The 256,545-nt window shown below is 46.0% G+C and overlaps 25 protein-coding genes and 5 long non-coding RNA genes across 61 annotated transcripts in view; 18 read left to right on the forward strand and 12 right to left on the reverse strand.

Annotated features, from left to right (window-relative positions):
* The window catches only part of LOC102234049 (arf-GAP with GTPase, ANK repeat and PH domain-containing protein 1-like), a 59,962-nt gene extending 56,753 nt beyond the window's left edge, over positions 1-3,209 (forward strand). For all 6 annotated transcript variants that reach the window (XM_023329444.1, XM_023329445.1, XM_023329441.1 and 3 more), the window contains 2 exons: positions 1,362-1,611; positions 1,691-3,209. In XM_023329444.1, the coding sequence (XP_023185212.1) occupies positions 1,362-1,611; positions 1,691-1,900 (460 nt within the window). In that variant the 3' untranslated portion in view covers positions 1,901-3,209. The remainder of the gene's footprint in view (positions 1-1,361; positions 1,612-1,690) is intronic.
* A 2,779-nt stretch (positions 3,210-5,988) lies between these two features.
* LOC111607654 lies at positions 5,989-20,446 on the forward strand. The gene is made up of 6 exons (XR_002752402.1): positions 5,989-6,074; positions 9,462-9,529; positions 11,040-11,152; positions 13,389-14,157; positions 16,061-18,901; positions 20,266-20,446. It is a non-coding gene; the product is annotated as an uncharacterized LOC111607654 (long non-coding RNA).
* gbx2 (gastrulation brain homeobox 2) lies at positions 6,417-9,110 on the reverse strand. The gene is made up of 2 exons (XM_023329799.1): positions 8,154-9,110; positions 6,417-7,277 (listed from the first exon to the last, which is right to left on the reverse strand). Exons 1-2 carry the CDS (start codon positions 8,659-8,661, stop codon positions 6,733-6,735), a joined length of 1,053 nt encoding a protein of 350 aa, XP_023185567.1. The 5' UTR covers positions 8,662-9,110; the 3' UTR covers positions 6,417-6,732.
* Positions 20,447-23,650: 3,204 nt separating the features above from the next.
* LOC102233792 (pro-opiomelanocortin-like) lies at positions 23,651-26,329 on the forward strand. Its single transcript, XM_005811527.2, has 4 exons — positions 23,651-23,703; positions 24,462-24,638; positions 24,888-25,008; positions 25,772-26,329. Exons 1-4 carry the CDS (start codon positions 23,666-23,668, stop codon positions 26,207-26,209), a joined length of 774 nt encoding a protein of 257 aa, XP_005811584.2. The 5' UTR covers positions 23,651-23,665; the 3' UTR covers positions 26,210-26,329.
* Positions 26,330-28,109: 1,780 nt separating this feature from the next.
* On the reverse strand, positions 28,110-29,886 carry LOC102233536 (DPH3 homolog). Its single transcript, XM_005811526.3, has 3 exons — positions 29,485-29,886; positions 28,994-29,068; positions 28,110-28,768 (listed from the first exon to the last, which is right to left on the reverse strand). Exons 1-3 carry the CDS (start codon positions 29,590-29,592, stop codon positions 28,700-28,702), a joined length of 252 nt encoding a protein of 83 aa, XP_005811583.1. The 5' UTR covers positions 29,593-29,886; the 3' UTR covers positions 28,110-28,699.
* A 2,390-nt stretch (positions 29,887-32,276) lies between these two features.
* On the forward strand, positions 32,277-33,515 carry LOC111607653. The gene is made up of 2 exons (XR_002752401.1): positions 32,277-32,780; positions 33,205-33,515. It is a non-coding gene; the product is annotated as an uncharacterized LOC111607653 (long non-coding RNA).
* Positions 33,516-49,893: 16,378 nt separating this feature from the next.
* Positions 49,894-58,615, forward strand: LOC102225514 (sterol 26-hydroxylase, mitochondrial-like). Of its 3 annotated transcripts, none has more exons than XM_023329183.1 (9): positions 49,894-50,206; positions 52,544-52,734; positions 52,962-53,161; positions 53,250-53,447; positions 53,511-53,686; positions 55,028-55,194; positions 56,406-56,487; positions 56,612-56,848; positions 57,751-58,615. In XM_023329183.1, the coding sequence occupies exons 1-9, from the start codon at positions 49,949-49,951 to the stop codon at positions 57,865-57,867; spliced, it is 1,626 nt and encodes a 541-aa protein (XP_023184951.1). In that variant the 5' UTR covers positions 49,894-49,948; the 3' UTR covers positions 57,868-58,615. The 3 variants fall into 3 exon arrangements, with proteins under 3 accessions (XP_023184951.1, XP_023184952.1, XP_023184953.1); XM_023329184.1 differs by having other exon boundaries at positions 53,526-53,686; positions 57,751-58,614; XM_023329185.1 differs by having other exon boundaries at positions 56,612-56,870; positions 57,751-57,868.
* A 1,013-nt stretch (positions 58,616-59,628) lies between these two features.
* On the forward strand, positions 59,629-70,878 carry LOC102218670 (transmembrane protein 198-B-like). Its single transcript, XM_023329419.1, has 5 exons — positions 59,629-59,923; positions 67,657-67,857; positions 67,986-68,567; positions 68,647-68,843; positions 68,921-70,878. The coding sequence occupies exons 2-5, from the start codon at positions 67,713-67,715 to the stop codon at positions 69,071-69,073; spliced, it is 1,077 nt and encodes a 358-aa protein (XP_023185187.1). The 5' UTR covers positions 59,629-59,923; positions 67,657-67,712; the 3' UTR covers positions 69,074-70,878.
* Positions 70,879-70,970: 92 nt separating this feature from the next.
* Positions 70,971-77,581, reverse strand: LOC102218935 (desmin-like). The gene is made up of 9 exons (XM_023329418.1): positions 76,436-77,581; positions 75,686-75,746; positions 75,169-75,264; positions 74,931-75,092; positions 74,700-74,825; positions 72,879-73,099; positions 72,760-72,803; positions 72,591-72,679; positions 70,971-72,065 (listed from the first exon to the last, which is right to left on the reverse strand). Exons 1-9 carry the CDS (start codon positions 76,999-77,001, stop codon positions 72,024-72,026), a joined length of 1,407 nt encoding a protein of 468 aa, XP_023185186.1. The 5' UTR covers positions 77,002-77,581; the 3' UTR covers positions 70,971-72,023.
* Positions 77,582-79,332: 1,751 nt separating this feature from the next.
* dnpep (aspartyl aminopeptidase) lies at positions 79,333-86,593 on the forward strand. 2 transcript variants are annotated; one of them, XM_023329416.1, is made up of 15 exons: positions 79,333-79,439; positions 79,831-79,915; positions 81,206-81,294; positions 81,357-81,470; positions 81,536-81,661; positions 83,465-83,589; positions 83,672-83,756; positions 83,824-83,931; positions 84,476-84,553; positions 84,624-84,704; positions 84,774-84,934; positions 85,129-85,168; positions 85,243-85,344; positions 85,772-85,939; positions 86,434-86,593. In XM_023329416.1, the coding sequence occupies exons 1-15, from the start codon at positions 79,434-79,436 to the stop codon at positions 86,482-86,484; spliced, it is 1,419 nt and encodes a 472-aa protein (XP_023185184.1). In that variant the 5' UTR covers positions 79,333-79,433; the 3' UTR covers positions 86,485-86,593. The 2 variants fall into 2 exon arrangements, with proteins under 2 accessions (XP_023185184.1, XP_023185185.1); XM_023329417.1 differs by lacking the exon at positions 79,333-79,439 and adding an exon at positions 79,468-79,716.
* Positions 86,594-87,448: 855 nt separating this feature from the next.
* On the forward strand, positions 87,449-97,043 carry LOC102224458 (receptor-type tyrosine-protein phosphatase-like N). 3 transcript variants are annotated; one of them, XM_023329488.1, is made up of 22 exons: positions 87,449-87,622; positions 89,475-89,525; positions 91,786-91,896; positions 91,979-92,087; positions 92,160-92,292; positions 92,359-92,632; positions 92,745-92,846; positions 92,920-92,957; positions 93,085-93,224; positions 93,414-93,484; positions 93,587-93,651; positions 93,721-93,933; positions 94,211-94,495; positions 94,882-95,029; positions 95,097-95,170; positions 95,257-95,334; positions 95,421-95,540; positions 95,616-95,782; positions 95,906-95,959; positions 96,031-96,095; positions 96,167-96,240; positions 96,658-97,043. In XM_023329488.1, the coding sequence occupies exons 1-22, from the start codon at positions 87,544-87,546 to the stop codon at positions 96,727-96,729; spliced, it is 2,523 nt and encodes an 840-aa protein (XP_023185256.1). In that variant the 5' UTR covers positions 87,449-87,543; the 3' UTR covers positions 96,730-97,043. The 3 variants fall into 3 exon arrangements, with proteins under 3 accessions (XP_023185256.1, XP_023185257.1, XP_023185258.1); XM_023329489.1 differs by having other exon boundaries at positions 92,923-92,957; XM_023329490.1 differs by having other exon boundaries at positions 87,450-87,622; positions 92,178-92,292.
* A 37-nt stretch (positions 97,044-97,080) lies between these two features.
* Positions 97,081-99,728, reverse strand: tuba4a (tubulin alpha 4a). The gene is made up of 4 exons (XM_014474535.2): positions 99,649-99,728; positions 98,530-98,752; positions 98,295-98,443; positions 97,081-98,118 (listed from the first exon to the last, which is right to left on the reverse strand). Exons 1-4 carry the CDS (start codon positions 99,649-99,651, stop codon positions 97,144-97,146), a joined length of 1,350 nt encoding a protein of 449 aa, XP_014330021.2. The 5' UTR covers positions 99,652-99,728; the 3' UTR covers positions 97,081-97,143.
* Positions 99,729-103,194: 3,466 nt separating this feature from the next.
* LOC111607675 lies at positions 103,195-116,628 on the forward strand. Of its 2 annotated transcripts, XR_002752414.1 has the most exons (4): positions 103,195-103,316; positions 113,573-113,624; positions 113,904-114,070; positions 116,545-116,628. It is a non-coding gene; the product is annotated as an uncharacterized LOC111607675 (long non-coding RNA). The 2 variants fall into 2 exon arrangements; XR_002752413.1 differs by having other exon boundaries at positions 113,904-116,611.
* LOC102223167 (myc box-dependent-interacting protein 1) lies at positions 104,043-117,038 on the reverse strand. Of its 5 annotated transcripts, XM_023329892.1 has the most exons (16): positions 116,618-116,858; positions 112,774-112,854; positions 112,634-112,688; positions 112,457-112,551; positions 112,277-112,312; positions 111,920-112,015; positions 111,181-111,288; positions 110,143-110,228; positions 109,998-110,073; positions 109,869-109,924; positions 109,758-109,799; positions 108,002-108,044; positions 107,719-107,856; positions 105,243-105,296; positions 105,071-105,172; positions 104,043-104,353 (listed from the first exon to the last, which is right to left on the reverse strand). In XM_023329892.1, exons 1-16 carry the CDS (start codon positions 116,696-116,698, stop codon positions 104,252-104,254), a joined length of 1,251 nt encoding a protein of 416 aa, XP_023185660.1. In that variant the 5' UTR covers positions 116,699-116,858; the 3' UTR covers positions 104,043-104,251. The 5 variants fall into 5 exon arrangements, 3 of the variants coding, with proteins under 3 accessions (XP_023185660.1, XP_023185661.1, XP_023185659.1); XM_023329893.1 differs by lacking the exon at positions 107,719-107,856 and having other exon boundaries at positions 116,618-116,840; XR_002752411.1 differs by lacking the exons at positions 104,043-104,353; positions 105,071-105,172 and adding an exon at positions 105,382-105,710 and having other exon boundaries at positions 105,268-105,296; positions 116,618-117,038.
* Positions 117,039-118,557: 1,519 nt separating this feature from the next.
* On the reverse strand, positions 118,558-123,684 carry LOC102224207 (indian hedgehog B protein). The gene is made up of 3 exons (XM_023329977.1): positions 123,358-123,684; positions 121,820-122,081; positions 118,558-119,506 (listed from the first exon to the last, which is right to left on the reverse strand). The coding sequence occupies exons 1-3, from the start codon at positions 123,664-123,666 to the stop codon at positions 118,839-118,841; spliced, it is 1,239 nt and encodes a 412-aa protein (XP_023185745.1). The 5' UTR covers positions 123,667-123,684; the 3' UTR covers positions 118,558-118,838.
* Positions 123,685-124,256: 572 nt separating this feature from the next.
* Positions 124,257-135,215, reverse strand: nhej1 (non-homologous end joining factor 1). The gene is made up of 8 exons (XM_023329978.1): positions 135,032-135,215; positions 133,164-133,360; positions 132,590-132,799; positions 132,382-132,520; positions 132,104-132,162; positions 125,107-125,272; positions 124,849-124,922; positions 124,257-124,652 (listed from the first exon to the last, which is right to left on the reverse strand). Exons 2-8 carry the CDS (start codon positions 133,350-133,352, stop codon positions 124,572-124,574), a joined length of 918 nt encoding a protein of 305 aa, XP_023185746.1. The 5' UTR covers positions 133,353-133,360; positions 135,032-135,215; the 3' UTR covers positions 124,257-124,571.
* LOC111607685 lies at positions 125,268-132,419 on the forward strand. Of its 2 annotated transcripts, XR_002752422.1 has the most exons (5): positions 125,268-125,591; positions 126,675-126,789; positions 127,753-127,845; positions 127,957-128,092; positions 132,342-132,419. It is a non-coding gene; the product is annotated as an uncharacterized LOC111607685 (long non-coding RNA). The 2 variants fall into 2 exon arrangements; XR_002752421.1 differs by lacking the exon at positions 125,268-125,591 and having other exon boundaries at positions 125,772-126,789.
* A 328-nt stretch (positions 135,216-135,543) lies between the features above and the next one.
* Positions 135,544-143,503, forward strand: LOC102222917 (tyrosyl-DNA phosphodiesterase 2-like). 3 transcript variants are annotated; one of them, XM_023329551.1, is made up of 9 exons: positions 135,545-135,812; positions 135,890-135,936; positions 136,370-136,465; positions 136,535-136,629; positions 136,708-136,826; positions 136,901-137,071; positions 137,689-138,545; positions 142,515-142,768; positions 143,193-143,503. In XM_023329551.1, exons 4-7 carry the CDS (start codon positions 136,566-136,568, stop codon positions 137,974-137,976), a joined length of 642 nt encoding a protein of 213 aa, XP_023185319.1. In that variant the 5' UTR covers positions 135,545-135,812; positions 135,890-135,936; positions 136,370-136,465; positions 136,535-136,565; the 3' UTR covers positions 137,977-138,545; positions 142,515-142,768; positions 143,193-143,503. The 3 variants fall into 3 exon arrangements, with proteins under 3 accessions (XP_023185318.1, XP_023185319.1, XP_023185317.1); XM_023329550.1 differs by lacking the exon at positions 135,890-135,936 and having other exon boundaries at positions 135,544-135,812; positions 136,708-136,778; XM_023329549.1 differs by lacking the exon at positions 135,890-135,936.
* Positions 143,504-144,718: 1,215 nt separating this feature from the next.
* Positions 144,719-147,405, forward strand: LOC102233096 (dynein light chain Tctex-type 1-like). Its single transcript, XM_005811524.2, has 5 exons — positions 144,719-145,323; positions 145,517-145,558; positions 146,431-146,554; positions 146,914-146,991; positions 147,067-147,405. Exons 1-5 carry the CDS (start codon positions 145,297-145,299, stop codon positions 147,138-147,140), a joined length of 345 nt encoding a protein of 114 aa, XP_005811581.1. The 5' UTR covers positions 144,719-145,296; the 3' UTR covers positions 147,141-147,405.
* Positions 147,406-147,882: 477 nt separating this feature from the next.
* Positions 147,883-154,297, reverse strand: LOC102232835 (cytochrome b-245 heavy chain). Of its 2 annotated transcripts, none has more exons than XM_005811523.2 (13): positions 154,189-154,297; positions 153,911-154,003; positions 153,427-153,537; positions 153,273-153,357; positions 152,830-152,978; positions 151,289-151,470; positions 150,680-150,812; positions 150,482-150,574; positions 150,153-150,406; positions 149,395-149,557; positions 148,988-149,134; positions 148,771-148,895; positions 147,883-148,696 (listed from the first exon to the last, which is right to left on the reverse strand). In XM_005811523.2, exons 1-13 carry the CDS (start codon positions 154,231-154,233, stop codon positions 148,579-148,581), a joined length of 1,698 nt encoding a protein of 565 aa, XP_005811580.1. In that variant the 5' UTR covers positions 154,234-154,297; the 3' UTR covers positions 147,883-148,578. The 2 variants fall into 2 exon arrangements, with proteins under 2 accessions (XP_005811580.1, XP_023185312.1); XM_023329544.1 differs by having other exon boundaries at positions 148,988-149,149.
* On the forward strand, positions 151,399-179,178 carry LOC102235854 (growth hormone receptor-like). 5 transcript variants are annotated; one of them, XM_023329546.1, is made up of 9 exons: positions 151,399-151,485; positions 166,491-166,619; positions 170,884-171,022; positions 172,229-172,398; positions 176,017-176,195; positions 176,440-176,593; positions 176,679-176,766; positions 176,864-176,933; positions 177,025-179,178. In XM_023329546.1, exons 2-9 carry the CDS (start codon positions 166,535-166,537, stop codon positions 177,664-177,666), a joined length of 1,527 nt encoding a protein of 508 aa, XP_023185314.1. In that variant the 5' UTR covers positions 151,399-151,485; positions 166,491-166,534; the 3' UTR covers positions 177,667-179,178. The 5 variants fall into 5 exon arrangements, with proteins under 5 accessions (XP_023185314.1, XP_023185313.1, XP_005811592.1 ...); XM_023329545.1 differs by lacking the exon at positions 151,399-151,485 and adding an exon at positions 156,779-157,154; XM_005811535.2 differs by lacking the exon at positions 151,399-151,485 and adding an exon at positions 156,780-157,154 and having other exon boundaries at positions 170,887-171,022.
* On the reverse strand, positions 175,477-176,010 carry LOC111607612 (N66 matrix protein-like). Its single transcript, XM_023329552.1, has one exon. It carries the CDS (start codon positions 175,866-175,868, stop codon positions 175,494-175,496), a length of 375 nt encoding a protein of 124 aa, XP_023185320.1. The 5' UTR covers positions 175,869-176,010; the 3' UTR covers positions 175,477-175,493.
* Positions 179,179-182,345: 3,167 nt separating the features above from the next.
* On the forward strand, positions 182,346-189,423 carry dusp27 (dual specificity phosphatase 27, atypical). Of its 2 annotated transcripts, none has more exons than XM_023329608.1 (6): positions 182,346-182,480; positions 183,196-183,334; positions 183,495-183,601; positions 185,100-185,331; positions 185,400-185,617; positions 186,363-189,423. In XM_023329608.1, exons 2-6 carry the CDS (start codon positions 183,222-183,224, stop codon positions 189,035-189,037), a joined length of 3,345 nt encoding a protein of 1,114 aa, XP_023185376.1. In that variant the 5' UTR covers positions 182,346-182,480; positions 183,196-183,221; the 3' UTR covers positions 189,038-189,423. The 2 variants fall into 2 exon arrangements, with proteins under 2 accessions (XP_023185376.1, XP_023185377.1); XM_023329609.1 differs by lacking the exon at positions 182,346-182,480 and adding an exon at positions 182,580-182,840.
* A 4,200-nt stretch (positions 189,424-193,623) lies between these two features.
* LOC106700029 (zinc finger protein 513-like) lies at positions 193,624-202,489 on the forward strand. 6 transcript variants are annotated; one of them, XR_002752367.1, is made up of 8 exons: positions 193,624-193,862; positions 194,114-194,350; positions 194,836-195,015; positions 195,375-195,761; positions 196,930-197,069; positions 200,135-200,616; positions 201,540-202,320; positions 202,397-202,489. XR_002752367.1 is itself a non-coding variant. In XM_023329426.1 (8 exons), the coding sequence occupies exons 2-7, from the start codon at positions 194,311-194,313 to the stop codon at positions 201,835-201,837; spliced, it is 1,527 nt and encodes a 508-aa protein (XP_023185194.1). In that variant the 5' UTR covers positions 193,624-193,862; positions 194,114-194,310; the 3' UTR covers positions 201,838-201,861; positions 201,940-202,461. The 6 variants fall into 6 exon arrangements, 5 of the variants coding, with proteins under 5 accessions (XP_023185194.1, XP_023185193.1, XP_023185196.1 ...); XM_023329426.1 differs by having other exon boundaries at positions 201,540-201,861; positions 201,940-202,461; XM_023329429.1 differs by having other exon boundaries at positions 193,625-193,862; positions 200,135-200,537; positions 200,574-200,616; positions 201,540-202,461.
* Positions 202,490-202,599: 110 nt separating this feature from the next.
* Positions 202,600-204,362, forward strand: LOC102235351 (phospholipid-metabolizing enzyme A-C1-like). The gene is made up of 5 exons (XM_005811533.3): positions 202,600-202,745; positions 202,853-202,982; positions 203,338-203,426; positions 203,496-203,660; positions 203,739-204,362. The coding sequence occupies exons 1-5, from the start codon at positions 202,737-202,739 to the stop codon at positions 203,802-203,804; spliced, it is 459 nt and encodes a 152-aa protein (XP_005811590.1). The 5' UTR covers positions 202,600-202,736; the 3' UTR covers positions 203,805-204,362.
* A 45-nt stretch (positions 204,363-204,407) lies between these two features.
* Positions 204,408-210,790, reverse strand: ephx2 (epoxide hydrolase 2). Its single transcript, XM_005811532.3, has 18 exons — positions 210,595-210,790; positions 209,779-209,857; positions 209,550-209,712; positions 209,279-209,469; positions 209,082-209,204; positions 207,548-207,619; positions 207,383-207,478; positions 207,231-207,309; positions 207,123-207,157; positions 207,025-207,051; positions 206,874-206,959; positions 206,692-206,803; positions 205,937-206,011; positions 205,823-205,865; positions 205,629-205,731; positions 205,476-205,545; positions 204,721-204,801; positions 204,408-204,646 (listed from the first exon to the last, which is right to left on the reverse strand). Exons 1-18 carry the CDS (start codon positions 210,696-210,698, stop codon positions 204,515-204,517), a joined length of 1,671 nt encoding a protein of 556 aa, XP_005811589.1. The 5' UTR covers positions 210,699-210,790; the 3' UTR covers positions 204,408-204,514.
* A 547-nt stretch (positions 210,791-211,337) lies between these two features.
* On the forward strand, positions 211,338-224,351 carry LOC111607620. The gene is made up of 4 exons (XR_002752377.1): positions 211,338-211,469; positions 212,462-212,578; positions 213,878-214,015; positions 223,780-224,351. It is a non-coding gene; the product is annotated as an uncharacterized LOC111607620 (long non-coding RNA).
* Positions 216,221-223,819, reverse strand: map3k2 (mitogen-activated protein kinase kinase kinase 2). 2 transcript variants are annotated; one of them, XM_023329615.1, is made up of 16 exons: positions 223,739-223,819; positions 221,981-222,050; positions 221,782-221,900; positions 221,671-221,711; positions 221,504-221,603; positions 221,330-221,431; positions 220,988-221,054; positions 220,783-220,913; positions 220,484-220,563; positions 220,339-220,403; positions 219,150-219,242; positions 218,773-219,015; positions 218,420-218,700; positions 218,216-218,345; positions 217,963-218,140; positions 216,221-217,867 (listed from the first exon to the last, which is right to left on the reverse strand). In XM_023329615.1, the coding sequence occupies exons 2-16, from the start codon at positions 222,030-222,032 to the stop codon at positions 217,648-217,650; spliced, it is 1,902 nt and encodes a 633-aa protein (XP_023185383.1). In that variant the 5' UTR covers positions 222,033-222,050; positions 223,739-223,819; the 3' UTR covers positions 216,221-217,647. The 2 variants fall into 2 exon arrangements, with proteins under 2 accessions (XP_023185383.1, XP_023185384.1); XM_023329616.1 differs by lacking the exon at positions 223,739-223,819 and having other exon boundaries at positions 221,981-222,085.
* A 1,324-nt stretch (positions 224,352-225,675) lies between the features above and the next one.
* On the forward strand, positions 225,676-227,829 carry sumo1 (small ubiquitin-like modifier 1). Its single transcript, XM_005811521.3, has 5 exons — positions 225,676-225,795; positions 226,099-226,173; positions 227,305-227,382; positions 227,454-227,525; positions 227,673-227,829. The coding sequence occupies exons 1-5, from the start codon at positions 225,784-225,786 to the stop codon at positions 227,739-227,741; spliced, it is 306 nt and encodes a 101-aa protein (XP_005811578.1). The 5' UTR covers positions 225,676-225,783; the 3' UTR covers positions 227,742-227,829.
* Positions 227,830-229,245: 1,416 nt separating this feature from the next.
* On the reverse strand, positions 229,246-243,579 carry LOC102234820 (protein Shroom2-like). Of its 2 annotated transcripts, none has more exons than XM_023329996.1 (10): positions 243,421-243,579; positions 237,860-237,877; positions 237,485-237,732; positions 235,279-237,403; positions 235,010-235,065; positions 233,843-234,169; positions 232,880-233,308; positions 232,161-232,329; positions 231,810-232,082; positions 229,246-229,580 (listed from the first exon to the last, which is right to left on the reverse strand). In XM_023329996.1, exons 4-10 carry the CDS (start codon positions 237,337-237,339, stop codon positions 229,302-229,304), a joined length of 3,594 nt encoding a protein of 1,197 aa, XP_023185764.1. In that variant the 5' UTR covers positions 237,340-237,403; positions 237,485-237,732; positions 237,860-237,877; positions 243,421-243,579; the 3' UTR covers positions 229,246-229,301. The 2 variants fall into 2 exon arrangements, with proteins under 2 accessions (XP_023185764.1, XP_023185763.1); XM_023329995.1 differs by lacking the exon at positions 243,421-243,579 and adding an exon at positions 238,212-239,102 and having other exon boundaries at positions 237,485-237,607.
* Between the last annotated feature and the right edge of the window lie 12,966 nt (positions 243,580-256,545).

Raw genomic sequence — 256,545 nt, forward strand, 5'->3', positions numbered from 1 at the left:
GTAACGGTTGTAAACACATCAGAACAAGACGAGGTTCAACTTCAAAATGGCTGAAAACCCATCATGATATTAACCGATCAGATCATCAATATCGATGATTATTAGTTAGATTTAGTGTTAAACATCTGAACCGCCGTCAGTCTGCTGATGTTTCCTGTTTTATCTTGTTTCTCTATTTTTAAAGTTTCCAAACCTGAAACTGCTGCTGCGCAACTGACCCAGAAGGCTGTTGCTAGGCAACCACAGAGCGAGTGAGTTAGTTGATCCACAGCTAGCTCTGTTAGCCCTGAGCTGTTGAGCGGCTGCAGTCTCTCCTCTGACTACATCCCCCAGAATGCCGTGCGGTCCTGGATCTCTCAGTGTAATTATTGAACGTCGACTCAGACGGGTCGCCTATTGATCACGTTTCCATGGCGACCTGTAGGGTTATTGGTGTCCGGTGTTTCTGGACGCCTGCCGGCTCTTAGCAACTCCAGAGGAGGAAGGCATGCGTCTCCTGGTCCCACGGCTCACACTTCCTCCCAGAGTCCCGCTGGGCGCTCACACACACACACACACACACACACATATATAACACACACAGTTACTGACTCTCTCTCTCCGGGACTCCTCCTCCAGGCTTTGTCCGCGGGCTTTGGGCCGTGGTCGGAGCCGGCCTCTCTGGTCTCTGGGTCGGGGCAGGAAGGAGGAACCTGGGGACATTCCGCCATGCTAGGCGCCTCCTTGCCCCCCCACATGCCCCTACTGCCCCTGTGTTGCCCCCCAGCAGGCGCTGGTATCCAGGAAGAGAGCTAATGAGATCCAGAGCCGTTCCCACACCGATCCATCGGGTCTCAGGAACGGTTCAGAGAGAAACCGGTTCAGGATGAGAAATTTGGTACCAAACGTTCCCATCCTTCAGTCTGCAGCAGGAAACGGCTCAGAACCGGACCGATCCGCCGGGCCGTCCAGACTGATCCCTGCTGGCTGAGTGAGAATCTGTTCACAGGAGGGATTAGAGGTCAGATTAGAGGTCAGATTAGAGCCACTGCTGTGGATTAGACAGATGATGATCCTGGATCGGTCATCGATTCTTCCTCCTGCCTCTCAGATTGAGAAACGTTTCCTCACCGCCGTCTGTAACTGGACCTGTCGACCCGATACAGATTACAGAGGGGATGACCTTTGACCTGAACCTCAACATAGAGATGGCAGCATTCAGCTTCTATGCTCCACAGATCTGGAACAAACTTCCATAAAACTGTGAAAGCCTGACTTCCTGTTTGATGTTTTTATGAACACTTTGATCTGTTTCTGTTTTATTTCTCTCTCTGATGTCTGGTAGCGTTCTGATGACCTGTGATGTCATGTCCTGTCTCCAGGGAGGAGCGTGAGCGTTGGATCCGGGCCAAGTATGAGCAGCGTCTGTTTGTGGCGGCGCTGCCCGGCGCCGACCCGCCTCTGGGCCAGCAGCTGCTCCGCGCGGCGGCCGAGGAGGACCTGCGCGGCGTGGTGCTGCTGCTGGCCCACGCCTCCCGCCAGCAGGTCAACGACACGTTCGGCGACGGCTGCTCGCCGCTGCACCTGGCCGCGCACAAGGGCAACGTGGTTCTGCTGCAGCTGCTGGTCTGGGTGAGCCTCCTCCGGGTCAGACGGGGCGGGCCGGGGCTCCGGCCGGACCCAGTCTGACCCGGTTCCGCTGTCTCCGCAGTACGGCGCAGACCTGACGGCGAGGGACGCCCACGGGAACAACGCCATGGCGTACGCGCGGCAGTCCGGCAGCCAGGAGTGCGTGGAGGTTCTGGCCCAGTACGGCGGCGCCGACGAGCGCTACGCCCTGATGACCACGCCCAACCTGCCGCGCCGCAACGCCAACCGCAACAACAGCTGCAGCAGCCTGGGCAGCGCCGCGCTCATCTGACCGCCACCATGATGGGAAACGGGTCTCTTACCTCATCGGCCAATCAGAATCCAGGAACACATCCCACAACACCCATCTCCATGGCGACGAGAGGAGAACCGACCAGGTCCAGGCCTGGTGGGACGGGAGCTTAGACTCTGTTTTATTTAAGGAGTTTCCCCTGCTGGGAGTGTGAGAGTGTGTGTGTGTGTGTCTGTGTGTGTGTGTGTCAGAGTGTGTGTGTCAGAGTGTGTGTTGCTGGACCAATGGGAGAGCGTTCCTGGGCGTTCCTGGGAGCCTCCAGGCTCAGGACCGTCAATGTTTCTGATTGGTTCATTTTGTCCAAACGGACCAAGGGAACGTCGTCTGACGAAGGGCTGTTTCTTCTTCTTCTGTAAATACTGCGCCTCTGTCCTCAGTTCCTGTCACGGTCGCCGTGACAACGAGCACAAACAGGAAGTAGTTGAGTCTGTCGGTGTGGTTTGGTTTGGGACTCAAGCAGGACGTTCTGGACGATCTGATTGGCCAAGTCAGCAAGAGGTCAAAGTGCAGCAGCATATTGGAGCCATTAGAGATAAAGACATACGGAGTACATCTCTGCCAACAAACTGATTTAAAAATGAGTCTTCTCAGCTCCAAAAGTCAAAAATGTGCAGGAATAAAAATCAGAAATGCTTCATTTTTTTTCAAGATTAATTTCAAACTTTGAGAGATTTTTGGCAGAAATGTACTCCGTATGAGAGCCCAGTGGTTGATCCAAACCGGAGTTGATCCGGACGGTTCTGGATCCTGAAGCTCATCTGAACACGGATTCGGAACGCCGTTAGCTTCCTCTGCTGACGTTTATTTAGCTAGCAGAAGTTTAACTTCAAACATTTTTAAACCTGTTTGGTTCGTCAGCCATTTTGCTGGTATCCATGGTAACCTGAAGAGGCTGGCGTTTCTCCTATTAGCCTCAGGCCTAGTCAAATCACTCCTGGTGTTTGTAGAAAGTGTCGACTGAAAGCCAAGGGAGCCTCAGGAAGAACGCTCTGTCTAGAAATCCTAACCTAGATGTTGCTGCAGCAGGTGAGTCGTTCTCAGCTGGATTCTCTGATTTCACGGCTCTAAAATCAAACTTTCTCCTCTTGCCTTTTTTTTATGATCCCAGAATCACACAAACTGCTTCTCCATGCATTCTGTGTGAACAATGTCTATGTTTTGACTTTCAGTCCAACCAGAACCAGAACTACAACAAAGTATTTGGGCCATTATAGATAAAAACAAAAAAAAGATATTGAGAGAAAAAACTTGTCAGATTAATATCAGAAATTTTCTGGAAGTCTAAATATTTTTGAGGAAAAATTCAGAAGTTTTGAGATAAATTTCACATATTTTTTTTTTTAGAAAAAAGAAATATGTTCTGAGCTTGTAAAGGTGAACATTTTCCATTTGAGTTAAGATCAATCTCAAAGTTTTTTTCTCACTAATGTGACTTGAGCTCAGAAAATATTATTTTCTTCTAGAAATGTTCTAATCTCAAAATGTCTGAGTTTTTGGTGTAAATTGTGATGTTAGGATTAGGGTTCCCTGATCAGGAAGAGTTTAACTGAATTTATGTTTATTGAAACTCACAGCTTATATCCATCATCACAGCACAGCTTGGTTTAAAGGGAAATTTCCAATAGCTTTATGAGTAAAAGTTGTTTATATTTTGACTTCATAAGTAATAAAGCAACTTATAGGAGAAAATATCATTCAGTAAAAATGTGTCCAGGAAGTTGGATATCATTATTTAGTTTACGTAATATAAGATACATTTTGTGATTCAGCTTCAAAAATTGTGACAGTTGTGAAATACAATAATAAGAATTATTTTAGCAGAAAAAAGTTTACAGGCCAAGAAAGATGGCTAACATCAGTTTTACTGCGTTAAAAAGGGAAGCTAATGCTAACTGAGCTCTGAGTTACCTGGACAATAAACAGAAAAGCTGCTGAGTTATTATCCCTGTTAATAAGATTTATATTTTATTGTTTACACTCTGAATACAAAATGTTGTAAATTGGAGAATGAAGCACCGTGTGATGATGTAGCTACTGATTAGCCTGTTAGCTTAACATCGCTAACTGATCAAAGCTGCTGGCTAGCTTACTGTTTCGACATTAAATTAATTCCGTTGATCTCTAATTCATCTTTACATATTTTTGTACATTTAAAGCCATATTGAACATTTGGCTAAATTTATAGAATAAATCATAAACATCTGAATTTAGTTATTACTGTCAAAACAGCAGAGCCACCTGGCGGCCACTGCTTAGCTAGCAGTAAAATGAAATTAGCAATGAAAGGAGCAGCAAGCAGTGGCTGAGTGAGACGAAGCTAACAGGAAAGAGCTGCGTTTGTAAAAACCACGTCGTCATTCTGGTGACTTTCTGTTTACAACATTATCAGGTCAGTTTGTTCACATTTAATAAGCCAAAAATCAGGTCGGCTCATTTTCATTGTTAGCGTCAAAACTGCCGAGTCATTTCCCAGCTAGCTTCATTAGCAGACTAGACTTCCCCATCAGTTTTTATTCCACTAGAGTTTTTTCCTTAATGCTAAATATAAAAAGTTTTAACAGTTTGGGACTAAATGCCAGCATAAAGCAACAGCCAGTAATTTATTAGTATAATTATGCATGTTTGTTAGCAAATGCTGCTAACAGGCGCCGTCGGTAAAAGTGATTTCTTTTGGTTTCTGGGTCATACACTTTAAACAAAGCAAAATAATAAATGAGTTTTTATTTTAATTTATCGTATTGGAGCCTCTTTCAGTTTCAGACGGTTCTGTTATAAAACCTGTAAAATGATTGTTTTGCTTCTGGAAAGCAGCGGCGGCGGTGTAGATAATAAAACCTGTTAAATGATGTAGAAATGTTTCTGTGCTAGACTTTAATTATGACTTTAATAACTTCCCTCCAACCTCCATCTTATTTAAACTCCCACAGAAAAACCTTTTTGTACATTTCCTCCTGAGGTCCATCCGCTTTTTATCCTGTTTTAAAATCCAGACCGTTCTTGTTCTTGTTGTCACTGTTATTCTAATTATTATTGTTATTATTATTATTAAATTTTGTTGTACAGTACCAATGTTGAAAAGTTCTACCTAATGCAGAATCTTCTACTGTAATTTGTCTCTTTTCAATAAAGACAGGAAAATGCTTCTTATAAACTGAATATGTGAGACTTTATTAATTAACTCGGGAATATTTCCTGTTTTTAGAAACATGAATATTAGACATAAATGTTTGCTGTGAGGTTAAAATCATCCTGACATTCTTACAAACTTCACAGCATTTCTTAAATGTACATTTTGATTTTTTTTAAAAATCATTAAATTGTGCAGATTTGCCAGTGAAATAAAATTTGACAGTAAGTGAGTTTTATTTCCTTTAACTCTGCGGAGTTTAAAATGTTTCAACTGAAAAGCGAAGATTTAATTAATTTCATTTAGATTTTTAAAACCAAGTTTTATTTTCCTGCTCCTCTGTTCAGAGATATGAGTTTTATATTTATTGTAGGGCATAAACACTTTAAAATTGTATGTTGGTGAATTATCAATAGAAATTAAAATGAACTAAAAACCATATTTAGTTCTATTATTAAATATTTATCTAGAGTTAATGTTGAGACAGGAAATAATGTTTTGATTTTCCAGCTGCGGTTCATCAGCAGATGGTTGATGAAGATGATGAAGATGACGAAGGTCTCATTTATCGGCCTCCCGGGGCCGCCATGTTGGATTCCGCAGGCCGTGGTTCGGATCCAGGAGGCCGAACCTCGACCGGATCTTTGCTTCCATAAATACACAAAATTAAACTAATTTAGTCCAAAAATAAACAATAAATAGTTTAAATTTAGTGTCAATAAATCGTTTTCTTAATTTTTTAAAATGTTTAACTTTATTTAAAACGTTTGGGGCTTAATTATTAAATTTATTTAGAAATTTTATTTTCTTTTCATAAACTGTAGAATAATTAAAAATGAATATAAACTGAAGGATGTTAGTAAGTTTACATTTTTATAGATGAAGTTAATCGGGGGATTCTTTTGCACATGGCAACCCGCCTCATTACGCACAGGTGCGTCAGTCGTTCACCTGGAGCCGCCGCGCGGTTCACAGGAATGATTCCCATTTTATTGATGAACGGCAGGATGTTCCCTGTGCAGGAAGGTAAATTATTCTAAATTATTAGAAATCATTGTTTTTGGGTTAATTAGTTTCAGTTCGACTCGCCGCCATGTCGCTTCCGCGGTTCTTCATCTGGATCTTCAGTTTATTTCGATTCTTTTTCACTTTTTAAACCGAATTTTGTTTCATTTTTACGAAGTTTTTCTTCTTCGTTAAAGACTGGAGGCCTTAAAAATGAAACTAAACGTAAATAATCAGTGAAAGTTTGGATTTTAATAATCCAGATGGAGGTGTGTGTGTGTGGGTGTGTGTGTGTGTGTGTGGGTGTGTGTGTGTGTGTGAAGGAGTCAGACTGAACGCATCGGCTCACTTTGCGTCCTTTAATCGCAGGTTTTCACATCAGTGTATAAATAAGTTAGCAGCTTCATTCAGTCCTGCGCGCGCAGCTTCCGGTCTGTATTTACATCATCAGCTGCTCCACGCGCACTTTGCGGTGAAAAACTGCGGCTCTTTCAGCAGGTTGAACGTTCTCGGGCTCAGACGTTAAAAAGAACCGAACAGAACCGCGGACGGTTCAGTGAGATCCGTCTCAGCAGAGTCACGGAGTGAAGAGGAAACATTTTAATTTAACGAGTCAAAAACAAATGATGTCACAGGAGTCTGGTTGTTCCGGTTCGGCTCAGAACCCGTCCGAACCGTCCTAGGGCCGGGCCTGCTCCATCTGCTGGTGCTGACTCCTGATGGCGAAGCGGCTGACGTGCACCGGGATCGGAACCACGATCTTGGGGTTCCGGCTCGGCTCCCCGGACTTGTTGTTGACGTTTCCGGCCTTGACCCGTTTCCACTTGGCGCGCCGGTTCTGGAACCAGATCTTCACCTGCACCTCGCTCAGCTTGAGCGCATGCGCGATCTGGGAGCGCTCGGTGAGCGACAGGTACTTCTTGCAGTGGAACTCCTTCTCCAGCTCCAGCAGCTGCTCGCTGGTGAACGCGGTGCGCCGCCGCCGGTTCTTGCCGCTGCCGCCGCCCGCCGCGCCGCCGCCCGCCGCGCAGCCGCCGCCGCCGCCCGCCGCGCCGTGCAGGTGCGGCGCGTCGTCCAGGCCGCCGCCGCCGTCCGCGTCCTCTTTGTGGCAGAGGGACGTGAGGTTGTCGTCGGAGCTGTAGTCCAGGTCGCTGTCCATGGAGAAGCTCTCGTCCTTCCGGCCGCCGTCCTCATCCTTGGACTCGTCCTTGGACAGAACTCTGGCTGCGGGATTAACAATAATCTGATTATCGGGAAATTACAGCTACGTATCAATCACAAGAGGAAAAAACTTTCATCTTTAATGAATTTTATTTGGTTCATGTTCCACATAAAAAGATGAAAAACATTTCATCCCCATTTTAAACATAAACTGCTGTTGGGTGAGGAAGAGGAGGAGGAGATGAAGGTGTCGGTATCCATCATGGGCCGGATCGGAATCAGGACGCGCTGCGGGACGTTCCGCTTTCACGCGTAATTACGCACCGATGTCTCCACGCGGCCTTCTCTGTGTGTGTGTGTGTGTGTGTGTGTGTGTGTGTGTGTGTGTGTGTGTGTGTGTGTGATGACAAATAAAAAACAAATCTGTCACGAGCCAGTAAACCTGAAGCTCGCGCAACTTTCAGGTTTTCAGCAGCGAAATTCCGGATTTTTTATTATTTATATTATTATTATTATTATTATTAAAAACTAAATAATAGATTCAACAGATAAATTAATATTGGATAAATGAGATAAATGTTTAAATTTGACACATTTGGGCCAATTTGACTTTAATGAGATTTTTCAGTTGATCGTTTGAACAGCGGAATAATTAATGACTCGTTACAAATATAATAATTATTATTATAATAATAAAACCTGCAGGATTTAATATAAACACCTTATTTATTTACCTTCATTAATAAAGTAGATTCAAGTGTTTTAGTCAGAATTTAGTTCATTTTTAGTTTTTAAATATTTTTTTAAATTAAAGTGAAACAAAATGATGTAATTAAATTAAACTAATATTATTAGAAACCAGATGAAACTAATCAAAATGTTTTAGATGATTTGATCTCCCTCAACTTGAGCTCCGGTTTGACCCACGCGTGGACCAACCTGTGGAAGTCTGCAGCGGCGCGTCCGCGTCGTGGAAGGCCGGCAGCGCGGACTCCTTCCCGGGCAGGAAGCTCTTCCCGTCCTCCGCCTCCAGCCGCAGCGCCTGCGAGCCGAACTTCCTGGCGGCCTCCTGGTGCTGCTGGGTCGGGGAGAAGCCGCCGGGCAGCGAGGCCATGAGGGTGGAGGTGAGCGCCATGCCCTGCGTCAAACCCTGCGTCAAACCCTGCGTCAAACCCTGCGCCAGGCTGGAGCAGAAGCCGCTCTGCAGCCCGGGGATCTGCGGGTGGTGTCCGCCGGGCAGCGCCTGCTGCAGCGCCGGCGGCGGCGGCGGCGGCGGCGGCTGCAGCACCACGGAGCGGTAGGGCATGAACATCGGGTACCCGGTGTAGACGAAGTGTCCCGGGCTGGGCTGCGGGGGCCCGCCGATCAGGGAGTCGATGCTGAAGGCGGTGGTGCTTCCGAGTGGCCGCTGCATCACCATGAAGGACGGACCGAACGCCGCGCTCATAAGACCGGCCGCTGGAGCCGAGAGAGGCCGGGGGAGAGCCGCTGCGGGCGGCCGCGGAGGGCGCGGAGCCCCGCCGGGAGTCACCGGGAGCTGAGGACGGCGGCGATCCGCTCACAGATCAGCATTCCTCCCTCAAGTCCGCAGGAGATGCGCCGCTTCCAGGAAAAAAAGCGCAAACTGGGAGGACGCGGCTCCGCTCCGAGATGACCCGGACCTGAGGTTCCGGACCCGAGGTTCCGGACTGCGCTCCTCTCTGACCCGCTACGGCAGCCGGAGTGTGTCGGTGTGTGTTTCCTGCCGCTGCGCGCCTCCGCAACTGTTTTGGATTTGAATTGCGCTCCCCTCTGGTTAATTGCGCTGCCTTTAGCGCCAGGACGCCGCCTCCCTCGGCCTCTGATTGGCGGATGTCAGGTGACGAGCCGAAGCTCGTGAACGATCCGGATCCACTCAGCGTGGGGCCAACCGGAGTGAAAGTGAAACACTCCGAGTTTCATCCTGGGTTCCTGAACTTCTGGTTCCGATGGACGGAAACTGCAGTACGGAGGAAGATTAGGGCCAAAACTAAAATAATTCAGGCTTTTTTCTCAGAACTTTATCGTGTTCATTTTTTTCTGTGACTTAATAAACATTAAAGTAAAAACGACAAAACTCTGTTTGTATCAGAATCTTTGAAACTGAGAAAACTTTATTTTCTCTGATCGTCATGCTGTTAATCTGATCAATCACAAATCAAATGAAAGTTTTACAGTACAGTTTCACATCTGCAGTGTTTCACTGATAAATACTTTCTGTGTTTTCAGCAGAAACACAAAGAAAACATTTGGACCCATTTAGAAGATCATCGGCGTAAAGACGAATCGGTTCTGAGGTACCGGCTCACTTTTAATGAGTTTGTTCTGATTTTAAAAATTAAAACCGTTAAAAAACATAATTAATATTTTATTCCATAACCTCCAAAATAAAATCAGTTTTAGATCCAAACTTCAGCTGTTGGTTTTCACAGCAGATAAATTACAACTGAAATCTTTTTGCAGTGTTTTTAGTTTGATGATTTTTAATTGATTGAATGAAATTTTGGGATCCATATTTCATAATCTTCTCATGAAAAACCAGGTAAGAAGTTTGGTAGCCTGGGCAGGTTTTCTAGGAGTTTGATTTTAAAAGCTGTAGAAACAGAAATGTTTAATTTTTATTTTTATTTTGGACCCATAAACATGATGAATGTTCTTAAAGGGCCGGTTGTCCCAGAATCCATGAACAAACTGTGGAAATATTAATAAATATCTGAACATTTTGATGAGTTTGTCCAGGATTTCATGATTTTTGGTAATAAAATCACTGATTTTGTAGAAATAATTTAGAAACATTTGCAGTGAATTTTGCAATATTTGTGCTCATGTGACAGTAAATGTAACTTTTTAATCATGAACTATAATTTGTGAAACTGAGGCAGCTGAAGAGACACTGCCCCCTGGAGGTGGGAGGCAGCATCACTTAAACTGGAAAACATCTTTGATTTGATGAAATAATATTTAAAATAAAACAGTTATTTATCTCTCCGGAGATGTGAAGATTGATTCTGAAATATTAATTCTTCTAATACCTGATCAATATAATCAGTTCTCTGATCAAATATTGATACTTCAGTTATTTAGATCATTTCCAGCAGAAACAGAAAGAAACTGCCCCGCTGTGCCTCCAGGTTCTGCTCCCTGCTGGGTTTGTGTTTGCAGATGGACTCGGATCGGACCGCTGATGGACTCGGATCATCTTGCGATCCGTCTCCCGTTGCCGTGGCGCCGTACAGCCCAATGTTTGCTCGCCTCAGACTGCGTGCTGATGGACGGAGGAACGACCTCCTCATCAATTCAGCAGCAGCTCATCAATGCCAGCGGCGTCGAAACGCATCAGAGGGGACACGTGTGACCTCTGACCCCGAGCAGCCCCCCCTCTGAGTCAAGGACACGCACGAGCGGCCCGCCCCCCCGGGGTCACCGGGACGCCGTGTCATTACGGAGCCTGATCAGTGCAGACATTAAATAGCAGTATTTTTCAATTAGCGCCGACAAATTCAATCAAAATTCCATAGATTAGGATGAAACGAGGCGCGGGTCATTTACAAGGCCTTTAATTGCACCGCCATTAGACAAATAGTGCCGCGCTCTCCGGCTCGTTATCAATCACGCCGAGGCATCAATAGTAAAAGGTTGGAGGCAGCGGCTGTGTGCGTGGGGCCGCCGTGCACGAGGCGCGCGCACGGCGCCGCGCTGCCACCAGCAGCTAATAAATACCCTCTTTTGTACTTATAAATTATCCAGTTTAATTAACAACATGGATTATGATTGGACTGTGATTTAATTAAACCTTTCCTCATGCAGGGCGAGCGGCGCTGCCATCCATTATGGTGATGAAGGCGATGGTGAGGATGAAGGCTCCGACAGGAGCTGCTTACCTGGGAGAGCAGCAGGCGGCCATGTTGGGGAAGATTCAGGTTAATCTGCTGAGGAAATCCAGGTTTTAATCTGGATTTTAATTTTATCCTTTTCATGTTTTTGAGTTTAGATCAAAATAAAGCAGCAGATTTAAAATGTAACAAGTTAATTTTGATTAACTGATTTAATTTGAACATAATCAGTTTTCAGGGTGGAACCTTTGTGTTCACATGTTTCTGGTAGGACCATAAATCTGATGCACAGCTACATGTGCTAGCAGCAGCGAAGAAGCGGCTTCGCTTCGTTCATTTCTGCTTCTTAAAACGATCAAGTTGAGCTAAAAGCAGTTAGCATATCAGAGAAGCTATGCTAAGCTAAAATAGGATCTAAATGCTAATATGTAGCAGCTAACGCTAACGTTACGCAGCATTCGCTCCAGTCCGACGTCTTTAATAACAGATTAAAAACTGTAAATAATTTTCTGTTAGAAATTGGGCAGAAAAAAACTTTTTTTTTTTTTTTTTTTTACCCCTCCAGGGGTATTTTGTGGCTCTAGTGCCCCTTATATGACAGCAGGCTGACAGGAAACAGGGAAGGAGAGGGGGGAAGACATGCGGCAAATGTCGCCGGGTCCGGGAGTCGAACCAGCGACGGCCGTGTCGAGGACTCCAGGCCTCCAAATACGGGTCGCGCTAACCGCTACGCCACCGCGGCACGCCCTGAAAAAACCTTTTTGAACTGAAACTGTTTCAGTTTTTGTTTATTTTTATGGTTTTTAATTCTAATTTTTTACAGCAATTAACTTCATTAAATTTGAATTCAATCCAACATTTCAGCCCAAAGCTTCTCAGAACCAGAACCGGGCCGATCGGGTCGGCATGGAGCTAACCAAGCTAACTAGCGCTTCGTCTGTTAGCTTAACTAAAACCACTAAAAACATTAAATCCTACCGAGTTTTTCTGTTTTACAGTGTAAACATGTCGATTCACCTGAAGTAAAATAAAACTAAAATTTCATCAAAATATAGAAAAATACAGAATCTTGTTTAAATCAATCTGATGATGGAGTTCTGAGGTTTTTATCAATATTGATGAATTATTGGTTATTAGCTGATATTGATCTATAGGATGGTTTTGATTAATTTCAGGTGTATCAATATATTTCCCCTCCAAACTAAACAAACTGATTTGTTAGATTTGGTGTTTTGCAGTGACCTGAGTTATGGTCAGTGATCTGAACCAGAGAGAATAATCCAGATTATCTGAACCACTGGGTGGATTTGGGATCTTCTGATCAACCAGCAGTTTATTTTGACAGAAACGGGACCAGCAGGTTATCATCTGCAAACAACTTCATCCAGAACTGGAAGTGAAACGGTTCATTCCTGAACTGTTCAGGTTCAAACTGCAGTTCCCCCGTTCGGCCTGTAGGGGGCAGCACGGAGGCGGTTTCAGCCAAAATCAAACAAATTTGATATGAAAATGTCTCGATTTTCATAAAGAGACATAAAGACATAAAGACAGACTTTTAGGGACCAGTTCAGTCAGATTATCTAGTAAAACGTTGATTTGGGATTAGTGACACTAAAACAGGAAGAATCACTGTAAAAACAGTAAATAAATTAAAGACACATTTTGTATAATTTGTTCTTGAGTTTCCTGAGAAAAGTCAGAATAATTTTTTCCAGTGCCTCTGGTCTGTGAGCGTCAGGCTGATGTTAAACCTGAGACGTGTGTGAATAACAGCCAGAGGTTTGTGACTTTGTGAGGACGCGGCTTTACAGGCCCAGATCAACTTTTAATCTGAGCCCTTCAGAATAAAAGCTGGTAATGAGCGGCTGGACTTACAGCCTCGTTAAAGTCATCAGGACGGGAGCAGATCCCGTCATAAACCGCAGCAGCACTAACTCACGCTGCCGCAGCAGGACGTCATGCTGCTGCAGCGCCCCTGCAGGCCGCGGCGCGAACTGCAGCTTTAAACCAAACTGACAACATTTAGTTTACGTGTTCAAAGAAATAAATGAAAGTTTAAACTTATTAATATTCCTTACATATACAAACTCAGGCTGTGTTTAGTAGTTAGCTCTTCAATATAGCATTTATATTTAATTATCTTGGTGATAAATAATCTTTATTTCCTTCAATTTTACAAAAACAAAAGCAGCATCAACATAAAAACCAACAATAATTCAGTAATAAAATTATACATTAGATCCATCAATAATCAGATGTTTACATGATCATGTGAATTATTTTAATGTAATATTTAATAGGACTTCCTGTTTGGCCCCAGCAGCAGCTCAACGCCTCGTTTCCACTCGTCAGCAGAACCGACATGGAGGAGAGAAGGAGTCCTGAGGGAACCGGAGCAGGAATCGGGTCAGAGTTCATTTGTGAGAAAAACCTGCCATGGTCAGAGGAGACAGCGAGGAGGCGTTCCCACGGCGACGCAGGAAAACGTTTCCACCCAAACCTCTGAAATGTTGTGATTAGTGTCAGACATTTCTGAGCTACAGACGAGGGAAACGTCCAGAGAGACAAACTCAGGTGTTTTCAGGTTTCCTGTTCTTCGGGACCAATCGTCTCCTCAAAGAACTGGATCTGCTGTGAATCAGGTGGCTCTACCCCGTGACCTCTGACCTCTGCCTGCAGTAGCAGTGAGAACGGACGGTTTCTGCTGCGTTCACAGATGAGGAAGATGAGGAAGATGAGGCGCTAATTAGATCAGGCCGTTTTTACCTCAAAGCCTCCAGAATGCAGTGATTGAATTATTGCAGCTTCAGTCTGGACGAGACGAGAAGGCGGCTAAATTTGGTTTCCTCTGATTGGACTGAGTGGCCTCCTATTACAGGACGAGGCCCGTCTGACCCCGACGTGTTTCCATCCGACACCAGCAGCATGAATGACGGCCTTGTCTGCTCGACGCGTTCTCACAGGAAACGCTGCGCCGCCGTAACCTCGTTAGCACCTGGTGCTTCCTGTCCGCCGCCAGACCAGGCTGATGGGGCTTCGCCGACCTTCGCTAACCTTCACTGGTGATTCCAGGAGATTCCAGGTGATTCCAGGTGATTCTCCTGACTCTTGGCAGCCAGAGCTGCTCTGATTGGAGCCGTTTGGAAAAGATTTGGGTTTTTAGCCTGGAAAACATGGGATCAGTTTTATCATGTTAGTCATTTATAAAAGTCACAATATTCTAAAATAAACATTTAACTCCAACTTAAATATGTAGCTAGATAGCTAGCTAGCTAGCATGCTAAGCATTTAATTTCAAGCTAAAACTTTAGCTAGCAAGCTAATAATTTATCTCCAAACCAAATATTTACCTCTGAATTAAATAAAAACTGGATTTACAAATGAAATGTTTAGCTAATTAAATGTAATAAGAGGAAGTGGACTATCAAAATAAAAGCTGGGTTCAGACTGACTCCTAAGTCTGAATTATTAGGGTAATATTTATATTGCCTAAATATCTAGTTTCAAACTAAATATTAAGTTTGTAAACTAGATAAGCCATGCGTAATATTTTTAGTAAATATTTAGTTTGTTAAATAGTTTGAAGTGTGGCATTAATAAATGACTAACATGAAGAGAATATGACTGGAAACTGAGCCTCCATTTTGTCTCTGTCAGTCTAAACAGATTAAAGAGATGAATTAGTTTATTTAGTTGTTTAAATGGTGACAGTATTTAGTAGATATCCGTGTTTGGAGCAGCGCTCGGGTTTCTGCTCTGAGCCGATGAAAGAGCTGTGACAGATCGCTGGCTGAGCATCAGCGGCGGTTAGTTCTGCTTCAGAGGCCTAATGAGAGCTGAGAGACGGACAGGAACTGAAGAGACTCACTTCCTGTCCAGCCGCAGATTAAAGGGACAATCTGTCATTTTACTCAAATGTTTTGGTCATAGCTGCCAGGTTGAGCAGAGGAAGACAAACGAGGCTCCGGCTCCCTAACAACCTGAAACATTTGCTCCATGAAGAGTTAAACTTTAAAATGAATCTCCGCTTGTTTTAAATCTATGAAGTTAAGCTACATAAACGTGAACAGCTGCTGGAAAAGGAGGAAAACTCTGGACTAAATTCAGCTGGTTTAAAATCATTGAGATGTTTCCTTTGGGAAAGAGGAGACAGAAACGGATCAGCTGAAGGCCTTACCAGAGGCACCACAGCTAAACATGCTAGTTAGCAACCGCTACTTCCTGTTGAAGGATCCCTGACAGAACCGACTCCTCTTCCTGCTGTCCAACGATAAAATCATATTTTTACAAACATTACAAATAAGACATAATAAAATACTTTAAAACAGGCAAACAAAATCACAACATTTCAGCAGTTTAAAAGATTAAAATAAACAATAAAAATCTTCACTTTCAGTCTAAATTCACCAATATTATTTTATCTATAATTAAAGCCAGGCATGACCTCATCATCTGACACTAAACTGTTAAGAGCTGAAAAACCTGTTCCCCTCCTGGCCTGTGGGGGCGCTGCACCACCAACCACTGTAGGAAACGACACAAAAACCTCTGAAGACACTGAGAGCAACTTCCTTCTTCACCAGATGGAAACAAGATGGAGGCGTCAGATTTTAGTGGTTATTTTTCTTTGGCTAAAGAAAACTAACCATTTCTCCTGCTAGCGCTAGGCTAGCACACTAGCGTTAGTTGTATTTACCCAGAATGCTCTGTGCTGTAGCCACTTCCTGCTTTTGGAGCGGGCATTATGGGAAAATGGAGTTGGATTAAATTTTTTCTCATAATATAATGTTTTTATTTCTGTATTTTTCAGCTTTTATTTCTTCTTAGCATAACAATAAGATAATAACTAATCAATTACATCATTCTCAGATTTATTCATTTAAAATTTATTCATTTAAATGTTTCGTTTCTCTGTCAGTTAATTGAATGTAAAACATGTTGAGTCAAACAGTTGCATGTTTACTGAGTGAACTCATTACACTGGTTCTGATCCAGACTCCTACGGGCTTCCGTAGTCTGCAGCGGCGGGCTGAGTGATGTCTCCCCGGCTGGTAATGAGTCTGCGGCGGGTTGGGCTCCGGAGTCAACAGCCGCGTTAACCCGCCGATGAAACGCCGCGGATCCGGAGAGAGACGCTCTGCTGCGGCCGTAACGAGCCGCGGCCTCCATCGCTCACTCCTTAATTAGCAGCGGGATCCTCTACCCGCTAATGGAGCCAACATGGCGGAACATCACGGCCCAGTTGGAGCGCTGCCGGGACGGAGCAGCTTCATCAGCTGACGAGCGCAGCGGCAGGGGTCAAAGGTCAGCGTTATGGCGTCTGAAGGCTCGGGGTGCCGTGACGGGGCGTGGCCAGGTGTCATCTGGGTTTGATGTGTGACGTGAGGCCGCACACTACAAGGTCAGAGGTCAAGGTGGATGAAGAGGCAGAATCATCCTCATCAGGTCAGGAGTGTGTGTGTGTGTGTGTGTGTGTGTGTGTGTGTGTGTGTTAGAGCTGGAGGAAAACTGGTGGTTGAGTGATGATCTGAAATAAACAGTAATACATTAGATTATTCTATTTATTATATTTATCTGTACCATTTTTATCATCTACAGTGTAAATAAGGATTTCTGTATTTATTTCTCAGTTATGAACCATAAAAACTCACTAAATGACAGCATTCATTTTAGTTTCTGTTTATACGGAAGAGGATTAGTGCCAAAATGAGAATTTAGATTTTTAATGTCAGACTTTTTTCCTAATCTTCTTCCATGTTTCATATAATCTTAATGTTATTAGTTGTGTTTACTGTTTTTATTTAGAAAGTTTAGGACAAACAGTTGGTAACGTCTAGTTTGAACAGACGACGTCATGACTCTGCCACCACCGTGCTTCACGGCCGTTAGCTCCGTTAGCTCCGTTAGCTCAGTTAGCAGAGTGGTGCTGGTCCGTGTTGTGATCCCAGGTCTGGAGTCAGAATCTCTCCCAGCATCCAGCCTGATGCTCAGTGATTTCCCGGCTGAAAGCAGCCGAGCGTGTTTTCACCACAACGAGCCTTCAGGCGGCGGCACAGACGCCGTCAGAGTCTGAACCAATTACAGGACAATTAGCCAGCTGGCTGTTATGAAACACAGCAATTAATGTTTCCTTAATAAGTCAGATTCACAGCGATTCCACATCATCGGCTAATCACCGGGTAATTACCGCCGCGGCGTCTCAGCGCCGGTTTGATCCGACAAATCTGGGTCTCAACAAACTCCTGGGCATCAACATCTGGAGCTGACGGCGCCACCATCAGGCCGGCTGACTTAACGCTGCTGTCGGCAGCAGTTACTGTAAAACTGAAAAAGTTTTCCTCTCAGCATTGAAATTCAGATGAATTAATCCTCCTGCAGGGAAATTAATCTGATTTAAACAGATTATGATGCAGAAACCAACAAACTGCTGCTGGGCTTGAATAAAATATACAGAAAATTAAATATTAAACCTAGACTAACGGAGGAAGTGAATATTTCAAAAGAAAATCTAAAATGGTTGTTTTTTTCTCAATGAAATGTTATAAAATGTAACACCTAATGCAACATAAAATAATAAATACTCCATAAGAAAAATCAACATATTTATAACATTTCTGTGGAAATTTTCTCAATAAATCCTTCACAGCAGAAAATATAAAAATGCAGATGAGCAGCCAGAAGATGAATGTGGAAAAGTACGGTGGCCTGGAGGCACAAGCATGTAGGAGAGACAGAAAAGATCCAGATATAAAGAAACACAAGAAAACAAAGTGCAGAAAATGGAAGTTAAAAGTTAATCCTCTTCTGTCCTCCAGGCCACCAGGGGGAGCCGAGCAACGACTCAAACCTCACAGGAGACGGGATTTAATAGGAAGTTCTGTTTCAAACCCGAATCTCTAACAATGTCACAGAGCAGCAGCGTGAAAACGTAGATACTTCCTGCTCCAGACTCCCCCTGGTGGCCTGGAGGACTTCTGCTTTAGTGCAGATTCTCTGCAGCGTTTAAAAACAATCTGACGTCCGTGTCAAACTCGAGGTCTGGGGGCCAAATCTGGCCCACCCCAAGTCTTTCTGTGGCCGTCTGGACCAAATTAATAAAACCTTTATCATAACAGTTATCAAATTAATACAGTTTTTATTTTATATAAAAATATTTGTTATAGTATTTAATTTAAATAAATTTTCACTGGATGCAAAGGAAGGTATTTATTCATTTTTTATTAATTGTTAGTTTTATCAAAACGTTCTGGAACAGAGAAACCTGTTGCTGCTTTCTGGTTGGCTGTACAGGAGGCTCCACTTCTGCTTTTCAAAGGTGTTTGGCCTGTGCTTCTGTTTGCAGCCATTTTGTGTAAATGTAGCATTTAAAGTGACAGAGCTCCTAAAACGGGTCAGAACTGAAATCTGATCGCCTCAGGATGGTTTAGTGATGAAATGTGATCAAGGTTTTGTTTAGGCCACAGTCCGGTCCTGTCCGGTCCAGTTTAAGGAAGCAGAACGGGTCGGCGGCGTTACAGGAAGTAGACGTTTCCATGCGGCTGCCGCAGCGTTCAGTGAGGTCAGCAGCAGCAGCGTCTCGGCTCAGTTTGAGCAGAAACAGGAATTATCCACAGAACCGAACAGAACCTGGGTCATCATCTGGAGCCGCCGGGCCGTCGGCCCCACTGGGACCACGACTGGAGCCAACGCAGCGTGGCGCCGTCTTGATGCTGGCGGCCATCTTTGCTCGTCTCAGGAAGCGGCGTTCACACTGTGGATAATCGGATTAAGGTGGCGCCGTTTGTTCCGCTCCGTGAGCCCAGCTGGACCGAGACGCCGAGAGACAGAACATCAGAGGTAATGGGTGTACTGGTTCTGATGGGTGTACTGGTTCTGATGGGTGTACTGGTTCTGATGGGTGTACTGGTTCTACTGGTTCTGATGGTTCTATTTGTTCTAATGGGTGTACAGGTTTTAATGGTTCTAATGGTTCTACTGGTTCTGATGGTTCTACTCGTTCTACTGGTTCTAATGGTTCTACTGGTTCTAATGGTTCTACTGGTTCTAATGGTTCTACTGGTTCTATCAATCAATCAATCAAATGTTATTTGTATAGCACATTTCAGCAGCAAAGCATTTCAAAGCTTTACATCATTACAAACACAGAAACACAATGAAACATAGAATCAATAATCAAAACACGACATTAATTCAGGTTCCATCAATAAATTTATAATTGATCACGTTTCAAATAAACAGGTGGGTTTTTAGTGGAGTTTCATCCATAAAGGTTTACCTGTTACACTCCTACTGTGTTATATGGAACAACATACCTGCTGCTATTTTTATTCCCACTCATAATCACACAGTTTAAAACCATGTAAACAGAATTTTAATGGCTTCTGGTACCAGGTTCTGTTCACCTCTTACACTGAGCTGGGCCGCCGCCGGCCCTCACAGAGTTTTGTGCAATTCTATGGTTCCTGTTAGTGTCTAGAATGTACAGGGTTTGTGTTACGTGCAATGACCCTCGGTCACTTCACCGTTCAAACTGGTTCTACTGGTTTCAATGGTTCTACTGGTTTCAATGGTTCTACTGGTTTCAATGGTTCTACTGGTTCAAGTTGAAACTATTCCGGCGTCTCCAGTATTTTTCTTTTTCATTAAAGTTACAGAATCTATTTATTTCTTCATTTATCTATCAATAAACTAAACAAATTAAACTTTAGCTTCATTTGATTAAGTTGATTAAAATTTGTTTTGTTTTTTATTACTAATAAATTACATTAAATTTTAACTTTCTTTTGCATCTTACTTGTAAGATTTTGTTTCCTGAAGAAACTTAAAGTTTCGGTTAATTTTGAATTGTGACTGAGGGCCACAAACGGCCCCTGAACCACACTTTGAACCCCGTTACCTAAACTCATTAAATGTTCTCTGGTCTGAAAGCTGCAGATCATTAATGAAACTTTTTGTTCAGCATTAAAAGTGAAATAATATTAAAAATGTTCAGTTGATTTAATATGAATTTATTTCAACAATAAATTCAACTTAAATTAAAAATATTTTATTAATTCCTAAAGAAAATGAAATAAATTATGTTTCTGGTTCAGCACATTTAATAAAAAACATTTTCTGCTGTTTGCAAACTGATTAGACAAACAATAATAATAATAATAATAATAATAATAATGAAACCTGATTCTAATTTAATTCCACAGATCGTCACATCTGGTCTAATCAAAGTCCTGATCCGGGTCATGTGACCTCCTGAGGCTCCGCCCACTGACAGGCAGATCCTCAGGGACTTCAGTCAGGAAATGGGTCAACGGCTCAGTGAGGTGGAAACACACACACACACACACACGCACACACACACCCACACACACACACACACACACCCACACACACACACACACACACACACCTTGGCTTTCATTTCTTTTCCTTCTTGATTCCTTGAATATAAATAAATGACTATAAGTTCTGCTGTTACAGGCCTGGGATGTAATAATAATAATAATATTAATAATAATAATAATAATAATAATAATATTAATAATTATTACTCCGCCCGGGGTATGAATAATTATGGTCTGGGATCAATCTGGAGCAGAAACTGCAGGAAATTGTCATATTAATTATTATTATTTATTTCCTCATTTTAGCTGAGTTGGAATTTTTTAAATTTTTTTTCTATATTAATTTTATTTGTGTAAAATGATTTAATAATATTTATTATCCAGCTGATAAAATAATATTTTAGTAAAAGTTTTGGTCCTCTCAACATTACATCATTAATTAATAATTCATATCTACATGTGAAGTTTCTCTGAAAAACTTTATTTACTTCAAAAACATGAAATGTTTGAAATAATTAATTTCATTTTATTCCGTTTGTTCATGTCTGTGGTCAGAGCGCCCTCTGGCGGCCACACGGGGGATTACATCATTTGTTTCTGTTTAAACCCTAAATATGGAAATCTGAATTAAAATGTTTATTCTGCAGCACAGTGACGTCATCCACAACATGAAGGTTTTATTGATCCGCTTCCTGCCGGGAAACGACGCCACCTGCTGGTGACGGTGAGGAACTGCAGGTATGTAATTGATCAGAAAGGGTTTTTCTAATGTTTGGAGTTTCTTTGGTTTCCTGAAACTTGACAGGAAGCTGAGCGCTCGGTGCGCTGCTGCCACCTTCTGGAGTCCTGCGGTACTGCACCGTCAATCCTTTATTTTATTTTATTAAAACATAAAAATATGAGAAACTTCACGGCAGCATTTAGAGTTTATGACCTGAACTCTGTTGGTTTGAAGCATTTGAAGATTAATTATATCTAATATTTATTTCTATTGTTGGAAATAAAATCAGAAAATGTTTTTAAATTCTCAGAAAACCCAAAAATCTAACAGCTGTTGATGTTCAGCGATTACTGAAGATCTGGAAACAATTTCTATAAAATATGATTTAAACAAAAATAATAACTGCTTCAGCCTCACATCCAAATCTAATAACTGATGTTTTTCAGATGTTTTAGTTCAATCATCAACATTAATGACATAATTAATTTAAAATCCTTTAAAATGAAAAGTAAAGTGAAAAATGAGTTAAAGTTGAATTTTACCTTCAACACTTAATAAAACTCAGAGTTTTCCTCAGAATCAGGAAATGGAAAATATTTCATATTTGAATAAAAAGGTAAAAAAAAATAAAGTTAAAAACAGAAAAAGTTTTTCTGCTCTGACTTCATCGCTTCCTGTTTTGTTTTTTTCTTTCCAGGACATCAGAGTGTGTGTGTGTGTGTGTGTGTGTGTGTGTGTGTGTGTGTGTGTGTGTGTGTGTCTCTAATGGACTGAATGTTCAAGGCTGAGGGCCTAATGGGTTCTGCGTCCAGTCAGTCCATTAAGAAGAAAATGATTCTCTGTCTGAACGACTTTAAGTAGCCAAACTTCAAACGTTCAGAAAATCAAAAACTGAATTTCTGCTTCATAAAAACAAATAAAGATCAGAGATCTGCGTCAGGAAAACGTTTCTGCAGCTGGAGGAAATTCAGATCTGATAATAAATAAATCAGATTAACTCCAGATGTTTTGTCTGAACTGGGATTTTAATGGGAAATTCTGAATATTTGAGATTTTTGCTCTGAAATCTGATTTTAACGCTTCAGACTCCAAAAATCTCCTGAGGTCTGTTAACGAGAGCAGCTAACGCTAATGCTAACTAGTTCTGTTTAAACAAATATTTTAGTAATCGAGTAATCTATCAATTATTCTTACAATTAATCCAGTAATCGGATAACAAAACTATAAAATAAAAAATGGATAAATCTGGTATAACAGCAGTGTTACTATCAGATATCAATATCAGTCCAGTTTTTCATATTTGAGCTTCTCTGACAATAACTTTTCTGTAGTTTATAAAACTAACCTGTAACAATAACAGCTCACTTTCTAAATTAACCTGAAGAAAAGTTAAACAAAGATCTGAAATTATATTCAATTTAATAATAAAGAGTCTCACAGATACGCTCATAAAAATGTCTATGATTCATCTTTATGTTTATGTTTAATAGATGAACTCTGACCTTGCCCCATACCTGTTGAGCTTTGGGTTTGAGAAAACGGGAGACAGGAGTTTGGGGCGGTGGGGGTCAGGCGAACGAACGAAGTAAGACAGGAGGAAATGGACCAGGTTCCAGACGAACTAAAGTCGGGGAACCGGTAGACCAGGGGACGAACGTAAGAACCGGGGGAGAAATACAGGATTTTTACCCCACCTTCGTTCGTCACACTCAGAAACTCGTCTACAGCCATGAACAGCCACGACGCTCCGCCAGCCGTTTGTTCAGACCGGGATGATGTGAGATTTATTGTGCGGTTCGTCCGTAAAGCTACACTTACACTGTAACCATCAGCTACTCAGCCGCCCGCCGTGTTCATCAGCTCACCTGTATTAATACCTGCAGCTCTTCCTGCTGTTCGCTCTGAACCAGCAGCTCCTGGAGGAGAAAGGCTGCCGTACTGCAGGCATGGCGCCAGTCATTTTAAAGATGCTTATTGGTCCCCAAAAACCATGAAAACCCGGGCGTTATTATGGATCAATAAAATCCCCAGGGGCCGAACTTGGAAACTGGACGTTATGCCGCTAACACTTAGCTTTGGTCAGCAACTCAGAGGAGGAAGTCAGAGCTCTGCGCAACGTAAATAATGTCCCGGCTGAAACACGGTGCGCTAAATAATAAAACATAAATTAACGAAGCTTCAAGGCAGATACATTTTCCTGGAGAAATTTTAATAATCGAGGTCCTGGAACCATTGGAGGAATCGTTTCAGCCTTAATGCTAACGCTAACGCTAACGGCCTTCCTCATGTTCCCTGTTTGGGGATCAGCCAATCAGCAGCAAGGTATTGGCTGCTAACGCCTAGCCGCTAGCGGGTCAAGCTTTCAGCTTCTGAATATTTATTTTACATCCACAGAAAAGTGCTGACTGGATTTAAATGATTCTGTAAATAGATTTAAAATATTATTTAGATTCAAACTGGAGGAAAATAAATAAATGAAGTGAGAAGTTCTTTAAAATGTTTCCTTCATCTTGTAGAGAAACTTCTTCTTCTCTCCTCATGATGGCGCCGTTCAGCTGTTTCAGCTCCTGTTTAAGGTGAGTTATTCCCTCCCACTGTTGCCACATGCTAACTTTGATGCTAATTCAGTGCAGCCAACTGGTTAGCCAGTAGCAGTAAAATATCAGCTAAATGTTGGGTTTAAGGCATTAAAGGTGAAAGTTCAGATCAGATTTCTGAGTCTGTAGAGTCCAGGTAACGATTGATGGATTACTAAATTAGTTGACGATTATTTTAGTAACTGATCAATCTGATTAGTTGTTGAATCTTAACTGTTGATAAGCAAACCAGCCAAGTAATTACAGGAAGCTAAAAGTTGCTGCAGTGCTAAGCTAACAGTTAGCGGATTAGCCGAGCGTTTCCTCGGCCGATGAACATGAGACTCCTGGTGTTTTTACTAAAGTCTGTGATGGAAAACCTGCTGAGTAAAGAGCAGCTGAACTTCCTGGAAAATAAGCTAATCGGTGATTAGCGCCGCTGAGGCTGAACAAAAGCAGCAGCTGCAGGTTTGAATCCCAGCCTGCCGCGGTTACCGCATCACACCTGGGCGCTAATCCAACAAAGCGGCCTCTGACCTTTCACTCAGGACACACATGACACGCTTAGATTATTATTATTAAGCCCTGAAAATGGAGAAAACATCATAAAATATACAAGAATAAAGAAATAAAAACTGGGAGGAAAAAATGTTTCTGTGACGGGAGGAAGAGGAGGGAGGAAGATGCTCCATTGATTGGTAGTGTGTGTGTTTGACCAACATGAATGACGCTACGCTCCGTGTGTGTGTGTGTGTCAGTGTGTGTGTGTATGTATGTGTGTGTGTCCTTGACAGGCAGGATATAAACGAGCCGCTCCAAGCTTCAGAGGACAGGAGCGACCAAGAAGTAGAAGAAGAAGAAGAAGAAGAAGTCTTCACCTCCCAGAATCCACCAGCAATAATAATAATAAGAAGAAGAAGAAACATCAAACTGTGGTGAGTTTTAATTTTTCACTCTGTTCATCAGAAATTAAAATGTTTTGATTCAAGTTAGTTTTTAGTTAAAACCTTAAAATAAACTGTAATGTTTTGGAATCTCACCTTAAATGTTTTATTTTACTCATGATGGCAGTTTGATTATTTATTACAGTCATAAAAATGTTCAGTATTTAATATTCATCTCGTTTTGTAACAAAAGGTGGATAATAATGAGATAAAATGTTCTGGTTTCTGATTGGTGGACAGGATCATGTGTCCTGCGTGGCTATTGGTGGCCGTGGTGGTTGTGGGCGGAGCCAGAGGAGCGGCCAGCCAATGCTGGGAGAGTCTGAGCTGCCAGGAGTTGAACAGCGAGAGCAGCATGATGGTAAAAATGATCCGTAAATATTAAACCATGCAGGAACATATTTACTACCTTATTTCATCTAAACTCACAGCACAATCTGTTAAATATGAATAAATATCTGTTTCCAATAAGGTCCTGTTAAAATTAAATAATCTGATCCGTTTCACCAGGAGTTTTATTTAGATCAAAATTACATTTTCTGGAGATAAATTAGAAATATTTGCAGTGAATTTTGTGATATTTCTTAGTTATGATGGTAATTGAGGCAGCAGAGGAGAAAAATAAATACTGCCACCTGCTGGTGGGAGGTAGCATCACCATGACCTGATCAACAATGAACTCAAAATGTGTGAAAAAATGGGGCTTATTTTTGCTTTTATGTGATTTTGTTCAGAAAAAAACAGAACAAAAAAAACATTTTTATTGTAAAATGACTTTTATTGATAATTAATCTAGATTGTTGAGAGCAATGTAGTTCCATAAAGTTTAACTGAAAAGCATCGTTCTTTATAAAATCCCAGTGAAGTTTGATTTCATTTTTCTAAATCTGTTCTGTAGATTATTTGGTTAAAAACTTTTTAAATGAACATTTCCTCTGCCTACATCCCCCAGAATGCTGTGCGGTAGCCGTATTATTGGTTGCTATTGACAACAGTCAATATTTCAGATGTGGTCCAGTTAAATGTTTCTTCTTCTTATTAAAAGTTTCATATTATCATAGTTTCTGTAATATAACTTTAAACAATATGAAGGTTCAGTTGGATCTGATCCTCTGGGTCGGTAGGACTGTATCCACGCCTGTCGCTCCGACCTGACGGCCGAGACGCCCCTGGTCCCAGGCGACGCCCACCTGTCGCCGCCCCCCGACCCCGCCGCCCCGCAGGCCAAGCGCTCCTACTCCATGGAGCATTTCCGTTGGGGGAAGCCGGTCGGCCGCAAACGCCGCCCCGTCAAGGTCTACACGTCCAACGGCGTGCAGGAGGAGTCGGCCGAGGCGTTCCCCGCCGAGATGAGGAGGCGCAGCGATGAAGAGGAGGAGGAGGAGGAAGAGCAGCTGCTGCAGGAGAAGAAGGACGGATCCTACAAGATGAAGCACTTCCGCTGGAGCGGGCCGCCGGCGGGGAAACGCTACGGAGGATTCATGAAGAGCTGGGAGGAAGGGCGGCAGAAACCGCTGGTCACGCTGCTGAAGAACATCATCAACAAGGAGGAGCAGATGTAGCCAATGAGACGCTCCGACACGCCGGGGGTTAGCCAATGAGACGCTCCGAGGGATTTCATATCCATGGCTCCATGTAAATAACTGTATTTATTATATGAGTTATTTGCAAGCAAAAGGAAAGACGTGTTTGTCTTTTGTTCTGTTTCTTTAAAAGCAGGTCAGTGGCCTATTCAAAGTACGGTCATTAAATTCAACTTTAAAACTAAATAATCTGATCTGGGAACGAACACAAACATTTACTGGTTTTAACTCCATTTGAACCAGAAATGAACCAAATGAACTGTTCAGTTGTGAACTGTTCAGTTGTGAACTCGTTTCACGTTTCCACCTGCAGACGAGACGAAAGCTGTCAGGATGTTTGAACGTTTGAAGGTTCTAATCATCCTGACAGAACGATTTTTGAATCTCCGTCACTTTAAACTATAATATTAATTCTGATTTTTACCAAAAATTCATTTGGTTCAAAGCTAGAAGAAATGTAAAGGTTCTGCAGAGGAACCAGAACTTTAAAACTAGGCCTGTCACGATAGCAAATTTTGCTGAGCGATTAATTGTCTCAAAAATTATTGCGATAAACGATAATATTGTTTGAAGACCTTTTTACTCTGATTTAATGGAAATGACGTAATAATGCAGGCGATTTCCTGCCAAAGATAGATACACTTTATTTTCAAAAGAATATTTAACACTGGAGCTGATAAACAAAATAAACAAAACAACCAAAAACAAAAATAAAATGGTCTCCATTAACAAAAAACGCACTTGAAAAAAAACAACTAAACAACATAAAGTAAAAGTGGAAATAAATACTGCATTCAACCAAAAGAGTGCAGATTATGAAGTCTGTATATTATGTTGCCCTTCAGTAATAATTAGATTTAAATAGAGAAGATGGGCACATCGACTACCTGATGCAATAGTTCACACTACATGATTTTTTGCTCCTATTTTTCCCCTTAAAACAATCTTAAAACGTTGGTCTTTCTAAGATTGTGTGGTGTGTTACTCAGATCTAAATCAGGGGTTTTTCCCCGACTGGGCGCTTTAACGCAGCCTGTTGACTGTGACAGGTAGCCAATCAGAAAGCGCGGATTCTCCTCTGCACTTTCTGAGGGGAAATTACGGAGGGGAATCCCAAACAGCTGACAAGGCGCAACCCGAAGTCCAGCGGACATTGGAGATGATATGTGGAAACAACATTAATGTTTATTCAACATGCAAAGAATATAGAAATGACAAGGGGAGGAGTTGGAGCGAAATTGCTACCGCAGTTGATAAACCCGGTAACTTTTCAGCTGTTCTTCGTTAACGTGACGTAAATAGGTTCTAATGATTTTCATTCAGTCAGGACTTTACGCTGACACTAGCCACATGCATTGCAGGTAGATTGTAGTAAAGCATTGATTAATACCTGGTTTTAAAATTAGTTCACTGGACTTGTAGCCATTATTTTGTGCCCATTGTTGGACACCACACAGCAGGAACGAACCCGATGGAACCGTTATACCTAGGATTTCTGTCGGCTAATGTGGGTCTGTCAGGTTTTGAAAATGGGCCGACAATCGGCTGGCAGCTCTAAGATCGTGTTGTGTGAGCTGGGCTTTACACTAAGGAAATGAGGTCAGAGGTCAGTGGAGAGCACCGGAGTTGAGCCTTTTTTTCATTCAGTGTCATTAACAGAAAGAGAAAAAGGCCTGAAGAGACGATAATGCCGATAATTAAAATGACGTCGATAGTTTTAATTTATCGTACGATTAATCGATTTATCGTTTATCGCGACAGGCCTATTTAAAACTAAACAAAGATCTGATTATTAAGAACAGAAACCAGATAAATGACTTTTATTCCTTAAATATTTATCTCCATAAATTCAGTTCAGCAGCAAATTAAAGCTACTTAGTCATTAAAAATGAATGTTTATTATAATTTAGTCTCACTTCCTCCTTTGATATATTTTGATGCTAAAGTTGTTGCAGGAAAGTTGCTTTCCTCTGATAAATTCATGTTACCAAGAGGGAGACATCCTGCAAGCTGACGGGTCGGTTCTGGTCCACATGAAGCTTTTTTACTCTGATTTTTATCTTGATTTTGTTTCCAGTTTTTTTCTCATTTCATTTTCAAACTGGGACAGATCAATCTTCATTTCTGTAAGTGATCCTGTTGCTGTAAATTCGACACGATTCGCTTTTAAATGTGAGGAAATTTTATCTAGAAAGTGGAAGAAATTCTGAATTGAAGCTGAAAAACTGCCAACAAGTTTAGAAATATTGACCCAGTGGATCAGAACCACATGAATCAGATTGATTTAAAACAGTTTTATATCTGGCTGGTGTCAACATGACACAGTTCTGCTCTGAACAAACGGGTTCAGGGAATCCTGGAGAAGTCTGGCGTTTCCCAGTGGAACATGAACGCACCACCAGCAGACATGCAGGGTGAGGTTTCCACTTGGAGCGCGTCGGCTGCTTCGAGTCGAGTCCAGGTTCTGGTTCAGGTCTGAACTTGCTGCAGTTTAGGTTCTGATGGAGCTTCTACAGTTTCTCCAGACATGAAAAGTTCCTGAAGAACAAAAAAACATTTCAGAACAGAAACCAGGTTCAACAAACTCCGAGTTTCTTCAGGAAGTCTGGGTTCAGTTATCTGCTCCAGATTTCACCGCTGACCTCAGCTCAGAGTATCTGAGCCCAGAGTTAAGGTCAGCGTATGAAACTCTGGGTCAACATACTCAGTTGTCATAACCTGCCCCTGGAAAGGTCAAAGGTCGAGTTTGTTCCAGTCAACTACCTTATCATAGATGACTTTAACGATGAGCGAGCAGCTGGGACATGTGGCCGCCTCCTCCCCGTTCTCCAGGTCCTCCTTTAAAAACACCAACAGGGACTCAACATCAACCAGCAGGTCAAAGGTCAACGTACTACAATAAATGCCACAAGATAGATATATCCAGCATGATTTATAGAGGAGGATTTGAGTTTAGTGGGATGTAAAGAACAGAAATACTTAATGTGCAAAATGAAGTGAAATAAGAGCATTCATTTAAAATTCGGCTAAAAAGGTTTAACAGAAAAATAACTTACAAAGCAAAAATAACATAACTTCCAAATAAGTTGAGAAATGTCTCAGTAGTTGAAGCCGAATCAAGCCGAACACTTTACTTAACAATAATATGATATTTCTGTGAGCAGGTCAGTGTGACTGTGTCCTACAGGTGAGTTAATGTTAAAATCAACAGATTTTCTATGGACTTTGGCGAGGGGCGCTGAGGCTCCGCTCACCTTGGTTATACAGAAGCGGTCTCCACAGGGACAAGGGAAGTAGTAGGCCTCCGTCTCCTCGTCAAACTCAAAGTCCTCAATCTCCACCTCATCATGAAACACCGACATATTTCACCGGAAACACCATCAGCCGTTTATTTACGGCGACACGCTGATTCCAGCCGGGCTGCGGCGCAGAGTGATGACGTTTCTGTCTCACGCCGTGACGAAGGCGGTGGTGACTTAAGAATGACGCTGCGAATCATATTTGATTTGTTTAGATCAGTGGTGCCCAAAGTCGCACCTGAACCTCGAGAACAGGTGTGTGGTACCGTAGGAAAATCTGACGGGCAGCATTGATTGTCAGAACACCGAGAATCAGCAGCGCTGCTAGCAGCTGTTTCTCTGAAGATCCGACAGAAATAAAGACAAAAGCTAGCTAAGCTAAGCTAAGCTAAGCTAAGCTAAGCTAAGCTGCTGTTCTGCCCCGGCAGCATAAAACACCACAACTACATAATATTAGCTTGGTGTGATGTGAATTTTATCTTTCGTTTGTATTAAAAAAAGTTAATTATCTGAGTCTTTATGTTATATTTAGGCCAGGAAAATTTTATATGAGACAAAAAGAAAAAAGGTTCATTTAGTCCATCAGAACCGGAACCTCGAGGTTCTCTGTTGCTGAGTGTCGCTGCAAATCAGCGGAGAAATGACCGCAGCTGCTGCGCTCCAGACTGTAATACAGAGAATCTCCCCACTGGACCAGAACCGAACCGAATCACACATTAACCTGTTATAGAGAGCAAGTTGCCACTGGAAAGAGTCTGCCCTTTCGGAGCTCGGTGACTGTTGTGCTGTTTGTGGCTTTACTTTAATAATCAGACCAGGTTTAATTAGTGGCAGCAACAGGTGAGTCTGGAACGGCTCCTAAAACAAAAGCGGTGGTTTTCATCGCCCACCGACAGATAAGGAAACAAAAAGAATTCGGCTAAAAATGGTAAACTTGAACAGAGAACCCAAAATGCTTTATGTGATCATTTCAATCTGTGGACAGAAAACCAAGGGAAGAAAACCCGCATCTGCATCCGAAGCAACCGAGTCAGTGAAGGAGCTAACTATGCTAGTGGCTAACTATGCTAGTGCAGGTAGCTTTAAATACTTAGGAAATGTTATAACCAAAAACCAAGAATCAACCTTAACTATTGAAAACAAGATCAAAGAATGTAAATCCAAACTTAACTCATGGCTCCAAAGAGACCTCTCTATTTTAGGACGCATTTATTTAACTAAAATGGAAAGTTTATCAAAATTAATTTACTCAACTTGTAGCACTGCTATCCCAAATAGTTTAACTAAAACTATTAACCAAATGAACATGAACTTTATTTGGAGGAACAGGCCACACTACCTACGGAAAAGTCATATGGTGAAACAAATCAAAGATGGCGGTCTGAAAGTAATTGACTTTGAATGTCTTAACGGAACCCTTAAGATTAATTGGTTGAAATCCTGGGTTAAAAATTCTCAGTTATTTTGGTATTGTGTCCCTAATTATGTATTTAACAAAATAGGTGGTTTAAAACTTGATTTCAATATAAATAAATTACCCATTAAACTATCAGAGTTCCATAAACAAGTATTACTATACTGGAAAATGCTCTATGTACATAACTACTCGCCTCACTCCTCTATCATATGGAATAACAGATTCATATTACATCGCAATAAATCCTTATTTTACAAAGATTGGATGGAGAAGAATATTTGGTCTATTATACACTTAATGGATGCTAATGGTTGCCTGTTAAACTACGAACAATTATGTGCACAATATCAATTCTTTCCCCCAAGAGCTGAATTTACCAAATTATTTAATGCCTTTCCGAAACAATTTATTAATCAGGTAAAAAACTTGATAACAAATAATCCGATGACCCCACAATTACCAAATTTATTAATTAATGGAATTTCATTGACTGACCAAAAATTCAATAACCACACAATTAGAAACTGTCTTAACGAAACTCTGTTCCCTGGGAAAATTAATAGAAATAACATTCTTTCCAAGTTTGATAATAAATCAATTGAAACTTTAAGAACTCTTTATTTTAAACTCCCCATACAACCAAAAGCTAAAGAAACACACTTTAAAATTTTAAATTTACCCTGCAAAAGAACTATTAAGAAATGGCTTTAATATCGATGACAATAAGAGCTCATTTTGTGAACGTGATATTGAAACGATAGACCATATCTTCTATGAATGCAACCAAACCAAAACATTCTGGAATTGCTTAGAAAGGTGGATCAGTTTAAAAATCACACTTCCTGAATCTATTTCTAGAGATATGGTAACTTTTGGAGTGTTATTAATAAACAAAACTACAGAACTCTGTTGTAACTTAATATTTTGTTTGGCAAAATTCTTTATTCATAAACAAAGAGTGCTGAGATCATCCCCAGTTTTTAACATCTTCTTATCTGAATTCCAGTTATATTTGAAATCCTTGAAATGTATTGAATCGTATGAATCCCTGGCTGAAATATTAATGGAATTGCCCACTGATGTATATTAATCCTAATACATGAATCCCCCTTTGCCTTTTTAGTTATTGTTTCACTATTACTTATTGTAATACTAATTTTCTATTATCAATATTACTCTGTATTCCATTTTAAATATGCCTCTTCTATATGTGCCTTATACAGAATGCCACTACTGTAATTGCCTCATTTGTTTCTGATTAATTTGTTTAAAAAAAAAAAAAAAAAATGTGTTCATGTAACGTCATGGTGATGTACCGTATGTGCAGTGTTGGGTAGTAACGGATTACATGTAACGACGTTACGTAATTTAATTACAAAAAAAGACTAACTGTAATTCGTTACAGTTACAATGAGAAAATATGTAATTCAGTTACAGTTACTTCCGAAAATATTAAGAATTACAAATTTAGTTACATTTAAAAAAAAATATGAACAAAAACCTTTGCGAAATATGTAATGATATTTTTATTTATATCGCCGTTTCCCGCTACGGCTCCTTGTCTCTATCATATCTGCCAGCCGCAATGCCACTGATGGTCCACCCTGTGCTGGCGGAGCCTCCTGGAGGAACAGCAAGCAGCGGACGGTTCCATTTCAGCTCAAGCAGCGCATCAAAAATGACAGCCTTCCAGCTCTTCAAATATAAGGAGCATTTCATTTACATATGTGAAAACGGCTCAAATTTAACCGTGCAGTGCAAGAAGAGTTTGCCGGCTATCAAGAACTTGTCCACGTCGAAGCAATCTATGTCAAACCTGAGGAAACATTTAGAGGTAAGTGCAACTCACTGATAGACGAAGCGTATTGTTTTACGAATATTTGACTGTTTGGTGTTGATGCATGACAAACGTTGGAATCTATTCTTTCCCATGAGACATTGTATGCAATGTGCCAGTGTTATGGTTTTCATGATGAACATAAAGTCAACTAGAAAATTCCTGAAGAAATGTAACTGGGCCCTGCCAAAGTGTGCCCGTCGGTTTGGACCCAGCGTTCTGATGCTAAAAATTAGCATCAATGCTAAGCTTAGCTAAATAGTAGTCATTAGCTTGTGGAATTTTATAACTTGCTTCGCAAGTCAGTCACTACTCTCCTTATGCATTGCTATGGGCAGGCCCCAATTAATGCTACTTTGAACATATAATTATTAATTATAGTATATTTTTCTTCTATCTTTTTTTCTCTCTCTCTCTTCAGAGGAAGCATCCAGGCGTTCTTCTGAAAGGCACGTTTAGTCCATCTGATACTCGGGAAGTGTCCACAGTGTCCACAGTTGTTTTGCTTGTGTGATTTTGGAAAACTATTGTTTTTCCCGTTTTGATTTTGAATGATATGTTGCAAACACTTCTATTTTTGTCAACATTCCATTGACTGTTAAATGTTCAATGACTAACTTGACTACCCTTCGTCCATCTTAATTCTTGATGCACTGTATTGTGCCGTGTTTAATTTTACAAGCAAGGGTGTGCAAAGAAAAAATCAAGAAAAATAAAATGTGATGTAAAAGTCTTACTTTGCTTATTTATTACTAAACTAGAGCACTTCATTGTCATTGCACATGTATGAAGTAATGAAATGCAGTTTGGCATCTAATCAAGTGCAACGTGTGCAGATTGTACAGCTGCAGTATTTAGAGATAAAATGCAGTTATTCACAGCTAGGGTAAGGAAAGATGGTTGATGGATATGTGCAGCAGAATAAATAAATTACCCCTAGGGAAATGCATGTATGTGCAGAGTGTCAAGAAAATCCGAGCTCATCCCACTTCCCCATGCTGGAGATTTTAGTTTAACAGTAATAATAAATAAAGTTATCTTTAAAATGAATCACTCAAGTGACATCAAGGCCCAACAGTAGACTTAAGTGTCAATAAAATAAATCTGGTTGTGTGTGTTGTTTTTGTGTCCAGCAAACTTTGCTTTAATTCTACTTTTTTCTATCTAATCATAAGAAATCATAGTCAGACAGAGAGAGTCATTAAACAGGAAAAGCAGGTTTCCTGGAAAAAGAGGAAGTTTCCAGCCTGCAGATTTATAAATATAGCTGAGACTATTCATTAATTTAAAGCATGAAAGTTAAAGAAGAAAATCTAAACATTTTGAGTAATTTGATAAGATTCAAAGTAAAATATTTATATTAATATTGGTTTACTTGTAATAATATTTACACGAACATTTGTGGGAACACTTATAAGAAAAACAAGTAACTGTAACTTTAGTATCAAATAATTAGAATCATGGATTATTCTTGGTTTCTTTTCAGAAAAACATCTGTAATAACTCACATTAGGATTATAATAAGTATAATTAATAAGTTATGGTTATAAAATCATAAATGAATGATAGATCAGAGAAACTGAAGAAAATAAATGTGATATAAGTTATGGTTATAAAATTATAAATGAATGATAAATCAGAGAAGCTAAAGAAAATAAATGTGATATAAATGTGATTTTGACATTGAACTTGAAATGGTGTAAAAAGGTGTAACTGCAATTAAACATCACTGATATGTTGGAGGTAGATGGTAGGTGAAAGGTGAAAGGCAAGGAACTAACAGGAGAGCAGAGATGATCAACGCCTTATTTAGGTAAAAGGTTGTGCAGGCAATGGACAGGAGGTTGAGCAACTCTGAGACATTAGCACAGACATCAGGACATAATGTCTGAAGGACAGTGATGGATGTGAGGTCATCTGTCTAAGCAGACAGCCAATGAAAACGCACCAAAAGGTGGATAAACCCTATATAAGGTGGGTGCAAAAGAGGAACCTTTTGTTGGATCCTCCGGGCAGCTTCGAGCCAAGATCGAGATGGACAAAGAACTCTGCAGCTGAAGAAGAGCCGGGGCCACAGAGCCGAAGACTGTCCTGCTCATGGAGACCAACCCATCAGGCCCACAACCTGTGGCTTCACATCGCACTTCTCTCATCAGCTGGGTTCAGACCCCAAAGACAAAGATGAAGATAAAGACAAAGGCAAAGACAAAGAAGAAGAGCTGGTGCCTTTTTTCCTGCCAGCACCAAGTCCTGTGTGACCTCACCATCCATGCGGAGAAGAAGCTCATCAGACCTACAGAGATTCCTGCCTTCATCGATCAACTTCCTCCTCCTGCTGCAGCACCTTCTTCATCATCAGACCTACAGAGATCCCTGCCTTCGCCGATCAACATCTTCCTCCTGCTGCAGCACCTTCATCATCATCAAGCCCCAGGTCTGGGGTTCGAAACGTCAAACTCCGTCCGTCTCTCTCAAAGGTTCCCTTTTTCAGTTTTCAGTATCAGCAGTAGGGAAAGATAGACTAGATGATTGATTTTACTTATTTGATTATTTCTGCTACTGAATTAAGCTGTACTGACCCTTGCAAAAATGCCTTACTAATAAAATATTTAGCATAAAGAAAATCTAAAAGATGTTGTGGACATTCAGTTAATGAGTCACCTTAAAGTTCTTTGATGGTTGTAAAATAGCTGTGATGTTTGATTCTGGAGAGGAAAAAGTGGAAAATGTTTTTAGGTTGCTGGTAGCCCAAATTTAAAACGTCATCCTTGGGACTCGCCCGAGTCACTAAAACCTACCTGGTTCAATAACAAATGCAAGTTGTAAAATAGAGAACGAGCGACCGTTAACAGGTGTGCTCTGTGAAACTAGTTGGCTGTAGGCTGCTCAGTCTGGCTAATTCACAGGGGGAAGAAGGGTGGGACACCTGGATGTAGGCCGTCAGAAATCAGGCGAATCGTTTCTCGAAACCAGCTTAAACAGAGTTTACTTCAGTTCTGGACAGGGTAAATCCCGGCAGATTTAGGAAACTCAAATAACCCGTTAGAAGGAGAGCTGGTAGCACATCTCCCCTCTCAGAAGAGGAAGCAGAGAGTACGAGAGGCAGAGAGTGAGACAGTAGAGACAGAAAGGAGGGGGGGGGTGTTGCGCAACAACAAGAGCCACTGTAGATAGGGCTATACAGGTGTGAATTGAAGAGGAACACTGTACAAATGTTGGGATGGTACAGTAAGGTATGGATAGAGGGGAAGGAAAGACTGGTCTTTGGGAAGAGTTCAATAAGGTGACCGCTGTAGGAAAGAAGTGGTTTCTGAACCTGCTTGTGTTAGTCTGCAACCTGCGTAAATGGTAGAGCCTGGGGGAGGAGCAGGAAAGAGTATGGCCCGATGAGAGGAGTCTGAGAAAATCTTACATGCCTGGTGCTGGCATCTCTTCTTGTGGACCTCCTGTGATTGCCTGTCAGCAATTCCCTCTCAGCTTAGTGCTCTTTTAAGGTTCCCACTCAGTTCTCAAAAATTAAATGTTGAACATGGGTCAATACTCATTAAAACCTCAAAGTAATCAAAAGTAATTAGTTACATTACTTTTTAAAAGTAATCGAAAAAGTTACACTACAATTACATTTTAAACAAGGTAACTTGTAACTGTAACGGATTACATTTTGAAAGTAACTTACCCAACACTGCGTATGTGTCGGTGACACCTGGCAGACATTTCTGTGTTTGTACTGTTATGTATTTTGTATCTCAATAAAGATCCATTAAAAAAAAATAATAAATTGTGCTGGTAGCTAACTATGCTAGTTCGGGTAGCTAACTATGCTAGTAGCTAACTATGCTAGTTCGGTTATTTGCGGCCATGTCTTCAAGTCGCCATTAGCTGTAGGTAGCGGTAAAACAATATTACCATTATATTATATTATATTATATTATATTATATTATATTATATTATATTATATTATATTATATTATATTACTGCGTACATTGACATTTTCCTTTAAGAAAGAAAAGAATAACTTCAGGAGTTTTTGTTATCCAACCTTCTTACTATTAGCAAAATTGTGGAAAGAAAAAAAACTTGTGTTAAAACATCTTGTACTAGCAGGTCTGTGGGGTCAAAGGGCACGTTACGTTTATTTGTCGGCTTGGCTCTTTTTCTGTAAGCTAGGAATGATGAGGCGTTTGATCCTCGTCCACTAGTAGTTCTAACAGCCCGTTTGGATCCTGGCTGAGTTTTCTGCGGGTCACCAGAGCGTCTCAGACTGATCTAGTTAAATGTTCCCCAGAAGAGTAGAAATGAAGCGAACATTGTTGCTTCACCTTCTCCTCTGGAAATCTGACCCCACCTGAACCTGGGAACCAACATCCTCCTCTGTCTGTGGATCTCTCAGGTTTATAGGTTTCACTTCATGACTTTATTATTTAGCATCGTTAGTAAAACTATGGATTTTCTGCTGCTTTGTGGTTTAGGGTTGTGGTTTTTGTGCTCTTGCAGGTCAGGTGCAGTGATAGTTTTGAGCAACTCTCCGATCTGTCTGACTTTTTTTTCCAGCATCTGCTGGTGTCAGCCAACAGGTGACCCGTCAGCCGGTCAGTTCACGAAACCACAAAAAGGCCAATAAACCGGCGACCCGCCAGAACCGCTCAGGCGGGACCTTAGAACTACGGGAGGAGCTCATTCAGCTTTAGCTCACAGAACAAGCCACCAAATTAACAAAAGTAAACTGATTAATAAGATTTAGCCTTTTGCCCTTTGACCCCCACAGACTCACACTGATGTGTGCTACGTACAAGATGTGTTGACACAAAACAACTTCTTTTCAGTCACTTGGGGGAAACTTAGAATCACAGAAAATCTCCAAACGGGAATCAAACTAAAAACTCTGTGAACTGAGAACTTATGATAGCAATGAATCACATCTGCATGGTGAATCATTACTGATAACTATAGTCACTAATATGATCAGGCTGCATGTAATCATATGTATATATATTATTGTTATAAAGGCTGAACCATGAAAATGTATGTCTGTATCAAACAAGTAGCCCTTCGTGTTGCTCTGGACCCGTGACCCCAGTCTCCCAGTCTCTAAAAGGTGACCCCTTGGTGACCCCTGATGTAAACAAATGGCAGTTCCGGTTAGCAGCGGAAGTCCCGCCCATAAATCACTCAAAGCCTCATGGAGCTTGGAATAAGCTGGATAGATTATATAAAATAGATTTATTGACCCTAAACTACATCTTTAACATTTAACAGTTTTGTTTGATTAGGAGCGCTCACTGCCCTCTGGTGGTGAACTGTCGGAACTGCAGATGTTCTGATCGCTGCTGATGTTGGACTTTCTCATCCTGGAAGAAACTTCTTGTAAAAGGTCCATCAGAACCAGTTGATATTGTTGGCCCACAGTTTAATTTGGAAACCATGGTAACGGAGACGCGTGGCGTTAAAGATTAGATTTGATCAAAGTTATTTTTATGGATGTAATATTTTCTGATAAGTGACTTTAAAAAAAGCTTAAAATTTGCTTGGAAAGACGCGATGGAACTACAAAGACCAGAATCCAACGCGGCAAACTTGTGACCGGAAGCGGAGAATGATCGAGTGAGTCAGAAAGAGGCGGGAAATGTCAACTATAAGATAGGAATAGTTTCCAGCAGTAGTAATAATAATAATAATAATAATAATAATAATAATAATAATAATAATAATACTACATAGTAGATGAATTACTGAACTTTGTTTCTCTCTGCAGTAAAAACTAAAAGGTGTTTTGTGGCATTAAAAGATGTCTGAACCAGCGAGAGACCGCTGTAAGTTTTGATCAACTGCTCTTTATTCATCTACTTTAAAATCAGTTTAGACTCCGGTTTCATAATTTAATGTCGGTGTTTATGGATTAACATTATAGTATCTGCTGTAAGAACAGAACCTTACTGGACGGAACCGAACACAATGTAGAACAATATCAACACGAAGCTTTAAAACAGGCAGATTTGATGTTTGTTCTGTTTCCCTCAGTGAACTACAAACTTTGTGGCTGCCGGCTAAACTTGCCCCGCCCCAGCTAGGCCACGCTAGCTGCCCCAGCTAATCGACGCTAGCTGGGGCAGCTAGCGTCGGTAGCTGGGGCTACCGACGCCCCAGCTACCGAATCAGCTAATCAGCTAGCATCGATTAGCCCCAGCTAATCGATGCTAGCTACCCCAGCTGGGGCAGCTAGCATCGCCTAGCTAGTATGTTTCTTTTAACATTTGTTTCGTATGTATTTTTTCGTCTCGCCTCCCTCTATCAAACCTGCTAACGATCCTCTTTTCTATTTTTGTGTGTAGCCTATAAAAATGGAATATTTCAGTCTCAGTGTTTAACGATGATATCGGATATTGGAGCAAAAACTGTCTAGAAAACAACATGAACCGTTTGTAGCATTGTAATTCAGGGCTTTGGCCAGCAGGGGGCGCACCGGGTCATTCTGGTTACAAACTAAGCAGTTTGGATGGAACGGTGAATGAAGGCGTGTTGTGGCTCCATAGATCGCCGTCTGACTGGTCAGGAGATGGACGTCCAGCGGCTCCAGAACGTGGCCTACCTCTACCTGTGCAGGCTGGAGGAGGCTAAGAGGTCAGTGAGCAGAACCAGAACTGGACCTGGTGCTGCCATGTGGATGTGTTAACCTGGTGCATTCTGGGAGTTGAGACGGATCAGATGGTAAACCCGGATTAAATCCGGCTCTGTTGGCTTTTCTGATTGGTGGTTTCCTGCTCAGGTGGATGGAGGCGGTTCTGGGGGCGGAGCTTCCTGGCCCGGTGGAGCTGGAGAGGACTCTGAGGAACGGAGTCACTCTGGCCAAGCTGAGCCACCACTTCGATCCCGCCCACGTCCCGCTGGAGCGGATCTACGACCCGGACCAGCACCGGTACCAGGTCGGGTTCTGACCCCGGCTGTCTGCAGCCACATGTTTCTACCAACATCTGGTTCCAGGAATATCTGATCATTTCATTCAGATTCTTTAATCAATCACTGATCAATAACATTCATCTGTTCAGGATGTTGGTCTGCAGTACAGACACACAGAGAACATCAACCTGTGGAGGAGCGCCATGATGTCAGCGGGCCTGCCGTCGGTCAGTGAACTCTCACCTGATTGGTCACTGATTGGTCACTGATTGGTCACTGATCATCTTCTGTACTAACTGATTGGTTGTTTCTAGGTGTTTTATCCTGAGACCATCGATGTCTACAACGGGAAGAACATTCCCAAACTTATTCACTGCATCCACGCTCTCAGGTACGCCGTCCATCTGTCCCTCCGTCCGTCCCCCTGTCCGTCCCTCTGTCCCTCCGTCCGTCCCCCTGTCCGTCCCTCTGTCCCTCCGTCCGTCCCCCTGTCCCTCCATCCGTCCCCCTGTCCGTCCCTCTGTCCCTCCGTCCGTCCCCCTGTCCGTCCCTCTGTCCCTCCGTCCGTCACCCTGTCCGTCCCTCTGTCCCTCCGTCCGTCCCTCTGTCCCTCCATCCGTCCCCCTGTCCCTCCATCCGTCCCCCTGTCCGTCCCTCTGTCCCTCCGTCCGTCCCTCTGTCCCTCCATCCGTCCCCCTGTCCCTCCATCCGTCCCCCTGTCCGTCCCTCTGTCCGTCCGTCCGTCCCCCTGTCCGTCCCTCCGTCCGTCCCCCTGTCCCTCCCTCTGTCCCTCCGTCCGTCCCCCTGTCCGTCCCTCTGTCCCTCTGTCCCTCCGTCCGTCCCCCTGTCCGTCCCTCTGTCCCTCCGTCCGTCCCCCTGTCCGTCCCTCTGTCCCTCCGTCCGTCACCCTGTCCGTCCCTCTGTCCCTCCGTCCGTCCCTCTGTCCCTCCATCCGTCCCCCTGTCCCTCCATCCGTCCCCCTGTCCGTCCCTCTGTCCCTCCGTCCGTCCCCCTGTCCGTCCCTCCGTCCGTCCCCCTGTCCCTCCCTCTGTCCCTCCGTCCGTCCCCCTGTCCGTCCCTCTGTCCCTCTGTCCCTCCGTCCGTCACCCTGTCCGTCCCTCTGTCCCTCCGTCCGTCCCTCTGTCCGTCTCTGGCCTCTGCCATCTCATGTGTCTCTGCAGCCACTTCCTGTCCCAACAAGGCTTGGCTCCACCCATTCTTGGTCTAAAAGGGAAAGTGAGCTTCACTGGTAAGTGCTGACCCAGGTGTGTTCCCAGGTGGATGTAGTGGTCTTTGAACCAATCAGAGAGCAGTGTTGGTGACATGTGACTCTGTCCCAGACGAGGAGATCAACCACATGGAGCTGGAGCTGAGCCAGCACCACGACCCCATGGAGTCCTTTGAGGACATCGGGGACATCCTGACTGAGGAGCTGTCTGTGGACGCAGCTGCAGGTAGGAGCGCTCTGATTGGCTGGGAGCTCCCAGGTGGACCCCTGGAGCTGACCGTGGTCGTCTTCCAGTCCAGACGGCCGTGGATGCGGTGAACGCGGCGGTGGCCCGGGGCCAGCTGGGGGCCACGGCCCAGGCCCTCAGGAACCCTGCAGCTCTCCTCACCGGCCTGCAGGAGGCGCACATGAGCAGCTACCAGGAGGCGCTGGAGCAGGCCCGGATGAGGAAGGCGGAGCTTGCAGCAGACCAGGTTAGATCTGATTGGTCAGAGAAAGAACCCTTTCATCCAATCAGCTGTTGATTCCTGCGTGTGTGTGTGTGTGTGTGGGTGTGTGTGTGGGTGGGTGTGTGTGTGTGTGTGTGGGTGTGTGTCAGGCTGGTTCCTCCAGGGACTCAGGACTCGTCCAGGGGAATCTGAGCCAAAACGAGATCCAGAAACTTGTCCGGACCGTCAACGGTGAGAACAGGGGTGAAGTGTGAGGACTGGACTGATGATCCATTTGGGCTCAGAGTTCTGCATCGGTCCTGACTAACGCTGTGAATCCAGCTGCCGGGTTGGGAGAAATCCTGGTCGGGAAGCGGACCAGGAGGCCAGTCGACCGGTTCACCATCGAGGCTCCGAGGTCGAGGGCGGAGGTCAACGTGGCAGACGGTAAAACCTGAAGAAGCTTGGTTCTGCAGCCTGGTTCTGATCCAGGACTGAAGCCTGACTGTTGGTTCTGATACTTCCAGGCGGTGGAGAGAGGCTGGCTGAGATTCCCTGGACCAGGTACCAGCTCTGCAGGAGGAACCCGGCGGAGCTGAGGCCCCTCCACTACGTCCTCTTCAACCTGCCTGGGAAGGTACACGACCTCTGGACCCGGTAGAACCTCTGCAGTCCACTGGAACGACCCAGTTCCTGATGGTTCCATGTTCTCACATCTGATGGGAAGCATAAAAATCCAGGAGTCTGGAAACCTCAGACCTGCTGGTTCTGATCCGAGCCGCTTCCCGTTTCCCTCCACAAACCGTCAGAAGGCGCCGACGCTTTCCGGTCCAATCAGAACCAGAGCAGAGTAGAAATAAACGGGCAGGTTCTGGAGCGGCTTGTAATGTGCTGACTCCCTGCCAGCGGGGGGCGTTGTGGGACTCCTCCCTGCCAGCGGGGGGCGTTGTGGGACTCCTCCCTGCCAGTGGGAGGCGTTGTGGGACTCCTCCCTGCCAGCGGGGGGCGTTGTGGGACTCCTCCCTGCCAGCGGGGGGCGTTGTGGGACTCCTCCCTGCCAGTGGGAGGCGCTGTGGGACTCCTCCCTGCCAGCGGGGGGCGTTGTGGGACTCCTCCCTGCCAGCGGGAGGCGCTGTGGGACTCCTCCCTGCCAGCGGGGGGCGTTGTGGGACTCCTCCCTGCCAGCGGGAGGCGCTGTGGGACTCCGTGCCAGCGGGGGGCGTTGTGGGACTCCTCCCTGCCAGCGGGGGGCGCTGTGGGACTCCTCCCTGCCAGCAGGGGGCATTGTGGGACTCCCTGCCAGCAGGGGGCATTGTGGGACTCCCTGCCAGCAGGGGGCATTGTGGGACTCCCTGCCAGCGGGGGGCGCTGTGGGACTCTGTCCTCTAAAACCTGACTCATGAAAACACAGACAGCTTTAAAAAAGCAATAAAGAGTAAAAGCTGATGAAGGGACAGGAAGAGAAACAGTTTGAAGGTCAGAGTTCAGGAGACGCGGCGCTCTGGGAGTAACGGGTCTTTAATCTGAGTGGCTCCATCGGGACTCAGAACCCGCTCAGTTACAGTTCTGTGTTTTCCCTCAGGCGAGATCCATCAAGCAGAACCTCCGGCGGTTCAACGGCTTCCTGTTCGCCGCCGACAGTCAGGAGTTCATCCTGAAACGGGCCAAGCTGCTCAGGTAGGTTCCCTTCAGGTGCCTCTGGTTTTCTGAGCGTTTCCTGTTCTGATGGAGATCAGAGAAGAAGAAACCTGTTTCCTCCTCAGATCTGGTCATGTCTCCCTCCAGGAGCTCTGTCCTCCCCAGCGCCACCCTGAGGGACATCTGCTCCATCCTGGCGCTGAGGAGAGGAGGAACCAAGGAGCAGCTTGTCCAGCGGATCCTCCGCTTCCTGACTGAGCCCAGAGACAGCGGGAAGGTGATCCGTCTCTTCTGAAGACGTCCGTCTCCTCCAGGAGAAGGTTGTGTTCCTTCACTAACGCTTCTGCGTGTTCGTTCCTTCACAGCGCCCTCCAGTGGCCAATAGGAGGCGGTAGCCTACAGCAGGTGGAGGAGTTTAAGGTAAAATCAGTCAGGAGGATCCAAAATGTTCTGCTCAGGACGGTTTCAACCCAAACTAGTGTTCATGACATGAAGTCATTAAGTGGGAAAACATGGACATGGAGCAGCATAAAATCCTAATAGATCAACAACAATTCAACCCTACAGAGGTGGGAAATAATGGAGATACTAATGGACACAGAATAAACATCTAGAATGAAAAATCTGGTAAGATTTTGATCAGAAATCCTCCTGCATGCTGGAGAAAATGTACAAACCATTATCCTGTCGTCTGGGACTGACCAGTTATGAAAGATTAGTGGAAAGAGATAAATAATGTCTTACAGGATATTTTCAAGCTGAATGTTCCTTTGGAGATCAAGATGATGGTTTTTTTTCATAATTCCTCAAGAAGCTTCAAAAAGAAACAAATATTTAATGACTATTTTATTAACAGCAAGTAAGAAAAACATTACAAGACAATAGTTATTACAAGATTTTAGACGACTGGGTCAACAAAACATTTAACATTTGTAAAATGGGAACAATAACAGCCTCTAATCACAAGGCAGATTATGGTAGATTATGTAAAACATTTCATTTTTAGAGACCAAACTTGATTAAACTCCTATGACAGCCAGACTTCATCATTATTTTATACTATGTTTTTGTTGGTGTATTTTATTTTTTGGTGGTTTGCTTTTTACATTTCTAAATAAATGTTTTCTTTTCTTTGGTTTCTTCTTTCACTCTCTTTACTCCTTACTTTCTAATCTTTTTCAGGGAAGTGAAGCTACATCTTTGTTCTGACCGTTATAATGAAGAAGAAGAAGAATGACTTTATTCATCCCAGCAGGGAAATTATTTTGCAGTTACAGCAACAATTTTTTATACACAGATTAACAGCTGAGCCGGCACCATTTTTTGAAGGAGGACATGCGGTAAAGGTCGTCGGGACCGGGAGTCGAACCCGCAACGTCCGCGGGTCTAAGGCCTCCAAATGTGGGGCGTGCTAACCCCCTGCGCCACCACAGCACGCCCCTTAATGTAATGCTCTACTTGTCCACCTTATTTCAAATGGTGAGGCCAAAGGTCATGGAAATGATACTTTCTTGAGAATCAATAAAGATAAAATAATAAGAAAGAAAGAAAATGGGAGCAGCACAGGAAGTGGATAGATTGAAACTTGGTTTCCATGGTGAGGATTTGATAGAGTACCGCCATCCGCAGGCCCAGCAACCGGTGGTCGGGTTGGGACCAAACAGGAGAAGAACTGGTCCATCTCTCTCTGAGCCTCCCTCCCTAGAAAACTCTCCCAGTCCTCGTCTGTCCTCTCTGGACTTCAGGAGTCCAGCAGCAGCTGGTGACCTTCAGACTTGCTCCGTTTGACCTGAACATGCTGCTGCTTTGTGGTTTAGCAGCTCTGGCCTCATTGGTTGTTCTGCTAGCAGCAGCTGCACAGCCGGCACCGTTATGCTAGGTTAGAGGTGGAGGATGTTAGATGTTCTCTGAGTTTTACTCTCAGCTAGCATCATAGATAAATGTCTACATTTCTCAACAGAACCGTTTGAACCGTTCTGATTCCTCTTCTGCCACAGGTGGATCCGCCCAGCTCCACCTCAGAGATCAGCCCTTCTGGATGATGGTGGCAGGAGTTCATCCGGTAATCTGGGAGTTGCCGGTTTGAGTCCTCGCTCCGTCCGTCTCCATCTTCACCCACCTTGGCTGCCCGGTGGTCCTGTCAGACGCCCAGGGCAGCTATGGCTACTGTCCAGTAGCTTTCCTCCACCTCTGCAGGTTGAAGGTTCCCTATGACCCAGTTCTGTGAACGGATTTATGTCTTCAGACCATCTGCATTTTGCCATGTGGACAGGGTAGACGTAGCGACGGACTGCTCCGGAAAAATCCAGCCTTTTACCTAAATTCACCCACAGAAAGCTAATTCTACGCCACCCATCAATACAGAAACATCTTGGCTGGTGTTTTAGATTATTTACTCAGTAGTGATGGCCTGTAAGAAGGAGGACGCTAGCTTAACACTAGAGGCTATCACGGTGAGCATCTGAAATCTGAGTCCAGATCTTCTGCCAACAAGCTGAGCTCCAAGCTGGACCAGGTGCAGCAAACCCTGGAGGAACAGGCAGAGCCAGTCTCCTCCTTAGAGGATCTGGGCCAGCGAGCGGCTGGCCTCGAAGACTCCTGTGCGGCTCTCCGTGAAGACAACGCCAAGCTAAAAGATAAAGTGCCCTGGAGAGCCACAGCGGACGGCAGAACATCCTCATCCTCGGTCTGCCCGAAGACTCTGAAAGTGGGCGCCATACTCACTTTTTCTCCAACCTTCTCTGCGAGTTATTTGGGAAAGAGGAGCTCCGTCTCCACCAGAGCTCGATAGAGCGCACCGCTCTCTGGTAGCTAAACGGCCCGCAGGACCCGGTGATCCTTCATCGATACCTGACCAAAGACCTCATCGCTCCGGAAGCCAGGAGGAGAGGGAAGCTCGACTACGGAGGTGCGTCTGTTCGTATTGTGGAGGACTACGGCCCAGACGTCCTGGCCCAACGTGCAGACAATAAGGACATCATGGCGGAGCTCTACAAGCGGGGCCTGAGGCCGCCTCTTCTCTTCCCAGCACGTCTTCGCATTACGCAATCCAGCGGTGCCAAAAACTTCTCGGTTCGGTGAAGGAGGCTCAACAGTTCATTCCAGAACCACAGGAATAAAGGAGCAACGTTCTACCGAGGGCTGACTCCAGAAACTCAGGCGGCTGCTTTTCCTCAGGGCGCAGCAGGTACTGTAAGTATAGCCTGCTATGCAGATGACCTTTTACCTTTTATTTCCAAACCATCAACCTCACTGCCTCTTGCTCTCGATATATTTAGCCAGTTGGGTCAGATCTCTGGGTATAAGCTGAGCTTTACCAACAGTGAGCTTTTCCCCACACTAATAAAGCTAATATGTCAGATTGAGCTAATCTGCCGTTCAGGTTGAGAGACAGAAATTCACAGACTTTGGTATCACAGGGTAGAAAACAAGAAAACAGGAAACCTGTTCAAATTTGATTCAGCTGTTGAACCAAGTGAAGGACCCCTGACCGACTGGACGCCCTTTTCCATGTGAGACGCATCAACTCCACTGACATGATGATTCTACCCACATTTCTATACCTTTCAGGCATTACCTATTTTATTCCTACTATTTTTAATGAGCTGGACTCGAGTCTTTGGTCTTTCATTTGGCCCAAGGTTTCATAAACTACAACTCCAGACCCTAAACAGCAGGGGGTCTTTGCCTCCCCCAGTTTCTGGTTTTATTTTTGGGCCTCCAACCTTAGCTGCTCAGTGTTTGTTTTAATTTTTCCTAAAACCTGGGTGTCTATGGAGCTACATAGTGGTAACAATCTACCCATCCAGCTGTGCTCTGTTCCCCTCTCTCTCCATCTAACCCTGTTTTAAAGCCGCCAGTGAAACTGGCTGAGAATATGAGGCCAGTTTATTAAATACTTTAAATCATTTTTATCCATGTTTTACACCATCTGTTCAGGATGGGATGTTCCTGGAGACGCACCGGAGGGTCCTGCTCGTTTTAAGGACCTTTTCATAGAGAACAATTTGGGATCTTTCCATTGACTTAGCAATAAATATGTCTTACCTAAATCCCTTATTTTTTTTTTTTAGATATTTGCAAACCAGAAACTTTCTTCAGTCTCAGTTTTCAGTCTCAGTTTCTCTGCCAGAGTTTACACTGTTGGAGTCGTCGTGTCGTTGAACCGACCGGTGAAGGCCTGTCGCTTTCATGGCTTCATGATAAAATGTTGAATATGAAAGAGAACCTGAACTGAACCCTTCATGGGAAGAAGACAGGATGAGACCTGGACTCTATACTGAAACTGGTGGACACAACATGTCTGTGTGAGGAGGAGAGCCAATCAGAGCAGCCGATATTAACTCAGTGTCAATATTAATAACGATTCTAATAAATAGATGAATAATGAACGTCTCCTCCTGAATGTTGGTTATTTCACTTGTCTAATTATTTACAAATCTTTATTGACGTTTCCATTTAGTCACAACACCACAGCCCTCGTTGTAGAGGAGACGAGGTGAGGCGCACACTGCGGCCGTCAACCCAAGGAAGGCTGCTGGACCTGATGGCGTCCCTGGACGTGTCCTGAAAGACTGCGCCGATCAGCTGGCTGGAGTCTTCACTAGGATCTTCAACCAGTCCCTAGCCCTGTCTACAGTCCCATCCTGCCTGAAATCTTCCACCATAGTCCCCATACCCAAGAAACCTCACAACTCCTGCCTCAACGACTACCGGCCAGTGGCACTAACCCCTGTGGTGACGAAGTGTTTTGAAAAACTGGTCCGGGGTCACATCACAGCACTTCTCCCTCCTGGCTTTGACCACCACCAGTTCACCTACAGAGCCAACAGATCCACAGAGGACGCTGTGATCATGGCCCTCCATGCTGCTCTGTCACATCTGGAGCAGCAGGGGAGCTATGTGCGGATGCTCTTTGTAGACTACAGCTCTGCTTTTAATACCATCCTCCCTCACAGACTGGTGGACAAACTGGGGGACCTGGGTCTCCCTCACTCCACCTGCATGTGGATTCTGAGCTTCCTGACCAACCGACAGCAGAGAGTTAGGGTGGGAAAACATACATCCACTGCCCTCAGCCTTAGTACTGGCTCTCCACAGGGCTGTGTGCTGAGCCCCCTGCTCTATTGTCTGTACACATACGACTGCACCTCTGCCCACCACAGCAACACCATCATCAAGTTTGCTGATGACACCACAGTGGTGGGGCTCATCTCAGGAGGCGACGAGTCCGCCTACAGGGGTGAGGTGGAGGGTTGTTGCAGTGGTGCAGGGAGAACAATCTGCTCCTCAACAACTCAAAGACAAAAGAACTCATAATAGATTACAGGAGGAATAAAACGGACATTACACCACTAACCATTGGGGGAAAATGTGTGGAGAGGGTAGCTGATTTCCGTTTCCTGGGGGTCCACATTGAGCAGGGCCTCACATGGAACATGAACACCTTGGAGCTGATAAAAAAGGCCCAGTAAAGACTGAACTTCCTGAGGGTTCTCAGGAGGAACAGCATCAAGGAGAAGCTGCTGGTGTCCTTCTACAAGTGCTCCATAGAGAGCATACTGACCTACTGTATCTGCGTCTGGTATAACAGCAGCACTACGGCTCAAAGGAAAGCTCTCCAAAGGGTTGTGAATACAGCCCAAAAAATCATTGGCTGCCCTCTCCCCTCACTGGAGGACCTGCACAGCGACCGCTGTCTAAGAAAAGCACAACACATCACAAAGGACACTTCTCACCCCGGACCTTCTCTGTTCACACTGCTGCCTTCAGGCAGAAGATACAGAGCAACCAGAACCAGAACCAACGTCTCAGAGACAGTTTCTACCCGACAGCAATAACAAAACTAAATGCAATCAAAAACAACCATTAATCATCATGAATGATGTATGTGAGAATGTGGCTGATCTTATTTATTAGTTTGTTTTTGTTTGTTTGTTTGTTTGTGTGTTGTTGTTTTTTTTTTACCAGTTATTTAATTCTTACATTGTGTGTAAATTGTGAGACAGTTATTTTTTGTTTTTAAGCATATGCACTGACTGATGGCACTTTTTAAATTTCGTTGTTCTTGTGACAATGACAATAAAGATTTATCTATCTATCTATCTATCTATCTATCTATCTATCTATCTATCTATCTATCTATCTATCTATCTATCTATCTATCTATCTATCTATCTATCTATCTATCTATCTATCTATCTATCTATCTATCTATCTATCTATCTATCTATCTATCTATCTATCTATCTATCTATCTATCTATCTATCTATCTATCTATCTATCTATCTATCTATCTATCTAGTCCATCAGTTTGCTCATAATAAGTTTTATTGTTAATCTAATTCATCATTAAACTTTAAGTAAACATTTTGACCACAGGATCAGTGGAGAGAAATGATAAAAAATCATCAAATCATTTTGTAATCTTGTCTAATTTTTCTAAAGATTTTGTTTTTTATTTGATTAATTATTCTTATTTATGTGGTTTATGTGCTGATTTTAGCTGGTTAAAGTTTCTCACTGATAAATATGTTTATTTTAATATTTATATTTTTTATGGTTTTCAATGATGAAGTTTTAATGTTGGCAAATAAAAATCACTGCAGGATTTTATTCAGTCTGAACAGAAGATAGTTTCTTTCGTTCACTTTAATCCTGTTCTCTGATGACATAGATAGATAGATAGATAGATATATAGATAGATAGATAGATAGATAGATATTAACTTATGGTTAGCTGAGCAGATATAGAATATTAGAACAAAGTTTGTGATAAGTCAGTATTTATTTATTGATGGTGAATAAATCTTTGGTTCTCTTTAATGTTAGTTGATTATTGATCCAGTTTCAACAGCGCGACCTACAGAAGCCTCACTGTTTGTTATTCCGGTGTCCGCCTGCAGGGGGCGCCACACAAAGCTCCGTGTATTAAAGCGGAGCATCAGCCGATGCATCGGGCTAACAGGCAGCACCATGGACGGCTGCCGGGCGGCTGCAGCCGGGGCTCTCCGCCTCGCAGCGCTCTCCACCCGGACCCAGAGACCGCTGCGGCTCGGAGCCGGAACCAGAACCGGAACCTCGGTCTGGGCTCAGAGGAGCCTGAGCGAACCGGCGGCCGCAGAGCCGCGGAGGAGGCTGAAGAGCGCCGCGGAGCTTCCGGGACCCAGTTGGTTCACCACCTTGTACTGGCTGTTCATCAGGGGCTATGGAGCTAGAGGACACCTGCTGCAGGTAACACACACACACACTAACACACACACTGCTGCAGGTAACACACACACTGCTGCAGGTAACACACACACTGCTGCAGGTAACACACACACACACACTGCTGCAGGTAACACACACACTGCTGCAGGTAACACACACACACACTAACACACACACTGCTGCAGGTAACACACACACTGCTGCAGGTAACACACACACACACACACTGCTGCAGGTAACACACACACACACACTGCTGCAGGTAACACACACACACACACTAACACACACACTGCTGCAGGTAACACACACACACTAACACACACACTGCTGTAGGTAACACACACTAACACACACACTGCTGCAGGTAACACACACACTAACACACACACTGCTGCAGGTAACACACACACTGCTGCAGGTAACACACACACTAACACACACACTGCTGCAGGTAACACACACACTAACACACACACTGCTGCAGGTAACACACACACACACCAACACACACACTGCTGCAGGTAACACACACTAACACACACACTGCTGCAGGTAACACACACACACACACAGTTGCAGGTAACACACACTAACACACACACTGCTGCAGGTAACACACACACACACACACAGTTGCAGGTAACACACACACTGTTGCAGCTCTCTCTCTCTCTCTCTGAGTCTCTTCACCTTTCAGGTTTATTTCCTTTTATTTAGTTTCTGTTCTGAAATATTCTAAATCTTTTCTTTCTGTCTGCGTCCTTCAGCCAAATATAGATCTATAGATATAGATGTGATTATTCTCCTGCATTAATGCCAATAATATCTAAATAATATCTAAATGTTTGAAAGGAATTAGAAAATGTCTGACTAAAGAGATTTTCTTCATTTTACTTGTAAATTTCAATGTTTTGCTTTTTTAACTAAAATGTTCATTTTGTGCTTCAGCTAAGATGAAACATTCTTGACTGAAACTTTAAATATAAAATGATTTTATTTAGCTGCTGAAGCTGAAATATTTCTGCGATGATCCGTTTAACAGTCTGAGCTTTCAGAACCGCCGGGTCCATTTGGTCCATTTGGATCCGAAGTTTTAATTTATTCAAATATTCATTTAGATTCAACATAAATCATCAGATCATTGCTGCTGCTGGGTTTGTGGATCAACTGCAGGTCCAAATGTTCAGCATGTTGAGTGAAAACTGAGTTAATGTTAAACCCAACAGAACCAGCAGAACCGACACCAGAACCATGAGATGATGCTAACATCTCTGTTAGCTTTTCCTTTTCTCTCCATCGTTTCTTGTGTGTGAAATGGATGTAAATGATTAATTCTGTGGTTAAATGAACCAACCGCAGTTATTTCATATTTCTGGTTCCTGTTATTCTACCGTCGGTCCGGTTCGTTTGTTCAGCATCAGAACTTTTACTTTTATTGGCGATAAAAGTGAAAATGGCGGCATAATTAGCAACAAACGAGCCAAATTTCCAGCTGCCTGAAACTCAGAGTGCAGCTGAAACCGGCAGTTCGGTTCTGGTTCTGGTTCTGAGCCCAGAACTTTCTGAACTCGCCTACAAATTTCCTGTGTTGGTATGAAATCTGCTCATGACGTCACACCGAGTGTAAAATGTTTTAGAAATGTCTCTACGGTTTTCTGTCATGATGCTAGTGTTAGCATTTAGGCTAACATTAGCATCTCGGCTAATTGTAGCTTAATGTCCGAATCCTGAATGGATTCAGTTCATGTTGTCAACAAAATATTGATTCTCCACCTGCTATTGACGACACTGTAGCTTACTTTAGCTGTGATGCTAACCTTTAGCATCAGAACCGGCTGCCACACTTTCTTCAGAAATGTTCTATTTAATAATTAATGTTAATGTTCTGCTGGTTGAAACACAGGAAGTTCTGGCTGCAGCTTCTCTGCTGAGCAACCAGATGCTGGGCTACAGTGTGTGTGTTACTGTGTGTGTGTGTGTTTTGGTGTGTGTGTGTGTTACTGTGTGTGTGTGTTACAGTGTGTGTGTGTTACAGTGTGTGTTACAGTGTGTGTGTGTTACAGTGTGTGTGTTACAGTGTGTGTGTGTGTGTGTGTGTGTGTTACAGTGTGTGTGTTATTCTGTGTGTGTGATGGCATGTGTGTTGGTGTGTGTGTTACAGTGTGTGTGTGTGTTACAGTGTGTGTGTGTGTTATAGTGTGTGTGTTACAGTGTGTGTGTGTGTTATAGTGTGTGTGTGTTACAGTGTGTGTGTGTGTTATAGTGTGTGTGTGTTACAGTGTGTGTGTGTGTTATAGTGTGTGTGTGTTACAGTGTGTGTGTGTTCCACCATCCTGACTCCTCTGTTTCCCCCAGTGCCTCCAGAAGCGGCGGTACGGCCCCATATGGCGGTCCCGGTTCGGTCCGTTCCAGCTGGTGAACGTGGCGAGTCCGCGGCTCATCGCCCAGGTGATCCAGCAGGAGGGCCGGTACCCGGTCCGGGTCGAGCTGCCGCACTGGAAGGAGTACCGGGACCTGAGGGGGCAGGCGTACGGCCTGCATGTGGAGTGAGTCCAGAGTCCGTCTGCTGCAGGGGAATTCAGAACCGGATCAGAACCTGGTCCAGGCCCCTAAAAAAATAAGTCTGGTTATAATCTCTGAATTGTGACTTTAATCAGTTGTCATGACAACGTGCCCCTAAATAGAAATGTCTGGTTTCTCATGAAGCGTCTTCAGGCTCCTGATAAAATGTTTCAAGTCTGACCGGTGATCGGGTCTCCCTGTGGTTCTGCAGCTCTGGGCCGGAGTGGCACCGGATCCGCAGCGTCCTGAACCCCAAGATGCTGCGACCCAGAGAGGTGTCGGCCTTCGCCCCCGTGGTCCAGACCGTGGTGGACGACCTGCTGGCCCGGCTGGAGCTGCTGCGCCGCCGCAGCCCCGACGGCGCCACCGTGCCCGACCTGGCTGCCGAGCTCTACAAGTTTGGCTTTGAAGGTGGGCGGGGCTTCAGACTGGGGGCGGGGCTTCGTGTTGGCGGTTTGGCTGTGCTCTCTCCAGCAGCTGACGTTCTGCCGCCCTGCAGGTATTTCTGCCGTCCTGTTCGAGACGCGCCTCGGCTGCCTGCAGGAGGAAATCCCTGCCGACACGCTGCGCTTCATCGCCGCCGTCAACGACATGCTGACGCTGTCCGACCAGGTGGTGCTGCTGCCGCGCTGGAGCCGCGGGCTCCTCCCCTTCTGGGGACGCTTCGTCCAGGCCTGGGACGACCTCTACGGCGTAGGTAGGTCACCTGCTGGACTTCCTGAAACACTGAACTGGTCCCAGTAAACGGATCCAGTATCAGGTCTGTGCTCTGCAGCTCAGAAGCTGGTGGACAGGCGGATGGCGGAGCTGGCGGCGCAGCCTGGCGGCGGCGGCGGCGAGGGGATGTTCCTGACGTACCTGCTGTCGTCTGATAGGCTGAGCAGAGGCGAGGTTTACATCAGCGTGACGGAGCTGATGCTGGGCGGCGTGGACACGGTGAGCAGCGCCGCTCGCCGCCGTGAGGCCTGGTCCGCTGTCAGGGTGTGACGCCATGGCAACGACGGAAACACTGAACTCAGATTAGACCAGATTAAGCTCCAGATTTTAGTTTGTTTTGTGGTGAAAATGTTTTTTCTACGTCCTTCAGATAAAAATAGTGATGAATTATTTTAGCTAACTGTTAGCAAACATTCCTTTAGTTTTTGTTAGGAAAGTTTTACATCAACATTTAAATAATTTCACATTTAATGAATTTATTGACTCTTTGAACAAACAGAGGAGAAAAAACTAATTATGTTTTTTATTCAACATCTTTAGTCGACATTTATTGAGAGCAAACCAAACTAACTGATAACTGACCTGCTACATGCTAACGCTACACAAAGGTCAAAGGTCAAAGCTCTGCCTGTCGTTCAGGAAAATGTTTTCTTGTTTCTTCAAACTGTTTCTGTTTCCTCTGCTGCCGACAGGAAGTTCATAAAAGCTGATGTTAATGTCATAATGACCACTTCCTGTTTCTCCCCTGAAGCTGAAGATGTTTTAAAGTTAGTCGTCGTTTTTCGTCGTTTTCCTGAAGTTGGTTCTCAGATGAACCGGATCGATAACAGAGACCTGCCCCGACTCGCTCTCAACGATCCGCCTCGCCGTGTTGCTGCTCGGTTCTGGATTGGCTCTGGGTCGGGTCGGGTCGGGTCGGGCCGGTGGATGAGTCACAGCTGAAGCATTCAGATGGTAACTGAACAGGTTCAGACCTGAACAGAATCAGTTCCTCTGAGGCAGAGATGGAAGATCAGAATCACTTCAATATTTCCTGTTTGACCTTTGAACCTTCGTTGGTTCAGCTGCAGCTTTAGGAAACTTTTTGCTGCGTCGACGTTTTTCTGCTCTGAGGATCTGAGGAACCAGAACTGCTGCTGATTATGAATTATTATTATTAATAACTTTTTGTTTTTGTTCCTGCAGATCAACAGAACAAACTGAACCTGATCTGATTCTGTCACAATATTTATATTATGTATCAAATCTAAATCCAAATGATTCATTTATAAAACTCAGATCAATCGCTCCTGATTTAATCTTAATCTCTATAATCTCATAACTACAGAGGATCTAAATGAACCAAAATGTTTCCAAATATAAACACTAATTAAATACAGATGAGATATTTTCTGGATAAGAATAAAAATGTTTAGAACAAATGAAATATAAAAAAATGACAGTATTCCTGTGGATTTTTAATAATCAGCTAATCTGGGATTATCCTCCTAATCTGGGTTCTGAAGTGACCGGTTCTGATCAAATATTGAATCTCTGAACTCTGAACATTTCCTCCTCCAGACGTCCAACACTCTGTCCTGGGCTCTGTACCACCTGGCCCGGGACCGACCCGCCCAGAACCGGCTGCAGGCCGAGGTCGACGCCGTCTGCCCCGACCGCCAGCCGCCCGGCGCGCCGCACCTGGCCAGGATGCCCTACCTGAGGGCCGTCGTCAAGGAGACGCTGCGGTGAGACGCCCCGCCCACAACACCGCAGGAAGCAGGAAGTGGTGAAAATATCGTCAGAATATTCCAGAATATTCCAGAATATCATCAGAATATTCCAGAATATCATTAGAATATTCCAGAATATCATCAGAATATTCCAGAATATTCCAGAATATCATCAGAATATTCCAGAATATTCCAGAATATCGTCTCAAATCAAAGTTTTTTTCAAACTGTCATAAATCAGCTGAAATCGGAGACTAAATGTTTTTAAGACAAAAACCTCCTCAGACTTTTAGGTTTTTCCTTTTTGGACCCGTTTAGTTTCACAGAACCTCATCAGACCCAACTGGTCAAAACAGAACTGGTTCTGATCAGAAGGGCCTAGTCAAAGCCCACTGTAAATCCTCCATGTTCTGACTGTCAGGTTCCTGCGAGTTGAAATAAAAACAAAGAAACAGAAAAAGTCCAGATGGAGATGAACTTAAATTAAAGTCGGGATTAAAGATGAACCAGAATTTAAATCATTTTAAACTGATTAAAATAATTGAAATCATTTTAAACTGATTAAAATAATTTAAATCATTTTAAATTGATTAAAATAATTTAAATCATTTTAAACTGATTAAAATAATTTAAATCATTTTAAATTGATTAAAATAATTGAAATCATTTTAAACTGATTAAAATAATTGAAATCATTTTAAATTGATTAAAATAATTTAAATCATTTTAAACTGATTAAAATAATTTAAATCATTTTAAATTGATTAAAATAATTTAAATCATTTTAAACTGATTAAAATAATTGAAATCATTTTAAATTGATTAAAATAATTGAAATCATTTCTCTGACTTTATTCTAACCAGCCTGCAGGTTACAGTCACTGAAATAAAGTTTTAAACAGTTTTTCTCTCAAACATTCCTGCTGGGCGTGTCGTGGTGGCGACGCGGCCGTCGAGGGTTCGATTCCCGGACCCGGCGACATTTACCACATGTCTTCCTCCTTCCTGTCAGCCCACTTCCATATAAGGGACACTGGAGCCACAAAGGTTCATGGTGCGACAGCCATGATGCTGCCACCACCGTGTTCATCATGTTTCAGTCTGAGCTTCATGCAGCGTTTTACAACACGCAGAGAGACAGGAAGGTCCTGATCTGTGTGTGTGTGTGTGTGTGTGTGTGTGTGTGTGTGTGTGTGTGTGTGTGTGTGTGTGTGTGTGTGTTGCAGCCTGTATCCGGTGGTGCATGGAAATGGACGGCTGGTGTCAGAGAACGAGGTGGTGGTGGACGGGTTCTGGTTCCCTAAGAAGGTAGGAGGAGGAAGAGCTGCAGCAGCCGCCTGTCTGTCCCTCTGTCTGTCCTCACTGCCTGTCTGTCCCTCTGTCTGTCCCTCTGTCTGTCCTCACCGCCTGTCTGTCCCTCTGTCCCCTGCAGACTCAGTTCCATCTGTGTCACTACGCTGCGTCCCACGATGAGGTGGAGTTCACGGCGCCGGAGGAGTTCCTGCCGCAGCGCTGGCTGCAGCAGGAATCTCCCAGCAGCCACAGCGGCAGAGCCACGCCCGGTTTCTACCACCACCATCCTTACAGCTTCATCCCGTTTGGCGTCGGCGTGAGAGGCTGTGTGGGCAAGAGGCTGGCAGAGATGGAGATGCACCTGGCTCTGTCCAGGGTGAGGAGAGAGAGAGAGACCAGTGTGTTTGATCTATTTAATCAATCAATCAATCAATCAATCAAATTTTATTTGTATAGCACATTTCAGCAGCAGGCATTTCAAAGTGCTTTACATCATTACAAACACAGAAACACAAAGCAACATAGAATCAATAATCAAAACACGACATTCAGTCAAGTTCCATCAATAAATTTGTAATTGATTACATTTCAAATACAATCCTAACCAGGTGGGTTTTTAGTCTAGATTTAAAGGAAGTCAGTGTTTCAGCTGTTTTACAGTTTTCTGGAAGTTTGTTCCAGATTTGTGGTGCATAGATGCTGAAAGCTGCTTCTCCTCGTTTGGTTCTGGTTCTGGGGATGCAGAGCAGAACCAGAACCAGAACCTGAGAGGTCTGGAAGGTTGATACAACAACAGCAGATCTTTAATGTATTGTGGTGCTAAGCCGTTCAGTGATTTATAAACTAACAACAGGATTTTAAAGTCTATTCTTTGAGCTACAGGGAGCCAGTGGAGGGACTTTAAAACTGCTGTTATGTGCTCTATCTTCCTGGTTTTAGTCAGAACGCCATGTGTCGGGTTTCCTGTGTGTGTTTCCTGACTCTGTGTGTTTCCTGTGTGTGTGTGTTTCCTGACTCTGTGTTTCCTGTGTGTGTGTGTTTTCTGTGTGTGTGTGTTTCCTGACTCTGTGTGTTTCCTGTGTGTGTGTGTTTCCTGACTCTGTGTTTCCTGTGTGTGTGTGTTTTCTGTGTGTGTGTGTTTCCTGTGTGTGTGTGTTTCCTGTGTGTGTGTGTTTTCTGTGTGTGTGTGTTTCCTGTGTGTGTGTGTTTCCTGTGTGTGTGTGTTTTCTGTGTGTGTGTGTTTCCTGTGTGTGTGTGTTTCCTGTGTGTGTCCTCCAGGTGATGCAGCACTACGACGTTCATCCTGAAGTGGACTCTCCTCTCGTTGAGCCTAAAACCAGAACTCTCCTGATCCCATCCAGACCCATCAACCTGCGCTTCCTCCCCCGAGCCTGAAGGTGGCAGCACTCGCTCTCCTGCTTTCTGAAACCGTTTACAGCTTCTTCATGTTCTGCAGTCAGTCTCATCAGGAAGTAGAAAATCACTCCACAGATTCATCATGTTGATGTTCAGGAAGATAAAAACATAAAATTAGTTTTTGGATCAGTTTATAATATTTTAGCAGGGCCTGTTAGTTGTTATAGCGCCCCCTGAAGGCCAAATATCACCACGTTCACCTGCTGGAGATAATTACAGCACACATTTAATAATAAAGTAACAGATTTTAAATGAAATTATACAAACTAATAAATGACAGGAATGCAAAGATTTATGACTCAGCAGCATTTCTCATCAGTTTGTTTTTTTCTGCTAATATTGTTTTTATTTAGTTTTTATTAATGTTGGTTTAGTTTTTATTTAGTTTTTATTGTTGGTTTAGTTTTTTAGTCTAAAGAGACTAAAATCAGAGGCGATCAGAGCTAAATGCTAACATCTGGTTAGCATGTAGCTAGGTGCTAACATCTGGTTAGCATGTAGCTTGCTAAGGCCTGACTGTGTTCTCCCTGTGCCTTCATGGATTATTTTATTAATTATTATAACAGCATGAAGAGGATTTTATTCTACAATCTGAGAATTTTGTATTTGTGATTTATTACTTAGAAAAAAACCTATTTTGAAATGAACAGAAACATTTTATAAATCATTTAAATTCTGCATGTTGATCCTGTTTGATACTTTTATTCATGTTTCTCTTTCTGATCTATAAAGTTGAATAAACTATTTAATGAAATGTTTTGTTTTGTTGTGTGAAAGTTTAAAGCTGCAGCCAAACACTCAGACTGGAACCAGTACAAACATCCAGGACATCCACTGGTCACACAGCAAGTCTGGTGTTTGATTCGTCTCATCAGCTTTTCCAAACCAGTTCTGGACCAGTTTGGACCTGTAGTCCAGCTTTAACCAGCCTTAAACCACTTTAAAACAGTTTTCCAGTCCTAATGGGACAGTAAACCAGTGACAGCTGCTCTATAAACCAGTCACCACCTGCTGGTCCAGTTGCAGCTCCCTGTCTGCACTGGGAGACGTCCAGCAGCGATCATCATCTTGACTTTGTGTTTTATTTTTAGTTTGATGCAGATAATTCAAAATTATGCAGAAACGTTTCTGTTCCAGACTGACTGACGCTCCGCATCATGATGCTGCCACCACCGTGTTTCCCTGTGATTTTCTTTAGTTTTTTTCCAGGGCTGATAATCTGGTTTCCTGTTTGGATTATTAAAGATGTGATGTTGCAGAAGAGCCGGAGTTTCCCCAGAACTGAGGAAACCTTGTCAGATCCTGTGATCCTGACGGGAGAAACGTCCAGATTTCTGGCTGCATTTTAGAGATTTAGTTCATTTCTACAAATTTATTTACAGCTTTTATTTAACGGGTTTCTATGATGGACTATTAGAGTCATTGCAGATAGAAGAAAAGAATCCATTTCTGCTGAAAAACTCATGTTCAGATTCAGATTAATCTTTTACATTTTCGAGAAAATACAAGGAAATTTCGGAGTTTCAAAAGTCGAAATAAATAAATCATAAAATTTGTAAAATAATCTCAGAAATGGCCATTTTTTGGAGAATTATTTAGCTCTAAATTGTCAGGTTCAGTGTAAAACTGCCTCCTTCATCGTGTCTCTCCAGTGGTTCCGGTGTTTCTGCTGGTTTCATTAGACCAGTTAGCATCAAGCTAGCGGTGCTGCTACAGCTGCATTTATTAGCTCCGCCAGCAGGGGTCGCCTCACAGGCCTGCTGCCTCCTCCTCTTCCTCCTGACGCACCGCCTTCATCATCCGGACCGGACCGCAGCCTGGATGCTCCAGCAGTCCGTGTAGCTGAGAACCGGGTCTCCGTCCTCCCAGCCCGGTCCCGGTCCCGGTTCTGATGGATGGTTAGCCCACCGCCCTGCCTGCTGCTGCGGACCCGGGGAGCCATGGAGTCGGTCGGTGCGGGGGGCTCCGCGGGGCTCCGCGGGGCCCCGGGGCCGCAGTGAAGGCGGAGGAACCGCGACCCGCCGCGGGGAACATGGTGAGTGCTTCCACGGTCCGGTTCTGACCCGGTTCTGACTCGGTAAAACAAGCGGATTAATGCATGTTGTGTTTATGGGTGTAAGCGGTCCCACGGTCCGTGAAGGGGTCGTGAAAAAATCGGACAGAAATGCCACACTTCCGGTTCTAATTCACTAAAACCCGATCATTTGTGTGACGTCACGTTGACATGTTTCCAGAAAGTCAACAGACAGAAGCGCTGATGCATTTTCCTGCCTTTGGACCGGAACGTGAACGCATCACGTGATTCCTCATCTTAAAGCATTGGGTCAAAACGTTAGGCTACAGCAGGGGTCAAAGGTCACAGCAGGTTGTTACAGCAATCAGAGTAAATGAATAAATCTCTGAAACTTTACAGTTGGAGAAATCATGAATGAATAATGGAGCGCTGCGGTTCTGGTTCTGGTTCTGATTGGATCACCCTGCGGTTCTGGTTCACTTCATCCAACTGGATCAGTTTGATCCTCAGCAGCTGATTGGTCGCATCAGACAGGAAGTGACATCACTCACCAGCTCCTCTGCCTCTTTATGTAACCTGCTGAGGAGGCGTGAGAACGCCTCGCCGAGTCACGGCGGCGGTGGGCGATCAGCGTGACTCACCTGCCTCCACACCAGGTCAAAGGTCATCTGCCTCTGACAGAGCTGGACTGTTTCAGGTCTGTGGAGCTCCAGGTGTTCAGGGGATGGTTCTGATCTTTTATTTTGAAAATATACCGGTGACCTCACTGACGCCATGTTGGTGTTTCTGCTGCCTGGTGATGCCAAGGTCATCAAGGTCACATGAAGGTCACATGAAGGTCGTGTCTCTTCACCCTGAGCTCCCAGTGGACAGTCTGTCTCAGTCTGTCTCTGTGGTGGGACGTCTGCTGCCGGCGGCGTCTCTGTCACGTTTTCCCATCAGCCCCGGCGGCTCATATTGATGATCCAGCCGGCCCGGCTGCTGACCCGACCCGCGGCGCCGTTCAGGAAATAAAAATAAAAATAATTTATTTGCATCTTTTAATGTAATCTAACATACTAATATAAAAAGACTTTAATAAAATATCTGCAGACTGATGACCAATCAATAAATCACTGATCAATCGATCAGTAAACAGGCAGTAATCTACAGTAATAATTGGTATAGTTCAGATAATCCTAATCTGAGTTTGTAATCCTGAACTTGTTTCTAATTTATCTTCAGATTAAATCAGGATTAGACAACATGAACGCTCTTAAAGGGCCGGCAGCACCAGAATCAATAAAACCTGTTAATAAAATATTAAAATCATCCTGTCTGCATTAAAATGAAATAATATTGAACATCTGATAATCATATTTTCCAGAAGTTTCTTTGTTTGTTTGTTTTGGTGACTTTTTTCTTTTTCCAGTTAAAATCTCTGATTTTTCGGAGCTAATTCTGAAATATTTGTAATATTTGTTATTATTTCTGGCAGTAAATGTGACTTTTTGTTCCTCGTCGTATCAATCACAAAGAATAACTGATAATAACTGATAATAATGGATATTAGCTGATGGTAATGGGCTCGTTGCTCCTCAGCTTCCGCGTTCGGGGAAAAGCGGCTCAATCGTTTCCGATCTATTGAAAAAGGCTCTTCACCCTGGGCGTCTGCAGGGCTTGTCCAAGGTAACAATTCATGATGAACATCGATCTGAAGCCCCGACAATAAGCTGGAGAAAGGTTTTAAGATGTTCGCCTCGTTATTCACAGATATGAAGGTGAGTTTTACTTTCTTTAAACTTTGTGGCTAACATTAGCTTTAGCTTATGCTAGACATTTGTCTTGTAAAAATGTTCTATTCAAGTATCTAAACATTTTTCATCATTCATTAACGGACAATGTTTTTACCTTGTGTTCAAGTATATTACGTGGTTTATTGTCGTTAGTGTCAGAGACCAAGTAACGGGGATTTTACGGTTCAGGCTTTTTGCTTCTGCAGCCTGAGGAACAACAAGCCCATAGCTTAACAGTAGAGCAGCTCTGGTGTCGGAGTTCTAGTTCAGCTGACTGTTCAGGTTCAGAGTTGGTGCTTTTAGAAAAATATGTCCGTGTTCCTTAAGGTCTCCGTGTTACTTCGCTTTATTAGTTTTGCATGTTCTTGTGAAGCAGGACGGTGTTTCCAGCGGTTTGTACAGGTGGATCAGTAGCTCGGCTGTCTGGCTCTGGTCTGCTCTCTGGTTCCCATAAACTCTTTCAGGCTGAATACAGAAGTGAGTCCATGGAAATAACACAGGAGGCTCCTTTACCTTCTGCTTTAGGCTGAACAAGTTGATCCAGAGTGAAGTGAAGGCTGTAAACTTTGCTGTGCTGCGTTAGCTTTAACTGGTAGCGACAATATTTACAAGCCACCGTCTTCTTAATTCAGGACCGCTTGGAAATCCATGAAAACTTAAAAGCCCATTATATTAGGAAGACAGCAATGTTCATAGTATTGTTTTATTTGCGTCTGAAATAAGACTTTGTCTTTTCTATCTGTCATGGTAACTCAAAGCGGAAAAAAGAGAGTCGCATTTGCGCATGCGGTTGTGACGTCAGCGCGGCAGGTGCAAAGAGCCCATTGGACATCAGGTCAGGCTGAGGCAGCAGAGGAATAAGACATAAATAAAACACACTGCCACCTGCTGGTGGGAGTTGGCATCACTTTCAGCGTTTTTCCCCATTTTTCAGGAAATATTTTCATAAATCTCCTAGCTTTTACAGCACTGAGGCTTTTACAGTTACTTTGTAATAATAAATGACAAATGTATTATTCTTAAATAAATGTCATAAATTGATGCATCAGCCTTAAAGACACGGCGCCATTTTGATTTAACTTGAGTTTCCATGAACACAAAATCACAACAAACCGTAGGAACCGACTCGTGTAATTCGGGCCACTTGAAGAGCTACGGCGGGCCGGACCTGGTCCCGGATCTGGTCCTGGACCTGGTCCCGGATCTGGTCCCGGACCTGGTCCCGGACCTGGTCCCGGATCTGGTTTAGTTTTACTTTTGTTTCATTAAATGATTCACAAACCGACTTTCTGTAAAGTTTGTCTTTCTGCTCAGCTGAGGATCAGGATGATGTCAGAGGGCAGCAGGTCTGTGGACGCTACGCAGTCAGCGCTCACACACACACACACACACACACACACAGGAACACCCACACACACACAGGAACACTGATACACACACACACACACACACACAGGAACACCCACACACACACACTCACTCACACAGGAACACCGACTCACACACACACACACTGACTCACACACACACACACACAGGAACACCGACTCACACACACACACACTGACTCACACACACACACACACAGGAACACTGACTCACTCACACACACACACACACACACACACTGCGTTCAGGCTGTCGGTGAAATCTGCTCTCTGATGCATCAAGAGTTGCTGCTCAGCTTGAAGCGTTTCATGTTGCTGGAAGCAGCAACCAGGACTTGCTGGTTGCTGGTTGCCATTGCTGGTTGCCGTTGCTCTGATCTCCTGCTTCGTTTCTAAATCTGTCTCTAACTTTTCCTTCCAGAAGGTTTTAGATGTTTTGTCTCATTCTGCTGCTGGTTCAGTCCAATCATTTTCTCCATCCTGACGGAGAATCAGCTGAGTGTTGGTGAAGCTTGTCTTACTGGTTTGTTCTTACTGGGATCACTGGTGTGGAGTCACAGAGTCACAGAGTCCTGCTGACCAGAACCGGCTCTGTTTCTGTTCTGATCAGTTGATCAGTCATTAATGTGAGATGAATTATTCTGGATTATATCTGAGGCCTGGAGTCCTGTCAGAGGTCAAAGGTCAACCTGGGGCAGCCGTTTCCTGGCTGCTTTCCGCTCCGGTTTTATTTCTGAATCTGATTTTTATTCTGTAACTCAAATTATATAAAGATTAAATTATTTTACATTATTTCTGTAAAAGCAGGAATAAAGTTTATGTTAAATATATTTGATTTTTATTATTTCTACAGCTGTAAAATAAATCAGATCAATAAACAGATGAACATAGCAGCATGTGCAGATTATAATCTGAATTATTAGTCCAGCTGTTAGCAGGATTACACATCCTGATCAAAATGACATTTTAACCCAGATATTATATTAGAGACAGAAGCAGATTATAAATCTTTCCTTGTTTCTGAAAACCTGGAAAAATGTTCAATAATTTATGAACATGGAGATTAGAAATGATCTTTCCAATAAATTCAGCCTCATAAATGTTTCAAAATCTTAAAACTTGAATAAATTATTTGGTTGATTATTTTCTTCAGTCTGGTTCATCTTTCCGATCAGACGTTTCCTTGGTTACGACCAGAACGGATCCAGAGGTCAGAGTTCAGATCAGCTGGATGGAAACGACTTCCTGTTTGCTGCTGATGGGAGCAGGAAGTTGATTTAGTTTCAGTACCAGATTAATGAAGCGTTTCCTCTGCAGACAGTGAATACATGAACCAGCTGCTGATCCAGAACCAGAACCAGAACCAGAACCAGAACCAGTCAGATTCAGCTAGACACCCAGGATCCTCTGGGATCCTCTGGGATCCATCCAGGAAGCTGTTCATCAAATTCTGCTTCGTTTCTATCAGAAGCTGAAATATTAACTCTGCTGGTTTTTAAACTGTTAGCATTTATGATGCTAACAGTTTAAATGCTAAGTAGCCAGACTAGCTAGCAGCTAATCTTTGAGTGTAAGCATTGAACATCAGATGAACATCAGATGAACATGTTGTGACTGATTTTGATGGATTTTATTCCAACAGCTTCACATGGGTTCTATGCGGCGGCCATCTTGGATTTCAGGGTTTTGTTGCTAAAACTTTTCATGTCAAAAGATTCCAGTTGATTTATTTGAACTTGGAAAAAGATATTTATAACTGAACACAAACAGAACATTGTCGTCATGATCCTGATGAACGTTGCCATGGTTACTGACACGCTGCTCCTGATTGGCTGGGATTCAGGCGACCAGAATAAACATCAGCTAAATATGAATCACACTAACAGAAAGTAGAGAATCTGTCAATAAGAAATTATCCATATGATTGAAAAAGTACAAATATTAGTGAATTTTAGTTTTATTTCTGTTTTTTGTGGATATTTTTCTATTTTTCTCTTTTTAAAATGTAAACAAACATATTTACATTAGAAAAAAGAAAATAAAAAATGTTTTATATAGAAGTAAAAACTAATCAATAATTACATCTAAAGTCCTAATTTCAATAAATATTGATAATAATTTGAGAACTATAAATAATTTTGTGGCGTCCTCACAGCCAGCAGGAGCCACACAAACACTCGCCCTGATTGGCTCACGCTGTTGCTATGGGAGCAGCAGCCGCGCCTCCGATTGGTCCGGCTGCAGACTCAGGTCGGTCATCAGTCAGCATCTCTGTGTTGTCATGACAACAGACAGGAAGCAGGAGGCGGGGCCTGGTGGTGTTATTGTTGCAGCAGCAGAAGAAAAAAAACTCCTGTTTTTACAATCTGTCTGCCAACACACAGCCAGCACACACACACACACACACACCCACACACACACACACCCACGCACACACACACACACACACACACAGTGGGTCAGTCGGCTGCGACCTGCTAATCTCTGATGGCAGGATGATTATTAAAATGACGTTTGAATAGAATAAAAGGCTCTGAGCATTTAGCTGGCGCTCTGGAGCGGTGTGTGTGTGTGTGTGTGTGTGGGTGTGTGTGTGTGTGTGTGTGTGTGTGTGTGTGTGTGTGTGTGTGTGTGTGTGTGACTGCAGTTATTTCACTGCTGCTTGTGTCTGTTTTCATGGATTCAGATTGAGCCTCTGCAGGTTTTCCAGCAGAAAGTGAAACAGAGGAATTTCTCTGATTGGTTGCCATGTTGGTGTTGGGTTGATTGGTTGCCATGTTGGTGTTGGGTTGATTGGTTGCCATGTTGGTGTTGAGTTGATTGGTTGCCATGTTGGTGTTGGGTTGATTGGTTGCCATGTTGGTGTTGAGTTGATTGGTTGCCATGTTGGTGTTGAGTTGATTGGTTGCCATGTTGGTGTTGAGTTGATTGGTTGCCATGTTGGTGATGAGTTGATTGGTTGCCATGTTGGTGTTGAGTTCATTGGTTGCCATGTTGGTGATGAGTTGATTGGTTGCCATGTTGGTGTTGAGTTCATTGGTTGCCATGTTGGTGATGAGTTGATTGGTTGCCATGTTGGTGATGAGTTGATTGGTTGCCATGTTGGTGTTGAGTTGATTGGTTGCCATGTTGGTGTTGGGTTGATTGGTTGCCATGTTGGTGTTGGGTTGATTGGTGTGTTGAGTTGATTGGTTGCCATGTTGGTGTTGGGTTGATTGGTTGCCATGTTGGTGTTGGGTTGATTGGTTGCCATGTTGGTGTTGAGTTGATTGGTTGCCATGTTGGTGTTGGGTTGATTGGTTGCCATGTTGGTGTTGGGTTGATTGGTTGCCATGTTGGTGTTGAGTCGATTGGTTGCCATGTTGGTGTTGAGTCGATTGGTTGCCATGTTGGTGTTGAGTCGATTGGTTGCCATGTTGGTGATGAGTTCATTGGTTGCCATGTTGGTGATGAGTTGATTGGTTGCCATGTTGGTGTTGGGTTGATTGGTTGCCATGTTGGTGTTGAGTTGATTGGTTGCCATGTTGGTGTTGAGTTGATTGGTTGCCATGTTGGTGTTGGGTTGATTGGTTGCCATGTTGGTGTTGAGTTGATTGGTTGCCATGTTGGTGTTGAGTTGATTGGTTGCCATGTTAGTGTTGGGTTGATTGGTTGCCATGTTGGTGTTGAGTTGATTGGTTGCCATGTTGGTGTTGGGTTGATTGGTTGCCATGTTGGTGTTGAGTTGATTGGTTGCCATGTTGGTGTTGGGTTGATTGGTTGCCATGTTGGTGTTGGGTTGATTGGTTGCCATGTTGGTGTTGAGTCGATTGGTTGCCATGTTGGTGTTGGGTTGATTGGTTGCCATGTTGGTGTTGGGTTGATTGGTTGCCATGTTGGTGTTGGGTTGATTGGTTGCCATGTTGGTGTTGGGTTGTTGGTGCCCAGTAAACATGCAGGTCAGTTGGGATCCACTCTGTTATTATGGGATGTAATCTGTTATGTTTTGGACCAATTAAAGGTCCAAAAGTTTCCTTTAATTAAACCAAAGTAAACAATATTTCTGATCATTATCTCCATAATTCATTCAAATATTTAAGTAGAACAATAAACAATGACATAGATACATGGACTGCCTGAACTGTGACTGGTTACCATGGTGACGCTTTAAAGGGATACAGCAGCTGGAATTGGATCAAATGTTGCAGTTTTGGTTCCTGTAGAACCGGGTCAACCGGACTGAAGGAGGAATCAGCTTTAGAACTGAATGATGATCTGACAGAGATTTTCATCTGTCACTTCCTGAGGTGGGCCGGGATCTCTCTGGATCCCTCTAGATCTCTCTGGATCTCTCTAGTTTTCTCTGGATCTCTCTAGTTTTCTCTGGATCTCTCTAGTTTTCTCTAGATCTCTCTGGATCTCTCTAGTTTTCTCTAGATCTCTCTGGATCTCTCTAGTTTTCTCTGGATCTCTCTGGATCTCTCTGGATCTCTCTAGTTTTCTCTGGATCTCTCTAGATCTCTCTGGATCTTCCCAGACGGTGTCTTCTGAGTTTGGTTTCTGGTTAGTGGTTTAATGTGACTCCTTTGATTTCCCTCGTCTGTCTCTGCAGGTGAAACCGTTCACCTGAGCGCCGCACTCTCGCCTCCTGACCTCCTCCTCATTGCCATGGCGACCACGCTGGAGACGCCGCCGCTGGAGCCGCGCCCCGGCCGGCCGGACGCCTGCCTGGACCCCGGGGGCCGCTACTCGGCGGTCCCCTCGGTGGTCTGCTCCATGTGCTGCCTCTTTGGCATCATCTACTGCTTCTTCGGTGAGTTCTGATGGATCCGACCGGATCCTGATGGAACCCTAACCCGACTGGTTCCTGCCGGTTGGTTAGGGTTCCTGAGGTCCGACCTCCATCGTGGTTCTGACCCCGCCCCTGCTGCGCTCCTCCAGGCTACCGCTGCTTCAAGGCGGTGATGTTCCTGACGGGCCTGATGTTCGGCTCCGTGGTCATCTTCCTGCTGTGCTACAAGGAGCGCGTCCTGGACACCCAGCTGAGCGTGGAGGCCTCGGTGGGCATCGGGCTGGGCATCGGCACGCTGTGCGGCCTGGTCACCATGCTGGTGCGCAGCGTGGGGCTGTTCATGGTGGGGCTGCTGCTGGGGCTGCTGGTGGGCGTGGCCACCCTGGTGGGCATGGCGGAGCTGTCCCAGGCCCCGTCGCGCTCCGTCTGGGTGCCGCTGGGCGTCCTGCTGGGCCTGGGCATGCTGTTCGCCGTGCTGACGCTGCAGTGGCAGCGCCTCTTCACCACGCTGTCCACCGCCGTGTTCGGCGCCGCCGTCATCACCGTGGCCCTGGACTACTTCCTGGAGCTGTTTGCGCTGCTGGTGTACGTCTACGAGCGGATCAAGGTGGAGCCGGGGAAGCCGGTGTGTTGGATGACCTGGCTGGTGCTGGGGGTGTGGCCGTCCCTCACCCTGCTGGGGGTCATAGTTCAGTGGAAGGTGACCGCCGAGGGATACTCTCACACTAAAGGTGAGGAACCGATCTCCCAACCTGAGCCAGGCTGCAGGTCGTCACCCTGATGTTGGTAAACTTCCTGTCTGTTCCTCAGTGATCATCAGCCGCCAGCAGCGAAGGATGCAGGTGATGCGGATTCGTCAGCGAGACGACCGCTACCGCAACAAGAAGAAGAAGAAGCAGCAACATGGCTCCTCCCACCATCACCAGGCCAAGCAGCTCAACGCCGAGCCCGCCTACCGCCGCAAGCCCAACCCCATCCGTCGCTACGACACCGACGTCCTGTCGCCGGTAGCCAGCGTCGCACGCCGTCTGCGTCCCAGCGGACGAAGTGTCTCCGTGTCTCAACTGTCTCTGTTGTCTTCCAGAGTTACATCCAGAGTTTCCGGGACCGGCAGGTCCAGGCGCAGCCCTTCCCCGGCCGGCTGGTAGGAGGCGCTCACGCTGTGGTGGAGATGGGCTACGACTGCGGCTCCGCCACCCCCCTCACCGGGGCCGCGGGGCCGCCTCTACGGGCCTGACCTCTGACCCCAGACCTTCACAGGCCTGATCAGGAGGAACTGACTACAGCCACTACACTCACCACCGGATTGACAGGCCACCTCCTGGTGTTGACCTCTGACCCTGCAGGCAGAATCTACCCACCTTTAAACTCTTTACAAAGTCTTGACACATGAGCTAGGCTAGCTGTGGCTAATGAGCTAAGCTAGCCGCTGGCTTTGTGACGCTAATCGCATGCAGACACTAAACACACACACACCACAGCTCCAACCCTGAAGGAACCCAATGACCCGGTTCTGAGCTTTCTGCCTCCATCTTCAGTCAAACATCGACTCCAGTGGTTCCACTGTGAACCCAGCTCAGGTTCTAACACCAGATCGGTCAAAGATCCGGGTCACCATCCAGCTCCGGGTCAACGACCAACTCTTGTTGATCATCCAACCAGCTCCTCAAGGAAGGAGCAGCTCAGCACCAACTTCACCTCTTTTCTTTCTGTGCCATCTTGACCTCAACGACCTTCGGAACCAGAAGAGACGTTTCCTCTCCCTTCGTCTCCCTTGGTGCTGGTCAGAACTCTGCTGCTGCCACGTCAAACTGTCAGGTCAGCCAACCCAACCGCTCAGTTGGACACTTCCCTTCGGTAGCCATGGCAACACCAAGCCGGGTTGTGTTGAGAGCTCTGTTTACACTGGCACCTCAAAACACCTGGAAACTGGTTTCAAAGGCGTTTGGTCTGGAACCAGAGCTCCTCGAACTGCTCCAAACACGGTTAGCTTCTTATTTCATCTTTCAAACACCAAACTCACCTCAGCACCCATTCAGACGTCAAGTGGAACCGTCTTAGCAGAAGCTAACGTCTTAGCAGAAGCTAACGTCTTAGCAGGAGCTAACGTCTTAGCAGAAGCTAACGTCTTAGCAGAAGCTAACGTCTTAGCAGGAGCTAACGTCTTAGCAGAAGCTAACGTCTTAGCAGGAGCTAACGTCTTAGCAGAAGCTAACGTCTGCAGCCTTCCTCGTCTTGGCTCTCAGTGTTTCAGCTTCTGAATTGGATTTTTTAAAATATATTTTAGAAAAAAAATCTGTGAACACTGAACCGCTAACGGGCTCCACTGCAGCATCTAGCATGGCAGCCATTTTGAATTTTGAAGCTAAAATTGCCAGGTTGAGTTGAAGTTGATTTATGTAAGCAAAACTTTAACACAGATGCCAAAACTTTATTTCATTGAAAACTTACCAGCCAAGTAAATTGAAACTTTGGAAGCTAAGTGTGCTAAATGTTTTCAAAGTTAGCAAAATTCTAAAGCGCTACATTAAACATTAGTTTTCTCTCTTTAGCCCATTAGCGTAGATATATCCACATCTAGCTTCTGCTAATAAGAAGCTAACATAAAGCTAGCGTTAGCCTCTTTGGGTTCTGATCCAGACTGCGGTGCCGGTGTGAACGGATGAATCGGACCAGCAGCCATCTGATTTCTCCATCGTGTTTTTCTTTATTTAGGGTGATGTAACATCTGTCTGGTAAAATGTGAAACTTTAACGTGTTTTTAGAGGAGAATGTGTACAGGAAGTGATGCGTTTACTGGGAGGAAGGAGCTGAACTGCATGAGACCAACTGGTTAGTTTCCTGCTGCCGTCAGGAAACCTGTACAGAAACACTCTGCACTTATTTAACGTCCAATGAAGACCTGCTGTATGGATGGATTTATTTATTGATTTATTTATTTTGCTCAGCAGAGGTTAAAGTGATCATGTTTTGAAAGACTCTGATCATAATTAAAGCATGTTCCTGCTCTGTTAAAACAATAAAAACATTACAATCATTTTATCAGCATCATAAAATCATCAGATTAATATCTGATCTTCAGCCCATTCATGTCCTGTAATATTAATTCAACAATCATTTAAACAACATTCAATCAATTATTTATTTTTACTGGTTGAATTCAAAGTCAGAATACTTTACCAAAACAAAAATACAAATCTTTAATCAATTTAAGTAAATTGTAATCTAATGAATTATTTAAAGTAGAGGAAAAATTTAGTTCATAAATATGTTTGTAAATGTGATCAATTTTAAAAATTACTCACATTATCTATATTTATCACTTATTTAAAAAAATAGAATAATAATTTATAAAGTTTGTTACATGTTAAAAGCATGAATAATTACTGCAGCTATTTTTCTACATAATTATTTCTTGTCATAAATCAGGAGGTTCATTTTTCAAGGCAGTCAGTGGGCGGGGCTAACTCTGCTCTGCGCATGGTGATTGGTCCGTGGTTTTGTTGCTATTCAGGTCAACCAATCAGATGTTGGGGTCAGTTTTATGTATTTCATGAAATATTGGATAATGAAGTTCAAAAAATAATGAATAACTATTGAATCAAATGTTTATATTCTTTATTGACATTTCTCCATTTTTATTGTCTTATTAAAAGATCACAGATATTAACATATATTTTAAGAAATGAACGGATTGTGGCACTTTTGATGCTCCATAATTAATCACGTTTAGTTGCCAGTTTAACGACAACATTTTCGTTTAATAATGGATGGAAATCTGATCATTAAACTAACAGGAACCATAAACTGATGTTTATGAAATAAAATAAAGAAATATTAAATATTAAAGTAGCTAGGATGAATTATTATTTGAGGCTAATATTCTTAAAATGCTAATATTTTCTTTAACAATCATTTCAACCTTTTCCTATAGAAATCGTTGTTATTACATATTTGAATCTCATATCAGTAAATAACTTTCGGATTATTAGCGGATGTTCCTGTCACGTTTCTCAGGTCGTTTTCTTATGGAAATTCACCAGAGAAAAATGAATCGTTTCACTGCAGGATGAACTCAGCGCAGGCTAATGCTAATGCTAATGCTAATGCTGTGTTTAGCTTGGTTTGATTATTTGAGTTGGTCAGAGCGCTGCGGAGCGGCGAGTCGTCTGTCCTCCCTCAGGTCCTCACATGATGTCCTGCTGGTGCTGCGTCGACTCGCTGACCACCTGGGGACAGAAACTCAAGTCAGGAGCAGCTCTGCTAAAGCTAATGCTAATGCTAATGCTAACGTCATTTGTTCTGAGAGAACAACTACGGCAACAGGGTGGATTTTCTACATCGGGGTCTAAACGTTTAGTTTAGTTTTTCTGAGGCGCTCCGCTGTGTATCCAGGGAATCTTGAATCCAGACGGAAAAGTGAGACCAGGAAGGAAAAACGTCGTTTAGACATTTAGAGCAGAACTAACAGAAAATCAACCTGACCTGCTTCCAGGGCCGATCGATACAGAAGATCAGTTTAAAAGCCGATCAATTCATCAATGAAAGAGAATCTGTGACATAGATTCACTTTTAGTTTTAGTTCCTGACGATCCTCCAACCAGAGCTTAAAAAAACTCAGGTTTTGAATAGGCCACAGAGCATTCCCAGCCTGGAGGTCAGTGTGCATCTTTCTGTGTGTGTGTGTGTGTGTGTGTGTGTGTGTGTGTGTGTGTGTGTGTGTGTGTTGGTCCAGCGGTGTGTATCGGTTCTACCTCTCCGTCTCGGGTCTCGATGGTCTTGATCAGAACCGTTTTCTTGGAGTGGGTCTCTGCGGAGCGATGTGGCGGTTCTGGGTTGGTTTCTGCTCAAACAAACAGAGTCAGGACAGACGGTGCGTTCAGGGACCGGCGGTGCGTTCAGGGACCGGCAGGCGCTACGTACCTCTGAAGCTCAGTGTGGAGAAGCTCTGCATGGGCAGGGCGATCCTGGAAGAGACGGTGGTTAGAGTCGGGCGGTTCTGGCGGTTCTGGAGGTTCTGGAGGTTCTGTGCGGGTTCTGACCTGCTCTCCTCGCCTTCCAGCAGCTTCCTGTAGGTGGCGATCTCCACGTCCAGCGCCATCTTGACGTTCAGCAGGTCCTGGTACTCCCTCAGGTGGCGCGCCATCTCGTCCTTCATGGTGGCGATTTCGGCCTCCAGCCGGGCCACCGTGTTCTGGAAGCCGCCCGCCTCGCGCCCGTGGCGCTCCTCCATGTCCCGCATCTGCCTCAGCAGGGACTCGTTCTGGACCGGAACCAACCGGGGAGAGACACACGGCAAGTTAACCACACAGATCCGGTTAGCTACAGAACCAGTTAGCTACAGAACCAGTCAATAGCTACAGAACCGGTTAGCTACAGAACCAGTCAGTAGCTACAGAGCCGGTTAGCTACAGAACCTGTTAGCTACAGAACCGGTTAGCTACAGAACCTGTTAGCTACAGAACCAGTCAGTAGCTACAGAACCAGTCAGTAGCTACAGAACCTGTCAGTAGCTACAGAGCCGGTTAGCTACAGAACCGGTTAGCTACAGAACCTGTTAGCTACAGAGCCGGTTAGCTACAGAACCTGTTAGCTACAGAGCCGGTTAGCTACAGAACCACTCAGTAGGTACAGAACCGGTTAGCTACAGAACCAGTCAGTAGCTACAGAGCCGGTTAGCTACAGAACCTGTTAGCTACAGAGCCGGTTAGCTACAGAACCAGTCAGTAGCTACAGAGCCGGTTAGCTACAGAACCGGTTAGCAACAGAACCAGTCAGTAGCTACAGACCCGGTTAGCAACAGAACCAGTCAGCAGCTACAGAGCCGGTTAGCTATAGAACCAGTCAGTAGCTACAGAGCCGGTTAGCTACAGAACCTGTTAGCTACAGAACCGGTTAACTACAGAACCTGTTAGCTACAGAGCCGGTTAGCTACAGAACCAGTCAGTAGCTACAGAGCCGGTTAGCTACAGAACCGGTTAGCTACAGAACCTGTTAGCTTCAGAACCTGTTAGCTACAGAGCCGGTTAGCTACAGAACCTGTTAGCTACAGAACCTGTTAGCTACAGAGCCGGTTAGCTACAGAACCTGTTAGCTACAGAACCGGTTAGCTACAGAACCTGTTGGCTACAGAACCAATCAGTAGCTACAGAACCGGTTAGCTACAGAACCAGTCAGTAGCTACAGAGCCGGTTAGCTACAGAACCTGTTAGCTACAGAACTGGTTAGCTACAGAACCTGTTAGCTACAGAGCCGGTTAGCTACAGAACCAGTCAGTAGCTACAGAGCCGGTTAGCTACAGAACCGGTTAGCAACAGAACCAGTCAGTAGCTACAGACCCGGTTAGCAACAGAACCAGTCAGCAGCTACAGAGCCGGTTAGCTATAGAACCAGTCAGTAGCTACAGAGCCGGTTAGCTACAGAACCTGTTAGCTACAGAACCGGTTAACTACAGAACCTGTTAGCTACAGAGCCGGTTAGCTACAGAACCAGTCAGTAGCTACAGAGCCGGTTAGCTACAGAACCTGTTAGCTACAGAACCGGTTAACTACAGAACCTGTTAGCTACAGAGCCGGTTAGCTACAGAACCAGTCAGTAGCTACAGAGCCGGTTAGCTACAGAACCGGTTAGCTACAGAACCTGTTAGCTTCAGAATCTGTTAGCTACAGAGCCGGTTAACTACAGAACCTGTTAGCTACAGAACCTGTTAGCTACAGAACCGGTTAGCCACAGAACCTGTTTCTCCTCCAGGGAACACACAGGTCACTCTCTCATCTTCTGTCCAGATCATTTTGGTTGTTCATCAGAACCAACAGGAGGTTCTGAGGACGCTCCCGGGCCTGTGAAGTTCTAGTTCTACGTACCGTCCCTTTAAGGGAGTCGATCTCGCAGGTGTAGGCCTGGATCTGGTGCCTGAACTCCAGCGTCTCCTGGCGGGCCTGCTGCAGTGCCTGGTTGTTCTTACTGACGGCCTGGTTCAGGTCCGAAACCTGCAGAGACAGAACTCCGTCTTCATCTGCTCCATCAGTGCTGCCCTCTAGTGGTCGGGTCAGATACACATGCAGGTAAACAGGAAGCAGCAGGAAGTGGGTGACCTTGGACTTGTACCACTCTTCAGCCTCGGCGATGTTCTTGGCGGCGATGCCCTCGTACTGGGCCCGGATGTCCCTCAGCGCCGCCGTCAGGTCCGGCTTGGACATGTCCATCTGGACCTGGACCTGCGTCTCCTGCATCTGGTTCTGCAGCTCCCGGATCTCCTGCAGGGGGAGACGGTGAGTCTGCAGCTCGGACTAGGCGGGCTGGAGGAGGAAGAGGAAGAGGAGGAGCAGAAACCTCTTCGTGGATCCGCTTGAGGAAGGCGATCTCCTCCTGCAGCGTCTCGATGCGTCTCTCCAGGTCCAGACGGGCCAGAGTGGCGGCGTCCACGTCCTGCACAACAAATCACACGTCCTCTGAGCGACATATTTAAACAGGAAGTCAAACAGGAGAAACAGGAAGTCAAACTTTAACGAGTCGAAAAAAGATGCTAGGAATCCATGCAAGAGAAAACTTCCTTTCAAATATCCAAAGAAAAATGAACTTTTCTGTAAAATGAAAATGTTAGCTGATAATTATTATGTTAGGATTTTATTGTTTCAGGAATAAAATGGAATCAAAAAGGATCCCGGACGAGCCCCCATGCAGAAATCAAACCAAAATAAAAGCCTCAAAATAACAAAAACATGTTGACTAAAGAAATGTAAACAAGCTCATTCTTTCAGTTATATTTGAAAATAAAAATATGAATAGAAAAGTGTAACAATAAAACCAGCAGAAAATCCGTTTATTATTCAATCTGATCAAGACTCACAGCTCTGAACGCAGCCAGGCTGTTCTCAGCTTCTTCCTTCTGGAGGATCTCCTCCTGCAGCCTGGACACACACACACACACACACACACACACACACACACACACACACACACACACACACACACACACACACACACAGTGCTTCATTTGAGTCATGTCACCTTTAGAAACAAAATCTGAAACGTTTCTCTAAGAAATGAAATAAATGTATTTTATTCAAACTGCTGCAGTGAATGTGAAGGTTGACAGAACGGCGGCGTCTTTCTCTCCTTTTAGAGAAGAATTTAACATAAACATGATGAACTCTGGAGACACTGAAGCAGCTCTAATCTGTAACGTGTCACAACAGATTAGATGTTACTAATCTGTAATCTGTAACAGAGTCCAAACTAAAACCTTTTCATTTTTTCTTTTTACCCCTCCAGGGTATTTTTGTGGCTCTAGTGTCCCTGATATGACAGCAGGCTGACAGGAAACGGGGAAGACATGCGGCAAATATCGTCGGGTCCGGGAGTCGAACCCGCGACCGCCGCGTCGAGGACTGAAGGCCTCCAAATACGGGTCTCGCTAACCGCTACGCCACCACGACACGCCCACCTTTTCATTTCTCATTTAACAGGAAACGTTTAGCCAGGCTAAAGAAACTTTCCTAGAAACTCTGACAGCCTGACGTGAGATTAACCTGAATTCACAACATCCTCCCTGACCTTTGACCCCTGCTCCTCCCTGACCTTTGACCCCTGCTCCTACCTGATCTTGACCTTGTCCAGGTCGTCGGCCAGGTTGTCCCTCTCCACCTCCAGCCGGGCCCTGTGATTGGTCAGGACCTCCACCTGCCGGCGCAGCTCGTTCATCTCGTCCTGGTAGAGGTCGGCGATGCGTGGGGTCTCCCGGTCCCGGAGCCGCTGGACCTCCAGAACCAGCGCCTGGTTCTGCGTCTCCAGGAAGCGGACCTTCTCGATGTAGCTGGCGAAGCGGTCGTTCAGGTGCTGCAGCTCCGCCTTCTCGTTGGTCCGCGTGGCGAGGAACTCCTGGTTGAGGGCGTCCGCCAGGCTGAAGTCCAGCGTCTCCCCCAGGCCGCCGTAGCGCCCCGCCGACGGCCGGGCGGCCCCCAGGGACCCGGCGGACCCCAGGGGGCGGTAGGCCGGCGCCGCGGTGCCGCGGGTCACCTCGTACACCCTGGAGGTCACGTGGGCCCCTCCGGCGGCGGCGGGGCCCAGGAAGGAGCGGTTGAGGGACGGCGAGGCGTAGGAGCCGTGGCCAAAGGTGCGGCGGTAGGAGGAGGCGGAGCGGGCGGAGGAGGAGAAGGAGGCCATGATGGAGGCGCTGCAGCTGGAGCTCTGAGAGGGACCAACCGCCCCGGGGTATTTCTACTTACCCCCTCTGGCCCCGCCTCCAGCCTCCTGATGACATCAGCTCTTCATCGCCTCTCCTCTTCCTCACATTCAGGCCAAACTGGAGGCCCTGGGGCCAAACCGGCCCGCCGCAGCTCCTCCCGCGGTCCGAAAGGCTCCAGAGGGAAACATGGCCGACATGATATCAGTCACATGACAGCAGCTTTTATTCATTTAACAATAAAACCACCAAACTACCAAACTACCAAACTCCTCCTCTCTTCCTCCAGAAACTCTCCTGTTTTTTCACACTAAAGGAGAATTTCAGGTTTATTTTCCACCTTCATGCTTCAGATTAACGGCTGATCAGTTTCTGATCTATGATCAATAAAACACTGAAGGAAGCTAACGGGGTTAGCGCTCCGTCTGTCTGTCTCTCTGGTTCCAGAGTTTCTCCAGGCCTGTCTGTCGTCAGGACTTAACAATGTGAGGAAGCATCTCGTCTTCCTCAGCGCTGCCTTATAAAGGAAAAGCCTGCAGCAGCAGCAGCAAGGAACTCTGGGAGTTTTATTCTCTTCTATCAGACGGAGCAAAAACCATAAAACCTGTTTAAATGTTCAAGTTTATCGTTTGGGTTCAAAACCAAACTGATTTTTACTCAAGTTAAAAACATGGAGAAACATTTTCCTTCCATACAGCAGAAAGATCTAAAGAATGAATAATAATAATAATACTAATAATAATAATAATAATAATAATAATACTACTACTAATAATAATACTAATAATAATAATATTAATAATAATACTAATAATATTAATAATAATAATAATACTACTACTAATAATAATAATACTAATAATAATAATTATTATTATTATTATAATAATAATAATATTAATAATAATACTAATAATATTAATAATAATACTACTAATAATAATGCTACTACTACTACTACTAATAATAATAATAATATTAATAATAATAATAATAATTATTATTATTATTATTATAATACTAATAATAATAATATTAATAATAATACTACTAATAATAATAATATTAATAATAATAATAATAATAATAATGGTAATTCTACATGGTTTTTGGATTTTAACCACCAAACATCTCTTGAAAGTGTTTCCTGTGAAATACAAGCATATTAACTAAATGTATTTATTTTAAACTCCATTTTGTTTCTGGGTTTGAAGGTTTTGATCCAGTTTGATCCGGTTTGATCCAGAACCTGTCAGATCTACAAGAGAAGGAAAAGTAAAACCTAAAACCTGCAGCAGCTTCTGTGTTTCCAGTTCATCTCACATTTTTAGTTCTGAGTTTAAATTAATCAAACTGGGCTGAAAAATTGAGTCGTTATGATTCATTTGTCCAGAAATCGTTTGGAGGCAGGTCAAAGGTCACCTTCTCTAACTCCAGCTGGGTTCAGAGTCTGGATCCATTTGAATCTCAGTTTTATTCTTTAAAATCTGTTTTATGTTTTATTTTGCTCCAACATGTTGCTGTGATCTGATCGGGTTCAACGCTCCATCCTGCTGCTCTCACAGCTATTAATAGAGGCTGAGTGTGTGTGTGTGTGTGTGTGTGTGTGGGTGTGTGTGTGTGTGTGTGTGTGTGTGTGTGTGTGTGTGTGTGTGTGTGTGTGTGTGTGTGTGTGTGTGTGTGTGTGTGCATTCATCCCTCTGGTTTTCTTCAGAGCTGAAGAAGATGCGAGCTGACAGCTGAGGTAAACATCACCTTCTCTCCGCCTGAGCCTTCCTCCTCCTCCTCTTCCTCCTCCTCCTCTTCCTGTCCTTATAAGGCAGCTTCCTGTGATGATGAAGTGAGAACCGTCTGAGGATAAACAGAAATGTTCAAAGCAGGAGGATTACTGGTGGTTTGTGGTCATTTTCTCTTAAATAATGAGCAAACTTTCACAATGAAGGTGTTAATTTGACATTTTGACATATTTTTCTATCATTTGTTTGCTTGACTTGGATCCATATAAAGGTGGACTTCCTGATGTGTCCACCACACTGGGGAAGACATTTCAACTTGCCCCCAAAATACTCTGATCACATTTACTTCATGATTCAGCAAGGAGGAAAATTAAATGTTTCATATGCAGCTGTGTTTGTTTGGACAGATTATTCTATTAATAAATTATATAATTTATTTTTAAACTAGCCTTTTTGTTTAATTTAGTTATCTTTGTTTTGAAATTTAAATTTTGTTTATGATCTAAAACATTAAGTGTAATTTAAAAACTCAAAAACATCAGAAATCTGTTTTTCTCCTGATAACGTGCCATGTCACCTCCTGGCCGCTGGGTGGCGCTGAGGGTCTGTGATTGCAAACGTCGTTTATCTCTTTCCTCTGTCGCTGCGGTGGAGTTCAGACTTTGAAAGTGTAATTCATGCTGGTAAGCGTTATAAAAATGATTATCTAACGTGTGGGTTATGTGGGAGCTGTTATTTCCTCGCTGAAAGCCGAGTTGACTGGTCGGCAGAACAAGAAAAGCAGGAAAATCGGAGAGAGTCGCTTTGTTTTTCAGATTAGCTAGCCGGTGATTCCTTTATCGGACGCACCCCACTTTTCCTTTCAACTTAAATCTTAAATAGATTTTTATCATTTTAATCCACTTTATATTTATTGGTTGTGGCCTTCAGGTGGAAGTTTGTATCTGTTACCCCTAAAAAGTAAGTTTTTCAAGCTGTTTCATCTCCCCGGAGTCTAAGGCTCGTGACTCGGATCTGATGACCCTGCGCAGCTGTGATTCTGACTTTTATTGCTCTTTATTGGGTGTTTTTCAGACTTTAATCATGAAGAAAGAAGCAGTGCAGGCAGCAGCCAAGGAGTTTCTGCAGTTTGTCAACAGAGGAGTGTCTCCGTATCATGGTAAGGTCTGGGGAAAGGGCGATGTTTAGCATTTGGAAAAATCCGAGAGGCGTCACACTGAACCCCGTTCAGAAATGTCTGAATTTAAACACTTCTTTATTCTCAGCGCGTTTTAAAAGCAATAATTATTATCATTGTCACTTTCCTAACTCTTTATAGCTGCGTTTTGAACTCGGCAAACATTTTAGAGTAATTAATTCACAAGAAGCTGCCACATGCTGCTATTGAATTATCAGCTCAAAACCTAAAATAATACCTGAACTTTGACCCCAAATCCCAGAGGGGTTGAACATGAGAAGTTTTATCCAAACCTCTCCAACATCTTTGTAACCAAACTATCCTGTACGACCAGCGAGACAGGTTAGCGTGTTGTAATCATCATACAGCAGCAGTCTTCAGTCAGAGGCCTCTGCAGATGAGTTGGAACGCTGACTGCTACTGGAGCGCAGCCACAGCATCCCCATCTACAGAGACATTTAGCTTCCCTTTGGGGGAAATGCAGATTAATTTAACTGCATATGCTGATGATGATGATGATGATGCTTGCTGTCGTGTTAAATCGGTTGCCATGGTTTCTGAACATCAATCTGGAGTTGATGTCAGTCCAGAACGTTTTTAACCGTTTCGCTCTGCCACCATTTCAGGAGAACATAGATGTTTATTTATTAAAACAAGTTCCTCTTGTATCCATGGCGACAGCACTAACCTGACCTTTGACCCTAAGCCACAGCAGACTGGAGGTTCTGGTTGTGTTGCGGCTGCAGCAGAGCCTCAGTACTCTGTTGTGTTTGGCTGACTCCATGTGTCGCGCCTCCTGCAGGTCAGGGGGAGTAACTGCAGCCTTTTGGACCGATATAGAAAAACATTTCTAGATTCTGCACCCGTTTCATACCAAGTTCTGTTGGGTTTGGGTTTTAGTTCCAGCTGATGGGTTTCTGAGAGTTATTAGTTTTCTCTAATAAAAACATTAGGATTATAAATATAAACGTCTGGTTCTGGTCCAGTCTGGTTCTGGTTCTTTTCCTCGTACAGTTTGACTTCCAGGTTAATCCTGGTGGTTGGTAGTTCTCAGCTCCAGGTTCTGATTGACCCGGTTGGGTTTGGTGGTGGCTCCAGCGGTTCTGTTGAGTCAGCAGGAAGCCGACCCGGTTCTGGTCCGGTGACTTTGAGCTCCAGATAAGATAAAGAAGGAACAGATGGGTCCCAATCTTCCTGCCCTTTGACCCTCTCTCTGTTCACCATATTAATCACCATAGCAACGGCTTCTTCTTCTTCTGTGGTTTCCTGCAGTGGTGGAGGAGTGCAGACGGCGCCTGCTGGAGGCCGGTTTCACCGAGCTGAAGGAGACGGAGCAGTGGGACATCAAGCCGGCCAGCAAGGTGGGTCGGGGTCAAAGGTCAGGGAGCTAGCGGGTGGAAGCTAACAAAGATCTTCTCTGCAGTATTTTGTGACGAGGAATTTCTCCAGCCTGATCGCCTTCGCCGTGGGAGGAAAGTATCTGCCAGGAAATGGTTTCTCCATGATCGGAGCGCACACCGACAGCCCCTGCCTCAAGGTACGACCTCTGACCCCGCCCGTCCCATCGCCTCCACCAGGTGCTGCAGCTGCTTCCTGTTGCAGGTGAAGCCGCGCTCCAAGAGAACGAAGCAGGGCGTGCTGCAGGTGGGCGTGGAGTGCTACGGCGGCGGCATCTGGAACACCTGGTTCGACCGAGACCTGACGGTGGCCGGCCGCGTCATGGTGAAGGTAGTTCAGCCTGGGAGCAGCAGGGGGCGCCAGAGCTCCGGTCTGCTGCACTGTGACAGGAGGAACGTTCTTTATTCAGATTAATGGAAATAGAAAAGAAATTGTCTATTATTTATATAATATGGAGCCTCTAGGGAACATGGGGGATTTTTTTCTGTACTGGTCAGTTATGCAGCATAATTTAATAATTATAATAATAATAATAAGCATAATTTAATACTGTAAGCCTTTCTTACGGTGGGCGCCGTAATTTATGCTTTAATATAAGGTTATGTGAGGTTTTTCCATCAATGTTAGTATCTTTTTGTGAAATATCTGAAGTTTTATATCTTTCTGTAGGATAGAAAGGCACCATAAAAACCTGTAATATAAACAGAAACTTTCCGTAAGTAGGAAAGAAATAAAAATACATCCAAACTATATTTCTGAGTTATTATCGCGGGTAATAAATCATCTGACAGTTTTGATTGTGTCTCTGTTGTGTTCTAGTCTGAATGGTTTAAAGAGCTGCTTTCAGTTCCATCTTAGTCTTAACAGACATAAACATGCAGTAAAAAATAAATCGGTTTTCAATCAGTGTTTTGCACCAAACAGTTAATAATAATAAACAAGTTTTCACTGAGGCTCTGTAAGAGCCATATGAATGAAATAAGTCATTATTGATATGACAGCAGCAGGAGGCTTTGACACTTAGGTGTGTTGATGTGGGCGTGACGTCACCAGGTGTGAATGTGAAGGTCACTGACCTGCTGGCTTTGTGTGTATTAGGAAGCGGTGAGCGGGGCGGTCAGTCCTGGCAAAGTTTGGAGCCTGATCATCAAAATGGAATAAATCGATAATTGTGACGGAACAAAGAAAAGGTTTGGAGTTGATTGATACACGGACAGATGAGATTCCCCGAGTTAACCCAGTGCTGCCCTTTACCATCATTAGTTTGTCATGTTTTTAATAATATAACTTGTTTATTATTATTAACTGTTTGGTGCAAAACACTGATTGAAAACCGATTTATTTTTTCCTGCATGTTTATGTCTGTTAAGGCTAAGATGGAACTGAAAGCAGCTCTTTAAACCATTCAGACTAGAACAACAGAGACACAATCAAAACTGTCAGATGATTTATTACCCGCGATAATAACTCAGAAATATAGTTTGGATGTATTTTTATTTCTTTCCTACTTACGGAAAGTTTCTGTTTATATTACAGGTTTTTATGGTGCCTTTCTATCCTAAAGAAAGATATAAAACTTCAGATATTTCACAAAAAGATTCTAACATTCATGGAAAAACCTCACATAAAGTTTTATTAAAGCATAAAGTACGGCGCCCACCGTAAGAAAGGCTTACAGTATTAAATTATGCTTATTATTATTATGCTAATTATTAAATTATGCTGCATAACTGACCAGCACAGTTTTGCGAGGGAACGCAAAAGAAAAAAATTTCCCATGTTCCCTAGTAATTATGAAATATTACTAGTAATATTACATAAAACATCATCATGGGTGAACAAAAAATGTCCAAGAAATAGTTTTCTGTCATTATGAAAACAGATAAAACAGTAAATAAAAATATTTTCTTAACAATAATAATGAAGTAAATTAAAAGAAAACAAAAAAGTAATGATTAAAAAGAAATAATCTTTTTAATAAAAATAACAGAAACTGTTCTCCTGTTTTTTTCTCTTAATGTTGCAGGAATGAAAAATAAAGTAAAACTTGAGTTTTTTCCTGCATGACAAGTTGCTCTTCCTCCTCCTCTTCCTCCTCCAATTCCTCCTCTTCCTCCTCCTCTTCCTCTGCAGAGCGACGGCCAGCTGGTCCAGCGCCTGGTCCACGTGCCCCGCCCTCTGCTCCGGGTGCCTCACCTGGCCATCCACCTGCAGCGCGACGTGAACGACGCCTTCGGCCCCAACAAGGAGAACCACCTGTGAGCCCAACTCGGGACGGATACGGAACGTGAAGGTGTCTGTGATTTCCCAGCTGCAGTGAACGCACCGTGTTGGTTTCAGGGTTCCCATCCTCGGCACGGCGGTCCAGGAGGAGCTGGAGACCGGATCGTCTTCGTCTGGAGACGCTTCGTCTGCCGCCAACACGGTGAGTTCTTTACGACGCCTGGCCCGGTTCTGGTTCTGGTTCTGATCCTGGTTCTGTTTGGGTCCAGGCTGACAAGCACCACCCCGCCCTGGTCAGGGTTCTGTGTTCGGAGCTGGGCGTTCAGCCGGACTCTCTGCTGGACTTTGAGCTGTGTCTGGTCGACACGCAGCCGGCGGTGAGTCTGCACTTCCTGTCGGTTACCATGGAGATCAGACATTCACGAGCCGCCATGTTGGCGCCGTCAGAAACGGGCCGGCCGCCATGTTGTCACCTGCTGTTGCTTATTTGAAATGTTTTGAGTGAAACAGTCAAACTAAACGTCACTGTGAGCAGGACGGCCTTTGATTAGGCCGCCGAAGGTTCGGCTGAATGAAAGCAATGAAGAAGAACTGGCTAGGCTGCATATTGAGTAGCTAAGCTAGCGCTACGCTACATGCTGGTACAAAACTAAAGCAGCAGGAATGTGTCTGAGTTGTCTGCAGGAACAAAGTCAATTATTATTATTATTATTATTATTATTAGACGTTTTATTTCATATATTTTTGCTCTGCAGCTGAATTAGTGCAGAATTGAAATGAAAGTCATTATTTTCTGCCGTATTGTGGCGCCCGCGGCCTCCTGGCGCCCGCGGCCTCGTGGCGCCCGCGGCCTCCTGGCGCCCATGCTGCGTGTGCTTTGGGCCGGCCCGTGCTGGTCCTGACCTCCAGGTTTCCCTGCAGGCTCTAGGAGGAGTCTACGAGGAGTTCATCTTCTCTCCCCGTCTGGACAACCTGCACAGCTGCTACTGCGCCCTGCAGGTCAGAGCCGGTACTGCAGCTGCAGCTCCACCCGCTGCAGAGCGTTTCCTCCATCTGCTCCGTCTTTCAGGGCCTGCTGGAGTCCTGCTGTGCCGACTCTCTGACCTCTGACCCCAACGTCAGGATGATCACTCTGTTCGACAACGAGGAGGTGAGTTGACTCGGCCGCCGACCTCTGACCCGACCCCCGGCCCCTCGGTGACCTCTGCGTCTGCTGCAGGTGGGGTCAGAGAGCGCCCAGGGAGCCCAGTCCAACCTGACGGAGCTGATCCTCAGCCGGCTGGCCGCCTCCACCCGCAACCCCAGCGCCTTCCAGCAGGCGGCGCCGCGCTCCTTCATGATCAGCGCCGACATGGCGCACGCCGTTCACCCCAACTACACGTCAGTCTGGTCATGGAATCGTTTAACGGCAACGGCTGGATCCGCTTTGCTCCAAACATTTCACCCGGACCGGGCTTTCAGGCAGCTGCTGGCGGAGGCAGCATCATGCTGCGGGCTGCTGGATCCAGTCTGTTGTTAACTAGGCAAATGTTGACCAACCAGCTGCTAACCTGGAGCTGTGCTTGTTTCCTCAGGGAGAAGCATGAAGAAAACCACCGGCCAGCTTTCCACAAGGTCAGTCTGTATCCTGATTGGCCGCCTCACCGTCCAATAGGAACAGCTTTTACTGAAGGCCTCTCTGCTTTCAGGGCCCAGTCATCAAGTTCAACAGCAACCAGCGCTACGCCACCACCGCCGTCACCGCCTGCGTGGTCCGGGAGGTGGCGAGCCGCGTCGGAGTGCCGCTGCAGGTACACCGGCTTCCTGTTAGCCACACCGGCTTCCTGTTAGCCACACCGGCTTCCTGTTAGCCACACCGGCTTCCTGTTAGCCACACCCACTTCCTGTTAGCCTCAAAGCTGATAGATCACATGTCACATCTACATCAGTTAACCTGAACATCCTGAACCATGATGGAGCTAGCTGGAGCTAACAGCTATGCTAACTCGCTAACTTTCTTAGCTCTATATCTGCACTGAATTCACTTCATTAACACTTTCTACAGAACGGTCTAAATAAAGTAAACTGTAGACATGGAAGCAAAGACAGAAACAGTGGATGAAATCAGCTCAGACCGCCTGCAGTTCACCCTAACGACCACTAGAGGACAAACTAACCCATGTTAAATCCCTGGAGTCCTTTCAGAATAAGACTTCCTGTCTGTGTGGCCCCCTACAGGATGTGATGGTGCGTAACGACAGCCCCTGTGGGACGACCATCGGCCCCATCCTGGCGGCGCGGCTCGGCGTCCCCGTGGCCGACATCGGAGCGCCGCAGCTGGCCATGCACTCCATCCGGGAGATGTGCTGCACCTCCAGCGTGCTGCAGAGCACCGCCCTGTTCAAGGTGAGCGGTTTCTGGGTTAAACAGCTGAAAGCTCAGCAGCCGTTTTGACCTGATGGTGTTGCCGTAGTAACTCAGTAAATAACCTTTCTTAAACATGTGTAATCTCCTAAATGAACCCGATGCCTGGAGACTCATAAATGTTTCCATGGCTCTCATGGCTGCTGGAACATGTCACAGTTTTCACACCTGACTATGTTTTGTCTTCTGGATGTTTTCCTGCCACTGTCCGTCTGGTAGTCAGATGGAGGATGAAGGAGTTTCAGACTCGGAGCAGCTGGTTTAGCTGATGATCACGTGACCTGCAGTCAGCCTGTGTTTGTGTTAAACAACCAGCCGTTGTCTGGGAAACAGACGTAAACAACCATGGCCTCCCATTTGGTGGCAGATGGAGATCCTCACTCAGTTTAGCCTGATGGGGGTTCATCTCCACTTCCTGTGGCTTTTCTATCCACTTCCTGTTGTTTACCACCACTTCCTGTCTGCTTGGTCCCCAGGGTTTCTTTGAGCTGTTTCCGTCCATCAGGAACTCTCTGGTCGTCGACTGAGGACAGGACGACCTCGGCTCTCCACTTCCTGTGGATGACAGGAAGTGACTCTGATTTTATCTGAAAGATTTTATTGATCAGCTTCAGAAATAAAGTTGATGAATCTGGATCAGTCTGGGTGTTTTTATTTTAGTTGTGTCTGTTTCTTCCTCCTCAGCAGCTGCAGGTTGAGGCAATGCTGCAGCCAGCAGAGCGCTGGCTGCCAAGGCTGCAGCATCGGGTGGGGGAGGGGGGACAGAGACCTGCAGCTTCTGCAATAAGCCACTTTATCCTGGAAACTGAATGTCCCTTCACAGCTCCCATAGTTACCAGTTATAGCTGGTTATGTTCAGATATTTTCCCAGTTGGATTTTAAATAAATATTTGCAAACATTCACAGGATCCCACAGCATGATGCTGCCTCCACCGTGTTTTCAGTTATGTTTAGCTTTAGCCGACGCTCCCAAAGTTGTTCTGAAGTTTTTACTGCGACGCTGAAGGGAGGAGCAGCTGTGTGTGTGTGGGGGGCGTGTGTGTGGGGGGCATGTGTGTGTCGGGGTGTGTGTGGGGTGTGTATAGGGGTGTATGTGTGTGGGGGTGCGTGTGTGTGTCGGGGTGTGGGGGAGCGTGTGTGTGTAGGGGGGGTGTGTGTGTGGGGGGGTGTGTCGGGGTGTGTGTGTGTAGGGGTGTGTGTGTGGGGGAGCATGTGTGTGTCGGGGTGTGTATAAGGGTGTATGTGTGTGGGGGTGCGTGTGTGTGTCGGGGTGTGGGGGAGCGTGTGTGTGTAGGGGTGTGTGTGTGTGTGTGTGTGTTACGAAGCTGCTGGCAGCTCAGGTACAAATGCATCATCAGTGAAATGAAGGATGTCGATGTAAATATAAATCGGTCATATTAATATTTCTGCCTTATTGATCCTAAATTAATTTCTTTTCTAAATCTATCTGCTTCTTCAGCTGTAGTTGTTGCGGTGTGGCGCCCCCTGCTGGCTGCTCTTCCTCCTCCTCCTCTTCCTCAGACATGTGGAGCAGCTAAGAGCAGCAGCTTCCTCCTGCCGGATCTACCGGGTCTACCGGAGCTGCCATGATGTCTCCGCGGCTCTGCGCCGCCCTCTGCCTCCTCCTCACCGCCTCCTGCCGCCTCTGCTCGGCCGCCCGACACGGTAAGACCCGGCCCGGCTCCGGCTCCGGTTCGGTCCGTCATGTGGATGACTGGCCGCCTGGAGAGAGTTGGACTATTAAAATGAGACACTTTGTTTCTCTGGAAGTTGTTTGCTTTTATTCTGGATGAAACCGGATTAATGTCAGTCGGAACCAGAACCGGACCCGGCTTGAAGCCCAGTCTGTTCTGCGTTTCCTGCTCTGCTGTGGCGCCATCAGTGACCAACATCTGGATCTGGGTTCATGTGGATCCGAGGGGAAGCAGAGACTCGGAGTTGGACGGATTGAATTTGAAGCTGCTGTCAGAAAGCATTATTATTATTATTATTATTATCATTATTATTATTATCATTATTATCATTATCATTATTATTATCATTATTATTATTATTATTATTATCATTATCATTATTATCATTATTATCATTATCATTATATTAATGGAAACCATCTCTGACTGACTGAATGGGTCGTATCTATAAAACCAGAGGGATTTCCCAGATCTGAACTGGTCCCAGTTTGTGACTCCAGGAAATCCTCCGCTCCCCGCAGCTTCAGATCCCGCAGCAGCTTTGAAATGCGTGTTTGTGTTGCGGGTTGGTGAAACATACGTCACGCAGTTATGAGTCATAGCTGATGATGTTTCAGCACCGCGGACAGCGTCAGGCCTGACCCTGTGATTGGTTATCGATTCATGATTTCTGACCTTTAACATGAGAAAACATCTCCAGTTATTCCATAAAGTCACATGTAGATCCGAAACAACATGCTGGCTGGCGTTCATATTAATGATCAGGAAGATTAAACTGAGATCCTAAATACTAGTCAGAGTGAACCATCCCAACATGTTCTACTATCTTTACTTTCCAATCAGACACATTTCCGGTTTTATTTTCAGATTAATCAGTATCTCCACCGTGTTTTAAATAGTTGTTCATTTCTTTCTGTAAACATTAATCAATCACAGATGAACTGATTGTGTGTTAATGCTAATTAGTGGTTAGCTTCAGCTAAATTCAGTGCTTTTAATTTACTAAATTAAATGAAACAAACTGTGTGGGTTTGATTCTAAACATATATTGTTCATAAAAGCGTTTTCTCTTCAGGTTATCCAACTCTTTTCTTCAGACTCCATAGATTGATGTGATGACAGAGAGTTTAATGAACCAGAATCAACAGTGTGGCTGTTTTGTTACAAATCACAAACAGCCTTCATGTTGAGCTGCTAACAGGAAGTTGCAGTTTCCCGCTCTGATCTTTTATTTTAATGTATTTCTGTTTATGTGTCTCTAACTGATGAAGGACCTGCAGGTGAAACGTCCTTCCTCTCATTCTGGGATAAATATTCAGGTTCATTCTGGTTTTAATCCAGCTGCTGTTTGTGTCCAGAGAAGTGGGAGTTGCCATAGCAACCACCGACTCAGCACTTTTCAGTGTCAGGTAGTTCCTGTTTATATGATGGCAGCCATCATAACTGTGGTTTTAAAACAGGAAGAGGTTTTATCTGGACTTTCAGAATAAATGTCACTGACGTTGAAGCTGATCTGTCCCTCCGGACGTCATCAGGCTCAATTAGTCGATAACAGAGCGCTGACTGAGTCCAACTGGGGCTGCTGGAAACCGACGTTGCCGTGGCGACCAGCTGTCTTGCGTTGCCATGGAGACCGGAGGCGTTTCTAGTAGAAAAACATTCAGATGACGTCATCACTGTGACATCATCCATCAGCAGGTCGTGGTGAAATGTCGCCTCACCTGGTTTCCATGGTGATATTTCTGGGATATTTGGGATTTATGGGATAAATGAAAACCTAACTTTGATTTGAATGTTTTTGTGTTTTTTAATTTTTTCTGCAGGTTGTTTGTTTCAGAAGAAGATCTGTCCCAGAGGTCAGCTCTGCAGCAACGGTCAGTTTAAAGTAACTCAGGTTCATCATAACAGATCAAATCCAGAGGAATCCGCTGCAGATCACAGGAAGAGACGGATTCTTTCTGTGGACTCCAGCAGACTGAGTTCTGTTAGCGACTCTTCAAAAGGGCAAAGACAGGAGAACATTCCAGAGAAAAACCCTTCTGCTCATCCAAAATCATTTACTGCATTTAGAAAACCCAAACCACAATTCATGAACATTTAGTCAGCAAGAAAAAAACCCACAGAAAACTGGAAGAGAGGGGACAATTTAATATTTATTATATTGTTGATTATTTTCAGGTTTTTGCTTTTCTCTGTAGGAAGCTAATGAAGCTAGTAGCTAATGAAGCTAGTTTCTAATTAAGCTAAAGAAGCTAGTGGCTAATGAAGCTAGTTTCTAATGAAGCTAGTTTCTAATGAAGCTAAAGAAGCAAGTTGCTAATGAAGCTAGTAGCTAATGAAGCTAGTAACTAATGAAGCTAATGAAGCTAGTAGCTAATGAAGCTAGTTTCTAATGAAGCTAGTAGCTAATGAAGCTAATGAAGCTAGTTTCTAATGAAGCTAGTAGCTAATGAAGCTAAAGAAGGTACTGGTTAATGAAGCTAGAAGCTAAAGAAGCTAGTTTCTAATGAAGCTAGTAGCTAATGAAGCTAGTTTCTAATGAAGCTAGTAGCTAATGAAGCTAAAGAAGCTAGTGGCTAATGAAGCTAGTAGCGAATGAAGCTAAAGAAGCTAGATTCTAATGAAGCTAAAGAAACTTGTGGCTAATGAAGCTAGTAGCTAATGAAGCTAGTTTCTAATGAAGCTAAAGAAGCTAATGAAGCTAGTTTCTAATTAAACTAGTAGCTAATGAAGCTAGTTTCTAATGAAGCTAAAGAAGCAAGTTGCTAATGAAGCTAGTAGCTAATGAAGCTAGTTTCTAATGAAGCTAAAGAAGCTAATGAAGCTAGTTTCTAATTAAACTAGTAGCTAATGAAGCTAGTTTCTAATGAAGTTAAAGAAGCAAGTTGCTAATGAAGCTAGTAGCTAATGAAGCTAGTAACTAATGAAGCTAATGAAGCTAGTAGCTAATGAAGCTAATTAAGCTAGTTTCTAATGAAGCTAGTAGCTAATGAAGCTAAAGAAGGTACTGGTTAATGAAGCTAGAAGCTAAAGAAGCTAGTTTCTAATGAAGCTAGTAGCTAATGAAGCTAAAGAAGCTAGTTTCTAATGAAGCTAGTAGCGAATGAAGCTAAAGAAGCTAGTTTCTAATGAAGCTAGTGGCTAATGAAGCTAGTAGCTATTGAAGCTAAAAAAGGTAGTTTCTAATGAAGCTAGTAGCTAACAAAGCTAGAAGCTAATGAAGCTAATAGCTAATGAAGCTAAAGAAGCAAGTAGCTAATGAAGCTAGAAGCTAATGAAGCTAGTTTCCAATGAAGCTAGTAGCTAATGAAGCTGAAGAAGCTAGTGGCTAATGAAGCTAAAAACACTAGTGGCTAAAGAAGCTAGTGGCTAATGAAGCTAGTAGCTAAAAAAGCTAGTATCTAGCAAAGCTTATGAATCTTGAAGCTAAGCAAGCTAGTAGCTAATTAAGCTAGAAGCTAATGAAGCTAGTAGCTAACAAAGCTAGTATCTAATGAAGCTTATGAATCTTGAAGCTAAGCAAGCTGGTAGCTAATGAAGCTAGTAACTAATGAAGCTAGTAGCTTACAAAGCTAGTATCTAATGAAGCTTATGAATCTAGAAGCTAAGCAAGCTGGTAGCTAATGAAGCTAGTAGTTAATGAAGCTCATGAATCTAGAAGCTAAGCAAGCTGGTAGCTAATGAAGCTCGTAGCTAATGAAGCTAATGTTTAATAAAGCAGAGATGACTGAAGCCTCAGCAGAGTAAACTAGACCTCTGCCTCTGCCAATCTCTGATGTGCCTCTCCGTCTCCATGACAACGGCGACATCAGCAGCCAGAGTTTCCCTCATGTTGGTGGTGGTGAGTCAGCGCAGCCTGCAGCAGACCTGACTCTGCTGTTGCTATGGTTACAAAGCTAATGATCAGTGCAAATGGGTTCATGCTAAATGTAAACCCGTGTCTAAGTGTCAGCATGTAACCATGGTGACCGTTCCAGACCCTGGTGAATCATTTACGGGTTCTGCAGCGACTAGCTGACCCAGTCAAACCAGTCCAGCACTGAACAGAGAGCATGGAGGTGGCAGCATCATGCTGTGGGCTTCCCCTGGGTCATCCTTCAGAACCAGGCTGACCTTGCGTGTTGTCCCGTCCAGACGGCCTGTTGGGCCAGTGCCGCGCTCCAGACCAGAAGCCGGTCCGGTACCGAGTCTCCGGCCCGGTTCTGCTGCGGCTGCAGGAAGTCCTGAAGGACCTGATGGTTCAAGGTGAGTTTGACTGTAGGCCCCGCCCACACCGGAGGAGTTAGGCCCCGCCCACCAGAGTTACACTGTGTCATGTGACCTCCAGGTCTGACCTGGAAGGATGAGCTGACCCAGTCCATCATCAGTCGGGAGCTGAGCTGGGTTCCTACCGACCCGGTTCTGGACCCGGATCCGGAGGAGAACCCGCCCAAACCGTAAGGAGAACCAGTTAACGGGTCTAATAACGAGTCTGAACCATTAGGAGACCCGTTAACCAGTCAACCCAGGTCCGTTTGGTTCCCCAGGTCCTCCAGGCTGCTGGGCCCGGCCCCTCAGACAGAACCGGACCCTGGAGGTCCAGCAGAACCCGAGCTGACGCAGCAGTACCTGGACTACCTGGTACTGGACCCGTACCATCAGGTAGGAGCAGACTCGCCTTGCCCCCCAGTGGCGGCAGCAGGAAATGACCCGCTGTCTGTGCTGCAGAACCAGAACCAGGAGCAGCGCTCCCTCAACTCTCTGGACCAGAACCCGACCTTCCAGCGGGGCGACGCTCTGGACCGGGACCGGCTGCTGCTGCAGGACCTGCTGTCCCTCTACCTGTCCTCCTCGCCGGCGCTGCCTCGCCACCGGGGGGCGCCGGCCGCCGGCTCCTCCCTGCTGCCAGACCTGGACTTCCCTCTGGACTACAGCCAGGACTACAACTCCCAGGATCCTCAGCTCAGGAAGCAGGAGCTGGACGTCCTGTCAGGACTGGACGGTCCGCCGATAGACTGGCTCTCTGTAGTTCAGTCTGGAGTTCTGCAAGAGCTTCCTGTAGTTTTTGATCAGTCTGGAGTTTTCCTGTAGTTTTCCTGTCTCTGTGTTTCCAGGGCGATCCCTGCGCAGACTGTCTCTGCTGCTGGACGGTTTGGACCCGTCTGCTGCGCGGCTGGACTCGTCCTCCGTCCCCGGGCATAGGGACGGAATCGCAGGTCGGTGAGCGGCTTGCGGTCAGAAAGGTCAGGGGTCAGAGGTCAGAGGTCAGTAATGTCTGTTGTCCTCCAGCAGATCACCTGGGAGACGGTCCAGCAGCCAAGCAGAAGGTGAGTCCTGCTGGTCCAATCAGAACCGGGTCTGGGCTCCGTTAGTTTTTCTTACTGCGTCGGCCTCAGAGAGGTCATCACCATGACAACGAGTGGAAGGTGATGTGTCCCTGTCTCCACCAATCAGCTCACAGAAGCCTTAATGGCGTATAAGGCGGCTCTGCAGGAGGCTCCGCCCCCAACCGCCAGGCCAGCTGAAGGACAGAAGGAGCTAGCCAATCAGGACGCAGGAGGTGGAGCCAAGCTGTCTGGACACACCAATCAGAGGTACGGCCGCTTCTACCTTGTCGCTTCAGCCAATCACATGTCAGACTCTGTTCGTCATGACAACCAGAGCGTTCTTGCTCTGAACGCCCCATTCCCCTGCCGCCCTGGGCAGAAACCCCTCAGTCCTACTGATCATAACGGATCAACATGACGATGATCTGAAGATTCTGACCCGGTTCTTCTCTGCAGTGCGGTCGGACAGGCTGTCAGCTTCAGAACCAGACCCAACTCCAGGAACCTGACGGCTGCACACCAACCAGGTGAGAGGAGGCGGGGCTTATAGACAAGAGGCAGATCCTCCATCTGAAGCCTTCAGCCAATCAGAGCCATTCTTCCTGCTGACACCTGGATGATGTCCTCAGTTGCAGGGCAGAACTTCCTGCAGACTGAAACGGGCCTAAAGGTTCTCCAGAGCGGCGCCGAACAGGTGAGACCTGAAACCTGGTTCTGTCCTGGTTCTAATGATGAGCGCTGAGGATTCTGTGTTTTTGTGCAGACGGATGAAGGGAAGTCGTCGTTGCCCCTGGCGACCAGAGTCCAGCCCGGCTCCCGCTGGCTGTTCGCCACGCTGGTGTCCACGGCGTGCATCGGCGGCATCCTGGTGGCGGCCATGACCATCGCCTGCCTGCGCCGCCACGCCCACCGTCTGGCCGCCAAGAAGCTGGGCCTGGGCCCGGACGGCGGCGGCTTCACCCACCAGGAGTACCAGGTGAGGCTCCGCCCACCTGCAGGTGACGGTGAATCCCATTACCTGGAGACACGAAGAAGAGGGAGTGATGCTGAGGGATCCTGGGAGATCCAGCTGGATCCAGAATGGAAATCTGGGAGATTGGGGTGAAATGAAATTATTTTAATGGATAATTCAGTTTTTTCAGCAAACTGCCTTTTTAGCGATTAATCGGTTGCTGAATTAGTGGATTAATCAATTAATGGTGATTATTGCTCCAGGTGTATTGATAAATGTATCATGCTAACATTGTCACCAGGATCTGTGTCGGCAGCACATGGCTTCCAAAGGCGCCTTTGGCCGGCTGGAGGCCGCCGCCCTGGGCGCGGTGGGCGGGGCCGGCGGCGCGGCGGGGAGTGGGGCCGGCGCAGTGGGCGGGGCCGGCGTGGCGGGCGGAGTCGGGCCGGACTCCAGGGTGAGCAGCGTGTCGTCCCAGTTCAGCGACGGCGCCCAGCCCAGTCCCAGCTCCCACAGCAGCACGCCGTCCTGGTGCGAGGAGCCGGCGCAGGCCAACATGGACATCTCAACGGGTCACATGATCCTGGTCAGAACCGCACGTCACCACACTCTGTCCTAGTCAAATCACTCAAAAGGTCAAACACAAACATGACGTTCAACCGGAGGACATTTAGCAGCTTTGGTCAGGCTCTGCCCCCTTCCTCTCTGCTGCGCTGCAGCTCCACCCACATCCAGCTCCAATAGATGAAGGTTTGCTAACTGGATCAGTGGGAGTCATGGCGTCGTCATGGTGACGTCAGTGTCGGTTGATAGCATGGAATATTCACATCCTGTCCCTCACCCTTTGTTTCCATAACTGAATATTGTTTAATCTCAAATAATAAAACTGGGATTATGGAGGAATTAACAGAACAAAAGCAGAAGTTTAAAAACTACACAGCCCGGTCCGACCCGGTTCCTCTGGCTCCCCAGGCCTACATGGAGGACCACCTGCGGAACAAGGACCGGCTCCTGAAGGAGTGGGCCGCTCTCTGCTCCTACCAGGCAGAACCCAGCGCCGTCTCCGTGGCCCAGAGCGACGCCAACACCAAGAAGAACCGCTGCCCCGACTCGCTGCCTTGTGAGTTACCCCACACACTGATACCGACCCGGTAGAACCAGAACCTCACGGGTCACATGTTCTGCAGATGACCACTCCAGGGTGAAGCTGAAGGCCGACAGCAACCCGTCTCGCTCCGATTACGTCAACGCCAGCACCATCGTAAGTCCGCTCAGACCCACAGCCTGGTTCTGGTGGGGGAGCTGTCCTCTGCTTGACCTCTTCCTGACCTCATTGTGACCTTGCAGATTGAACACGACCCCAGGATGCCGGCCTACATCGCCACCCAGGGCCCCCTGCCACACACCATCTCTGACTTCTGGCAGGTGAGATCAGAGGGGAAGCAGGCGTCATGGCGGCCGCCCGCTACGTCCAGAACAAACATGGCGGCCGTGTGGGTGTGTGTGTGCAGATGGTTTGGGAGAACGGCTGCACTGTGATCGTGATGATGACGGCTCTGGTGGAGGACGGGGAGAAGCAGTGTGACCGGTACTGGCCAGATGAAGGCTCCTCCCTCTACCACATCTACGAGGTGGGACAGGTTGGACAGTTGGGACAGGTTGGACAGGTGTCCAGGTGTGACTTCCCGCTCTCACTTCCCCTCCAGGTGAACCTGGTGTCGGAGCACATCTGGTGTAACGACTTCCTGGTGCGCAGTTTCTACCTGAAGAACGTGCAGACGCAGGAGACGCGCACGCTCACACAGTTCCACTTCCTCAGCTGGCCGGCGCAGGGAATCCCCACCTCCACGCGCCCCCTGCTGGACTTCCGCAGGTACTGCAGCTTCCCCGTTTGCTTTGGTCTCAACCTGAAACCTTTATGGATTATTGGACTTGTTTTCATAACTAAGAGACATTCCTGGGTGTGAATCCCTAACGTGTCCCGTTTCTCTCTCAGGAAGGTGAATAAATGCTACCGCGGACGCTCCTGCCCCATCATCGTTCACTGCAGGTACAATCAGCGGATCCCAGGTGTTACAACCAAGGGACTATTTCTGATTGGCTCTTCCTGTGTTTCCATAGCGACGGCACTGGGCGGACCGGGACTTACATCCTGATCGACATGGTTCTGAACCGCATGGCTAAAGGTGCAGTAGATGCGGGGTGAAGCGGCCGCTGCTGCTCCAGACACTGACCGACTGATTCTGGTTCCCCGCAGGCGTCAAGGAGATCGACATCGCCGCTACGCTGGAGCACGTCCGGGACCAGCGGCCCGGGATGGTCCGCACCAAGGTGAGTCCGAACCGGACCCGAACCGGACCACCCCGATACACCAAACAGTAGCTCAGTTTTACTAAACACACTTTAAAACCCCAAACTTCAAACTAACCGTTTCTAGAGCAGATTCTCTTCCTGGTTTCTAATGCTTCTCTGCTCTGAAAGGTGTAAAGCTGAGCCACGCCGCCACCTGCTGGTGGCAGATGGAACTGAACCAGGGTTCAGTGCAGGAAGCCGAGTGACCCAAATTCTGCTCTTGAGAATAAACTCAAAATGAAAGATATTGTTTACAGAAATAAACCTAGTTTATATTTCAGATCTATACCCATTTGTTTTATTTTAATGTCGTTGTACAGAATAAACTGAAACGTTTTGTGGTCCTTCATTAGTTGGTTGGGGAAGTGAGCACCGCCATCTTGTCTTCCTCTCCAGGACCAGTTTGAGTTTGCTCTGACGGCGGTTGCAGAGGAGGTGAACGCCATCCTCAAGGCGCTGCCCCAGTGACCCCTGGACGACCTCAGATGACCCCCGGCACTGACTCAGGACGATCTAGGCGATGTGTTCAGGAGCATTTAGGAGAACCTGTGTGAAACGTGCATGTGAATGCACCACGAGCTTTACCCACCCAGACAGCTGGTGTTGTGTTGTAGCTGAACCTGCGGAGCCGGATCTGGATCCGCTCCAGGTTTCCTCTGCTGCTCATGGACCCCCTCTGTGCGTTTCCCGTCTATGTAGTCGTTAACCTCCAGCAAGAGAAAACTATAAAAAATAAAGCTGATTTTGTAAGTGTGACCTTAAATAAATCTGTTTGTGTTGCAGCACCTGTGTGACTTCCTGTGTAAATGACTCGACCAATCAGATTTCAGATCAACTTTATTCGTTTTAAGGCACAAACATGATAAAAATGAGTCTGTGCGTTCAGTACTCTTCGCCCTCGTCTTCGTCGCCGACGCTGTCCGTCCCCACCTCTTCGTAGTCCTTCTCCAGGGCCGCCATGTCCTCCCGCGCCTCCGAGAACTCGCCCTCCTCCATGCCCTCGCCCACGTACCAGTGGACGAAGGCCCGCTTGGCGTACATCAGGTCGAACTTGTGGTCGAGGCGCGCCCAGGCCTCGGCGATGGCCGTGGTGTTGCTGAGCATGCAGACAGCGCGCTGCACCTTGGCCAGGTCTCCGCCCGGCACCACGGTGGGCGGCTGGTAGTTGATGCCCACCTTGAAGCCAGTGGGGCACCAGTCCACGAACTGGATGGAGCGCTTGGTCTTGATGGTGGCGATGGCCGAGTTGACATCTTTGGGCACCACGTCGCCACGGTACAGCAGGCAGCAGGCCATGTACTTGCCGTGGCGCGGGTCGCACTTCACCATCTGGTTGGCGGGCTCGAAGCAGGCGTTGGTGATGTCGGCCACCGACAGCTGCTCGTGGTAGGCCTTCTCGGCCGAGATGACGGGCGCGTAGGTGGCCAGAGGGAAGTGGATGCGCGGGTACGGCACCAGGTTGGTCTGGAACTCCGTCAGGTCCACGTTGAGCGCGCCGTCAAAGCGCAGCGACGCCGTGATGGACGACACGATCTGGCCGATGAGGCGGTTCAGGTTGGTGTAGGAGGGGCGCTCGATGTCCAGGTTGCGGCGGCAGATGTCGTAGATGGCCTCGTTGTCCACCATGAAGGCACAATCCGAGTGCTCCAGGGTGGTGTGGGTGGTGAGGATGGAGTTGTACGGCTCCACCACCGCCGTGGACACCTGGGGAGCCGGGTACACGGCGAACTCCAGCTTGGACTTCTTTCCGTAGTCCACCGAGAGACGCTCCATCAGCAGAGAGGTGAAGCCGGAGCCGGTTCCTCCACCGAATGAGTGGAAGATCAGGAAGCCCTGCAGACCGGTGCACTGGTCAGCCTGAAAGGAGAACACACCCAGAACGTCAGGAAGAGATGCCCTGATGGCACCAACAAGACTTTAACACAGCCACACCTCAACCAGACCGTGACCCCTTGACCCCGCTGGGCATTGTCTCTACCACACCTCGACCCAACGAGACCTTGACCCTTGAACCCAACAAAACCCTGACCCACCAGTTTGCGCGTCCTGTCCAGAACCAGGTCGATGATCTCCTTGCCGACCGTGTAGTGGCCCCTGGCGTAGTTGTTGGCTGCGTCCTCCTTGCCGGTGATCAGCTGTTCAGGATGGAAGAGCTGCCGATAAGTTCCTGTACGGACTTCATCTGTTGGAGGGAAAACCTTCAGTGTCAGCCATGTTTTCTGAACATGCTTCCATGTTTAAGACGCTGTGTTTCCAGGAAGAACTGACCAATCACGGTGGGCTCCAGATCCACAAAGATGGCTCTGGGGACGTGCTTCCCAGACCCCGTCTCACTGAAGAACGTGTTAAAGGAGTCGTCTCCCCCTCCGATCGTCTTGTCACTGGGCATCTGGCCGTCCGGCTGGATGCCGTGCTCCAGGCAGTAGAGCTCCCAGCATGCATTGCCCATCTGGGCTCCGGCCTGGCCCACATGCATAGAAATACACTCACGCTGCAGAGAAGAGGAGAAAAGTGATCAGGCTTAATGGTTTCTGACTTTATGCCAGGTATGATAAACGGCTGAGCGGCACACCGGCCCTTTAAGAGGAACTCTATCAGTAAACATGCGGCATTAGCAGATGCTGCATCGGGAGCTCCTTAAAGAGGTTTTAGTAAAGTTCAGCCACGTTTCCTAATCAGGAAATGGCACAATTATGTAATTATCACAAAATGACTAACTACACCTACAGTCAGGTTCCTACAAACTTCAATACTCATCCTGACTAGTTTCTAGATTTTCCCTCCCTGTCAAAGCTTTAACTTCTCCGTTTAATCCTCGGATTTCCGGGTGCACCTTGAACGCACCTCCCCGGGAGCAGTGACGTAGTTTCCACTCTCAGGTGTCTCAGTGCAGACCTGTTGGATCTTGATCCAACCGGGTCACATGAGTTTTTATTACCCCTCACATCATGGAGAAAAGGGGAAAAGCCCCATCGACGCAGGCAGGAAGCCGCGCTCCCGCCCCTCCCCCACCCCATGTAACGTTCACGGACCTGCAGGGCGTTATCTGTTCGCCTCACATTTAAAAGTTACCGCCTAGAACTCCTTCAGCTAAAGTACATTTAAAAACTGATCCGGGTTTATTTTAAATAACTAAACTAAATATGTGAAAACACCGGCTGGCTAAGAGGTTAGAAAACTGAAGCGTAAACTGTGAAACTTTATTTTTGATCATTTTAATCTGCGCCAACATGGCCTTGTTCGACGCCAATTAGTGGAAAAAAATGTTGTAAAGAACATGGATAAAGTGTGATTTCTACGTTTATAATAAAAAACGTTTCAACAACTTTTTCTCTTTTTAGATCCGTCTTTTACGATATAAATGCGTGTTTTAAGCGGTTTACTCACCATTTTGATCTGTCTGTCTCCTTCTCTCCGACGTTCAAGGATCGGCAGTTGGAAGCAGTGTGTGACGCAGCAGCGGAGCCGCTCGCTTATAAAGGCTCACAGGGGGCGGGGCTACGAGCGGTTTGAACCTGCTGAAGGCGGGAGATTACCGGAAGCAGATAAACTAACGTTGATAAAATTACGAGATAAAGTCGTAATATTTCGAGAATAAAGTCTAAAGTTATAATATTACAGAATAAACTCGTAATAATGCGACAATAAGTCACTGTATTTTCAGAATAAAGTTATATTAATATGAGAATAAAGCCATAATATGACTTTATTGTCATATTATTTCGATTTTATTTATGTAATATGACTTTATTTTAAAAATTATGAGAATAATTTTAAAAATAAAGTCAATACTCTGTCGTACAGAATACACAGGTTTGTCATGGAGTTTTTAAACTTATTTGCTCACTTAATAGTAAAATAAATATTTAACTTAACATTTCAAACCAATTCATAGGATTTCTAACTTTGGTAAAGCGTTGAAAGTCCCACTTGAATCACACAGACTATATCTGCTCATATTTACAGTTTTTAATGTTCCTACATTAGCATGCATACACATATGTTTTATATATTGACTTTATATCCAAATGGATGAGCCTAAAAGCAAACAGAACAGTATGATCAGAAAAGGTCTTGCAGTAGGAACATTTGATGGGTTTTAATGGATTCTACTCTTTATTAAAACATCTTTAAATATCAGAGATTCCTCTAAGGTCCCTAATAACATCAACAACCTTATAATAAAAGACTAAAACCAGTCACCGTTTAGGGCGTGCCGTGGTGGCGTAGCGGTTAGCGCGACCCGTATTTGGAGGCCTTGAGTCCTCAACGCGGCCGTCGCGGGTTCAACTCCCGGATCCGACGACATTTGCCGCATGTCTTCCCCCCTCTCCTTCCCTGTTTCCTGTCAGTCTGCTGTCATATAAGGGACACTAGAGCCACAAAAGACCCTGGAGGGGTAAAAAAACAAACAAAAAAAACAGTCACCGTTTAAAGCACGTAATCCCAGAGCGGGTCCAAAGTTTCATACATTAACAATCAGTATTTAAATGTGCAGTTTAAAACAAAAACTATTTAAAACAACATCAGATTATTATCTGGTATAATGTCTCGTTTGTTTGGTTAAAGACGATATTTTAAAGCAGGGATGCGATTTGTGGTCTGAGAGGTCAGCTCAGGAATGGTAGGAATGAGATTTAGTCTGGATTAAATTAAAGAGCACAGCTAATCCAAGTGGTGTGGGTCAAAGGTCAAACCATAATGATTCATTGTTTCTCACAGTCCTCAGTAATTCAGCCTGATTCAGAGGCTTTTATTGGAAAACATTTAAAAACATTAATCAGCTTGTTGAGCCGCTGCAGGGGAATCTCGACGTGTTTCTGTTCAACTTTACGCTTGTTTTGGACAAAGAGCAACGTGAAGGAGCTGAGCTCAGAGTATGTAGAGGAACAGGAGTCAGGTTAGCGTTCCAGGACAGACAGGGCGGCCCACTGGGAACACTGGGAACACAATGTCCACTTTGTGATCTGAACTAAATAATTTTATAGATGAATGAGATGAAGGCTCTTTTTGTCCCTCAGTTGTTGCCGTAGAGTGTTCTGCATCATCAGCAGGTTGGTGCTGCCTGCTGATTGGATGCCTTGTTTCAAACTGGGGAACCCAAATGGTTCAAACTGGTTCTGGAGTGCTAGAAAGTGTTTAGCTGCTAAATGTTTAGCATTTCCAGCCTGAGTCTGTAGAAAGCAGACACCTGCAGCCAGGTGAGGCGACTGGCGTTGGTAACGAATCCCTCATCACTTCACTGATGGATTCATTTGTATTGCAAAGGTTGACGGTTCCAACTCAACCAGCTGCTCCATTAAAACCAGTTAAACATTCAGGTCTTCCAGCCGGTTAGTGGCTGAACAGACGGACGGTTTCCATGGCTACCACTTGGAGATGAACTGGTTCTGGTCAGCAGGTAAACATCTTTTACATTTCGTTTTTATCTCTACAAAGTTCTGAACAGAAGAGAAGTCTGCAGGTACGGACCTCCAAACAGAACTGGTTCTGAACATCAGAGCTGGTCCAGTTACTGTTCAACAGGCTGGTGAAGGAGGAACCAACACAAAGAATCAACAGAAACATGGTTGCTATGGTTTCACTGTCATCTTGTTTCAGTTAAATGGACCCAGAAACCTGCCTGTAACTGGTCCTGTGGAGGATTCCCAAAGGGCCTGGGTCCCAACAGAACCAGAACCAGCTGGTCCTTTTGCACTGCAGCTATAGTTTGCTGCTGCCTTTTGGACTTTAGTTTCTGTGAAGTTCAACCTGAACGACTCTGTAAACAGTTAATGTTTTCTAACATGGCCGAACCTCTTCCTGGTTGCTGGAGGAAAGGAAGCGTCCGTCCCGTTCCTGTAGGGCCCAGCACTGCCGGGCTGGGGCCCGGCAGTGTTTGCTTTCCACATGGTTGATCGCTGGTTTCTAATAGAAACACTGAAGATCATTCTGGTGCTGCTCGGTCACCATGGTAACAATGTAAACACCTTAACATTCATTAGCGAGTGGGTGACAGCAGGTCACTCACCAGATCAAATACTGAATACTTAACCCGTTCTGTCTAAACCCGTTTATGTTTTTAGATTGGCCAAAACGGATCAAATGTGCTTCATTTATCTTTACTGACATTGATTTGATCCAGAAAGATGTAAACCTGATGCCAGATGTTTGTCAAAGTTTCTGTATTTTCACTTCTGTGCCTAATAATATCCAGTCAAAACAGACCTTTTAAAACACAAAAACTTTACTGAACTCTTAAATTTGTCGTTTTCTTTTCTTTGAGTTCTAGTGTGAAATAAATACAACCTAATTTATGACTGTAGTTCTAACGAGAAATGATCAAATCTGGAATATGGTGAGGAATCATGTCCCAACAACTGCAGACATTATGAAGGGATGATTGGACGGCGCCCTCTAGTGTTCAACACTGGAAAACACTTTTAGACCAATGGGACCTTGGCAGAGGATCACTGTAGCATCCATCCATCCATCCATCCATCCATCCATCCATCCATCCATCCATCCATCCATCCATCCAAACAGTTTTTATGTTCTGTTGAATTCCATCATTAAACATGGAAACTTGGACTTTTACCCAGAATTGACATGACGCTGGCTGCGCCCCCTTGTCCTCCGACAGGCCAACTGTTATTATGTTGGACCTCAATGTGTTAGCCGAGACATATTTTGAGTCATTTTTGTCTTCTAAACCAGTGGCCCCAACCACCGGTCCGTGGACCAATTGGTACCGGGCCGCGCAAGAAATAATGAACTACTTTCGGATCTTTTATTTTGAAAATCCTAAACCGGATTTTACCGGTTAGCCAACTTGCAGCAGGAAAGAGTAACAAAACAACATCGGAGTGCTGCGCGCGCACCCCCGGTCCTCGCGCCTAAAAAGGTTGGTGACCGCTGTTCTAACCCAACACTGAGAAAAGTCTCTAACTAGTTCTACATCCGGTCTGTAAGGTTATTAGCGGGAAGTAACGGAGAATTCAACGATAAAGCCCAAGAGGAAAAATGGTTGATGTGAGTGTGAACGCTGTGGGACGCACTTAGCACGTACAAAATGGGTGAGTAATGACTTAAATAAAACCGGCTTGTGAAAATCCGCCTTGTGGAAAATGGTTAGAAATAAACAGTAGCATGAAACGGTGTTTAAATGCTAATATAGCAGTTAGCCTAGACTGTTTTCATGCTGCCATAGAGCTACCATTGGAATCTACACGCATAAAATCCAGCATAACTACCTTCACTTATTGATCTGGAAATGATTAGATGTTTAGCGTTATTTTAATTTAACTGAGTTGTGTTTATTTGACGCTTAGCTGTCAGCTGTGAGTTGTTAGCATGGAGCTATCAGTAAGTATCCTTATGACAAAAACTGGGATGTTTACTTCCGGTTACCTTCCTGGTGACTAACTTGGTTCCCGTCCTTCAGTTTCATTCAGCTGGACGTGAGCTGGGCTGCAGTCCATGATCTGTTTCTTGGTTTTTCCACATTCCTTTTTGGTTTTGGAAATGTAATAAATTGTATTCCACCCTCTATGTTCTGGGTGACGGATTGCATATTCCCCACTGACACCTTGGACCGTGATTATCTATTATTTTCCTCAAAATCTCTCTGACTGCAGCGTGTTTTCTATGATAGATACTGTCAATATTGTCGGAGTACCGTCCTTGGAACCTGATTGGTCAGTTGCTGATAAATGCCCTAGAATGATTGGGGGAGGATTACTCTACGTCAGCATGGGGCGGAACCAGCGTCATGTTAATTTAAAGAACAAAATCCCAAACACTTCTTTATTACATCTGTTTATTTTCATTTTCTTGAACAAATTTACTAAAAAGTTGTTGAAACTTGCAGAAGAAGAGCTAGAGGCTTGCAGAAAGGTGTGGACAGGCACTGGTCTCCATCGCTGTTTGCCATGATGTAGCTTTCAGAGCTAACCGCTGACATCAGGGATGAAGAGGAGCTTCAGGTTGGGGATGAGCTGCAGCGCCACCATCAGACCTTCTGGGTGAAGTTCTCAGGGAAAACCCCTTTGGCTGAAATATCTTTCTTGAGGAACCAGTGAGCCTCCTTGACGCCCAGCAGCCAGCCGTCGTCCTGCAGACAGACCACAGTTTACCCAACCGACAACCGGCAACCAGCAATACAGAGGCGCCTGGAGAAACTCCTGGCTCAGACTAATGACAGCTGAGCTCAGAGCCCAGCAGACTTTGTTTCAGCTAGAAGCTCGTTTAAATAAAATCCTCTGTGATCAATAGCTGTCTCTGATTGGCCAGAACCCAACCAACCGGGACCGGTCGTCATGGCATTCTTCTGGGGACCCATATGGTTTGGCCTCATCTGGCCCGGTTAGTCAAGCCCTCTGCTGACCCCTGAAGTTCTGACCCGGTTGGAGGAAGGTCGACTCCTTCAGTCTCTTCCCAACATTAATGTCGGGTCATGACCTCCAACCCTGACCTGCAGAATGATCTTCCTGTTGACGTCCGACAATAAAAAGGTGCTAAATAACACTTAGCAGGCTTTTATTTTGGAGACCTGATCCCAAACCCGTCCACAGCAGCTAACGGATCTCTCATCCCTCGTCCTCATTGGTCAATGTGAGGACGATGCTTTTCTATGACACTCAGCAAGTTGAGTTGCCTGGACTGGGCACAATTTGGAGTTGTGTGTTCTTCTCCAGGACTCTGAACCTGGCAGAGTGTTGTAAAGTAGATCCTTTGTTCTTTGACTAGACCCAGCAGAGACTGTCCGTGTTCTGACTGATCGGTCCCGTCTGTGTGGCGCTGAGGTCAGACTCTCGCCGATGATGCTCACCTGTTCCTCAGGGTTATCAAAAGCCAAAACCAGGACGGCGTCTCCGACCTTCAGCTCCAGCTCGTCGTTGTCCGTTGCCGTGTACTCGTGCACTGCCTTCACCTGGAGGAGGAGAACCAACCCGGTTCGGTCGGGCAGGAACCAGAGAGCGCTCAGCGGTCGGTGGACTCACCTTGTAGAGGAACCCTGGAGGAAGTTCAGCATCAGCGCCGTTGGTCACAGAGCTCTGGAGGAAGAAAAGTCCGGGCGTTACAGACGGACAGACTGCAGGAAGCATGAAGGTGGAAAGAGTTCAGAGCAGGAAACGGAACCGGTGAGGTCAGGAGGTCAGGAGGTCTGGGGCCGATCAGGGTCTCCTGAGGTTCATCTACTTCCTCTACTTTCCCAACTCTACCTCCTCCTCGTCCTCCTCGCCCCAGCCGCCCGGCCCCTCGCCGGCTCCGCCCTCGTCCCAGTCCGGCTCGCTGAACGCCTGATGTGCATGTCCCCGCTCCTCGGTGCCGGCGTCCTGACCTTCGGCCGGGTCGGCGTGGTCCCAGCTGGGCTGGCAGCGGCTCTGGTAGCTGCTGTGGTCCCAGCCGCTCTGGGCCTCCTGGTCTGCATCCTGTTGGGACAGCGACTCGGCGCCGCGCTCGTCTCGCTACGGCAGCAGGGGTTGGGTGGCAAAGCCAGGGGTCAAAGGTCAAAGGGAGGATGTTGAAGGAGACGCCAGAGGAGCGTTTGAGTTTAATGTTGCCATAACAACCACAAGAGAGGGAGGTTCAGGATTTTAAAAAGCCAAAGGAAGTAGAAACAGAGCTGGTTGAGGATGTAAGACGTTCTTCTTACCCACGAGTCCCAAGATGGCGTCTGGGGCAGAGCAGTGAGCAAAACATGGAGACCGATTGGTCATTCACCACAGACCGGCCTGATGACTCACTTCCTGTTCATGGTTTCACATAAATACCTTCCTGATCCACCACTCCAAACTACGGCTCAACATGGCAACCAGAACTGGACCTGGACCTGGACCTGGACCAGAACTGGACCTGGACCAGAACTGGACCTGGACCTGGACCTGGACCAGAACTGGACCTGGACCTGGACCTGAACTGGACCTGGACCTGGACCTGGACCAGAACTGGACCTGGACCTGGACCTGGACCAGAACTGGACCTGGACCAGAACTGGACCTGGACCTGGACCAGAACTGGACCTGAACCTGGACCTGGACCAGAACTAGACCTGTACCAGAACTGGACCTGGACCAGAACTGGACCTGGACCTGGACCTGTACCAGAACTGGACCTGGATCTGGACCGGGACCAGAACTGGACCTGGACCAGAACTGGACATGGACCTGGACCTGGACCAGAACTGGACATGGACCTGGACCTGGACCAGAACTGGACCTGGACCAGACCTGGACATGGACCAGACCTGGACCTGGACCAGAACTGGACCAGAACTGGACCTGGACCAGAACTGGACCTGGACCGGGACCAGAACTGGACCTGGATCTGGACCTGGACCAGAACTGGACCTGGATCTGGACCTGGACCTGGACCAGAACTGGACCTGGACCAGAACTGGACCTGGACCGGGACCAGAACTGGACCTGGATCTGGACCTGGACCAGAACTGGACCTGGACCTGGACCAGAACTGGACCTGATCTGGACCTGGACTAGACCTGGACCTGAACTGGACCAGAACTGGACCTGGACCAGAACTGGACCTGGATCTGGACCTGGACCAGACCTGGACCTGAACTGGACCAGAACTGGACCTGGACCTGGACCAGAACTGGACCTGACCTGGACCAGAACTGGACCTGGACCAGAACTGGACCTGGACCAGAACTGGACCTGGACCTGGACCTGGACTGGACCTGGACCTGGACCAGAACTGGACCTGGACCAGAACTGGAGCTGCACTTGGACCAGAACTGGACCTGGACCAGAACTGGACCTGGACCTGGACCAGAACTGGACCTGACCTGGACCAGAACTGGACCTGGACCAGAACTGGACCTGGACCTGGACCAGAACTGGACCTGGACCTGGACCTGGACTGGACCTGGACCTGGACCAGAACTGGACCTGGACCAGAACTGGAGCTGCACTTGGACCAGAACTGGACCTGGACCTGATCAGACCGACCGGATCAGAATGTTCTGAAGTTGACCAGATGTTGGGTCTGAATTGTAGGCTGATGGAGAAACTCCCTCTTGGGTTTATTGGGATGTTTTTGTGTCTCAGTGATTCTGACACAATAATCAGTTTTTCATCCAAACTTCAACCTGAGACTAAAACAACCAGAGAAAGAAACCGGACCAGAGGCTGGTCATGCAGAACCACTTCAGATACCAGCAATATCTGAACTAAAGAAGCTTCTCCCTTATAACACACACACACACACACACACACATTTTAACCCTGTGTTGTAAGCAGAACTCCATCATGTCAGCTTCAGTCTCTCTGTGATAACCAGTCAGTCAGTAATCAGAGTAGAGGTCAGGAGTCCCTCAGGGTCGAGTCGTCGTGTTTGTTCTGTTTAGCCAGATTCTGATCCAAAGTTAGAAATGTTAACAGTTGGAACCATCAGATGTGTTCAGGTTAATGTGGTTCTGGGTTATGATGAAGAACGGCCGGCTGTTTTCTGTCTGACCTGCTGCGTTGTGCTGGTCGGGTCTGAGTCAGAGTCTGGAGCTGCAGCCTCGTCCTCCAGCAGGGCGGCGATCTGCTGCTTTGGGTCTGGAGACGGTGAGAGTCTGGGAGGAGGCCGGCTGGGCGGCGGGCCGGGCTTCTGCAGCGCCACCAGGTGGAATCACGCAGCCACCACAACGGCATGCACACAAATGCAGTTAGGAACGCTCACATCACTCGGAGTTAGGCTGTTCTCTAAAGCCAGAACCCTTCAGACTAGCAGAGCTAGAGCGGCAGCCTGGTACCTTTGGAGCCGGGCTGCTGGCCTGGCTGTGGTTGGCTTCCTCACTGGACCATGAGGAAGAGGAGAGAGAGGAAGACAATGAGAACTGGAGAGAAAAAACTTAACAGGAACATGTGCAAAACCATCAGCTCAGCTGTTCTATGCTTTGTCCACACGAGGGAGCCAACATGCTCCAAATCATAACTCTTCATAACTTATTGTTGACAGCTGCAGACGTTCAGCTTCATTAGAGTTTATCCAGGACCAGTTACTGTTCACTGACAGGCATGCAGCAGCAGACGCATGCGGCTCCATGCGGCACCAGGAGGAGCATGCGGCTCCATGCGGCAGCAGGAGGAGCATGCGGCATCACCATGAGCATGCGGCATCAGGAGGAGCATGCGGCAGCAGGAGGAGCATGCGGCTCCATGCGGCAGCAGGAGGAGCATGCGGCATCAGGAGGAGCATGCGGCTCCATGCGGCAGCAGGAGGAGCATGCGGCATCAGGACGAGCATGCGGCATCAGGAGGAGCATGCGGCTCCATGCGGCACCAGGAGGAGCATGCGGCATCAGGAGGAGCATGCGGTTCCATGCGGCATCAGGACGAGCATGCGGCTCCATGCGGCACCAGGAGGAGCATGCGGCATCAGGAGGAGCATGCGGCAGCAGGAGGAGCATGCGGCATCAGGAGGAGCATGCGGCACCAGGAGGAGCATGCGGCACCAGGAGGAGCATGCGGCTCCATGCGGCATCAGGACGAGCATGCGGCTCCATGCGGCACCAGGAGGAGCATGCGGCTCCATGCGGCAGCAGGAGGAGCATGCGGCATCACCACGAGCATGCGGCATCAGGAGGAGCATGCGGCACCAGGAGGAGCATGCGGCATCAGGAGGAGCATGCGGCTCCATGCGGCATCAGGATGAGCATGCGGCTCCATGCGGCATCAGGACGAGCATGCGGCTCCATGCGGCACCAGGAGGAGCATGCGGCTCCATGCGGCAGCAGGAGGAGCATGCGGCATCACCACGAGCATGCGGCATCAGGAGGAGCATGCGGCAGCAGGAGGAGCATGCGGCTCCATGCGGCAGCAGGAGGAGCATGCGGCATCAGGACGAGCATGCGGCATCAGGAGGAGCATGCGGCTCCATGCGGCACCAGGAGGAGCATGCGGCATCAGGAGGAGCATGCGGTTCCATGCGGCAGCAGGAGGAGCATGCGGCAGCAGGAGGAGCATGCGGCTCCATGCGGCAGCAGGAGGAGCATGCGGCATCAGGACGAGCATGCGGCATCAGGACGAGCATGCGGCTCCATGCGGCACCAGGAGGAGCATGCGGCATCAGGAGGAGCATGCGGTTCCATGCGGCATCAGGACGAGCATGCGGCTCCATGCGGCACCAGGAGGAGCATGCGGCTCCATGCGGCAGCAGGAGGAGCATGCGGCATCACCACGAGCATGCGGCATCAGGAGGAGCATGCGGCACCAGGAGGAGCATGCGGCATCAGGAGGAGCATGCGGCTCCATGCGGCATCAGGACGAGCATGCAGCTCCATGCGGCATCAGGACGAGCATGCGGCATCAGGAGGAGCTTTCGGCACCAGGAGGAGCATGCGGCTCCATGCAGCACCAGGAGGAGCATGCGGCTCCATGTGGCACCAGGAGGAGCATGCGGCTCCATGTGGCAGCAGGAGGAGCATGCGGCTCCATGCGGCATCAAGAGGAGCATGCGGCTCCATGCGGCAGCAGGAGGAGCATGCGGCTCCATGCGGCATCTTTTACCTCTTTGAGCCGCCTTTCTTTGCGGCTGCAGTGGCGTCTTTTCTGCACCAGAGGGCGCTGTGAGTTAGTGCTGTCATGTTGCGCTTGGTGGCTGATGAAGGAGGAACTTACTTGAGCTGCTGCTGCTCCTCCAGTTTGGTCATGATGTCGTTCAGGTTGTGGCTCAGCTGCTCACAGGAGAGGCGGGTCAGCTGACCAAACGCTGCGCTCTGATTGGTGGAGAGCAGCAGGTTCACTCACCTTGCTCATCTCTCTGTGGAACTTCTCCTGATGTCCTGCCAGGCTCTGGAATGTGCCAACATAGACGCCAACACGACTGAAAAACACACACAGGTCAATGTTTGGTTCTGTGGGTCGGAACCACCCGGACCGGACCGGTTCTTACCTGTCCCACAGAACCGGGAGCTCATCCTGCAGCTCCACGTTCAGCTCCTCAAAGATCCTCTGAGCCCGGCCCAGTTCCTCCTCCGCCTGCGCGCGCACGCACACACACACACACACACACACACACACACACACACACACACACACACACACACACACACACACACAGTGAAGAATCAGAACCGGTACCAGACGGGTCCAACAGAACCAGCTGAGACATGCAGTGTGCAGAGCAGAACCAAGCAGCTCAGAGAGTTTGTCGCTAACTAGTGACGGTTAGTCTGTTAACTAGTCACTAGCTCTGATTACATGTCAGCTGGTTGGTTAGTTAATTAGTTAGTTAATTAAACCAACAGGTTAGTGGTTTTCATGTCGTTTTTATTGGATGTTTAGTTTGTTCCTGAATATTTAGTTGGTTTAAAATGAGTTCATTTTTGATGAGTTAGTCTCTGTGTTGGTCAGAAAATGAGTTAATGGTTTAATAATGAGTTAATTTGGTGATCAGTCAGTTCATTAACACTAGTCAGCAGGTTTAGTTTTTGTAGTTAGTATTGTATTGATTAGTATAAGTGACTTCATTAATCAGTTTTTAGTAAGTTGCCAGTTTGTCCTAAAGTTTAGCAACAATCCGACTGATTTTTAATTTAAACTCAAAGCTGATTGACGATCAGATCGGATCAGATCAGTTTGGATCAATTAAAGAGGTCAATGTGATGTCATCAGGTGACCCAGAGCTTCACCTGGTTGTAGGAGAGGTTAGTCTGCGCCACCTGGTGGGCTGAGATCAGGCCCTGCGCCCAGCTGGGGGCGGCCATCTCCAGCAGGGCGGCGGGCTAACGGCACACAGCATGCAGCGCCGCCACGAGGACGGCGAGGAAGACGGCGAGGAAGAGCAGCAACAGCAACAGGTCAAGTCAACATTCTCAGTTTAACTCAAGAATCAGAGAGTCTGACTGGTTTAAGGTGGAATCATCTGAAGGACAGCAGCATGTCCTGTTCCACCTTAAATCAAAATGGCTTCTTGCCGTCCGGCCGTTACCTTGGCGATCTTGGCCTCGTCCTTCTTCTTCCCTTTCTGCAAGGAGGCGAAGTGATGGCGGGCGCTGTCAAAGTCCACCAGCTTCCTGTCGCGCTTCGCTAGGCGAGCCTGTTGGACACACGGCAACATGGCAACTTCAGCTACAGGTCAACTTCAACAACCCCATGTTGTCACTTCCTGTCTCTTCCTGTCACTTTCTGTCTCTTCCTATAACTTCCTGTCTCGTCCTGTCTCTTCCTGTCACTTCCTGTCTCTTTCTGTCTCGTCCTGTCACTTCCTGTCTCGTCCTGTCACTTCCCGTCTCTTCCTGTCTCGTCCTGTCACTTCCCGTCTCTTCCTGTCTTGTCCTGTCACTTCCTGTCTCGTCCTGTCACTTCCTGTCACTTCCTGTCTCTTCCTATAACTTCCTGTCTCTTCCTGTCACTTCCTGTCTCTTCCTGTCTCGTCCTGTCTCGTCCTGTCACTTCCTGTCTCGTCCCGTCTCTTCCTGTCTCTTCCTGTCTCTTCCTGTCACTTCCTGTCTCTTCCCGTCTCGTCCTGTCTCTTCCTGTCTCGTCCTGTCTCTTCCCGTCTCTTCCTGTCTCTTCCTGTCTCGTCCTGTCTCTTCCCGTCTCTTCCTGTCTCGTCCTGTCTCGTCCTGTCTCTTCCTGTCTCGTCCTGTCTCTTCCCGTCTCTTCCTGTCTCGTCCTGTCTCTTCCTGTCACTTCCTGTCTCGTCCTGTCTCTTCCTCCAGACTCACCTTGATCTCTGGGAACTGAGCCAGGTACGTGTCGAGGCCCAGCAGTGATTTGTCCGTCAGGTTCTGGTGGTAGTCCATCCACAGTGTGTCCGTGTCCTGGAGGAGACAACAAGTTGATGAAGACTTTCTGAGGAAAAGGTTTTCTCTCCATCAGGATGTTTCTGCCTGAGTCTCTGTTGTAGTTTGTGGAGTTTCATGTCGTAGTGTTGGTCTGGTCAGGGTCATGGTTCATGTCTGACTTAGTGAAAACATGATGATGATGATGGTGGGCTAATCTGGACGCGGTTCCATCTCTCAGTCCTGCCACAGTTTGAGCTCAGAAACAGGAAACAGCAGCAAACAGCAGGAAGTCAGTACCTCCAGGTTGTTGTCCAGCTCCTTCTCTATCATCTCCTTCAGGAGGAGCAGGAGAGCAGCATGCAGTTAGAGACAGAGAGTCAGCAGAAGAAGAAGAAGAAACGCTGCAGGGACTCACAGGGTCACACAGGGACACGCAGGGACATGCAGGACGGCCGGGAACCTCAGCAGGTGTCTCACCTCCACCTGAGCGTCCAGCTCCTCCTTTCCAAACCAGTCGGGTTCATACATGTCAGCCAGACAGTCCTGCAGCCGCCGCGACGCGTCGTGCATCGCTAGAACAGACACAGGAACCGTCATGCAAAGCAACGCTGCGTCTGATTGGCTGCTGCGTCTGCTTGGCCGCTTCACACTGACCTTTGACCGCTGCCAGGTAGGCCTTGAGGTCTCGCTGCACCTTGCTGCCTTCAGTCTGAAACGGGAAGGAAAGGCAGTGAGGAAGAGGAGCAGGAGGAAGGGCTGGGCCAGCGTTAGCATTAGCGTTAGCTGCTGCCCACCATCTGCTTGTTGAAGTTAGCCACCAGCTCCTCGAAGGCGGAGTCCCGCGTCTCATCGGCTTTACCGAGCTTCTGGAGGACCTGCAGGGGGAGACACTGAGTCAACCAACCAGGAGTCACTTTTAGAGAAAATACTTCTCATCATGTTGAAAACTGGTTTTCATTTTCCACAGTTTGGCTAAATGTGTCATTTTTCTTTTTGTAGAAGTTTTTATTTTATTTTAAAAACAAAACTAGAAATTAAAAAGTGACTTTATGGAAGATATTTCCCAGAAACATTGAATTTTTTATGAAACCTTTGAGTTTTATTAATCCAAAGTGAAAATAAAAACGTCTTTAGTTTGTAAAAGTTTCAGATCAATTGGAGGCAAAATAGCTGAAGACAAAATATTTAAAATCAGAAAGAAAAACCTGAAAATCCAAAGAATCCCGAGACTGAAACCTGGAACAATAAATAAAATGAAAAGAATAAAATTCTCCCCAACAGAAGCTGACCATCAACATGATGCTAAGCTATGCAGCCAGCAAAACAAGATGGAGGAATCCAACATGGCCGCCCAGGCAGGAAGCAATCAGAAGTGAAGCGATGGCGTCTAAATAAAGACTGTGACATTTCACAGGTCAAAGGTCACCTCGTTTCAGCTTCACTGGTTTGATCCAGTTTGAGTTGAAAGTTTCAGTTTTTCTGTTTTACTGAAAGTTTTAAAGATAAAGTGACTTTTTAGTGTTTCTGGAACCAAATGAATTAAACAGATTAAATATTAAATAATAAGTTAAAACTATTATTTGTTTCTTTTAGGGAGAAACAGGAAGCAGCTCTGGACCAATCAGAGCGCAGCGCTTTGCCACTGGTGAGAAAGTCAATCGATTTATTGACTGCAGAAATCTGAACTTTTAATCAATATTTAATGATAAAATGTTTTTATGTCAGGATATTTTATTTTCCACATCTGCAGTTTGTTTGTTTATTTCTAATCTTTTTTATTCTACCATTTATTTCTATTTTAAACAAGTTTTTCTTGTGATCAAAAGTTTTTGGATTTTAGTAAAAATATTTCGTTTTTTAATCTGGTGAATCCTAACTGGTTCTCTCTCTCTCTCTCTCTCTCTCTTGCCCCGTCGGGTCGCAGCGAAGCCGACGCCTCAACGTGTTGCTGTGCCGTCGCCGTGGCAACGGGCTCAGCAGATAATCCCGTCAGACTCCTCGGTGTTTGCACACGGACGGCCTCCACCAGCTGGCGCCGCAATCCGGTGGGGACGGCAGGACAGGAGGACGACCTTTGACCCCTCCACCCAGGTGAGGCCTGCTGCTCTTCAGGTCAGATCTGAGTCTCCATTTCCTGTTTCCACAAAGACGGGAGAACAAACCGGCATCTGCCCCGGGTCGGGTTTCACCCCACAAATACCCCCGGCATATTTACAGGCAGGCCGGGGCATTAAGGGGTAAATATAGCTGCCCCGCCCGGCGAGGGGCAGGACAGCTGCAGGACGGCGTCCATGTGAGAGCAGCTCCTCTGCTCACAGCCACTCCGTTTACCAATCAATAACTAATAACGTTTACAACCATCAGCTGAAACAGGAAAATCTGCTGGAAGGACGAACGTACAACAGAAAACCCTGAAATCTGGAGAAGAATCTAAAAGAGTTCAAAGGTCAGCAGCCTGAATGTGGCTGCGCAGCAGTCAGCAGGGAACACCGCAGCTTTAAGAACCGAGTTCAGTCTGGGAACGGTTCAGGTTGAAGTGTTTCCTTCCCGCCGTCATCAAAACACAAACAGCTTTAGTCCAAGAACCAGAAGCTATCGCTAATGCTAACGCTAACCAGCATTTATTTGATTTACAATCCTGTAAACTTTGTTTTTTTAAAAGTGAATGAAAAGTGAAGCCTGTTGCCTTTTAGCTCCCATAAATGTTTCCTCTGGAGTTTCATTTATTAATAAAGTTTTGCTCATTGATCTTATTTTAACACCAAATTATTAATAAATAATAACTGCTAAACGTGAACCTGTTCATATTTAATGTCTCTAATTTGAATGAACTGAATTAAAGAGAAAATGTTGATAAAAAAAAAACGCTAAAATTTTGGAAATGTTTTAATCCAGAAGGTCTGAAATAATCTGGAATAATTTTAGATTATCACAATCCAGAGATCTGTTAGCATTAGCTTCACGTTTCAGAAATCAGCCAAGAGTTTTCGGAGAGAAACGTTTTCCTTCCACTAAACTTTATGCTTTGGTAGCATTGACGATAAGCTAGCAGCCAGAGAAGCATTTTCATTAGTAATGAAACAAAATATTATTATTACAGTTTATCAATATTAATATTGATGTGAATGTTTTATTTATAAAATAATGTCCAGATTCCTCTTTATGCTGCTGAAGTTTCAGAGCTAAAATCGTTTTTAAGAAAAAACTCAAAGTTCATTTTTTCTTAAAATACGTGGAGATTTAAGACAAATGGAAACGAAACGTTTCTTATTTATTTAAACGATAAAAAGTTTCAACATTTAAAAAACGTAAATTTAACGACAGAGAATGAAGAGTTACTAAAATTCAGATGATTATTCCTGCTGGGCGAGGAAGAGGAGGAGGAGGAAGAGCTGATCGGTACCGGCGATCAACCTGCTGATGATCAGACGGGTTAACGGATCAGAACCATCAGAACCACAGAGGAAACATTTAGAATATTAAATAACCGGCTAATAATCCATTATTAACTGGAGCAGAAACTGATCAATAAATCTGCTCAGCAGAACTCTGCTAGCTTTAGCTTCTGCTAATATCTGCTATTGATCCCATCCAGTTATCGATTAGCTAATCAGTAATCAATAACCATCCACAGATTCATCAGAAATCTGTTTATTTTCTTATTTGAATGAATTTCTAATATTATAAAAATGTTTAAAATCTGCAGAAGTTAATCAGAATAATCGATCAATTGGTAGATTATTGGTTATCTGCGGCTACAGCTCTTCTTCCTTGGTTTCTCTGATCGGACGCCGCGGCGTTCAGCTCTGTTGACCTCTGACCTGGTTGGATCTCCATCGCAACCTGAACAGGAGAAACTCAGTATTCACTGACTTTGACTAGGTCGTTTTCCCAGAGGAGGCTCCACTGACCTCAGTCTGGCGGCCATCTTGTTTTTGTTCTCTTCCTGGTCTGTTGTTTTCCTGCCATGACCTTTGACCTGCAGAGTCTCAGGATGGAGGACAGACTGGTGGGTTCCTTCACAAGGCTGAAGGTCAAAGGTCATGGAGAATCCAAGCTAACAGCTCCGTGTTTTGAACAGAAAAAATTCAAACTTAATATTTCTGATCGTTTGAATTCTCTGCAGTTCTTAATTTACGTGTTTTCGTAACTATCCGAACGTTTTCCACGTGAACCATCGTATCATATCGCATCGAATCGTTTCGCATCACATCTCGATAAACCAAAACGTTTTCATCTGGAAACTCTGGAAAGAATCAGAAAACATCCCAGGTTCATCTCACCATCTGAGCTTTGACTAGGCCATTCCATGCCATGAATCTGCTGCGGCATTTCCTCATCCATCCTCCCCAACACCGTGTTTCACACATTAGTGTTGGTCATATGAATGGATGGAATAATTTGATGTATTTTATTAAAAAGCTTTTAATCTGAAACATTTCAGTTTTTACTGATAAAACTTGATTTAAAATATTGAACATTTCATCAGAAATGAACTTTTAATCTTAGATGAACCCAGAATGTTCCCATCATAGACCCTGGTTCTGGTTCTGGTTCCTCCTCAGACCCAGCTGCAGTCTGACCGAACCGGACCGGACCGGGGATCCAGTGTCTCCCTGACCCCGGGTCGCCTCCTACCTTCTCCTGGGCCCGGTTCAGCCTCTTCTGGACGTTCAGGGCCAGCTTCCCGGCCGTCACACCCTTCCCCAGCTCGGCCATGTCGCAGCGTGGAGTGGACCCGACCCGACCCAACCCACGCAGGAGAACCAGCAGACAAACGGCGCTGCTCGCTGCGGCAAAAGCGCTGCGGTGCGCGACTCTGACAGTAACTCTAATCCTCCTGACTGCTTCTTAAAGGCGCAGGGCGTAATTTAATCCGACCTGGGTGTGTGTGTGTGTGTGTGTGTGTGTGTAGAAGAGAGACAGGCAGCAGGTTCCAAACTCTCCACCTTAATCACCTCAAAGTTCAGCAGATATTAGCCTGAGCCATCAGCCTCTTAAAGGCGCAGGCTGTCTTTATTATTAGCCGACACCTGTTGCATTCTGGGCCGCTGCGGGTCGGCAGGGGGCCTGATCTATAAGCAGACGTTATGAGTTTCACTCTATAAGTAGGAGCTGATGGAGAGGCTACGTAGCTTAGCTGCTTTGCTAATGCTAACGATAGCGAGCCTGTTAGCATTGCTCCGAGGTATTTCTGCTTCACCATCAGTTTATCTGGTGATTTTTACTGGTTTTGTTTCTACAGATATAGAAACACAACAACACGACTCATTTCCACAATTTAATTTCAAAAAAATAAATCTTTGCATTTTCACTAACAATAATAACAATAATAATACATGAAGGGATTTTAATGTAAATGTTTTTCCTAATATCAGGTAAATATTTACAAACATGAATCAAAATCCTTCTGAATTCATTAAATTGTATGTTTTATAAATCAGCTTTAATAATTAATATATTCTGTTTATTTACTTGAAACCAATTTAAGCTCTGATACAATGAATGGAAATTAGAAATTATAAAAACAGAATTTAATGAATCTTTTATCAGCTTGTTGGTTTATTTCTAGTAAAATTGTTTTTTCATTAATTTACTCTAAAGATTTTTTTAATGACTCCAAATCTGCTTCAGTTAAGCAAAACAATTAGATTTTATCAAGATAAAATAAAATATTCTGTTCAGGTCAAATTAGGTCTTACTTTAAATGAACCAGGGAGTTAATCTGGATTTAATCTGAAGTTAATCTGTGATGTTTGAAGTACCGAACCCTGTGTGGGTTAAAATAAAGTCTGTTAATGTAGATTAAAACGGGACAATTGAAGCATTTTGCTGCCACCTGGTGGCCAAGATTATACCAGCTAATGCTGGTTTAGCTAATTTACACAATAAACACTAAGAAATAATTCTTGTGTTGAAATATTGAATCATTTCTTAATTCAAAAACTTTGTTGATCCCAGAAGAAAATGAAACGTTGGAACTCATCCTGGTTTCTCCTGGCTGGTCGCTCCTGTAGCAGTCTGTGTTACAATGGACCTCAAAAAGCCTCTGACTGATTGCATGACAGCGTGTTGTAATAAATCGCCTGAGAAATTTAAATGAACTCCATAATTTCTATTCTGATGAACAATAATTAATTTTATTTCTGGTTTCAGTTGTTTGTGGTTTTATTCCTATGTTCAGAATATTTTTTAGTTCCCGAGTTAACTCTTCTTTACAAAATTACAGTTTTAGTCCTTTAGAGGGCGAACATGCGTTATTATCCGTTATTAATAAATGACTTAAAAATAATCTGAAAGCAACGATATTATCGTTTATCGCAATAATTCCTGGGACGATTTATCGTAACAAACTTATGGAGACAATCTGGTCAGGACGACAGTTACATGTGGATTTGTTCTTCGTGGTGCGTTTAATGTCTGCTGCTCCAGAAATGTTTCCTCTTACTTCCTGTTTGCTGCTGGTACTTCCTGTTTGTTGATAGTACTTCCTGTTTGTTCCTGGTACTTCCTGTTTGCTGGTGGTACTTCCTGTTTGTTGCTGGCACTTCCTGTTTGCTGCTGGTACTTCCTGTTTGTTGATAGTACTTCCTGTTTGTTCCTGGTACTTCCTGTTTGCTGGTGGTACTTCCTGTTTGCTGCCGGTACTTCCTGTGTGTTGATAGTACTTCCTGTTTGCTTCGGGTACTTTTTGTTGATAGTACTTCTTGTTTGTTCCTGGTACTTTTTTTTTCTGCTGGTACATCCTGTTTGTTGTTGGCACTTCCTGTTTGTTGCTGGTACTTTCTATTGGTTGATACTACTTCCTGTTTGCTGCCACTTCAGCAGGAAGTCCACCTCGGTCCCATGCCGGTTTCTCTCACATGTCGCCCAGAGCGACGCTCAGCGGATGGAGGCGCCCCGGGTCCAGAACCGCCCGACCCAGCCAGAGTAAGATCCGTGAGTACCAGTGCAGGCCGTTGCCGTGGCGCCCAGCGCTCCCAGTCCAGCAGTGCAGCAGGCGGAGCGGGGCGAAGGCCAGGTGGGCTAGCCGGTGGCCGTCCACCGCCGCGTAGCAGGACGCCGCCACGCCGTCCACAATGATGGTTCCCTGCTGGGTCAGCGGGGCGAACGCCCCTCGGTTTGTCGTCACGCTGACCCCAACGATGCGGGACAGACGCGCCACCCCACCGACCGCCACCAGGACGCATTGACCGGGCCGGACGGCGCCGGCGTAGGCGGCACGCAGCCGGCCGGTCGCCGGCACCGCGCCCTCGGAGCAGTTCCTGCCCGACACGAAGAGCAGGTGGGCGGCAGTGAGGGCGAGCTGTGGTCCGGCCGCGGTCCGCAGGCTGACAAAGAGCCGAGGTGTGTCCGGGTCCCGGTCCAGGAAGGTCATGACCTCGCTGAAGACCAGGCCGCCGTTCGCCGAGGCCAGGATCCGGTCCCCGGGCCGCAGCGCGCTCATGGACTTCCGGGCGCCGCCCTCCAACGTCACCGAGGCGTTGCCAGGGAAACAGCCGCCTTCCTTGGCCGCCATGGAGTGATCTGAGGACGGATGGTGAGGACAAGACGTCTTCTGATCAATAATTGATCAGATATGATAGAAATCATCCTACTGGATCCAATAACTGATCTATAAATATTAATAAATGTCTCCATTTCTTCCAAGTGGAGATTTTACAACCAGAACAGGAAACGCTGTACGTCATAACAGGAAATGATGTTAATGACCCAAATCAGGAAATATTGGTAATATTGGCTGATTATCTGTTGCTGATTTTCTCATTTTCACCTGAACTTCAGAAATAACATGAAATCGTTTAGCAAGAAGCAAAAAGATTAATCTGAAGCTAATGCTAACCCAGCTAATGCTAACCAGCTGAAACGGTTCAGCTCAATCAGTTTGTTCAAAGCAAAGTGGATCAATGATCCGGATTAAACTAGATCAGAACCAGAGCTCCCCTCGTACGGTCTCCATAGCAACTCAAACTTTGTCGTCTCTTGAGCCTAACCCAAAGTCCTTCATGATGAGGGAGGGACGACCCGTCTGACCCAACAACCATGATGCACCACTGCATGAACCAGTGGCCAGTGAACGCATCGTCCTGCTGCTTGTTTTGAACTTGGCACAGAGGAAACCTGTCATGGCCGACAGAGTCATGGACTTTAGTTTAGCCTTCAAACTTCCTCTGGTCTCCTAGCAACCAGCACGGCCGAGCCTACAGGTGCAATTTGGAGGTGTTTGTGCTTCTGGAAGCGACTGTTCTCGTAAGGCCCTGAACGTCTCACTGCTGCCTTCAGGTGACATCGGCTCAGCTGAATCCGGAGAACAACATGGTCTGATCCAGACTGGTGTGGTGTGGTCCAGTCCAGAACCAGACCCAGAGACCAGCAACTGGAAACCAGAAACCAGAAAAAATGCAAAATTTTCAAAAGCTAAACTAAGCAGCCAGAGAGAGCGAGCTGATGATGATTATTATTATTATTATTATTATTATTATGATTGTCGTTAGCAGAGTGTTTCTGCAGTTTTATCTGAGCCTCCTGGTTCAGATTTATCCAGACTTCTTCAGGCTTCTTCTCCTGATCTAAATCAGTGCTGCTTTGTCGCCCTCTGGTGGTCAGGTCATGTAACTCACTGACTGTGTTTTAAAGGGAAAACAGAATGAAAATGAAAGATACCAACTTGATAGTTTCCCTTGTGATCAGGTCAGGGGCTGGGCCCTCGCCACCCGCTCTGGGGGAGAAACAGGAGGAAGAGGAGAAGGAGACGTTTGTTACCATCAGAGGAACAACTGGCTGACTTTACGTTTCCTGAAGGGACAGTTAGACTTTAGGCTCCTATTGTCACCATGCAGCGACGATGACGACGATGATGATGAAGGTTTGAGGTAAAGACTCAAACCAAGAACTAGCTTAGCCTGTTAACTGTTTCAGTTTGAATTCAGTTTCTGGAGAGAAACAGGATCAATAATCAATATTAGTTATGGATCAGTGTCCAGCGTCTCGCCACCACCCAAACCAACTCAACAGAACAGACCACACAGTGGCCTAGTCAAAGTCAGGACCTGAGTGTATGTAAATACTGCAACGGGACTGAAATAATTCTGTTAACTAGAAGAGGAGGAGGAGGAGGAACCGGGATTACTTCCTGCTGGAGGGATTACTTCCTGCTGGAGGGATTACTTCCTGCTGGAGGGATTACTTCCTGCTGGATCAGTTCCTGAAACTCAGTTTCTCAGTGAAAACCTAAAGAACCGTCCCAACAGAACCGGCCCATCCTCCACTCAGCTCCCTCATGTTTCCCAGAACGTCTTCCTTCAGAAACCGGATCAGCCGACGGCGGGTCAACGCATCACGATGTAAAAGCTTCACACCGATCAATATCAATAATTATTAATTATTGCTAATAATCAGCAGCTATTTGTTCTGAATGTCTGAACTCGTTTAAGCAACTCGGCAGAGAAACCTGCCACTTACTTACTCGGCATGTTGTTGCTAGGCAACCAAAGAGTGAGTGAGTTAGCTGATGCTATTCAGCTAGCTTAGCTTGTTTAGCTTAGCTTAGAAGCTAAGCAGCTAATCCTTTCCTCTGCCTACATCTCCCAGAATGCTGTGCGGTGAGACCAGCAGTTTATCTGTTGATATTGATCTGTAGTGATTGATATTATTGATTTGTTGTGTCCTAAATATAAACAGTAAACTGTAACATAATAATAACGATAAACAGGAACCTGATCATGTTGGTTTGGTGAAACATGGAGACGATTCCAAACCTCCATGACAACAGAGCAGAACCAAGGGAGCTTAAAACAAAGGTCACAGCGGGGTCGCGGCCGGGTCACGGCGGCGGCCCACCTGACTTGACGCTGCAGTGGACGTGCGCCCGGGACTCGTAGTGGACCCAGTCGAAGCCGGCCTCCACCGCCAGCCGCGCCAGCGTGGCGTACTTGTGGCGGTCGCGGTCGGACGTGGTGACGTCCACGGCCCGGCCCTCGTAGTGCAGCGAGCTGGACGAGTGGTGGCCGTCCTCGTCCCAGCCCTCGGTGACCCGCAGCCGGACCCCGGGCCAGAAGTTCATCACCGAGATGGCCAGAGAGTTCAGCTTGTCCTTGCAGCGCTGCAGAGCGGAGAGACGGAGCCGTTAGCCAGGCGCTAACGGGTTAGAGGTCAAAAGTTAAAGGTCGAGAAGAGGAAACCTCAAATTCACACTTTTTGTTTCATTTGTCATAGAGTGGAGAGACTGTAGGTCGCCCTGGTAACCGCCTGATGAACAGCAGGACTCAGGTAAAGCACATGCGGGTTTGGACTATGCTAGTTTATTTCAGGTGATTTTTGTTGAAGCAGAAACAGAAACAATCCCATAATATTCAGCTGCTGGTCTGACCTGGTTACCGTGGAAACGCTGTGAACAGAAACGTCTTTCACTCATCAACCTGAAGCTGAACTTGGATTTTCTGATTTGTTCAGAAGTTTGTCCAGATCAATAGATCTATAGAACCGCAGCCAGATGGACGGCGGGGCCCATCGGGGCCCATCGGGGCCATCAACCTCAGAGCATTTGAAGTTTGCGTGGTGATGCGTTTCCGGTCCCGCAGCATCTAATTAATCCGGTTCTGCTGATAAACTCCAGCCGTGTCCGCAAGGCGCTCCCCAGCGCCCGTTGTTCGGCCCGCGGACCGGGTGAGAACAGCCGGTTCTGGCGCCACTTCCGGTAAACACAGCAGAAAAAGAGCTGCTGCGTCACCGAGAGTCAATTATTCAAATAAAATGTTTAAATAAATTGCTTCGTCCAACATGACCAGAAATGAAACAAATTTAACAGAAAGTTGTTCATTTCCGTTACAAATATAATCAAGTCAACAGAACATTTTTTACAGGAACGGATCAGCTAAAGTATGGAGCCTCACAGGGGCCACAATGAAGGCCGGGGGCCACAATGAAGGCCGGGGCCAGGAGCCGGCCGTTTTCACCAGAACACCCTGGAGGAGCCGTCTGCGGACCGGCGGGGGGGTGGGGGGGTTCAGTGTGCACTCATCAATCCGGCTGATGGAAACTCAGATAAATCTTTTATCTATCGATATCGATATCGATTTCGCCCCAGAGTTTCAAAGGTCGAATCGGTTCAATCTTTGATCTACAGCTGCAGCCTCTGTGGACATCCGGCCACCGGAAGTTGATGTTATTAAGGGTTTAGTTGGCAGCCCAATAAATCCCACATCAATGCTGACGTCATAAACACCCCGAAAGTCCGCTGCGGCTGAGGACGGGAACGCACGTGACCAGGTGATCCATCTGAACAAGCTGCTGCTGCGCCTGCGCAGAACACCACACCACCAGACGCACTCTGTTACGCACGAGCTGCCGAATGTCTGTGGACTTGGACTAGGCCGAACCTGCGTCATGAGGCGGTCCGCCCCGGTGTTCTCCTCGTCCTTGAAGATGATGTCCGGGTTGTAGTTGGGGCTCAGCTCCTTGAAGCGCTCCGAGCCGCGGCTGATCTTCCCCTCCGCCTTGCCGCTGGCGCCCAGCGTCTGCTCCGCCACGTTGGGGCTGAACTGCTTCAGGACCAGCGGCACCAGCTTCCGGGGGCCCCGCCGCCGGCCGTGGCCCTTCCCCGGCCCGCAGGCCAGGCCGGCCTGCGGCAGCAGCAGCAGCAGCAGCGCGCAACCCGCCAGGCAGGCCAGCAGTGCGGGGAGCCGCATCCCGCCGGAGAGGCGGCTTCGGCTCCGCCCGGCGCCCCGCTGAGCCGTCAGGCTGGAGGAACCGCGGAGGAACTCATGGCGCCCCGAGGGTGAGCAGCGAGGACCAGTAAGGATCGGAGAGACCAGTAAGGACCAGTGGAAACCTGTGGACACCAACAGCGAGGACCGGAGAGCCGCTCGGTGCGTAAAGGTTTCCAACGCGCCGCGGCACAGCCAGACGCAGCAACAGGTGAGGGCGGGCTGGAAGCTGCGGCCGCGGAGCCGCGCGGCGCGCCGCCGCCTGTCCGGCCGGCAGGTAGAGAGTCCCGCAGCAGGTAGAGAGTCCCGCAGCAGGTAGAGAGTCCCGCAGCAGGTAGAGAGTCCCGCAGCGCGGCGGGTCTTCGGGTCTCCTGGTGCCGCAGCTGCTGCGGCTCGCTGGGAATGGAGAGCTGCCGCTGCGCTGCGGCCCAGATGAGGAAGAGGAGGAGGAGGAGGAGGAGGATGACCGCGCCCTGCGGGACCTGCTGACCGGCCCTCCGCCCGCCCGCCGGCCCCTCCCCCTCCCTCCGCACCGAGCCAGGTGACCCGGCAGGTAAATAATTCTAATCCAAGACGATTCTTGATGTTTCTGTTTGTATCCTAAAGTCTAGAAATGAAACATAGATCAGACTTCCAGATGTTGATCTAGGAATGTTTTCTATACTTCAGCAGGCGCCCTGGGCAGAGAGCCACGATCTGATGCTGGGCGCCAAAACTTTCCTCAGGAAACTTAACGAAGCCTTCATTTCCCAGAATACCCTGCGTCAGTGAGGAAGAGGAGGAGGAAGAGGAGCTGATGATGTAAACTTTATTGACACAAAGATAAAACTTTAAAAGCTTAAAACTCTGAGCCAATCAGACGCTGCGACCGAGTCACTTCCTGTCTGTCATCGGAACAGGCCCACTTTCTTCTTCTTTGGTCTGGAGGACTGTCGCTCCGCAGGGCGAGTCGCTCCGACGGCCGCAGCCTGGACAACAGAAACCTGCTTTCAGAAACTTTCAAACTTTTTAAAACATTTTCTTCAGAATAAAACCAGTTTATGGATTTTATCTGAAAAGTGTGGCCTGCTGCTGCTGGCAGGTTTCACTGTTTCAGCTTCAGTCAGATGGAAGGAAAATGTCTGCTGTGTTTCTTCCTGTTCTCAGTTCAGGACGTTCCCTGACCTGCGCCGCACCGTCGGGTCCAACCTGGCCGCTGGGGTTCTGGTTCTCTGGGTCGCCTCCGCCAGGTCCAATCACTGGCAGGCAGAGAAAACAGGAAGTGATTAATTAGAGACGCTGTCCTGGATTTACTGGTTCAATGCAGATTTCACACATTTAGACTCAGTTTAATCTGATTGTTAGAATCTGAGATGATCTCCAGCAAACTGAGTTTCCGTCAACGTGGCCTGACGTCTGCTGGTGGTTCTGGTTCTGACTCACCTGTAGTCTGTGCTGGTGGTTCTGGTGGTTCTGTCCGGTCTGGGTCGCCGTGGGTCTCCTGCGGTCGTCTGCGTTTGTGCGGTGCGGCGACGGCGGCGTAGAGCCGCTGCAGGTCGGCGTTGAATCCCGGAGCGTCGGACGGATCCGACCGCAGCAGAGGAAGGTTCTGGAGAGAAACAGAGTCCGGATCAGCCAGGATCCAGAACCTTCAGGGTTTAATCGAGTCAAAAGAAAATGAATCACCATAAACTGGAGCTGCTCTGGCAGCAGGCGGAACATTTTTTAATGATGAATCTTTTTAAAACTTTTTCTTTCATTATTTTATAACTCAGATTAATTTCACGTTGAATACGTTTACATTTCTAATCCCAATATTTATGTCTTTATAAATCTGCAGTTCGGTTCTTTCCTGGGATCCACCCAAAAATCCTGCAGCATCTCTGAGGTGTGACACAGGAAGTGATGTCATCAGCCTCTCGTCACAGGTCAGGATGCGAGCAGCAGCAGGAAGTGATGCGGCTGAGCTCCTGCGTTTAGCCGCCGCTATTTTCTCTGCTAAGGAGACAAACTGTCAGAATTAGCTGGGTAAATATTGACGCCCCTCCTCCCCCGGGGCAGACGGGGCAGTGGGGGGTTCGGGTGGGGTACGGGGGCAGGGGGCTCTCTCTCTGCGGTCAGACTCCAGGTTGCTCATTGATTTATTTTTGTTATTTGTTGGTTTAAATATCGTAAAAATAAATGTGGCTGCGGCGCGTCGGACAGAGGAGCCAATGTGGCAGAAAGCAGCAGAAAGCCCCCCTTATTCTGCCCTAATGCCCCCCGGGGGTCTGGCTGCACACCGGCTCACTTCACCTGAACCGGCAGCCCGGTCTGTGGCGCTGAAATCTCCATGGAGCCCTCCTGACCCGTACGGAAGCCCATTAGTGCCACTGGCAGGATATATGAGCTTCTGGCCTATTTAAAGCCCTGGATTCATGTGGAAGTCTGTCTCCTCTGGTTCTGTCTGATCTGCTGGGGTTCCAGAGTTCATTCCTGTTTCTTTACAACAGAATCAACTGAATTGAACAAACAGCAAGCAGTTTCACTTCCTGGTTCACCAACAGGGTCACCTGCAGTGACTCCGAGCCGCCAGCGGGGGCAGCGCTCCGACCGTTGGTCGGTCTCTCCAGCGTTGCCTCATTTCGTTGCCATTGATTGCTGAACCCTCCTCCGTGAGCCAGCTGACCCAAACCCAAATGACCAGGAAGGAGTCCTTGGTCAGCTGTTGCTACGGCAACGTCTGAAAGCAGAAACGATAACCTGCAGGCATTTCTGCTGCGGTACCAGACGATGCTTCTGCTGCTGGCAGGAATGGCCTTCCGTACCTGGCTGTGTTTCTGGAGAGAACGCAGTGAGGAGCAGCTCACCTGGTGGCCCCGCCCCCTGCACAAGCCCCGCCCCCAGTCAGCTTGGTTTGTAGTTTTGGACCAGCCGCCTCTGGTTCCTCTATTAGCCGGTAAGCAGTTCTGGTTCTGGCTGCTGTTGGCTCAGTGGGTTAAGGTTAGTCTCCCTCCTCTTCCTCACCTCAGGTTTACTCTGCCTCGCTCTTCATCATCACTGTGACCTCAGCTTCCTGTTCTGACCAACAACCAGCAGATCAGCCAGAGAAACACGAAGAGTCCAGAACCCTCAGCAACCGACCGAGTGAGTAAACTGCACCGGTTTACTGACTGGTTACCGACTGGTTACCACCTGGTCACCGACTGGTCACCACCTGGTTACCGGCTGGTTACCGACTGGTCACCACCTGGTTACCGACTGGTTACCACCTGGTTACCGACTGGTTACCAACTGGTTACCGCCTGGTTACCACCTGGTCACCGACTGGTTACTGACTGGTTACCGACTGGTTACCACCTGGTCACCACCTGGTCACCGACTGGTCACCACCTGGTTACCGGCTGGTTACCGACTGGTCACCACCTGGTTACCAACTGGTTACCAACTGGTTACCACCTGGTTACCACCTGGTCACCGACTGGTTACTGACTGGTTACCACCTGGTTACCGACTGGTTACCAACTGGTTACCACCTGGTTACCACCTGGTCACCGACTGGTTACTGACTGGTTACCACCTGGTCACCGACTGGTTACTGACTGGTTACCAACTGGTTACCACCTGGTTACCACCTGGTCACCGACTGGTCACCACCTGGTCACCGACTGGTCACCACCTGGTTACCGGCTGGTTACCGACTGGTCACCACCTGGTCACCGACTGGTTACTGACTGGTTACCACCTGGTTACCGACTGGTTACCAACTGGTTACCACCTGGTTACCACCTGGTCACCGACTGGTTACTGACTGGTTACCAACTGGTTACCACCTGGTCACCGACTGGTTACTGACTGGTTACCAACTGGTTACCACCTGGTCACCGACTGGTTACTGACTGGTTACCGACTGATTGATCCTGGTTGTATAGTCAGTCTGAACGGTTTGATGGAACTTCAAGAACTACCTGGACGTTTCATTCCATGCCGGGCTCCACAGCATGATGCTGCCACCGCCGTGTTTGTTGTGTCACTGTGAAGCAACGCTGTGTTTGTGCCTCTGGAGCTGGAACAGAACCTCTGTCTCAACGTTCGCTCTCGTGTTTGCAGACTCTAATCCTGGATTTCAGCACCTTGTTGCCCAGCTCCCAGCTGTCCCAGTAACCCTCCAGCCTCCCAGTCCCGACCCAGTTCCACTGACAGGTAGATTGATGAGGATTAAGCTCTGGATAAATCAAACTGGTTGCTGTCCTGGATTGTTAGCAGAGGCAGGCTAACGGCTTCATGACTCACTGCCTAAATTTATCCTTCCAGCCTTCCAGCCGATGCTTTTCACACCAGTACGTCACTCCCAGTTCAGATGAAACCAGTGTCCTTCCCAGCTCAGCCATAAATTCCTCACACAGCCGACAGTTTCCATCTGCAGTCCTTACAGGAGGAAACCGATCAGGTAGAAACCGTTTCACCTGCACGGCTGTGTTCGGTTCACTGCAGCCTGAACCCAACAGCGATGCTGCACTTTGTGACGCATTTTGGTTTTCAGAGCAGAGAAACGTCTGGAATCTACAGAGGAAACGAAACATAGCCTGACAATGTCAATTAGGTTGTTGAAAAATGAAAATATTGTCCAAACTGTTTCTTGCTTGTTATAGGGTTGTAAATGGGCACTTTATCCATAAACAACTCAAACATTTATGAGTTTAAGAAGTCCTTTTAAAAATGGTCCTAACATAATGTTGAGAAAAACAACAGATGAACTTGACCGTCTCAATCTGATGAACTGACTCATCCAGACTTACAGATTTATCTTCATCCTAAAAATAAACACACCTGACACCAATGGAGCCCCATATCATCTTTTCTAATTAACTTTATACATTTATTTTATCAAAATTCTTTCCAAATGTTTTTAAAACGTCACAAGACAAAATGCTTCAGCTTCATTTATTTATCTCAAACTTTCCCTACAAACGCGACATGAACATGAGAACTGAGCCGCTTGCAGGATTTAAACCTGCTGCTGCACTAACTGCATATTTCTACACTGTAAATAAGGTTGTTATGCTTCAGGCTTTATTTATTACTTTTAGGACAGTTCAGTAGAAAAATGTCCGTCTGAAGGCAGAAAGCAGCAGATCTGCACCAGGACGCCACATTTAGGAGCCGCAGTATTTCTGCCCAATTACGTGATTCATGTAAACCTCAAGTGAGGTGTTTTGGTCAGGAGCCGCCACAAATTGTCAGATGCTGTTATACTGCCGAGCAGGTTGCCATGGAAACACAAAGCCGCCGGCCCAAGAAACAGGAAGTGGGCGACGTTCCCAAGCGGTGACGGTTCAGAGCTGCAAGCGAGCGGCACGCGTCAACGCGGCCGGGCGCCGATGTCGCTGGGTCACCGGATCCCCAACTAGATCCCCCCTGGGTCACCGGATCCCCAACTAGATCCTCACTGGGTCACCGGATCCCCAACTAGATCCTCACTGGTTGAATCAGAACTTCATAAAGTCCAGAATTAGCAGCAAAAGCTGCTAATTGGATGCTATTAATTGCTATTAATAGTAATTGCTATTGGATGCTGCAGGCCAACCAGCCAAACCTCGGCTAGCAGCGCAAAACTAAAGCTAATAGGAGAAAACATGAACTGGCTAGGCTGTTAGCTGCTGTTAGCACAGCAGCTAACCAGGAGCTGATTGGCTGAAACCCCAAGAGTGGAGATCAGGAAGACCAGTGGCGGCAACGCTAACTAGAAGCTAGCTACACTAACCCTATACACATAAACATTAGTTCTAATAACACGCTACAACAACACAATATTTATCAGAAGCTAATGCTAAGCATTGCATTTATGAATATGTGTGAATTTTTGCGTGTATTTGTGAAACTCCCCTGATTAATGTTTCATTCTTCTATGACCCTCACTTGTTGATTTCTGGTGTTCAAAGAAAACATCAGAGGAAACAGAACTGCCGCCTACTTCAAAATAAAAGCATTAATGTAAACATCTAACTTTTTGGATTTTTAACAGTCGATAACCAATTTTAAACACAGGTCCAGTAAATCAGTGTTTGTCTGTATACTGTATTTTTTTAACTATAAGCCGTTACTAGTTTTACGTTGAACCGTGCTGCCGGTAGCCCGGTGCGGCTTTTATACCTTTCCAGGTTTTAAAACAAACTTTGACCGTGTGGCTTAGAGTGACGTGCGCTCTATAGTCCGGAAAACACGGTAAATACATTTAAGGAAGCTAAGTTAGCTAAAATATTAAGCTAAAAACTAGCTCTGCTATCAGCGCATTAGCAGAAGTGTTCCCAGCAGTGAAGTCGACCGTAGCTGTTAGCGTGTGCTGTTAGCGTGTGCTGTTTCCACTGTGCGTAGTGATGCATGTTCATATTTTATGAATGAAGCTAGCAGCGTTTTAATAGGCTCATAGTGTTTTAGCGCCGCTGAGCTTCCTGACCTCCATGGACGCCACTGTGATGTCAGTCCTGTTAGCATTAAAGTTTTAGCAAGATGCCATGTGCAGAGCGTAAGCTAGCATTAGCTAGCGTAAACTTCTATCCTCCAGGAAGTCAGTGATTGTTTCACTTCCTGTCTTTCAGAGTAAAGTTGTGGTCAGGAATCACGGCTCAGCACTTTGAGGCCTATTCAAAGTCTGTAACTGAGATATTTCCAGATAACCTCTCAACCAGAGCTGGACTGTTCCGGTCCGGACAAACATAGGGACGTCCCAACACACACACACACACACACACACACACTGTAGAAGCTGGTTTGATCCTGAAAGCATCAGCCCTGTGTCTCTATCCTCCAGCTTTAGCTGCAGTGTGTGTAAAGAAGTGTGTGTGTGTGTGTGTGTGTGTGTGTGTCAGCCAGACTATTTCCACCCGTGTAAATGTTGACCTGCGCTGGGCGGGGTGTTTGTGTGGCGGCCGGTGGGGAAACGCAGCAGAAAATAAAAGCAGCAGCTCCTGTCATCAGGCAGTCTTTGGGCCGTGCGCCTGCCCTGCGCTCCCCTCGCTGTGGGAAACGAAAGCCACAAGGGGAACAAACAGTCGCTGATGAGGCTGCGCACAAATAACCCAAAACGTCAAAAAGCTTCAGCTGAGAGGGAAAAACGGAGCGGCTGAAAGAAGCTGGAGGTTAAAAACGCTGCTGAGAATCAGACGGGATTCGGCTCAGACTGGAACAATCGCAACACAAACACACTAAACTACATGTATGCACCTCTAAATAATAATAAACCAATAACTTATTATTAAAAACACATTTACAGAATGTCTTCAAATTAAAAATAAAAAAACCTTTTTCTTTTCTACTACAACAAAATGTGTATTTCATTATTTTATCTAAGAAAGCTGAACATGTTTAACAACTTTTAAATTCATTAAGGAAACATAAACAGAACGGCTTTTCTGAAAACAGATCAATTATTTATGTATTAAAATTCTTAATTATTAACAGAATTTGAAAATGCTTTTTAAAAAATATAATTTTCCTATTTTTAATTACATCCAGATAAAAACTAAAATTTGCTAGTAGATATTTTCTTTGCAAATCAAAACAAATGATATAAATAAATATATAAATAAATGACATTTATTCAAAGTTTAATAAAGTAATGAATGTGATTTATTTTAATCCTGCAAAAGCTCCAGAGCTGAAACAAGGTGGCGCTAGAGATCCTATCAATTCACTAATAAACGATCAATGAGGAGAAAAATTAGTTCATGAAGCTTTATTGGTGTTTCAGGTCAGAGGTGGTTGCCATGGAGACGGACGGCAACACAAACACAGTCAGCAAATGGCTGATACTCCAACCTGATAAATACAGCACACACACACACACCTACACACACACCCACACACACACACACCCATACTCCAGCCAATGTCTGATCTTCCAGTTGACCCGTTTCAGTGATATTTCTCCCAGAAACTTTTACTTCGGTTTGGACAGAACCTGATCAGACCGGTCAGGTTCTGTCCGGTCTGACAGACCGGACAGAACCTGTCTGTCAGACCGGTTCTGACAGACCGGTCTGATCCGGTCCGGATCTGGTCCAGGATCTGGATCGATTAGACGACCGATCCGGTCCGAATACCGAATGTCTTGTAGCTAGAACGGGCTAACATAATCTTCCTGCATACAGAAAATGAAATGAAAAGTGTTACAAGAAAATTCCCAGATTTTCTTTTGTTTTTTGGATCAATAATCGATCAAATCTCCACAGATTCTTTACAATTATTGAATCAGTTCGGAAGGAGAAAACAGAGTGGTTGTCATGACGATTTTAACAGAGCAGTGTGAAGCGTAGGATCAGCAGGGAGACGAGACATTCCACACCGGGACGCAGCAAACACACCTGGCTCCAGAGAGCCGCTCTGATTGGCTGGCAGCAGCTGAGCTTTCACTGTCAGGAGGCTAATGCAGCAGCAGCAGTCTGTGTCGCTGAGCTCTTACCTTCTGAATGAAGTCCTCTGTGTAGAGCTGTTTGTTGAAAACGTCCGTCTGCAGGCGCTCTGCCATTAAAATCACACAAACATCAAATTCATTCATCACAGCTCAGATCGTTAAAGATCCAATTCAATCCATTTCATACACAATAAGAACAAAAATAGTAACTTGCTTATTTTGATCAGCTGCTGGCTTTACAAATAATTAATATATTTATCTGGTCACTTCCTGCCTGTCTGTCTAGGTGTGTTGGTCACTTCCTGTCTGGGTCTCTGTCCTGCTACCTCTGCTGAGCGTGGCTCCGTTCTCCCGGTAGTCCTGGATCTCCTGGTCCTTCCTGGCCAGCAGCTCTCCCTGCTCCTCCAGCTGCCTGTGCAGCAGGCGGCTCATGGCCAGCAGGGGGCGCACCAGCTGAGAGCACACCTGAGAAGCACAGAGCAGTTCAGGCGCTGCAGCTGCAGCTGCCGTGTGTCCAGATGTGCTGCGGCTCACCAGAGCGACGGGAGCGGGGCTGCAGCGGAACTCCCAGTGGAACGGCAGGCCGGCCAGCTCGCTCTTCAGCTTCAAGGTCACGACCCCGTCACGCCGCCACACACACATCTGGGCCTCGCCGCCGCCTCCCCCCGACAGCCAGGGCTCAGCCGCCTCACGCAGATGGGAGAAGAAGGCCTGGACGGCGGCGCGCAGACGCCGGTTCAGCTCCTGCAGGGCAGAAGCTGGTCCATTATCATCATGTGCTGCCAGGTCACTGTACCTACACCGTAAGGTCACTGTACCTACACCGTAAGGTCACCATAACTATGTAAGGTCACTGTACCTACACCGTAAGGTCACCGTAACTATGTAAGGTCACTGTACCTACACCGTAAGGTCACCGTAACTATGTAAGGTCACTGTACCTACACCGTAAGGTCACCGTAACTATGTAAGGTCACTGTACCTACACCGTAAGGTCACTGTACCTACACCGTAAGGTCACCGTAACTATGTAAGGTCACTGTACCTACACCGTAAGGTCACTGTACCTACAACGTAAGGTCACCGTAACTATGTAAGGTCACTGTACCTGCGCCCGGCGCTCGATGGCCGCTGTATCCATCCGCTCCTCCCACACGCCCTGCATGTCGGTCAGCAGGACGCAGTACTCTGCATCGCTGAACCAGCTCTTGGCCAGCAGCTGGCAGCCGTCGATGCAGACAGGAAGCCAGGGCTCCTGGAGGAGGAAGTCGTCAGCTGGGTCCGCTCTGGGATTCATCGCCGAACCTTAACAGGGATTAGACGACCAACATTAGTCATAACAAATTCATCACAAAACAAATTAAAATGAGGTCAATAATTTCCATTTTGATGAATAATATTATTTGATTGCCTATTTTGTTTACAGACTTTGTATTCTATGTCTTTCATGGTTTTGATCCTGTGTGTTTTTATAAAATTAACGTTCATTGTCTTGGAGAGAGCAAAACCTTGAAAATAAGATATCATAGTTTATATCGCATTAATTCTTGGGATAATTTATCGTCCAGCAACATTTGTTATCGAGACAGGTTGGGGTGTGTATCATTTTCAGACTCCTTTATGAATTCTAACTTATGAAACCATGGTCGTAGGTTTGGGTGTGGACGGTCGTGACATGTCACGACCAATATTCAAGGGATATAAAATAGTCCCGACCAATTTTTGCCATATTAATTAAAAAAAAAAACATATGTATTTTTTAACAAAAACAAAATAAATAAACGAAAATCTACATTGATTAGTTTAATATTTCAATATACTACGCAGTGGTAGCATTCATTTTAAAATTCGCTGTTCTGAACTATGACGACCCGCTATTGGCTCACAGGACGTGGATCTACGTTCTTTGATTGGCTGCACCAGGCGGCGGCCAGCTGGCCACACGCGGAGCGGAAGCTTGGTCCATGGTGCTGACAGTGAACGGGTCTCCTTCTGAGTTTCACATTTATTATGAGTCTCCATGTCGCCACCAAAAAAGAAAAGGACGACAGACATTAGAAGTTATTTCACTACCTCGGCTGTAAGTACAGTGAGGGGACCCATAAGTTAGATATCTATCACGCAACGCATTTGTTGTAAAGTCCGGTGTTTAGTAAGGTCAGCACTGAATGTGAGGTAGAATAGGTCTGTTAATTATGTAATATTTTTTCACATAGGATGCTCAGACAGCAGAGCAGAACGATGGAGAGGTGGCTGCAGCTTCAGGGCTCCAGGTGTTGCATCTTTTTCCTGAAGGGCAAGAAGTCATTTTTTGTTCTTATCTGCAATTGTGTTTGTTGTAATCAGTAGATCCAGAGGATATTTCTTTTGATCTTACTTGTAATGTTTGCTGAATTTTGAACAGGAAAAAGTAAAATGTTCTTGAACTGATCTGCTGAGTATGACTGTATCTGTATCCAAGTTATGGTTATGGTTGGGGGGAGGGGGACCATTTTTGACCCCCCACTGGTCAAAAATGGTCGGGGGGGGGGGGGGGGCTGGTCAGTAAGTTGTAAGGTCCCTCCAAAACTTAGACCAAACCTACGCCCTTGTATGAAACCCTTAAATGCAGTCGGCCAGGCCTCCCTACAAATAGCGCCAGTTTTCGGGAACAGAAGTGAAAAGTTTCCCGTTACAATCGAGACTGACTCATTTAGAGCGGAAAAATAAACACGCCAGTTCTGTGAGTTTATGACGCCTTGATGCACAAGGAGAGACACCTGGAGGACTCGAGGAAAAATCACCCACCATGCTTCGTTTAAAAATCCATGACTTTTCCACTTTAAGCGTTTTATCTGCTCAGCCAAAACACCAGCAGCTTTTATATCAAATTGAATTAAATGAATTAATACTTATCTCTAATTCGGCATCACTTTCCAAACGCATATTTAGAAGAACATGAGCTTTTTTAACTTTAAATCCTCCAAATGAACCTACCTTTGATGAATGTAGAGCGGAGCTTTTCCTTGTTTTTAAATGTTATTACACATATCTAAGACTTATTGTGCTAAAACAAGTAATAACACATTAATATACATTAATAAACGCGTAAAAACCAGAGTATTCCTTTAATAAATGACTGAAGTTTCTAAAAGAACCGCAACCGGTTGTTGTTAACAAATTTCCTACACCGATAAGAAACATGGATTCGGACTGCAAAGGTTCCGGTTTATAACGCCATGGCTTTATCGCCACCAGCTGGTGTAAATGATGCATTGCTCCAAATAATTTAAACGAATAATTTAATTAAAATATGTTGTAGGCATAAAGGTATGTTTTTCTATAACGGTGGGGCCAACAACAACAACAACGGGCTCTTTTCCTTCAGAGACAAAATCATTAATAACAGACTGGCAGGGAAGACAGACGAGAATAAGAAGCTGATTATCTGGAATAGAGCTTTGGAACTGACGTCACTGCGCCAGACGTAAACGTCACACGCAGTGACGTCAGTTCCCAAGCTCTCTAAACGTGGCTCCATAAAGCCCTGGCAGCTGCCAGGTCATGTGATTTATTCCAGGGAAACAGAAACTCGGCGCGGTTCTCTGGGTGGTTCTGGACTCATTTGGACCTTCAGGGCTGACATGGTGTTATGTTCTGTTATTGCATGAAAAGGACAGAAGGGGAGAGTAAAGAGAGAACTGAAGCTAAACTGCGTCTGCTGCTTATTCCCAACACCACAACACATGGAGGGAGAGAAGAAGAGCCCAGGCTGCAGGTAGTTCTGTTGTTGCTGCAGCTTTCTGGAACATCTTTCATTTTCTCGCAGGTTTTCTGACTTTTACTCTTTTTTAGGCTGCAGCTGAAAAGTTCTGCTAAGCTGTGAAAGCTGCAGAGTTCATGTGAGTTTAGAGAAAGTCAGATAGTTCAGTCGGGTCTGATGACAGAGACGGTAACTCAGACCAGGAAGTAACATTTTTCATCATCTCTGGGATCGAAATGGTCCTGCTAGGCTGGTCACTATGGCAACGGGCCAAGGCTTCCTGGACTCCGAAAGCTGAGGGAGTGATGTTTATCCAGGATAAATGATAATGATCAGCTGAGGAAGAGATCCACAGATCGAGTCTTCAAGCTTTCTTCACATATTCTAGATCTGAATCGATCAACTAATCAGATGAAATGCTCTCCAGTCCGTCACGTTTTATTCTCTCCAGTAGAAGAAAATGACTCTTTCAATACAAAGATACTTTATTAATGCCAAAGACAAACTAAAGGTTGCGTAAGCTGTGGCGTGTGCATGTCAGCACTAGCATGGTGTGCTAACCCTCTGTGCAGAGAGGAGCAGCTGTCGCTGATCAGCTGGAACATCGACGGTCTGGATGGAGACGAGCAGCCAGAGAGAGCCAGGAGCCTCTGCTCCTACCTCACAGAGTGAGACCAGGCTCATTTTCAGGGTCAAGGGTCACTGCACATGTTCCTAACAGGCCTTTCTCTCCTCAGATACTCGGCTGACGTGGTGCTTCTGCAGGAAATGGTGCAGCCCTACATGCGCTTCATGCACCGACGTCTGGGAGACGAATACGCCTTCATAGAAGGTGACTGGCTGGTTCTCGGGGTGGTGTGTGTCACGGTGTGTGTGACGGTGTGTGTCTCACGGCGCCGTCTCCTCCCAGGTGGACAGGACGGTTACTTCACCATGATGCTGCTGAAGAAGTCCCGCCTCAGGCTGCTGGATCACCACATTGTAAACTTCCCAAAGTCTCGCATGATGAGAAACCTGCTGGTTGCTCAGGTTCCTGCACATCCACAAACAGCCAAGTCCTCATGGCCAGGCTTTTATTGTGAAAATCTGCTCTGTTGGGCCAGGTGGAGTTCGGAGGCCAGAAGCTGAGTCTGATGACGTCCCACTTCGAGAGCTGCAAGGCCAACTCTGCAGAGAGGATGAGGCAGCTGAGGCAGCTGATGAAGATGATGAGCCGGGCTCCGGATGACCAGACGGTTCTGTTTGGAGGGGACACCAACCTGAGGGACCACGAGGTCCGATTCCTCACCTCTCCTTCTAGGGGGCGCCAGCGCGACCCGTTCTGGTTTTCTCTTAAAAAGGTCAAAAGTCGACAGGAAATTTAGAAATATTCCTGGGTAGTTATATGATCGTTGTTGACGACACTGAAACACAACTAGTCTGAAAAACGACTAACAATTCAGATTTATGTACATTTTAGGATTTCAGTTAAAACCCAGTCGAGGAACCAGGGAACTTTAAAACAACCATTAAAACATTTTGTGATTTATGTTGATGTTTTTCAGGGTTTTTAAGACTAGTTGTGTTTCAGTGTTGTCAACAATGAACACATGACTATTAGTCTAATAATAGTTAATAACAGAGCAGCCTGGAGGGGTCAGAGCAGCCTGGAGGGGTCAGAGCAGCCTGGAGGGGTCAGAGCAGCCTGGAGGGGCCAGAGCAGCCTGGAGGGGTCAGAGCAGCCTGGAGGGGCCAGAGCAGCCTGGAGGGGTCAGAGCAGCCTGGAGGGGCCAGAGCAGCCTGGAGGGGTCAGAGCAGCCTGGAGGGGCCAGGGTTAGGGTTATAATTCCCAGGATGAAGCCCAGGCTTGGTTTCCAGGTGTTCTCAGCCTCCTCCCCTGCGTTCCCTGCAGGTAGCCGCCGTGGGGCTTCCCGGGAACATCGTGGACCTGTGGGAGGAGCTGGGAGAACCGGAGAAGTGCCGTTACACCTGGGACACCCGGGCAAACACCAACAAAGAAATACCGTTCAAGTGCCGGTTCCGGTTCGACCGGGTGTACCTCCGGCGGGCGGGTGTGGACGGCGTCCCCCTGCTGGAGCCCCGCAGCATGGCGCTGATCGGCCTGGAGAAGCTCCGGTGTGGCATGTTCACCAGCGACCACTGGGGGATCTACGCCACCTTCTCTGTGACGCACACATAAAACGCTTTCATTTGTTCATTTTCATTTTTAAAACAGATCATTTTACAGAAGCTCAGAGTTTCTGTGACATCAGAATGAAACTCTGAATGAAACCAGAAAAGGTTTGATAACTGGAGCCTCCTTTCCCTGGTCATCGGTTCTGGTCATCCAGAGTTTTGTCATTTAAGTTGAGTGGAAGAAAGAATTGTGGTAAAAGCAGTAGATAATGTCATGGCCAGAACATAAATCCATGTATTAACAAGACATTTTTGTTAGTTCAATAAGCAACACATAAACAAATGCTGTAAACCAACATTTTCAGAATTGACCAATATAAATACTTGAATTCTGTGTAATGGATCTATATTATCGACACGTTTTGTGTTTTAACCAAATTGCTAAAAAAAAACAGTCTATTAAATGATGTTCTTATTACCGAGCTGTACCAGGAGAACAACGTGGACAGAAACGTGGAGCTTTTAAAATGTGCACTGCTCCTTTAAGAGATCAAAGCCAGCGCTTCGTATCCTAGGAGATGGTTTGTCTACTTCCTGGTTACTAGCCAGCAGAGGCAGAAGACGAAACACCGGGTAAATAAATACAACAGGGTTTTATTAGCGAGGCAAACGTTAGCCCAGCTTTTAAAATTGATTTTATAGAATATATAAGAATAACGATGATAACCTCAAACTGCACATCAATAACAAACACTACAAAACAACACATCACAACTCCTGCTGTAAACAAATCCAATTGGATAGAGAGGCTAGAACAAAGTACTAACATTAGTGAAACAAACCCATAACAATAATTATCAAATAAATGTCATTAATAAGAGGGGGCCACTAACTGAAACTCCTCCATTCAGTCAAACAATTTAATTACATTTAAATTCTGCATCTGTAACACAGAACGGTGTGTATGAATGTGTAAGTGAATTTTGCCCATAATAATAATAATAATAATAATAATAATAATAATAATAATAATAATAATAATAGTGTGTATGTGTTTGCAATGAGATGTTTGTATCCATGTGTTTGGAGCCACCTAGTGGTGTGATGAGTGACTGCATGCAACGGGTCCTTCAGGCGCTCTCTCGGCTTCCCCACCAGGTGGAGCTCTTCGCTATATTTTTTACTTAGGGTCATATTTTCCTAATTCAACATTAACGAAATACTGTAAGATCATTTAGCAATTACAAATATGATTTATAACGTTTTCTTGTGGTTGGGCTGGACAGAAATGACCCTCTGAGTGGGAGCTGCTCCAGTTGGTGTTAGTGGCTGAGCGCTAGGTCACGATGCTAACTGTGTTTTGATTTTCAGCTGTTGGGCCACCAGTCAGTCACATTGTGAGAGTTTATTTTATATGGCACTAGGTGACAACAACCAACCAAGGCTACACTGGCGCTGTGACAAGCGAGAAGGCTTACACATCTTTCTCAGACATCTTTTAAGAAAGGAAAGTTCATTTTTGAGAGCAAAGATTGAGAGGGAGCATTTTGCATAGCGACATTTACGGATATAATATTTTGTTGCAATAATTAGAATATTGACTAAAGATTCCACATTTTTTCTTTGAGAAATAATCGAAACTGAACTAAAGTTTCTTTACAAAACTGAATGTTTTGTAAAGAAATAAAATCCAGGAACGTCAGCATAGCATGCTGTTAGCTGCTAACATCCTGGAAATTAACCCACATTAGCTACACAGGATAACAAAGGAAAAGATTCAAGTTTATTTCTCTGCCAATAATTATGTCTGCACCACGTTTTATAGGGGCCTGCCCATAGCAATGCATGGCAGGCCCCTATTGTTCTACTATAACCTGCCCCTATTGTTCTACTATAACCTTCCCCTATTGTTCTACTATAACCTGCCCCTATTGTTCTACTATAACCTTCCCCTATTGTTCTACTATAACCTGCCCCTATTGTTCTACTATAACCTTCCCCTATTGTTCTACTATAACCTGCCCCTATTGTTCTACTATAACCTTCCCCTATTGTTCTACTATAACCTGCCCCTATTGTTCTACTATAACCTGCCCCTATTGTTCTACTATAACCTGCCCCTATTGTTCTACTGTAACCTGCCCCTATTGTTCTACTGTAACCTTCCCCTATTGTTCTACTATAACCTGCCCCTATTGTTCTACTGTAACCTGCCCCTATTGTTCTACTGTAACCTTCCCCTATTGTTCTACTATAACTTGCCCCCATTGTTCTACTATAACCTGCCCCCATTGTTCTACTATAACCTGCCCCTATTGTTCTACTATAACCTGCCCCTATTGTTCTACTATAACCTGCCCCTATTGTTCTACTATAACCTGCCCCTATTGTTCTACTGTAACCTGCCCCTATTGTTCTACTATAACCTGCCCCTATTGTTCTACTATAACCTGCCCCTATTGTTCTCCTGTAACCTGCCCCTATTGTTCTACTGTAACCTGCCCCTATTGTTCTACTGTAACCTGCCCCTATTGTTCTACTGTAACCTTCCCCTATTGTTCTACTATAACCTGCCCCTATTGTTCTACTGTAACCTGCCCCTATTGTTCTACTATAACCTGCCCCTATTGTTCTACTATAACCTGCCCCTATTGTTCTACTATAACCTGCCCCTATTGTTCTACTATAACCTTCCCCTATTGTTCTACTGTAACCTGCCCCTATTGTTCTACTATAACCTGCCCCTATTGTTCTACTGTAACCTGCCCCTATTGTTCTACTGTAACCTTCCCCTATTGTTCTACTATAACCTTCCCCTATTGTTCTACTGTAACCTGCCCCTATTGTTCTACTATAACCTGCCCCTATTGTTCTACTATAACCTGCCCCTATTGTTCTACTATAACCTGCCCCTATTGTTCTACTATAACCTTCCCCTATTGTTCTACTGTAACCTGCCCCTATTGTTCTACTATAACCTGCCCCTATTGTTCTACTGTAACCTGCCCCTATTGTTCTACTGTAACCTTCCCCTATTGTTCTACTATAACCTGCCCCTATTGTTCTACTATAACCTGCCCCTATTGTTCTACTGTAACCTGCCCCTATTGTTCTACTATAACCTGCCCCTATTGTTCTACTATAACCTGCCCCTATTGTTCTACTATAACCTGCCCCTATTGTTCTACTATAACCTGCCCCTATTGTTCTACTATAACCTGCCCCTATTGTTCTACTATAACCTGCCCCTATTGTTCTACTGTAACCTGCCCCTATTGTTCTACTATAACCTGCCCCTATTGTTCTACTATAACCTGCCCCTATTGTTCTACTGTAACCTTCCCCTATTGTTCTACTATAACCTGCCCCTATTGTTCTACTGTAACCTTCCCCTATTGTTCTACTATAACCTGCCCCTATTGTTCTACTGTAACCTGCCCCTATTGTTCTCCACCCAATAGAATGTCTCTTTATTTATTTTTCTTCCGTTCCCGTTAATGCGGCTCGTAGCCCTGCGAGCCCACCCACAAAAGTGGTATCAAAACGTGCGGCTCGATGCTGGGAGGGGAACTATTACTTGTAGTGGTATTCGGAGTTACGATGGCGACGTAAAAAGCGAAAAACCAGCAAAATTTCCAACTGCCGAAACACAGAGCCTAACTGACACCAACTGCCTCTCCGTTAGAGTGAAATGAAGTGGATTTTTGACCCCAAAACCATTTTGAAATCGCCGTCACGCCCCAAATATCACACTATCGGTATCAAACTCGGTCATGACATCGATACGCATGCCTGCTCCGGTAAAATGTTTTCGAAATTTCTCTAGGGCTTACGGTTTTCTGTCAAGGTGCTTCAGAGCGAAATCATGTGCCAGGATAACTGACGCTCTCCCAGATTCACTTCCATGTATTTCAGAAAAATTTCAGACCTCCGCACACCTTCTTGGTCTCATCACTGTTAATACTGTGAGTGAGGTAGAGATATGAGTCGCGGTACTATGGGAGAAGACAAATAGCTCTCTCATATGCTTCAAACGGTTTTCCAATACGTCTCTCGGTTCCCAAACGGGAAGGAGTTGTTCAGGCTGCTTTTTCCATATAAACTGACTGGGTGTCTCACAAAGATAGAATTTTTTCTCCACCTTTCTGTCTCACACACACACGACAGTTAGCAGAGGATCCATTGCCATAGCAACGGAACACAGGAGGCGATTGGCTGCTGGTTAGGACTACAAAAACGCATCACTGTAGTTCTAACTGGAACACTTAGTTAATACGGAGGGCTGAGCTGGATGAAAGAACTACAGACATAGCACAATGTTTTATTCATTATATAACTGATTTAACCAGTGTTGGGTAGTAACGGATTACATGTAACGACGTTACGTAATTTAATTACAAAAAAAGACTAACTGTAATTCGTTACAGTTACAATGAGAAAATATGTAATTCAGTTACAGTTACTTCCGAAAATATTAAGAATTACAAATTTAGTTACATTTAAAAAAAAATATGAACAAAAACCTTTGCGAAATATGTAATGATATTTTTATTTATATCGCCGTTTCCCGCTACGGCTCCTTGTCTCTATCATATCTGCCAGCCGCAATGCCACTGATGGTCCACCCTGTGCTGGCGGAGCCTCCTGGAGGAACAGCAAGCAGCGGACGGTTCCATTTCAGCTCAAGCAGCGCATCAAAAATGACAGCCTTCCAGCTCTTCAAATATAAGGAGCATTTCATTTACATATGTGAAAACGGCTCAAATTTAACCGTGCAGTGCAAGAAGAGTTTGCCGGCTATCAAGAACTTGTCCACGTCGAAGCAATCTATGTCAAACCTGAGGAAACATTTAGAGGTAAGTGCAACTCACTGATAGACGAAGCGTATTGTTTTACGAATATTTGACTGTTTGGTGTTGATGCATGACAAACGTTGGAATCTATTCTTTCCCATGAGACATTGTATGCAATGTGCCAGTGTTATGGTTTTCATGATGAACATAAAGTCAACTAGAAAATTCCTGAAGAAATGTAACTGGGCCCTGCCAAAGTGTGCCCGTCGGTTTGGACCCAGCGTTCTGATGCTAAAAATTAGCATCAATGCTAAGCTTAGCTAAATAGTAGTCATTAGCTTGTGGAATTTTATAACTTGCTTCGCAAGTCAGTCACTACTCTCCTTATGCATTGCTATGGGCAGGCCCCAATTAATGCTACTTTGAACATATAATTATTAATTATAGTATATTTTTCTTCTATCTTTTTTTCTCTCTCTCTCTTCAGAGGAAGCATCCAGGCGTTCTTCTGAAAGGCACGTTTAGTCCATCTGATACTCGGGAAGTGTCCACAGTGTCCACAGTTGTTTTGCTTGTGTGATTTTGGAAAACTATTGTTTTTCCCGTTTTGATTTTGAATGATATGTTGCAAACACTTCTATTTTTGTCAACATTCCATTGACTGTTAAATGTTCAATGACTAACTTGACTACCCTTCGTCCATCTTAATTCTTGATGCACTGTATTGTGCCGTGTTTAATTTTACAAGCAAGGGTGTGCAAAGAAAAAATCAAGAAAAATAAAATGTGATGTAAAAGTCTTACTTTGCTTATTTATTACTAAACTAGAGCACTTCATTGTCATTGCACATGTATGAAGTAATGAAATGCAGTTTGGCATCTAATCAAGTGCAACGTGTGCAGATTGTACAGCTGCAGTATTTAGAGATAAAATGCAGTTATTCACAGCTAGGGTAAGGAAAGATGGTTGATGGATATGTGCAGCAGAATAAATAAATTACCCCTAGGGAAATGCATGTATGTGCAGAGCCACTGTAGATAGGGCTATACAGGTGTGAATTGAAGAGGAACACTGTACAAATGTTGGGATGGTACAGTAAGGTATGGATAGAGGGGAAGGAAAGACTGGTCTTTGGGAAGAGTTCAATAAGGTGACCGCTGTAGGAAAGAAGTGGTTTCTGAACCTGCTTGTGTTAGTCTGCAAACTGCGTAAATGGTAGAGCCTGGGGGAGGAGCAGGAAAGAGTATGGCCCGATGAGAGGAGTCTGAGAAAATCTTACATGCCTGGTGCTGGCATCTCTTCTTGTGGACCTCCTGTGATTGCCTGTCAGCAATTCCCTCTCAGCTTAGTGCTCTTTTAAGGTTCCCACTCAGTTCTCAAAAATTAAATGTTGAACATGGGTCAATACTCATTAAAACCTCAAAGTAATCAAAAGTAATTAGTTACATTACTTTTTAAAAGTAATCGAAAAAGTTACACTACAATTACATTTTAAACAAGGTAACTTGTAACTGTAACGGATTACATTTTGAAAGTAACTTACCCAACACTGGATTTAACCACCATTGTTACACATGGGATTAGTGTGGCAATTTAAAATGAAGCTTACTCAAAATTTCAAAATAAAAGCCTTGACCATTTTTACATCGGGTAGTTGCTCTTTTGGGCATTATATAACAGCGATTGGGATTGAACAAAATTGCTGTTACACATGGGATTAGTTTGCCATTTACAATGAAGCTTACTGAAAACCTGAAAATAAAAGCCTCAATAATCCTCTGAGGTTAGTGCACTAATATTATTCTGCATTATCTTTTTCTCTCAGGTTAGGGCAATGGCTTGCAACAGCAAGGCAGTTCATTAGCAGTAGCCTTTTAGCTTAAATAAGCTATTAGCTATTTTTCTTACTTATTAGCCATGTCTAGTATACTGAATGGAGTAAGTCAATTACAGACAACATGCTAGTGATACCCCACATGCTACTGACAGCATTTAGGCTTACATTAGCATTTTGGCTAATTTTAGCTTATACACTCATTTTAACATACTGAATGGTGTAAGTCCATGTTAGTCGAGATGCTTGTGACTCTAGAAAAGCTATTGGCTACTATTTAGCTAAGCTTAGCATTGATGCTAATTTTTAGCATCAGAACGCTGGGTCCAAATCAACAAGCACACTTTGGCAGGTCCCGGATAAATTTCTTCAGGAATTTTCTAGTTCTTATTTACATTTACAGCTCAGAACATTTTCTTCTCTAAATCAAGTTTTTGCTCATTCAAAACGACTTTAAAGTCCTTCCTTCCTTCCTTCCTTCCTTCCTTCCTTCCTTCCTTCCTTCCTTCCTTACTTACTTACTTACTTACTTACTTACTTACTTATTCCATTTTTACTGCTGATAGAAAAATGATTTCTATTTGAAAAGTTGTTGTTGTTCCTCTGAGTCACCAGCAGGTGACAGCAGCGCCTCCTCTCAGCTGTCCGGAAGTCTGGACCAGACTCGGCTGTTTCTCCCAGTAAACCGGTTCGTCTCCCAGTTTTCTTCCAGTTAACGGAGTCGAAAGGCGGCTTGAAGCGGGGACAGCTCGCCGGGATGGAAGAGTATCAGAACGGCAGCGAGGTTGGTGTCGGAGCCGATAGTTTACTTTGGTTTGCGGGTGTTAGAAGGGAGGAGTTAGCTGGAAGCTAACCGGCTAACATAGCCGCTCCCAGCAGCGCCAGTAAGGTTTTACTGGAAGTATCAGATTTTTTCCAGCTGTTGTCTGACTGCTCGGCCTGTTAATTTACTGCTGATGATCTGGGATGTTTTTCAGGGTTCATTCAACTCAGAGGAGGCGGAGAACGTCGTCAAAGAGGTAAAAACACTTTATTTCCGTTAATCTGCTTAGAAACGGCCTCGGAAGCTTATTTAACTATTTTATTTATGATTTATTTATTTATGATGACTGAGAATGGATTGAGTTCACATCTAAAAATAGACACAATAAAGACTAAAAACAGTTTAAAAGCTGCTTTCTGTTTGTGTAATGCAGGCAGTATTTGAACTTTTTCTGATTTATTTTATTTACTTTAGTTAATAAACTGACAAACTGGTCAAACGAGGCTTTAAAATGAACATGACCTCCAGTATTTTGGCTTTTTAATTTTTTTAAATTAATTTTTTGCTGCGTTCATGCTCAAAAGCTGATTTAAGGTTAAAATGATCCATCTCTGTTGCACAAAGTTCTTTTAAAGTTGAAGAAAATGAGAGATTAGTACTTTTTTTTTTAAAGGCGTTTCTTTCTGCTTTTATGTTTTAGATGCCAAATTTTACAAGAAATATTTTCTATTTCTAACATTTTCCAGTTTATAGGAAACTACCAGCTTATTTTAAACTTTGAACAGTCTAACTCGGCTCAGAAGTTACTGAATTTGATTTAAATCTCTCCTGAATTTCAGAGTTGAGATTGAAAACCTGAGTGACAAATTTATGATGAATTTATTGTTCCTGGTTTTCATAAAATGGCTCCTCTTTAAATTGTCCATTGCTAAATTTCACATGAAAACTAAAAGTTTCTGCCACTTCATTTGTTCATGTGTTGAACACCCTGAGCTGCTCTTCCTGTTGGCTTGTTGCAGCACAAATCAGCAGCTCAGATCAGTAATAAATGGTGTATTTTTAGCGTTTCCCTGGCAACGCGCCGCCCCGCTGACTAACTCATGACTGACGGCGGTGTGTTTGCGTCAGGGCATCGAGAGCGTGCTGGGGGGAGACGACTACAGCCAGACTCATGTGAACAAATGGACGGCCGCCATCGTGGAGCGCTGCCTCACGCAGCTGGTCAAGATCAACAAGCCCTACAAATACATCGGTACGCAGCGGACCAGTCAAAGCCCGCAACACCCAGCCTCTGTTCTCGCTGCTAAACTGGCCGTCGCTACTTTCACAGATTGCTACAAATTCAGCTAGAAAACTATGGTTGGGAAACGCAGCATACCTTCAGTCACTGATCAACACTCAACAATAAGCACATTTAATAAATTCATCACTTTGACACCATCAGGCTTCATTCCACTGATTGGACTAATTGACAGAAACCTTGCAGCTCAGTTTGCTAACTTCAGTCTGAACCTTCATCAGTCAGAAAGCCGGACTGAACCGGTTCTGTTCTTCTCTGTTTCATGAAGGTTCTGAAGGTGAAATAAATGATCATAAACTGTTTGTGCACAGTGACGTGTTCAGTGATGCAGAAGACCGGCGCCGGCCTCCACACAGCCAACTCCTGCTACTGGGACACCAGTATGGACGGTGAGCTGGTCCCTCAGGAAAAACTCCGTCTGAGGTCAAAGGTCATCCCATAATACTCTGACTGTTGTCCCGCAGGCAGCTGCACCGTGCGGTGGGAGAACCGCACCATGTACTGCGTGGTGAGCGTGTTCGCCGTCTGCATCGCCTAGGAGCGGCGGGGCTGCAGCGCTGCGGGCCGCCGGCAGGGGGCGGCAGAGAGCTTCAGGGTTTAAACTGCTGCAGCGCTGCGGGCCGCCTGCAGGGGGCGGCAGCGAGCTTCAGGGTTTAAACTGCTGCAACGCTGCGGGCCGCCGGCAGGGGGCGGCAGCGAGCTTCAGGGTTTAAACTGCTGCAACGCTGCGGGCCGCCGGCAGGGGGCGGCAGAGAGCGGTTTTGTATCAGAGTTGCTGCACAATAAACAGTTTCTGGACCAAACTTGATGTTTTATGTCTAATCTTCTTTTATTCGTTTCAGTCTGACGGTTGGTGTCTAAACGTTTCCATAGCAACACCTCATCCTACATTAGTGTTGGTGTTTCTCTGATTTGTTGATTAATTAAGCTGAATGAATTAGTTTAGGTCTTGATGAAGCAGGATTCACTCTGAGCTCAGTGGGTTATTAAAAACTAATCAGCATCATTTTCCTCTGGTACTGAACCAACGTTCATTTGCATCTAGACCTTTTCAGGCATGATGCTGCCACCACCATGCTTCACTCTTCATGGTGGAGGGTCTATTTGAAAATGGTGGCTGAATTTACTATAATAAAAGAATATTTATTATATTGTAAATATTTATGATATTTCTTATTCACTATATTTACCATTTAGTAAATATATTGTAATTACATAATAAATGCTGGCAGGTTTGGACTAGTCCATTAGAGGAACTTCCTGAAGTTTCAAAAATAAAACACATTAAATCATTTTAATGTTTGCAGAAATTAATCTTTGAAGTTTTAACAAACCAGGAAATGAAGTCAACATCTGAGAAACATGAAACAATTTGAATTTTAATTTATTTGCATTTTGAGCAGAAAGTATCAAAAATAAAAGCTTCAAAATTAATAAAGCAAAAAAAAAAAAGTCATCAGGTTCAACCTGGATCAGCAACACAACGGCTTTTATTTTGAAAAGCAACTTTGTTTTCTGAGGATGTTTCATTATTTCCGTTATTTTTCAGGTTTTGTTTAAATCAGTGGGTCCTGGAGGCCCGGCATCCTGCAGGTTCTAGTCTCTCCCTGGTACCAACAACCTTCTCAGCAGGTCAAAGTTCATCTAATGATCCATGATGGGATCCAGGTGAGTTAAACCATGGAGAGACTAAAACATGCAGGTTTTGGCCCTCAGGGACCCACTTTGGGCTCCCCTGGTTTAAATGTTTCACAAAGAGCTGCTGCTCAGTCACAAGCTTTTCAGAATAAAAGCCTCTCCTGTGTTTGCAGATGCAGCCATCACCACTCGGGCTTTGTTTGAGCCACCTGAAGGTCACCTCAGAGGAAGGAAGTTTGGAAACGACCCTAAAGGTCAAGCAGCAGGGAAAGAAGAAGTAGCTGGTGGCTGTTGCAGCAACGTGGAGGTTGCAGCAACGTGTTTGCGCCACGCGGCGGTCAGAAGTTCTCCTTGTTGAAGATGAACTTGACTTCGGCCTCGGAGTGGGACAGGCACTGCTTCTCCAGAGACTTTCCCAGCTGAGGCGGGCCGCACAGGAACACGCCCACCTTGGACCTGCCGACCAGAACCAGAACCAGAGTTAGAGGATAGAACCGGTGAGCCGCCGCCTTACCGGGTACCGGCCTCACTTGGGGTGCTTGGCGGCGATGTTGGTGAACTCGTTGTCCCAGTTGGGCTTTCCGTAGAGCGTCTTCTGCTTGAGCCCGGTGATCGGGTCGTTCTCCGCCTCATGGTGGACCCGGAAATGAGCCGCCTGGTTCCAGAGCAAACAGAACCCTTTCACTGCAGTACACCAACACAAACAGGAGCTAAGGGGCGGTCGTAATGTTCCGCCCGGTCCGGTACCTCCGTCTCCTTCCAGCGCGTCAGGTAGATGTTGTAGCTCAGGAAGTCGGCCATGTCTTTGTCCGCCATCTGGCGCTCCAGGGACTGCAGGAGGTCGGCGAACCACTCAAAGGCCTGCGTCTCCGGACACAGCCAGTAGAAGTAGATCTGCAACAGAACCGCCTGTCAGACAAGGTTCTGGTCAGATTTTACTCCAGAACCCGCTGCGATGCTAAAGCTTCTCGTTAACCGCAGAACAAATGGAAGCATCTGGGATGGAGAATCTGGCAGAATTTCACTGTTTTACCAAAAATGAACAACTTAGGGGTTTTGGGGGCGGGGCTAAGTAGCCAAGAAAATATGAATAAAATCAGATTTAATTTCTTTTGGACCCAAGATGGTGCATTGTGGAAGCTGATGGTTCCCACCTTCTTGGTGAAGACGTCCTGGTTGTTCTGGATGTGTTTGTACCACACAGACTTGAGGATGGAGGCGAAGGGCGTCACGCCAATCCCCGCCCCCACCAGCATCACCACGTCGTAGCGGAACACGTCTTCGCTGGCGGTGCCGAACGGCCCGTCGATGGCCATCCTGAGGACCAACACAAACACAGGCAGGCCCACCTGCCGTCACTGCCACACAATAACACCGGAACTGGATGTTTCCAGGACAAAAAGCAGAAAAAGACGGAGATTTTCGCTCCTCTCGTTGAGTCTTTCATTCATATTTGAGTCTAAGCTGATAAACGTCTCTTTCTAAAACATGCTTTAAATGTGTGAACTCGTCATTCATTAATAAATGTCAGCTTAGGACTAAAAGGAAAACCAGGTAAATATAATGCGCGTTAGAGGCCTTTTCTGATTGGTCAGTGTCTGGAAGTGTTTGAACATGAAGTTTGATGCTTTGTAAAATCATTTCTGGATAAATGTGGAAGCAGAAGTTCCAGTTCAAACTGATTCATTCTGATTTTCTACCCAGGAGTCTTGGAGTTGAGCTGCACTCAGCAGCTCTATTATCTGCACCGTTTAATGGTGTAACTGCAGCATTTCTAAAGTTTCTATGGCTGCCGGCTCATTTCTCAAACACACAATAAGCCTCCCGCAGCGTTCAGAGCTGCTTTCGGCGGCCCTGGAGGCTGGGCAGCCGTCCGTTTGGTGTAATGAGGCTCGTTTTCCCAGCGCCGTACTTTGGGAGCTTCCAGGCCTCCTGCTGCTCCGGCTTGTCCCCGCCGCAGGCCTCGTACAGCGCCTGCGTCCAGTCCCCGACAATCCGGATGTGGGCGCTGAAGTAGTCCTCCTCCGGGGCGGAGGTCAGGGTGAAGGGGTGCCACTCCAGCCTGGAGACAGACGGACACTGGATGAAGACGTACTGGCCCACCTCCATGCTGAAGCCTTTCTTCTTCATCTGCAGCTCCAGCGTCTTGGAGGGGTGCATCACCACCTGGGGGGCAGGAACAGGGTCAGGGTCAGGTAAAGGGTCCGGGTCAGTCTGGTTGAGTGGAGTCGGCGCAGTCACCTTGGTGATGACCACTTTCTGATGGGACCGGTAGATGCGAACCAGCCGCTCACAGACGTACAGGATCATGGGGCCCACAACCCACTGCCACGTCTGAGGAGAGCAAAACATTTGAGGAGAGAATCAGACACAGAGGATCCGACCGGACGGCGCCTCGGCTTGGCTCAGCTCGGCTCAGCTCGGCTCGGCTCGGCTCACCCCGGGCGGGTTCCCTGCAAACACGGGGACGGCGCAGCCCGACTCGTTTTTGCCCCAGTCACGGAAGTGGTCGGCGCAGGCTTTGGGGTCGTTGCTCTGCAGGCTGAGCGGAGTCTGTCCTCGCACGATTCGCCTGCAGCCACAGACAAACGGGTCGAGGAATCATCAGAACATTCCAGCTAAAGCCGGCAGAACTTTAGCTGACATCATTCTCCTTTAGTCTAAAACATGAAACATTTAGCCTGTTACCAAGAAGCTTCAGGTCCGAACCCTAACCTGGACCTCAGGTTCTGCTGTCCTACATGCTGATGCTCCTCTGGGTCAGTACCAGGTACTGGCAGAACCTGCTGACCAGCTGAGGGGCTAACTGGGCTGGCAGTCACATAAAGGTGAAGTCAGTCTGAATGTTTACTAGAGTTCAGAGGTCAGATTGCTTTACCATCGTCCGTCTGGATCCGACCAGAACAGGTTCCATAAAAGTCCAGTTTTACTTCAGATTGTCTTGTTTGTGTCGTCGCTTCAGTCTGACGGTCCAAAACCGTTTAAGTCTAGAAAAGTCCGGGCCGGTTTAGTCTACGGCCTTTGACCCGGATGTGTTTCTGGTCTTACCCATAGCCGTGGAACACCAGGCCGATGAAGAAGATGATGAAGAGGTGGTGCGTGAACCAGAACACCTCGAAGTACGACCTCCGGATGACCTCCATGGACGACGTGATGATGAGGATGAGAGCCAGCGTGATGGCGACGCCCGTCAGTCCGGCGATGGTGGTGAACATGACGATGGTGGGGCTCTGCACCAAGCACAGGTACTGGGGGTTACTGGGAGGTACTGGGGGTTACTGGGAGGTACTGGGGGTTACTGGGGATTACTGGGGGTTACTGGGAGGTACTGGGGGTTACTGGGAGGTACTGGGGGTTACTGAGAGGTACTGGGGGTTACTGGGAGGTACTGGGGGTTACTGGGAGGTACTGGGGGTTACTGGGAGGTACTGGGGGTTACTGAGAGGTACTGGGGGTTACTGGGAGGTACTGGGATGTTATTGGGGATTACTGGGGGTTACTGGGAGGTACTGGGGGTTACTGAGAGGTACTGGGGGTTACTGGGAGGTACTGGGATGTTATTGGGGATTACTGGGGGTTACTGGGAGGTACTTGGGGTTACTGAGAGGTACTGGGGGTTACTGGTAGTTGTGGTGTTTGATCTCAAAGTGTGGTCAGCCTGCAAGTTCAGCTGCAGTTCCTCTGTAAACCCTCGGCTTGTTGACCAACTTCCCTCTTTTACCAAACAGCGTTTTGACAGAACGTTGTTCCTCAAACTGCTGAGATTAAGAAAAAACTGATGAGCCATGAAGGTTAGCTGACGGGGCGCACTGGAGATGTTATTAATATTAATATTAATGTTGTTGTTGCTGTTATAATAATAACCATCATCATCATTATTATTATTGTTGTTGTTGTTGTTGTTGTTGCTGCTTTAGGGTTCATGAAACCAACTCATATACTCAGATCAGAACCGCGGCTGCAGCTCCGGGTTTCCAACCACCAGAAACACAAAAGTACTGGTGTTATGATACCAGACCAGAACCACAGAACCAAACAGTTACTCTCTAGTAAGAGCAAAAAGTATTTGGTAAAATGTCGACTAAAGTATCAGTCCTTCAATATTTAAAATTACAAAAATATAAAGTTAAGTGGAAACTTAGTGTCAAAAATTCATATCATTAATAAAAATGAGTAAAAACTTTGAAACTTTAACAAAACCTGCAGCTTTGTGATTCTGGCTGAACATGTTTGTTTTCATTCAGTGGATAAAAAATCCAGAAATTTGACTAGAGAGAAGAAACCCTTCAAAATAAAACGACTAAAGTCAAAGTAAAAAGTTCAGAGCAGTGAAATACTAAACTAACTAGTTAGTACCCAACTGAGTATAACTAGATCATCATCATCATCATCATCATCATCATCATCATCATCATCGGCTGCTTCTGAGCAAACTGATGGGAAAGTTAAAAAAAGAACTGAAGAGGAAACGTTTCTCTGATTGAGCAACCAGTGATTGCTTTCACAACGTTTAGCAACACTGGAAAGTTGCCAGGTTGCCCCATCCACAAACTGCAACCACAGAGCGTTGCTGGGGAAGCGTTGCTCACCGTCTCGTTGCTCCTGATGGGGTTGAGGAAGGACGCGTTGTCCTCGTTGCCGATCTCAGACAGAACGAAGGGCAGGAGGTCAACGCTGCGGTTCAGCTGGGCGTCCATGAAGAACTCAAAGTTGAACAAGTGAGCAATGATGTGGACGGCTGCAACAGAGCAACGATCAGCAACAGAGCAACGTTCAGCTGACCAGCGGCTTCAGTAAAACGGCAGCAGCTCTGATCTGATTGGCTGTGAAGCAGGAAGTTACTCTAACCCCAGTCCTGAGTGGAGAACCTCAGGGCTGTTTACTCAGTCCTCAGTGTTTTGCTTGGCAGAATTTAGAAATTGATCTAGAAATATCTCCACGTACAATAACTAACTCTAGAATGAAATGTAAAACCAAACAGATGAATAAGATCAATAATCATGATCAGAAATCAATAAAGTGTTTCTCTGACCCGTGTGGAAGGCGATCATGTAGGCCACCAGCTTGTGAAACGTCAGGTTCCGGTCCAGCTGCCGCGCCGCGGTTCGGCTGCAGCACTGCGGGGACACAGAGGGTCTGATGAGAACCGGACCGGAACCGAGCCGGTAACCTGGGCCGGTTCCCACCTGGATGGAGCCTCGCAGCAGCGACAGCAGGTTCCTGCAGACCGGCAGCAGGATCAGCAGGCAGTTAAAGTTCAGGCAGGCGGCCGGAGCTCTGGCCCAGGACAGGGCGTGCTGCGGAGGCACAACGGGTTACTGGTTCCGACCCGCCTAAACATCGGGGGCACGGTGGAGGCGGCATCGTGCCGGGGATCTGAGCCCAGCTTATCAGAGACATCAGAACCGTTTTTACTAAAAGAGGAAGAAACCTGAAAGTCTGCAGGTGGAGCAGCTGCAGCGTGAGAGGAACTGAGACCGAAGCTCGGCGTGGTTCAGAGATTACAGAACCAACTGGACCAGCTGGATAAAACAGAACCAACTGAATAAACTCTGATTAAAACAAGCTGCTGCTCCACGTGCTTCAGAAATAACTAACAGAAGAACTCAGACGGTGGCTGAAGCTGTGACCCCTGACCCCTGACCCCTGACCCGGTCGGTCCGGACTCACCCCCAGCAGAACCCGGGTGTAGAACCAGCGGTCCACCAGGAAGGCCATGTAGAAATGGACAAACAGGAATCCGTTGATTCCCAACCAGACCAGCTGGAAGAAGCAAATAAATGATCAGGTTCTCTGAAAGATTCCCAGGGATCCAAACGGGCGGTACCGGTCCAGTCGAACTGTTAGATTCACACTAGAACTCCTGACCAGCGTCACTTTGGGTCTGATGATCAATAAATATCATTGATCTCATCATTCAAATGATTTAAAGCTGAAGTTTTACTCACGATAACAAAGCCGGAGAGCCCGTCGTTGGCCACCAAGTTCCCCATGGCGACTGAGGAAGAGGAGGGAGGAAGGCTCCTTTATACCGCCGCTCGCTCACACAGGAAGTGGCTCACGCTCAAACAGGAAGTGGCTGCTTCCTTTAGCGGACGGCTCCAGTTTTTAAATAAAACTTTTTATTCCACATAAGATCAGTGAAACCGGAACCTGATGGTTCCATCGAACCCAACAGAACCGCCTCCTCCAGCAGGGGGCGGCGTCATGGCCTGGGCTGCTCCCTCCAGTGGTCTAGTCAAAGCCTCTCCAGTGAGGCTGCATTAAGCATCAGGTGATTGATCAGATAATCTGAATTGATCTGACCTGAAGGATCTTGTGTCGTCGTCCATCTTGGTGACCTTGAGCAGCAGTGAAGGTTGGCTGCAGTCTGAGGGTTAAACCATCATTACTGATTTATTGATCTATTGGTTCATTGATCTGTTGAAGCTCTGTGAACAGAATCGTCCAGATGAACTGATTCTGTGGATCAGTGGGTGAAACCAGGTCGCTGTTCATCGTTTCTCACTTCATCTGGATTTAATAAAAGCCTCTGAAATCTTCCAGTGGATTACGGACCATCAGGTCGCTGCTGATTGTTTCTTTGTTTAGCCGCCGTCATAAAACCTCAGAAACATGATGGCGCCGCGGCAACCAGGATTATTATCTACTGCTGCTTGTTCTGAACAAACAGTTTATTTAGCTGAAACCAGACAGTGGCGCACACTGAGCGCTAAGCTAGCGCTAGCTGCTAATGCTCTACGTTAGCAGCAAAGCTAATGAAGCCGTTTCCAGCTGAAACCAGATGTTTACATACACTACAGCTTCTCCTGGCATTTAATCGGACCTCTTTCATCTGCTTCTTGGTGATGTCATAGCTTCCTAAGCTTCTGATTGGTCAGTTAGCAACAATTCAAATCTGCTGCTTCCTAATGTGACAGTAGCTGAGCTAACAGCAGCTGCAGCAGCTAGCTGCAGCAGGCTGACGGCTGCATGTTTTATTCAGCCTCTCCGACGTTCAGCTGATGACAGAATGAGTTCAGTTTCTCTGCTGGGAGCTGCAGCTGCCTCTGATTATCAATCTGTCCGTTTGTCCTGGACATCTTTCCTCCATGATGCTGCCTTTCCTCACCGTCTGGTTCTGATCCAAACAGGAAAACAACCAGAACCTGAAAACCTGAAAACATCAACCCGAAGAGAAGACGCCATCTTGGATGGTTCTGATCCCAGCACCTTCATGTTGGAATGGCCTAGTTAAAGCCCAGCTTCAGCATGTTCCAGACTTTAATGGTGAAATGTTGTTTTTGGAAGGCAGAGGTCAAAGGTCAGCAGAGGTGTGACAGAGCAGCACATCAGGTGTAATCTACACAAAAGGCTTTCAGGAGTTTTTCCCTCCTAATCTGACAGAAGTGGGATTAAATCTGTTGCTTAGCGACGTTGACATCATCGCTGACCCATTTCACCACGCATCATCATCATCATCATCATCATGAGCCGCCATGCTGCGTGGAGGACGCCATGTTGGCGAGCTGCTTCCTTTAGGGAATCCCTGGAGACACCATGCTGCACCGTCGCCATGGAAACACCAGGACTCTAGAAGGAGGAAGTGACATCACACAACGCAGCAGCAACTTCCTCCTCAGATATTTAAGTTCTGGACGCACCAATCAGAAAAAAGATTCAGCAGAAGCAGAGGAGATCCTTTAGCACGGCTAGCCTCCTGCCACAAACCGGGCCGAGACCAGAACCTCAGCAGGACCAGAACTCTGGGAACTGGGGCCAGTTCTGTTCCGGTTCTGGTCCAGAACCAGTGAGTGTGTTGAGGATGGTCAGTATGTTGGAACATCCTGCTGAGTCCACTGAGCGGTACCGCTCGGCTCGGCTCGATCTTCAGTCTGCTTCTCAAACCCACCCGCTCCGTTCCTCGGCCCACTTCAGGTGAAGGTCCACAGGTCAAAGGTCAGGTTGGGGGTGGAGCCACTGGCGTTACGTGATGCAGTCCGTTGATTGGAGGACCGAAAACTGTCTCTGCCTGAGACAAGAACGAGACATGCTAACATGCTAACATGCTAGCTGTCCAACTGGCATGACGCCATGTTGGGTGTTTGGGTTTAGCCCCGCCTTCCCAGTGATCCCAGTGAGGCTAACTGGTTATGGAAACAGTCTCCTGAAGCGGGCAGCCATGTTGGGTTCTGGAGGAATCTGGACCGGCTCGGCGCCGCCAACCATTTAATTCACTTTGGAGGTTCTGATCTGTTCAATCTATCTCTAGATCTCCATCTTTATGTACCTGGACCGGTTTCAGGTCAGCCTGTGGCCGGAACCGTGCTGCCCCCTGCAGGCCGGTGGTGGAACTGCAGCTCAGTCAGGTGGCGTTACGTCACTGCGCACCTTTCAGGAACAAAACGTCCAGATCTGTTAACAACACAAATGATCCTTGAAGGTTTTCTGTTGTTATTCGTCACGTGCTAAATAATGAAGGGAACTTTTCATTGATGCCCCGCCCCCCACCGTATTTGGACTGTGACGTCACGGGACGAAGCCGCTAGTTGTGGAGGATTAAATGTTCTTTCAGCCATGAGCAGCAGAACAAGTGAAGCGGATCTGATCTGTTCCTGCTGAGGTTCTGCAGAAGAGCCGCTGGTTCTTATCAGGCCGCCAGCCGCCGCCTCCAGGCCGCTTATCGCGCCTCTCCCCGGGCCGCAGGGCGGACGGAGGGGCGGGGGCTCCAGCTGGAGCCGGCGGATGACGCGGGGTCAGGTGGCGGCAAAGCCTCTCAGCGCGGGTGGGGGCTCAGCTCAGAAAGCTCCGAAAGCTCCGAAAGCTCGTCTCTGTCCGCTGGCAGCAGCTGCAGCAGGAGCAGCTGCAGCACCGATCTCTCCCGGAGCAGAGCAGCCCGGCCAGCAGCCTCCCAACGCGGCTTCAGCAGCTCCAGGTAAGGCCGCCGCTCAGGTGCGGCTCCGCGGACACAAGTTGAGCAGTTTGTCTGGAAAGCAGATTTAATGTGATTAATGAGCTGCTTCTGCCATCATGTTGTCTCACTCCGAAGTGGGAAGTTATGGAAGTGAAAGATTTTCTGTCTTGAATCCAGATTTGATCCTAAAACTAAAAACTGAATCTGAGTTTCTTCTAAATGTCACATGAAGATTTTTCCATCTTTCCTCCATCAGCAGCATCAGCAGCTGCTCCGCTTCATGAATTTGATGCCGGACTTTAATCACCTTCCCTCCTCTGAGCAGCAGCCGGGTTCCTGTCAGATCACAGCTGATCTTTATTCACACCTTGTTGTGGAAACTTGAATCATTTATGGCCTGCAGAGCCTCCATGTCAAGCCTGACGCTCACTGTTCAGTGCTTTATTGTTCAATAATTATGAACAATAAAGACTTTTATTGCTGACATTTTCATCCACTTTCTGCTCTGTTATCATTCCAGATCAATCTGTTAATCTGATCTGACCCAGCTGCATCCAAACTATGAATTCCTACTCCTACCAGTCCATAAATGCACCTTCAGCTCTGTTTTCAAGATGTCTGATTTATGCTTTCATGCATAAGTAAAGATCATCTCATTTCTTGCATTTCCAATGGGAGATTTTCAGAGGAAACCAGCAACCAGGTCTGCTGTCCCTTTAAGAAGTCTCTGTCCTCTGATTGGCTGAACGTAGAAATCTGACATTATTTGTTTTGAAACTATGAAAATTTCCAGTTTAACCAGAATGACCATTGAATGGTTAAAACCATTTAGTTTCGAATCATCAGACCAGATGAGCTCTGAGTTCTAGAAACGGCTGAACCCGACTGGCTGTGGTCCAGATGGATCGTTTGTATTTTTCATGATCATTTATTGATGCTTGGAGCAGCAGGAAGCTTCCTGGGCTCTGCAGGAATGTTCTGGAGTGTAAAATGGTTTTATCCGCAGACGTTTGGTCCTCTAGGCGCCGTCAGGAGCCGTTTGCCGTCACATTCCTGCTTCCTGCCCTCGGCGTCTTGTCTGCCTGTTCAGTGAAACGTCCCAAAGCCAAGATAATCTAATTGTCCTCGTTTGGAGGAAAACAGGGCAGGCGGCTGGAGCTCGTCTGTCCCAGCTGCTCTGGAATGACGACGTTCCTTCAGAGCGTCTGGAAAACACCAGCAGCAGGTCCGGAAGCGGTTCTGGTACCACGACTCCTGGGTTCTGGTGGGTAACGGCGCACCGTCCGCTTTCTTCTGAACTCTGAGTCGGGCTAGAAAAGGATTTACAGAGCCATCGTTCCTCCTTACTGGGTTTGGTTCCCCTTCTTCTGGACAAGTGACGATGATAAGGAGCTTCCACCGCCGGAAAACACACACCGGTTCTGGAGGAGGAAGGTCCATTCTGGTTCCCATCAGAACCAGAAATGATGTAAAGGAAGAAACGGTCAGTGAGAGAGTTGTGGTGAGGTCTCGGTCTCGGTGAGGTCTTTTTATCGGTGAGGTCTTGGTATCGGTGAGGTCTTTTTATCGGTGAGGTCTTGGTATCGGTGAGGTCTTTTTATCGGTGAGGTCTTGGTATCGGTGAGGTCTTTTTGTCGGTGAGGTCTTTTTGTCGGTGAGGTCTTGGTATCAGTGAGGTCTTTTTATCGGTGAGGTCTTTTTATCGGTGAGGTCTTGGTATCGGTGAGGTCTTGGTGTCGGTGAGGTCTTGGTATCGGTGAGGTCTTGGTGTCGGTGAGGTCTTGGTGTCAGTGAGGTCTTTTTATCAGTGAGGTCTTGGTGTCGGTGAGGTCTCGGTGTCGGTGAGGTCTTTTTATCGGTGAGGTCTTTTTATCGGTGAGGTCTTGGTATCAGTGAGGTCTTGGTCTCGGTGAGGTCTTGGTGTCGGTGAGGTCTTGGTGTCGGTGAGGTCTCGGTGTCGGTGAGGTCTTGGTGTCGGTGAGGTCTTTTTATCGGTGAGGTCTTTTTATCAGTGAGGTCTTTTTATCAGTGAGGTCTTGGTGTCGGTGAGGTCTCGGTGTCGGTGAGGTCTTTTTATCGGTGAGGTCTTTTTATCAGTGAGGTCTTGGTGTCGGTGAGGTCTTGGTGTCGGTGAGGTCTTTTTATCGGTGAGGTCTTGGTATCGGTGAGGTCTTGGTGTCGGTGAGGTCTCGGTGTCGGTGAGGTCTTTTTATCGGTGAGGTCTTTTTATCGGTGAGGTCTTTTTATCGGTGAGGTCTTGGTATCAGTGAGGTCTTGGTGTCGGTGAGGTCTTGGTGTCGGTGAGGTCTCGGTGTCGGTGAGGTCTTGGTGTCGGTGAGGTCTTTTTATCGGTGAGGTCTTTTTATCGGTGAGGTCTTGGTATCAGTGAGGTCTCGGTGTCGGTGAGGTCTCGGTGTCGGTGAGGTCTTGGTGTCGGTGAGGTCTTTTTATCGGTGAGGTCTTGGTATCGGTGAGGTCTCGGTGTCGGTGAGGTCTTGGTATTGGTGAGGTGTCGGTGTCGGTGAGGTCTCTGTATCTTTTTATCCCTGCTGTTCCAGCTTTGCGGTGCGGTTCTGCCTGATTGGGTCGTCATGAGGAAATGCTGGTGAAGATGTGGAAGAGTAGTTCTGCGTTGGTCACAGAGGATCAGGAGCTTCAGTCTATAGGGAGGTCTTTCATCCGGTCTGAAGATGGAAATAAAGTCTTTACCTTTCCTTACTAAGGCTCACCTTGGTTTTCATGAACAACCAGAACTTTCCAAGAACTCCTTTAGGAAGTTGAATCTTTCTGAAGGTGAAGGTGAAGGAATGACGTAACCGATCAGGTGGTGGCAACACCTTCACCTGTCCTAACCCCCCCACAGGCTTCACTCTCCACCTCTTACTGACCTCTGACCTCACCAGGTGTGATGTTAGTCCAGCAGGTGTTGATGCTGCCAGAAGCTTGTGTGACCGGTGGACTTCTGCGTTGTGTGTTTATAGGACATAAAAACACCGAGTCTGAGTTTGAAGGCGGACCCCGTTTATTCAGCCTCTTCCCAGTGGAACGAGTAACAAAAGGGCCGCGCTAACATACCTGTCAATCAGGAGATACTAGCATTAGCACGTAGCATGTATCAAATCTTATAAATGCGTAATAGCAACTCGAATGAAAATATTAAAACACCTAACATTAATACAGAAGAAAAAAAAAATAAACATTTGAACAATATAAATGAAAGGATTACAATAGATTATAACACTTGCCTCTTCCCAGTGGAACGAGTAACAAAAGGGAAGAGGAAATGAACAACTTAACATTTATAATGGTGCTGGAGGACCCCAAACAAAAGAAGAAGAAAGTAGGGCGGAGCTGGAGGACCAAACCCCTCACAGCAGACACAGAGGAACACAAAGACAGACAAGTATAAGAGGACAAATAAATTAAAGAAAACATTTTGTGAAAATATACAACTAACAATATAGACCCAGTTACACTTGGAGAAAGTTTTCACACCTTGTCTTATCCTGGAGCCGACCGGCAGCAACGTCTGGAGAAATGAGTTGGTTAGTTGGTTGGCTGGTTAGTTGGTTGGTTGGGTCTCTAGCTGTTCTGAACCTCTGAACCTCCTGCTCCGGTTGGTGAAAGTCTCTTTAAATCAAACTAGATCTGCTCCATGAGTCTCGTGGGGATTTTTCCGTTGCGCTGCAGCGATGCAGCGTTGAGCGATCCGTTATGTAACTGCAGAAAGATTACCAAAACGTCAATAAGGGGAAAGGGACATAAATATTTGAGCAGCTCTAAAAGCTTTGAGGAGAAAAGAAAGCAGGCGGCTGGTTTGGTTCTTGTTGGTCTCTGTGGGTCCAGTCGGTTTCTTCCAAGTAAAAATCCCTTTGAGACGCAGAAGAAGCTTCTGATGTTCCTCTCTCCTTCACGTCGTTTCGTCTCTAGCAGACCAAACAAGACGACAACTAATCAGGTTCTGTTTGTCCATCCAGAACCAGAACCAGCTTGTTCATCCGTTTGGACCCGGCCGGGTCCCGGATCAGGACCCAGCTGGTCTCCACCACGAATCCATCTGTGGGTCGCTGCTGGCCCGGTTCTGGTTCTTGATGAAGTAATCCCAACAGAACCGCATCGTGGTTCAGGTCCAGAGGCCGAACCCGATTCCAATCCTCGGGTTTGGTTGCCATGGAGACATATCCATAAATGTGAGGAAACAAGTCATTTTTACAGCGCAGTGGGAAAAAGTCAAATATTGATCAATATTAATAAACATCAATAAACATTAATAAGTATTAATAAATATTCTGAACATTAAAATTAACATTACTAAACATTATTAACATTAATAAACGTTATTTTCCAGCTAGCTGTTTGAGGAAAAGCTCCTAAAGTTGATTTTATTCTGAAGTGGTGTTTTGCAGCGGACTGCAGCACCAAGAGGCTGCAGCACCAAGAGGCTGCATCACCAAGAGGCTGCAGCACCAAGAGGCTGCATCACCAAGAGGCTGCATCACCAAGAGGCTGCATCACCAAGAGGCTGCAGCACCAAGAGGCTGCAGCACATTCTGAATCATTTCTGCTTCCTGTGGATGAACCGATGGCCGCAGCCAGGACTAGACGGTCTAATCAAAACCTGAGCATTTCAGCAGGTTCTGCTCCGGTTTCTAAACAGAACCTCCAGCCGGATCCAGGATTCAACCATCTGTGTGGAAATCTCCCTCAGCATGACGCTGCCACCACCGTGCTGCGCTGCTGGGTCGGTGGTTTGCCCCCTGGTGGCCCGTCAGGCCTTTGGGGTCAGAGGTCGGACCGGTTCTGGTTCTGTTGGGAAGCAGCAGATGAGGGTCGAGACGTGATGGGGAAATGCCGCTGAGCCGACCTTTGACCTCTAACGGAGTTTCAGGAAGTAGTCTGATCCGCTTTGCCTTTCCAACCTTCCTCCTGTGGATCCAGTTCAGCTGCGTGTGATGAGGAGGCGGTAACCACGGCAACAGTTGGCAGCGGCCCGAGACTCGGAGGGAATTCCGAAAGCCGACCCACGTTCTGGTTTCTCCTGCCATGGAAATGTTCCAGGGCGGTCCAGTCAAAGTCCAGCCTGTGTGAACAGAAACATTGGCTGATTGAATTCGGCTCGTGTTTCCTGGTCAGCTGGTCGGTCAGGCGGAACAGATGAACGGCGTTTAGAGCAGAGCTAATCAAATCAGCGGCAGGATTTCAATCCATATCTGGGATCTGATGAGACACACGGAGGGAAATTCCTCTGAATTCCCTGGAGGTTTGGAGCGCCGCGGCCTTTAATTAGGCCCATGCAGAGTCCTTCAGCCAGATGATGAGATGATTAGATTAGCGTCTGCCAGGCCGGCGGCGCGCTCTCAGGCTAACGTCAGAACGCGGGACGCCGTTCATCGCGTTGGCCTCAGTCACTCCCTCTGACTTGATCTGATCCGCTTTTATTTATTCAGGAGAAGCGTCGCCTCGGGATCGGAAAGACCAGGAGGATTATGGGAAAAAACAGCACAACGCCGTCAAGTCAGAGGCTTTAAGAAGCCGCTTCACCTCCAGGAGACCAGCACAGACCCGTCTGACACCGAGACAGGAAGTGAGACTGTCACAAAGCAGCAGTCTTCAGTCAGAGGGATTCTTAGATTCACTGCAAGACGGACTGCTACTGGAGACGCTTCGTAGCCGCAGCGTCATCAAGAACGACGACGATCTGACTTCCTGCGTTTAATGTCATCTGATTTCAGGGAACTAGATGGTTGATGTAAATATGAGCTACAGACTAGCTGAACGTTTCTGCATTGTTGTTAGCAGTGAAGCTAACTGTTTCTCTGCTGCTGCAGCCTCACGTTGCTGCTGAAGGAAACGCAGCTTCAAACAGCCGGCCGCCTTCTCTTCCCGGTCCGGACCGTTTTCTGCATGCGCTCCTCCAGTTTCCTACCAGGAAGCAGCAGATATCCAGGCGCGGCGGCTAACGCTGTTAGCTGTGACTGGGGCTGATGGGAGTTTTTCAGCTTGAAGCAGCTTTTTGTTTCCTGCTCAGCCGACATTCCTGAAGTTTCCCTGGAGGTTCGGATCAGAAACGGACAGAAATAGAGCTGCTGCGTGTTCACAGTCACATGGGGCTTTTAGGGGCTGTTTGCCCCTGGGGCAGTTCTTTCTGCTCCATGTGAGAAGATCCCTGGAGGTGGGGCAGAATGAACGTTTCATAAAGCAGACATGTGACAGCTCTGCGCATGTTCTCCCTCCTGATGCTAACGCTAACGCTGAAACACCACAGAGACTCACAGGAAACGGCTTCACATTGAATTGGGCTTCACATTGAATTGGGCTTCACATGACCCAAACGGAGCAGACTGGATAAATGGGAAGCAGATCTGGGAGAACCAGTGGAGAAAAAAATCTGAATAAAATTTGACCAAAGGTGGGCGTGCCGTGGTGGCGTAGTGGTTAGCGCGACCGGTATTTGGAGGCCTTGAGTCCTCGGCGCGGCCGTCGCGGGTTCGACTCCCGGACCCGACGACATTTGCCGCATGTCTTCCCTCCTCTCCTTCCCTGTTTCCTGTCAGCCCACTATCATATAAGGGACAATAGAGCCACAAAAGACCCTGGAGGGGTAAAAAATAAAAAAAATTTGACCAAAGGTGTCTGTTTCCATGGAAACCGGCGCCCCGCCTGGGCCTCTGGGCAAGGCACTACAGCCTTCAGGCCTGAGCTGGATTCCACCGGGAGAAAGATCCAGAACATGATGGAAACATAATCTGGAGGGTCAAAGGTCAGCGGAGGAATCCTGGAGCACCGTGCGAAACGCTCCAAATTCATCCTGGAGACCCAAACCAGCAGCTGGGATCAGAACCAGAACATCCACAACCTAAAGCAAGCTGAAACCAGCCCACATCACCAGACCTCCACCACCGTGCTGCAGGAGATGACCTTTGACCCTTCCCAGGGTCACTCTGAGGTCATCGCTGATTTCTGTCTAATGCTGACAAACGTCTGTCAGCGGCAGAGCCACGCTCTGGATCCGCTGCAGCGGGTCGGGTCGGCGGTTCTTCCTGGTGAACCAGCAGTTTCTGGATCTGGTTCCTGTTGGGCAGAATCTGATCCGGTTTGAAGTTGTGTTTCTGGATTAGAGCCTTTAATCTGCCTCTCAGATCCAGCAGGGATTATTCCTGGATTTGTTGCCGCTGCTCTCCAGGACGGGCCTGTGTTGCTGCTCCCGTGTTGCTGCTCCCGTGTTGCTGCGTTGCCATGCGAAGCTCCGCTGACCTCGTTAACGCTCTGTTGACACAACGCCGGGTTTTCATCTGCTGTCAGACGGAGCAGCTGGATCAGAGCAGCAGGCAGGCAGACGCCTCACAGCCAGCTGCTGCTGCTGCTGCTGCTGCTGCAACATGTTGCTGCAGCAGGGGAAGGCCGGGGGAACGGAGGAAGTGGATAAGCCTCTGAGCTGCAGCTGATCTGGTTTGTTGAACTGGTTAATCAGATCAGCAGCGGTTGGATTGGGTTCCTGCTGGTTCCCTGCAGGAGGAGAAGGAAGCGCCTGGCGTGACCTTTGACCCAGAGTCACCACCAGGTCAGGGCGACCTGCGGGGAAGCAGAGCAGCTCTGGTTGGTGGTGAATCCTCTGCTGCTCTTCAGGCTCCTTCAGACGTTAGCGGCTAGCTTTAGCTGATTTGCAGCAGGAAGTTTCTCCACCTGAAGATCGGCAGTTTCCTGCTTCCTGTTTCCTGTTTCCTGCTTCCTGCAGAAGAAACCATTCGACTGGATTTCACTTCACCTGACCTGGACTGACCTGGGAACCATCAGCAGCAGGAGGAACGAGACGAAACGACAAGAAGAGACTAAAAACCACAAAAGACCCAAAACCAAAGAAATCAACTTGACATGTATCCATGGCAACAGAGTACCAGATAGAACGTATCCATGGCAACAGAGTTACAGCCAGAACTTCCTGTCTCAGCAACGTGTTGAGTTGCTGCTTTCAGTAGATCCTTAGAAAACAACCTGGAGGAGCAACATGACAGAGACAGGAATCCATCCGTCAGTCAGTCAGTCAGTCAGTCAGTCAGTCAGTCAGTCAGTCAGTCAGTCAGTCAGTCAGTTTCTGGCCTTACAGTCTAACTACAGTGAGTTGTTGATTTGCCTCTGGGTTTCTGTAGGAGGGGAGAACTGGGAGAACTGGGAGCCTCTCCTCTGGTTCAGCTCTTTTTTCTCCAGCATTTTGTGATTTTCTGGTTCAGAACCAGCAGGTCCAGACCATCTACAGAAAGCGTCATGAAGATGGTTTGCGATCCTGTGTGTGTGTGTGTGTGTGTGTGTGTGTTCTGGTGCAGGAGAGCGTGACGTGTGTAAATCTGCTTGTTTGATGGTCTCCTGGTGTGTGTGTGTGTGTGTGTGTGTTCCTCCCTGACCTGTCAGGCTGCATATGCTCAGCCATCGCTCCAGTGGATAAGAGGATTACAGCTTTCCTCGTTCCCAGCTGCTCCATCTGAAGGAACCGGCTGCAGCTCAGGTTCTGGTTCAGGTCTGGTGGCTGGGTCTAATTCCTGGAACCCTCATAGATTAGTGAACATTGAGGTCAGTGACCAGCTGAGTGGATTACCCTGCAGTGGTAGGAAACAGTAGAAAGGAGCTGAAAGCATCTTTGTTGAGCAGTAATTCCTGAATGCTCCAGGTTTCTGTAAACTCTTTTAGAAAATAGGATTTGTGGAGCAGATTAAAAGTTTGTTTTGGAAATATTAGATGTCCTGATGTGAACTCTGAACTCCACCCAAACCAACATGGCGGCATGAGCAGCTAGCATGCAGCGTTTCCAGAAAGCTAGCTGGTTTTTTAATCATCTAATTATGAATTCAGATCTGTGGCTCTTTGGTTGATCAACGCAGCAAAAACACAAATTATTAATAAACTTCAGATGCTGAAGCAACGTTTTCATTATAGCTTCTTCAGATGGAAATATAGTTTTTTATTTCTTACTGATTCTGTTTCCATGTTTGAACAGAATAAAAACCAGCCGAATTAAACCTGGTTATACAATAACATGGTGCAGAAATATTCATATTAATGTTAATATTAGTAATATGAATATTTCTGCTGCAGTCAATCTGCTCTGGTTTTCACGTCTCACACCGACAGGCATTCCTGTGGAAACGTCCAGAAATAATCTCTGCTGTTTGTTTTGCTTGGGGAGCGCTAGCGCCCCCTGTGGGACGTTCAGGCCGGAGGAGGTGATGGTGAGTTTGAGGCTCAGAGGAAATCCGGCCGCCGCTCTGATGCGTCTCTGGAGGATTTCTTCTTCTGGTCCTTCTGGATCGTCAGACTTTCCCACAGCCGCCTGGAAGCGTCCTGAGCTCAGTGTGTCTGTTTCAGGTTAGCGGACGGACAGAAGGACAGACAGACGGACGGACGGCGGCATGATGCTGTGGCTGCTGTTCTTTCTGCTTCCTCTGGGGGGCAGCAGCAGTGAGGAAGGCGCTCACAAGGCCAAACTCGACAACGGTGAGTTTCCTGCTACCCATTGGTCTATGAGCTACACCGCTATGCTATGCTATGCTATGCTATGCTATGCTATGCTATGCTATGCTATGCTATGCTAGGTTTTAGACCAAGACATTAGCGCTGTAGCTTCTGCGTCTGTAGCAACATGGTGGATGGAGAAGATGGTCAATATTAAATATTTAACCTTCAGCCTGATTCAAATTTTTGATCATCAGCAGCGAAACAATCAGCTCAGGTTATTTTTAGAAATAGAGGTGAACTCTGACCCTGTTAACAGAAACAACAAACAAAAATCAGTTCAACTTGGAATAAAAACCGTAAACATTTTATAGTTTGACGCTTGAGAAACCCTTTAATTTTTCTGTGTAGCACAAGCTAGCTAGCAGTTAGCATCAAAGTTAAAATTAGACATTTTTACACGGTTCTATTGGTCCGGTTCTGTCGGTCCAGTTCTGTGCTGTTGAAGCTGCAGGCCAGTAAAAACTTTAAGGAATTATAACTGAACTTTTTTACAATCAGAGTTTTAAAAAGTGAATCGTTTTATAACAGATTTTATTTATTTTGCTCGTCGTGTTTTCAGGTTTTTCCTCAGGGAGCCGGTCGCTATGGTAACAGCAGCAGGGAAACTCGTTTATTCATCGGCTTCATGTTTCATTCATTTAATATCCAGAGAGCCGCACCGGGCCCAGTTCTGCAGAACCCACTGCTGGAGATTCTGCTGGCCGGCTCTGTAGATCCGGTTCTGTAGATCCGGTCCAGCCTGGACTCGGTGTCGTCGGTCCAAATGATAAACGTTCAGCAGATCTGAGATCTGATTGGCCGATTCATGGCTGTTTTTTTGCGCACTGCGTCTTTAAATCTCTTTCTGCTCCTTTGGTTTCTGACCCGGTTCTACTCAGAACCAGTTACCGTCAAATTCCGGATCTGAACTGTAGCCATTTGATTATCTAGTGAAACTACATCTACGCTCCACATCACAAGGAAAGCCGCCGTTTCTCTGATCATTTCCTGTGTCCTGTTTCCTGACCTCTGAGAGGTCAAATCACATCGACTTATTTCTGGAGACCTTCTGTCTCCACGGATACCATGTTGGACCTTCTGTCTCCACGGGTACCATGTTGGACCTTCTGTCTCCACGGGTACCATGTTGGGAGGATGAGTGTTTGAGCTGTGGTGAGGTCAGAGTTCCCAGAATGCTTTGCTCTGCCTGTTGCTGGTGAAGCCGCTGCAGGCAGGTTGCTGATCTTCTTAAGCTAAACACCAGGCCTTTGTTTGTTCCCTAACGGATTAGCCGCCGCGCCACATGACTGCAGTGCTGTTCACAAAGGGACCTTCAGACTATTTCCTAATGGTCTCCATGGAAACGATGCATTCACTGCCCCTCAGAAACAAAAGCTCTAGGCATTATTAACTTTCACCAAACTTCAGGAAGAATTGTTTTGTGTCAAATGGAATGTTTCTTTTTCTACATTTGCACAAATATTTTTGAAAAGTCGTTTAGCATGAGCTAACAGTCACTTAAAGCAAAAAAGCAACCATTGATATTGCTCTTATATTAACATCAATAAGCAATACTTTGATTCTGATATATCTAAGCTAGCCAGCAGGCTAATGTTAGCATTGTTGTAAATGTTTTCCAACACGTTAGCATTTCCTGTAATTGTTGAAATTGACTTTGGCTTCAATCATAGCAGATTGCTAATGTTAGCGGAGATGCTAGTGTTATACAGCAGGCCAGTTATAGATCACAGCTAAAGTAAGCTAATATATAAGCTAATATACAAGCTTTGACCAACATGAGGCAGTGTTAGCTACTGTTATCGTACATGCTGATGCTAGCATTTCTGCTAATATTAACATGACGTTATGTTAGCGTTTTAGTTAGCGATGGCATGTAAGCTGTTGCTAGCACCGAATATAACTTTAGCAGTTCCATCATGCCTCCAGATTTATTAGCAACACGTTGGCTAATGTGTTAGCATATGGTCAAACATTAGCTAACCTTACTGCACTATGCAATGTTTACTTTTGACAGCCTGTGTGCTAACGTTAGTGTTTAACCTAACGCTATGTGCTTGCTAATAGCTGACGTGTTAGCACAGTAGATAGTTTCAGCTACTTCTGCTAGCAGTAGTAGCTTGTTAACTATCATGTTACCTAATGTGACCATAATGCGTAACAAAATGTTTACTGTTAAGAGCAACATGCTAATGCTAGCGTTTTGGTAACTTGATTATTTTCCAAACTGAATTTCTGATTTGTTGGTTGTAAAGGAAGTTGTGGAAGAACAAAATAAAAGCTGAATCTTTGCTTTAGCTTTAGCCTGTGGCGCTCCGCGGTTTGGATGTTTCATCATCATTTCTCATTATTTGACTTGGATACAAAACCTAAAGGGCTACATTTAAAATGTGTTTGAAGAAGGTTAGAGCAAATGGTTTTTAGTGTTAATTATATGTTTGTATCTTTCAATTATGGCTCAGGTTTAATTTGGAAATGAAAGTGCATTTAAAAAGCTTCCCTGTTTATTTGAAGCGGCTGAATCTGGTCGCAGCGACGGCGTCCGGCTCTGATTGAAATTCATTCCTGGCTCTGGCTGTGGTTGAGGTGGGAACTGATTAAATTAGAAATGGATTTAGTGGAAGCGCAGCGGGGAGCCGTGACGGCTGCTAATTGATTTCTGCTCCTGCGCCGCCGGGCGTTGGCGAGCGTTTGGCTGCGACCGCTGCTGACTGAACGAGCCGCTGTTATCAGCAGCGCGGCAGGATGAACGGATCCGTGGCTGGAAATGTGAAGTTTAAAACAAACTCAGATAAAATAACGGAAGCATCTGCTAATCTCAACTGATCGCAGAAACAAAGTTTGCAGATCTGGCTTGGTGTTTTATTTTGGACAGTTGAAGTTTGGATGAAAGTTTTTATCATCAGATTTAAATATTTTCTGACCTGCCATCATAGATATTCATGTACAGTTTAATCACATTCCCTGCATTTACAGTTTTGGTTCAGATGTCTGCAGAGTTAAAATCTTTATTATTTACAAATGTTTATATTTATGTAGAAATTTTCAAGTGACTTTTGAAACATTTTTATTTGTTTAGTGTCTAATCCTTTGTTAAAACGTGTCATATCCATAAAGCCTGTCTGGTTGCACTATTTCTGTCCCGATGGATCATGAAGGATTCTCTCATCTCAAACGTTTCACATTAAAGCTCTGAAGAACTTTAACGGCTTTTGTTTCCTGTGAGCGGAGGCAGAGAGGCGGCGCTTTCAGCCCATCGATATGAAATCAATAATCTGTGACGAGACTTCAGCTGCTGGTTCATCTGCAGAACGGCTGAAAATACACTGTGTGCTGCTTCAGGGTCAAAGGTCAGGGTTAGGGAGAGAAATGTGACATCCTGACGACTTTATGGACCCAGAGGACGTTCTGCTGAGACAGACCCGATTGATGCCCAGTGGCGTCCCCTAAAGGCAGAAAGAGGACGATGCTCAGTGAGACTTTAACTAGGACAAACTCTAAAACTGAGCAATCTCAAGAAATGGCAGGAAATAGCTTAGCTCTTAGCTTAGCAGCACAGAAAACCCTGTCTCTGGAGAGACACTAAGGCTAACCCACAGAGACGCTAAGGCTAACCCGCAGAGACGCTAAGGCTAACCCGCAGAGACGCTAAGGCTAACGTTTTAGCTCTGACAAAACCTCCCGATGTAGAAATCATGAAATTCTGTAAAATGTTTAGTTTCCTGTAAAAGTTGGAGCTGCTTCCTGAAAAGCTTCAAATTAAAAGCATAAAATAAGGAAGTTGTTGGGCGTGCCGTGGTGGCGTAGCGGTTAGCGCGACCCGTATTTGGAGGCCTTGAGTCCTCGACGCGGCCGTCGCGGGTTCGACTCCCGGACCCGACGACATTTGCCGCATGTCTTCCCCCCTCTCCTTCCCCGTTTCCTGTCAGCCTGCTGTCACATAAGGGGCACTAGAGCCACAAAATACCCCCTGGAGGGGTAAAAAAAAAAATAAGGAAGTTGCTTAAAACCAGAGAAGTTTAAGTTATTTTTCATAAGTCATTTGGTTTTAACCATCACAAACGTAAAGGTAAAGTCGAGCTCATTTTTCCAGAGTAGATCAAATGGGTTTAGTTTGGTTGTTTATGAAAACTGAGCAGAATTAAAACTGTTTTCAGTGTTTTTACAGAGTTTTTACAGTGTCATGCAGAACATTTTCAATGTTTTCCAGCGTTTGTGTGTTTAACGTGGGCCTGTGTTCCTCCAGCAGACCCCGGGGCCCCTGGGACCTCCGCAACCTCCAGGCCTCAGATCTACTACTGCCGCTCCCCCAACATGGAGGACTTCACCTGCTGGTGGCGCCCGGTGGACCAGCAGGCCGTCTACGTCCTGACCTACTCCAAAGAGTGAGTCTGGACTTCCTGTCATTGGGCAGACGGTGGCGCTAGCGGAGCAGCGACCTGCCAGGTTTCTGGGTCATGTGAGCGCGGCGCGTTAGGCCTCCTGCTCTGCTCTGAAGCTTTTAAGGGTCGATATGTGGAACTGGGCCGGTCTCACGTGGGCCCGGCTGCCAGGCGGCCGCCGCTAATCAGCACAGATTGGATTGCACCTCAACCCCAGATGGCGCGGCCGCTCAGACGCTTCGATTGTTGTGGTTCTGCTGCTGCTGCGTCTCCACAGATTAAAATCTGCTGAAAATGAGCAAATCAGCTGATTTCTGCTTTGACCCCATCAGCCTGATTTGGTTCAAACCTGATGGACATGCAGACAAATCCATGCTGCGGTTCTGCTGCTTCCAGCCTCAGGAAGGTTCCGGTTCTGTCTGTTACCAACCCGACGGTTCCCATCAGGGCGGGAACCTGCTGACGTCCGAGTCGCCTGCAGCGCTCTTCCATGACCCGTCTCATGGACAGACTTTAATTAGACCCCGTTAACGAGTCTGAGGCGCTGCGGTCACAGCAACGGAGAAACATCGTCCATCAGCCGGCAATTAATCGGCAACGGCAACGGCCCCATCAACTCCACACCTGGCCCTGAAACCAGTTCAGCTTCTTTTACTGGTTTCTCCATGTCTGACTGGTGCTGAGTGATGCTCCATAGTTACCGTTTTAGTCCATATAAACCATTTTAGTCCATATAAACCATTTTAGTCCATAGTTACCGGTTTAGTCCATAGTTACCGGTTTAGTCCAGTCTTTGGTTGTATTTCTGTCTCCAGGGTTTTAGTTTCTCTCCTGGTTTTTGGTCAGTTTTTTTTTTCTGGTGGATTATGGATTATTTTGGGTTGTTTCGGCCTCTGACCCCTGTTAACTTGAGCAGGTTGTAAATATCAGATTATTGGTTCTGCTCTGGATTAAATAATGAAACTGTACTCAACCTGTGATCTGGTATCTGACAGCTTTATGCTGAGTCGGCTGTAAAACTGCAGAGATTTGATCTTCTGTCACTGATCATGTTGAAGAATCGGCCGCTGGTCTCTGTGGGATTAAACCTAATCTGTTAATCTGCTGCCTGCATCTTTACCTTCAGGGAATCTGACCTCATCCTGCTGGAGGAACAAAACCTCCAACCAGAGATGATGTGGACTGACCCCGTCTTCCTCTGCCTTTCAGTACGGGACCCCAACTGGAGTGTCCAGATTACACGTCCGGCGGTCTCCACAGCTGCTACTTCGACAAGAGCCACACATCCATCTGGAAGTACTACTGCATGACGGTGACGGCCATGACGCCCCACAGGAACTACACGTCCCAGCAGCACTGCCTGGACGTGGCAGAGATCGGTGAGCGCTGGAATAGACCGGATTATAACCAATAAGGACCAGACTGACTGGATTAGACCGGATTATAACCAATAAGGACCAGACTGACTGGATTAGACCGGATTATAACCAATAAGGACCAGACTGACTGGATTAGACCGGATTATAACCAATAAGGACCAGACTGACTGGATTAGACCGGATTATAACCAATAAGGACCAGACTGACTGGATTAGACCGGATTATAACCAATAAGGACCAGACTGACTGGATTAGACCGGATTATAACCAATAAGGGTTACCCTAACCCAAAGCAGAAAGTTATTGGATGTTATTATTATCAATAATAATAATAATAGTAATTATTATTATTATTGTCACTGGATGTGGCAGGAATCAGTTTTAAATCTTCATCCTGAACTTTTCTTGGTCGGTTCTGTTAAATCCATCATCATCATCATCATTCTCTGCAGCTTCACCTCTCTATTAGGAACCAACAACCTGCTGTTGTTGGGATCGGTCTACTTCCTGGACCAGTCATAGGCCGTCTGTGAGGATTATCAGCGCTGCCATGCGGTTGCCATGGTGATCGCTGAGCTTGTCTCAGACGTTTCTTATCAGGCGGCCCCAGAAAGGTCACGTCTCCTCATGTTGGAGCTCATCCAGGAAATGTCAGCCTGAGCTCTGAGTTTACATCTCGGCTCAGATGGAGCTTAAAAACAGATTATCACAGAATAATCCATCATTTAACAACTAGAACAGGGAGAACAGGCAGCAACGGTTTAGTTGTTGGTTAGATGGAGCAGATGAAGAGTCAGTATGTGATGCCAGACAAGCTCCAGGTTAAATCGACAACTTCAGTTGCTGCTGAAGATCAACGGCAATTTCACAAAGTATGGACCGAGTTAAGAACGAAATAAACTGAATCTTGATGCTTGGAGTCAAAAGATGCAGGGAGAGAAAATCCAGGCAACAGGCCGAGGAAAACCAGGGGAACATGAACAGGTTGACCCAGTAAACCTGGTGTGACGAGGATCGGGCCGGTTCCTGTGTCTGAGACGAGTCACTGCCTGAATCTGACGTTAGGCTGCTGATGGAGGCAGAGCCATGTTACCTGCTGCAGGTGGATAACAACATTGTCCTGGTTCTCTTCGTTCCCTTGGTTTTCTTCGTTCCCTTGGTTCTTTTCGTTCCCTTGGTTCTCTTCGTTCCATTGGTTCTCTTGGTTCTCTTCATTCCCTTGGTTCCATTGGTTCTCTTCATTCCCTTGGTCACCCTTCGTTCCCTTGGTTCTCTCCGTTCCCTTGGTACTTGGTTCTCTCCATTCCCTTCATTCCATTGGTTCTCTCCGTTCCCTTGGTTCTCTCCATTCCCTTGGTTCTCTTGGTTCCCTTCGTTCCCTTGGTTCTCTTCGTTCTCTTGGTTCCCTTGGTTCTCTTGGTTCCCTTGGTCACCCTTCGTTCCCTTGGTTCTCTTCGTTCCCTTGGTTCTCTCCTTTCCCTTGGTTCTCTTGGTTGTCTTGGTTCCCTTGATTCCCTTTGTTCCCTTGGTTCTCTTCGTTCTCTTAGTTCCCTTGGTTCTCTCCGTTCCCTTGGTTCTCTTGGTTCCCTTGATTCCCTTCGTTCCCTTGGTTCTCTTGGTTCCCTTGATTCCCTTTGTTCCCTTGGTTCTCTTAGTTCCCTTGGTTCTCTCCGTTCCCTTGGTTCTCTCCGTTCCCTTGGTTCTCTTGGTTCCCTTGATTCCCTTCGTTCCCTTGGTTCTCTCCTTTCCCTTGGTTCTCTTGGTTCCCTTCGTCCCCTTGGCTCTCTCCGTTCTCTTGGTTCTCTTGGTTCCCTTGGTCACCCTTCGTTCCCTTGATTCTCTCCTTTCCCTTGGTTCTCTTGGTTCCCTTGATTCCCTTGGTTCCCTTCGTTCCCTTGGTTCCCTTTGTTCCCTTGGTTCTCTTTGTTCTCTTAGTTCCCTTGGTTCTCTCCGTTCCCTTGGTTTTCTTGGTTCCCTTGATTCCCTTCGTTCCCTTGGTTCTCTCCATTCCCTTCGTTCCATTGGTTCTCTTGGTTCCCTTCGTTCCCTTGGCTCTCTCCGTTCCCTTGGTTCTCTTTGTTCCCTTGGTCACCCTTCGTTCCCTTGGTTCCCTTCGTTCCATTGGTTCTCTCGGTTCCCTTGGTCACCCTTCGTTCCCTTGGTTCTCTCCTTTCCCTTGGTTCTCTTGGTTCCCTTGATTCCCTTGGTTCTCTTGGTTCCCTTGATTCCCTTTGTTCCCCTGGTTCTCTTCGTTCTCTTAGTTCCCTTGGTCACCCTTCGTTCCCTTGGTTCTCTCCGTTCCCTTGGTTCTCTTGGTTCCCTTGATTCCCTTCGTTCCCTTGGTTCTCTTTGTTCTCTTGGTTCCCTTGGTCACCCTTCGTTCCCTTGGCTCTCTCCGTTCCCTTGGTTCTCTTTGTTCCCTTGGTCACCCTTCCTTCCCTTGGTTCCCTTCGTTCCATTGGTTCCCTTGGTTCTCTTCGTTCCCTTGGCTCTCTCCGTTCCCTTGGTTCTCTTTGTTCCCTTGATTCCCTTGATTCCCTTGGTTCCCTTGGTTCTCTTGGTTCCCTTGATTCCCTTTGTTCCCTTGGTCACCCTTCGTTCCCTTGGTTCCCTTCGTTCCATTGGTTCCCTTGGTTCTCTTCGTTCCCTTGGTTCTCTCTGTTCCCTTGGTTCTCTTGGTTCCCTTGATTCCCTTCGTTCCCTTGGTTCTCTCCATTCCCTTCGTTCCATTGGTTCTCTTTGTTCTCTTGGTTCCCTTGGTCACCCTTCGTTCCCTTGGTTCTCTCCTTTCCCTTGGTTCTCTTGGTTCCCTTGGTTCCCTTGGTTCTCTTGGTTCCCTTGATTCCCTTTGTTCCCTTGGTTCTCTCCTTTCCCTTGGTTCTCTTGGTTCTCTCCGTTCCCTTGGTTCTCTTGGTTCCCTTGATTCCCTTTGTTCCCTTGGTTCTCTTCGTTCTCTTAGTTCCCTTGGTTCTCTCCGTTCCCTTGGTTCTCTTGGTTCCCTTGATTCCCTTCGTTCCCTTGGTTCCCTTGGTTCTCTTGGTTCCCTTCGTTCCCTTGGCTCTCTCCGTTCCCTTGGTTCTCTTTGTTCCCTTGGTCACCCTTCGTTCCCTTGGTTCCCTTCGTTCCATTGGTTCCCTTGGTTCTCTTTGTTCCCTTGGTTCTCTCTGTTCCCTTGGTTCCCTTCCTTCCATTGGTTCTCTCCGTTCCCTTGGTTCTCTTTGTTCCCTTCGTTCTCTTCGTTCCCTTGGTTCCCTTGGTTCTCTCCGTTGCCTTGGTTCTCTTGGTTCCCTTGGTTCTCTCCGTTCCCTAGATTCCCTTCATTCCCTTGGTCACTCTTCGTTCCCTTGGATCTCTGCATTCCCTTGGTTCTCTCCGTTCCCTTGGTTCCCTTGGTTCTCTTGGTTCCCTTGATTCTCTTCGTTCCCTTTGTTCCCTTGGTTCCCTTGGTTCTCTTCGTTCCCTTGGTCATCCTTCGTTCCCTTGGCTCTCTCCGTTCCCTTGGTCACCCTTCGTTCCCTTGGTTCTCTCAGTTCCCTTGGTTCCGTCGGCTCATGGTCTACATACCCCAGGTGTTTCGGTCCTCCAGCCTCTCCTCATGCAGTGTCTCTGTCCTCCAGTGGAGACGGAGGCTCCGGTCAACCTGAGCTCCTCCCTGAGGGACGCCGGCGGCGACGAGGCGGGCCACAGCGCGCTGCTGTCCTGGACGTACCCGGCTCCTGAGGACCTGCGCTACGGCTGGATCACTCTGGTGTACGAGCTGCAGTACCGACGCATCGGCGAGGATGACAACTGGAAGGTAGGCGGCCGGGTCGGCAGGTCTCTGTTCCTCTTGAAACCAACAGTACCCTGTGGAGAGGTACTCTGGACGGTTGGGTCCGCTTCATGGTGCTTCTGAAGAGATGATCAGTTTGAGTTCCTCTGGGTTCGCTGAGCTGACCGGTGACGACGGAGTGACCGGCTGGTAACTTGGGTTTACAATGAAAGTCCTGATGGCTGCTGGTTCCGGTGAACCGGCTGACCGGCGCCGATTCTGTCCGCAGGCAAAGCATCCTCTGCGGGAGGCCCATGTGGAGCTGCTCGGCCTGCGACCCGGCGACTACGTGGTTCGGGTCCGCTGCCGCTCCCACAACTCCCGGCTGTGGAGCAAATGGAGCGCCGCGCTGCTCGTGAGCGTCCCCAACAGGCCACCTGCAGGTAGGACTCGGGGTTTCCATGGCGACACCCTGAGACTGAGGAAATGGTTTTTAAATCTGAAGTGAGTTAATGTTGTCTTGTGCAGGTAAAGTCCTGGTTCTGGTTCTGGTGGTGGGAGTGGGAGCCGTGGCTCTGCTGGTCGTCGCCTTCGGGGTGATTCCTCAGAGCAGGAGGTGAGGAAACTCCTGCTGTCCTCTGCGTCACGGTGCTGCCAGAGAGGGCGCCACCTTGCTGTTGAAGAAGACTTCATATTCTGCTTTGTCCCTCCAGAATAAAAGACTACTTCCTGCCGCCCATTCCCAAGCCACGGATCATGGGCATTGACCCTCTGCTTCTGAAGGTGATGCATCCTGGGAAATGTAGTCTTGTTACTCTGCCTTGTCTTCTAGCTTTGACCCTGTCTCTTCCTTGTCTTGTCTTTCTGTCCCCAGAAGGGGAACTTTGATGAAATCAACCGTCACTTCAGTAACTTCCATGGCTACCGGCCTCCCGGTTACTCGGTGGAGTTGTGGGACCAGGTGAGCGCTGACGGGATCTACCTGAGCGCGCCGCGGGACTGCGGCGTCCTGGACAGAGACAGGGGAACGGCGGTCGCCATCCAGAACATGTTTCCCGTCCAGAACTCGTCGTTGTACGTCCGCGGCGCGCCGCCATACTGTGCCGTGCCGCCCGAGGCCTTCGCTGCGCTGCAGGACGCGCCGTCTCCGTGGCAACAGCCCGAGGCGGCATTCGTTTCCGGGTCAGACTACAGCACGATGGAGCGCCTCGGTGTTCCCGACGCCTCTGTCTCCGCTCCAGATCCGGCCCGCGCTCCGGTCCAGGACTTCTACACCTGCGTCCAGCTGATGAGGGACAGCGGCGAGGTCCACTTGGTGCCGTGTCTGCCGGCGCCGTACTGCCAGGACTTCCTGCTGCCCCCGGTTCCGGACGCCGCCAAGCGAGAGGAGGAGGAGAAGAAGAGCAAGAGGCTGGCCGAGTACCAGGCCCGGAAGAACGCAACGAAGGATGACGGCGACGACAGGAGCGACGCCGCCGACCCGCTGCTGCCCGTCAGCCCGGATGACACCAGCTAGAGGATCAGAGACCGGTTCTGATCCGATGTTCTGATCCGCTCTGTTTTTGCTAACCCTGTTAGCGAAAGCTCAGACTGCATTGGAAACTGTTGGCAGCCATGTTTACTGTTGGTGTGAACAACACAATTATTGACCAATTCATGTTTCAACCAACTAGAAGTTTATAACGAGACATTGAACTGGTTCTGGTTCTGGTCACATCCACCAGTCACTCCACCCAGGAGGAGCTGGACTTCCTGAACTCTTCTTCTTTGTTTTAATGGCAGTTGGCTTTAACTATAGGAAGTATTAACGCCACCTACTGGTCAGGAGTGTGGACTACATCGCCGTGAACTCTGGGTACTGTAGTCCATTTGAAATGGGCCAGGATACTTCAGGGTTTCAAGCTACGTCTTTCTCAGGAAACAGGAAGTGGTGGCGCTGGTCGGAGAGGGTTCTGGTTCTCTACGTCCAAAACCTCCTGGGTTTATTTCCCGTTGTTTCGCTCACACTTTGCTCTGATAAAACCTCATTTTATTCCCACTTCACTCTTCAGAAGCACTCACTCCTTAATGATCCATGTGCAGGGACTTGAATCGGTGATTACCCAGAACATGAGAGGAATCTAAGTGGGCCTATAAGTGTCATTATCATTTTTAATACCAGCAGATTCCATAAAACCGCTACAAATCAGCACATGATGCCCAGTTTTCCCAGAATGATGATGATTGAACTGAATTATTAGCAGTTGTAGTCAATCCTGTGTGTCTTTCTGATCCAATTCAGTGTAAAGCTAACTGTCTCTTTAAACACAGCACACGTCTATTTTTCTAACAAACCACTGCAGCTCTGTGTGACTGTTAGCATAGCATGTTTAGCGCTCCATGACCGATCTCAGGTAGACTCCACTCACCCTCAGTCAGCGTGAAGAGACATAGACACAAGGTCTGGCAGGAAAGAGGAGGAACGTGGGGGCGGGGCTTCTTCTGTTTTACTTCCTGGTTCGCTCTGCTGCCCGGTTCCTGCAGTCTGGAAAGTCTGGAACTGGATTTTAGTGTTTCCAGGTCTGGATTTGTTTGGGAAAAGAAAGAATAATTATGGAAAATGTTTCCATTTTCAGTGTTAATTTGCTATTCGTTCCCCTTTGTCCCTTATGTCCTTCCGTATTTTCTTTGTTTTTTGTTGTCCTTCCTGATAAGTCACAACAGAAGGAAGCCATAATTCATGTTGAGCTTTAATATTTGAACAGAGACATAAACCTCCAGAAAGGCTGCTACTGAAGCTAGCCTCCTCAGCTGTTGATGTTGGCTCCACCCACTGCAGACCTGTTCAAGTCCACCTGGCTGCAGCAAACAGGAAGGGCGGGACGGACCGCTGTCAGTCTCAGGCCTTATTTGGCAATGGGACCATTGCACTCCGAAAGTGAAGGGGGCGCCATTTCTTATATTATCCTCGGTCTCCCGTTTTTATTTTCTTCTGAATTCTGTGATATATTTTCACCTTTAGGAAGGATTTTCACTCTCTGCATGTTTCTGAACTTTTCTCTTTTATTTACTTCAGTGCAGCTCACAGTTTTTAACAGATTCTGTAGCTTTCTGTCAACTTCTAAATCTGCTGCTTAGTCGCATCTTTTCGGGCCTGATACTGCCTCTAGTGGCGTGGGGTGGTAACAAAACTAATATAATTACATTACTAAATCAGAATAGCACAAAGGCTTTATTATTTACTATTAATTTCGCCATTACTGGACCCGTAAATACGGAAGAGGATTAGGGCCACCGAAAAAAACCCCAACAAATTCTGACTTTAATCTTTTTTTTCTTTCGGTGGCCCTAATCCTCTTCCGTACATAAAAGATAAATGATCTTCTAACACCAAATTTTTCCATTTTCTTCAGGATGTAGAGTTAATAGTCTCTACATCAGCTGGTTGATGTCTTTTCTGTTTCTCAGTTCAGAGCTGCAGTATTTTTAGCGTTTGCTCCCAGTATTTTTAGAAGATTGTGCCAAATGTTCCTTCATGCACAAAAGCAGAGCCACTAACATTCCTTCAGTTGGTTAAAAACTGTAAGCACAACCTTGTAGATGACCCCGTGACCTTTTGGTGTTTGATGTGAGCCCAGTGAATGACCAGGGACCAGAGACCTTAGGACTCTGTCATGCTGTCTCTGTGTTTTGTCTCTCTGTGGTCGTCTCTCGTTGTGCCTTTTGTCTCCCAGTGGTGTTTCATACCACTTTGTCTCCTCTGTTAGCTTCTGATGAGCAAAGGCCTGCAGGTCGTTACAGGAAGCTGGTTGTTACAGGAAGCTTGTTGTTACAGGAAGCTGGTTGTAACAGGAAGCTGGTTGTTACAGGAAGCTTGTTGTTACAGGAAGCTGGTTGTTACAGGAAGCTTGTTGTTACAGGAAGCTGGTTGTAACAGGAAGCTCGTTGTTACAGGAAGCTCGTTGTAACAGGAAGCTCGTTGTAACAGGAAGCTTGTTGTTACAGGAAGCTGGTTGTTACAGGAAGCTGGTTGTAACAGGAAGCTTGTTGTTACAGGAAGCTGGTTGTTACAGGAAGTGTGTTGCTTCGTGGCGGGGAAAATATTTCGTAGTTTGTCACAGAAACATCTTTGGGTTTGAGGCAATAAAACTCTTGGATTTGTTTTTGATTTTCTTGAATTGTTGAAATGTATTGATTGTAAGTTGAATGGTGACTTTTGGTGCCAATGCAATAGTAGTGATCAATAAGTAACAATGTTCAGACAATCGTCTGGGCCTGGATCAAATGAACTGAAAGTTTCCTAAATGAACTGTACCTGAGTCTGATCCTGGAGAAAAAGACTTTTATTTCTTGTGATAATGATGTAACGTTGATTTGTGGACCTGGAAGTGTTTCTCTGTCTGTTTTCAGGGTTTCTGTTGACCTTTCACCTCCTCTGTAGCGCCTTGTTGTTACAGATTTGTTGTCGGCTCAAAGTGCTTTTCCATCAGAGTAAATAAAGTTGCTCGTTCTCACCTCCGTGCCTCTGTTTGCCTCTCACTCTCAACAACTACCTCTCTCAGGTAAGTTGCAGCAACTTATTTTTAGTAGAGGGATATCTGAGATTTCTGTGGAGAATATAATCCATAATCAGTCACTTCATGAGAACGATTCCTCATGTAGAAAATGCTGATCGACTGCTGGTGAACCCAATGCAGCCTTCTGATGCGGCTAACGCACCTTTAGCTGCGGCTAACGCGTCTTTAGCTGCGGCTAACGCGCCTTTAGCTGTGGTTAACGCGTCTTTAGCTGTGGTTAACGCGTCTTTAGCTGCGGCTAACGCGCCTTTAGCTGCGGCTAACGCGTCTTTAGCTGCGGCTAACGCGCCTTTAGCTGTGGTTAACGCGTCTTTAGCTGCAGTTTGAAGACATTTATTACAGCAGGAAAATTTTTACAGAATCTTGCAAGCGACATCATCATCATCATTAATCTGTATTACAATCTAAAAAATAAAATCTTCAATAGAAATAATGATTCTATAAAAAGTGATCAAAATGCCTTTTTAGGATCAAATCCATCCGGTGTTTTGTTTCCAGGTTTCAGATTATTAATCTGATAGTTAATCTAAATATTTTCACTCAGCATCAATGTTTTCATGGAACAGAAGAAAAATCTGTTATTGATTATTAATCTGTTATTGATTATTAATCAGCATTTCTTTGAAGATCAGATCAATGATGAAAATTGAAACTTAAACTTCCAGTGGAAAAACATCAAATGTAATAAATACATGTATTTAATACATTGTATTGTATGAATGTAATTAGTGTAATTAAACATTTTAATGGGAATCATTAAGAGAAATATTAACATTTTAAAAACTCCCATTAGATGCTTTTAAATTTACATCAACAAAACCAAAATGAATGACGATAAAATACTTTTCTGTCTTGGTGAGATATTTATTCCTTCCTTTCTTTCTTTGGACAATAATTGATGATGAAAATGTAATCTGTTCTTAATAACTGAACGGCTTAGCACCACAATACATTAAAGATCTGCTGTTGTTGTATCAACCTTCCAGACCTCTCAGGTTCTGGTTCTGGTTCTGCTCTGCATCCCCAGAACCAGAACCAAACGAGGAGAAGCAGCTTTCAGCATCTATGCACCACAAATTTGGAACAAACTTCCAGAAAACTGTAAAACAGCTGAAACACTGACTTCCTTTAAATCTCGACTAAAAACCCACCTGGTTAGGATTGTATTTGAAATGTAATCAATTACAAATTTATTGATGGAACTTGACTTAATGCTGTGTTTTGATTATTGATTCTATGTTTCATTGTGTTTCTGTGTTTGTAATGATGTAAAGCTCTTTGAAATGCCTTGCTGCTGAAATGTGCTATACAAATAACATTTGATTTTTGATTTGAATAAGGACAGAAAGATAATCTGACCTCTGAAAGGAAATTAAAAAGATGAATAATCTGGTCGGTTTGGAAACCATGAGATTCCAGTCTGACAGGAAAATGACCATTAAAACGAATAAAAGTGAGAATTATTAGATTATTAGATCTTCTTCCAGCTGCTGCCATGAAGCAGAAACTCTACATCCAGTTTCTGGTTTTACTCTGAACTCTAATCTGGATTGTAATCTGGATTAGTTGAAGGTTTCCTCCGTAGCATAGAAAGAACTTCCGGCCAGGAAGGAACCCTGAAATCAGTGCAGGAGCCAGGAAGTGACGACACACAGCTGCTGGTGTCGGCTTTCTGAGGAAGAGGAGGAGGAAGAGCAGCGCGGCTAATTTGGGCCGCAGAGTCAGAGGGGGTTCGGTTCTGTTCGGCCTGAGGAGCAACTCCGGTCCGCCGCAGGTGAGAAACACTCACACACACACACACACACACACACACACACACACACACACACACCCCGTCAGGTGGTCCCTCAGTTGTCCCTCTGGTTCTGGTTCTGGTTCTGAGGTCAGCTGCTGGTTCCAGGCCCGGTTCTGCTGTCGGGCCTGCAGCTGTCAGCAGCTTAAAATAACTCTGGAAGGACAAACAGCGGATCCGCCTGACCTGGACCGGACCGAGCCGAGCCGGACCGAACACGGTCAGAACTCAGGCCGGTTCTGGACCAAAAAGCACTTCGCTAAACAGGGAGACCGGTTCTGGTTCTGCTCGGTCTGAGTTGGGACAGAACCATCAGCGGTCCAATCGGAACCAGAGGGAAAGGTTCGGATGAACCGGGTTCATCAAATTCTTATTTGTTTTCATTTCTTTACTGTATTTAATGTTTGTTTATAATTTTATTTTAGTATTTTTAAATCAATTTTTCAGTTGTAGTTTGAAAATGATGACATTTCTTCTGTTTATAAATAGTTGTTCTCTTGTTTATCTAAAAATATATATAATATAAATAACCCTCATATTTATTATTATCTTGTGTTTGTCTGTGTTGATAATAAATATGAATAAATTAAATGACATATTTAATGGATTTATTGATTTTAAGAAATTAAATCTGAGCTCCAAACGTTCAGGAAGAAAATGAGCAGCTGACGTCATCAAGCCTTTTTCCTGTCATCAGATTTGATAGGGCGGGTCCTGGTTGCCATGGAGACAGCCAATGAAAGCCAGGAGCGCAGCGACCAGGCGTTCCCTGATGAAGAGGAGGAGGAGGATGTGGGAGGAGTTCAGGCTCGGTACCTGCGCTGCCCGTCTCCTAGGTAACGGCAGGAAGTCCAGGTGTTGATGAAGAATAATAATAATAATAATAATTCTGCAGAAATCTGAAGTTTTTCATGTTGAATCTTTTCCTCCCTGAACTCCTCAGATTTGTTTTTCCAGACTGACTTCATCTTCTTCCTCCTCCTCTTCCTCTCCCAGCTTCTCCATGACCTCCCTGACCTCCAGGTTCTCTGACGCCTCCTCCATCGTCATGGAGCCCATCCATCTGTCGTCGGCCGTCGCTGCCAAGAAGATCATCAGCGAAGGTGGGAGGGAACTGACGCGGCCTAGTCAAAGTCTGGACTTTGACTAGGCCTTAGCAGAGCCTGGCTGTTTAGTTCCTCCAGCTCCTCTCATATATTTAGCACCATCCCCACAACATGATGCTGCCACCACCATGTTCCCTTTCTGCCTCCAAGTCCTGAGCTGCTCATCCAGCAGAGGCTGTGTTGGACCTGCAGCCAGACCGGCTCCAGGTCCGGCTGCAGGTCCGGGTCCAGGTCCGGCTCCAGGTCTGGCTGCAGGTCCAGGTCCGGCTCCAGGTCCGGCTCCTTTGCTTCTGCTGCTTCTGTGGTGACTGCTGCAGGTTTTTAAAACACTTTAAAACGTTTCTGAAGCGTTTCCGTGGCGATTCTGAAGCGTTTTGAAGCTGTGAAGCCGCAGGGTCAGACGAGGACAGACGGTTCTGCTCGTTGTCATGGAGACGGTGAAGGCGGCGGCCCGGTTAGCGCAGCAGCAGAGTGACAGTAATGGCCGGTCTCTCAGCTTAATGGACGATTCTTGTTCCATCTGCAGAAACAGGATGACAGCCGGAGAGCTTTCCCTCCCTCTGGGCCGCATGGCTAACGCTAACATGCTAACATGCTAACCACGCAGCCCAACAGATCAACATCCAGAATTCAGATCCATTTATGACAAATTCACATCTTTTATTATTGCTGCTGAACTTTAATTAATGTGAAAAAGTTTGTTCACATGATCAGTCAGTAACAAACATGGCGGCATTTCCTCCTGCCACTTCCTGTCTTTGTCTTCTTTGCCAGCAGCAACATCCTGTTGGTCATGAGATCAGATTAGCAAAATAAACTAAACAAAAACATCTACGTCATCCTAATGCAAAAACGTTTGATCAAAAACATAAAAAGTCAGAACCTGAACCTGACCCAGAACCCGGATCAGAACCAGAACCTGATTCTGAGCCTGCGGCTCCATGTGGGCTCCAGCTGCCATCTTGGTGGTGTCAGTGTGGGGAACATGGCGGACTCAGTCCACCTTCCTGTCCTCTGAAGGATGAGCTTTGGTCCAAACTGGGTCATCAGCAGAACAAAACAAGTATGGCCTAGTCAAAGTACAGACATAGTGCTTTTCTGGGTTTGTTTTTGGTCATTTTAAATCATGAATTTGTTCTGGGATTTCTGTACTTCCGCTTGGTTACCAGTGACTAAACATTGATGATGTCACCAGATTCTAGACCTTTCATAATAAAAGTCTAAACTGAATTCAGTATTTTATTAAAATGTGTCGCCGTTGATCCTCTGAACACTGAAAACCCGTCAAATGTTGGTCAATTTTAACCCCGGACCAATAGGGCAACGCTGCCGTTGTCTGGCAGCGTTCCAGCGCCACCGACTGGCCCGGCTGACCCACTGCATCATTTTCTTCTTGTCGTTTGGACTCGCGTTTTTCAGCGTGTTCAGAGCCCGAGTCACTGACTCGTCTTTTACTCCACCTAAGTAAAAACTGAAGGTCGTCTTTCCTCCCCAGAGCTGCCGCCCCGCGCCGCCCGCCCCGAGTCCGTCCCGGAGTCCATGCTGGAGTCTGCGGAGCAGCTGATGGTGGAGGACCTGTACAACCGGGTCCGGGACATGCTGGACGACCGCAGCCCCTACAACACGCCCTGCGTGCTGGACATCCAGAGGGCCATGGTCCGGGACCGGCTGGAGGCGCCGGCCAACCTGGTGGACGAAGTCTGGCCCAACATTCACATCGCCGAGAAGTGAGTGCAGAGCGTCGTCATTTCATCGGCTTCCACTTCAATATCCAAGAGTTGTGCTTCCGTTTCAGATCCGTTGCGGTGAACAAGGCCCGTCTAAAGAGAATGGGCATCACGCACATCCTGAACACGGCCCACGGTACCGGCGTCTACACCGGCCAGGCCTTCTACGCCAACATGAACATCCAGTACCGAGGAATTGAGCTGGACGACTTCCCCGATGCCGACATCGCCGCGCACTTCAGACCCGCCGCAGAGTTCCTGGACGAGGCTCTGCTCACACACAAAGGTCAGTCTGGACCAGAACCAGAACATGAACTTGACTCCTGGTCCAGTTGGGTTAGAGGTTGGATTCGTTGGACGTTCTTCATTGAACCTGCAGACTCTCTGCCAGAGTCCTTGCTCCTCATTGGTTGGTCTGTCGGCCAATGGGATCTCCTTTCTTTCTCCTGCGGTTTGAAGCCTCATCTTCCTCATTATCATCCTCGTCATCGTCTGCTTCTTTCTCCTCTTCCTTACAGAACTCGACTCCGTCTGAAATGAGACTTTGTCGTCATTGCACTTAAAGTTCATCGCTTCTCTTACTTTCCCTGATTCTGGGCTGAATGCTTCAACAAGCCCCTCAGATGTTTGGTCTGTTGGATTCTGAGGTGCTTTGAGGGTTACTGATGAATTCTATTCACTCATTCATCCTGCAACACAAAGCACTTGTTTCATCCCTTTGAGCTGAAAGCAGAGTTTTCTCTGAGTGTCCCTGAGCAGCAGCCGCCACTGACGCACCAACAGACCCACAATAGCATATTTTTCATCTCTATCACTTGGTTTCTGGGAATGTTTTATGAGCCTGCAGATCACAGTTCCTGGAAAAATGATGATAATGTCGACTGTAGTTATTCATGAGTTTTCCCTCAGCAACGTCAGCCTCCAGTTCGCTGCAGGCCGTAACATTTCAGAGGCTGTTTTTCTTTTTCTACAACTAAACGATTCTCTGTTCTCTAAAGCCCAGACTCACTCACAATCTGTTTGCTTTGCAGGAAAAGTTCTGGTCGTGTCCATGATGGGCGTCAGCCGGTCGGCCATTCTGGTGGCATCCTACCTGATGATCTTCCAGAACATGACGATCATGGAGGCGCTGACCGCCATCAGGAAGAAACGGGCCATCAACCCCAACGAAGGCTTCCTGAAGCAGCTGAGAGAGTTCAACGAGACGCTGATGGAGGAACGCGACGACGACGACGAAACGCTCAGCCAGTGCTCCGTGATCGACGCCCGCGCCCGCATCTTCGGTGAGGAAAGGGGTGATGACGATGAAGAGACGGACGGGGAGGAAGAGCGGAGCGTGGTGAAGGTGAAGGCGCAGTCCATCATGATGGAGGAGGAGGAAGATGGAGAGAGCGTGACAAGCAGCATCGTTTCCTCTGCGGCAGCTGCGGCGCTGCGAAACGGGCCGCTCCGCAACAGGGATCAGGAACCGGGTCACCGGGAGATCGACCTTCCGGGTCAGACGGGCACAGAGGACGGAGCCGAGGATGACGACGACGGCCTGGACGGCATGATCCGCGAGTGGCAGCGCAGAAATGAAAAGTACCGGAGCGAGGAGTGGTGGGAGGCCCAGCTCCATGGCGAGGAGGACTCCGTCAGCGCCGGCCTTCCCAAGGCTGCGAAGCAGGAAGACGACGGGGAGAGCGTCACTAGCGAGGACATCCGAGCTGTCAAAGAGAGACTAAGGCACAGGAACAAGAGGCCCTCCTCGGACGCCGTGTCCACCTCCAGCTGCACCAGTTACTCTGACCTCTGGAAGCAGCGACTCAAAGAGATCGAGGAACAAGCCGCGGCTCGCTACCGCAAGACGGAGGACGACAACGGTAGCGAGAGCACAGGGCCGGAGGGCGGAAACAAGAACGTCGATGATGAGGTTGACAGCATCCTCTCTGACACCAGCTCCATGTACAACTTTTGCCTGAAGAATAAGGAGAAGATGACGCCTTTGGAGCGCTGGCGCATCAAGAGGATCCAGTTCGGCTGGAACAAAAAAGACCGAGAGGACGGAGAGAAAAGTTCAGCCGCTGATGGAGAGGAGGAAAGTAAGACTCCGTCCTTCCAGGATGTCAATCTGACGGCGTACCAGGCCTGGAAGCTGCGGCAACAGAAACGCCTTGGTGAGGAAAACACGGAGGAGATCCTGGAGCTCAGCCGCGGCGACGACTCGGCAACCATCAAACGGAGGCAGAGACGTGAAGAGATTCTGGAGCGCTCTAAGAAAACCTTGGAGGAGAGTCAGTCCATGTGTGGGTGGGAGTCAGAAAGCTGCATCAGCGGTGGGACCGTCCCTCTGTCCGCCTTCTGGGCAGGAGCCGGGGTCACCGGTCCGCCCAGTGTCGCCAACGACGACAACATGTCCATGCTGAGTGGCAGGTCGTCCACCATGTCCTCTGTTTCACAGCCTCGAAGTACAAGATCCACTCAGTCCGCCGGCCAAGCCCTGCCCCCAGTCCTCCCAGCTGTGCCAGGGCCTGCAGGTGAGCCCATGGTCAACCTCACCAGCATTCAGAACTGGATCGCCAACATTGTGACTGAAACGATCAAGCAGAAGCAGAGCGAACTGAGTCTGCCTCCTCCATCGCGTGCTGGATCTGAGCTCAGCTTTGGAGCGGCGCCTAGCATGCTAGCAGGCCGCGGCGCGCAGGACGACAGGGCCTCCTGGGTCAGCGGGGCGTCCTGCTCCAGCACTCGATCAAAGGCCCACGGCAGAGCAACGTCGGTCCTCTCCAGCGACGGCCTGAGTGGGCGACGCTCCGCTCTGGGGTCGGACATCGGGTCCGTTCTGGGCTCCAAGAAAACCAGGATCACCACGACCAGCGTTCCTCTCTTCAGCCTCTTCCAAGACCAGGTCAACCTGGGCAAACTGGACGCCATAGAGAAGGAGATCAAATCTGAAATGAGGGAGAAAGGGGAAACCTACGAGAAGAAAAAGATCCTGGAAGACAACAAACGCAGCACGCTGTACAAGAAAAAGAAACTAAAGGAAGATGAGGATGAGGAGCAGGACAGGAAGAGGAAAGAGGAAGAGTTTCTTGAAGAAACAAAGAAAAAGGAGAAACCCAAAAGAAGCTACGGTCTTTCCGGCTGCCTAAATCTCAACCCGGTGATCGAGAAGGACCGGAACACCAGCATTGACGACTGGCTGAGAAGTGTGAGACCTCCTCCAGGCAAACTGTCCTCAGCTGCGGAAGCTGATCCGTCTCAGGATCCCTACGACGATCTGGACGCCTCCGCCTCCCAGTTTGACTTCTCTGACCACAGAGGCTCGTTTGCTGCTGAAGACGACGAGGAAGCGTTCGGCGTGACTTCCAGATATCGGCCCAGGTTCGGTGATGATCCGTCAGGCGAAGACGCTGAGTACTCCTGCAACGGGTTCACACAGTCCCGCAGACAAGCAGGTCGGTCCAGTGCGGACGGGACGGACGGCATCTCTCCCCACCGGAGATTCGCTCATCGCTCACGGTTCGATGGCAGCGAAGCCGCAGGGAGGCGGGACTCCGATGAGGATGAGGAAGAGGAAGAGGATGTCGAGGCTTTCATTGCTCAAACCAGACGGAGGATTCGGGCTCGGGCCGCCGCGGAGGCCGAGGACGACGAAGTCCTCTGTGCCTGGAGGGAGCAGCAGGGAGCCAAGGCCCGGAGAAAAGTCTTGGGATGTGAAGAATGAGAGCGTCGAGTTGGCAGCTCTGCCGCTCAAAACCACAGTTTGGTGTTTTCTGTTTGGGACGGGAACCAGGCTGGACAACACAGACCTACTGGAGCCGTTCGGACTGGCTCTGAATAACCGTCACCACCTACTGGCCACCTAGAGGTACTACAGTAGGTCTTTTGTGAGCAGTGATTTTCAGGATTGAAATATTCACATTAGGAGGAAATACAGTAGTTGCTCACAATGTTACCAATGAGATTATTTAAAGTATTTCACTCATTTTTTTGCACCTGTGTGAAATTTAAAACCATTATCAAAACCCATTTAGTGCAAATATAAAGTAGTGACAGAAGAAATATTTTTCTGCTTTAATTTCATTGTTTTAATAAATATTCATAGAAACAGTTGCTTGCATTGGTCATTTTTTTGAGCAGTGCCTCAAATTCGCCTGAGAAGAAGGAAACGGTTCAGTTTGATGGAGATCCAGGAGATTCACATTCAGCCTCCTGAAGAAATGAATATGAGCCGGAAAATCCTTCAGGTTTTCAGCTTCGCAGCTTCAGGTTTTCAGCTTCGCAGCTTCAGGTTTTCATCGTCTGACTGAGCTTCAGGTTTTCATCGTCTGACTGAGCTTCAGGTTTTCATTGTCTGACTGAAGCTTCAGGTTTTCAGCGTCTGACTGAGCTTCAGGTTTTCATCGTCTGACTGAAGCTTCAGGTTTTCAGCGTCTGACTGAGCTTCAGGTTTTCAGCGTCTGACTGAGCTTCAGGTTTTCATCGTCTGACTGAGCTTCAGGTTTTCAGCGTCTGACTGAGCTTCAGGTTTTCATCGTCTGACTGAGCTTCAGGTTTTCAGCGTCTGACTGAGCTTCAGGTTTTCATCGTCTGACTGAGCTTCAGGTTTTCATCGTCTGACTGAGCTTCAGGTTTTCATTGTCTGACTGAGCTTCAGGTTTTCATTGTCTGACTGAGCTTCAGGTTTTCAGCGTCTGACTGAGCTTCAGGTTTTCAGCGTCTGACTGAGCTTCAGGTTTTCATCGTCTGACTGAGCTTCAGGTTTTCATCGTCTGACTGAGCTTCAGGTTTTCATCGTCTGACTGAGCTTCAGGTTTTCAGCGTCTGACTGAGCTTCAGGTTTTCATCGTCTGACTGAGCTTCAGGTTTTCATTGTCTGACTGAGCTTCAGGTTTTCAGCGTCTGACTGAGCTTCAGGTTTTCAGCGTCTGACTGAGCTTCAGGTTTTCATCGTCTGACTGAGCTTCAGGTTTTCAGCGTCTGACTGAGCTTCAGGTTTTCAGCGTCTGACTGAGCTTCAGGTTTTCATTGTCTGACTGAGCTTCAGGCTCCAAACTCTGAGTCCATCAACACCTCGCCGCCCATCACACCCAGACAGGATCTCTGCTCTATTTATAGCCACAGGAGGAAAACCTGACACAACACAACGCTGCTTTTAGTTCCCATTTCAGAGCCACATGCTGCTGTAACTGGTAACACTGGGACCAGTGGAGCGCTGGTACTGATGGCTGAATACTTCAGTCACCGCCTGAAAATACAAACACCAAATAAAATCCATGAATACAGAACAGAACCAGTTTCATCTGCCACTGACTAACGGATCCAATAAAGTTTGTTCTGTGTGAGACCTGGAGGTCCAGATGGAAAAACTAAAGTTTTGTTTGGTGACGTTTCCTCAGTTCAGCTCAGAATATTAATAATAATAATAAAATCTGCAGAAAATGGCTGAATGAAGCTCTAGATGAGTCATAACAGTTAAAATATTCAGAAATTCATCAGAGGAATGTTCTGCTGATCTGACCTGAAGGAAACCAGTGTGATGACGTCACCACTTCCTCATGTCACACCGCCATCTGGTGGACAGTGTGAGGCGGTGCTGATGTTTACCTAAAATCATTTTTTATCATCTCTGATCATGAGAGACAATGTGAGAGGATTTTCATCTAGTCTCAAAAATGTAATCTAGACTGAATGTTTTAGGGTTTAACAGTTTGAAATGTCTGATCAGTGCATTTTTATCCAAAGTGTTTTACTTCCAGCTGAAGGTTTTACAGATGATGCACATGGACGGATTTGATGCTGTGAAAACATGAACAGGACAACAACGTATCTGTTAACCATTCTCCTTATTCTGGTCTGAGGCGGAGGAAAACTAGAACCCAGGAGAAAGAAAACAGGAAGCAGAGAGGATTAACCGTCACAAACCTGGAGATGAAGCCGAGAAAACAAAGAAAAGATGGAACAAGGAGCCGATGCAGACGAGGAAACAAATCGCTCTAAAAGTTTCACTCCATCTGATCCTGAAGCTCTAAAGCAGAAAGAGAGCCAGACCCTCCTCTGTGGGAACATTATCTCACACCACCGAGCAGCAACAAAGACTGGGAGCACTGGGAGCACTGGGAGCACTGGGAGCACTGGGACGTCCTGCCAGATCCAGCAGCGGGTTTCCCAGCAGCAGACTGAACCTGCAGACTCGTTTCACCTGAAGGTAAAAACTTTAAGTCTCTTCTGCTCTGAATCCTGCTAAAGCTTCCATTCGGTGTGAAATGGCGACGCCTGTGGCCACGGAAGGTAATTACAAGTTAATTCTAGTCTAACGGACAGCTGACGTCACGGTGGCGTAATAACTCCAGAAAACAGTTTCTAGAGAGATTTACAGAGTTTAACTGTCTTCTAACAGCAGGCTGCTGCTAAAATGAGCTTCGAAACATTTGCCCTGATTTCACAGCAGACTGTAATCATGATCAAGAACAACAATATCACTAAAAGCTCTGAAATTAGACTTCACTCATATGCTGCTAGTTAATAAAATATTTTAGACTCATTTACACACAGGTCCAGTTGATGACTTTTATTTAAAGAAAGTTTAAATCCAAAGAATTTGCAAAAGAAAAGATAAAAATAGCCACAATGTTATTGAAATATCAGATTGAGGTTTACACCAGGGGGCGCTGGAGAGCTAGTCGTCCTCACATAGATATTATATTTGCTCTAAAGTTCTGCGAATGCATGATGACGGTGCATATGGTCAGATAATCTCCCCCAGAACGCTGGCTTTGTAATTATTTTAAACTTGAAGCTGCTCCTTTAGTTTCTGTTGCAGCGTTACGTAACGTTTACCGACTGGCTGAGCACGGAGCTGCCAAAAGAAGATTGAAGCCGGACTTTATTCATTAAGATCTCATTAAAATTCCACACTGGTGACACAAACTGTCTATGAAAACAAAACAAGCCTCACACACCAGATCACATGGCTTCACTTCAGATTTACCCACCAAAAGTCACAATATTCCTGTTTCCTGCAGGCATCAGGCTGATGGACGCCGCCGAGCCGCCGCCTGTGGAGGACAGGAAACAGGAAGTTACAGAAGACAAAGGAAGCAAAGGTGAAGGAGGTCCAAACTCCCCAAAGAGCAAGGAAGAGGCTGATGTGGACGACGAGGAGAAGAAAAGCAGCAGCCAGTCCAAGTACAAAACCGTGTCTTACAAGAAGATCCGCAAAGGAAACACGCGGCAGAGGATCGACGAGTTCGAGGCCATGTTTGACTTGTGATGAAGAGCTGGAGGACCGAGGACGGAGCCTGGAGGCGCTCCGCTGCAGATCCACAGAATGTTAGGCGTTTTCAGACTTGGACCGGACCGGACCGGACCGGACCGGACCCCTCTGCCCTGCACAGATCTCATCCTTACTGCCGTTTTTCTCCTGGAAATTCAGAAAACTGAAACCTGATGTTTTCATTTCCAGCATCTAAAAGTTGATGGGAAACTTCAAATGTTTAATAGAGAAAAGAACTAATATTTGTTAGCGAGTGAATGAAAGTGCAGGACAGAGTGAAACAGTTAATCTAGTCTTTTCTGATTAACGTCTTCAGGTAAATATAGAACATGTTCAACATAACAATTATTTTAAGGAAATAAAATGGCTTCAACATCTGAAAAATGTTTAATTAACTGTAATAAAGTTTTTCCAAATTGTTTCTCAGACCTTTGTTGTTTGTGATGATCTCAGTATTTAATATGTATTTTTACATTAGGGAAATTTAATTAAATTAAATGTGAGGATAGTTTTACTCATGTGTTCTTTATTTTATTTTGTGAGTTTAATCTGTTAAACAGTTTTGAATAGTTGCTGAAATGTATAAATTAACCTGGATAAGTATGTTTAGAAAACTATCATTGTAATATTTATGAGAAAGCAAAGTGTGTAATTATATTATTGTGAATAGAAAAGCTTCTGGAGCTCACAGAAGGGTTCAGCATCCAATATGGCTGCAGGCGATAACCGTTTCTCACTGCTTGGGTTGTTGAACTGAAGCTTTTCCATCTGTAAAGTCTCTACTCATTAGCATGTTCTTAGCGTTTAAACAGAAAGAAATAGATGATCATAACTGTTATTAACAGAGCTTTCACTTTCAGAACAGATTAAACGCAGCATGTAGCCGCCAAAGCTAGTAAGTAAAGTCATGTTATAACAAGAAGTTAAAAAATTTGTTTTACATTTTATCATTTGAAAAACGTTCTTGTTTAGAGAGAAAGTTTCTCATTCTAACTAGTTTTATACGAGAAACTTTCTGTTGGTGTTTAAATCTGTCAAATGTTTCTGTGAAATAGGGATTTTAGCACGGCGGCCATATTGGATGCTAAACTGGGGAACGAATTCAATAGCAGGCTCTTTGGGAACTACATTTCCCACAATGCCCTGCTGCTGAGTGAGGTCACGTGGGTCGCAGACGCCGGTGTCAGCAGAGTTTGTTTGACAGCAGCGAACAGCGGATTTAAAGTTTCGTGGTGATTTTCCAGCTCCTCGCTGCTCCTGGACCGAACCTCAGGTCAGTTTGTTAGCGAACCGGAACCTTGAGGGTAAAGTTCTAGTTTCGGCGTCAATTTTAAATGGAAGCGTGTTCTTAAAGGAGAAATTAACTGTTTCCAATGCCGAATGGCTCCGTCTACTTGCTGGGAATCAGTGGGAGAGACAGCCAGAGTGAGAGAAAGTTAAAGTTGTTAAAGTGTTTTTTTGTAGTCATTAGTGAAACTGCTGCTGGTCGTCAGTGTAGTTCATTCTGAGCTGCTTTTATTCCAGTTTTGCTCTAAGTTAGGCGCTTTTCTGCGGCTCCGCTCCAGGCGGTAGTCGGCCATGACTCCGCCGCCGCTGTCCGTTGGAGGAAGAGGAAGAGGAAGGAGCTGATGATGAGGAGGGTGATGATGACATGCAGTTAGCTGGCTGCCCGGCTGGCAGGCGGACGGACCGGAGCGGGACCCGGGCGGAGAGGCTCCAGCATGCCGCGGAGGAAGCAGTCCCACCCGCAGCCGCTCAAAGGTGAGTCTACCTGCGGCTCCGCTCGCGGAAATCCATCCGCGCAATGAGGAAGTGTCTGCCCGGACCGGACCGGACCGGACCGCTGTTGCTCCAGACCGGAGGCTTCAGCTGGGATAAGGGCTGGTCTGACTGGTTGAACTGGTCTGACTGGGCTGGAGGCTCGAACCCCCACCTCCATATCTGCCACTGAGGAAGACTACTGCTCTTCCTCAGGACGCCTTATCTCATCCTCCTCTCTGCTTCCTGCCTCCACTTCCTGTCCTCCGTCTGCCCCCCCATCCTTCCTGCTCACCAGTCACACCAGTTAGACCAGTGGCAGCTCTGAATATCAGCGTTCCAGTGTATCGACCAGTAAACATCCAGACCCGTTTACTGTGGTTCCGCTGGACCCGGTTCCCCTCAGCTGATCCGAGCAGCAGCAGCAGCACAGGTCTCTCTAACTCCAGAACTCAATCTGACCTCTGACCTCTGGGTCCTGTCTGCAGTCGGGTCCGACCCGAGCGGCTCTGTTCTGGAGAGCGACTTCCTGTTGAGCGGAGACGGAGGGGCTGGTTGGACGGTGGGAGGTTTCCATGGCGACAGGAGCTCCTCTCTGGAGCCCGCAGCACCAGCAGCCTCCGCCGTGCCGACCCTGCTGTGCTGCAAGGCCTGCGGACTGAGCCTGGGTAACAGAATCACTTTATTGGTTTGGACTTTCTCTTCATTTTTATTTATTTTCACGTTTAATTGTTTGTTTATTTCATATTTTGTTCTTTTTTATATATTTTGCTCTTATTTGACTTTTTTGGTTATACTTTTTAAATATTTTATATTGTATATTTCTTTAATTTATGCATAGTTCTTTATTTTCATTTATGAATTTATTTTAAATGATTAAATTTAATTTTTTTTATCTTGTGTTTTAGTAGTTTTAATGTTTGACTACAATCTAGTTTAATTTTGTTTTTCTTTATTTTACTCGAGTTAAGTTTAAATTTTGACAAAGTTTATTTTTCGTCTGACTCGCTCTGCCGTCTTCCTCCAGGTGTGGGTCTGGCTCTGGGGGCGGAGCTTTACTGTCTCACCTGTGAGCAGCGGAGCTCCGCCCCCCGAGCCGTCAGGGGGAGCGGCGCCCCATGCAGGCTGTTCTCCTGCTCGCTGTGCGCCTTCACCTCGCGTTACTCCAACCACTTGAAGCGTCACATGACCGTCCACGACGGCCGCAAGCCGCACCGCTGCCCCGTCTGCCCTTACGCCTCGGCGCAGCTCGTCAACCTGCAGCGCCACCTGCGCACCCACACAGGGGAGAAACCCTACGGCTGCGCCCAGTGCAGCTACGCCTGCAGCTCCTTGGGCAACCTGCGGAGGCACCAGCGCATGCATGCGCAGGCGGAGCAGAGGAAACCCAAGAGGAGGACGAAGGGCGGAGAAGGTACAGCCTAAGACTTCCAGGCCTACATCTCCCATCATGCAATAGGGTGACCTGCTGCCAGGCGCTCAGGATCAGAGCTGCTTCATGCTGGGCGATCAGAGGAAGAGGAAGTGAGAGAGTTTGTGGGCGGAGCCAGCAATGAAGCTGAACTGATGGAGGGAAACGCCTCACAGCTGCATCAGCTGATGGGGGTCAGTAGGAGTCAGCGGGGGTCAGTAGGAGTCAGTGGGGGTCAGTAGGGGTCAGTGGGGGTCAGTAGGAGTCAGTGGGGGTCAGTAGGACTCAGTAGGAGTCAGCGGGGGTCAGTAGGAGTCAGTGGGGGTCAGTAGGAGTCAGGAGGAGTCAGTGGGGGTCAGTAGGAGTCAGTGGGGGTCAGTAGGACTCAGTAGGAGTCAGCGGGGGTCAGTAGGAGTCAGTGGGGGTCAGTAGGAGTCAGGAGGAGTCAGTGGGGTCAGTAGGGGTCAGTAGGAGTCAGTGGGACTCAGTGGGAGTCAGTGGGGTCAGTAGGAGTCAGTGGGGGTCAGTGGGGGTCAGTAGGACTCAGTGGGAGTCAGTGGGGGTCAGTAGGACTCAGTGGGAGTCAGTGGGGGTCAGTAGGGGTCAGCAGGGACCCCCCTTGTCAGCGGGGTCAGGCTGTTCACACTGAGCTGTATCTGTATCACAGATGCTCTTAAAGGGCCGGTTGCTCCAGAATGCGTTGATAAAATCTTCCTATCTGATTCAGTGAAGATGAAAAGATGGAAAGGTCTCGTCTCCCTTCAGCTCCTCCAGCGTTTCTTTGTTTTCCCTGGTTTTTATGGAGCTAATTTAAGCTAGCCCTAACCCTCCATTAATAAATGTTATTTCTAATGGCCTTTATCTCTCTGATTTGAATCTCATATTGATCACTCCTCGTATCGATCAGGAAGTTGGCTGAGCAGTAAAAATACCAGCTAGCATCACTTTAGCTTCTCACCATTTTACTGACAATTTGTAATAAACTCTCAATGATGCATTAGCATGACAAACTGCAGAGATCTGTTTATTTTCTATTTTAGCATGAATTCCTGTGACAAACTGTGATAGATGTGATGTGGCTCTGTATGTGGGCCCCTGAAAGATCTGAGGCTTTGGCCCCCAGCTAGTCTAGTAGAAACCCTCAGACGGTTTTCCTCTCTGCCGTCATCAGAGCTGCCACTGGGGGCGTCGGAGGACCGCTCCTACCTGCAGCCAGCAGGGGGCGCTGGTGCTAGCTCTGTCTCTGGCTCCGCCCCCGTCCCGCTGTGCACCCTGACCCTGGAGGGGGGGCCAGAGGCCCAACCTGGACAGGTGAGTTCCTGCTACTAACCCTTCTCACTGGGGGGTTTCCATGGCAACAGCAAGCAGCTGAACGCTTTGCATCATGTAACGTTTTCTGAGTTTCTTCTTCTGTGGTTTTTTGGCTGCAGGACAGTAAATTAAGAACCTGCAATAAGTTCTAATTCAGTTCTAGTTTCAAAACTGGAAACGTCGGGAGCGAAACGTGTCCGTCACTTCCACTTCGATTCTCTTCGTTCTGGAGAAAACTTTTCAGAGACCAGAAATTAAAACCTTTCAGACGATTTCCATCGCTGATTATCAGATGAATTTCTATATCTAATGTCTGTCATAACATTATCATTTAGTTTATAACATCATTTAGTTTATAACATCATTTAGTTTATAACAGTTTAGTTTATAACATCATTTAGTTTATAACAGTTTAGTTTATAACGTCATTTAGTTTATAACGTTATTTAGTTTATAACAGTTTAGTTTATAACATCATTTAGTTTATAACGTTATTTAGTTTATAACAGTTTAGTTTATAACATCATTTAGTTTATAACGTTATTTAGTTTATAACATCATTTAGTTTATAACATCATTTAGTTTATAACAGTTTAGTTTATAACATCATTTAGTTTATAACGTTATTTAGTTTATAACATCATTTAGTTTATAACATCATTTAGTTTATAACAGTTTAGTTTATAACATCATTTAGTTTATAACATCATTTAGTTTATAACAGTTTAGTTTATAACATCATTTAGTTTATAACGTTATTTAGTTTATAACAGTTTAGTTTATAACATCATTTAGTTTATAACGTTATTTAGTTTATAACATCATTTAGTTTATAACATCATTTAGTTTATAACGTTATTTAGTTTATAACAGTTAAGTTTATAACATCATTTAGTTTATAATGTTATTTAGTTTATAACATCATTTAGTTTATAACATCATTTAGTTTATAATGTTATTTAGTTTATAACATCATTTAGTTTATAACATCATTTAGTTTATAACAGTTTAGTTTATAACATCATTTAGTTTATAACAGTTTAGTTTATAACGTCATTTAGTTTATAACAGTTTAGTTTATAACATCATTTAGTTTATAACGTCATTTAGTTTATAACAGTTTAGTTTATAACATCATTTAGTTTATAACGTTATTTAGTTTATAACAGTTTAGTTTATAACATCATTTAGTTTATAATGTTATTTAGTTTATAACATCATTTAGTTTATAACATCATTTAGTTTATAATGTTATTTAGTTTATAACATCATTTAGTTTATAACAGTTTAGTTTATAACATCATTTAGTTTATAACGTTATTTAGTTTATAACAGTTTAGTTTATAACATCATTTAGTTTATAATGTTATTTAGTTTATAACATCATTTAGTTTATAACAGTTTAGTTTATAACGTCATTTAGTTTATAATGTTATTTAGTTTATAACATCATTTAGTTTATAACATCATTTAGTTTATAACAGTTTAGTTTATAACATCATTTAGTTTATAACATCATTTAGTTTATAACAGTTTAGTTTATAACATCATTTAGTTTATAACAGTTTAGTTTATAACATCATTTAGTTTATAACATCATTTAGTTTATAATGTTATTTAGTTTATAACATCATTTAGTTTATAACATCATTTAGTTTATAATGTTATTTAGTTTATAACATCATTTAGTTTATAACATCATTTAGTTTATAACAGTTTAGTTTATAACATCATTTAGTTTATAACAGTTTAGTTTATAACATCATTTAGTTTATAACATCATTTAGTTTATAACAGTTTAGTTTATAACATCATTTAGTTTATAACGTTATTTAGTTTATAACAGTTTAGTTTATAACATCATTTAGTTTATAATGTTATTTAGTTTATAACATCATTTAGTTTATAACATCATTTAGTTTATAATGTTATTTAGTTTATAACATCATTTAGTTTATAACAGTTTAGTTTATAACATCATTTAGTTTATAACAGTTTAGTTTATAACATCATTTAGTTTATAACAGTTTAGTTTATAACATCATTTAGTTTATAACAGTTTAGTTTATAACGTCATTTAGTTTATAACAGTTTAGTTTATAACGTCATTTAGTTTATAACATCATTTAGTTTATAACGTCATTTAGTTTATAACAGTTTAGTTTATAACGTCATTTAGTTTATAACAGTTTAGTTTATAACGTCATTTAGTTTATAACATCATTTAGTTTATAACAGTTTAGTTTATAACATCATTTAGTTTATAACAGTTTAGTTTATAACATCATTTAGTTTATAACAGTTTAGTTTATAACATCATTTAGTTTATAACAGTTTAGTTTATAACGTCATTTAGTTTATAACAGTTTAGTTTATAACGTCATTTAGTTTATAACATCATTTAGTTTATAACAGTTTAGTTTATAACATCATTTAGTTTATAACAGTTTAGTTTATAACATCATTTAGTTTATAACAGTTTAGTTTATAACATCATTTAGTTTATAACAGTTTAGTTTATAACATCATTTAGTTTATAACAGTTTAGTTTATAACATCATTTAGTTTATAACAGTTTAGTTTATAACATCATTTAGTTTATAACAGTTTAGTTTATAACGTCATTTAGTTTATAACATCATTTAGTTTATAACATCATTTAGTTTATAACGTCATTTAGTTTATAACAGTTTAGTTTATAACGTCATTTAGTTTATAACAGTTTAGTTTATAACGTCATTTAGTTTATAACATCATTTAGTTTATAACAGTTTAGTTTATAACATCATTTAGTTTATAACAGTTTAGTTTATAACATCATTTAGTTTATAATAGTTTAGTTTATAACATCATTTAGTTTATAACAGTTTAGTTTATAACATCATTTAGTTTATAACTGTTTAGTTTATTACATTATAATTTAGTTGATGACATCAGAATATCTGATCAGACTCCGGTGTCTCTTGTTCTCCTGGCCGGCTGATATTTTTCTCTCTCATTATTTTTGTGTCTTCCAGTATTCTGTTGTACCAGATTGACCTTTGACCTGGTGCTTCTGGTTCCAGGTTCTCCCTGCTGGGGCCCGGCGGCGGCCCAGGGCGGCCCCCCGGCGCCCCTTGCCGCCCCGTCGCCCCGCCCCGGAGAAACCCCACGGCTGCCCGCACTGCGCCTACGCCTCCTCCCACCTGGACAACCTGCGGCGCCACCTGCGGGTTCACACGGGCGAGAAGCCGTTCCGCTGCGCGTCCTGCAGCTACGCCTGCGGCAACCTGGCCAACCTGCGGCGCCACCAGCGCATCCACTCGGGCGCCAAGCCGTTCCGCTGCGCCGTCTGCGGCCATCGCTGCAACCAGAGCATGAACCTGAAGCGCCACATGCTGCGCCACACGGGCCGCAAGCCGCACGCCTGCGCCCGCTGCGGCTACGCCACCGCCCACTGGGACAACTACAAGCGCCACCAGAGGAAGCACGCCGCCGGGGGCGTCCGGGGGCCCGGGTCCCCGGACGCCCCCGCGGGTCACCATGTCACCTCAGACGGCCAGCTGCTGTAAGTCAGAGCCGCTTCTCCGCAAACACCGCAGTGCCTGGACCAGACAGGAAGCCGCTCCCCAACTTCCTGCCTCCCAACAATACAAACGCTGTCTTACCCTGATTTTAAAAGCTGCACTCTGTACTGCACTGATTTAAATGGACTCAGGTCAGAGGGAAACTCAGGTGTGCTGCTGCACTGACTGCTTGAAAACAGCATTCATGTTTCTACACTGAACTTCCTCTAAATGTTGATTTTCTGAAGATGATTTCTAATTTTCTGCTTTAATTCGCTGATGTATTTTCTTACTGCGCCGCCTGACTTCCTGTCTGCTGAGGTCATTTCCTGCCAAATAGTGAAACTTTAATCGTCGACAGTGAAAAATGTTTGGAGCCACTTTCAGCTCATTAATAAATCAACTTTACAAATTTCAGTTTTATTCAGTTTGAGCTTGAAAATGTTAGCAGCTGCTTGGTTCTGTCTAAATTCTGGAATAAAAGTTAAAAACCATTTTGATCATTTTGATCTGTTCACATAAACATTCATTCAAACGGTTAAGTTTATGATTTATTTATTGAAGAAGCAAGTTAATGAGGTTTGAGGAGAAACTCCTGGTGTTGTGGTTCGGGGTCCTTTGGTTCTTCTTTCTGGGTTTTTCTGTGCATACACTCACCTTTTACGACAGATGGCGCCATACTCACCTGACTGGAGTGTGTGTGTAGACCGTCATCAAGCACACCTGAACCTGATCAACTCATCAGCGGCGTGTACTAAAGGAGGCTTCTGCCAGTCCTTCAGCGCCCGAGTGTTGGCCAGTAACGGTACCGCTGAGCCTCCTAGAGCTAGCCTCTGATCCTTCCTCGTTGATCTGAATCCTCGTTGATCTGAATCCTCGTTGATCTGAATCCCCCAGTGACTTTTCCTGTTGTTTTTGCCTTCAGGTTTTTCCCCAGAGAAGCCCTTACAGATCCTGTCTGTTTCTCTGATCGAGATTCCCCTCGTGACGCCGGGGGTCCTACCCACTGGTTGCCCGAGTTCCCAGACTCACCTCCTCCGTCTGACTACAAGTTCCCCCCCGGATTCCACGACTGGCAGTTGCACCGCTCCTTTGTCCGCGCCGAGTCCGAGCCTACCTGTCCGCCCTCCGACCCAATCCTCTGTTTTCCTCCTGGACACCAGCCGTCAAGCACCGGACCACCTGGACCACTTAAGAGACTAAGACTCCGAACCTTCCAGTAAACTCTCCTAGACCTCGAACCACAAGTAAGCTCCGTTTACTTTGTTCTGTGACTTTCCCGTTTCCGACAACCCTGAACTCACCATTCTGCTCTGCCTCTTTAGAGAGCCGATCGCTCCGTGAACCCGTTTCCTCCTGGACCAGACCAGAGCTCCCACTACCTTCGCTTGCCGTGTTACAATAAACCAATTGTTACCGTATATACTTCTCCTGAATTGTGTTCTGCATGTGGGTCTGAAACCCATCATGACACCTGGAGGAAGAAATGATTTTTTATTAACACTTTTTAGATCTGCGACTTTTTTGATTTGGATCAATTTGAAAGTCATTAAAACCAAATTATTTTAAAATCCTTTTTGATTGACTTTTGATTTCCTAGTGATTAACCTTTGTGTGTTGAGGCTGGTTTCCATGGAGACAGGCCTCCATGTTGTGTTTCAGTGACAAGAAGAAGAATTGAATGCAAAACAAACTAAAACGATAAAGTGAGTTTTCCAGCTTCAGTGGTTTGTTGTTTCTGTTTCTCTAAGAAAATAACCTCAACTTCCTGTTTCTGCTGAGGAAACACCTGGCGGCCCGCCCAAACCCGCCCAAACCCGCCCGTCCTGGGAGGCGGCCATGTTGGTTCCTCCTGGAGCAGAGATGACTCCGGGCCTGGCTGACCCGGGACCGGCAGGAGGCCGGAGGTCCTTCCCCGAGGTTCTGCTGAGGCCGAGCCGAGCCGGGCCGACCGACCGACCGGCCCGGCTCGGCTCGGCTCGGCTGCAGCTGTGAAGTGAGCGTGCTCAGTGGGCCGTGACATCATCACCACATGGCTGCGCCGCATGCAAAGCAGCAGGAAGGTTCTGTTTGACTCCGAGCTGCAGAATCACAGCAGGACGAGCCGCAGAGCAGCGCAGTCATGGGCAAGGTGAGTGACCTCTGACCTCTGCTGCTTTACTGTGATGCCGCCCGTTTCCAGGTTCTTTGGTACCAGCAGAGCCGCTGTAGAACTTTTGGCTTCCTCGATTTCTCCAGATTAACTCGCGGCCGAAGCTTTTCCCCGGAGACATCGTGGAATATCCCAGGAACAAATACTTCTCTCATTTTGGGATCTACTTTGGGGAACGGGACGGCGTTCCCTATGTGGCTCACCTGACCTGCAGAGGTCAGCTGCTTTCAGATCCATGATTTCTGTAGAAAATGTTTGAATCTGAAACATTTCCTGTTTGTTTCCTGCTGATTGAAGGAAGCTGAAAATGTTTCCATCAACGTTTCAGGATCAGAGGAAGACGAGGTTTTCCTCCTGAAGCTGCAGAAACCAGAAGTTTATTAGATGATTTCTGCCGTCCTCTTCTCACTAAAATCAGTTTGAGGAAGATTTTATTGGGCAGCAGAGACAGTGACCCTCTATGGGTTAGAACGGCCTAGTCAAAGCCTAAAACAGGTTCCGGTCTGAATGAATCCATGTTGGATTTCTCTGTTTCTGATTTACTCTGCTTTCATTTGCCAACATTCGCCAGACGCCGACACAAAGATCCCGCTGTTCGGCCGCGCCCTGAGGTCAGAGGTCAAGCTGGATCCTCTGGAGCTGCTGGGGAGTCAATACAAGGTAAAGCAGAGCTGGGGCCGCGGCGCCGGGCCGTCCGCGGCCCCAGACTGACCCCGTTTGGGCCTGCAGGTCAGCAACATGCTGGACGAGTCGCACTCCCCCAGAGACTTCCACTCGGTGGTGAAGCCCGCCATCGAGGACATGCTGGGCCGAGACGTGACCTTTGATATCCTGTTCCACAACAGCGAGCACCAGGCCACACTATTCAGATACGGAGTCAAAAAGTCCCAGCAGGTAAGCGGAAGGGGTGGGGCTTAAATAACTGGGCGGGGCCTCGGTGGGCGGGGCATAACGTCTCTGTGTCTCTGGTAGATTGAAGTTGTCTACAAACACATCATGCCGTCCTGGAAGAAGCTGTTTGAGGAGAAGAAGCTGTGAGCCGTTCTGCCACTAGAGGGAGCCGTCTCCTCATGTCTGCCTGAACCCTCACTTCCAACCTCGTCCTTCCACTAAACTTTCACACGCTTTACAAATACTGCTCCTCTCCTCTTCTGTCCACTCGTGGTCCGTTCTCCGACTGAATTTTAAAAAATTGAATATTAATCACATTGTTGCAGAGAAAGTAATTTTTGTCTTCCAGATTAAAATCATGATGTCAGATTTTTTAATTTCCAGGATTTTTCAAAAGTTTCTTTGAATTTTTCTGGACTGTAGCATATCCAGATTTTCTTTAAAGGTTTTGTTTTACATTTTTAAAACATTTTTCTATCTGTAAACATGCATTTTCTTCTTTTTAAAATGATTTGTAAGGTCTTGATAATGTTTCTTTAAACTGACACATTAAAATCTCAAATTCTCCATGTTGAAGCTGAAATCTAAACACCATGAATAATTAATGACAGAATATTAATAAGTGTTGATCAGCATAAAGCTTCCTGTTTACATTCTGAGCAGATGTAAAATAATATTTGATTAAAAGTCAAATTGAATCATAAAGACTTTGGTGTTTTATTTTGAACTCTTTAGTTTTATTCTCTTTGCTTCTTTTTCTCCTTCCTGTTTTTCTTTCAACTTGTTTCCTTCCTTCCCAACATTTCTCTGGTTTTCATGAGGAAAACCTGACACGTAACTTTCCTCCTGTTCCTGCGTCACAGTTTGGGCGCCGGCGGCCCGTGCGTCTCTCTCAGCCACGATATCAGGATGTTGTTGGTCTCGGCCGGTTTGTCCATCTGGGTCCAGTGTCCGCTGTCCTCGATGTGTCCTCTGCTCAGGTTGGGGACCTGCAGGGAAACACGGACCTGTGACCTCCTGACCCGCCGGCTCCTCGCCGCCGCTTTCCGGACGCGCCGCTTACCAGATCCTCCATGCCGTCAGACATCGCCGGCAGCAGGACGGGATCTTTCCCCGCCGTCACCATCAGCGCCGGCACGGCGACCTGGAAACAACATGGCGGCGTCAGGAACAGCAGGAACCAAAACCCCTCAGACCGGGAGGAGTCCGGTTCCGGTTCCGGTCCGGTCCCGGTTTTAGATGGTTCCCGGCTCCAGCACACCTGCAGCTCATCCACCTGATGAGACTCCAGGTGAGAGGAAGCAGGAAAACTTCTGGTGGAGAAACTGAAGTGTGATTCATTGGAAAAGGTAAAAAAGCTGAAAATCTTCATGTTTCGTTCAGGTTCCATCAGGACGTCGAATCTGATGGTTTTAAGGTCAATAAATGACCAAATGAACATAAGTTATTGTAAACTTAATGACTCGGACTATAAACTGACTTTATTTTGAAGCTCAGGAAGGTTTGGATCAAAAAAAGTTATTGATTTAATGTCAGGAGATGAAAAATGCTCAAGTTTCCCCTCTGGACCTCTGAACCGGAACATCTTCAGAACTCTGTAGGACTCTGGAAGTGTCTGCTGTGTTTTAGGATAAACTGAGTCTATGGGATGTAAATGAATGCTTTGCATGTGAATTGTTTGGGATCATTTATCACACTCTTTACTTCCTCTTCAGCGTAGAAGCGCTGCAGTGTGTGTGTGTGTCCAAGCTTTCTGTCAGCCTGGAGGTCGTCGGTGTGAAGCAGCAGAGACTCCAGCTGCTCCAGTCGGTCACCAACCTTCCCAGTGGGCTGTGAACACATCCACTTCCAGTTGGCCTGGTTGTTCCGGTACCAGTTCAGCGGTCCCCTGTTACCCAACATGGAGGAGAAACTTCAGGCTTCAGTGGATCCAGTTCATCCTAAAATCTCTGGACTTTGACTGAGCCTCACCTGAAGCCGCTCCCTCTGAACCGACCGACGTAGTAGCGCAGGTCGGCCTCCGTTAGCATGGAGCTGCGAGGAATCTGCTGTGGCAGACCCACAAACAGCCCGCCTGGGGAAACGGACCCGACCAATCAGCACGGACCCAACAGGAACCCATCGTTGACCTTTAACCTGACCCTTAAACTGGCAGACGTCCTCACCTCGAGCGCAGACCCCCGACGTTCTGAGAGTCGGTCGACCTGCCTGAGGAAACACGTGTGATCAGAGCTGATGGTTCTGTCCTGACCCGACTCTGCCGGTCTGGTTCTACTCACGGCTTCACGGCCGCTGGAGAAGAAAATGTTGAACGTTCTCTCCAAGTCGTTCTCCAGCTCGGCCTCGGCTACGCCCTGGAACAAAAACCGTCTGAAAGCTTTCGTCCTGACTGCAGGTGGAGCTTCAAGTTCTTCTAAAGTCGGTTTTCTAAAACCTTCCAGAACTTTCTTCTGTTCAACTGAGAAGAAACCATCAAACTGAACAACAACTGGGATCTACTTTACTGTCACACAGCCAAAGGAAACAGAACAAAGTCGTTCAGGGAGGAAAAATGTCCCAAAGCCAATATCAGCTGAACGTAAAATAGGTTGAAATCATTTAGAGCAGATTAAAATAGTCCTGATGGAAACATTTAAATGCCTGTTGATGCTCAGCATCATGTTTTCATTAGTTTAATTCAGTTTAATTTATATTAAAATGACAGCGTAGTTCATATCAAACTACACAATCTGGGTCCTAAACTATTTATTTCAATACTAGTAAATCCAGCCACTCCAATTCATTCACTTCCAGCTCAACACAGATGTAGGAAATCAATGAATTGGTAAAAAGTCTTTTGGTTCTGACACTAAAGTTCTTTCAATCGTCAGCCGTTTATCGGATAAGAAACGGGTCTTCCTCCACCAGACTATAACTCAACTCGTTAAAGTCACAATTGCAGATATTTATTGTTTTGTGCGTTGAAAGCTGAAATGTTGTTGGGAAGAACTGGTCTAGATCCAGTTCTGGTTCTCCCAGTGAAGCAGAGACTTACTGGTTTTTGGAAGTAAATCTGGTAGTCAAAAGCGGGCAGAGCCTTCAGTTTCTCTGAAGCCGGTTTGGACGGGTCCGGTGGGAACAGGGGAGTGTTCAGAGACGCTACGGCCCTTCACAAAAACGACATATTTCACTTGAACTTCCAAATATGGCTAAACGTCAGTAACTCTGACATTTTACCTGATTCTCTCTGGAAAATACCGGGCCATAGTCCAAACCAGGGCGCCGCCCCAGTCGTGACCCACCAGGGTGACCTGTGGAATGGACTTGGAGGACCAGAAGGACAAGTCACCTGTGATGAACACTTTCCTTTGGCTCATTTATTTCTTACCATTTTGTCCATGAAGGAGATCAGATCCTGCAGACAGAAATGTGTAAAAGTCTCCAGATTGAATTCTGTCACATTTGAACATGTTGCTGAGTTCAGACCTGGCAAAGCTTCTCCTGGGAATATTCCTCTATGTCTGCAAGGGAACATTTCCCAATCATCAAACTATAAACACTGAGTTTCAGGGTTGTATTTGTGTGTGTGCCCACCAGGGGGTGCTGTGGATTCGCCGTATCCCTTCATGTCCAGAGCCAGAACCCTGAACCCGGCGGCAGCCAGAGCCGGAATCTGCCAGAGAGGAAGCAGGTGTGAAAACGGCGACACGTCACCACCGCCGCCGCCGCCGCACCGGCAGGCTCACCTGGTACCGCCAGGAGTACCAGCTCTCTGGGAAGCCGTGGCACAGCAGAACCGGCGGCCCAGAGCCCATCTCCACGTAGTGGGTCCGAACACCAGGCTGAAATCACAGCACTAATTATTCTGTCTCTCTGGGCAGGATGGCTGGCTGGCAGAGGACGGTCGTTACTCTGAGGGTGACGTATCCATGAGACACCTGGTCAGGGCAGCAGGTGATGGGACGACTCTCTGCTCCCACCGCCTGCAACAAACCAGCTGACGTCACAAAGACTCGGGTCCTTCCTGTCAAAGGTCAGTGTAATATGAAAACTGTCACAGATAATGTTGGACGTTTCCCATCGTCTCATTGCAGCCAGAAATGTCAGTGAATTTAGTTGAATGGTTTATGTGAACAGTTGTACAAATTCAGTGAGTTTGAATTTTCTTACACTTGACTCATTTCTAAACAATGCATATCGTTCAGACGTGTTACCACTGTGTCGGTATCTAGAACAAGACTTGAACTGTTCCCTGGAGGGTCCATCTTACATCTCCAGCATCCAGACGACTTCTGGGAAAACGTTTGATGGTCAGGTGAGATAAAAATTCACATCTCTTGTCTTTCCAACCCAAGAACAATGTGCAGGTTGCAACACAGAGACAGGAAGAAAGACGCATGAGTGGATTTCCTTAGGCCACGCCCCCCACTGCTGCCTGACCTTCCTGTGGAACCAGGTGATGAAAACACCTGCAGCCACATTTAAGGGAGGAGAGACTCTCCACTCAGACCGCTTCAAACTCAGTCTGTCCTGGTGTTGGCGGGTCAGGGAGCATTCACACTGGGTCAGAGTCCAGTTGGTCTCAGTGCGGTTCTGATGGAGGTCGATTGACGTTGAGCAGAAATGATGGCCACCAGCGAGGTTAGAGTTAGCTGGAGCGCTATGCCTCAGATGAGCCTCTGTTGGCGTTTACAGCCATGTCTAGTTCATACAGGCCTGAGTCCACTTTGGAATGGCCCTGTGGACCCATCATACCTCAACAACTCCATGCATCCAGTCATTGAGCCCTGAATGATCAACTGGTTTCATATCCATGTTGCATCATCAGGAAACGGCTGCTGAGAGAACAGAACCTCTAACGGCGTGGCCGTCCCTGTGTCCAGACCTGAATTCCTCGGAAAACCTTTGACCCAGTCGCCATGTAGAGAATCCGAACTCCACACGGTGAGAGCTGTTGCTCAGGCCAAGAAGGTTCTGGAAAGACCTGAGGAAAGACCTTTAAGACGAGCGGGATGCAACGGCTCAGCAGAATCTCCAGCCACTAGTGGACATGAGGAGACGACGACCTGAAGCTGCAGCAGAAGCTCAACAAGTCATGATGTGAACAACCATCCTGCTGCTTCAATCATGATGGATCATAATCCTGATTATGATCCATCATGATCAATCATGACATAGAACGGTATTGTGAAATTATGTTCCATAAATTTCACCCAACATTTTAATTAGTATTATTAGAGTCTTTCAGTATTATTGTGGATTAAAGAAAAACATCGTTGACTAGGGAGCTTCTGGCTGCTATTGGTTAACTGGTTAACGATTTAACTATTTAAACTGATTAACTGTTTAACTATTTTAACTGATTAACTGTTTAACTATTTAACTGATTAACTGATTAACTGTTTAACTATTTAACTGTTTAACTATTTAACTGATTAACTGAACCTGAACTCCAGTGAAGTGGGCCAGTTTCCTCAGGGCAACCTCCAGGTTCTCCACCAGGACGGCCTCCATCCCTGCCTTCTCAGCTGCCTTCACGCTCTCCTGGTCCACATCCAGCCACAGAGCCTGAAGGGTTGGACGGGTTCAGCTGCTGCGTCAGGACTCAGCTGTTGCGTGGCTCTTAAAGGGACACCGCCCACCTGCTGTGATGGGATCCCCAGCTGGTCCAAAGCAGAGTTGAACATGGCGACCTCTGGCACTCTGTGACCTGAACGGCAGGACTGGAGGACCAGGTCAAAGTTGGAACCCAGGAGACAGAGGAGCCGAGCCGGGCGGTCTCCGGAGGCGCTGTCGTCTAGCCAGTGATTGGCCAGGACTGCGGTCAGCACTCCTTTAAATCAAAGTTTAAAATAAACTGACAAACTGCATGAAAAGCTGCTGGTTGTCTGGCAGCTGTGTTCACTTTGTTACCGTGGTAACGCAGACTCGCAGACGTTTTCAGCACAATATCCCGAACGTCCATCGTGGCCGTTCTGACCTCCTCCAGCAGACGGCCGACGCACCAATCAGACGGCGGCTCCACGCCTCTGACCTCAGCTTGTTTCGCGCATTCGGCTTTAAACGTCGGGATCATCTGGAAACACCGTTTAGTTAGTGACCTGGTTAAAAGTGACAGCAGGGTGTTAACAAGCAGACCCACCTGATTCAGAGTCACTTGGCCTCTTTCTGCCTGAATCAAAGCTCCTTCGCTTTGAGACGCCACACTGGACAGAAACCCTCTGAGGAAACAACCAAAAACCATCCAGGAGGAACAAAGGAGCAAAACAGGAGAATTTAGTTCTGCTGCAAAGTCACCAAGAACAAACGTTTGGAAAATGTTCCAAACTTTGTGACTCCAGAAAACCAGAGGGATGATTGATTGATTGATGGATTGATTGATTGATTGAAAGTCTGGATCTGTCTTGTTTATCCAAGTGACTCAGTTTTTCTACTGATGCAGGTTTTTCAGGTCAGGCATCATTTCCTGTCCAGACACTCAGCTACAGGTGATCAATCATTTATTGATTGATTATCTGGAGTCCCCAGACCTTCATCTCTAACTGAACTTTCAAATAACTTTTAATCAAAACTCCAGACTTTGTTTGATTTTTATTCATCTTGTGGTTTGATCGACTCGCTTTCTACTTTTTAGACGTTTGGTTTGGTGAAGAACTTTGATCTGCAGTGGAGGACAAACTGTTTATATAGATAAATGATTGATTGATTGATTAATATGTGCACTGATCCTGGTCTGACCATGTGCAACGCTGTCTGACCAACCTGTGCAATGCTAAAACCTGCAGCATAAACAACACAAATGACTCTGGAAATAATCAGTTATTAATTTCAGAGCTGTCACATTGTAGCTCCAATAATCATAGATAACAATAATAATAAATGTTTTTATTTTCTACTGGATCCGACTGAATTTTTCTGCTTCCTGTTTTTCAGTGCTGTCAGCTGATGGCAGTCTCACCGCGGCAGATTGTGCAGCTCCTCCAGTTTGTGGAAAACCCCGGCGGGTCTTGACGGAACGACAACGCCCCAGAAGTTGAACAGAACCGCTTTCTTCGCCGCCATCGGACCTGGAAGCTGCAGGCTGCTGATCTGGAAACCCTGCAGTTTGTGTGCAGCTGCAGCAGTGGGGTAGTTATCAGTGGGGGTAGTTAGTGTTGCCCTCTGGACTCACTGACGCCGTTGCTCCGCCCACTGGGCGCGCTCAGTCATGCTCAGTCATGCTTGGCTCACATGAGTCTTGTTCACACTGCAAACCTTTTTTTGTTTGAGTTATTGTAACTTTTCTTTTTGTAACAACAAAATCTCCATGGTAGAAACACAAACGTGTCTAATAACGTCTAAAAAATGAAACCTAGATCCCTGAAACAGGAAATGATGCAGTTTATTTACTGAACATATTTAGAACATTTTGAATATATTTTCTTTTGAAAACTCTGCAACAGATTCTTATTTGTTAAATTGTTCTAATGATTGTTGTTCCTGTGGTAAATGTGTGGTAGGTTATTATTTCTAGGAAGTCAGAAGGGCAGCTTGTTCTGTCCAGAACCGCTTTGTACTGGACTGGTTCTGTTGACTGCAATTCAACCCACAGTTCTGGAAATCTGCACTTTGCTCCTGCTGTTTGTTTCTGGACAGCTACGATGGGCCGGTATGAGGCAAAATCTTACCTGCACAAAACAAGTTTATGGATGCAGAAAACAACTGGAGCTCCAGAGTAACTTGGTTTTCTTTTCTGTTTAGGAGGTTTTGGTACAAACAAAGCCCGACGTTTTCTCCGTCTGCTGACGAACCCAGCAGAAACTCCCAGCAGAAACTCCCAGCAGAAACTCTCAGGTTTTCTGAAACTTTTTCAGCCTCTCAAGTTGCTGTGGAAACATTTTTGCCACCTCTTTTTTGAGTTTACTGAGGTCAGCAGATATTTGTTTCTGCAGTTTCCTTTGTTCCACCACAACATTTCAAACAGGCTGAGGTCGGCTGGACTTTGACTAGGACGTTGCAGCTCTAATTCTTTTCTGTTCCAGACATTCTGTTGAAAACCTGCTGCCATGTTTGGGATCATTGTTCTGTCGGTTGGAGCCGCTGCTCTTTGACTCTAACCATCATCATTCCTCCACCGCCGTGCCTCACTGTTGGTCTGAGGTGGAAACCAAAACCCACAAAATGAATATGCACCATTTTAGTTTTCTCTAAAATCTTAAGCTGTATATCTTCAATACGTAGGTGAAAAAGTCAAAGATCAGATTTCTGGAACAATCTGAGCTGCAACCAGAACCAAGTGGGTTTTTAAAACTTCAAAAAAAAAAAAATCTTCACAAAACAAGATGGCAAGAAAAAACAGAACTTGAATTTTAGGTAGCATCTTGAGCTAACATATTATTTATCAATGCTCACACATTAAACTGCTTTGATGAAAATCCTTAACTTTACTGTGACTCAACTCCGTTAGCCACAAAACCATTTTGATCCCAAGCAGAACGTCCAGAACCTTCAGGACTCATTGATGTTTCCCCAACAGAGACGGATCAGGTAGCTTGGTAGCTAACGCTACGAGGCTCAGAGCTACATAAACATGCAGCCATCCTGTTCATTAAATACAGGTCATTTTTATTTCAGGTTTTTATCTTAGACAAGTTTGAATTCAGAAGTGATGCCTCATAACTGCACTGCCATGAACCGTCATGTCAATGTAGAACTTTTATCATCATGAACAGAATGTGTTCGTTTCTGACTGAAATCCATTTCATGTCTCAATCCGTCAACGTGTTGCATTATGGGCCTGAAGATTAAACAAACGTTTTCCTAACATGATTATTTTCTGCCTCCAGTTTTTGAAAACTGTAAGAACCAAGTTCTCTCCATCCTGTGGCCATCCAGCTGAGGTTCTGCTGTCAGGATTTCCCCGTCAGCTGGTCCAGCAGCCTGACCGGATCCAGGAAGTTAAGGTTAGAGACACTAAGCCATGATCACTGCACTGTGTTTCTTTGCTAATGTCTGTTAGAAGTACTGCAGCGGCCGGGTCAGATAGGAACCTGGATCCGTCTCTGTTGTTCTGGACCGGGCTCAGAGCTCCAGAACATAATACCCTTTCTTTAAACCAGTGAGATTGCACAAAACACAAGTTCATTTTCATTTTCATTCCATTTAAACATTTGATGTTTAGTCACAAAAAGTTTCTCTTTTCATCTTGTCAAATGAAGTGACAGTATTAGGGTTATTTTGCCAGTCGGTGGTGGAAACCATGTTGATCCCAACGTTGGCCAGTCAGTGTGATGCTAACGTCTCCCAGTAGCAGCAACCAGTCAGACCCCTGATACACCCAGCCTGGAACCAGGCATCTTTCTGGAGGGTGGAAAAGATGGCCGCTGCTAGTCTGTTGTCATAAAATAGGAAGAGATGTTTGTGTTCTGTTTGGGATCCAATCTGGGATCACAGGAATCTGATTAAAACAAAACCCGCAAAGAGGAATTTATTTATCAGGGTGCCATCTCCTGGCCATACAGAGAATTACTCCAATGACTTATTTTACTGTCTTGTACATTTTAAACCAAGTGCCTCACATGAAAGCTTGGAGTTTACAGTGTGGACTCTGCAGCTTGATGCTGAATCCTGCAGGTGGTTGTTTCTCAGGGCCAGAGCTTCACAGTTTCCCTCCAAGACGTTACAAACGCTTAAACTGAGCATTACAAACCCAAAGGAGCATGTTAAAGCAGTTCTTCATAATGATTCTGATTTTTTGGAAGCTTTGATCACTGGCAGAAGCCTAACAAGGTCCTCCTCTGAAACAGATTATTTCTTTAAGTTGAACACATCCAGATCATTTCCTGACGGTAGAATGAAACTAGAGCTGCAGATCTGTAGAGCTGCAGATAAGAAATATGCAGAGAGACTTTTTGATTTGACCTCTTCTACTATAGAGCAGTCATTGAAGTTGTTTAGGTAGTGAAACAGGTTGATGTTCCTTCCTACAGGCAGGTCATCCTTTAGCCTTTCTATGTACTGAATGGCCTGATCATTGGTTTTTGGGCTATAGGTTCCCTTTATCCAGTCCTCCAACAGTCAGACCAGGAAAAACACTGATTTGTTCTTAGTGAAGGAACAAGTCAAGCAGTCAGTTAGGAGTTTAAAAGGTCTTCTCCACACGGACAAGATGGACCCCAGAGGCAACATGGATCGTCACCTTTGGCAGCTTGTGATGCTTCTCCAGAGCTTGTGTCTCATCCACCTCTCCCTTTCTCCTTTAGGTCCTGGGAGGAAACGCTTCCAACCCTCCACATCCTGATCAAGAGGAGAATCCACGGAGAATCACTTCCAGCTTCCTGGGCATGCTGGTTCCACCTTGCGGTGTTAACGGACAGCGTGTTTTTGAAACCAGGGGCCCGGTACGTATCAGCCTTCCCAGGTTTCCGCCTTTAGGAACAGCACTATGGGAAAGGTGACTCTGGGGCTCAGGAGTCTTAAATGCAGCCCAGTCTTCTAGAGGAATAGCCTCACACACACGCTACATCACACATGTTGATTGGACTGGAAAAACCTTTTCTCCCAGTGAACATCCTCTGGTCTGCTTGGGGACTAGCGTGATTCAACTAGACCAAACAGCCGTCCTTAGCTCTAACCTTTCCTTTATTTCAACAAACCATCAGGATTTCTCCTAAAACTACTTCATAGAAATGAGTCCAAATAAATTTTGAACAGACCTACGACTTAAAATGATAGGAAACAACTTGATTTTCCCACATGATCAGACCTTGTGACCTACAGGATTAGCCTAGTTAAAGTAACAGTACCTGGACATAACTTGCTGCCATGAAATAAACTCTAGCTGATCTTTAGATTTTCTTCCTCTTGTGGTTGCTGATTGTAACTACAATAAAGCAGAATAAATGAGTTATTTACTCAAACTAAAACTGCTTCTTGCTCAACATGAAGTCACATTTTTAAAACCCAGAGCTGGAGGAAAGTTTCTTATTTTAAACAGTTTGCTTTCTCCTTAAACTAAACTAACTAATGATTCAGACTTGGTTTATCAAACCAGCTAGCTTGAGCTACAAACGGAGTATGATTCTTTGCCCCCTGCTGGCCAGTTGTGGTAACTGCTATCAACATAAAGCTGAATAAACGACATTTATGCACATTTCCTGTTGGCTCAATCAAAAATAAAACTTCTTAACAAAAAGTTACACGTTTAAGCCAACAGAATTATAAGAAATTAGCAGAAAAATTGAAGCTCTGATTTTACAAAGTTTGTTTCTTCCAATCTTTAAGTGGATTTACTGGTTTTAGCTGCTGTGCTACAACTATAGCCATTTTAGAAAATCTACATAAACTGGATTGAAAGCAGCAACACTTCAGGGACATAAGGACTTGACAGTATATGGAGCCCCCTAGGGGACATGGGGAAATTTTTTCCTTTTGCGTTCCCTCGCAATATGTTGGATAAATTGTATTTTTAGTAATTATCAAATATTCGTTGTATCATGTAGTCTTGAAGTTACATTTAAATAATGTTTAATTATATGCTTTTCTCTTTTTCTACTATTTTAAGTAATGTTTTTGTGTGTTAAATAACTTTGATTCCTTCCTGTGACTTCCTTGAGATGCCATCAGCAAAGACTGGGAGATAGCGGAGTTGTTTATTATTATTAACTGTTTGGTGCAAAACACTGATTGAAAACCGATTTATTTTTTCCTGCATGTTTATGTCTGTTAAGGCTAAGATGGAACTGAAAGCAGCTCTTTAAACCATTCAGACTAGAACAACAGACACAATCAAAACTGTCAGATGATTTATTACCCGCGATAATAACTCAGAAATATAGTTTGGATGTATTTTTATTTCTTTCCTACTTACGGAAAGTTTCTGTTTATATTACAGGTTTTTATGGCGCCTTTCTATCCTACAGAAAGATATAAAACTTCAGATATTTCACAAAAAGATTCTAACATTCATGGAAAAACCTCACATAAAGTTTTATTAAAGCATAAAGTACGGCGCCCACCGTAAGAAAGGCTTACAGTATTAAATTATGCTTATTATTATTATGCTAATTATTAAATTATGCTGCATAACTGACCAGCACAGTTTTGCGAGGGAACGCAAAAGAAAAAAAATTCCCCATGTTCCCTAGAGGCCCCGTAACAGTAAACTAGTTAGCTGGAATTAAATGTACTACTAAACTAAACATGACCAGTTTGATAGAAATAGGAAATTTTCAGCACTCAGTTTTATATTAATTCTAGTTCTGCGTCAACACTTAATGGACTTTAACATTACTTTAAACTCTAATATGGTTCTTTTGACTTTGATTCAAACACCATAAGATTTCTTAATTTACTTTTGCAACAACTAGAAAGTCTTTTATTCCACCAACAAGCTGAGCTCTGCAGCCACAAGAGGACATAAAATATCCATGTTGGAAGATTAATCTCCTGTTTGAACTTTACACTGATATTGTGGCAATAAATGAGTTGCTGAACATTAAAGTTGATATTCTAATATTGAAACATTTATCCTTCTAATTATGAGAATGGAGTCATATTGGTGCCAGACATTTACAGAGACATGAAATGTGCAGAAAAGAGCAAAATCTGTGAAATAAATATCTTTAATTGTTTTCATGGTCATCATAATTCTGAACAGAGCTGAAAGCAGAAACCATCCAATGGTTCTGCTGCGTCTCTGACCCAACCATGCAGGAAATGTCCCATAAAAAACAAACTAAATAAAAAATATATATTAAAAATTATGTGTACCACTGATATACAGATCTGATATAAACAGGCGAATTGGTCACAAACCAATCAGAATTAGAAACATGGCTTCCTTTACAAGACACAACCAACAGGGAAACAAGAGGAACATTTTCATTTTACACATCTGTACATTTTATCATTATTTTAATGTTTGTACCTCTGCAGGTCAGAACACACACACACACACACACACACCAGGTGCGACAGCAGTGGCTAAAGAGAGAGAACTGTATCTGCAGCTGACAAATACTGAAGAGTTGAACCACTGCTGAGCGACGCCCCCTGGAGGTGAAAATGACACATTACATTCAGCAGAGGTGAACTGGACCTTCAGCGCGCGCGCGCACACCCACACACACACACACACACACACACACACACAGAAAAACAGTGTTTAAAATGTGCAAAGAAAAGATTTGTGAAGCTGCTTCAGCGAAGGCTGCTGAGGAAATGGGAGAAAGCATCAGTGGATCCCACAGCGCCTCCTGGTGGTGGAGCATCCACCTGCAAGACTTCCTGTTGGGACCAGAACCAAAACCAGAACCAAAGGGATCAGAGCAGTCGCATGGACTGATCCACTTCCTGCTGCTGCTGCCACCTGGTGGCTCCAGGCGAGCTGCGGCGGTTCTGCAGCGTAAACACAACCTGCACCTTTAGGAAGCCCCGCCCCCAGCTCAGCGTCTGATTGGCTGCTCAGAAACCTTCAGAGCATGTGGTCAATTTAAAAGCATCCCAACTCTGATTCTTTTAATTTGGTGGGAACAGGAAGCTGACTCTTCAAGAGGCGGTAAGTGGCTGCAGAACGGATCAGAACCAGCCGGTTCTGGTCGGACGCAGTGAGCCCGGCTGAGACCCTGTTGGGTTCCGGCTGCAGAAAAGGCATAAACTGATGGCACTGGGTCAGTTGGGGTTGGGTTATGGAGTGAAGGCAGTTCATCCAGGAGGCCAGAACCTCTGGACCAGGTGGTACCGTGCTGGACCGGGTCGCATTGGGTCACACCGGGTCGTTGGGCGCCATTACAACCACAGAAGGCACACGGCGCCGACTGAAGAGGAAGTTTCCGGGAGTGTTTCGGTGAGTCATCGCTCTGGGTTCTGGAGTGGATTACATTCTGGGTCGGGTCGGGTCCAGAACCCCTCTGACAGGTTAAGGTGCTGAAGCCAAACGTCGGGTCCTTCTGCTCCGGAGAGGAGGCGGGGCCAGAGGCAGCTCCGCCCCTCAGCTAAGGCCTTATTGGCTGCTCTGCGGGTGGGCGGGGCTTCAATGCAGGAAGAAGTGCCGCAGCAGCTCGTCCGCAGACGGACGGTGCTTGGTTTCCACAAAGATCCGCCGCAGGAACTCCCTGCAGTGGTCCGACACGTGTGGCGGTAGCACCGGGTTGGTGGGCTGCGTGGCGATCTTAAAGATGGCCGCCATGGCCTCGAACTCGGCCCAGGGCGGCCGCTGGGTCAGCATCTCCACCACGGTGCATCCCACGCTCCTGAGACAGAGAGAGGAGGCTCAACACCAGTGCGCCAACAACCTGCCAGAACGGGCCGTCAGGGACCAGAACCAGTGGCCGGTGCTGCGTCTCACCAGATGTCGGCCTTCCGGCCGTAGCCCTCGCCGCTGATGACCTCCGGACTCATCCAGTACGGCGTTCCTGTCACCGACTTGATGCCCGTCCCCGACAGGCAGATGGTCTGCAGCCGCCGGCTGGCGCCGAAGTCGCCCAGCTTCACGTTGCCCACCGAGTCCCGCAGGATGTTGGCGCCTGGGGAACAACGCATGCTTCGTCATCGTCTCTGCAGACAGGAAGCCGCGTTGCAGACAGGAAGCGGCGGCTCACCTTTGATGTCCCTGTGGACGATCATGTTGCTGTGCAGGTAGGACACGCCTTCCAGGATCTGCCGCGTGTAGCGCCGTGTCACGTTCTCCGTCAGCGCGCCGTACGCCTTCAGTTGGTCCTTGATGGAGCCCTGCGGCCCGACAGGAGGAGATCAGAGGACTGGACCGGAACCAGGACTCTGCTAGAACCAGAACCGACACTCACCCCCGGCATGTGCTCCATAAAGATGGAGAGCGTGCGCTCCAGGCCGTCCCGCAGGCAGCCGTAGTACTGGACGATGCGCTCGTGGCAGAGGTTCTTCAGCAGCTGGATCTCACACTCCAGGGCGCTCACCTCCTTACTGGTCTCTGGGCTCTCCGGGTCGAACTGGACCTGCTTGACGGCCAGTTCCCGTCCCGTATCCGCATCGTAGCACAGGTAGACCCGGCCGAAGGCGCCCTGGCCCAGCAGCTTCCCCAGCCGCCAGTTGGTGGGCGCGCGCGGCGCTGTGGAGGACCAGACCGAGCCGGTGAGGAACAGTAGAAGAAGAGCGTACTCTGGTGAGGAGCGGGACTCACAGCGACTCGGCGGACTGATGTCCATGACGGACAGCGTGGTGCCGGCCTCGACGTCGCTGCCGCGCCGCCTCCTGTTGGGGGCCGGTCCGGGGGCGGAGCCGGTGGGCGGAGCCTCTTCTAGGTCTGGGGTGAAAACGCTGCTGCCGCTGCTGGTGCTGGGCGACGGCTCGGTGGGGCTGAAGCTGACCGGAGAGCGGAAGCTGTGGACCTGCGTCCGCCGAGCGCGAGGGAACGTCTTCCTGCCTGCAGAGGAAGCAGAACCTTCAACGGCTGGACGACACGGCCAGAGTTCTGGACCCATCGGACCCGGTCGGCCAGAGTTCTGGACCCATTGGACCTGGTTGGCCAGAGTTCTGGACCCCTGCAACCCGGCTCACCATCGCTGTAGTCCTGCAGGCCGAAGGGAACGCCGTACCGCCGCGGGTACGTCCCGCCTTTCCCCGTCTTCTCAAATACAGGGAGGTCGTACTCTGCAGAAACACAGGGGGTCAAAGGTCAGGAGCCTCATCAGACGGACCATGAGGCCTGGTAGCAAACATTCACATTATTTACAGACATTTTGTTTTTTAAAAGATTACAGGATTTGCTGACCCCTAATAAAAATGTAGCGAAACGATTGTTACTATATTTTGGTGCGAAAACATTTAAAACAAATGAATTTATCAATAATTAGCAGCAGGATGGAGCTTTTATCAAATAGTTTTTTACATATTGAAATTGACTTAGTTTCATGATATTCTGTTAAAATCCAGCTCCTCTGCCTTCTCCCAGTGGTAACTAACAACCAATCACAGCCAGGGGGCGGGTCTTAGCGTTGTCAGTCACCATATGTATGGCGCTGCTCAGCTCTCCCTCTGTTACGCTTCTGATAGCAGATCCTGTCGTGAATGCTAAGGCTAGTTGGCGTCTAACTTGTAAAGTTGTTTCTCCACCGTTAGCATGTTTAGCATCGAGTACATGAGGATGATTGACACCACTTATCTGTTTATTTTAGTCAACATTGTTTTCATTGTATTTATTGATATTACCTATTATTTTTCAGATTCGTCTCATTTTTAATATTTTAGATGAAGCGTCACTTTCCCACTCTAAGCTTCAGCCGCCTGGCTGTAATGTGCTGCTACTGCCACCAGGTGGCAGCAATTTGCCAGCTGAGCCTGGGGTTGTTTGGTTGCTTAACGGCTGAAATGATTTGAACTTCCTGAGTTTTTCTTGGGCTGCATCATAAACTGATGGTTTCTGCTGGAAAATACTGAGAATATTTTCACACTGCTGAGGTCAAAGTGCGGCACTGAGGCCAGGAGTGGGAAACGACTAGCAGACCTTAAACCAGGGGTGGGCAGTCCTGGTCCTGGAGGGCCGCTGTCCTGCAACTCTTGTCTCCCTGGTCCAACACACCTGAATGCAACAGCTGAATCTCCTCCTCAGTCCAGTCGGGTTCTGCAGAGTCCTGCTAACGACCTCATTATTTGACTCAGGTGTGTTGAAGTAGAGATGCAGGAGATCGGCCCTCCAGGCCTGCATTAAACTGAACCCGATGCGTCTAAAGGAGGCAGCTCCATTCACCTGGAAAGTCCTGGTGGTTGTCGGGGTAACTCTGCGCTCGAGGCATCCTGGACTTGGAATAATCGCTGGCAGAACAAAGAGAAACAACCCGATTCATCCTGAACTTTCAAGCTTGAACTCATCGCTATAGCAACCAGGTGCTGACCTGTCCAGTGGGCTGTCCAACGACGGACAGCTTCCAGACGCAGAGTTCTCCGGACTGCTCATCGACAACGGGTCCAACATCTGGAGGACAGAAACACATCCAGAGAAAAGCATTAGGTTAACCGTAACCCAGGGAAACCGAGAGCGTCCTCCTGCCTTCAGCCCAAACTGGTTCTACAAGGTGACCTGATGACCCAAACTGGCCCTACAATCTGAAGGAGCCTCTGTAGTTGTGGTAGTAAAGGACCACCTGATCTGGGAGACATGAAGCCCAGTTTGGGTCATTCAGAGTGTTGGCACCTGGTCCATGCTCTCTGGGATGAACTCCCCCTCGCTGTTGATGCTGGTGAAGGAGCCGTTCCTCGCCACCTGCTGGAGCGCGTCGGGAATGTACCCCGGAGGAGGAGAGCTGCGGTCTGTTGAATGGGAGCCTGCAGAGGACAAAAAGTCACGTCCAACGGAGACCTGGAGCTGAGGGGACGCAGGAAGCCGGGACGTTACTCACCGGCCCGGAAGCCCGTGTTGTCCAGCTCCTCGCGGGACGGCAGGAGGTCCATGTTGGACGAAGCGCTCTGGAGGAAGAAAAACACCTGAAGCTGCTTTCTACAGTCCGTCACCGAATCAGTGTTTTGTAATCAAATATTTGATATTGCAGTGTAGATTCAGCGAGTCTTGCAGGTTTGTAGTGTTTCTGCATTAAATGGGAGCCTGCAGTCTTTCCCAGGAGAAATCCAGACGCATCAGTGACTCATTTAGTTTGAGCAACGGTACACAGCCGCACAGAAACAGTGAACATCTAGAACATTGGGACCGATTGGACCTCCAGGCCGACTGACGGAGGGTCTACCTGCAGCACCAGCAGGATCTTCAGGCTCTTCATGTGAACGCTGCGGTCCAGCAGCTCCACCGCCTTGTCCAGGTCGTCCTGCGTCGTCAGCGGGATCACCAGCTGCAGCAGCGACAAGCACAGCTCAGCGACCGCAGCAAACCGGCCGCCGCTACCGCTCGGCTCTGACCGTACCTCGTTGTTGGTGTAGTGGAGGTCCAATGTCTGACCAAAGGCCACCCTGGCTTTAGCCTGCAGGTCCTCCAGCTTCAGCGGCCGAGGGAACTGCAGGATCCTGCGGAGAGGGACAGAGGTCAGAGGTCAGGAAGGTCAGGACCATGCAACAGGACATGAACGCTCACCTCTTCTCTCCTTTGAACTCGAACTTGACCCTCACGTCGTTCTGTGGAAACAAAGCAGAGGTCGTGAGGCTCCGGCCCTCCGCTGCCTCCCGCTCCCACTGACCACGCTACCTGGTTCTTGGGCGACGAGGCTTTGGGTTTCCCCAACTCCGACAGGAAGGCCGCAGGACGGCTGGAGCGGTGCAGCTCGGCCAAGTCCTGCATGATGGAGTTCAGGGCCTCCTGCTCATCTGGGAGGTCAAACGGGGTCATGAGCACAGCAGAACCGACCGGGCGGACGCCGCCGCTCGTGTCCGACCGGCAGACTTACCCATCATGGTGCGGCGACTGACCCGGCAGGTTCGGACGGAGGACTCTCCCATCAAAGGGACTCCCTTCTCCTGCAGCAGCAGATCACAAACCGGAGCAGTGAACTGCTTTTCAGGATGGAGACCAGAGAAAAATCTACAAGACACATAATTCAGTTTTCCCCAAATATTCTGGTTCTGAACATGTGGACCCAGAATGTTCTGGACGCTGCCTTGTCTAGGCTTAATAAAAACCCAGTGGACCAGAACCAGCAGCTGGTCTGACAACCCAGATCATCCCCGACTCTGGACTGTAACATGGCTCCTCACTCTGACCTTCATTTAGACTCCCACCCCTCCCCGACCTGTTGCTGGTTCACATCCGGCCCTGGAGGCCGTGCTCATGTCTGAACCTCTAAACTCCCCTCAAGGCTGCAGTTATTCTGCTTTTCCACAGTTCTTCCTTCCACTAAGCTTTCCATAAATATGCTTGAATACGACACTCAAAGCTGATTCAGCGTTAATCTTCTATGTTTGGGTGTCAGCGGTTTCTGAGCGGTTGGGGTCACCAACCATGACCTTTACATGGAGTTTCAGTATCAGCACAGGAAGTAGTTTGATGCAACAGTCCTGCAGCTCTAGTAACACAAACACTGAAGATTATTCTAAATATCCATCAGTCTTTATTCCAGACTTGGTAAACCTGGTGGACACATGATGTGACCGAAACTCGTCGCTGAAATTCTCCTGCAGCTGGACTCGGATGATCGGCACGACTCCAGCATGTAGAAAAGAAACATTTAGTTATTTAGTTACATAACTTGTATAGACTAGCAGCCATAACAGACGTCAATCAATGCTGCTCATCTCTTCTGTCACGTCCCAAATATCTCACCTGATTTCAGAGGTTTAGGACGGAATCAGTCAGAACTTATCAGATTCTTCTCTGCCTTACTCCTAACAATCATAAAGTTGATCTTTTTGGCATTATAGGCTAGTCAAAGCCCATAAAACCCCCACCAAATGGTCAGCGTTCATCAGGTGACTGATGATGCAGGCGATGATTCGCCCAAAGGAGACGACATGCTTCCTTCCTTCCTGACTGTCCCAAACATTGAAGCATCAGTTTTACCTCAGGTCACATTCAGTGACAGAAACCAATATTAATAAACAATTAGATATCTGTGTTCTCCTCTGTTATGAAACTGAAACCCCATGATTCACCCGACCAAAACCCTAACCCTAACCCTTCACCCGACCATAACCCTAACCCTTTCATCTGAAACAAGGCAAACAAAGTTGTCGGAAGTGACTGTAATAAACGGAATCAGATCAGGATAAGCCCAAATATGGAGCTGATTAATTATCAGCCGTTATATAAAGCATGGAGAGCAGCTTTCTGTGGTTATCAGGAGATAATTATTGCCCAGCTTTAATTGAACTACAGCCCCGGAAGCTAACAGCAACAACTGTTGCTAGCAGGTTTTACTTTGCGACTGCATCATTATGGAGGTAAATAAGAAGCTAACAGCGTTTAGAAATGCAGGCCCAGCACAGACTGTCAGATGAAATGATGAACTGTAACCCTCTCATATCGAGGGTGAAGTTGTTAACAGGCAGCGGGACACAGTGAGCTGTCAGGCCAGGGAAGTTATCAGGCTAAGCTGATGCTAAACTTTGGGACTAGCCGTAGAGCTAACCAGGCTAATCAACGCTGCAACACTACCGAGACAGAAAAAAATCAAGACTCAAAGCAAGTTCCGCCGGAAGTCCCCTCTCACCTGCGGGCTGATTTAATCCCGACTCACTTCCTCATCCACAGGGCCGGTGACAGGAGCCCCGGGCCCTGCGGACAGCAGCTGGAGGAAGCAGAAGTTTGGCTCCCAACTTCACTCGAGTCCTGCTGGGCCACGACGACGAGGCCCGGTAAACTGGCGGTTTATCCCTGCGGAGGTGGGGATGACTGAGCAGGAATATGTCCGACACACTGTCCCCGTGTGTTTGAGACAGGAAGCAGACAGAAATTAATCCACAGCTGTCATTTTGTCGCGCTGCAGACCCCGGTTGATGGTAGCTTCGCTGGCTGTTGAGCCACAGATGAGTCAAGTTTGCGTTTAGCGAGCAGAACTAACCGGAAGTCTGCTGCTTTACTTGAAAAACATAAAAGCACGACGTCTGGCTTTCAAAGCATTTTCATAGTTTTGTTTTATTTTGAAGACAACCCACCGGAAGTGGCTGTTTTTAGTTTAGTTCCATTGATTGATTTTAACCCCTCACCTCATTGGATGAGTCCAACAAAAACACGAGTCAGAAGTGATGTCAGAGCACGACAGAAAGACAAATCTAATAGTTCTGATCTGGACGACTGTTAGTTCCGTTTTTATTTTATTAAGCAAGGAGGTTTTCAAATGTTTTGTTTTTAAACAATTTTAAAAATAACTCAAATGTAAAGTTATTTTTGTTTCCTTTTTCGACTTCAAAGTTTTAAATTTAAAGCAAAAATAAATGTTTTATTTTTAAAAAATCTGCTTATGCTGTTCTGGGCCCCAAATCATCAGGGGCCTCCCATAAATGCTTTAATACAGATCAGAGATGTAATATACAAATGCTTATTTGTGCAAAATTAAAATCTTATTGATTTTGATTTGATGGATTAAGAATAGATAAATGACTAGATTCATTGTTAACATAGTTAAGATCAGCTACAACCAGCTTGATATTTTAGGTTGTGGTCTGTTCATAAATATATCTCAGCACATAAATGATCAAAGTTGTTTTTAGCAGAGCCAATTCAACTTGGACCTGTTTCCCAGATTCAATCGATCTTCAATGCTGTTCGGTTTTGTGATGGGAAAGGCACAAACCCAGTTAGATCATACCATTCTCTGCATAAAAACACATGTAACTTTTTATATGACAAGAGTTTGATTCAGTTTACTTACAAATGTAAATAAACATGCACATTTTCTAAATGTAAATGTTGACATTTGTAAAATATGTAAAATATGTTTAAAACCTATATCAGTGGTCCCCAAACTACGGCCCGCGGGCCAGATGCGGCCCGCCTCCACATTTGGTCCGGCCCCCTGAACAATACCAGAGTATTTTCATATATGTGCATTTTTATTTGATAAGTTGGACTTTTGCAATAAAATGTTCCTTAGTAATGAACTTTATTTATTATTAACTATTAGTTAGTAGCTATTTTATATATGCATATAATTGACCCTAACCCTTTTTTTTATGTGGAGAAAGAACCCAGTGTTATTTGGTTATTATTTATTTCATAAATAGTGTTATTTCCTGACTTTTGTTCTCTGAAGAATCCAGAAAAGGTTATTTGATTGTGCTTTCTGAAAAACAATACATTTTTATGTTTAGCACTCTTACAATCGTCACACTTTTTCTGTTACAAACTGACCCCGGCCCCCCATCAGAGAAGGGACAAGTTATGTGGCCCTCACAGGAGAAAGTTTGGGGACCCCTGACCTATATGTTCCACATATAGGTTATTCTGAAAAAAATTTCAGAGAAACATTTTTTAAAGCAGTTAAACTCCTTACAAGACGTAAAAATATTACATTAAATCATTACTCTAAAGCTTATTTATTGAAGAAGGTTTGGACAAAAAAACAAAAATAAAACAAAACGAAACAGGTTTTACTTTGACGGAATTTCAGCTTTTCCGGTTGCAGGACCCCGTTTTTATTTTGAAAACATTCCCTGCGTCATTTCCGGCTGCTGCAGAATTCTCACAACATACCCGTTTGGGAACTAGCGCTACATCAACTGTCGGGACGTTTACCGGGACAGAGAAGAGACGAACATGTCAGACACGGTGAGATGGGATCGGTTGGCGTCACGTCGGCTTTCTTCCGCGCAGCCACCGGAAACGCGTGTTTTAATGCCTGTGTTTGTTCATAGGACCTGGTTATCTAACGGGCTAACGGCTAGCTGATGTAGCTTCAGGCCCAAACTCAACACTTTTAGCTTCTGTTTCGATTCAGTTAGAAAAACCATTCTGCTAGGAAACAAAGACGGTCCAAATGCCCGAGGCGTGCAGAGTGAGAGGTTCGGCGGTGAACCCATCAGAGGAAACGGCCAGGCCTCGCTGACATTTCTGTGTTTGGTTTATTTTCAGGAGACAAAACCTTCCAGTCAAGATGGGGGCGACAAGAAGGATGGAGAGTACATCAAACTAAAAGTCATCGGCCAGGTCAGGCCGCTGGTTATTTGATGCTCATTTATATCAATTAATAGGAGCAAATTAATGTTGGATCATCTGCTAATCCCTCCTGCTTCATCCAGATTACAAGAATAACAAAGTTATCATGCGAGCTGCTAGTTTAGGTTTAAGATTTAAAATATGTGAAAAGATCGGACCAAAACCACAATAAGTGCTTATTTTCTTACATTTCTCACATAATCTTTGATTTAATTGGGATCAATTTTAGTTAAATAATTTGTAATTATTAAGATTAACTCTATTATTTTCACCACACTAAGAAACTCGGAGCATTCTGCCCTTTAGAAACTCATCCTTAGAATTCACCTGGGAAGTTATTTGACTCTTTTTGTTCTTGTTGTGGACTCTGGATTTTCCTGGAGTTAAGGCATCACATCCTGGAGTATTAATCTGGATGAAACCAGAAGGATTAATCATGAAACTAGATTATTGTGGGTTACAACACAGAGCTGATCTGATCCGTTAGCGACCGCGGATCGACTCGGAGGAAAGACTCGTTTGAATCCAGTCTGTTTATCCTGATATCTTGATTTATTAATCAGTGAATATTTGCCCATGTTGGTTCTGAGATTCGGCCGACCCGTTTTACCGATGAGCGGCTGAGGCTTCACTCTGAAACACTGAAATGCTCTGAAAAGCAGGTCAGATTTTTACAAACAGTTTAGTTACTTTATTAATTTAATTCCTTCATTTGAAATCCTCCCACCTCGTTTCTCACAGCACAGCTATGTTCTTATTAATTATCCTTCTAACTTGTAATGTTTGAAAATCACTCAAATGAAAAAATAGTGACTTTTTTCCCCCTAAATCGTCCAATGATGAAGCTCTGCTATTGGCGCCGATTGGATCAGTTTCTGCAGAACTGCTTCAGGCTGGATTAGCAGCTCAGAACCTAAATCAGAACCTAAACCTAAGTGCTGCCACACTTTCAGTCCAAACCAGATCTGGACCAGTCAGATTCAGCAGGACAATAATTTGGTAAAACACTCGTTCCTGCTGCAGCCGCGTTTCTTCTTCTGTGGTTAAAGCCGTCGCTGCCGTCAGCCTCCGAAGCTTCAGCAGGTTCTGTCTCTGAAAAAGCTGCGCCGTTTCTCCGCACAGGACAGCAGCGAAATCCACTTCAAGGTCAAAATGACGACACATCTAAAGAAGCTGAAAGAGTCCTACAGCCAGAGACAGGTATGACCTCTGACCCCTCCTGAGCTGTGACCCCTCCTGACCTCTGACCCCTCATGTTTTCCCGTCTGCAGGGCGTCCCAGCCAGCACGTTACGGTTTCTGTTCGAGGGCCAGAGAATCGCAGACAACCAGACTCCCAAAGAGGTAACCAGTCTCTGTGGAATGACCTGGAATGACCTGGTCCAGGTCTCTCTGTGCTTTGCATATGGTTCGGGTCATTCCAGGTTTATCCAGGTCCTTCCAGGTTTTTCCAGACTCGACATTAACCCTGTCTCTGTCTGTCCGCTGCAGCTGGGGATGGAAGACGAAGACGTCATCGAGGTTTATCAAGAACAGACTGGCGGACTTTGGACCGATTAAATTTCCACTTTTCTTCTTTTTGCTGATTTTCTATTTTATTTTGTATGGATGTAATTTTGGTTCCGTTTCAAACCATCTGGATCCGATCGGGCTTCCAGCGCTGGACGTTAGATTTGTCTGCTGATGGTTTCAGGTTCTGGTTTTAATCCATGTTTAATTGCTTAACAACATTTCATTGTTAAACGATGAAAATGTTTTTCTGGCCCTGAAGCAGTCGAACGTTTCTGCTTCTGAAAGGTTTAAAGCCTTTCAGAAACGACCGAGAAATATTCAAACTGAATCGAATTAGATGAAAACCACCAAATTTAGATTTTATCCTTTTTTTCTGATTTGGATTTTATTGAAGTAAGAATCAGCTGATCTGTTTTCGGGGAGGACAGAAGCTGAAGCGGCTGCAGTTCGCTAAGTGGCCACTAGGGAGAGCTGGTGGTTTTCAAGCGATCAGCAGCAACTCGGCCCGTCTCTGACAGAGAGGTCTCACTCTGACCGGTTTCTGCGGGTCGAGCTTTCAGTGAAATTACTGATTTAAACTCGGATCATGTTTTCATCTTTAGCGTTAGCGCGCCGGAATGCTACATGTCTTCAGTTCCAGTTTCTGGAATCAGATTTTCTATTTAAGCTTGTCGTTTTAAACTCTGATGATGGAAATGCTTCCTCTGAATGAGGATGAAGAGGCTGGCTGTGTAATCTGGGAGACCCTCTCTCTCCACTGCCACTCGCTTCTCCCAGGTGGGGTTGGAAACGGTTCCGCCCCCCTCCAGGCTCGTCCTCATCATCCTCATCATCAACCACGATGCAGATGGTTTGAAATTCTGGAAATGAACTGTTTCTCTTTTTTTCAATAAAATATTTAAGAAAAAACAACTTGACAGTTTTATTAAAGCAGTGTGTTTATTTAGAGGTAAACACAAATGCACACCACACTTTTCAGATTTTAGTCTTAAAACTGGACCCGAGCAGTTTTTCACTCTGTTTGGGGAACTGACGGTCTGATGGGATCCTGCAGCTAAACAGGATAAAGATCTCAGCTGCCAGACAACCTCAGATTATATTCCCAGGAGGAAACGTGTTGAAGCTCCTTCAGTTTGGGATTAGCGTCCAGGAACTTCAGCTTCCCTCCAAAATAAGAGACTTGGGAATGTTACATGATGGGAACCTTTGAAAAGTGATTTCTCTGTTCAGCTTAAATAAAAACGATGAGAATAAATGACACAAAAACTACAATAAGTTACTAGAAAATATGATTTCAGTATTAAATCAGCTGGAGATAAATCAGGACTTGGCTTTCGGCAGCAACACGACAACCAAGCTGTTCTCCAGAACCGGGTCTACCGGACCTAGAAGGAAAGGACCAGAACCGGGACCAGGTCTCTTCCTGTTAGACTTCCAGCTTCTGGAAAAATGAAGTCACTCAGTTCCAAAGCAGTATTTCTGTTTTTGTCAGAATTTTTGAAGCTGAACAACAAAATCGTCTGGAGAGTCGGAACTGAGAAACTCAAAAACAGATTTCCTCACGATGAGGTTTTCCCACGTTGGGCCTCATGGTCGGGTGTCATGGTTTCAACGTGTGAGTGGCGGCCTCTGCTCCGGTGGCAGACTCTCTGTCAGGCACTTGAGCTGCTCCTCGCCCAGCTTGATTTTGTCGTCCAGCTTCCGCTGCTCGATGACGAGCGCAGACTTCATCTTGACGAAGTGGCGGTAGTCGTCCAGGTTCTCGGCGTCCAGGTGAACCTCCATGATGGCGAACACCAGCTGCTCTCTGCGGTCCAGGTTCTCCTTCAGCTCCTTGGCGTCTTCATGCTGCCTCATCAGCAGCTTCCGCTTCTCGGTCAGCGTTCGCTGGAGGAAGGAGGCGAGTTAACAAGACATTCTGGTAAAGCTGGTTGTAGCTAAGGCTAATTGCAGCTAAAGCTAGTGGCAGCTAAAGTTAGTGTTAGCTAAAGTTAGTGTTAGTTAAGGTTACTGTTAGCTAAAGTTAGTGTTAGCTAAAGCTAGCGGCAGCTACAGTTAGTGTTAGCTAAAGTTAGTGTTAGTTAAAGTTACTATTAGCTAAAGTTAGTGTTAGCTAAAGTTAGTGTTAGCTAAAGCTAGCGGCAGCTAAAGTTAGTGTTAGCTAAAGTTAGTGTTAGCTAAAGCTAGCGGCAGCTAAATTTAGTTGCAGGTAAAGTTATTTGCAGCTAAAAGTAGTTGCGGTTAAAGCTACTTGTAGCTAAAGCTACTTGTAGCTAAGGCTAGTTGTAGCTATGGCTGATTGCAGCTTAAACTACTTGTAGCTAAGGCTGATTGCGGCTAAAGCTACTTGTAGCTAAGGCTAGTTGCAGCTAAAGCAACTTGCAGCTAAAGATAGTTGTAGCTAAGGCTAATTGCAGCGAAAGTGAGTGTTAGATAAAGTTGGTGTAAGCTAAAGTTAGTGTTAGCTAAAGTTAGTGGCAGATAAATGTAGTTGCAGCTAAAGTTATTTGTAGCTAAAGCTAGTTGCAGTAAAACTACTTGTAGCTGAGGCTAATTGCAGCTAAAGCTACTTGTAGCTAGGGCTGATTGCAGCTAAAGGTACTTGTAGCCAAGGCTGATTGCAGCTAAAGCTAGTGGCAGCTAAAGTTAGTGTTAGCTAAAGTTAGTATTAGCTAAGGCTAGTTTCAGCTGAATTTTGTTGCAGCTAAAGTTATTTGTAGCTAAAGCTAGTTGCAGTAAAGCTAGTTGTAGCTATGGCAAATTGCAGCTAAAGCTATTGGCAGCTAAAGCTACTTGTAGCCAAGGGTGATTGCAGCTGAAGCTAATTGCAGCTAAGGGTAATAGCAGCTAAAGCTAGTTGTGGCTAATGCTAATTGTATCTAAAGCTACTTGTAGCTAAGGCTGATTGCAGCTAAAACTACTTGTGGCTCAGGCTAATTGCAGCTAAAACTAGTTGTGGCTAAGGCTAATTGCAGCTAACGCTGCTTGTAGCTAAGGGTAATTGCAGCTAAAGCTACTTGTAGCTTAACTAATTGCAGCTAAAGCTACTTGTAGCTAAGGCTAATTGCAGCTAAAGCTACTTGTAGCTAAAGCTAATTGCAGTTAAAGCTGCTTGTAGCTAAGGCTAATTGCAGCTAAAGCTACTTGTAGCTAAGGCTAATTGCGGCTAAAGCTACTTATAGCTAAGGCTAATTGCAGCTAAAGCTACTTGTAGCTAAACTAATTGCAGCTAAAGCTACTTGTAGCTAAGGCTGATTGCAGCTAAAGCTACTTGTAGCCAAGGCTGATTGCAGCTAAAGCTAGTGACAGCTAAAGTTAGTGTTAGCTAAAGTTAGTGTTAGCTAAGGCTAGTTTCAGCTAAATTTTGTTGCAGCTAAAGTTATTTGTAGCTAAAGCTAGTTGCAGTAAAGCTAGTTGTAGCTAAGGCAAATTGCAGCTAAAGCTATTGGCAGCTAAAGCTGCTTGTAGCCAAGGCTGATTGCAGCTGAAGCTAATTGCAGCTAAGGCTAATAGCAGCTAAAGCTAGTTGTGGCTAATGCTAATTGCATCTAAAGCTACTTGTAGCTAAGGCTAATTGCAGCTTAAACTAGTTGTGGCTATTGCTAATTGCAGCTAAAGCTACTTGTAGCTAAGGCTAACTGCAGCTAACGCTACTTGTAGCTAAGGGTAATTACAGCTAACGCTACTTGTAGCTTAACTAATTGCAGCTAAAGCTACTTGTAGCTAAGGCTAATTGCAGATAAAGCTGCTTGTAGCTAAAGCCAATTGCAGCTAAAGCTGCTTGTAGCTAAGGCTAATTGCAGCTAAAGCTACTTGTAGCTAAGGCTAATTGCAGCTAAAGCTATTTGTAGCTAAAGCTAATTGCAGCTAAAGCTGCTTGTAGCTAAGGCTAATTGCAGCTAAAGCTACTTGTAGCTAAGGCTAATTGCAGCTAAAGCTACTTGTAGCTAAGGCTAATTGCAGCTAAAGCTACTTGTAGCTAAACTAATTGCAGCTAAAGCTATTTGTAGCTAAAGCTAATTGCAGCTAAAGCTACTTGTAGCTAAACTAATTGCAGTTAAAGCTACTTGTAGCTAAACTAATTGCAGCTAACGCTCGTGGCCTCAGTTTCCCCACCTTCTCGTCTGCTGGCGCTCCGTCCTCCAGGCTGTTGAGGGCGTTCTCCACCCGGGCGAGACGACCCGACAGCGACAGCAGCAGGCTCACCACCTTGTCCAGGTCACCCACAAACATGCGGAACCTGTCGATCTGATTGGGCCGGCAGAGGCGCCGGACGGTGGCGTCCACCTGCCGGCCCAGCGCCTCGTTTTCCTCCACGTCTTCCGCCAGGCTCTGCCGCGCCTCCCGCAGCACCACCAGCTTCCTGGCCAGGCTGGACATCAGCTCTTGCTGAAAACCGATAAATGCGGTAAAACAACTTTACCCGTCCGCTCTGCGGCGTGTCGGGCGTGAGAGGACAGGTTTTACCTTTTTACTGGCCAGATCGACGTCCAGCTCGTCCTCGGAGTCCTGCTCGTCCAGCTGCTCCTGCATGTCCTTCATCTTGATGAGCAGCTCAGCTTTGGGAGCCGATGTGTTGTAGTAGGAGGAGCTTGGGACCAGAGAGGCGGAGACAGGAACGTCCTCCTCTTCTCTCCTGAGGAAGTCCCACAGGTTCTCATTGTCTAAACTTGACCAGAAATCAAGACATTCCTTCTCTCCTCTAAGTTCTCACTTAAAGACCAAATATCATTGAATGAAACTGAGTTAAGCTCTAAATTAGTTTAAAAAACACATTTTATTTACATTGACTATTCCACAGTCATTTCTCAATAGTTCCTGAAATGTAGTTGGTATTCCAGATGTTCTCCACCAGAGGGCGGACTAACACCAACCTGATGTTGGTTTAGTGGTTCTGGGACTAATGAGAGCGTTAAAGCTGGATTCCCCCAGCCCAGTCCTCAACCATCCTGCTACTTGTAGCCGCATCTCTGCTCCAGCAGCGTTCATCCGGCTCTGCACTCGGCTGGTGACGAGTGTTTGACCTGATCCAGGTGTGTTGGAGCAGAGATGTTGAGGACTGGACTTGGCCCTGGTCTGTGATCAAATCACCTCTTGTTTTTGTGAGAAGCACCGTAACATTTTTAGGATCTCGTGACTCTAAACGGTTAAAGTGTGATATTTTAGGAACAGCTGGTGGTTTGGACCTGCTGGTGCCTGGCGGCCTGGATCCGGCGGACGGCCTCCTGCGCAGCTGGACTGCCTCCAGGACCGGGTCCGGGGCAAACAGCCCCTCCATCAGGTCCATGGTGGTCCTCCTGCCACTCTGGTCCAGGATGTCCACCAGAGACTTGTCCCTGCCCATGATGTCCCTTGCCAGCTCGTCTCTCTTGGCGTCTTCCTCCAGGGTCCGGGCTCCGTGGGGTTCCTGGCCGGGTTCCGGTTCCTGCCGGTTGCAGGTGCTGAACGGATATGCCAGCTCTGCAGGCGGAGAAGACGGGCTGCCGGACTCGGCACTCTGCGGCAGCTGACCCCGCCGGTGCGCGCCGCCTTCGCTGTGGACGATCCGGACCGGAACCGTTCTCACCGGGCCGCTCGCCTCCATCGCTGCTGGGTTCTGTGGTTCTGATTCTGACCTGCCAACAGCAGAAAGCGACAGACCTGCAGTCGACCTGAATGGTCTGGTACTGATTCTGTTTCCTTTATCCATTGATCGGGATTTTACTTGATTTATCACAATGTCAGTTTTACAGTTCAAAGATATTCTACAGATAAAAACCTAAATTTAGCTGAGACATAAATGAACTATTGACAGGAACAGAAATACGTTTAAACTAGAACCATATCTCACTGCAGTTATCCCCATTGGTATAGATTTTCCTTCCTCTCAACTTTCCTTTACAATTTTAAGGTGAAAAAGCTTTTCTTATGATTATTCAGGACTAAATCTAACATTTCTGTATCACGAGTTTCACTTTTTAATGCTGATGAAATGAACATAAATTAACTTCTTGATGATGTTACGGAGCAGCTGTGTCCCACAATATGACTAAGTGAAAGGCTTAATGTGTTCATGAGTTACATGGTGAATAATGAATGAATGAAAGTTTAATGTTTCATTTATTCATGATTGAAACGGCTGAAGCTGCTCTGGGACACGAGGGATGTACCTGAGCTGCGGCTCATCCTGCGGTTTGACAGGAGCCAACCGAGGCGAGGGAGACCGGGTCGGGTCCGGCTGCAGAGGGCAGATGGACTGGGCGGCACCGGCAGAACCGGTCCGGTCCGGCTGGCCGCAGACGGGGAGTTCCCCTGAGGAGGATGTGGGTTCTGGTCCTAAATGACCGGGCGGCGGCCCGGGCTCAGAGTTTGGGCCGATGGTGCCGGAGGAGAGGGAGGAACCGGTCGGGTTGGGTTCGGTTCTGTGGTCGGCAGCGCCTGGGAAAACCCCCGCGGTTCTGGGTACTGGGCCGCGGTCCGGTGACCCTACCGTCTCTCTAAAGGTCAAAATTCAAACCTCATCAGAACCTGAAGGCAAAATTCTTCTTCCAACATAAACCCCAGAAATGAAAGAAAATGTCTGCAGAGGAAAATGGGCCCCAACTTGTATCTGAGATTTTAGTCTTCCGGTCCTGATCCAGAGAGAAACTAGTAAACCAAACACTTTGCTTCATGGTTCATCTCTTTCTTCACCATCACAGACTGAGCCAACCCATCTTCCGTTCCATCCCTCCATCATAAACAGATGAAGAAGATTCCTGAACTCCTTCACCAACAGCAGAAAACCCTGGCCTCAAACTTAGAGGTACAATCTTTTCTATTTTATAATCGCATTGTATTTTATGGTTGCTTTATACACCTGTCGGTGTATAAAGTGCTTCATAAATAAAGTTGGTATGGTATGATATGTCTTCAAGATATGAAGATCGTGAAAAAGTTTTTGTTACTCCTTTTAGAACGTAAAACTCCTTTAGATTCGTCACACATATGGGAAGTATTTCAAGCCTTTATTGTTTGTAATTTTGATGATTCTAGCTTTTAAAGAATGAAAACCCAAATTTCATTGTCTCAGAAGAATAGAATATTGCATCCAATCAACTGAAAGGATATTCTAGAAGTCAGGCTGCACTCAGTAATTGGTTGGGGCTCCTTTAGCATGAATTACTGCCTCAGCGTTAGAGGAGTTCAGCCTGGTGGCGTTCAGGAAACATCGTTGTCCTCATTGCGGTTTTGATGACCAGAGAAAATTGGTGCACAAACCTGAAAAATCCTCTTAAACATTTTGAAAGCAATTACTTGGTTAAATGAGATTCTGGGTACCAGGCAGTGAACCTCACCTGGTGGCCGACCTGCTCGCCTGTGTTTGAGAATCTCTCCAATGAGAGGAAATCTTCTGAAAGACAAAAGTCATGTTTAGCATTTCAAAGCAGAATGGAACAGATTAAATATCTGAATCAATTCATATCAAGTGTTCTCATGACTTTTCATGAACACAGCAGTAGTTTGGTTTCTACATTTGGACATATCTCTAAAGCTGTGCAGGTCTTTACATTTGTCTCCTAACCGGATGTTTCTGAACCATCACACCAAACATAATCTTGCTCACCTGTGTGTAGAAGTCTGCAGAAGGTGAAGATCTGGATCTCTCATGAATGCAAACACCTTTCTCTTCTGCAGTAGCATCTAGAATGTTTTCCGCTGAGTGGCATCGCCCTTGTGTTTTGGCATCAGGAGGCTTTTTCTGCTTGTTCCAGGTGACCTGGTATTCAGCGAAGGTACCCAGTCTCTGCTGTTCCAGTAAAACCTGCTTTTCTCCAGGACTCTGCTCGTCTGTGTGTGGTTGAGACTGATCACTGTCTCCAGAAGGAAAGGTCTCTCCTGACTTGCTTGTGTCATCTTGGCTTGGGTTAAGGTTTGAACCATGACCTGACTTCAGCACAGGCCTGGGAAACCAAGGTTTGGTCTCAAAGAACTTTCTCTGTTGCTCTGAGCCGCTTTGGGGTTCTCCATCCACTCCCACTTTGTCTATCTTGTCTGGCTCTGAGAAGGAATGTGTCCTCTTGGCCGGATGGAATCGCCTACGTCCCCTGATTCGCCCATAGGGTGCTTTAAGAACAGGTGCCTCTGGCCCCAGAGGCTCGAGGTCTCGTCTCTGGAAGGAGGTGGCCTGAAGGACTCTCGCCTGGGCCTCTTTTAAATGGTCCTTGTAGGTATTTGAGGAAGCAGTGGCTTCCATGGACCTCCACTCTTCTTCATCATCTTCCTCAGCCTCGTACATCAGGGTTGCAGCGCTTCGGCTCTTCTGCAGCTGGGCTCTCTTCTGCTGGATCTCCTTACGAAGGGTGGTGGCATAGCGGTCACTGCGACGACTTGCTTTCACACTGCTGTTGGTTGTGGTTTCATAGACATCCTGGGTGGAAATCAGAGATGTAGTAGCAACTACTGCTTGCCTCTCTGCCAACGTCCGACTCTCTTGAGCCAGGAAGTGGAGAAGGGGAGTTTTCAGATTTGATATTCTGTGATCTTCTTGAGGCATCCACAGGTCTTGGTGTCTTGAAAAACCAACCTTATAATCAATACTCTGATGAAGGAGTCTCTTCATCTCATCACTAGCTCTCTTTGAAGGTTCTTCTGTGCTTTGAAGAGACGTTTCGTAGTACACACCATCCCCATTTTGGTCTTGATTTTCACAGTGAGGTATCTGGGCCTGAGGTGTCGGGTGTTTGGCCTTAACATTTGCCTTTAGGGAGCTGTGGAAACCTGACTCGCTACTGTTCATCTGTTGGGATTTCTCTGTTTCTCCTCTCCATCCCCCAGCTTTACTCTGTCTGGCCTTGAACTCGCCAGTCTGCATTGGATGGTTACCTGAAGGGCCAAGGTGTCGGCTGTGCCCTCCGCTGTCCTGTCCTGTCATGGCTGCCGTGGAGTGCAGAGTGTGTTTTCGACTAAAGGCATTAGAGGGCAGATCTTGGAGGCTCCGATAGTAACTCCCAACACTTTGAGTCTTAGTTGGTGGAGCCTTCCTGGTCTGAAGGTAGAAGGGGCTTTCATCACTGCATTGCCTGTGGTGGGCAGGAGACTGGGCATAACGCGGCTGGCTGACATCACTGCTGGACAAGGAGAAGAGTTTGTTGGGGTGCAGCTGGTTCTGAAATCGGAGAGAGTTCTGGTTGTTTTCTGTCGGCTTTTCAAAAGAGTTGTCTGTCGGACCTTCAGAGAATGGAAACACCTTGGTTGCAGCAAAGCTGTCACTGCGCAGAGGCAGTGGTGGAGGAGGAGGGGACTGGGATTTTTTCTTCTCTGGTACCTGCCACACTGGGCTGACACCGGCTCCGCCCGGAGCAGAAACCCAAGACACCGGCTGCTCCTCGCCCCGTGGCCCCTGCCAGCCTCCGGTCCCGAGAGTTGGCTGCAGGAATCTGTGTGGTTCATTCTGCTGAGGTCCTTCACTCTGAAGACCCTTAAAGAAAATGTTTTCAGTACTGGCACCTTTCCCTCCAGACATGCTGGAACGGAGAACAGGAGGACTGGAGCTGCCAGAGAAGCAGCTGAAGGCGGAGTCTCTTTTAGCTCCTGATCCAGAAAAGGCTTCAGAACCGTCCATGTATGGAGGCGGAGAAAGACGACCCGGAGGGTACGGATGGGAAGGACGCGCCAGTCTCTCCATGCTGCTCACTGAGCCGAGCTGATTGCTGTGTTGAGTCTTCTCAGTCTTAGTTGACTCTTTGGACCTTTTGATAAAGAGAATTGCTAGAACAACTCTTGAATGATTTTAATGGAGGAAAGCAGGAAGCTGAGCCTGGATTTCTAACCTGGCTTCATGTTTTGGCTGCCAGAGCGGCGCTGCGGCAGCCTGGGACCCGGCGGGCTCAGACTCCTCTTCTGTCAGCTTGGAGGAGTGCCAGGAATGGGGCCGGACGCCCGGATCATTTTTCCTGCAGAGTCAACACAACGCCGAGCCGTTGACATCCAAACTAGCTTCAGTTTTCCACAGGAAGAGAAACGGCAGGAGTCTGCAGAGTTCAGCAGTTCAGCTTTCTGCCGGTCGCTCCAAGCGCCACTTATTATTACCAAAGTTCACATTAATTATAGGTAATAATTAGGATCATATAAAAGAAACTTGCAACCAATGTTCTCATTTACAGAAACAGAGCAACTGAAACTGAAATGATTTTTAGTCAACGTACCCCCTGAAGCGGTTCTTCCTGGAGAGCATGTAGAGGAAGAGGAGCGCACACTTTAATTTGGTTATTTATTCATTTTGAATAAAAATGAAACGTAAAGAAAGAGAAAAGGAAAGACAGACTCTACATGATAAACATGGAAACATCTATTATGTCTTAATAATGTCATCAAAGCTGGAACTACCATGAAATAGATTTACAGTCCTAAGAATCACATCACAACCACAATGCAACCAGTAAACATGTAATAAACATGTAATAAACATGTGATTGTCACAGTGATCACCACTAAAACCAGTGGTTCCCATGAACACCAAGCACAGACTGGACCGACTACAGGAAACACCTTCTCTACCTCATGGAGCTGCGTAAGATCTTGGAGAGAACATTTCTGGCCACATGAACCTCGTTTTCTGACGGCATTGTTCGCCGTGGCGCCACATCGACCATTTCAGCCTGAAGGCAGAAACGTGGCCGTCAGTGGAAAGAAACAGAATCCAGTTTGAAATCAGGGATATGAACTGGATTCACTCCAGTTCGAGGCTTTCAGCACAACCAAACCAACTCCTTCTCATTTAAACTTAAACTGATCAGTGAATCGTTGTTTAAACCAAAGGAAGCTACTGGATGGTTTCCATGACGATCCTGGGATTCTCCTTTAGGAGGGTTAAATAATCTGTAATCCAGATTATTTCACTTGGCTTTGAGATCAATAAAATGATTTTTAATTGAATCCAACTGGCACCAGATAAAATGTGGAAGTTTCTCAAATGATTCCTTGACCTGCAAATATTTTTACACGATGAGAGACATAGTGGAGGGCTTTCAAAATAAGAGCGGGGCTTTCAAAACAAGAGCAGGGCTTGGCAGTTATTCACTAAGTTTTGGTGAAATTGTCTGGTTTAGCGCGACCTCCAGATTGGAAGGATGCTCAAAGGTTCATGTGATGTAAACATGGTTTTCTACAGAATATTAAAGTTGATCTTAGCTTGAGGTGAAACACCTGAGCCAGGTGAAGGTTTACCTGCCCTGGTTTCAACTTTAACCCCACCAGGCTGCATTTGTTCAGCAAAGGAATGTTTAGTTTCCCACTAAACTCAGACATGTATACTGGCCATCTTCCAGTAGACTGGGGGCTTTCCAGTCACTGCAGCGACACAAGATGGAAAACAGCTGCGGCTAAAAAATCCAGCAGATTAAAAACGGAGTGATGCATCTTTCATGACTTCTTATTCACAAAGATTCAATTGCTTTCCCTCCTGGACCCGGCTCTACTGGACCCGACTCTACTGGACCCGATTCTATTGGACCCTGCTCTACTGGACCCGGCTCTATAGGACCCGACTCTACTGGACCCGGCTCTACTGGACCCGACTCTACTGGACCCGATTCTATTGGACCCTGCTCTACTGGACCCGGCTCTATAGGACCCGACTCTACTGGACCCAACTCTATAGGACCCGACTCTACTGGACCCGACTCTACTGGACCCAACTCTATAGGACCCGACTCTACTGGACCCGACTCTACTGGACCCAACTCTATAGGACCCGACTCTACTGGACCCGGCTCTACTGGACCCGACTCTACTGGACCCGATTCTATTGGACCCTGCTCTACTGGACCCGGCTCTATAGGACCCGACTCTACTGGACCCGACTCTACTGGACCCGACTCTACTGGACCCGACTCTACTGGACCCAACTCTATAGGACCCGACTCTACTGGACCCGACTCTATAGGACCCGACTCTACTGGACCCGACTCTACTGGACCCGACTCTACTGGACCCAACTTTACTGGACCCGACTCTATAGGACCCGACTCTACTGGACCCGACTTTACTGGACCCGACTCTACTGGACCCGACTCTCCTGGACCCGACTTTACTGGACCCGACTCTACTGGACCCGACTCTACTGGACCCGACTCTATAGGACCCGACTCTCCTGGACCCGACTTTACTGGACCCGACTCTATAGGACCCGACTTTACTGGACCCGGTTCTATTGGACCCTGCTCTATTGGACCCTGCTCTACTGGACCCGACTCTATTGGACCCGACTACACTGGACCCGACTCCACTGGACCCGGTTCTATTGGACCCGACTCTATTGGACCCGGTTCTACTGGACCCGACTCTATTGGACCAGGGTGCTGTGCCTCAGAAATCCTGCAGGAGGAACGCCGTTTACTCCCAGAAACCTGAATCGGGTCGCCTTCACTAGAGACAAGATCCCAGCAACGAACCCAGACAGACGCCCCAGTTTACTGCTGGGAGATCAGGGAGGGCCGAGAAAATACTTGAAAGTACTTTAAATTACCTGAAAATACTTTAAAATACCTGAAAATTCTTTAAACTCTGAGAAATGTCCAGACTTTTATGGGCTTGGTTCTGTGCCGTTTCTCTGTATGTAGTAAATATTTCTATGCTGAAGTAACGACTTCCAAATACTCCAAACTACATAATAGTTACTACAGATCCAGTACTTTGATGCATCCAGAATAAAATTTGATCATTGTTGATGTTTAATTGGATTTTATGCAGTGTGTTGAATCTATAAGTTTAATAGAATAGAATAGAATAGAATAGAATAGAAGTACTTTATTCATCCCAGCAGGGAAATTACTTCGCAGTTACAGCATAGAGACAAGACACAATAACAACGTCCGGGTGTTGAGTCTGGAGTTTGGCTGCGGTAGAGCTGATGACGTCACAGGCCACCGCTGCATCAGCTGATGGGGGAATGTAAACAGCGATCAAAATGGCGGACGTAAACTCCCTCGGTAAATAACACGGCCGCATTCCCACAGCCAGAAGTTCAATGTCCGGGCTACAAATCTGTTCCTTCACGTTAACATGGCCGGGATTACACCACCTCTCACTCACATAAAGTGCAATCCCGCCGCCCCTCTTCTTCCGACTCTTGGGAACAGTCCCTGTCCCCCCTCACCAAGGAAAATCCAGGGACCTCCACGCTGTAGTCCGGAATAAGCGAGTGCAGCCAGATTTCCATGAAGCAGAAGATACTGCACTCCCTGTACTCCTTCTGGGTCCTAACCAGCGCCGTGAGTTCGTCTGTCCTATTTCCCAAAGACCTCACGTTCCCCACAATAATCGCCGGTACCGCTGGCCTGCGCCGTCTCCTCTTCTCCCTCCGTTTAACTAAAGACCTGCAGCCCCGTCGTCTCCTCCGTAACTCCTCTGGGACCACAGGCCTGTCTCCGGGCAGCAGCAGAGGCCCACACAGCGCAATCAGCCGTTCACGCGAGCAAACAATGCCGCTACTCCGCTCGGCGAGGTTCTCCGCAACCAAGAGTATAAAAATTAGCAGAAGAACGCGGAGAACATCGACAGAACCACATCCAGCCATTGTGGAAAGCCCAACTGATGATCCATGGGTTCTTCAAGCACAGATCATTAATCGGTTACAGCAAATATACACAGACAAACACACACGACGGGAGCTGCGTCTGCAAGCAGCCAGCTGCGCCGGCGCCATCTTGACGAGGATATTATATAAATTTTATATATATTATATTTGGTCACATGACGGTAATAAAGTCATAAAGTTCAGGCAGGAGTTTCCACTGAATAGTTTTTCTTCAAAATAAAAGACTTTCATATTTTCTGAGGCCGATAAAAACGAGAGAAATGAATAAATCCAACAGAGCAGAGAGCAGCTTTTAAATGATCAACTGTAGCTGAGTTTGGCTCAACAGGTTCAGGCCAAGCTGCAGCCAGTTATCAACAAGTCGTATCAAAACGGAGAGGATGCATGCTAATGCTAATGCTAATCCACAAGGTGGCTATTGGTGGAACCAGTTCCTGGGCTACTAAGCAGCAAAACAAGAACAAAACCATCTCAACCTTTTATTATCATCATGCAGTCAGACATTCATTATCAGTTTGCTGAAAAGTGTCAGATAAGCATAAGAAAATGGTTAAATATGATCAAATATCATCAAATATGGTTAAAGACGCTCAGCCTTGCCAGCACAGGCGCTGCATTAGCATTAGCATCATGAACCCCATGCTGCAGCAGGTCAGCTAACTACCTGAGTCATTTAAAGCTGCTGACCTTTGACCAGTTTAATCCCAACTCTGGTCCAACGGGCCGAGAAATGTGGAGACAAAGTCTCAGAAATGAGGAAGAATGAAGATGATGATGGGTCCAGATCAACACGGTTCACTTTAAAAAATGAGAAATGATCCAGAGAACAGACAGAAACACAGCTGGGTGAAGCAGCAGTTAAACTTACCAACAACCCAGAACCACTTAAGAGACCATCACTGGTCTCACTGGTCCCACAGAAAGCAGGCAGTAGCCTTCCTCCCTCCTCTTCCTCACCGCCTTGCTGTGTGCAGCAGATTTCCTTCAGGATTATAACGGGGATTTGAGACGAGGGAGGAGTTTCTGTCCTGGCTCTAATCTAGTGTTTGTGCCGCCACCAGAATCCTGGACAAGGTGAAAAACCTCAAGAGTTGTGAACTTTTCCCATTCAGTGGGATGAATGAATGTTGGGACTGGAAACGTAACGGGAGAGATGAAGGAGTGAAGCTTTGATCAGCCGCTCACATTCCATCCAGTCTGTTTTCTTACAATCTGCATTTTTACACTTTAGTTGAACGTTCAGCTGGTCAGCAGAGAAAACACACAGAGGAATGTGTGTGTGTGTGTTGGTGTGTGTGTGTGTGTGTATGTGTTTTCCCAGAGGTAGCAGCCATTATTGGCCTGCGGGGGAGCAGAGGTCACATGACTTGTTACTCATCTAGGCTGAAGTTTGTGAACATGAGTGACCTGCCAGCAGGTGGTGCCGTTTCCCTGCAGAGGACAGTGAGGGAAGCTGGGAAGGAGATGTTGAGGCTTCAGCAACTTTCTGCTCTAAATGTTGCTCCTCTTTGCTGCTCGTGTTTCAATTGTTTTAAATGTTTATAATTATTTCATAATTTTCTGCACTGATGTTGAAAATCAGCTGATGGGTTGGAGAAGTTTCTGTTTCAGAGAAACTCATTTGGATCAAAAGCTTCAGATTTATTTCTTTCATCACCCTGATTGTCAGCAGCATGTGGGGCGCGGACCCCCTGTGGGCCCCTCTGACCCCCTGTGGGCCCCTCTGACCCCCTGTGGCCCCCCCATGGGCCCCCCAGACCCTTCCTGCCCCCGCCGGCCCCATGAACACAAACACAAAGTGCCTCCATCATCACCGCCAGGCTTATTGGCATTAACAGCAACATCAGGCGGCCCAGCTGGACCAGAACCTGCAGCAGAACCGGACCCAGCACCGCGCCTCGCCTCTTAAAGTTCTGGAAAGTCAAATTCTTGACATTTTGATGATGTCATGGTTTAGATCAAATGATTTCATTCAGGTTGTTATTAAAACCGACATAATTAGTTTCAGGTTTTGAACAAAGTGATGAAGATCAGCCTCTCTGTAACCAAGCAACAGACCCAAACATTAACAGCGAAGCGACATCAGGATCAGGAAACAGACACAGTTACACCATCTGAAGCTGAGCTCTTCTACTTTTGGACCTTTGAGTTTTAAAAAGTTCTGCAAACCTTTGATTCCCAGCAGTGAGGAAAACCTGCTGCTGTCCTTCATCTGATGACCTGAAGCAGCTGAAACAGGAAGTAGCTGCGGTCAGATCCCTCTGCTCATCTCGTCTCGTCTCAGCAAACAGGTCCAGAGAGGGACAGACAGGAAAACCCGCTCTGAGCCGATTGGCCGGTCCCACCAGGCAGCGCGGGCCGTACCACTGCTGCTGCCACGGGGGTCCGACAGAAACCCGGCCGCTCTGCTCTGACCCACCCAGATCCACCGTTTCCACAGCAACAGGTTGCTGAGACGCCGCAGCAACTCCTGTCCCTCTGCAGCTTTGAAGCTTGTAATTGGATTCAGGCTGTAAGACTTTGCTGCTGGAGCGGATCTGTGTGTGTAGCTCTATGTGCAGCATGGCGTGAAGAAGCTCTTAGGAAGCAGTTAGAGGTTATTCTTATCGAAAAGCCTGAGGATCACCGAGACCAAAGCCAGACTGAGACGCACCAAATAGATTTTTACAAGAGAAAAACAACAGGAAGTCAGAAACCAGCTGCAGTTAGACTGGAAGAACCGAACCGACCAATTAAAGATCCGACCAATTAAACGACCAATTAAAGATCCGACCAATTAAACAACCAATTAAAGATCCGACCAATTAAACGACCAATTAAAGATCCGACCAATTAAACGACCAATTAAAGATCCGACCAATTAAACAACCAATTAAAGATCCGACCAATTAAATGACCAGTGGTTTTTACATGTCAGGTCTGGTGGTTTTCGTTTTGCACCAAATAACTTTGATTTATTTTACTGGGATTTGAACCGACAAACAAATGGAGCATAAAAATGTTGAAGTGGAAGAAAATCTCTCATGTTTTCAACCCAATTTACCAATAAACGTCTGGAAATGTGGCATTTATTCCTATTTATCAAACCTCACTGCATCAAAGATTCAGAAACTCTCATGTTCTATTTTTTTCCCCCACAGATTATTAGTTGGAGTTTGGTCTGAGCTTTGACTAGGCCGTTTTGAGGCTCCTTTTCCACAGCACAGCATAACGTTTGGTTTCTCATTCCAGTTCATCCCAGCTGCAGTGAATGGAATATCACAGCAGCCAACCCAACCTGCAGATGTTTTACTCTCATAATTAATAAGAAGTGATTATTAACAAAACTAAATGCAATCAAAAACAACCATTAATCATCATGAATGATGTATGTGAGAATGTGGCTGTTCTTATTTACTTTTTTTTTTTTTTTTTTACCAGTTATTTGTTATTTCTTACATTGTGTGTGAATTGTGAGACAGTTATTTTTTGTTTTTAAGCATATGCACTGACTGATGGCACTTTTTAAATTTCGTTGTTCTTGTGACAATGACAATAAAGATTTATCTATCTATCTATCTATCTATCTATCTATCTATCTATCTATCTATCTATCTATCTATCTATCTATCTATCTATCTATCTATCTATCTATCTATCTATCTATCTATCTATCTATCTATCTATCTATCTATCTATCTATCTATCTATCTATCTATCTAACTAACTAACTAACTAAACTAACTGTCAGCCACACAATTGGAAAAAATTCAAAACTTTCTCTATTTTTCCACCAGGAGGGAAATGATGGAACTGAGAGAAGTGATGCATCGATGTTTCTGGGTTTGACTTGTTTGAAAGTTTCTCTGAAGACGTTCTGATTGGGTTTTCTGTCCTCTGAAGTGAAGCTGCTGCTCTGCTCCTCTTCCTCCATCATGCAGGTGTTTGTTCCACCTGTGAGACCAAACAGGAACCTCTAACCTTTAACCTCCATCCCTATCGCTGGTTCTGATCCGGCTGAGCCTCCCGCTTCTCTTTTAGAGCAGAAACATCAATAAATGCTAAAAATCTAATATTTCTACATCTTCTCATCAGCAGTGCATCGCCTCTCTCTTCAATCTGTTTCTAGACAACTCAGTCTTTGACCTCTGACCCTTTGACGCCTCGGAGCTCGTTAATGTTACACGTGAAAAAGCGTCCATGTTGCCAGGAAACAGACAGGAAGTAGTTTCCTGTGGTACCTGCGGAGTCGTTGATGCTCAGCATCTCATGGCCGCGCCGCCCTTCTCCACCTGCAGGGGGAGACGGCGACAGCTGGTCTTCCAGTCAAAACACTCGAGGGGTGTAGTCAGTAACTGAATCACGTTGGCGTCTTCTGCTGGAACGCTTGGAAAAAGTAAGTACACCCCATGACCCAGATGGCAGCTGGTAGGAACTCCTTCACTGGTTGGTTTCTGCACAGACTTCCTACGGTGTGAAGCACACACAGCCATCAGACTCTGCAGACGAACCAGTTTCCCACTCAGCTTCCAGGTCCTGCAGCTTGCAAACCGACACTTTTATCATTTTGTGGTAGAAAATTTTTGCTTCATTCAAATCCATCTTTACAAGTTTTCATCTAGCTGCCATCTTGTTTTTGGAGAGTTCAGTCTTCAAACCTGACAAACAAGCTTGGTGCTGATGTGACGTTCCAACTGAGGCCTGCAGTCTGAAGAGCCGACTGGTTTTACTGGGATCTGAACTTCTGTTTAAATCTCCTAAAACGTCCAACCTGATCTCATCTGGAATGGGATCAAATCCATTTGGTTGATGACGCCCAGCCCGAGTTTTCTCAGGTTGTTGCTCTTCTCTTAGCGTAATGCTAACGCTCAGCGGTTAATCTGATGAACGGCTCTTCAATGCATTTGGCCAGCAGCTTCATTCCCTCTAAATGATTTTCAACTCATCTTAGATGTTTCTAGTTTTTCTTCACAAACTTTATTTTGGTCTTTCCTTTACATTTAAAAGCATTGCCTCTTTTTTTACTGCTGCAACATTTTATTGCTATTAGCTGATTGTCAGGGACAAGAAAAGCGCAACAATTTTTCCACTCAACTGTTTGTTGCTGAAGCAACCCGACGCTCTGATTAATACTTAAAGGGACAGTAACCTGAGGATCGCATCAGAACGACGGCTCAGCTAATTCATAAACTATTAATTCATTCATTCATTAGAGGTTAATGTATGCATGCAGATTCACACAGTTCAAAAATATTAAAACAAGAAAATACAAATAGAAAACTGCACAGAAGAGCAATTTACAATAAGAAAACATGAAATTGTTGTTACATAATATCACAGTGAAAGAAAAGTGCAGCTGAGTGGAATCATGAAAAATGTTCAAATGTGTTTTGTGATTAAAACAACAGGATGTGAACACATGAATTGTTCTGATGGTTATGAAGAGCAGCAGCAGCTGAGATGCAGCAAGTTGACAAATGTAGATCCTGAGTGGATCACAGGGTGTGTTATTATTATTATTATAATTATTATTATTTTCCTTAATGGGCCTAGAAACATCTTGTTTTCAAAATAGTCTTTTTTAATCTATTTTTCCCTTTTTGAGAAAACGATGGAAGATGAATTATAGATCTGGATCAGATTGAAGCTTCACTGTGAAGTTGAACTATGTCACCAAAAAGTTGCATTTTAAAAGTTGTCGAGCTGAACAATGTTCAGGACTTTCCTGTTTTTATTCAAACATTTCATCAAACATTGAGCTGAAATTCTAGATCTATTGGGCCCTTGGACTTGGTGATGACCAGTGGCTCTCTGTGCTCCGTTCCCCCTCAGGGTCAAAGGCCGCCGCGCTCTGCCCTGCAGCAGCACCTTCATCCTGCTCCTCATCCTCAGGCGGCCGTGACGCCTCGCTCCGGGTGACTCCATTAACTCGGGTTCAAGCTCAAATGTTTACTGAAACAAACCCGATTAAATCTGATTCTTAAATCCATTTTCCATAAAACTCCCAGTTCTGCTCCACTTTGTGTTGGTCTGACTCAGAAAACAAACTTTGGCTTTTATGGTAAAAAAAATGTTCAGCAATTAGCCAGAGCCGAAAGGCAAAGAAACTGGCCTTTCCTCCAAACAAACCATGTAGGCTAAAGATTTTCCATAAATGACTAGTTATTGAAATGTCTAGTTGTATGAATGACCAGTGAATTCATGCCAGCTTTAGCTAGCTAACAAGATGTTGTTTTACATCCATTGCTTGTTGGCTAAGGCCAGGAATAAACCCAACACTCATCAGTTTCTGCCTGAAGTTGCTTTCTGCTTTCCACATGTTGAAAATAAATCTATCGTCACAGCAGATCTGAGTCGGGAGGCAACAGTCTCATCAGGTGAGAATCAGATATTTGCTGTACAGAGAAAATGGCATCTATCTACTGGGATTGTTCAGATATTTCAGAATTACTGTCATTCGCTCAAATTTTGAGAACCCAGGGCAGTGATGATGATGGTGTACATGGGGATTTAATTGCAAGCTGATATAAATTGGGTTAATCTGGTCTCTTTATTCTGCAGTGGATCCTGTGATCTTCGTGTTGATGGCCAATATGGCTCCACCCTCTCTCTTTGGTAAAAAGGGGAGCAAACAACTCAAAAACCCAAACAGCAAAGCAATCAGGCGCAAGGTATTTTATTACCAAAAAAGTCACAAATAGTTACACAATAAAACCGTCCTCTATTTCTCAATAAAATCCAGGGCTCAGTAATTGTCCTTAATTAAAGTCACCAATCCGAGGCCACGGGCTGGGCTCTGCTTCTTAGGTTGCTTCTGGTGGAGGTAATCCGTCTGCAGCGCACTCTGTTGCCGATCCACAGCTGGCTGCGCGACGCTTCAGCACCGCTCCACTCTTCTGCATGTAACGCCCCTCTTCCGCCCGATCCAGCTAAAAGAAAGAGCAGGAAAACGCCAGCATCCCCTCACCAAAACTCCATCGGAAAACGTATTTCCTGCTAATAGCTACTCTCTGATGAAGATGGAGCGCTACTTACTGGCGCGGGCAGAGGTTCCCCTCTGCCCTAATCCTCTGTACTGGACCGTTTGTTCAACTCCCGGTCTTCTGCGCCTGACGTGCAGGTTCCGTCTTCCCCTCGTTCCGCAGCGTGTCAGTTTCTGTAGCCTACAGAAACTGGTTGTTTTCCTTCTCCCCCCATTCCATCCAGGCTCCTTTTATTTTGGCTTTAATTAGCCTCTGCTGACACCTGTATCGGCGGCCAATTAGTGCGCTCCGCCTCCCTAGACAAGCACCTTCAGTCCAGTGCGTTTGGATTGTTAAAGGGGAAAAAAGAAAAGACAAACCCCAAGCATGCAAAGCACAACAAAAGTAAAAATAAAAACACAATCGTATTTTCCCCTGTACAACATTCGCCTCAGAGATTCATCTTTGTTCCTCAATGGCGTCGTCATAGTGACGTTTGAATTGGCCTCGCTGTCTTTCACTTTATGCTCAGCTGCTGCCACAGTTTGTCATTGGAGAACAAATAAAAAGCATCTGTGTTACTAATTCATTGTAGCTGCATAGACTGAACATTCAAATAGAAATAAACACAATTAACAATCAAACTGGCAGCAGACGGTTGAGCTGAAGGTCCAGTTCAATCTCCTGCTTTCTGGAAACACTGGGTTCATCCCTGAGTGTTAACCATATTTTATTTCGTTTATTTGTCTTCACGCTCTGTTTTGAAGACAAAAATCACAGCTCAGCTTTAAAATCTCATGAGTTTCTATTGGATGAAGGATTTTGCCTTGTGCTCTGCCCAGGAGGAATTGGCTTTAAAAGTCATTAAAAAAATTATTTTTTCCTTTTACTTCTATTTAAATTCACTTCTTTGGAAAGAAATCACAGTTCAGCTTTAAAATCTAATATCTGAGCTTCTGTTGGATGAAGAACTTTTGCAGGAATGCAACTGAAGATTAAGATTTAGTTGTGAAAGTCTGCTTTTTCATTTCATTTTATTTTTCTTCTAACTCTTTCTAAGTCTGAATCTCAATCTCATCTCTGAGCTTCTGCTATGCCAGACATATATGTTAATGCTGTTATGAACATCAGAAATGGACTTTAAAATTGCCATCAGCATTACCCAGAATGCATTGCATGGTGGGGGTGCAGATTTCAGCTTCTAGTTCAGCTGATTTTGTTGCAATCCCTAACAAACCATACACTATTGTGATTAGCATGAGCTCCTCTGTCAAATTGGATGGATTAGAATGAGATAGCAAACATGTAGAAAATCAGCACCATGAGTCAGAATGAGGTGTGTATTGTTGAACTGCTGCCTGCTAAGTTTGATCCAATGGTGGCAGCTTTGGGTAAGTCTTCTCTTCTTGGACTATATAAGCTGAGCATTCTAGAGGTCTTGCGGTGTATGATGGCACTAGAATGGCTCTTTGCTCTCATTTTAGGGGTGATGGTTTGAATCCCATGAAGTGTGTGGAGACCTGGAAGGCAGCAGTTTGTTGTGGCTGGTCCAGGTTCTCCTTCCTTGGGATGATGGCTGACACTAGAACATGGGAGCCTGCAACAACCTGGTGGAGATCTGCTGGTGTGCAATTCACTCTGCACATGGTAGCTAAGGTGAGTCAGTTTATTTGCAGACTTCTAGCATTCAACACAGACCAGAGAATCAACGGAGAACTCTTCTGCTTCCTGGGCATGCTAGTTCCACCTTGCGGTGTTAACGGATAGCGTGTTTTTGAAACCAGGGGCCCGGTACGTATCAGCCTTCCCAGGTTCCGCCTATAGGAACAGCACGTGGGAAAGGTGACTCTAGGACTCGGGAGTCTTAAATGCAGTCCAGTCTTCTATGAGGAATAGCCTCACACACAGCAACATACACACCAACTGGTATTCTGTCTTCAATTCTACAGCTCCACTGCTTCTAACTGCAAAAGGAATGAATGTTAGGAAATCTTCAGCTTAAAGATCTGCTAAACAGCTTTAACCTCCTAAGACCTGAGCTCTTGCATGGCATCTATTATTAAATCCTCTTTTATTTTTGCAATCATTAGGTCCCAATCAGCCCACATATAAAATTCTTTTTACATGATTTAGTTGCTGAAAAAATAAATATAATTATGTCCACATATGAGAACATTCATTTTAAATGTAAAAAACATCAATTTATTGATTAATTCCAAAACATTTTCTTTAGCATTATTTCTGAGTTCAAAAACAAAATACTACACATTAGTTGCGACTGTTTCCACCATGTAGCCCATTCAATGTACTGCTAATGGGTACAGGAAGACACATGTCCCTAAAATGTAAAATCCCTCAAAGTAAATTGCATTGTTGCTGTTCTAAACAGTTAATTTGAAATGTTTAGTTTAATCTACTTCAAACTATTTTTCCCCTTATGGGATCATGCTTACACTTATGTGTAAACAGCTTTGTAACAATTGCAATCTGCCTGTAAGCAGAGCACCTTGCAAATAAAATAGCACTCAATTTTTTTCTGATGTGCTTTTACTCAGCACCACATTGCATCCTTCAAGTTTGCTGCCTTTGGCATATGGTCATTAGCCCTTTCATGGACTGAGACATGGAGCAATGCCTTTACTGGGCGCTTATTCCATAGCAGTAAAATGTCTGGGTCAAATCCCACTCTGTCAGTTAGCAAGCTAAACCAAGACCATTTTTGCAGCTTCCATGCAAGAAAGCATGATGCTCTTCTTTGTGTGTCACACATTGGTCTTTGCAGTACAACAGCCAGCTATTGGCTATAGCAAGATCCTTAATTAGTACCCTCAATTTCCATTTTTTGCCACTTGTGTGGTAGAAACTCATAAGGTCAATTACACCCATTTTGGAGTTGTATATATGGACAATTTTGGGTTGTGAGATGGTCACTTATTTCAGTTTGACATCTTTGTGAGGTGTCTTCTTGCAGGGTTAGGAAATTATGCAAGTAGTGGCACGCTAACCCTCTACCACTACTTTTTTATTATCAGAATACTGTTTAGATCAGATGTTTCCATGGGAACTTTGGGTTCTGTAATCATCCATTTTGGTTGTCCCCTGTAATGTTTTCTAGTCTACAACTAACATGTGGCATTAAATGACCTCATGTGGATGCCAGGTGATAGGAGGTTATGTTCCACATATATTTGTACATGGCCCCTTAAATTACAGTTCTAAAATGTGACCTCATGGTTGTAAGACAATTGGAGTATAGGCTCATACAACTTTTCTTAAAGTTAATATCTTGCAGTTTTAATGTTTTGCACATTTAAATCCTTCAATACAGAAAAAATTTATTTTACTATTTTTTTAAGGAATAGTACTGCTGTGCAAAACCTAACTTAGGGTTTAGACTTAGGGTTTAGACTTAGGGTTTAGACTTAGGGTTTAGACTTAGGGTTTAGACTTAGGGTTTAGACTTAGGGTTTAGACTTAGGGTTTAGACTTAGGGTTTAGACTTAGGGTTTAGACTTAGGGTTTAGACTTAGGGTTTAGACTTAGGGTTTAGACTTAGGGTTTAGACTTAGGGTTTAGACTTAGGGTTTAGACTTAGGGTTTAGACTTAGGGTTTAGACTTAGGGTTTAGACTTAGGGTTTAGACTTAGGGTTTAGACTTAGGGTTTAGACTTAGGGTTTAGACTTAGGGTTTAGACTTAGGGTTTAGACTTAGGGTTTAGACTTAGGGTTTAGACTTAGGGTTTAGACTTAGGGTTTAGACTTAGGGTTTAGACTTAGGGTTTAGACTTAGGGTTTAGACTTAGGGTTTAGACTTAGGGTTTAGACTTAGGGTTTAGACTTAGGGTTTAGACTTAGGGTTTAGACTTAGGGTTTAGACTTAGGGTTTAGACTTAGGGTTTAGACTTAGGGTTTAGACTTAGGGTTTAGACTTAGGGTTTAGACTTAGGGTTTAGACTTAGGGTTTAGACTTAGGGTTTAGACTTAGGGTTTAGACTTAGGGTTTAGACTTAGGGTTTAGACTTAGGGTTTAGACTTAGGGTTTAGACTTAGGGTTTAGACTTAGGGTTTAGACTTAGGGTTTAGACTTAGGGTTTAGACTTAGGGTTTAGACTTAGGGTTTAGACTTAGGGTTTAGACTTAGGGTTTAGACTTAGGGTTTAGACTTAGGGTTTAGACTTAGGGTTTAGACTTAGGGTTTAGACTTAGGGTTTAGACTTAGGGTTTAGACTTAGGGTTTAGACTTAGGGTTTAGACTTAGGGTTTAGACTTAGGGTTTAGACTTAGGGTTTAGACTTAGGGTTTAGACTTAGGGTTTAGACTTAGGGTTTAGACTTAGGGTTTAGACTTAGGGTTTAGACTTAGGGTTTAGACTTAGGGTTTAGACTTAGGGTTTAGACTTAGGGTTTAGACTTAGGGTTTAGACTTAGGGTTTAGACTTAGGGTTTAGACTTAGGGTTTAGACTTAGGGTTTAGACTTAGGGTTTAGACTTAGGGTTTAGACTTAGGGTTTAGACTTAGGGTTTAGACTTAGGGTTTAGACTTAGGGTTTAGACTTAGGGTTTAGACTTAGGGTTTAGACTTAGGGTTTAGACTTAGGGTTTAGACTTAGGGTTTAGACTTAGGGTTTAGACTTAGGGTTTAGACTTAGGGTTTAGACTTAGGGTTTAGACTTAGGGTTTAGACTTAGGGTTTAGACTTAGGGTTTAGACTTAGGGTTTAGACTTAGGGTTTAGACTTAGGGTTTAGACTTAGGGTTTAGACTTAGGGTTTAGACTTAGGGTTTAGACTTAGGGTTTAGACTTAGGGTTTAGACTTAGGGTTTAGACTTAGGGTTTAGACTTAGGGTTTAGACTTAGGGTTTAGACTTAGGGTTTAGACTTAGGGTTTAGACTTAGGGTTTAGACTTAGGGTTTAGACTTAGGGTTTAGACTTAGGGTTTAGACTTAGGGTTTAGACTTAGGGTTTAGACTTAGGGTTTAGACTTAGGGTTTAGACTTAGGGTTTAGACTTAGGGTTTAGACTTAGGGTTTAGACTTAGGGTTTAGACTTAGGGTTTAGACTTAGGGTTTAGACTTAGGGTTTAGACTTAGGGTTTAGACTTAGGGTTTAGACTTAGGGTTTAGACTTAGGGTTTTAGACTTAGGGTTTTAGACTTAGGGTTTAGACTTAGGGTTTAGACTTAGGGTTTAGACTTAGGGTTTAGACTTAGGGTTTAGACTTAGGGTTTAGACTTAGGGTTTAGACTTAGGTTTAGACTTAGGGTTAGACTTAGGGTTTAGACTTAGGGTTTAGACTTAGGGTTTAGACTTAGGGTTTAGACTTAGGGTTTAGACTTAGGGTTTAGACTTAGGGTTTAGACTTAGGGTTAGACTTAGGGTTTAGACTTAGGGTTTAGACTTAGGGGTTGTAGACTTAGGGTTTAGACTTAGGGTTTAGACTTAGGGTTTAGACTTAGGGTTTAGACTTAGGGTTTAGACTTAGGGTTTTAGACTTAGGTTTAGACGTAGGGTTTAGACTTAGGGTTTAGACTTAGGGTTTAGACTTAGGGTTTAGACTTAGGGTTTAGACTTAGGGTTTAGACTTAGGGTTTAGACTTAGGGTTTAGACTTAGGGTTTAGACTTAGGGTTTAGACTTAGGGTTTAGACTTAGGGTTTAGACTTAGGGTTTAGACTTAGGGTTTAGACTTAGGGTTTAGACTTAGGGTTTAGACTTAGGGTTTAGACTTAGGGTTTAGACTTAGGTTTAGACTTAGGGTTTAGACTTAGGGTTTAGACTTAGGGTTTAGACTTAGGGTTTAGACTTAGGGTTTAGACTTAGGGTTTAGACTTAGGGTTTAGACTTAGGGTTTTAGACTTAGGGTTTAGACTTAGGGTTTAGACTTAGGGTTTAGACTTAGGGTTTAGACTTAGGGTTTAGACTTAGGGTTTAGACTTAGGGTTTAGACTTAGGTTAGGTTAGACTTAGGGTTTAGACTTAGGGTTTAGACTTAGGGTTTAGACTTAGGGTTTAGACTTAGGGTTTAGACTTAGGGTTTAGACTTAGGGTTTAGACTTAGGGTTTAGACTTAGGGTTTAGACTTAGGGTTTAGACTTAGGGTTTAGACTTAGGGTTTAGACTTAGGGTTTAGACTTAGGGTTTAGACTTAGGGTTTAGACTTAGGGTTTAGACTTAGGGTTTAGACTTAGGGTTTAGACTTAGGGTTTAACTTAGGGTTTAGACTTAGGGTTTAGACTTAGGGTTTAGACTTAGGGTTTAGACTTAGGGTTTAGACTTAGGGTTTAGACTTAGGGTTTAGACTTAGGGTTTAGACTTAGGGTTTAGACTTAGGGTTTAGACTTAGGGTTTAGACTTAGGGTTTAGACTTAGGGTTTAGACTTAGGGTTTAGACTTAGGGTTTAGACTTAGGGTTTAGACTTAGGGTTTAGACTTAGGGTTTAGACTTAGGGTTTAGACTTAGGGTTTAGACTTAGGGTTTAGACTTAGGGTTTAGACTTAGGGTTTAGACTTAGGGTTTAGACTTAGGGTTTAGACTTAGGGTTTAGACTTAGGGTTTAGACTTAGGGTTTAGACTTAGGGTTTAGACTTAGGGTTTAGACTTAGGGTTTAGACTTAGGGTTTAGACTTAGGGTTTAGACTTAGGGTTTAGACTTAGGGTTTAGACTTAGGGTTTAGACTTAGGGTTTAGACTTAGGGTTTAGACTTAGGGTTTAGACTTAGGGTTTAGACTTAGGGTTTAGACTTAGGGTTTAGACTTAGGGTTTAGACTTAGGGTTTAGACTTAGGGTTTAGACTTAGGGTTTAGACTTAGGGTTTAGACTTAGGGTTTAGACTTAGGGTTTAGACTTAGGGTTTAGACTTAGGGTTTAGACTTAGGGTTTAGACTTAGGGTTTAGACTTAGGGTTTAGACTTAGGGTTTAGACTTAGGGTTTAGACTTAGGGTTTAGACTTAGGGTTTAGACTTAGGGTTTAGACTTAGGGTTTAGACTTAGGGTTTAGACTTAGGGTTTAGACTTAGGGTTTAGACTTAGGGTTTAGACTTAGGGTTTAGACTTAGGGTTTAGACTTAGGGTTTAGACTTAGGGTTTAGACTTAGGGTTTAGACTTAGGGTTTAGACTTAGGGTTTAGACTTAGGGTTTAGACTTAGGGTTTAGACTTAGGGTTTAGACTTAGGGTTTAGACTTAGGGTTTAGACTTAGGGTTTAGACTTAGGGTTTAGACTTAGGGTTTAGACTTAGGGTTTAGACTTAGGGTTTAGACTTAGGGTTTAGACTTAGGGTTTAGACTTAGGGTTTAGACTTAGGGTTTAGACTTAGGGTTTAGACTTAGGGTTTAGACTTAGGGTTTAGACTTAGGGTTTAGACTTAGGGTTTAGACTAGGGTTTAGACTTAGGGTTTAGACTTAGGGTTTAGACTTAGGGTTAGACTTAGGGTTTGACTTAGGGTTTGACTTAGGGTTTGACTTAGGGTTTGACTTAGGGTTTGACTTAGGGTTTGACTTAGGGTTTAGACTTAGGGTTAGACTTAGGGTTAGACTTAGGGTTTAGACTTAGGGTTTAGACTTAGGGTTTAGACTTAGGGTTTAGACTTAGGTTTAGACTTAGGGTTTAGACTTAGGGTTTAGACTTAGGGTTTAGACTTAGGGTTTAACTTAGGGTTTAGACTTAGGGTTTAGACTTAGGGTTTAGACTTAGGGTTTTAGACTTAGGGTTTAGACTTAGGGTTTAGACTTAGGGTTTAGACTTAGGGTTTAGACTTAGGGTTTAGACTTAGGGTTTTAGACTTAGGGTTTAGACTTAGGGTTTAGACTTAGGGTTTAGACTTAGGGTTTAGACTTAGGGTTTAGACTTAGGGTTTAGACTTAGGTTGAGACTTAGGGTTTAGACTTAGGGTTTAGACTTAGGGTTTAGACTTAGGGTTTAGACTTAGGGTTTAGACTTAGGGTTTAGACTTAGGTTTAAGACTTAGGGTTGAGACTTAGGGTTTAGACTTAGGTTTTTAGACTTAGGGTTTAGACTTAGGGTTTAGACTTAGGGTTTAGACTTAGTTTAGACTTGGGTTTAACGTAGGGTTAGACTTAGGGTTTAGACTTAGGTTAGACGTAGGGTTTAGACTTAGGTTTAGACTTAGGGTTTAGACTTAGGGTTTAGACTTAGGGTTTAGACTTAGGGTTAACTTAGGTTAGACTTAGGGTTTAGACTTAGGGTTAGACTTAGGGGTTTAGACCGTAGGTTTAGACTTAGGGTTTAGACTTAGGGTTTAGACTAGGTTTACTTAGGGTTTAGACTTAGGGTTTAGACTTAGGGTTTAGACTAGGGTTAGACTTAGGGTTTAGACTTAGGGGTTTAGACTT

Source organism: Xiphophorus maculatus, chromosome 24 (genome assembly GCF_002775205.1).
Source record: "Xiphophorus maculatus strain JP 163 A chromosome 24, X_maculatus-5.0-male, whole genome shotgun sequence".
Classification (NCBI taxonomy): Eukaryota; Metazoa; Chordata; class Actinopteri; order Cyprinodontiformes; family Poeciliidae; genus Xiphophorus; species Xiphophorus maculatus.

What these genes read in the sequence shown, in the direction of transcription:
- gbx2 (XM_023329799.1), bottom strand. Translation starts at nt 8,661, where the DNA reads ATGAGCGCGGCGTTCGGTCCGTCCTTCATGGTGATGCAGCGGCCACTC. An exon ending in GCCGCTGCAGACTTCCACAG is followed by an intron (nt 7,278 to 8,153) that starts GTTGGTCCACGC and finishes TTAATCCCGCAG; the next exon opens with CCAGAGTTCTGTCCAAGGAC.
- LOC102233792 (XM_005811527.2), top strand. Translation starts at nt 23,666, where the DNA reads ATGATGGCGCCGTTCAGCTGTTTCAGCTCCTGTTTAAG. An exon ending in TGTTTCAGCTCCTGTTTAAG is followed by an intron (nt 23,704 to 24,461) that starts GTGAGTTATTCC and finishes TGTGTGTGTCAG; the next exon opens with TGTGTGTGTGTATGTATGTG. An exon ending in ACAGCGAGAGCAGCATGATG is followed by an intron (nt 25,009 to 25,771) that starts GTAAAAATGATC and finishes CTGGGTCGGTAG; the next exon opens with GACTGTATCCACGCCTGTCG.
- LOC102233536 (XM_005811526.3), bottom strand. Translation starts at nt 29,592, where the DNA reads ATGTCGGTGTTTCATGATGAGGTGGAGATTGAGGACTTTGAGTTTGAC. An exon ending in ACCGCTTCTGTATAACCAAG is followed by an intron (nt 29,069 to 29,484) that starts GTGAGCGGAGCC and finishes GTGTTTTTAAAG; the next exon opens with GAGGACCTGGAGAACGGGGA. An exon ending in TTAAAGTCATCTATGATAAG is followed by an intron (nt 28,769 to 28,993) that starts GTAGTTGACTGG and finishes TTTGTTCTTCAG; the next exon opens with GAACTTTTCATGTCTGGAGA.
- LOC102225514 (XM_023329183.1), top strand. Translation starts at nt 49,949, where the DNA reads ATGGACGGCTGCCGGGCGGCTGCAGCCGGGGCTCTCCGCCTCGCAGCG. An exon ending in CTACAAGTTTGGCTTTGAAG is followed by an intron (nt 53,162 to 53,249) that starts GTGGGCGGGGCT and finishes GCCGCCCTGCAG; the next exon opens with GTATTTCTGCCGTCCTGTTC. An exon ending in GTCGTCAAGGAGACGCTGCG is followed by an intron (nt 55,195 to 56,405) that starts GTGAGACGCCCC and finishes TGTGTGTTGCAG; the next exon opens with CCTGTATCCGGTGGTGCATG.
- LOC102218670 (XM_023329419.1), top strand. Translation starts at nt 67,713, where the DNA reads ATGGCGACCACGCTGGAGACGCCGCCGCTGGAGCCGCGCCCCGGCCGG. An exon ending in CATCATCTACTGCTTCTTCG is followed by an intron (nt 67,858 to 67,985) that starts GTGAGTTCTGAT and finishes GCGCTCCTCCAG; the next exon opens with GCTACCGCTGCTTCAAGGCG. An exon ending in ACACCGACGTCCTGTCGCCG is followed by an intron (nt 68,844 to 68,920) that starts GTAGCCAGCGTC and finishes GTTGTCTTCCAG; the next exon opens with AGTTACATCCAGAGTTTCCG.
- LOC102218935 (XM_023329418.1), bottom strand. Translation starts at nt 77,001, where the DNA reads ATGGCCTCCTTCTCCTCCTCCGCCCGCTCCGCCTCCTCCTACCGCCGC. An exon ending in CTCCACACTGAGCTTCAGAG is followed by an intron (nt 72,680 to 72,759) that starts GTACGTAGCGCC and finishes TTGTTTGAGCAG; the next exon opens with AAACCAACCCAGAACCGCCA. An exon ending in TCGAGACCCGAGACGGAGAG is followed by an intron (nt 72,066 to 72,590) that starts GTAGAACCGATA and finishes TTCTGTCCCCAG; the next exon opens with GTGGTCAGCGAGTCGACGCA.
- dnpep (XM_023329416.1), top strand. An exon ending in AGGAGTGTCTCCGTATCATG is followed by an intron (nt 79,916 to 81,205) that starts GTAAGGTCTGGG and finishes GGTTTCCTGCAG; the next exon opens with TGGTGGAGGAGTGCAGACGG. An exon ending in ACCGGCCAGCTTTCCACAAG is followed by an intron (nt 85,169 to 85,242) that starts GTCAGTCTGTAT and finishes CTCTGCTTTCAG; the next exon opens with GGCCCAGTCATCAAGTTCAA.
- LOC102224458 (XM_023329488.1), top strand. Translation starts at nt 87,544, where the DNA reads ATGATGTCTCCGCGGCTCTGCGCCGCCCTCTGCCTCCTCCTCACCGCC. An exon ending in GACGGCTGCACACCAACCAG is followed by an intron (nt 93,485 to 93,586) that starts GTGAGAGGAGGC and finishes TGATGTCCTCAG; the next exon opens with TTGCAGGGCAGAACTTCCTG. An exon ending in CCCTCTACCACATCTACGAG is followed by an intron (nt 95,541 to 95,615) that starts GTGGGACAGGTT and finishes CTTCCCCTCCAG; the next exon opens with GTGAACCTGGTGTCGGAGCA.
- tuba4a (XM_014474535.2), bottom strand. An exon ending in TCTGGAGCCCACCGTGATTG is followed by an intron (nt 98,444 to 98,529) that starts GTCAGTTCTTCC and finishes TCCCTCCAACAG; the next exon opens with ATGAAGTCCGTACAGGAACT. An exon ending in TGGACAGGACGCGCAAACTG is followed by an intron (nt 98,119 to 98,294) that starts GTGGGTCAGGGT and finishes TTCTCCTTTCAG; the next exon opens with GCTGACCAGTGCACCGGTCT.
- LOC102223167 (XM_023329891.1), bottom strand. Translation starts at nt 116,698, where the DNA reads ATGGCCGAGCTGGGGAAGGGTGTGACGGCCGGGAAGCTGGCCCTGAAC. An exon ending in CTAACTTCAACAAGCAGATG is followed by an intron (nt 112,689 to 112,773) that starts GTGGGCAGCAGC and finishes TTCCCGTTTCAG; the next exon opens with ACTGAAGGCAGCAAGGTGCA. An exon ending in ACGAGGCCAAGATCGCCAAG is followed by an intron (nt 110,229 to 111,180) that starts GTAACGGCCGGA and finishes GTGCGCGCGCAG; the next exon opens with GCGGAGGAGGAACTGGGCCG.
- LOC102224207 (XM_023329977.1), bottom strand. Translation starts at nt 123,666, where the DNA reads ATGCGGCTCCCCGCACTGCTGGCCTGCCTGGCGGGTTGCGCGCTGCTG. An exon ending in CGGACCGCCTCATGACGCAG is followed by an intron (nt 122,082 to 123,357) that starts GTTCGGCCTAGT and finishes TCCGCTCTGCAG; the next exon opens with CGCTGCAAGGACAAGCTGAA. An exon ending in CCACTGCAGCGTCAAGTCAG is followed by an intron (nt 119,507 to 121,819) that starts GTGGGCCGCCGC and finishes ATCCGTCCTCAG; the next exon opens with ATCACTCCATGGCGGCCAAG.
- nhej1 (XM_023329978.1), bottom strand. Translation starts at nt 133,352, where the DNA reads ATGAATCCCAGAGCGGACCCAGCTGACGACTTCCTCCTCCAGGAGCCC. An exon ending in CCATCGAGCGCCGGGCGCAG is followed by an intron (nt 132,800 to 133,163) that starts GTACAGTGACCT and finishes TCTGCCCTGCAG; the next exon opens with GAGCTGAACCGGCGTCTGCG. An exon ending in CAGAGGACTTCATTCAGAAG is followed by an intron (nt 125,273 to 132,103) that starts GTAAGAGCTCAG and finishes GTTTCTCTCCAG; the next exon opens with AACCTTCCTCTGCTGCGGTC.
- LOC102222917 (XM_023329549.1), top strand. Translation starts at nt 135,781, where the DNA reads ATGGAGGGAGAGAAGAAGAGCCCAGGCTGCAG. An exon ending in CGAATACGCCTTCATAGAAG is followed by an intron (nt 136,630 to 136,707) that starts GTGACTGGCTGG and finishes GTCTCCTCCCAG; the next exon opens with GTGGACAGGACGGTTACTTC. An exon ending in GAAACCTGCTGGTTGCTCAG is followed by an intron (nt 136,827 to 136,900) that starts GTTCCTGCACAT and finishes CTGTTGGGCCAG; the next exon opens with GTGGAGTTCGGAGGCCAGAA.
- LOC102233096 (XM_005811524.2), top strand. Translation starts at nt 145,297, where the DNA reads ATGGAAGAGTATCAGAACGGCAGCGAG. An exon ending in AGTATCAGAACGGCAGCGAG is followed by an intron (nt 145,324 to 145,516) that starts GTTGGTGTCGGA and finishes GATGTTTTTCAG; the next exon opens with GGTTCATTCAACTCAGAGGA. An exon ending in CAAGCCCTACAAATACATCG is followed by an intron (nt 146,555 to 146,913) that starts GTACGCAGCGGA and finishes GTTTGTGCACAG; the next exon opens with TGACGTGTTCAGTGATGCAG.
- LOC102232835 (XM_023329544.1), bottom strand. Translation starts at nt 154,233, where the DNA reads ATGGGGAACTTGGTGGCCAACGACGGGCTCTCCGGCTTTGTTATC. An exon ending in GGCTCTCCGGCTTTGTTATC is followed by an intron (nt 154,004 to 154,188) that starts GTGAGTAAAACT and finishes TGCTTCTTCCAG; the next exon opens with CTGGTCTGGTTGGGAATCAA. An exon ending in ATCGCCGCCAAGCACCCCAA is followed by an intron (nt 148,697 to 148,770) that starts GTGAGGCCGGTA and finishes TCTGGTCGGCAG; the next exon opens with GTCCAAGGTGGGCGTGTTCC.
- LOC102235854 (XM_023329546.1), top strand. Translation starts at nt 166,535, where the DNA reads ATGATGCTGTGGCTGCTGTTCTTTCTGCTTCCTCTGGGGGGCAGCAGC. An exon ending in CAAGGCCAAACTCGACAACG is followed by an intron (nt 166,620 to 170,883) that starts GTGAGTTTCCTG and finishes GTGTTCCTCCAG; the next exon opens with CAGACCCCGGGGCCCCTGGG. An exon ending in TTGACCCTCTGCTTCTGAAG is followed by an intron (nt 176,934 to 177,024) that starts GTGATGCATCCT and finishes TTCTGTCCCCAG; the next exon opens with AAGGGGAACTTTGATGAAAT.
- LOC111607612 (XM_023329552.1), bottom strand. Translation starts at nt 175,868, where the DNA reads ATGACCAAGGGAACGAAGAGAACCAAGGGAACCAAGGGAACAAAGGGA.
- dusp27 (XM_023329608.1), top strand. Translation starts at nt 183,222, where the DNA reads ATGGAGACAGCCAATGAAAGCCAGGAGCGCAGCGACCAGGCGTTCCCT. An exon ending in CAAGAAGATCATCAGCGAAG is followed by an intron (nt 183,602 to 185,099) that starts GTGGGAGGGAAC and finishes TTTCCTCCCCAG; the next exon opens with AGCTGCCGCCCCGCGCCGCC. An exon ending in AACATTCACATCGCCGAGAA is followed by an intron (nt 185,332 to 185,399) that starts GTGAGTGCAGAG and finishes CTTCCGTTTCAG; the next exon opens with ATCCGTTGCGGTGAACAAGG.
- LOC106700029 (XM_023329425.1), top strand. Translation starts at nt 194,311, where the DNA reads ATGCCGCGGAGGAAGCAGTCCCACCCGCAGCCGCTCAAAG. An exon ending in CCACCCGCAGCCGCTCAAAG is followed by an intron (nt 194,351 to 194,835) that starts GTGAGTCTACCT and finishes TCCTGTCTGCAG; the next exon opens with TCGGGTCCGACCCGAGCGGC. An exon ending in ACCTCAGACGGCCAGCTGCT is followed by an intron (nt 200,617 to 201,539) that starts GTAAGTCAGAGC and finishes TTTTGCCTTCAG; the next exon opens with GTTTTTCCCCAGAGAAGCCC.
- LOC102235351 (XM_005811533.3), top strand. An exon ending in GGCTCACCTGACCTGCAGAG is followed by an intron (nt 202,983 to 203,337) that starts GTCAGCTGCTTT and finishes AACATTCGCCAG; the next exon opens with ACGCCGACACAAAGATCCCG. An exon ending in GAGTCAAAAAGTCCCAGCAG is followed by an intron (nt 203,661 to 203,738) that starts GTAAGCGGAAGG and finishes TGTCTCTGGTAG; the next exon opens with ATTGAAGTTGTCTACAAACA.
- ephx2 (XM_005811532.3), bottom strand. Translation starts at nt 210,698, where the DNA reads ATGGCGGCGAAGAAAGCGGTTCTGTTCAACTTCTGGGGCGTTGTCGTT. An exon ending in ATGGATACGTCACCCTCAGA is followed by an intron (nt 207,479 to 207,547) that starts GTAACGACCGTC and finishes CTGTGATTTCAG; the next exon opens with CCTGGTGTTCGGACCCACTA. An exon ending in TTCAGAGGGAGCGGCTTCAG is followed by an intron (nt 205,546 to 205,628) that starts GTGAGGCTCAGT and finishes GTTGGGTAACAG; the next exon opens with GGGACCGCTGAACTGGTACC.
- map3k2 (XM_023329615.1), bottom strand. Translation starts at nt 222,032, where the DNA reads ATGGGAGAGTCCTCCGTCCGAACCTGCCGGGTCAGTCGCCGCACCATG. An exon ending in CCTCGTCGCCCAAGAACCAG is followed by an intron (nt 221,712 to 221,781) that starts GTAGCGTGGTCA and finishes TTGTTTCCACAG; the next exon opens with AACGACGTGAGGGTCAAGTT. An exon ending in CCTGCAGGACTACAGCGATG is followed by an intron (nt 219,016 to 219,149) that starts GTGAGCCGGGTT and finishes CTTCCTCTGCAG; the next exon opens with GCAGGAAGACGTTCCCTCGC.
- sumo1 (XM_005811521.3), top strand. An exon ending in AGTCCTACAGCCAGAGACAG is followed by an intron (nt 227,383 to 227,453) that starts GTATGACCTCTG and finishes TCCCGTCTGCAG; the next exon opens with GGCGTCCCAGCCAGCACGTT. An exon ending in ACAACCAGACTCCCAAAGAG is followed by an intron (nt 227,526 to 227,672) that starts GTAACCAGTCTC and finishes TGTCCGCTGCAG; the next exon opens with CTGGGGATGGAAGACGAAGA.
- LOC102234820 (XM_023329995.1), bottom strand. Translation starts at nt 238,306, where the DNA reads ATGGTCGATGTGGCGCCACGGCGAACAATGCCGTCAGAAAACGAGGTT. An exon ending in CAGGATGAGCCGCAGCTCAG is followed by an intron (nt 233,309 to 233,842) that starts GTACATCCCTCG and finishes TGCTGTTGGCAG; the next exon opens with GTCAGAATCAGAACCACAGA. An exon ending in TCGATCTGGCCAGTAAAAAG is followed by an intron (nt 232,083 to 232,160) that starts GTAAAACCTGTC and finishes ATCGGTTTTCAG; the next exon opens with CAAGAGCTGATGTCCAGCCT.